The sequence below is a fragment of the Eumetopias jubatus genome, unplaced genomic scaffold (genome assembly GCF_037043125.1).
Source record: "Eumetopias jubatus isolate StellerSeaLion01/CBP00866 unplaced genomic scaffold, mEumJub1_p1.0 scaffold_4, whole genome shotgun sequence".
Classification (NCBI taxonomy): Eukaryota; Metazoa; Chordata; class Mammalia; order Carnivora; family Otariidae; genus Eumetopias; species Eumetopias jubatus.
In genome coordinates, this window is record NW_028274810.1 from 127,547,585 (window position 1) to 127,829,271 (window position 281,687).

Sequence of the window (281,687 nt, forward strand, 5' to 3'; positions counted from 1 at the left end):
TCTAGAAGTCTGGAATCATGGAGATTTTGCCTTGATTCCTTTTATGGTGGGTCTGTGACTTTAAGTGTCTCTCCTTCTAAAAGAAAGAGGTCTCTTTGCCTCTCCTTGGTCCTTGCTGTGAGCCTACTTTCTCTCAATAAGCTCCAAGAAAGATGCCAGATTGAAGGCCTCTTGTGCTCCAGCAGATGTCAGTGTGGCCTCACTGGAGGACCTTAGGGAAACCAGGATACGCCGGACTTCCTCCAGGAATGAATGAAAAGGGGGGTCTGGTGTGTTCCACAGCTCATCTGAGAAAGGAGGCAGGAACGAGGAAGCATCAAGAAGGTATCTAAGATATCTAGGCCGATTTCCATTCTGGGAAGGTACACTATCAATTTGAAGAGATTTTTACAAACACATACTTTTTTAAACAAACAATAATTAAGAGATTACTGTGTGCAGTGTACGTTACTAGGTCCTAGAGATATAGGATTCAGTGTAGCTCCTTCCTATCTTCTGGAGCTCCCAAGTTACTTTTTGGCTGCTCACCTATAGTGATTAGCACTTGACCTAGATAGCATAGGAGGTGTATATCATTATGTGTTGAATGCATGAAATGGAATGGGTGCATGACAACAAGTGTCCAGGTGTTTGTGTCCCAAAAAGCATCTAAGAAGGAAGCTGGAAAAATGGCCACTAGACCACCAGTTTTGGAGCAAAGGAAACCCTGGGAATGAACCAAATGATAGGTAGTGATATTGAAAAGAAAGAGGAGAGGGATCCCTGATGTGTGCAAGAGGAACTCAAGCTATAAGGGCAGCCACCAGGCAAGAGGGATGAGCCCTGGATCATCACAGCTGGGGGGGGTCCCCCACAGAAAAGTCTAGAGAGTGGAATGCTCTCAAGGTGCGAAGTCTGGCTCTAGATGGTCCTCTTGCCACTGCATGCATGTGCCATCTTGTGTTTGTGGACAAATCGGGTCACCATGAGAGGCAGATACCATCAGCAGTCAGAATGGCAGGTTTCCAATCTTGGCCTCACCACTTGGCTGGTGTGTGACCTTGTGCCACTGACTTCACCTCCCTAGAGAGCTGGATTCCTTGTCTATAAAATAAGGATTTTACTAGAACCTACTTCATGCAGTCGTGTGAGGATCAAATGAGATCATCTATAAAAAAAAATTATCAGAGTAGCTGGCATATATTTAGAGTGAAATAAATATTAGCTATTATAATTCATTTTTCAAAGACTGTCTCTCCATCCATAAAATGACAGAGCAAACTAGCAAAATTTACAAGGCTTCTTACAGATAAAAAAAAAAGACTTTTTTTTAAGATTTATTTATTATTTATTTGAGAGTGAGAGAGAGAGAGAGAGAGAGAGAGCATGAATGAGCACAAGCAGGGGGAGGGGCAGAGGGAGAAGCAGACTCCCCACTGAGCAGGGAGCCCGATGTGGGGCTTCATCCCAGGATCCTGGGACCATGACCAGAGCTGAAGGCAGACGCTTAACCGACTGAGCCACCCAGGCGTAAACCCCCCTCCCAAGATTCTGATTTCTGATTTCATACTTTTATTTCCATTTATGTACTAAGACGGAAGTGTGTGGAGTACATCCCGGTGAGCCAGTTTTCGTAAGCAAGAAGGAGGAAAGCCAAGAAGGTGGACAGGTAGGCAGAGATGTGAGTGAGTGGATTGCCGTGTGCAGGCAACAAGAAACACCATGTCCTTCACAAGACGGTATATGACCTCCTCCTGTTCCATTTCAAACAAAAACAGCACTAGAAACAGTTTTTCACATTTTTTTTTTTTTTTTTTTGAGAAACAGAGAGAGCAAGTGCACAGATGTGGGGGGGGTGGTAAGGGGAAGGGGGAGAGGGAAAGAGAGAGAATATGAAGCAGGCTCCATGCCCAGCGCAGAGCCCAACCCGGGCCTTGACCCTATGACCCTGAGATCAGGACCTGAGCTGAAATCAAGAGTCGGACGCTTCACCGACAGAGCCACTCAGGCGCCCCTCTCACACCTTATGTAGCTCGGACGGGCTGAAAGAAAATCTGAAAACAAAGGCAAACAGGGCTTCTCTTGCTAACAGACTGGCTGGGCTGACGTCCGCAGACTCCAATCTTCCTTAGAGCTCAGGGTACTTGTTTCCTCCCTTTCTGCTGTTAAGCTCCACACCTGGGATTCTTCCTGCTTAATAATTAACTAACCTTCATGTTCCCAGGTCACTTGCTCCCTGGTTTCCCCAGGTTCGAGAGTAAGGGCTCTATTCTTCTTCCCCTTGCAATAGCGGCAGGAACATCCAGATCTTTCAAACTCTGGGCTCCTCTCACGGTTTTGGTACACACATACATACACATCTTCTAAGTTGCGGTAACAGATCAAATGTCCGTCTTCCTTCTTCCTTTCTGCTCCTCCTCGCTGTCCTACCCAGCCCGAGTCTCATCCACTCAGGTTGGACCTCAAGGCATGTCCGAAGCCCCCTTCATAAAGCTTGTGTCATCAATCAGCCTTTGTGGACCTACGCATTTCAGACTTCAGGGAGAAACAAGTTTAATATTTAATCCCAAGGGAGCCAGGGGACTTTAGAATAAGATATGGAGCCCCAGGAGGCAAAGAAAGAAGGTCACCTGGGCCAAATGACAGGCAAAGGAAAAGGAAGCTGTCAAACCCGGGATGTAAGTGCACGAGATGCTTTGCCAAGTTCTTCACAGAGCGCTCTGTTCTTCTGCTCCAGGACATTCCTCAGATGTACAAGGCAAGCAGCAGCCTGTGCCTCCACTCTCCGCCTGCGGAAAGCTTGTGCTAACAGAAGCACGGGGCGGGGCGGGGCGGGGCGGGCATTCGCTTACATAATTCCCGCATGAATCTCTGAAGCCTCTAGACTTAGGAAGCTGCCCACAAAAGAAAAATGGAATGATGTTGCAATTAAGGTTTGCTCAGGAAACCTTTATAACTTCTTGATAATCGAGATTGACTTGCCAGTGTACCCTGAGAAAGAGCGTTTGTCATGGGATGTAAGGCACGACAGTTGATTACTTTCATTGTTTTCTTAACAGGCTATAAACGGCCGGGAACCTAATCAGGTAGTAAATGGACAATATGCAGTGTTGTGAAATTACTCTATATGAGATCTGGAGTTTCAAGGATTATGTTTGCTAAGTTATTTATACGTAATTTTTGGTTTCAAAGTGAGGGAGCTGAGTAAATATCCAAAGCAGAATGATTTTTACTCTCTCCCAACATACAGCCACAAATCCAGAGCTATATTTTCTACCCAACCTGTGAGTCCTTGCTCCTCAGTACCTGAGGAGTATAGCCAAGGTGGCAGTGCTGGATTTCTTTTATTGTGCTCAATCGAATATAGCGATGATAATATATAGTTTTCTAACCCTTCTATTATCCAGTCTACGACAAAAACTAAAATGTATGTGGTTGGTGATAAAGATATATATGTATAGACAATCTTATGAATTAGTGTGTGTCAACATGACTGATCATTAGCATGATATAGTAGTAATAATAGGCATCAGTAGTTATCTTTCAAGTACTATGTGCCAGGCACTGTGCTAAGACCTTCAAGTGTATTAACTAATTAATCTTCATAATAGCCTTCTGAGATGATTATATCATTTAAAAATAAGAAAACCAAGACACAGAAAGATGCACTGAGAAGAGCATTCACTAAACATTCTGGGACCCAGGCTCCAGTCCCACGGAGACATTAGTTGGCATGAATTTGGGGCAAGTCATAACTTCTCCAGAGTTCATTTTCTTTTCTGTTTAGTGGGCATAAAAACAAGAGAAGCATCCAGTTACTGATTATTATGCATAAGGATGAGTGTTGTACTCGTGTTACCTCATTTAATCCTCACAGTAGTCCAACGGGGATCAGTGCTGTAATCCCCATTTTACAGATAAGGAAACTGATACCTAGAGTGGTCGAATAACTGAATGTGCTCTTGAGCATGAGAACTGGGATCTGAATCTAGGTCTCTGTCTCCAGAGCGAGAGAGACCTAACCCCTATGACCTTTCCTGCCTTAGTATATTTGGACTTACTGCTTCCTCCGCCTGCAATACTCTTCTAGATTTCTCTAAGGCTGGCTCACTCCCATTCTTCTGGTATTAAAGCCAACAATCAGGTTTGCAAAGAGGCTTTTGCTCAGAGCTGTTGCATTGCATAACTCCAGGGGGCGCTGTTCACATGGGCAGTAATGTGAAAGATGCCTCACTGGAATTGAGGAACATAATTTTTACTGACCACACTTTTGAAATCCTGGTCATTCTCCATCACCCCATCTGGTTTCATTTATTTCTTAGCACTTAACCCCTATCTAAAATGAACTATTTTATTTATATAACTTATTTATTGTCTGTGGCTCCCAAGAATATGTAAATTTCATATGGACAGGGACCTGTCTTATTTACTGTTGTTTGCCAAAGACTTAGTAACAGACCCACAGCAGGTGCTTAATAATTATTTGTTGGATGTCCTTATATATGTCATACTGACTTCCTCCAATAATCCTTGCCTCATTGGAATCACAGAGTTGTTATAGGATAAAAAGTTTCAAGACATCCTGGGCATCATGAAGACATTGATGTAGTTAAGTTAGAATTACAAATTACCAATTACATTTTCTATGCTTTAAATTTACGAGCAAATTAGGACTATCAGTATCATTGACTAAATAGACATTTATTTGACAAAAATTAAGAAGTCTCAGAATATCAAGTGTTAGAAAGAATATTGACAACATACATCACTTTCATATTTTGGAAGGGAGTGTAGAGTGACTCACCACTTTGGAGACTAGTTAGATGTGTCCTTGTAGTGTTAGCACTCACGTTTCCCATGACTTAGCAGTTCTTCTCCCAAGTAAGTACCTAAGATAAATTCCTTCACTTATTCCCAGGAGATGGTAGAAGAATATTTATAATAACCCCAGTAATGATGATGACAACAAACAGTGGAAACAACCCAAATGCCCAGTGACAAGAAAATAACTCGGGCTCTAGAAATTTATGGAAGCTGTGAAAAATGAATGAATTATGACTACACACAAAATATCTAGAAGAATCTTAGTAATATAATCCTGAACAAAAACATGCAAATCTCAGAAGATTATATAAAACTCGATGCTCTTTTAATAAAGTTCATTAAAAAAAAGCTAAACAATTATCAAAACAAGAGAATGGCAAAGTCAACCACTGTGGTTACCTTGGGTAAGGAAAAGTGGAGGACACAGTCGTGAAGGAAGATACAGTTAAATGTAAGTTGCTGTGAGTGTTCTGGTTCTTGGGTTAGGTGGTTTGTATTAAACCACCTGCTTCAACACCATGATTTCATATCCTGCCCCCCCCCACCCCTTCCATGGAAAGAACACTTCTAGGAGGCAGGCCCAAAGGTGACTCAAAGGATGAGCTGGATCCAGGATCGTATCCACTCAGGTTTTTTATTCCCAGGGCCTATATACAGTGTCTAGCAAGACATAGTCTCAGCGAGGTTTCTTGAATGAATGAATATATGAAGGAAGGAAGGAAATGAGAGAAAAATGTAAAGTTCTTTTAGTTAATATTGAGTGTAATCCAATCACTTACTCCAATACTTTACCCTGCTCCCAAACATACCAAATTATGTAATCAATTTCCTAATTAGTTGAAAATAAAAAAGAACTAACTTTCTCCCAGAGTGGTAAACAACTACATAACATTTTTCCATATAGACTATTCCATAATACTCATCAATACAGGGCTATGTAGCGAGAAAATGATTCCAAATCAAATACAGTACAGAAAAAGCTTTTTAATGCACTCTTTTTTTCAGGCCAAAGAGCGTCAGAAAACATCCATCATTAAGTAGTGTTACAAATGGCACTTTCGGCTACATTAGAGAATTAGATATGAGTCCCATGTGTTTTCTCTGATAGGTTAGTAATAGAGCAACTTTATAATGCAACCCTTTCTTAGAATAAAAAACTGCTAATTTGTCCTACAAGACAGGAAAAGCTGTAAACCTAGTCACCGTTTTAAGAATTTAACATTTATTTCATACTATACAATCTATTTTCATATTATAATTTTAAGCATTATGCTATAATTCTTAAGAAGGGAAAACATAAATTTCAACCTAATTTAAAAATAAACATATATATTAAGTACATATATTAATGCATTTGATAATATCCTATGCTAAATTTGACGATGAACTTCATTTTGGTATGCTGCATATTGTCCTTTTGGTGTTGAACTGAGGAAAAGCATATTACACCTGAAATTCTGCCTTCAATGAGTAAAACAATGCTCAGTGATAGCAACAGACTCTAACCAGTTGGCAAGATGCATATGTTCCAGAGTTATTCTGACGAGAATGGAACAGGATTAATACTCAACAGGAGAGAATACTTAATGTCAGTTTAAAATAGGTCTTGAAAGTTGACTATTGTCACAAATATTTGAAAAGAGTATTTGGAAATGTGATACTCCATTCTGAATGGAAAGCAATGATTTTTAAGTTATTAATTGTTAATTGCTACCACCCCAATGCATTCACCTTTTATAAGATGGCATGAGGCTGACTGCATCTAATCTACTCAAACATGGATATCTTCTTCTTGTTACCCACAATTTCTCAACTAGTCCCCTTATCAATGTATGCAACTACTTATCAGAGATTAATTGTAAAACATCACACAACAGGACCAGCCCAAAAGGCCATTGTATTTTTCTCTCTACAGCAGAAATAACAAACATGGCTTTCAAATTTGCACTGACAGCACATATTATGCTGATGAAGAAACCAAAGAAGATTTCTACCTCATCACAGAAACATAAACACACGACACAAACACCTGAAAAATCAAAAGTGTTTTCTCTGGGAACAAAGAAAGCCATTTCAGGGGTTCTCAGTGAGTGATACCACACACATAATATACTGATACACACATACACACATGAAATAAAAGTCTTAGGAATATTGCTTATTGTTAATTTAGAACAATTCTTGGTGTTACATTTAGAAAGGGAGTTCCTAAACTTTAAAGGAATTCACCTGTTAAAATATCACACAAAATACTTATTTTTTAATGATGTTATTTCACAATCCACAGCCTGAGTCAATTAAAATGTACACCCTTCACCTTCACAGGTAGATGGCACTCCTTGCGTTTTATGAATACCCCAGAGCCAGAGGCCTATTTTCACCACATTTGTGTCCACCACAGAGAGTTATCTTGTAAAGGACATATAATTAGAAGGCAGAAGACTGGCATGTAACCCAGGCTCTCACCCTAGCAAGCCTCATGAGCCTGGGAGCGCCACGCGAACATTCCACACTGCAGTGTGCTCATCAGCAAAATGAGGACAGGAAACCGTGCTCTCCATGGCTCCACATGGCACCATTAGTTTAGGATTTTCTAACTTTGAAGTTTTCATTAGGCACTGGGCTTTATTCACAACCTAATATCAAACTTCTACCCAGTGTTTGGTCAGTAATTTGCATCCGCAAAGCTGAGCCTTTCAATAACTAGGTAACTCCTTGGTCGTTTATTCCATGAATGGTGAGTACCTACTCTTGGTGGATTAAAAGTAGCCACAAATTCTTTGGAGCTCCTCCCATCAAAGGGTGAGTCCATTCCCCATCTCTTGATTCTGAGCTAGTTTGGTGACTTGCTTTGATCGACAACATGCTACGGAAGTAACACTGGGTGACTCTCCAGGCAAGTCCACAAAAGGTCCTTGCAGTTTCCATTCTCACCTTCTTTGATCTCATAAGCCTAATAAGGAATCCTAGGAGCTCTGGGGAAAGACCACATGGGGTGGAATGGAGGCACCTCAGCCAACAGCGCCAGCCATCTGTGTGAGACACATGCACTGAGCCCTCCTAGACCACATATGTTCATGGGAACGCACCCAGCACCACCTGGACCAGTGGCTGGCCATCCCAGCGGAGCTCTGCCCAAATTGCCAATGTACAGGATCATGAGCACATAGAGCGTTATGAGCCATGTTGTGGGGTGGTTTGCTAGGTAGCCATGGACAGCTGATACAGTCACAAACTGTGCCAGGTGAAGGGAACACCTGGGTGACAAGACTCAGTCCCATTCTGCCATTGCTCAGAATATAGTTAGGGAGACAGTCATGTGATGGACAACCTCAAAGTAAATGTCATCAGTGCCATAATCATAGGGGATTGATGCATAAGGGCCCATGGGAAATTAGAGAAGGGGAGTCAAGCCCAGAATGAGGGAGCTGGCAAAGGTTTTTCAGAGAAGATAATAACTAAGGGGAATTAACTGGACAGATTTCTCCAGGCAAAGAAGGAGAAATCCTATTCCAGAGAGGAGAAGCTGTATGTGGAAAGGCCAAAGGGAGCTCAAGAGTGTCCCGATGGGAATGGGAGCATTCACTTTAATTACCATGTAAGGATGTCGGAGAGGGGGGTTGCTGAGGAGTAGCTAAGGTAAAGCTCTCTTGACTTTAAGTAGAATTCTCTGGCATTTGGCCTTTAAACTGAGGGTGATGAGAGCCAAAGGATGAAACAGTTCCTCTCTCCTTTCTTTCCTTCTCTTCTTCCCTTAGTATTCATTTGACCAAAGACATCAGTAACACTCTCTGGGAAATTCCACTGGCAGGAAGCTGAGTGGAGTAAAGACAGACAGATGCTTCTCTGGTGCTTAGACTGGTTAAAGGGAAGTGATATTATGCCAGGGCCCAAGATGACGGGCATTAGGACATGAGTACAAAGTACAGATGGCAGCAAGAAGATGCCATCGTCAAAGGTGGTCCTCCTTCGTCACCTAACGAACACCTGAGCACAGGCAGCATTTAAGACTCGTCTTTTAAAAATGTCATAAACACATTTCGAGCTGGATCATAAGGTCTCCCACTCACTAATTGTGTGGCCTCAGGCACATGACTAACCTCTATATGAATCAGCTTCCTCAGCTATAAAATGGAGATAATGGTGATATTGACCTCACAGGTCAGTAGGAATAAGTGATGTATAGTTTTAGCACAGCACCGGGTATAAAATAAGCCCGCGACAGTAGGTCCCTAAATGGGGAAAGGCTGGGGGAGGGGTGGTAACATGGGCTCTGGCATTAAACAAACCCATGTTTGAATCTTAGCAGATCTTGCAGCTGTGTGAACATGGATGTTGTAGTCTGCTTAGACTTAGTTTCCCCATCTGAGAAATGAGGGTGATAATACCCTTCTTAGAGGGTTTTTTTTTTTTTTAAGATTTTATGTATTTATTGTCAGAGAGAGAGAGAGAGAGAGCACAAGCAGGGGGAGCAGCAGGCAGAGGGAGATGCAGGTTCCCCGCTGAGCAGAGAGCCGGATATGGGACTCGATCCCAGGACTCTGGGATCATAACCTGAGCCAAAGGCAGACGCTTCACTGACTGAGCCACCCAGGTATCCCTTGGAGGGTTTTGATGAATATTCAAAGAGATCACACACATTAAGTGCCCTAGCACAAATCCTGGCATACAGTATAAACGCACATACGCACAGAACGCGACTAGTTCCCAAATGTAGATCGACGGTACTAATGTTAGACATTCTATATTACTTCAAAATCCTATTCTCTGACTAAAGCTAAGATCAGAAAAGTTGGATTACCAGAAACATATATATGTAACATCTTTAGCACAGTATGCCCATTTTTCTAGTACCAATACATTATGATAACCTATCACAAAAAGAATGGCTGAGGTACAAAATTCGTATTTCATTTTGTTAACATGTGATAAGAAAGTAACCTGGTTGTTCAGAATGCATTATTTGAAATTAAGAATTTGGCATTCCCTGACTACCTAATTTGGCACTTTGAGGAATTTCCTCTATACACCAAGCCCCCAAATGCATTCTTTTCTAAACCAAAAAAAGAAACATGCATATATACAGTGAGTTGAAAAATGACAACACAAGACGATGTTTTGGTGAAAAATAATCCTGCCAAATAAGCAGGACATGTCATTCCTTAGAATATGTTACACCAGAAAGCTAGTAAAAATTCAGGCCAACGAGGCAATTTAATTTCAAGTTTTATCACATATGGGCCGAGCTCTAGAATCCTTCACTTACAAAGGGACAACTTCAAAGTGAAATCTTGCCAGAGGCTTGATATGTGTATATACAAATTCCTCTGTTTTGACATTCAACATATTCTGGATTAAATCTAGAAAGCTTCTGTAGCTGATTGATAAGACAAAATTGTTTAGGCTCAGAAAGAGAAATCAGAGCAAATAATCACAAGTAGTATCTCCCTATTTATCCCATCTATAATCATCACAAGGTTTTTGTTTTCTAACGAACACCATAAATGAAAACATATGTTAGAAGTTGATACTAAAGGCAGGAATTAAGAAAAAGTCATTTTTTCAATTGCTTTTAAGCACTTGAATGCTTTAGAACCTTTTTCAAAATGCTAGTTAATGGGTATTATTCCTCTGGATGTTGCTTTAATTTGAAGCTTGGTGAAATCCAGATCCTTTCATAAACAGTTCCATATTCATTTTGGTACGAGAACAATTTAAAATCTGTAACAACTACTCTATTGACTCCTATGGGGGTATTTTAGCATGTTGCTGTTTTGGCCAGAGAAGCATTTCAACAACTTTCTGTGAACTAAGATAAAAAAAAACAATGGCTGAGAACTACAAATAGAAATCGAGTAAGGCAATTCTACTATGTAAGGAAATTCCATTTCTGAATGTTTTTCTACACTGACGTAATTTTTTGTTGTTGTTGTTTAAAGATGATCTACCCGGTTCTTCCACATTCAAACAGTCTATGAAACTCAAATCAAGATTTGTATGTATGGAGAAAAGATTTGTGCGTCCAAAACCATCCATGTGTATGGAAGTCTTGTCATTGCATTGCTTTGTGTTGTCTTGGTTTTGATCATCCTCAGGCCACTGAAGGGCCAAGGACGTCCACCTGCTCAGCACTCTAACTCCTCCATGACTTCCATGACGATTGTCCGAGGGCCCGTCAGAATCAGATTGCTCACGGTCCGGTAGTCAACATGCAGCACATTGAGCCCATTTACAGAGACGACAAACTGACAGACCTAAAGGAAAGACAAAGAAAAATATCTATTACAGCTCCTGCTTTTCCATAGACCTCTAACGAAGTCATTGTGTATCTCTAACATCTCACATCTCTTAAAATACCCAACTGCACCCAGCTGAAGACCACAATTTCTAAGAATCTACACTTTTTCTGGAAGGTGATATAATAGAAAAAGCATTTGGCTTGGTGTTTCACAAAATTAGGATTAAATCCTAGTTTAGCAACTTACCAGCTGGAGCTAGGTATTTAAATTTCTGAGCTTCATTTCCCTCAACTCTAAACTAGGGATGATTAATAATAATAATAATAATAATAATAATAATAATACCTACCTTATAAGATGTTGTAAGAATTAAATGAAGTGAAGTACATCAAGCTGCTTCTACTTCAGTGCTCTGAACCAATGGAGTACTCAATATATTTTTACAGTCAGTGTTTATGGCTGTTACTCATTTGGTCTCAATATTGAGGGAGACCCTATGGCCCACTGTTCCCAAGACAGCCCTCTTTGCCATCTACTGTTTCTGAATGATTATTAATAGTGCTTCCTTTCACTTGCCAAAGTGTCCCCATTGAGATGCTAAATTCCACACATTTCCCTATTTCCCATCCTTATAGAAGTGGATGAGGCCAACAAAGGTTAGCTTTTACACTAAGTATTAGTTAACCCGTGGTAGGAGAGAGAATTACAATTAAAAAAAAAAAAAAAGAAGCACCATTCAATAATTAGAGACCATAGTGAGCTGGATAGTGACCCACAGCTACTGCCTCAAAGGAAGGTAGTTCACTTGAGGTTAGTGGTGACATCAGATGCTGGGTACTTTTTTATTTAGCTGATACAAATTAACAGTTGATATATCTGCTGTGTGTATGAAGAGGCAGACATTGGACAGACGAGTGATTTATGTCCCTCAAATAGAAAAATGGAAAGACACACAGATCTCCAGCTGTCAGTGATAAGTACATTTAATTAGCAAAACAGAATCCCACAGAATATAAGTCTGTACAGTGCCTGGCACATGGTAGATACAATATCTTTAATCCCCAAAAATGTCTATGTCCTCATCCATGGAACCTCTGAATACTTAGTTTACATGGCAATGGGGAGTTAGGGTTACAGATGGAATGGTTGCTAATCAGCTGATTTTAACATCAGGAGATTATCCTGAGTCATCTGGGTGGGCCCAACTTCAAGGGTCGTTATGAGAGGGAGACTCAAAAGCTGAAGGCAGAACTAGATGTCACAACAGAAGCAAGAAACTGGAGAGGAAAGAGAAAGGGGCCAGAAGCAAGGAATGCAAGTGGCCTCCATTAGCTGGAAAAGGCGAGGCAGTGGATTCTCCCCTCTGAAAGTCCAGAGGGAATGCGGACCTGCTGACACCTTTAGACTTCTGACTCTAGAACTAAGGCAATACATTTTCTTTGTTTGATGCTGCCAAGTTTGTGTCAATTTGTTACAGCAGCAATAGGAAACCAATGCAGTAACTCAATAAATATTCACTGTTGAACGAATTGAATGTATAAATGCATTAAGCAAAAATAGCATAACTTTGATGGAGTCTGAAGGGTTTCTTGCTTCTTATAAATTATCCCCTCACTGAATAAGAAAATAAGAAAATAAAAAGGAGGAAAGAAAAGAAGACAAAAGGGAAGAAGGAAGAAAAGAATGAGGGAGGGAAAGGAAAGGAGAGTGTCTGGTTGAGATTGATTGATTTAATGTCTCCCATACCTGTTGTTATCATCATATTTCTTTATAATGCCTCGGTAATTAATCTGCACACCTGATTATTAATTAATTAATTTAGTGTTGATGACTCAAAGAGTGGGAAAATATGAAAACATTTTGAAAATCACCATTTCCTTTTCTTATTTTCTGAGTGGGTAACAACCATATCAACTCACTGTATTGATATAATATAAATAATATGAATTCTAAGTATTTAAAACATAAAATATATTTAAATATAAAAATAAAATAAAATATATAAAGTAAACACAATAAAACGCTGTATTATTAAGTGTAAAAATACCTATACCTATTCCTCAAACCAAAACTGGAAAGTATTAGAAGGGCAGCTATAGATGGAAAAGATTTGGGATTTGGGAAAGACGTGGGATTTGGAATTCAATGATAAGGATTTAAGTCTTTGGCTTCCCTGCTTGATGACCTTAATCAAGTCATGTCTTCTCTACCATGTCTCAATTTATAAAACAGGGTTAGGTAAAAATGCTTATCTGCATGAGCTCAAATTAGATAATGAATTTAAAACCTCTTTGCACATGTCAAGCACTACACCGCTGGTTTCTATGAACTTCTTTCCCTTTAAAAATACCCACTTCCTCTGCGGTGACATGCAAAACAAAATGGAAAGTGAACAGTAGTAAGCAAAGTGGTTATTTACATAATGAACACTTGCTGTTGTTATGAACCTCAATATTTTCCACTCCCAACCTATATTGCCATGGCATCTTTGTACATAAGGAGACCACACCATCACTGTTTCTCCTTTCCCATTTCTATAAATCTGTCCTCATGGATTCAGGGCACATCTTGTACAGAATCAGCAGTTCTCAACCATGATAGAAGTCAGAGTCATAATCAAAGTCATACTAGCAGGTTACAATCCATCCTGAAGAAGGCCACAGGTAATTTGCAGGGCAAGTGAACACTAATTTAAAGGAAACATTCATGGTGCTTTGTTTTTTCTGCTCCAGCATACTCATGAGCCAAAGAATAAGAGAAATTCCACTCCCTCCTGATCCAGAGTGCTGACTTTAGACCCGGGTCTTTCTTTCCTCCAAAGGGCTGAATAGCCTTTTTGTGTGGCCAGATGAGAAGGCAGTGATTCACATTCCAGCTAACCCTTCATGGGCTCCTGAAGGTGAGATGTGTCTCTGCATCACCAGGGATTACCTTTAGCATTTAGTCTCAACCAGAATTGTATTCTGTCTCTCTCACGTATGGGTGGTTTGTTTTCATTGACCAACACTTAAAAAGTAGGAAATTTCAACATAAAAGTCCAGGATTTGGCCTCTCTGGAACAATCTAAAGCTCTAATAACACCAGGTTAGAATGGCCACTTGCAATGGCTGAGTAGGGGCTACCCCTAGTAGATGTTCTCTTATTTGCCATGGTTCACCCCAGTTCCTGTTTCTCTGCCACCTAGCTGACAGACATTAGAGTCTATAACCCCTGATCTGGGGCCACCAGAGGGAAGGAGCTGAAGGGAGGGAGATTTGGTACTTAAAGAACTCAAGGATCCCAAATGTCCATCAGTTGATGAAAAGAGAAATAACATTTGATATACCCATATCATGGAATATCATTCAGCAATAAAATGGAACCAACTACATGCTACAACATGGATGAACCTTGAAAACACTATGCTAAGTGAAAAAAGTCAGTCACAACAGACCATATATTGTATAAGTCCTCTTATATTAAAAGTCCAGAATGGATGAACCCCCAGAGACAGAAAGTAGATTAGTGGTTTCCTAAGGCTGGGGCATGGGGAGGTATGATAGTGACTGCCAATAAGTATAGGGTTCCTAGCCCAAACTGTAACCAACTTACAATCCTCAAAAATATTTTTTTATTAAAAAAAATATAGGGTTTCTTTCAGGGGTGGTGAAATGTTCTAAAATTGATTGTGGGGATAGTTGCATGACTCTGTGACTATGCCAAAAATAAGTGAGATCTACACTTTACACAGTATATGAATTATATCTCAACAAAGTTGTTATTAAAAAGAAGAACTGGAGGGAAAAGGGGGCTGATGTCAGCAATGCATAGATCTCTGTAGACTGGAGAGGGTGGGTGCAGGATTGGTTCAAAGATGGGGTCTTATGGACCTCCTGATTGCAGGGATTCTCGGAGACTACATAACTGGAATGGTAAGGGCTGTGTGATTGGGAGGATGAGCATTCAGTGGCCTCTGCTCAGGACCTATGCCCTGGAGTTCAGGGGTGGAAAAGGGGTAGCCATCAGGGCCAGCTGGACAAGGACCATGGGTAGCACAGTGGTCAAAGTCCATGTTATTGGGGTGCCTAAACCCCAGGATGGGGGCTGGGGGACCTATAATCCCAAAGGGGAAGGGCATGGGCAATGGGGCATCAAAACAATATTATATTGGACTTGTCATCAACCTTGGTGAGTGGTGACTTGAACTGCACTTAATTTTAGAGAAAGTTCATTTTGGGGGCACCAGGGTGGCTCAGTTGGTTAAGTGTCCAATTCCTGATTTCGGCTCAGGTCATGATCTCAGGATTGTGAGACTGAGCCCCACATTGGGCTTTGCACTCCATGGGAAGTCTGCTTGGGATTCTCTCTCTCTCCCTCTGCCCCTCCCACTCATACTCTCTCCCTCTCTAAAGTAAATACATCTTTAAAAAAAGAGAGCATCTCAAGCAGACTTCACACTGAGCATGGAACCCAACATGGGGCTCAATCCCAGGACCCTGAGATCATGACCTGAGCTGAAGCCAAGAGTCGGATCTTAACTAACTGTGCCACCCAGGTGCCCCAATAAATAAATCTTTTAAAAAAAAAATTTCTTTTATGGTAGCTGGTTTCTATCACTGGCCACCCATGATCACCAGTATAATGCTTATGAACAAACTGAGTCTCAGAGAGGTTAAGTTCTTTGCTCAAGGTCACACAACTAAGTGTCACATCTGTAATTTGAACTCCATATGACTCCACAGCCCCACATAAATACACATTTATAAAGTACAGTGTATATATGCAAGTTTGAGGAATGCAGAGAATAGTAGAAGACACGTTTCTTCTCTTTGCTTTAACTATTAATTAAACAGTCTAGGTCCACTCAGATATCTTGTGATGTTGATGTTTAGGATCTTCCAACTTCATAAGAAGGTTTTTACTCAGCTAATATTGGATTGCTTTTTGTGCCATTTACAGTCCTGAACAATATATGAACTTAAGGCATTTATTTCAATTTTTTTTTCTTGAATGAGGAGGAAAAAAAGCCTTCCAAACATTTATCATGCTCATATTCAAGGTAGTATTTTTGGAGTCAGGCTGTTAGTAAAAAACGTCATCTCTCCCTAAGTGGTCCCCACAACTGTTGTGGTTCCTGCAGTTCCACTGTCCTGTTACTAAAAATGTGCAAAACGATCTGGAAAACGCAGGTAGAACTGTCTAACATACTCAGTTATAATGGACTTTGAATTAGCATTTTTGGTACACTATGTTCTGCAAATAAACACACATTACCAGTAATCACAGGAAGCACACAGCCTGGGAGATATTTTTTTTTCCTCTTCTATATTAAAAAGGAGACACATACAAATACACAGAACATGTTGACAACCTCTGAATAGATCTACCTTAGGTACATACTACCTTCTACCTGCAGGTGGAAATGAGAATTTAAGTGAGGGTGTGATGCTTTTCTTCTGCTTATAATTACCTTTATCATATTTGTTTTCAAAGATTTTATTGCAATTCTCTCATTTCCTGGTTCACAGAGATCAATCATGAGTTCATGTAGCTGGTCTAAGCTCATTTCCTCCAAGAACGCTAGTACCTTGACTTTATAAAGAAGGGATATAGAGGAAGTCATCCTTAATGAGAAGGAAGAACAACACTTCATAAGTCATAGGTAAGTGATTTCTGAGCAAGAAGGTAATGGAGAAAAGTCCTAAAAACCACTGTAGGTCTGGTAAGAGTTAATGGGAAGACAGGGGTAGGACTCAGCACATTTCAGGGTGTGATCAGGTTGGGATGAATACCTAGGCTGAACTCCAGCTTTCTTCCTGATAAGGAGCCAAACCAACTAAATAATCTTGCCTCTATTCCTCTCCTGTGCCGGTCCTGGCAGACGCCCGATAACCCTACAGATGGATTGAGTGCCCATGGGATTGTGCAATTGCACATTTGTCCTTGTATGGCTAGGATTCCATCACAATCATTCAATTGTTATCCATAGTGGGAGTGAGATTGGAAAGAAACACTACACCTTTGATTACGTAAGTGTCTTCTTACTGCCATGGAAATGTGTATTCACCAAGACACTCGCATCCCCGAAATGACTGCACTCGTGTAAAGCTACTCTGGCTTTTCTCTCTTTCGTTCTTTGTGTTCTTGAAGGAGAAAGGATTCGAGGGTAAGCCTGCTTCGGACTTTCCCTCAAAATAACAAAACAGCAAGACAGACCAAGAGATAAAGTTTCAATACTATGATTATAATATGATTAATTGATATAAAATTTTTTTTTAAATTTTTTTAAAGATTTTATTTATTTGACAGAGACAGACACTGCGAGAGAGGGAACACAATCAGGGGGAGTGGGAGCAGGAGAAGCAGGCTTCCTGGCGAGCAGGGAGCCTGACGCGGGGCTCGATCCCAGGACCCTGGGATCATGACCTGAGCCAAAGGCAGATGCTTAATGACTGAACCACCCAGGCATCCCTAACTGCTATAAATTTCAAAAGTAGGCAATTAACCTGTGATCTTAGAAATCTTGGGTAGTAGTTTCACTAGTAGCTCATTTTGTAATAAGTTGCGATGTGCCTAAATAATTTTTACATTTTCTATATAGTGCAATAAAATTGTTTTAACTCTTACCTTTATAATTTACCAGTAATGGGACTTTGGGCAAGTTACAAATTCCCTGAGTCATGCTTTACTCATCTGTAAAACGGAGGTCAAATTCATTAGGAGGATCAAATCTGATTAAGTACTAAGCCCAGTGTTTAATATCAGTGAAACATTAAATAAACATTGGTTTTTCTCTTCTACCCCTCTACCCACACAATCTCTCTCTGCAAACAGCCCCGTGAATGCAGACTGTTGAAAGGAAGACAAACCAACCATTGCATGGTGCATAACCAGGAAAGCTACTTTGGGTTCTGGTTTGGGAGACGGAAATTGATACTGAGTAGGTATTATTTATTGAGATCAAATATGAAAAATAAAAATAAAAATCAATCCAGGGTGAGGAGAGATTTTTCCGAAGCTAAGAGAATCTCACAAGGATAGAGAATCCAGAAACCACTGTAAACAATCAGCATAATTTTAAAGTAAATTGAGTATGGAATTCCTTAAGGAATCACTGCTCTTGTCTGTAGGATACTCACTTTAACAAAGTTGCTGCAGAACTAAAGAAAGCTGAGTCAAGATGTGCTAGTTACTTCTATAGAATGAATTCCTTACATCTATAGAATGCTTTATGTTTACGAAACATTCACATTCAGCAAGGATGACACTTAGGAGTTTCAGACACTGCTGTAGTAAGTAAGTTGTGTGTCTGTATTTAGTGCATAATAGCCTTGACAGCAGAACATTGTTCTTGGGGGGAGAAAAAAAAGAAAAGATTTGCAGCTGTATGTTTAATCCCATAAATCTCTCCACCAACTATGCAACTGGCTGTGGAGTGAGTGGTGTGGGAGGAGGCAGAGATCCAGTTCTTGGACAAACACAGGATTCTCTCTCCAGAGAATTAGTTTTCCTCTAAGCTTTATGCATTTTCAGCATGCTATATGGATGGCTCTGTGATGTCCCCGAAGAACAGACTGTGCCATCAGCCTTGAAGGAAAGTCAAGGATATGTTAAGAGTGACTTTTCCAATAAAACAACAACAAAAAGCAACATTAAAGAATTTTTGTTTCAAATTGAGAAATTCCAAGTGCCTGGTGGTTTCAAACAGGCGCTTGCCAAGGTTTTTGGGTGGAGCAAGATGGTGGAGGAGTAGGAGACCTGGATTTCGTCTGGTCTCAGGAATTCAACTGAATAAGGAGCAAACCATTCTGAACACCTACGAACTAACTCAACAGGAGATCGAAGAGGAGAGTAGCAACAACTCTCTGAACAGAAAAGCGACCACTTACTGGAAGGTAGGACGTGCAGAGAAGTGAACCCGAGGCGATATTCGGGAGGATAGATGGCGGGGGAGGGGGCCTCCGTCTGCCGCTTCTGGCAAGTGATAGAGCCACGGAGCACAAAATCGGACCTTTTAGAAGCCGGATCCGCTGAGGGATGTCGCTCCAGTGGCTAAGCTGGGGATGGAACCCTCGCGGGACAGTGTGGTCTCAGGACCCTCGGGGTCACAGAAAGACCAGGGGTGCCTGAGTGTGGCAGAGCTCCCAGGTATCGGAGCGGGGAAGCCGGCTGCAGAGACAGAGCTGAGGCGCGGGTGCTCAGCTCGGGGTTGCCATAAACTGTGATCTGCGACACAGTCGGGCCACTGCTCCTCCAGCAGGGACCCAACAAGCGGCTGGGGAGACTCCCCTTCCTCCCCCGGGAGGAGCGGCGCGGGAGCGCACCGCAGGGATCTGCTGGTTTTGAAGACTCCGCACAGGGTCGGGTGCCAGAGATAGAAACGCTCGGTCACAGGCCAGGTGAGCACGGAGTGCGGCCGGAGACCGGGGAGACGGGAGTGACTGCTTTTCTCTGGGGGCGCACCGAGGAGCAGGGCCCCGAGTTCTTGTCTCCTCCGGGCGGAGATTGGGAGGCCGCCATTTTCACTCTCATCCTCCAAAGCTGTACCGAGAGCTTGCAGGGAACAAAAGCTCCCGAGAGCAAACCCGAGCAGATTACTTAGCACGGACCGACAAGGGTGGGGCAATTCCGCCTCCGGCAAAGACATTTGGGAACCATAGCAACAGGCCCCTCCCCCAGAAGATCAGCAAGAACCGCCAGCCAAGACCAAGTTTACCGATCAATGACAACGGGAGAACTCCAGCGCTAGGGGAATACTGCACATAGAATTCATGGCTTTTTTACCATGATTCTTTAGTCTTTCAAAGTTAATTTTTTTTAACTGTCTTTTTTTTTTTGAATTTTTCTTTTTCCCTTTTCAACCAACATCTTTTCAATCCCCTTAAAAAAAAAAAACATTTTTAGGGCGCCTGGGTGGCTCAGTTGGTTAAGCGACTGCCTTCGGCTCAGGTCATGATCCTGGAGTCCCGGGATCGAGTCCCGCATCGGGCTACCTGCTCAGCGGGGAGTCTGCTTCTCCCTCTGACCCTCTTCCCTCTCGTGCTCTCTATCTCTCATTCAGTCTCTCTCAAATAAATAAATAAAACCTTTAAAAAAATAAATAAAATAAAAAATAAATTAAAAAAACATTTTTATTTTTCATTTTTAGAGTCGTATTCTATCCCTTCATAGTAGTTACCCTTATTTTTGGCATATATATATTAGTTGTTCTCTCTTTAAAATTTTGAGATACAGTTTCTTATAACAGATCAAAATATACCCTAAATCTCTAGTGTATGGCTTTGTTCTAGTCTCCTACCTGATCACATTCTCTCCCCCTTTTTTCTCTTTCTTTTTTTTTAAATCCTCTTCTTTCTTTTTTCAAACAACTTTTTATCAATTCCTTTTATAAAATTTTTTATACTTTTCATCTCTGCAGTCATATTCCATCCCTTCATCGTATCAACCCTTATTTTGTAGATATAAGTCTTTCTTTCTTTAAAATTTTGGGAGGCACTTTCTTCTAACAGACCAAAATACACCCAAAATCTAGTGTGTGGCACTGATCTATGCACAGGCCTGATCATATTTGATCATATTGGGTTTTTTTTTGTTTTGTTCTGTTTTTGTTTGTTTTTATCCTTTTCTTTTTTCTTTTTTTCTCTTTCTTTCCCTTTCTTTTCCCCTGGTTTCAGGTCCTTTCTGATTTGTTTAGAGTATATTTTCTGGGGCCATTGTTACCCTGTTAGTATTTTGTTCTCTCATTCATCTATTCTCCTCTGGACAAAATGACAAGACAGAAAAAATCACCTCAACAAAAAGAACAAGAGGTACTGCCATCTGCCAGGGACCTACTCAATACTGACATGAGTACAATGTCGGACCTAGAGTTCAGAATCATGACTTTAAAGATACTAGCTGGGCTTGAAAAAAGCATGGAAGTCATCAGAGAAACCTTCCTGGAGAAATAAAAGAACTAAAATCTAAACAAGTCAAAAATCAAAAAGGCTATTAATGAGGTGCAATCAAAAATGGGGGCACTAACTGCTAGGATAAATGAGGCAGAAGAGAGAATCAGTGATATAGAAGATCAAATGATGGAAAACAAAGAAGCTGAGAAAAAGAGAGATAAACAACTACTGGATCACAAGGGCAGAATTAGAGAGATAAGCAATACCATAAGACAAAACAACATTAGAATAATTGGGATCCCAGAAGAAGAAGAAAGAGAGAGCGGGGCAGAAGGTATACTGGAGCAAATTATAACAGAGAACTTCCCTAATGTGGAGAAGGAAACAGACATCAAAATCCAGGAGGCACAGAGAACCCCTCTCAAAATCAATAAAAATAGGTCAACACCCCGGCATCTAATAGTAAAACTTATGAGTCTCAGAGACAAAGAGAAAATCCTAAAAGCAGCTCGGGAGAAGAGATCTGTAACCTACAATGGTAGAAACATTAGTTTGGCAACAGACCTATCCACAGAGACCTGGCAGGCCAGAAAGGACTGGCATGATATCTTCAGAGCACTAAACGAGAAAAATATGCAGCCAAGAATACTATATCCAGCTAGGCTGTCATTGAAAATAGAAGGAGAGATAAAAAGCTTTCAGGATAAACAAAAACTAAAGGAATTTGCAAACACGAAACCAGCCCCACAAGAAATATTGAAAGGAGTCCTCTAAGCAAAGAGAGAGCCTAAAAGCAGCATAGACCAGAAAGGAACACAGACAACATACAGTAACAGTCACCTTACAGGCAATACAATGGCACTAAATTCCTATCTTTCAATAGTTACCCTGAATGTAAATGGGCTAAATGCCCAATCAAAAGACACAGGCTATCACATTGGATTAAAAAACAAGACCCATCGATATGCTGTCTGCAAGAGATTCATTTTAGACCCAAAGACACCCCCAGATTGAAAGTGAAGGGGTGGAAAACCATTTACCATGCTAATGGACACCAAAAGAAAGCTGGGGTGGCAATCCTTATATCAGACAAATTAGATTTTAAATCAAAGACTAATAAGAAATGAGGAAGGACACTATATCCTACTTAAAGGGTCTCTCCAACAAGAAGATCTAACAATTGTAAATATCTATGCCCCTAACATGGGAGCAGCCAATTATATAAGGCAATTAATAACAAAAGCAAAGAAACACATCGACAACAATACAATAAGAGTGGGGAACTTTAACACCCCCCTCACTGAAATGGACAGATCATCTAAGCAAAAGATCAACAAGGAAATAAAGACTTTAAATGACACACTGGACAAGATGGACTTCACAGACATATTCAGAACATTCCATCCCAAAGCAACAGAATACACATCCTTCTCTAGTGCCCATGGAACATTCTCCAGAATAGATCACATCCTAGGTCACAAATCAGGTCTCAACCGGTACCAAAGATTCGGATTATTCCCTGCATATTTTCAGACCACAATGCTTTGAAACTAGAACTCAATCACAAGAGGAAAGTCAGAAAGAACTCAAATACAGGGAGGCTAAAGAGCATCCTACTAAAGAATGAATGGGTCAACCAGGAAATTAAAGAAGAATTAAAAACATTCATGGAAACAAATGAAAATGAAAACACAACTGTTCCAAATCTTTGGGATGCAGTGAAGGCCGTCCTAAGAGGAAAGTATATAGCAATACAAGCTTTTCTCAAGAAACAAGAAAGGTCTCAAATACACAACCTAACCCTACACCTAAAGGAGCTAGAGAAAAAACAGCAAATAAAGCCTAAACCCAGCAGGAGAAGAGAAATAATAAAGATCAGAGCCAAAAATCAATGAAATAGAAACCAATAGAACAGTAGAACAGATCAACAAAACTAGGAGCTGGTTCTTTGAAAGAATTAACAAGATTGATAAACCCCCGGTCAGACTTATCAAAAAGAAAAGAGAAATGACCCAAATCAACAAAATCATGAATGAAAGAGCAGAGATCACAACCAACACCAAAGACATACAAACAATTATAAGAACATATTATGAGCAATTCTATGCCAGCAAATTAGATAACCTGGAAGAAATGGATGCATTCCTAGAGATGTATCAACTACCAAAACTGAACCAGGAAGAAACAGATAACCTGAACAGACCTATAACCACAAAGGAAATTGAAGTAGTCATCAAAAATCTCCCAACAAACAAAAGCCCAGGGCCAGATGGCTTCCCAGGGGAATTCTACCAAACATTTCAAGAAGAATTAATACCTATTCTCCTGAAACTGTTCCAAAAAATAGAAATGGAAGGAAAACTTCCAAACTCGTTTTATGAGGCCACCATTACCTTGATCCCAAAACCAGACAAAGACCCCATCAAAAAGGAGAATTACAAACCAATATCCTTGATGAACATGGATGTAAAAATCCTCACCAAAATACTAGCCAATAGGATCCAACAGTACATTAAAAGGATTATTCACCACGACCAAGTGGGATTTATCCCTGGGCTGCAAGGATGGTTCAACATCTGCAAATCAATCAACGTGATACAATACATTAACAAAAGAAAGAACAAGAATCATATGATCCTCTCAAGAGATGCAGAAGAAGCATTTGACAAAGTACAGCATCCTTTCTGGATCAAAACTCTTCAGAATATAGGGATAGAGGGTACATACCTCAAGATCATAAAAGCCATCTATGAAAAACCTACAGCGAATATCATTCTCAATGGGGAAAAACTGAGAGCTTTCCCCCTAAGGTCAGGAACGCGGCAGGGATGTCCACTCTCACCACTGCTATTCAACGTAGTATTAGAAGTCCTAGCCACAGCAATCAGACAACAAAAAGAAATCAAAGGCATCCAAATCGGCAAAGAAGAAGTCAAACTCTCACTCTTTGCAGATGATATGATACTTTATGTGGAAAACCCAAAAGACTCCACCCCAAAACTGCCAGAACTCATACAGGAATTCAGTAAAGTGGCAGGATATAAAATCAATGCACAGAAACCAGTGGCATTCCTATAGACCAACAAGACAGAAGAGAGAGAAACTAAGGAGTCGATCCCATTTACAATTGCACCCAGAACCATAAGATACCTAGGAATAAATCTAACCAAAGAGGCAAAGGATCTGTACTTAGAAAACTATAAAATACTCATGAAAGAAACTGAGGAAGACACAAAGAAATGGAAAAATGTTCTATGCTCATGGATTGGAAGAACAAATATTGTGAAGATGTCAATGCTACCTAGAGCAATCTACACATTCAATGCAATCCCCCGTCAAAATACCATCCACTTTTTTCAAAGGAATGGAACAAATAATCCTAAAATTTGTATGGAACCAGAAGAGACCCCGAATAGCCAGAGGAATGTTGAAAAAGAAAAGCAAAGCTGGCGGCATCACAATTCCGGACTTCAAGCTCTATTACAAAGCTGTCATCGTCAAGACAGTATGGTCCTGGCACAAAAACAGACCCATAGATCAATGGAACAGAATAGAGAGCCCAGAAATGGACCCTCAACTCTAGGGTCAACTCAGCTTTGACAAAGCAGGAAAGAATGTCCAATGGAAAAAAGACAGTCTCTTCCACAAACGGTGTTGGGAAAATTGGACTGCCACCTGCAGAAGAATGAAACTGGACCATTTCCTTACACCACACACAAAGATAGACTCTAAATGGTTGAAAGACCTAAATGTGAGACAGGAGTCCATCAAAATCCTAAAGGAGAACACAGGCAGCAATGTCTTCGACCTCAGCCGCAGCAACTTCTTCCTAGAAACATCGCCCAAGGCAAGGGAAGCAAGGGCAAAAATGAACTATTGGGATTTCATCAAGATAAAAAGCTTTTGCACAGCAAAAGAAACAGTCCACAAAAACCAAAAGACAACCGACAGAATGGGAGAAGATATTCGCAAATGACATATCAGATAAAGGGCTAGTATCCAAAATCTATAAAGAACTTATCAAACTCAACACCCAAAGAACAAATGATCCAATCAAGAAATGGGCAGAAGACACGAACAGACATTTTTCCAAAGAAGACATCCAAATGGCCAACAGACACATGAAAAAGTGCTCAACATCGCTCGGCATCAGGGAAATCCAAATCCAAACCTCAATGAGATACCACCTCACACCCGTCAGAATGGCTAAAATTAACAAGTCAGGAAACGACAGATGTTATCGGGGATGTGGAGAAAGGGGTACCCTCCTACACTGTTGGTGGGAATGCAAGCTGGTGCAGCCACTCTGGAAAACAGTATGGAGGTTCCTCAAAGAGTTGAAAATAGAGCTACCATACGATCCAGCAAATGCACTACTGGGTATTTACCCCAAAGATACAAATGTAGGGATCCAAAGGGGCACGTGCACACCAATGTTTACAGCAGCAATGTCCACAACAGCCAAACTGTGGAAAGAGCCAAGATGTCCATTGACAGATGAATGGATAAAGAAGATCTGGTATACACACACACACACACACACACACACACACACACACACACACACACACACACACACACAATGGAATATTACGCAGCCATCAAAAGGAATGAGATCTTGCCATTTGCAATGACATGGATGGAACTGGAGAGTGTTATGCTGAGTGAAATATGTCAATCAGAGAAAGACATGTATCATATGACCTCACTGATATGAGGAATTCTTAATCTCAGGAAACAAACTTGAGGGTTGCTGGAGTGGTGATGGGTGGGAGGGATGGGGTGGCTGGGTGATAGACATTGGGGAGGGTATATGCTATGGTGAGCACTGTGAATTGTGCAAGACTGTTGAATTACAGATCTGTACCTCTGAAACAAATAATGCAATATATGTTAAGAAAAAAAAAGAAGAAGAAGATAGCAGAAGGGGAAGAACGAAGGGGGGTAAATCGGAGGGGGAGACGAACCGTAAGAGATGATGGACTCTGAAAAACAAACTGAGGGTTCTAGAGGGGAGGGGGGTGGGGGGATGGGTTAGCCTGGTGATGGGTATTAAAGAGGGCACGTTCTGCGTGGAGCACTGGGTGTTATATGCAAACAATGAATCATGGAACACTACATCAAAAACTAATGATGTAATGTATGGTGATTAACATAAGAAAATTAAAAAATTAAAAACAAACAAACAAACAAACAAAAAACAGGCATTTGCCCCCTTCCAGCCCAAATCGACCAAAGGTCTGCTTCAGATCCAGGCTCACCCTTAGTCCACTTTGCTCAGTTTGAGGGGGAGGGGTCAGTCAAGGGGGACTTGATGTACTTCAAGGAAGGGGAGATACGGGATCCACTGAACTTAGATTTCCAAAGTTAGGACGAAAATTTGCCTTCCAGGGGGTTCCCTCTGGAGATGGGGATGAGGATAGTTGGAGGATTTGTGGCCTGCCCTGGAGGTTCGTATCTCTTTCCCCACATGCTGCTCTTGATTGCACTGGGACCACTTCCAAGATCTACGTGTGCTAAGGACAGACAGCACACTCTTGCCCTGGTGGTTTCCCAAGGTTATAAGAAGTGTTCGGGCACTGAAGAGAAGCAGCGTACGCACATTATAACCACAAGATTCCTTGGACTTCCTTTACTACTGAAGGAATCTGTCATCTGGGAGCCTTTGCACCACAGGGGATATGCAAATTATCACTCCTACCTGCCCCCCTTACAAAATTGGCTTACACCGTGGATACAGAAAGTTCCTTAGAATTCCATGGAATTGCAAATTGGGGCTTCCAGAAGCAGGAGACACACACTCTCAACACATGTTTTAACTCCCACGGGAGCTCACGGCTAAAAGAAAAGAGCCTCCAGAAGGTCAGATTTCCTCTCTGACCCCAAATTCTTTCCTCCACAGAAACCTTTTACCCAATTAGCTGTTTGCCCTTAGAATGCTTTTTATTGTTAGGCACTTGACACCCAGAAATTATGTTTTTTTTCTGGATTATGCTAAAAAGCAAAATGAATATACTAAAAAATTTAAAAGATTACTAAACAAGATGCAGTACACATTAAGGTTATTTGTCAGGTAAATAATTACATTATAACTTTGTTTCCACAAATGCAGTGCATTTTTCATATATTATTTCACTCATAAGGGGTGACCTATAGTGTGTTGGTGATATTATCTAACTTTTAAGAGCGAACCAAAGTCTCATTCTTTTTCTTCTACCGCCAAGGTGGTGCTAAGAACAAAATGGTGTGTGTATGTGTGTGTGTGTACTTTGCAGAGATAGCCCAGGTTACCAGGTAGTTGGTAGTATTTTGGTGGGAAAAGTAAAAGGGTTATAAATAGGTCTAAGATGGAGCATGCTCTTTTTGAGTGTGTTATCTGCACTAAGTAACCTTAGACATTCTTTGTCACGGCCAATGGGAGCTGAGTACCCCCAGGGGAGGAAACTATGCCTCTGGTTTCTGCTCTAGAAACTCTTCCTTATTTTACCAGTCCCTGGGGCTACATTTGGGACCAAACAATCTGTGGGGCAAGGACGGGGCTGCCAATCAGCCTCCTCAGGACCATCTCAGTTTAGGAGCTTGTGCTGAAGGATCTAGGGAGGTTCCATGCTGACTTGGCTAAAGATTGGGAGTAAACCCCACCCCACTCCCACCTCCCACGGTCTAGTAATAAACAGTAGGCGTGGCCTGTGTGTTATATTCTGGATCATAACATCTTTAGGAGCCTTGCACACCAGTCCCAGAGAACTGTATGGATTTGAAGATTGCGGTTCTGTCCAGTATCTCCATTCCTAGGGAAACACCTAATCCTTGGCAGAGTTGGTAACAGACTTTGCCAAGATTAGCCAGGTGGAGAAACTGAGGACCAGAAAAGTAAAATAATTACAACACATTAGAAGGGCACCATGACATAATGGAAAGACCAAGTGTTCTGGAATCAGACAGACCTGGGCTAGTTTGGCTTTTGGCTCTGTCATTTACTTGCACAACCAGAGGCTATGACTCAAACTCTGTCAGTCTCAACTATAAAATAGAGCTAATATCCAGGTTATAGGGCCGTGACAAAGATTAGAGAGATGATACATATTGAGCAACTGTCACTGTACTCAGCATGACACCCCCCAAAAAAATGGGTTCCTTCTTCCTGTTATCCCTAAAGAACATACCAGACATTACATTTTATTAAGTGGTCTACCCTCTTAGGCCAGCTCCCACACCTGTGCATGTTTACTCGAATGCTAACCCACTGGATTCTGAGGCTGGACTAAACACCTTTGCTAAGTATTCAGGCAAGAAAGTGATTAATTTATAGGTTAACCCTGGAAAATGGACTTCCATTCTGGGCATTCAAAAATGATCCAGGAAAGTGTCCCAGATGGCCACAGTCAGTTTGGTCATATTGCTTCCGTCTTTCATAAAGTACCGGAACTGAGTCATGTTGTGTACAAAACCAGAGTTTGCTAGAATGAGGTATTTGTTTTTTGTTTTTTAAGTCTGGAGAGAAAAGACCAAAGATGGGACTCAGCTGATGAATCATTGAACACTACATCTGAAACTAACGATGTACTATATGTTGGCTAATTGAATTTAAATAAAAAAACAAACCAAATAAACGGGATTCCTATTTTAAATACTTCATCTGTCTTGGGTCCCTACCCCAAGGAACCAGAGGGAACAAAGAGATAGGTTTTGCTTACAGAGACAATGGTAGAAGCACCCTCACTCTAGATGTATATAATACAATTCCACATACAGAGCAAGAACTGGGTACAATTCCTTGAGGTGATCCTCTTCATCCTCTCCCCTTCTCTACTGGATGGATCTCATATTCAGTGTCCCCAACTCTTCCTCATACTTGTAGTGAGGATATTTTGTGGGCCTGATATTAGGAAGAACTTGAATATAATAAATAAGAGGTGGAGCTCTGTGTTGTCAACTTGGCCAAGCCAGAACTACATTTCCCAGATTCCCTTTCCAGTATACTTCCAGGTTTAAATGGCCACAAGGAGAAATTTGCATAATATCTGGGAAGCAGAAGTAAGGCAGCGAACATCGCTCATGGCTGCCATGGTTAAATACAGCTAGAGGCTGACGCAGAGGTGCTGTGGAGGAGTTCTAGCCTGTCCGTTCTGTGCTGCTCCACATCCAGGTCTTCTCCCTGACTGATAGCCCTCTGACCAATTGTGGTGTCAAGACTCCCACCTGCTAATGAGGTCATCACCTTCCAGAGATTTCTTCACCAGCTTCCCTTATAGTCCCATTCCAGAACCTTCAGAAATGAAACTTCAGTTACCCAACGAGAAATAGAGGTTTGGGAACCATAAACAACTGAGGTACTAAGGAAATACATATGGAAAACGTATTTTTTTCCCCAGCTATTTCTCTGTATATATCCTGTCTCTACAAGATCAGAAGCTCCTGACAAGAATGACTTCAGACTCTGCACAGAGTGTGAGACACCTAAGTTGTGTTCCACACATAGGCCTGTAGCCCAGGATTCCAGTGTACACAGACATGGGGACCCTTGGTTCTCTGCCCCCTCTGACCCAGCTAAGGTAGGAGACAGTCATGCCACCGCTGGGCCTACAAAGATATGGTGTGTGCTTGGTACTGATTACTCTGGCTCTGTGAAGTGGAATTTGACCTCATCAACCCCAGCTGTGGGTATGTGCAGGTGACTACCCTGCCTGGAACACAGTTCAGTTAGGGTACACCATGGTCCCACTGTGGTAACACAGCTGGTCACACGTAGCCATGACAAAGGCAGTTTTTTCCTTTGAGGTGCTGAGGGGCTCTGGGGGCCCTCCTTCTGCAGATCTCTGGCTTTCCCCAGCCCAGCAAGAGAGCCCCATTTAACACCTTGCTTCATGAACTTTTCATCAGTTAGCACAAACTTCGGCCAAATCTGGGTGGCTATTCAGGTCTAGGTATGAAGAGAAGGGGGGAAAAGGTAAACATTTTCTCCTCAGCAGACGAACATCCAACCTTTAAAACTAAACCCAAAGTATATTTGAATTAAAAAGCAATTGACCTCTGCTTTAAACTTTCCTTGGGATGGTATGCAGCCTATTTTCCTTTTCTTCTAAAAAACCTCTGCTGCTCAAAAAGAACAAGACACAGTGCAATTTTCCCAGGGTACAAGCTGTTAACTGGCATCCTCATCATCAAATGGGGCTGAAACCCCAGCCTGAAATTCCATCCCAAGGTATCGGACATGCAAGAGGAGCTGTGTTTTACGCCGGCAGTTGGGGGAAGCTGGGTTTCTTGACCTACACACGGCCCCACTGTCATAATTCACAGCAGCCAAGAAGTCAGCATGAGGAATAACTGCTCACTAACAGTGTTATTGAGGTTTACGGGCCGCTTCTTGGCTTGTTTTGCTTTGGGCAAATTCTGATATCAAGTGGAGCTAATGCATTTCCAAATGTGCTTGTCACTGATACACTGCAAGGCAATACCTCAAGACCCCAAGTACACCCTCCAAATGCCTTCGCAGGGCATTTCAAAACAGACTATGGAACACGGTCTTACCTTTGAATTTCAGGCATGAAAATCAGGGCAGCCCCTTATCCAGCCACATGATGAGATTATGCAGCATTATATCCATCTTTTGTGAAGTCTGGATGATAGTTCTCCTTTTTGGCTGCTACACATTTAAGTCGTTTCCAAAAAGCGCCCATATCTGGGCCTCCCCCAGGACCAACTGTGTCCGTATCTTTTGATATGTTTGAGGAGTTTCCCAGGTGATTCTGATGTACAGTGAGGCTGGAGAAACACTGATCTGGGCAATAATTCAAGATCTTTGTGCTCTTGCTTACGCTTGTTCTAAACAAGAAGATTATATGCAAGCCCAGTTCCCCAAAGTGGAATTCATGGCACACAAAGAGCTGCAGTTCACTTCTCACTTGGCCCTAAACAACTTGCTTGGGTCTTGATTTTCTTACATGTAAAATGGAGTTTATAATACGTACTCACTTCTATTTCAGGGAGTTGTGAGAATACAATGAGAAATGGGAGTCTCCAACACATGTGTTACAAAAGCAAGGCACTGTTATTATAATAATAATAATTAAAAATAGTTGGCCATAATATAAACTCAAACAGCCCGAATCATATTAGTTACTAAAATGACCACGATGGTGGGGTGGGGTGCAGGAGGGATGGGAATAGTCTAAATTGGGTGTTCATGGGCCAAGCATTGAAGTTGATCCATCACACACATTTATCAGCACGATCAGATACTAGTTCTGGTTTTCTCACTTAACCCTGGGTGAGTCACTTCACTTAGGTGGGCCTTATTTTCTTTACCCATAATATGGGAAGGTTAAACTGGGAGATTCTTATCCTAGGGTCCATGAATAAGTTTTAGACAATCTGTGAACAACACTAGACTGTGTGCAAATCTTTCTCTCTCTCTCTCTTTGTCTTTGTCTCTCTCTTTCTCTCTCTCATCTTTTCTTTTTTTTCTGGGAAGAGGGTCCATAGCTGTCACTGAACTCTCAAAGAGGCATATGACCCCAAGATAATGTTAAGAATCAGCAGAATCTTTCTAGCTTTAATTTTCTGATTATTGATAGAGAAAATAATACTATTGCTGTTGGAAATTCAACAGACATTTATACAGTGTTGAATTTCAAACACATTTCATCTATAAAGATGCTCAATGAAAATCCTGGATAAGAGCCAAGAATAAAAGGTGAATCAACAAGCATTAATCACATAATCACAATGGCTTTCGTCCCCTCCCAGAAGTCAAACTAGTTTGAAGATTACATCAAGTCACAAAAGACCCGTTAAGACCTACACTGGCCTAGAGAGGTCCTGGGGACAGAGCATCGTCGGGTCTCTGCCCAGCCCACAGGTTCTGCAGATCCTGCCCTCTGGTTCCACAGTGGGACTGGTGGAAGGAATATGGATTTGCATAGGGGCTGGAGGACAGATGGGGCAGAAAATAAAGTCTTAGGGCAGAGAGAGACGACACTAAAATATGGGACTCAGCCAGAACAAGCACTTAAACCAGGGTCAGACAAAACACAGAAGAAGGAAAAACCAGATATGAAAGCCCTGAGTGGAACAAGGTGTCTAATGATGTTCGGTACAGACTTGCTTAAGGCTCTCTACAATCACATCATCCGGATCCATACTTGCTATCATGAGACACCAGGGTGCATGCTTCTGGGCTTCCTACCAACAGAACATATTCATTCAGAAGCCCAGTTCAAATGCTGGGTATCATACCAACATCTTAAAGATCAACAGATTTGGGCTGCTCAAATCCTTGGGATACAGAAAGTTGAGAAAGAAGGCTGTTATTTTTCTAGTTCCCAAAACTCAGCCCTTTCACTTTTAAACATTTTAGTGATTTGGATTTCTTACTTGGCAAGAATGCCATCTATCAGTATCATGGTACTGGAGGACGAAGCTCTAGAGTAAGAACCACTGCCAAGGGGCCCCAAAATATTATGCTTCTGTCCCAGCATCATCTAAACCCCTGTGTTATTAAGGGTATTTCTGGCTTCAATCTTCTCTTGATATAACCAGTTTCACACATAAATAATAATGATTCCAAAGCATATGATCTAGATCCAGGCATATCGGAATTCACATGTAAGTCTTATCCTTAGGCAAAATTCTTAAACCCCCCAAACCTCATTTTTTTTCCAGCTATAAAAAGGGAGACAATACTCTGTCCCAAGACAGAGGTGATTATAAATGAAAGAACAGAGATAATGCACCTAGCACGGTGCCTAACATGCCTCACAAATACTGCTTTAATTTATCTTAGGACTGTTTTCACTTGTGCTCCATGAAATCTATTGAAAGGGTGGGACGTGTGCCCCCAAATGGAAAGTCTATCTTCGTATGCAAATATGTTCAGTGCTGTCTGCCTCTTAAATAATGTATTGTCTAGACATCACCTGACATGCTCAAATTCTTCTAAAAAATAAAAATTAGTATCAACTTTGTGCCAGGCAAGATGCTAGAGATTTTCAGATGAATTATCTTGTTGCGGCTAGTCTGTAGTACATATTATATTTGTCCTTCTGCCTAAAAATATAATGATGGGGCTTTGGGAATCAACTTCCAAGGATTTATTTAATATCTCAGAAATAGTAAGACTTGAATAAATGGAATCCAATTGACTGAGATTTCTAAAAAAAAAATTCTGAGCACCTGTTAAGGGCCACGTGGTGTGGCAAGTACTAGAATGAAATCCCACTGGCTATCTGCCATTTTAACAAGCCTTTTTATTTTAGTAAGGCAGAGACAGTGTCTAGATCAGAGTTTCCACCCTCCCCGGCCACAGAAATTAATTTGTTGACTTAACAAACATTTATTGGGAATGTAGTAGAAAAAGAATTAGATGCTATCCCTGCATTCATAGAGCATGTATCCTAGAGGAGGGTTAGAAGACAAATACATATCTGTGAAGAAAATAAGTAGGGAGGGAGGAAAGAGAAAAATGAGGAGCTCAGGCAGATACTGCAGGCTTCACTCACCCTACTTCAGCCCAACCTCTCTTTCTCTTGCCCTATAAAAGTTGGAGAATGAAATATTCAAATCCTCAGCACCCCCAGAAATGACCATGCAACACAATTCCAGTCAATGAGATGTGGGTGTGAAAATGCTATGAAGACTTTCCATCCTCATTAAAGAGGAAGAGACATGTAAGGTGAGGTGTAAAAGATAAGGAGGGATCCCGTGACAAGCCATGAGAAGAGAATTCTAGGAGGAAGGAACGGCAAGTGCAAAAGGCCCATGAAGAGAAAGCAATCACTGTTTTGAGGAACTAAAAGGTGATGATAGGGGGGAGCAAGGAGGAGAGTGGTCAGGAGGTAAGAGTTGAAAGACAGGTGGGGGTCAGATCGTGTGGGACTGCGTAGGCCACTTTTAGATTTCATGTTAAAAGCAACGTGGACACAATGAAGGATCTCAAGTGAGAGAGTGGCAGAACCAGATTTCCTTTGGTGGCTAAATGGGGAACAGATGATAAAGCTGCAAGGTCACATGTAAGACCAATTAGGGCCACAGTAGTCCTGGTGAGAGATGACAGGCATTTGGAGTTGGGGAAATGAAGACAAACAGATGTATTCGAGATACATTTTGGAAATGCCTTGAATTGGAGGAAGAAGAGAAAAACAAGTATGACTTCTAGGTCTCTGGCTCAAGGAGTTGGGTGGATGGTAATGATATTTACTGAGGTGGAAGAGACTGGAGGAGGAGGAGGAATGTGAAAAACAAAGCATTCAATCAACTCAACATCCATAATTCCTGCTTCAGTGACATGACCCTCTGCCAAACGGATGTTTTCCTGTTTCATTCTCCATCATTTTGCTTTCTCTCACAGGCTCTCCCTTGAGAACCATAAGCTGTAACTATGATACCAACAACATTTCATTTCATCTGGCAGAAGAAAAGTAGTGGGTGGAATTAAGAGACTCTGATGCTAAAGGCAAACTGGCAGACTCAGCACATGACTTTATAGTGTTCATCATGGAATTCTGAAAATGAATGAAATGTGCAAACCTACAAAAATTTGTATCTGAGACTCCAAGTCTTGCATCCGGTAATCTTCCTACCAAACACACACATCACAGTTTATAATTAAGTATTTGTGTGAATAATTAATATCTCCCTTGTCACTAGACCCAAAAGCTCCCTGAGGGCAGGGACCTCGCTGGCTTTGCTCACCACCGGATCCCCACAGGGCAAAGTATGCAGTAGGCGCTCAGTAAATATTTCTTGAAGGATGTTTGTACAGCTTTTTATGGTCAGTGACAGAAACTATGAGTTGTTTCCCGGTATCCACTGTCTTCTCCCTCTTTATTAATAGAACCTCCATTTTTTTCCTGGACACATGGCGACTGTATTAGTTTCTTAGGGCTACCATAACAAATACAAAGAACAGGATGGCTTCAAACAACAGAAATTCCTTGTCTCTAGAGTCTAGAAGTATGGAGTTCTGGAGTCTAGAAGTATGAAATTAAGGTATCAGCAAAGCCACATTCTCTCTGATGGCTCCAGAGGAAATCCTTCCTTGCATCTTCTAGCTTCTGGTGGTTGCTGGCAATCATTGGCATTCACTGGCTTATAGATGCATCATCCAGGCACATGGACATCTTCTCCAAGTGTGTCTTCAGTCTGTCTTTCTTCTGTGCATATTAGTCCCTATTTCCAAATTTCTCCTTTTTATAAGGACACCAATCGTGGACTAGGGCCCAACCTAATGACTTCATCTTAACTTGATTACCTCTGTCAAGACTCTATTTCCTTAAGGTCACCTTCTCAGTTACTGAGGAATAGGACTTCAGTGTATCTTTTTTGGGGGGGACACAATTCAACCCATAAGAGTCACTCAGAATGAACACCATTTCCTAGATTTCCTTGTATCTAAGTGTGGTCATGTGTGGTTATATTCTCACCAATGGGATGTAAACAGAAGTAGCGTGTGCAACTTCCAGGAAGGATCTTTAAATTAGTAAGAGTACCCTCCTCCTTCCCTTCTTCCTTTATGGATGGCTGGAATGCAAACCTCATGGTTCAAGTTCCAGCAGCCATCCTAGACCTTCAAGTGACCTTGGCAATGGAAACTGGGCAAAGTGAAAATACAAAACAGGGATCAGAGACCACAGAGACACATCTCAGCCTTGGATTAACTTCTTTCCAGCTTGTACATGGCAAAGAAATACTAGTCTTAACCACTGTTTGGAAGGATTCTATGTCATTCAAAAAATAATGATACCTAAGAGTCACTGATCTACAGCCCCCAACTGGGGAATCCTCTGTAAGTCACACACCAGTGGAGACAGTAAAGACAGTATGATATTTATCTTTACTCTTCTGGATACTTAAGATTGCTCATGGATAAATTTAGGACATGGCTCTGGAAAGAGAGGTCCAGCCTTGGTTGGGGTAGTTTTTAATTTTTTCCAGGTATAGGTGAGTCTTGGAGCGGGGGTAGGGGTCGCTGACTTTATACCTGGAGGCAGTCTTAGGGTGATCTGCTCTTGAGGAGTCTTTCAGAAGGTTGACAGGATTTGGCCACACATAACTATTCAGGTGTTACGGAGAAAAATAGGGTGACCACCCAATCTATTGAGGTCTAAGGGGTTTCAAGGTTTTCACTTCTCAGTACTTACATTTCATCCTGTCCTCAGGGAACCAGCACAAAGAAAGCCAGGATTCGAGCCCTACAGTAGATCAGTGTAGGAACGGCTCAGGAGTATACCAAGACACTTCTAAAACTTGACATGTCTTTGCTTTTGGAAAAGATTACTTTTGCAACAGCTGTGAATAAAAGCGTTTATTTTCAGCCCCAATGCTAGGAGTATAGCAATCAGGGCTGGGACTTGATGTAACGCCAGGAAATGCTGACTCTACGATGCACAGCTCTGAAATCGGGTTCCATCTTATGATCAATGCATCTTATATCTGATGAAGTCGGAGATCATCCTCACTGAAGGTCTACTCCATGGCAGCTCTGGGTTTGATACTTCATGCACATTTTCTTATCTGTCCTCACACTTATGCCATGAAGCAATTATCATTGCCATTTTAAGATGAGAAACGGAGGTTCGGCGTTTCTAAGAAAGTGAGCAAATTGCAATGGCATGCTGCAATATGGCAGGAACATATGATTACATAGACCATGCTCCCCACGATACCCCATTTCATCTATTGTTTTGCTACTCTGTGCTACATGTTTATAAATATAAACTTATTTAAGCAAAGATGAGCCAGCAGACTCAGAATAACAAGTAATATAATAACTGACACCTACAAACATGTACTGAGTGTTTATTATGGCCAGCTACCGTGCTAGGACACATTTCATTTCATTGTGACTTGTGGATGACTATTATAAGTGTCACTATAAAGGTGAAGAACTTGAGGCTTAGATTAGAGTTTAAGTCGTTATCCTGGGTCCTACAGAAGTGGTGAAGGTGCGACTCAAACACCTGCTGTCTGACACCTAAGCCTGGCTCTTCGTCATATGACCCAGCGCCAGGCACAAACTGGAAACTTGAGCCCTCAGAACATGGGATGGGCCACAAGATAAGGAATGATGTAGATGGGCCAGGTGATGAAAGGAAGGAGAATGACTGGCCAAGATAAGTCAGATATGGTTCTGGGAGATTCTGAAAGTGGGGGAACTAGGGGTGCTTATAATAAGGCCACTGGATGAAGCCAGTGAGAAAGGACCTATGTCCTCAGTATGGCAGCAGCTTTCTAGAAGAGCACAGGAGCAGAAACATTCGGGAAATGAGAGGAGCAGGCAGGATTTGTGGGTCACGAAGCAAAGGACAACGCAGACTGGAAAGGCCAGAGTTCAGGCAGCTGGAACCATTTCTAGGCCTGAAGTGATCCTTATGCTATAAGCCTGATCCTGCTGGACGCCTCTTAGAGGTGCCCGCGTAATTCATACTGTGGGGAAGAGGGAAGGACAGCATACCTCCCTCACCAACCCTTTGAGGAAGACTCTGCATCTTTCCTCATTTACAAGATGAGAAAAAGGTCCAGAGAAATGAAATAATTTGCCAAACATCACAGAGACATGAGGCATACAGCCAGGATTCTGTCTGACCCTAAAAACCTAAACTAATTTCTGGTGACAAATCATAAGAGTGGTTGCCTCTGGTGGGGGGGGGGGTGGGATTGACTGGAAAGAGGCATGAGGGAACTTTCTGGAGTGCTGGAAATGTTCTATGTTCTGAGGGTAGTTACACAGGTGTGTACATTTGACAAAGTTTGTCAAACTATACACTTGAAAGTTGCATATTTGGTTGGATGACCATTATGATTAAATTTAACACAATTTTATAAAGCTCTTGAGCTTCCTTCCCTAACTCACGCATTCTCATTAGGGGTGACTTAGCCCCCAAAGGGGAAAAGCTGCCCCAAAGCGGAGTGTGAAAAAATCTTTCTCTTTTTATGTATAAAGCACACACACACACGCACACATACATGGCAGAGTATATGAACAGGAATACAGTGTATCTGTGTTGTCCAAACCTCATGGGAGGTTTGGATATTAGGGGGAAAAAATGTCTTAGAAGGGCTTCTTAAGGGAAAGATAATAACAAATAAGTTAAGAAACACTCTGCCCTAACTCATTGCTACCCCTCCTTCCAAAATTCTCTTCACACTGCAGTCTAGTCATGGCTTCCATTCTTGTCCAAGGAACCATGGTCCTTTCTGCATTTCTTCTATATGGAATAAACCCTTTGTGCGTGTGTGGATGTAACTACACACGTGAACACATATGTGTGCATAATGCACACACACACACACACATTCACTAAGTGTACAGACACACTCAGGCTCAGTTGACTTCTATCCATTCTTTAGATCTCAGCTCAAGCATTTTTCCTGGGGGAAGTGTTCCCTGTCATTTCTTCCCACCGTCCTACAAAAATTAGAAACTCCAGTCCTTTTCTTCATAGCTCTCATCTGTTTATATATTTAAGAGTGGAATTACTTGATTAATGTCCCTCTCCTCTAGACTGAAAATCCCATGAAGGCCTAACATAGTGTCTGGTGTACAGTAGATGGTCAATACCAACTGAACAAAGAACGGTGCGGAGTTGCCCTGTCTTCTGGGAGGCTGTCAGAGCCTGACGTGAAGACCACTCCCTGCTAAGGAAGGGCACAGAACAGCTAAGGGGTCTGAGCTGAGGCTCTGAGAGGTGGCTTCTTGTGCAGTCAGGAACCCGCAGGCAGAGTGGTCATTTCTCCCCACACCCTAGTCACACCTAATGATGAGCAAAGGGACACTAACCCTACTGCTTTCTGTCAACTAAGGGGCAATATGGCCAGAGGCTTAGCATGGTACATAAGACATCACCTTTTATTCCCACACATGATTTTCCTGAACTCAACTGGAAAAGAACTACATTTAATACAGTTAACAGAATGTATTTCTTTCATCTGTGTTGACCATCATCCCACAACGTGCTACTTGAATGCCCGAACTGTCTTGGCTAAATTAATTAGGAACTTCAGATGGTTGGCCCGACCTGGCCTCTCTTGGTTCAGAAGGACAAGTCCATGAGAGATACAGGTTTGTTGCTATGAGAAAGAAAGTCCAAAAAGCAGGATTTTTACTTTTCTCTTCCATATAAGAAATAGGAATTTTTGAAAGGCGTAAAAAAAGCACACAATGACCACTCATGCCTTACTCTGACTCAGATAGTTCTGTTTCTATATAAACATACAAAGAAACAAACAAAGAGAAAAGAGGCCCCATAAGTCCACATCCATCAATTCATCACAGCAGGAAACAAGAGAAGAAGCCAGGAGTCTTGAAATCCCTCCCGATTGTTGGCACGGGTTGCATGAAAACTTGAATACTGTTTCTCACAGGACTTAATTATTCCCACCAGAAAAAAAGAAACTTTCCAGAAAAGAGCAAGAATATCTTTTGTTCCTTATTTGTAAATATGGCTCAAATTTCTTCAGTGTGAAGGCTGAATGGTTTGCCCTGACAAGTATTTGATTAAATTAACACGAGTAAATATTCTGCATCTTTCACTTGGGTGACCCTGTAAGATCTAGCACTGACCCAAGTGAGAGGTTGGTGCCAAGAATAAAAATTATTTATTTGATCTTCAAGCCAACACAGGTGAACATGTGACTGCCCTAACAATTCATTTGGAATGAAATACAAATTCTTCCCACAAGAGACATCAAAGGTCATGTATCCATGAGCAATTTGCAGGAGTTCAGGGTTTCATTAGGATATACCGTCTATTGAGCTCTGCCTCGTGGGTTTGTATTTTATGAAATAATGCAGTAGGAAGCATTAGTAGGGCTTTGGGGCAGAGAGACCAGGTTTGAATTTAGTTCTGACATTTATAGACTGGGTGACTTTGGGAAAGAGATTAACTGGGTCTCAGTTTCCTCACTCGTGAAGTTGGAAGAACACTTCCCTCCCACCTTCAAAAGTTGTGAGAACAATAAAATAGAGAATGCATATGACATGTGTGGGGACACAAGGCAGGTGCTCAGTGGGTGAATTCCTCAGCCTTTCTGTGGAAGCACAGATTTTTTCCAGCACTTACTAAACGCCAGGAATTGTGCTAAGTGCTGGGAATATAGTAGTTAAGACAGATTTACATTTATGGAGCTCCTAGAGACAGACAGATAATAAACATATAAGTATCATTATCAGATTCTGATAAATACTATGTCTTGAAAACCTAAGACAGGGTAGTAATGAGAAAGAGTAACTGAGGAAGATAAAGAATATCACAGGGTATTTAAGGAAGCTACTCTGAAAAACTGACCTTTAACCTGAGACTTGAATGACCACAGTAGAGCCAGTCATCCAGCCTTAGGCGGGAAAACTTGGTATTTGAGAGGGACAGACGCAAGGCCAATGGAGCCTTATACAAGCAAAACAGGGTAGGAAATAATGTTATTCTCAGCAGGGTCCAGATCATGGACACTGTAGTCCACGGGAAGGCATCTGCACCTTATCCTCAGTGTAATGGGGAGCCATTAGAGGATTTTAAGTGCCAGAGTCACTCGATTAGATTTATTTGAGGCAGACATAGATACAAGCACGATGAATTTGTGAAATGTAAAAATTCTGCCCTGTCCACAGTGGAGGGCAGCTACTGGAGGATCATGTAAAACAAAGTTATGATAGACAATGTGGTCCAGAAATGGGTTTCAACTTGAGGTGATTAAAAAAAAAAAAAAAAAAAAGGATGTCATTCAAAGTTGTGACATGAAGCCATGTTTAAGTAGTCATTAGATGGCAGCCCGCAGTCTTGCTGAAGAAACTTTATTTCTTTTCAAAGTAGAAGAAAGGAGGGGAGAAAAAGAATTATTCCTCCTGGAACAGTTTCTTCCTCTAGGATGTCAGTATTCAGATGCCGGTATTAAATGGCCTTATGTACAGAAAGGGCCTAGTATGGTGCAGTGTCAGGCACACAGTAGACACTCAGTAAATTAGAGTTCCTTCTCTTCTTCCCTCCTTCCCCCTCTTTGCCTTGAAATGAACCATAGTTTACTGCTATGGAATTCCTCCATGATGAGTGAAGAGTTCCCAAAGAGAAAATGTAGCAAACAACCTCTTCTCGTTGAAAATGCACTGAAGGCTGAATGGTTGACTAAGCTTTTGATGATTCCCGTATTTCATGGTCCATTCTAGAGTTGTGATGCCCAGTGAAAGGCCCTCTAAGTCAGAGGTTTGCAGGTTTCATTTAAGCAAAAGAACAATCAAAAGAAAAACAGCTCCAAACTCAAAGATGCTAGATCAAGTGAGAATTTTAATGACTCTACAGCTGTTGTTTTGTAGGCACAGGAGCGAGGAGGGGGATCCTATGAGACAAAACAGCAAACTTCTGAGAAAAGATGCAACTAGGTGCACCTGGGGGGGCTCAGTCGTTAAGCGTCTGCCTTCAGCTCAGGTCCTGATCCCAGGGTCCTGGGATCGAGCTCCGCATCAGGCTCCCTGCTCGGCGGGAGGCCCGCTTCTCCCTCTCCCACTCCCCCTGCTTGTGTTCCCTCTCTTGCTCTCTGTCAAAAAATAAATTAAAAAAAAAATCTTAAAGAATAGAAAAGATGCAACTAATTGTTCTCTTTTTTTATGAGAGTCTTGATTCAGACAAAACTAAAAATAAGGTTATAGTTTGGGGCCTCTTGTAACATCCGTTTCCTTTTAGGTCTCTGGGAACAAATATTTTCCTACTGCATGGAGAGCAAGTCATCAGAAGGGAAGGGGAGAAACAGACTACTAAGACAAACTTTACAAACAAGCTTGAGATCACATAAAAGTCTAGTAATTGATCAAAACATCTAAAACTCAATTCCACTTACAACTGAGGTCAGGTTGAACGCCCCCCCCAACACACACATATTTATATGCTCCCGGCCCTGTCTCTCAGCAATCCCACCCTGCAGCCCAGTCCTGATCCAGCCCCACCTGCCTCAGTCAGCTGTTCTGAGAGACAGGCATGAGAACTGTGGGGCCATGGGCCTAGGTGGCCCAGGCACAAAGGTCTCAGATGTCTACACTCCAATCTAGAATTGGGGTAGACCTTATCACTCTCCCAAAGGACACATGTTCTCTGAAGTTCTTCCAGACGTTCTAGAGAAGTAAATGTTAATACAAATATGAAGGTCTCCTCTCATGATGGATTAAGGATGCCATTTAACCAGGCAAGGAGCTCTCCTTTGGGCCTGGCAAGGTCTAGACATGTTAACCGGGGAAAACGGCCCTCAGTTTCTTCAGTCTGGGGTCTCTCCTGTCCACATGCTGGTGGCCCACATCTTAAAACTTTCCGATCCCCATAGAAAGGTGAAATAAGAGAGAGAAATGGTACCTAGGAGAAACTTAGCTACAAGATGATCTCTGTTTTAGCAAGTAAAGTAGTGAAATTCAGCAGCCACAGTCACAAAGGCTCAGGCCCAAGGCTGTGTCCACATCAGAAAGCAGGAGAAAACCAGGACCATGACTTGACGGATGAGCCTGGGGTTCCACAGAGACAGTGACCCTGAAGACAAAGTGAGGCACTTTACACCATCCCGAGTCAGCTCCTGCCACTCACAGGTGCTAAAAGGAGGCTTCTGGCCAGAATTTTGGATCATTTCTACCACCCGGACCCAGCAGGTCAATCATTGCCCAGGTCAGTGGATAAGCTCCCGTGGGGTGGTGTCCCTGGTCCCACCCTCCCAGAGTTCTGTACAACCAGATACACCTCCCTGTGGTTTTCTGGGACAAGGGCAAAGGGCAATAGCAATGTGACAGGTCAGCGGAAACAAGCCTCTAGGACTGGATTATACAAATGGATTTTTATGTAAGTGGAGTTATTCCAGGGCCAGTAAATACGGTAAAATAGGAAACAATTCAGTGTTTTCTGTGAGAAAACAATGTGCTAAGTAATTTATTTATTTATTTATTTTAAATATATTTATTTATTTATTTTAAATATTTTTGTTTATTTATTTATTTGACAGAGACACAGAGGGGGAACACAAGCCGGGGGAGTGGGAGAAGGAGAAGCAGGCTTCCCGCCGAGCAGGGAGCCCGATGCGGGGCTCAATGTGGGGCTCGATCCCAGGACCCTGGGATCATGACCTGAGCCGAAGGCAGATGCTTAACGACACAGCCACCCAGGCGCTCCCTAAGTAATTGAAATGAATATACACAGTTAAAGTATATGGAAGGGTATGGTATTCTCTGTCTTTTGCATTCAACCAGCAATACAATTCAAAAATATATCTCTATATATTCATCCCAATACAGACTTTGACCAAAAGCAGCTTCTTTGAACAGGTTTTTTTTGTTTTGTTGTTTTTTTTTTTTTTTTAAGAGAGACAGAGAGAGCCGGAGGCTAGGGGCAGAGGGAAAATGAGAGAAAGAATCTTAAGCAAGCTCTGTGCTTAGCGCAGAGCTCGATGTGGGGCTTGATCTCAGGACCTGAGCCGAAATCAAGAGTCGGACGTTTAACTGATTGAGCCACCCAGGTGCCCCTCTTTGAACAGTTTTAATGCTATGTCTTAACAATCATAAGATTTCATTTGAGTATTTCTATTAAATGATAAAAAACTGTATTAGACAATTTAAACAAGTTTTTTGCCTGCTGGACTTGCCAGAATTTTTAATATGCTCATGTGTTTTGTGAATTTCTGACAGGGTGCTAAAGTGCACAGCAGTTTGAAATAGTTTTGATTACAGGGGCACCTGGGCGGGGCTCAGTCAGTTAAGTGTCCAACTCTTGATTTTAGCTCAGGTCATGATTTCAGGGTTGTGAGATGGAGCCTCCGTGCTGGGGGTGGAGCCTGTTTAAGATTCTTTCTCTCTCCTTCTGCCCCTGCTCCCCACAGCTCGTGGACACACACGTACACAATCTCTCTCTTTAAATCAATCAATCAATCAAAGTTTTGATCACAGAACCTCGGCTCAGGATATTTTGCCAGACCAGAGAGCTGTATGATACAACTTTGGAAATGCAACGCTAATACATTCTGTGCCTTTCTAAAACATATGAAAACCATTGTACACCCCTTGAGAAACTGAGAATATAAACCATATGAAACAGTAGCTTATGAAATTGAAAAAATATATCAAGTTACCCACCTATCAGGGTATCTACATTAAGGAGTTAATTAACTGATCGACTGACAATGCCTAGAACAGTTATTCCTGTTAATCCATAAAGATAGACTAAAATCAATTATGTGGCCAAGCACAACAAGGTCCTTAGCTGCAGTGTAAATCCATTGCTTTCCCCAAAGCAAACATGCTTTAAGTCAAAGCCCCATGTGAGTGAGTGCATGCTCAGCACTGAAGCAGTCTGCCAAAAATAATTTATACTAGGTGCTTTGCTGTGGAAATAAAATATAAAACTCTTCCCCCAGCCAAGAGTTCCATTAGAAAATGGCAAATTCAGCCTTGGCACAGATACAGATACAAATGCTCGCCCTTCATGCGCCTGGCCAGCTTTCCTGCTCTGAGTTCCTTTGGTGCTGTGCCCGCTGCAGACCGAGGAGGGAAGAAGGGCCTATCACACAGATGGACCTGGCCAACAAGGCTTCTGCAACTTGTCCAGAGCACAGGACCTGGTGAGCCCTTGAAGGAGGTGTTCAAATCAGGGCGCAGCACCGATCACTCAGGCTGCCTGTAATCTGTGCTCTGTGCACCCTGGTCTCTGGAGCTGGAGCTGGTCTCTGCTGCCCAGCTTTCTTTTCCAGTGGGAACATCACTGCCAGAGGGTAAGTGCTGGACATCAGAGCTGTGAACATCCAAGTCATGCCTATTGCTTTCCTGGTTTACTGGTCCAGGAAAAGGATTGATGATGGGAGAGGATGAGAGTATCGAAGAAATAAGCAGAGGAATGATCTGTGGCTTTCAAGCCTTCTGCATCCTTCCATGGGCCCAGATAATCAAGACCTAAGTGTCCTTTGTGGAATGTTTTACAGATGACAGAATAAAACTGGGCTAGGTAAAGGTGTTTTTGTTTTTGTTTTTTTAAGATTTTATTTATTTGAGAGAGACAGAGTGAGGGCGAGGGAGAGAGAATCTGAAGCAGACTCTGCACTGAGCACAGAGCCTGACGTGGGGCTCGATCCCACAACCATGAGATCATGACCTGAGCCAAAACCAAGAGTTGGATGCTCAACTGGCTGAGCCACCCAGACACCCCAGGTAAAGGTGTTTTGAAGCAGAAAACCATGCTCTCACATCCTCTTACATGATAGTTCTGTATAAATAAAAACAATGATGGTAAGGTAGATGGCGACTACCCTTACCCTGGTGAGCACTGAGTAATCTATAGAATTGTCAAATCAAAATGCTATACACCCGGAACTAATGTAACATATGTTAATTATACTTCAATTTAAAAAGCTTAAAGAAACCAATGTATAGATATATATATACATATATACATATGTGTGTATATGTGTATACATAATATAAGGAGTCTGGAAGAATATAAATCAAAATGTGAACAGGACTATGCTTTTTTTTTTAAAGATTTTATTTATTTATTTGAGAGAGAGAGAATGAGAGAGAGAGAGCACGAGAGGGAAGAGGGTCAGAGGGAGAAGCAGACTCCCCGCTGAGCAGGGAGCCCGATGCAGGACTCGATCCCGGGACTCCAGGATCATGACCTGAGCCGAAGGCAGTCGCTTAACCAACTGAGCCACCCAGGCGCCACAGGACTATGCTTTATTGTATGTCAATCATACCCCAATAAAGCTGCTTAAAGTCAATGTTAATAGTGGTTATCTCTGAGTTACAAAATATTACAGGCAATTATCATTATTTTTCCTGCTGGTCTGTATTTTCTACATTTTCTTGACTCTATATGCATTACTTTAGTACCAAAAAATATCTAAAAGTTATTTTCAAAAATATTCCATGATTCATTCAACTTGTTTGATGTTTGTGTCATTCTTTGCACATTATATAAAATGTTTCTACATACTTAATCCATAAAACAACAGAAGGAAATATGATTATTATTTGAAAGAGGACGAAACAGGCTCTGAGATAGTTACAGGACTCGTTCAAAGTCAAAGAGCTAGGAATTAGCAGAACCAAAATGGGAATCCAGATCTCCTCTTCCAAATCCCATGACTTCTGTTTTCTTTAGCTCACTGCTGCCTCACATGGTCTAAGCATGCTCCCTGGCTGCATAAATCCCCCCGGAATATACTTTGTATAGAACCGAAGCAGTAGAGTTATATAAGACTTGAGCAAAAAAGCAACTATTTTATGTTCAAACTCAGTATTGGTTAAAGGGGAGAGATGAGAAAAACTCAAGGGAGGGCTGGAGACCAATGAGGCCCCGTCCGAGTGACAGGAAACCTTTTCCTCCCTGTTCGCCCCATCACACACTCTTGGCTTCACTTCAACTCTCTTCAGAAAGGGGAAAGGAAACTTGACCAAGATGAGACCAAACCACTCAGGGGGAGAAAGTACAGATGGTGCAGACAACGAAAGGAGGCTAGAGGTATTCAGACATTGCCCCGTTGGAGGTACCTTCATTCCTGCCGCCGCAGCTGGGCCGCTGGGGTCCACGGCCTGGATGTGGCATGGCTTGCTTCCCCGCACCACAAAGCCCCAACCAACAGCATCACCGACGATCTGGAGAGGAAAACCACAATTAGCAATCAGCAGACGGTCTCTGGCAATTTGCCTGTCCTTCCAAGAGAAAGAAAACCAGCCCAGGATTAAGTGCATGCCCTGACATATCTCTTCTCTGCTCCATCTGAACCTTGTTGGGAGAACAGAACACTTTGCTTCTATCACAAACACAGGCGTATCGATGCAGAAAAGGGGGTCAAGCAATACCTGTTTGGCAGAAATAAGCATGTTCTGTGAGGGCATACTCAATACATAACTGGCAGATTGCCTCTTTCTTAGGCTGCTATGCAATGTAATATCAAACTCCAATGGAAAATTTAGAAGATCGTGAAAACATGGTTGAAATTTCTCTCCAGACCCAATTTCTGTTCCAAGTTTATTCTTTTTCCCCTGGATCCAAATGATACTTTCTTGGTGACCTTGCTATATCCTTGAAGTCCAAAGGAACAATTTAAATTACTAACAGTGGGAAATTTATGAAAGTTTTGGCTTTCTTGAAACACAATTTTCTCTACCAAGAAAAGTAAGTGAATAAGTACATAAAGTTCACAGTTTACAAGTAGGTGCTGTTCCAAAAGTGGTTTGAAACTGGAGGGTGCCTTTTCCTATAGAATCATTAGAATGGGCACTTACAATCCCTGGGCAGCTCCCAGACACGTCTTTAATACGTACCCTAACTGAAATGCAGAAGACACACACTCACAATTACTAGCAATGCTGGCATTTACACTTAAAACCAAAAAGAAACCAAAAAAACTTACAAATATAATCAACTGTTTCTCGAATGCTCGAGACTGAGGCAAGGCAGGAAAGCAAGTGCAATTTTTGTGAACATTCTCAAACAGATGTTTAGGCCCTTCATTGGCTTCAGGCTTTGCTGGTATTACTAGTTTCTTAACCTAATTTCACTTCCAAAAGTATAGTTTACCTTTTCCCCTGATACAGACATATTTCCGGGGCCTTTTTCATATTGATTGGCTATGACTGGGCCCATCTTTATTTTAACTCCTCAGTGCCCAGAATGTGAAGCGGTCCTTGACAAGTATTTGCAGCCTGAATGGGTGTGGAAAGATTTTCCTTTTTTTGTCCCTGAGGTAATAAAACAAAAGTTAGAAGATTTTTTTTAAGGATACTATTTATTTATCTGAGAGAGCACACAAGCACGAGCATGAGCAGGGGGAGAGGTAGAGGGAGAAAGAAAGGGAGAAGCAGACTCTCTGCTGAGCAGGGAGCCTGATGTGGGATTCCAGGCCCCCGGGATCATGAGCTGAGCAGAAGGCAGACTGACTCTTAACCAACTGAGCCACCTAGGTGCCCCCAAAAGTCAGAAGATTGAAGGAAGAGGAGAAGTGCTTTCAAGAGCACATTGATGTGGTTTTGTGCAGAGACTGAGAGAAAGAGGTAGGGGGTGGAGAGTGGGTGAGGTGCTGTCAATCAGAGCACTTGGATTCTGTTTGAAGAAAGCCTGTGGGGCCGATAGTTCTAGAAGGAAGGCTGGAGGACCTCCAAGAAGGCGCAGGTGGCTAGGAGATGCTCACAGGTATGCAGTGCTCCAAAATCCAGTGCTTGTATAACTCAAGACATGCTCAGCATTGTCAAAAGTACTGTTCCTTATGGTAGAACAGATTATCCCATAGTTTTCTTTTTTCCCCTAAAGACTCCTCTAATGTCTTAAATGATTTTGGGGATTAACTGTAACACAGAAACAATTATTGGCATTATTTGTCCTGCCATTTGACTTAAAGTCTGTAATTATATCAGACTAAGTATATAGGGGAAATCTTTTCTTAAGGGCACATCAAAAGGAGTTTAAAATGCTGTATTCAACATAAATCATGTCAAGGCCTAATGCATTTTAGTGTCAAAGGGTCAAGATAATCTACTATTAGAATAATGCCAAAGACAAAAGGAAAATTAGAAGGTTTTTCAATTCTATCCCTAAGCTACACACTGGTACACTGACATGTTGACATGGCACAGAAAACGAGCCCGAAAAAACCCAAATGAGGAGCCTACCGTGAATGTCTTCCTTGCGTACGGAGCCCCGGGAGTCAGGAGTTCCTCAGAAGTTACGGGTCTCTTCAACACTGTAAGACAGACACAAGGTCAAGGTGCAAACCCTTCTCATGTAGCGGATATATACTGAATGCTTCATATGTGACTGTCCGCGAACAAGCGTGGTGAAGACCCCTGCCTCGCGGTGTATAGTCTAGCCGAACAGAGACAGAAAACATGAGTAGCCATGAATAACCCTAAGCCTAACTTACAGAGCTATGGAAAGAAGTGGCACAGGAGTGGGGTGACATTTTTCTATTAAGAAAAAAGGCTTCTAGTGCTCACACTTCTTTCTTTTGAATCCTGATATGTATTCAACAGGACAAGGTTAAGAGAGAGACTTGATGCTAGAGGTCCGATAGCCAAGTTTCAAGAGCTAACCCCCCACAACATACTGCACACTTCCCACTCACGGAAGTTTTACTTATTTCCTGATCAATACCCCAGACTGCATGGACACACTCACTGCCTTTTGCCCCGAGGAATGATGCTAGAGAAATGGTATGCATACTTAGCATGTGCTAGGCGCTATGCTAGGTGCTCCAAATACATTATCTCATTTAGTCATCACAAAAGCTATTTAGCTAGGTTCCTCATGGTCCCTGTTTTACTAGTGAGAAACCAGAGGTTTAGAAAGTTAAATAGCAAAAAAAAAAAAAAAAAGAAAGAAAGAAAGAAAGAAAAGAAAAAAGAAAGTTAAATAGCTTTGTCCAAGGTCTCAGCCCTCATGGGTAGCAGAATCAGGATTCAAATTCACGCATTGGATGCCCGTGCCCACCAGCCACTGCGACATGGCTCGTCCCATGCTCTGCCCTCTCTGTGAGCAGAAGAATGGCCTCAAAATCTCCAGAAGGCAGTGGTGAGTTGTCCTAAGACATCGGTTCTTATCAGCTCACTGCTGCTGACCACCAAGATGGCGAAGCCAGCAGCCAATCCCTGACTTGCTGGCTGCCTAAAAACCTGCCAGTACTATAGTCCCTCCTTATCTGTAGGGGATACATTCCAAGACCCCCAGTGGATGCCTGGAGCCACAGATTGTACCGAGCCCTAGAGATACTACGTTTTTTCCTCAGCATACATATCTAGGATCACGTTAAAGGTAGAAATGAGTCACAGTAAGAGATTAACACCAATCACTAATAATAAAATAGAACGATTATAACAATACACCGTAATAAAAGTTATATGAAGTGGTCTCGCTCTCTCAAAATATCCTATTGTCCTGGCCTCACCCTTCCTGTGATGATATGAAATGATAAAATGCCTCCATGATGAGACAAGGTTGAGGTGAATCACGCAGGCGCTATGACAGAGCCTTAGGCTACCGCTGACCTCCTGGCGCTATGTGGGAAGGAGGATTATCTGCTATCTGGTTGTGGTTGACCTGCGTAACTGACACCACAGAAAGGGGAGAGGGAGACCACTGTAAGGACCTTCTCCATCCATCCTGTGCTCGCTAAGAACTAGACAGGGGCTGGCTACTGCCATCCAGAGGAGCCAGCGGATGGGGAGCCAGGGAGCCTCCTAACCCAGTCAGACAGAGATGATGAACTTGGGCATCACAAAGAAACGTAAGGGGCCAAGGCCAAGCCCCTAACCTGGCAAAGTGCCAGGATTCAATTCCCTTGGCTGGCAGCATTCAGAGGTCAGGGGCCAGTCCTGGAACAAGGGTACAACAGAAAACGAAAAAGAAAAAGTGGTCCACCAGGAAACTTGGCCCTAACAGACCCCCTCTCCATTAAAGGCAATGAAGTGTTTCTCCTTGAGATGACAGGCGGCTGGGATGATGACTTTTGCTTTCAGAAAGCTCACAGAAGAGAACATGAATTTACGTTCCCCCCCAAAAGAGGGAGTATATCGAATATCAAGAAAAGAACCTCTCAGATGAACAGGAGGGAAGAGAAGAGGTCCATGGTTGAGGACTGAGCCCTTTTAATTCCCTATCAGACAATTCCCCCCTCCCCCATAACCACTTCTGGGTGTATGAATTTGGATATAGAAAGCACCATTGTACTGTAATATTTGACAACAATACCGACCACTTCTTTTAACACACGTTCTCTTTCTTTTTATTGAGGTATAACGACATATAAAATTATATTAGTGTCAGGTTACAGCACAATGATTCAATATATGTATATATTTTTGTGCAATGGTCACCACAATAAGTCCAGTTAACACCCTATTAACTCACATAGTTACAACTTTTTTTTCTTGTGATGAAAACTTTCAAGATTTATTTTCCTAGCAACTCTTAAATATGCAATACAGTATTATTAACTATGGTGACCATGCTATATATTACACCCCCGGGACTTATTTATTTTATAACGGGAAATTTGTACTGTTTGACCATTTTCACCCATTCCTCTGGCAACAACCAATCTGTTCCCCGTATATGTGAGTTTGGGTTTTTTTTTTTCCTTTTTCATTCCACATATAAGTGAGACCACATATTTGTCTTTTGTTTGACTTATTCCACATAGCATAATGCCCTCAAAATCCATCCATGTTGTTGCAAATGGAAGGATTTCCTCCTTTTTTTATGGCTGAATGATATTCCATTGTGTATATATATCCCTCATCTTCTTTACCCATTCATCCATCCATGGACCCTTAGGTTGTTTCCATGTCTTGGCCATTGTAAATAATGCTGGGACGAACATGAGGGTGTGGATAACATTTCAAGCTCGCATTTTCCTACCGTTGAATAAATACCCAGAAGTGGAATTGCTGGATCATATGATAGTTCTATTTTTAGTTTTTTGAGGACCCCTCCATATTGTTTTCCACAGCGGCTGCACCAATTTACATTCCCACCAACAAGTGCACAAGGGTTTCCTTTTCTCCACATCCTCGCCAACACTTGTTATTTTTGGTCTTTTTGACGATAGCCGTTTTAACAGGTGAGAGATGATAGCTCATCATAGTTTTGAATTACACTGTACTGTAATATTTGACCACCATACTAATACAATAAAATGAATTATAAATGATTTATTATAATGCCATTTCTCTTTCTTCTGTTGAAAAATATAGAAATCTTGAAGCCCATGGAATTTTCCTTTAGCTTTCTCTGTTTGTGTCCTTCGAAAGTTATTTACTTATCACAAGGACACCAATCATGGTAGTACTGGTAGCTTTTTTTTTTTTTGGCTGGCTTAGGGCATTATATCCAGATGTAAATATAATGATTAATTTTAAATGCCTTACTGTGAAGTCCTGCTTATCTGCTTGAGGGGAAAAAAAATCACACAGGAGCTCACTGCCCCCTGGGAACCCTCCCAAGAGTGAGGGAGAAGCTTGTCAGAATATGGGTAAGGCGTAGGATTTATGAACCATGATTAAGACAATTGAGACGACCACAATTGAGACCCAAAAAAGGCAACCTGACCTTTCTTTGCTGCCTGCTTATCAGCAAACTTTTCCCTTTGAGCCAAGGGGCAAGGAGAAAGAGGAAACAATGCAAATGTAGGTCATTTAAGTAATTAACACTTTGTTCTTATTCCACCATTGTATGCAATCGAAAGCAAGCAAAAGGGCTTTAGCCTGGCTGACCCTTTCCTGAAACTGAATTCTTTCTGCTTCTAACTTCAGGTTACACCTGTCAGATTTCGATCAGGGGCTTCAAAAAAACCTATTTCTAAGAATACAGTTCTCCTTTCTCATTGTACCTTAGCAGCAGTGTTCTATTAATTGAAAAAGCTGGTTGCATGTGCGGGCTCAATGATTTTCCAGCCAGAGTCTGTGTGGAAGCCAGTTTCTTCATTCATGTGCTGCAGGTTATGATTTTATCCTTCCAGCTAACCCTCCAGAAGGTAGCAAAAAAAATGTTAGATTAAGTAAAATACCCACTTGCCTAGATAACGGCCTTAGATAACAGTTTTCTCTTAAAGCTCTTTGATCAACATCTTATTTGTCCTTATTCTTGCTAACATGTGCAGAGAGATGATATGTTCACTGAGGGACGGGGTCATGACCTTTCATCTTTATATCCCCAAATGTGGTGATGAGGGAACAACGTAAGCCAAAGGAAAAAAGCCCCTTCCCCGAAGGTGATATACTGGACTAAGGGTGGACAGGGCACAAAACTAAGGGAGTTGAGGGGTGTTTTCAAGGCAGTGATTATTAGTAATACGGACCACGCAATCTAATCCTGGGAGAGAGGTGGGTAAGGGGCAATGAGAAGCTAGTAGTATCTGTGACTTACGGATACCTGTGGGCTGAAGAACTGATTCTAAGCACAAGCTCATCAACCACCTTTGTGCCTAGACTTTTTTTTTTCTGGAAGGTAAAGGCCATGGAGATCGATGACTAGGATTTGAAACTGCAAGGCACCAAGAGTCATTTTCAGAGAGAGTTGGGTTTGCACAGATCCGTGCCTCTTCTTTGGAGGGGTAGGTGCTGGGACCCAGAAGATCTTTGCATTTGCTGAAACCCTCTTCGGGACTGAGGGGCTTCTCCCAGCTGCTGGGACTGCTGATATCTTCAACTGTCTTTGGAACCAGCTCTGAAGAGAGCTGCCTTGCCCAAGGTCATGTCCTCCTTCCAGGGGTAGCCAACATCTAATGACTGGTCAACCCTGGGGCTGAAAGGCCTCGCCACCTCACCCCAAGCTGGGACAACTCTGAAGGGCCATCCCAACCCCAGAGCTCCTCTTGGGGTCCGTGGGGCAGCCTGATTTTCCCTCTGCCCAAATCTACATGCTTCCCTTCCGTTGGACAGGCGTTGGCCCCAAGATTCCCACACACGAGTCTCCTCCGTCTGAGAATCGGCCGCCGGGGCACCCGGCCCGCACACCCGCCCCGCCCCGCCCCCCACAGTCACCGCCAGAAGCGGGGCTCACTCACCGGACTTGGGGTTGCAGAGCACCGGGGGGCTGCTGCTGAGGGTGGGGCTGCTGCTGAAGTAGCCACTGCTGCCACAGCTGCTCATGCTGCTCCTCCGCACGGCGGACACGATCTTGATCTCCTTGCTGGGGCTGACTGCGCGGGCGACAAACACACGCAGCTATGAGGGCGCTGGCCTCGGTGCCCTAGAACAGCGGGCTTTCGGCTGCCACATGCGGCCAGGCGGGTCCTCCGACTCAGAAAAGCAAGAATTTGGGGCGCCTGGGGGGCTCAGTCGCTTAAGAGTCTGCCTTCCGCTTGGGTCGTGATCCCAGAGTCCTGGGATCGAGTCCTGCATGGGGCTCCCTGCTCAGCGGGGAGTCGTCTTCTCCCTCTACCCCTCCCCCCCGCTCGTGAGGGCTCGCGCTCTCTCTCTCTCTCTCTCTCTCTCTCTCTCTCTCGGATAAATAAATTAAAAAATCTAAAGGAAGGAAGGAAGAATGGACGAAAGAAAGAAAAGAAAGAAAAAGAAAGAAAGAAAAGAGAAAAGAATTTGAATTGCAGCCTGCCACTCACTGGTAGCATAACCTGGGGCCCTTTGCTTCGGTTCCCAGAGCCTCAACTTCCCCAGCTGTGAAGTGGGAATAATGCAATCCCACAGGACTGGTACAAGGAATGGATTATATAATGGACGGGAACGTACTCAGGCACATAAAATGTTATTTCAAGAATGACTGAGCACCTGCGGAGGAGCAGTCCCCAGAAGGATGTAAATTAACTGCTGGCTAGACGCTTAATGGATTGACAGTAATAAATGCCTCCTGATTTAAAATACATTTTTTAAAGATTTTATTTACTTATCTGACAGAGTCACAGCGAGAGAGGGAACACAAGCAGGGGGAGTGGGAGAGGGAGAAGCAGGCTTCCCAGGGAGAAGCAGGCTTCCCACGGAGTGTGGGGCTCGATCCCAGGACCCCAGGAGCAGGACCAGAGCCAAAGGCAGATGCTTAACGACTGAGCCACGCAGGGGCCCCACGCCTCCTGATTTAATATGAAGTCACTAATCACTCAGAGCCATGGAAGAGGGAGATTAAAACACAATACCACAGGTTTAGCTCTGGAAGTGTATGTGAGGCAGCAGTTCAGGGCTCTGATCTGGTTCTCTTTGCCACAGAGCGGGTGGCTCTCAACAAGGGAGAGGGGAGAGGAAGGTGTACAGTCAAATGACAGAAGCTGTGGAGAGTCCCCGCTTAGTGCCTGGGACACAGGAAGCACAATGTAAATGCCGGCTTTTATGGTGACCACGGCCCCTCTGTCCTCCTTCTCATCATGGTGACTTTCTGGTCTATCGGGCCCACCAGAAACAGGCAAACGTTAGTGCTAGAAAGAACGGGAACAGTTACTCTGCATTTGCACCTGAAGGCGACACACGACTGGGGTGTGTCTGAGCACAGACTGGGTTCCTCACCGGCTGCTAATGCTCACTTTCCCTGAGGGGCTCTTGCTTGCTGTATTCTTTCTTCCCCCCCTAGCTGCATCTGCAGAGCCTGGGAGAGGGGGATGGGGGCCGACACAGTATAACAGAAGCACTAGAGTTTAGACAGAACTGGTGCGAGATCCAGCTCCGTCCACCCCTTTCTAGCTTTGTAACCTTGGGAAGCCCCTCCAGTGCTCCATGCCTCAGTTTCTCCACCCAAAAAGGGGATAAGAAAAGTCCTTCCTCTTAGGATATAGTGAGAATTAAAGAGGAAAACTCAGGCAACCAAGCTTAGCTCAGTGCCGGGGGGCACAGAAAGGTCTCAATATAACTGCAAGTGTTCTCACCGCCACCTGCCGTAAATAACCAAGACACACATTTCACTGTGCCCTGAGTTTCAGGTGAAGCCCAGAATGTCCAAACCTTAGGCCAACCAGTTTCTCGGGTCAATCCATGCCAAGTTTTCAGAGGAGTTGAAGATATCCCTTTAAGCACCTCTGCTTCCTCCGCAGAAGGCACCTCAAGTTAACCTTTTCCAGCTGAGCAGGGTTATCTTTGCGAACACCTGTCAGCATCATTTCTGGTAGGGGTCACTGTAAATATGGAACTGTTTGACTTTCCATGTGACATCCTGGGCTTTATGAGCTCCTCTGCTTGCTTTTCACAATTTTTCTTTGTTCTGGGTCACCGCTTCGTGACGGATTGACAATCAGTTGCCTTTTACTTGAATATGTCCTCCTAAGTCTTTATTCACCATTAAAATATATAGCTTTTCAGTGCTGTGATTTAGAACACTGGATCGTTATTGATATATAAGAATTGTTTATAAATGAAAAGCAAATCAGGTAGAATGAGAGCTTAAGAAGGCTTCTATCACAAAAAAACAATTTGATAAAATGGTCTTCATAACATCTAAATGGACTGCCCAGGAACAATTTGGTTATGCTAGGGTTTTTTCTTTTCATACTTCTTGTTATGAATAAATAAAAAGGTGCCAGAGAACAACATTTCACAAAGGTATTATTCTACTAGTTCTCAAAAGGCAAATGCACATGATCATATACACAACAAAACTGACATACCGGACATAAAACTGGTTGATTTCCGATTGTCATGGCTCTGCTTCCTCAGGCAGAAGGGACTGTCGTGAGTTTCCTGAGAGGAGGGTGATTTTTCACTGAGCAGCTCCATCAGTCTGCGTCTCCGCCGGAAGTTCATTCTGAACTGGTAGAGAAGGTTGCTGTCCACGAATGGGTGCTTGTTGGACACTGCGAAGGAGAAACAAAACAAGCGTGCCTGGCATCCTGGTCACAGAGCACCGCAGCCTGAAGACTCCATCCAACAGGGGCAAACATCTTCGGAAAGAGTATAATTCTCCAGATGCCACATGGCTAGTCCACACACCATCCCAAAGTCTTTCCACGTGCCATGCACTTTACAAATCTGCTAACCAATTCCTTGGGGCGGGGGGGGGGGGGCGCACTTTGCTTGACCTCACCCCTCCTCCCCTATCTAAAGTCATACTCTTCCGGGTGTTGTCCAAGCCTCTATGTAACCTCCCGTTGAGCACTTACCACACTGCGCCTGCATTGTCCATTCACTTCTCTGCCTTGTCCACTCAACTTCAGGCTCTCTGGGGCAGGGATCATGGCTTCATGTAGTCATGTGTCCCAGTGCTCAGCAAAGTGCTAGTCCCATAGCCATACGTCCATTCATTTTTAAACTTTTGATTTTGAAATAATTATAGACTCACAGAGAGTTGCAAAAATAATACAGAGACCACATATCATTTGTTTGTTTGTTTGTTTTGGTGGTGGGGGGAACCCATCTCTTTCTTCCACCTAAGTCATGCTGCTTGAGGGCCCAGACTGTGTCTTAATCATTCTGGCATCCTGAAATCCTAGATGACCGTGTTTGGCCCAGAGTAGGTGCTCAGTAAAAGACTGGCAGTGAATAGTCTGTGATGGGTAGTCAGATAAGCAGTATGTCCAGAACACAGCTAACTTTAAACTATTTAGTGGCTGGTCTATACAACAGTTCTTCCTAAACCAAGGTGTGGGTTCGTGGTATGTCATGAAGAGGTTACTGGAGCATGGGAAGTTGGAACACAAAGGACGATGCATCTAGTCTTTCCTAAAGCTAAATATGTTCCATTTAAAGCCTTTCCTTTATTCTGAAATGATACCATCACAACTTTTTTGTTGTCCACTCATCCATCCATCTCTCCAACTCAAATTTGCTGAGTTAGGTTGACTACATGCTGTGTACATTTTTTTGTCCTGCAATTTATGAAATGGTAAAAAGAGATAAAGGGTTGTTTTTTTTTTTTAAGTATCATTTGGCAATTTTTTTTGAAATGTGAAATTTAAAATTCTGTAGATCACTAGGAAAATAATCTAACACAACCCAATGAGAATCACATTAACTCATTTATCAATAGTGGTAACTAGGACAGCAGCCTCTCTAGGTTTTTCACAAATAGCATCATATCCCTGCTGGTTCAACACCAACAAATGCAATCTAGGGTTACAGTTGTATTTATCATGCACATTTGCTATGAGTAATCCTGGTTACATGAATATCCAAGGCTCAGAAAGGTGGGTCCCTATCAAGAGAGTCCGCCTGCCAACTTTTAACTTAATGATTCATATGGGTGTTTCACTGTCTTTAAATGGTGATAAACTAGTCACTTTGGCTAAATGAATTATGTTGGCCACAAAGACAAATACACTTAATTCAGTGGTAGTTCTGCAATGTTCTTCATAAGTAATGCATTCTTGGGTTCAGGAGATGCTGAATGCATCCTGGACCAAGAGATAAACCAATTACACTTTGATACGATATCTACAAATAGTGGTTCTATTGCGGAGTCAAGTTTTAATATAAATTTACTATATCACTACATTCAATAATGCTATGATAAAATTTTGTAGAGAAGTTGTTTATCTCTGGCAAACTTTTCTGAGTTTATTGAGATTTCTTAAATCCTCAAGTTGACTTTGGCAACAGTATCTTAAATTACAACCTGAAAATACACAGTTCTGTATACATTTGTTAATGTATACCTACTGCTTTCTCTTTGGACTGTGAATTATACAAAACATTGGCTCTGGTGTAAATAAATCCAGAAAAACACTCTAAATCCAAACAAATTCCAGAATTGCTAAAAGTAATTTAAAAAAATAGTTTTAATTGAAATGGACATTTGACTACCAGTTGAATCTCCCCAGGCTTTAAATACCAAGACCTAGAGCTGAAGTCATAGCCACGCTCCATTCTCCACCGCCCCAGCTCTCCGCCACCTACAGCTCAAAAGCTAAATTCGGCATCTGAGATGAAGGGGTTAAATTCAAAGAGTTCTTACTCATCCTATTCCCTCTCCAATGGTGCAAATGACCTTAAACGTGACTGAATCATAGAAAACAAAACCTGGATGGGAGAACAGACCGCACCCGATAAGCATAATGCCAAGTGGATTGTAAGAACTCAAAAAAGTATACCTTTATTATTTTACAACCACCGCTGTGATTTTCACAATTACCATCAGGTGCCGATGATGACGCTATTGGGCTTGTGGGAAGTCAACTTTATGACACACTCTATTTAATGCCCCACTTCAATTTTCAAGGACTTATTTGGAGTTTAGTACCTGAGGAGCAGCCACACTCTGTGAAAACGAATGTCTCCATGTGCTCATCCTCCAGCTGTGTGGCTGGAACAGATGGAGTCCAGTTCTCCTCTCAGAATAGAAAAGTGACAATTGCATGTGTCACCTGCATTGTTTTCAATGAATTATTTTGCTTTTAAAAGGGTTCTCTTTTTCTCTCTCTCATTAAAAGTTTAATGACATGAACACTGAATCGCATGCATTTGCTTTGTTTGTGAGCATGGCCTTAGGTATAACACAGATAATCGCAGTCACAAAAAGCTTCAAGAGTGCAGGTAGACAACCATACTATAGCATCAATCAGTCACACATGGCATCCATTCATTTATCCAACAATGTGAGCACCTACTACTTAGTAGTAGCACACCATCCCAGCTATCTATCTTAGCATGGTGAGTGGACTATGACACCTCATCTGCTCATCCTTTCAAGCTCCACCAAACCAAAGTCGGCTAAAAGAGACATTGCTTCAGATAAGAACAAAACAATTAAGTTGGCACTTCGTTAAACACTCTCTTGGGCTGAATAACTTTTAGAAGCTAACATTACACAATAAAAAGCACAGGTACTAGAGTTAGATGATCTCAGTTTTGATCCCAGTTCTGCCACCCTGACTAGCAGGGTGCTTTGGACAACTTACTAAACTTTTAACTTTGCACGGCTTTGCTGTGAAGGAAAAACGGGATGATGGATGTGAGAGATTTAGAATGTCATCTGAAATCTAGTGGTTTAAGTCTTCTTGTTCTTAGACTCCTACTAAAGATTGACTTTAGCCTTCGGTCATAAATTACACATGTAAAGTCTCGAGAAATAAACAATGGCTAAATGACATATAGTTTATATTCCAGAGACAGAAAAGAGTTGGTTCTTCCTATACTTTAACATGACATTCACTATATTATAAAATACAAAGCCATTTGCTACATAGGCGACTTACTCTTTGGTAAACACAGAAGAAATAACCTAAACTCTGGGGGAAAAAAATAAAGAGAAGGAAAGAAAAATCATTTGGGGGACGGTGATTGGCGGCTCTAAATCTTGAGGTTGTTCCAATTTTTTACTTCTCAGATCCCAACACTATACAGGACTTTTATGTAAGGTAAATGTTGTGACATAAACAATTTGACAAATTTTGTCCTTTGCTCCTTGAGAATATGAACCTCTAACCAGGAATAAATAAGAGAGAATATTCAAAGATGACGTTCAATATCTGGTTTTTCTAGTTGTGCTCTTATAATTACAGCTGTAATTGAAAGTGATAGTTATCCATTCAATTTATAATTTCTGGGACTTATGAAGACTTTCCTTTCATATGGGTAGTATTCCCAAGGGGCTTGACTTGGCTTGGTATTAAATCAAACATAAAATAAGAGTAAAATCAGGCATAGCCAGAAAGCTGAAGCCATATAACTACAAGAGGATCTAATTGCTTAGGAAAGTGGGGTGTTCTAGAAGCACTAAGCTCACAATGTTTTTGATACTTGGTAAAAGAAAAGAGATCCTGATTTGCTGTGTGCCTTTACTTTTCAGAAAGCATGAGGGAAATGTCATGTAATCTACCAAAATAACAAAGTGACATACATATATTCTTTTTGTGGACAATGTGGCTACATTTTTCTCTTTTAAGTTATTAGGATAACTTCAGCAAACACAAAGAGACCTTAAAAAGTGACTATGTACATGAGGGGAAATTGGCTTCTATTCCACTGACACATAAAATCTAAAGATGAATATAAAAATCTATCATCTTGAAATCTACAAATTCAGCTGAATATAAAAGACATTTTAAGCTACTTATATAGTCGGAGGGAGGAAGGTCACATACTTTCATTCATCCTTGGAATGTTTGCTGGCAAATGACATAACACAAGAGGCATCATGAAATAAGCCAACTGAATCCAGCAGTGTGATAAGGGTGGGTGGGAGGGAGAGAACGTGCAGTTACTAACTGTTCTCTGGATGACATTTCAACAAACCTTTTAATTTTTATTTATTTTTTAATTTTTTTAAAAGATTTTATTTATTTATTTGACAGAGAGAGAGAGAGACAGCGAGAGAGGGAACACAAGCAGGGGGAGTGGGAGAGGGAGAAGCAGACTCCCTGTCGAGCAGGGAGCCCGACGTGGGGCTCCATCCCAGGACTCTGTGATCATGACCTAAGCCGAAGGCAGACGCTTAACGACTGAGCCACCCAGGCGCCCCTATCTTTTAATTTTTTTAGAGATTTATTTTTTTGAGAGAGTATGAGTAGGGGGGAAGGAAGAGGCAGAGGGAGAGAGAGAATCTCAAGCAGACGCCCCGCTGAGCACAGAGCCCCCCAACAGGGGCTGGTCCTCAATCTCAGGACCCCGAGATCATGACCTGAGCCCATACCAAGAGTCAGCCACTTAACTGACTGAGCCACCCAGGTACCCAGGCCCCTCCATCAAGCCTTTTTAAAGGGTGGTCTTGGATCTGGGATCACATAAGTAACTTAGCAGAGTGAAAAGAGGGCTTAAACAGAGGGGCGTGGGAAAGGATGATGGCTATCACAATGAAGAAGAATGATCATCAAGGATGAGATGGGGGGTATCATACTACATGCAAACTGGTACCAGAGCTAAAAGTTCTTCCAGGTCACCTTTAAGACAGGAGACCCTCACTAGCTGCCATGATTAGCATCCTCCTCATCACTGTCCTCCACGGAGCAGAGGTGGATGTGGCTCACTGCTTCCCCCAGGGCACCATGGTGGGTGAAGGATCATTCTGGGCCATCAAGGCTGTCACTCCATCTTACTCCTCACTCCATTTCCTCTCGCTTGCTTTGTCATCTCCTATGGATCCCTGTACCTCCTCATGAAAGGACCACTTAGAGCCTGCAGACATTGCCTGAGAGTACTGATAAACCTCAAGGCTAAACAGGTGGCAGATCTAGTCCTCAGCTCTAGTCTTCTAAAAGGCAAATAAATTCTGCATATGAGGGGCACCTGGGTGGCTCAGTCGGTTAAGTGTCTGCCTTCGGCTCAGGTCATGATCCCGGGGTGCTGGGATCGAGCCCCGCATTGGGCTCCCTGCTCCGTGAGAAGCCTGCTTCTCCCTCTCCCACTGCCCCTGCTTGTGTTTCCTCTCTCGCTGTCTCTCTCTCTCTGTCAAATAAATAAATAAAATCTTAAAAAAAAATCTGCACATGAACATGTTGTACCTTCTCTGCCAACAAGTCCAAAGCTTTCCATTGTTTCAGGCGTCCAGGGAAGGCTCTGCACTCTTTGGGCTCCCTGCTCCTGCTAATTCACCGTCCTTCAGAGTCCGAGCAACTTAGGTCACATAGTAGGCTGCAGATTTAAAAAACTGTCAAGACTAAAAAATATTCATATCATACTTTTTAATCATATGTTTGGTGGAACACATGCATTGAGAACTAACTATGAGAGAAGATTAAAGTAATTTTTTTTTTTAAATCTGAGCTATACTTAAGGCCACAATTACCCATTGCAAACCATCCTAAAGGAATTCAGAAGTTGAAAGAGCCCTGTTTCCTAAAGCAGCAAAAGTCCTTGATTCAAGTACATTAAGCAGTTGTATTTAAGTGCCTGTGCCACGTAAGGACAGAGCTAGGTGCTTGGGATACAAAACTCTTCAAATGGCAATAACAACAGTGAGTCAGTGAACTAAAATAATTACTTCCTGAGCACTGACAACATTAAGAAGAGGATATGAAAACGGGAAATTGGTTTTAGGGCATAAAGTCCTATTAACTGATATTACTAAAACAAAACACTTCACATTCACAAAGTTAGAACCAATTGCACTAACTTCATTGATTGAAGAGCAGAGAGGATGGGAAAGAGACGAGGGAGAAGGATGAAAGTAACTCTAGTAAGGATAGCAGAAGAGAAGAAAATCAAAACATGGTATCATGATTGTGTAGGTTTTTGCAGCTTCTGTGTCTTATTGCCAGAAATGTAAAGGTAATAAATAGACAGTAGGTCAAATTATGTTTTCTTCTTCTCTGTGCATCATTAAATAATAGCTGGGTGCGTTCCAAAGACTAGAACCTTCATTGTTAGCAATAAAACTCAAAACAAAGGGTATGTTTTTCAAAGACTTAAATGATACCATAAGCGCAAGGGTCTAAACACAAATATATTTTGTCCAGGAAATGGAATACTTCACATACAAAATTCAATGAAAAAAAATTGTGACTCTCTTCTAGATCTTTTGGACTTGTTGGCATAAATCCAAAGGCCTAATTAAAGCACCTCAGTGTTGATTTATTTAACACATAGACATTCAGCGTGGAGTATGGATAAGATACTGTGTAAGACCAGCATGGGTGAGGTCATCAAATTTATATTGAGCTCCACCCACCAAGGCATCTGATGCTGAGGATGTTGATGATAACAATAATGAAAGTAACAGTCAGCTAACATTTACTGAGTGATACTCTGTGCCGGGCAGGCCCTATGCTGAGCACATGCATGATTTTATCATTCAGTTCTCATAGCAGCACTATGAGAGAACCATTAGAATTATTCCCATTTTACAGATGAGAAAACAGGATTACACAAAGTAAACTTGCCCAAAGTCAACTCCCATAGTTATTAACTGGAAAGTTCAAGTCAGAAACACTGACAGATTAACTCTGGAACCCCATTCCTTAATCTCCTCTCTAGACTGTCTCCCGTCCAGAGATGTAATAATGCCAACGAGGAGGTAGATGAGCTGACAAACACCAAAACATCAGAATCTGCTTATCCCTCATTTATTCCTATCTCCAGTTTACAGAAGGCAGTTTGGACGGGCACATTTTCCACAAAACTCTTCACCAGGCCAGAACGTTTATTACCTTGGAATTGTTCATCGAAAGGACAGAACGACACTGCTCTGGTCTCAGATGACCCTGAGCTGAACACCAGCTTCACTCTTTTTTTTTTTTTTTTAAATGATGAACTGCGTTGTATTTGTCTAAATAATACAGACAATTTTTCCATTATCCATTACACTCAGCCTGAGAAAATACTGCCAGAGTCTCCAGAGATGATTCATCTTTGATACTCATGTTTTGCCCAGTGCTGGATGCCCAGTCTTTACTAAGTTACTTAACTGCCCCGAGCTCTAGTGGTATTTATCTGGAAAATGGGTTGAAGAAATAATGGAAAGACATAGGGAAAAGGCCTGTTACAGTTTCTGGGCCAGGGGCGCTCCATTAATGTTGGCCATGTGTGGGTTTCCTTGAGGACCCAGGTTATCAGTGCCCAAAAGATACCTTTTCAAGGTATAAGCCTCTGCAGACTTTGCCTATGTAGGGGAAGCATCTGGAAGCAACTCTAGGTAGACTGGAAGAAAAGGAGGCATCCAGCCTAACCCAGATCAATTCAGCAAGGCCAACAACACAGAGAAAAGCATCCAGTGGGATGCTGAAGGTACCAGAATAAAATCTTACCCAAGAAACAGGAGGTGTGAACACCCACCAAAGCCTTATTCCTGGATGGCATTTTCTAACTCTTTTCAGAAAGGTTACCACAGAACCTGCTGGTCCATTACTGTCGAGTAATTTATCAAGTGTTCCTTATGAGACTGAGGAGTATGGTATTTTCAAAGTAGGAAGAAGGGGATGTTCAAAAAAAGAAGAAATCCGTGGTCAGATTTAGCAGTTTTTTTAAAAAATGGTCTTCATCTATTTTCTATATCATTTATATCTGTTTTCACCTTTTCCTAAACAACAACAACAAAAAAGGAAGACAGATATAGGAAAATCTTGCCTGCTTTTTAAAAAATAAGCTTTATATTTGAAATCATTTTAGATTTATAGAAAAGCAGTAAAGATAGTATAGGCAGTTCCTATCTACCCCCGCACACCATAATGTTAAGATAACCATGGTGCAGGGGCACCTGGGTGGCTCAGTCCTTAAGTGTCTGCCTTAGGCTCAGGTCATGGTCCCGGGGTCCTGGGATCGAGCCCCGCATCGGGCTCTCTGCTCAGCGGGAAGCCTGCTTCTCCCTCTCCCCCTTCCCCTGCTTGTGTTCCCTCTCTCGCTATGTCTCTGTCAAATAAATAAATAAATAAAATCTTTAAAAAAAAAAAAAAGATAACCATGGTGCAGTGGGTCAAAACTAAGACATTGACACTGGTATCCCCAGCTATTTCAAATTTCAGTTAGAGCTACAAGGAACTCCGTGTGTGGACACAAAAAGGAAACTATCTCTTGGAAGCCCAGAAGGTTCCATAGTTACTTAATGATAAAGACATCTGTCCTTGCAGATGACAATAGTAGCTGCTTATCCAAAACCCACTCTCTCTTTCTTCCTCCTTTTTTATTTGGACAGGGCAGCAGTCTGCCTGGGTAAAAGCATTCGATCAGCTGATCACCTTCCACCAAGGGGTGACCATGTGACACAGTTCTGACCCACGTGATGTAGGTGTAACTCTCAGGAAGAGGCAACCTCTCCTAAATAAAAAACAAAGTCTTGCTAGGTGACACCTCTCTGCCTTTCCATCTTCTGCCCGCCCACAGTGCAGACACGAGGCCTGGTGAACTCTAGGAATAGCCGAGCAAAAATGGATGGGGCCTTATCTACGTCTTATCAGCCCAAGATTTCCCCCTGCCTCCCCCCCCCCCCCCCGCCCCGTAAACAGGTCCCTGCCGGAGGCAGAGGGACCTCTCTGTTCCAGCCATCAGTACTACATTTTCTGTTCTTTGTACCAAAAACACAATCCTGATACTGTTCCAAACGCACATCTAGAGACATGAAATCTAAAGCTTAAAAAACAAATGCTTTCTGTTTATTTGCAGCCCACACCTTGTAACAAACTGCTTGACTCGAAGCCAAGAAGGATTAGACATAAAGTCATGCAGGCAGAAGATAATGCCTTCCAGCCACTCGGCTCTGATTCCCCTGGGATGGAACTGCTTATGGGCAGTCCCCGGGCCTCAGTTTTTACATCTGCGGAAGAGAAATTACAACCACCTCATCTTTTATCTGACGCAAGTGAAATTAATAAACAAATGGGAACCCACAGATCTCTGGAAGTTAGCTCACAATAATGCCAACGCACCATTAATAATATTGTCCTGCTACCAGCAAAAATCCAAAGGAGGCCACAATGAAGAGTAGAAGTTTAAGAAGGTGCTCCTGAACTTTGAGGTATATACTGGATAAGCCCTTCCTGAGACAAGAGGGAACTGCCAAGATCAAAACCAGCCTAAGTGATGGCATTCAACAATTTCTGACTTGTGGAAATATTTAAAAATCAAAGGGAATATTTAAAAAACAGAGGAGAAAGAAAACATGATTGTGAAATCAGTGTGCTGGGGAAGAGAGAATTACTGTCACTGTTCCAGAAACTTGTGTGGCTGGCAACCAGCTCTATGGGGGTGTCCAAACCAGCACTGCAAAATAGAGATAACAAGGCGCTTCTTCAACAGAAACGTTCAGAATTTAGCCACAGACAAAGATCTCTGAGATGAGGGGCTGAAAAATGACACACACACTCACCAGGATACCACCCTACCCTGTGCTGGATTCAGAAAGATCTAGAGCTAGGCTCTCCAGAATGAGAGCCACAGGACACATGGGGCTGCCAAGCACTTAAAATGTGGCAGAGTCCTAATTGAGATGAGCTCTGAATTTTATTTTATTTATTGTTATTATCTTTTTTTAAGTAGGCTCCACGCTGGGCATGGAGCCCAACACGGGGCTTGAACTCAAGACCCTGAGATCAAGACCCTAGCTGAGATCAAGAGTTGGATGCCTAACCGGCTGAGCCAGTCAGGCGCCCCTGCACTGAATTTTAAAGATTTGAGTAAGAAAAATAAGAACATAAAATAGCTGATTGGTATCTGTCACGTTGACTATATTTTGAAATGATATTTTGGAGATGGTGAGTTAAAATATATTATTGAGAGTAACTTCACCTGCTTCTTCTGTTTTTACTGCGGCTCTTAGAAATTTTAAAAGGACGTCTATGGATTGCATTTGTGGCTCACATCCATCCATCATGTTTCTATGGGAAATGGGATCAGTCCAGAGTAGAGGCTCATATACCATAGGAACAGACCAGCTAACCCCCAAACGAGTTCTTGCCTTTACGTGTAGCACTTTGAGAGCTGTCATAGAAGAGAACTCTTATCCCGAGCTTCTGACAGCTGAGTGATTGAGGGTTCTTGTCACTGCAGTCCCTTTTCCTGCCCCCCCATACTACGTCCCCCAACCTATTTCCTTCATTTTGATGCGGAAGCACATTATGTTCCCCCTTGATAGGAATCCCTGCTTGAGATTATGCTCTAAAGCAACTGTCAAAGAAGACTTTAGAGAGACAGGAGCGAGCCAGTGGGAAAAAACCAACACCGACTCCTTCTCCCCGGGCATGGTGGCTTTGGTAATTTCCAATCAGACTGCAACCTGTGCAGGAGCCAAAGGAGCGGCTACAATGAAATGGAGAGAATGCAGACTCCAATATGCAGGCCTTTCTTAGATAGAAGGAGAGAGGGGAGGGGGCGGGCTCCTCACTGGGTCCAGCGTCATCACTGGGACAGAGAAGAAAGTGAAAGGGAGCTTTTTAGAAAAAAGCTAGATAATATGTTAGAACCTTTAAAACTTTATGTCAGTTTTAAAATAATTTACAGAAATAATTTTACAAAAACATTACTCTCCAAATTAGATTAAATTTGGTTATGAACATTAATAAACACGTATTTTTTCAGTTGTAATCTGGACGTGTGTGTGTGTGTGTGTGTGTGTGTGTGTGTGTGTGTAATTCCTTCTTAAATTTTAACTTCATACCATTGCATAGTCACACCGATCAGAGTTGACATATGGTCAGTTTTACACCTAGCAAACACTCCCTCGTACAAATATGCTTTAGCTTGTTTAGCCATTCCTGGCAGAAGAGGGGAGGAGGGGGCTGGAGGAGGAGCTGTAGGCCCAAACACAAAAAGACAATCCGGACATACTGTCTGAGAGGGGAGTGTCAGCAAAGAGAAACTGAGTTAATGTGAACGTGAGTGGCTAAGGATCTCGAGCCAGGAGTGACTAGTTGGGGACTTTCTAGAGGAAAAACCACGAGAGACTGCAGGACAGCAGCAAGGATGAAATGCTGTGAGAATAATCCTTGAAACTGCCCAAGGCGAACCTGGGTCCCAGACATGAATCCTTGCGCAAACGTCCCAGTCTCCCAGCTGCAAGGGACTGACACAAGGAACTTACTCAAGACTGACAGAGTCAGAGCTAGAAAAATGGTCTGTGATGGAAAAGAGAATGGAGGTATTCCATTCTTTAAAGGAGAGCCTCTTAACTTTTTGTCTCACCCCCTTCCACTCTGCCTTGAGGGCTATGGTCAAGCTCATGTCCATCAGTAGCCAGGACTTTACACCACAGTGCTTCCTGACCAGTAGGACAGGGGAGGGGCATATCATGAACAGCAATCTGAACTGTCCATTCCACCCTGATATGTCTTTCTAATGAACGTGAGACCCTGGCCTACGGGTCCCACTAAAAATGACCACTGAAACCCAGATAAGTCCTTAAATTACCACGTAACACCTCGTTGAGTAGTACTTAATATAAGACTGCATAACTTCCATATACTTCAACTGCACAGAGATTGTGTTGTTGTACTTTAAGATCTCCTCATGCTATTAAAAAATGCTGCACCTGGGTAAACTGAGGACTACGTAGGGCCAGGATACCGGACAACGAGCTATCAGGAGCGAGGCAAGAGTTGGTAGGACCACAGGCTTCAAAGCCAAACACTGTCTGTAGCAAGATCAGTGTCTGTGGACCTGACATGTTATACTAATGCCAACTAAAGATGGAAATATCTGCAGTTACAACACTGTTGACAAAAGCCCTCTGTTCCTTATGCACTGCACTCTTATGGAAGATTACATGCGATAAGGCATCTCTCATTCCCTTCATACTTTCTAGTAGTTAAGGCTTGGTGTAGCTAACACACCTGTTTTCCTTTAACCAAAATCAACACTTAAAGTGTGCCAATGCATTAGCCCTTGACTTAACCAAGCAACCTTGCTCCCTTATGTTTGCACTGCAACAACATTCTGGCTGTGTACATTGTTTCTTCTTGCTTTGGATCCAGCTATAATAAAAAGTAAAACAGAGTCAAAGCATATCAGAAGGCACAGTGGGATAATTCCCTAAAATTCCAAATTGAGAAAGCAAAACAATTTTATTAGATTGTGGCTGTTGATAAAGATTATGCTTGAAATAACTATTGGAAGCAGATTGAGAAAATATTCTCCCCAAGCATTATTTTTTTTTCCTATTCAGAGTTTAACATTTAGGAGTGAAGAATGATTATACTCGTTGCAAATGCTGCAACACTGTCATCTAAAGCAACAGGGAAAACAATAGCAAGTGCATTGATTTGGGGGAGAAGGATGAAATGAACTAACAGTGGTAAAGAACAGCCTATCACTTTTGCCTGCCTTAGCACTCATTTCCCTTTGGTAACAGAACTTTCAACTTTTCTTTTCTTTCTTTCTTTCTTTTTTTTTTTTTTTTTGTGAACAATGGCCCTCCCCTACCTGGTGAGTCTGTCAGTCAAAGGGTTCTGCCCATCTTGGGTCAAGATGTGGGCATGGACCTAGGTTCAGCCAATCAGAATCTCTCTAGAGTTGAGACTGAGCAGATTCCCTGGCTTAGGTGGCTGGAAGGCAGGGCCCTTTCGTCACAAGTTCCTGGCACCTGGATCCCCAAGAAACTACTCTAGTTCTTCTTCAGGCATCTGGTTTTTCGATGTTTCCTTTAACTGTTGGCTAGCTCTGCCATATGTTTAAAGCAAATGATGACTGGGGCTGCTTATAATCAAAGAACTGTAGCTGGTATAAATACTCAGCCCTGTGCCCGGCAAATGGCACAGCCTCAATAGGTGGTCATTACTGTCATCCGTTCATTGAACACATTTTTACTGAATAGTTAATATACAAATGCCAAGCCCCTGGGGATACAGAGAGAGAAAACAAATTATCTGCCCTCAAAGCATTTACATTCTAGTTAAGGGTAAAGAAAGATGAAGATACTGACCGGGTACCATCTATAATAGAAAAATCTTCATTTGTTGGAGGCAAGAAGTTACCAAAAGCCAAAAGAGAGCATGAGTAGAAGAGTCTTGATGGACAGGAAGGGAGGGTAGGCCAGCAAGGGTAGGTTCCCATTGACAAAGACTCTCTCCTTGTTCTGACTTTATAGCCAGGTTCCCCTGAACCCTCTTTTCAGTGAGGCCTTGACTTTGCCCCCCGCCCCCATCCTGTCTTTGGCTTTCTCAGCCAGCCCAGTCTTGTAAAGAATCCTGCTAAGTCAGCTGAGTGAGAACCTCCACCCACCTCGATACCCAATCACACTTGATATTTGACAAGTTTCTCATCCTCCATCTTTGATGTGTAAGTCCTTGGCCTACCTTTCAAAAGAATTCTCTTAAAATGGTTTAGCAGGAATTCCCCTACCCTTGATGCCTCCTATTAATACATTTCCATCCCCTGACCCCCTCACCCTATCCCATGGCTACAAATCCCCACTTGCCCTTGTTGTATTCAGAGTTGAGCCCCATCTCCCTCCCCTACTGCAATAGGTCTTAGGGCAAGTCTTCCTTACTGTTTTAACAACTGTCAGAATGCTTTCTTTTCTGCAGTATCACCCAGTCTTGGGCAAGTTGAGATCTTGCCTTCAGCCTCAATCATCAGGGTTGTTCTTCTTCCTTTTCTCCTTCCTCCCATCTCTCTCTTTCTCTCTCTCATTCTTTCTTTGGCCAGGCTATTCCAGGCTTAGGCTGAACCCTGTCAGTGATCTTAATTACTGGAAAGATGGGGTTAATTCCTGTCTCGATCTGGCATCTAGCTTCCTGTGCGGCAGATTCCAAGTTCCCTCTTCAGGACTGTCAGAGTGAATGTCTCAGCTACTGTCTTGCACTGGAGAAGGGGATAATCACCACTATCCCCCCCGAGCAGCTGGGAGGATTAAAAAGATAATATACATAAAACCGCTTTGGGAATTGCAAATGTTATATAAATATATGCTTAAAACAAAAGAAAAAGAAAGAGGGCTTGATGAAGTGTTGAAACTGTTGAAGTGCTCTGACTAAATCTTTCAAAGAGGAAATTATACGCCTAGACAGAGCTGCACTAGCCTGATTATCCAGGGTCAGCTGCTGCAGCTGTGAGCAATTTACCCACGTGATTATCTGGTTTCTCTCTCCCTCCATGTAAGGAAAAGATACTGGGTAGCAGCTAGAGCGGTGGAGGGAGATACTTGATGTGAGTAAAGAAATGGGTTCCTCGCATTTGCAAAGGTTACACAAAAATCTCAAGGTATCTGGTCATTGTCTGGGGAAAGGGAATCGTATATGTTATGAGCTAACCATTTTTATGGTTACATCTGCCAGGCAGTATGAGCTGATGCAATAAAAGCTGGGGAATTTTTTCCTAATCTTATGGAGCTTATAATTAGGGTCCCGTCGTCTTCAGCGGTAAGAGCCAGATTGCCGGGATTTGAATCTTGAATCCACCATTTACCAGCTCTTGTCTTCAGCAAGTTACTTAACCTCATCTTTAAGATGGGAATAATCATGATACCTAACAGTTATGGAGAGGAATAAATGAGTCAATGAGTAGAGTGACTAGAACAGTGGCTGGTACATGGGAGGGGCTCTATAAATTTTAACTGTTATTTGCTGTTGATCAGATTGCATACAGTAGCGGGTACCTGGGGGCCATAAGCAGTAGGCGCTGTTTGGAAAGCTTTGCCAACTGCTATTATTGAATTCTCACAGCAGCTCTGTGCAGGAGTTACCATGGCAGCCCTGATCCAGAAGGGCTCATTGGGGGGCACCTGGGGGACTCAGTCGGTTATGAGTCTGCCTTCAGCTTGGGTCATGATCTCAGGGTCCTGGGATCGAGCCCTGCATCGGACTCCTTGCTCAGCAGGGAGTCTGCTTCTCCCTCTCCCTCTGCCCCTCTCCACTCCTTGGCTCTCTTTCTGTCTCAAATAAATAAATAAATAAATAATCTTTTAAAAAATAATAATAATAATAAAGGGCTCACTGGGGGAGCCTGGCCTATGGCTCACGTCTGGGAACTTGGCTTTTGGAAGGTTCCCCAAGTTACTGACTGATAAGGCCACTTTACCCACATGGTGCACTGCATACCGCTATAGCAGCCTGCCTAGATTGTTTGCACAAACACTATGATTTATGGAGAACACGTGCTTTCCTTCGGAGAGTCTGGAATGCGGGTAGTTGTGGCCGGCCAAGCAGGCAGAGCGCACCTCCATAAGCAGCCCCCAACAAAAACCTTGTACTTGAGTCTCAAGTGGGCTCCGCCCGAGCAGAAGCACTGCACATGCGTTATCACATGGCCCTGCTGGCCGAAGGAGCCAGATCTGTGCGGCTCTGGGAGGGAGGACTCAGGAAACCTGTGCCTGGATTTCTCCAGACAACACCTGAGGTATCTTTTCCCCCTGAGGCTCCTTCTCTGTGTCCTTTCACCATAATAAAATCTTAGCCCTGAGTCCAACTCTATGTTGAGTCCTTCTAGTACATGTGGGAGGTCATATGCTCTCCCCCACAGAGTGAGTAAATAACTCTCAAAGGTGTATAATGTGACTCTAATTTCATAAATCCCAAAACCTAAGGAATGGAAGAATTCAGACGTTGACATGGTCACTCAGCAGGTGGAGGAACTAGGACCTAATTCCCGTCTGTCTCCCTCCCAAGACAGTGTTCATTCCACTGTGTCAGGCAGCCACACCCAGTTACATACATCCTGCGCCAAGGAAAATGTCTGTCTGAGGTAGTTACTGGTTAGCTATACACCCTTGGGAAAAGATCTTAAGGGCTCTACACTTCTGAATTCTTCACTGTAAAACTGTAATAATAATAATAATAACAATAATAATACCAATGTCACAGAATTGCTGTGAAAATTTAATAAGATTATATCTCATATATGTGAAGCATATACGCATTAAATATACAATATATTAAAATCTATAAAGTATTTAGCCCAGTACCTGGTATACAGCAAACCTTAATAAATGAAAAAGCTGGATAAATATGTGCATATGTGGTCAACATACATACATTTGTACCAATATATACATATATGCACGCATGTGTGCGTATATACACACAGACACACACACACAATACATACATAGGCTTCTAAGTTAATGATTCATCTCCACGTTCTGTCTTGATTACAGAACATTATTCACCATTTATAAATGAAGCTAGTTTAGGATTTCATAGCAAGACTGATTTTTATGTCTACTGGTTTCAATCTAGGGAACCACACTTACCCAGAAACTTTCTGGATAACCTAATGTCTGACTTTCTTTAATATTTAAATTGTGAAGTTAACTATTAGCTGGAGAATTCAGAGCTTTGCTTAAGACACTAACTGTATTTGTCATTAGCTCTAAGATACACATACGAGGTGGCCACGTTTTCATAACTTAAACGTAGAACCTGTAATCTAGCAATGAATTGCTGGACTGGGAAACTGGGACTTCCTCAGATACTCTGACGTCTACATATAGAGAATATTCAATCCTCCTGAAACTGTGGAAAGCAAACTTCTGGGGTTAATATTTGCTCTCAGTAATGCCTTCTTTTATCCTTTACATTACAACTTTATAGAGTTTTATGGTGATAGCATTACGGAATTACAATGTAGTTGAAGTATAATTACTAGCTCCTGGGAAGTCATTTGGAAACAATTCCTGGCACCCTCTCTCTTTGCTCTGCAGATGTCACAGTATTAGTCAGTAAACTGTAGTTTAAGAAGCTGGTTTTCTCTGGCACTTGGTATCACCAAGTTTTCTGTGTATAGCAGAGACAACAGAACTAACTCTAACCCAAATGCACCATTTTTCAGTGTGGAAAGCCCCACACTCCTACCAACTCTGAGTTCACACTTATTAGCAAATACCCATTTGGATGTTATTACCCAAGCAGCCTCAGACAAAATCTTTAGCCTACTGGTGCCTTGGTTTCCTTTTCTGTAAAACGATGAGAATAAGAACACCTGCCCTATAGTCAACAATACTATATTGGGCACTTAGAAGTTTGTTAAGAAGATTGACCTCATGGTAGGTTCTTATCACAATAAAATAAATTTAGCAATAGTAACAAAAAGCATATCTGCCTCAAAAGAGTTTAAGAGGTTTAAATAAGTCAATATTTAATGAAATCATTAGAACAGTGCCTGCCACGGGGTGTAAAATAAATAAATGAAATGTACAGTACTTTTTCTGTTCGCTAATTGGTTCTATTCCACATTCGAGTCCCAACAAGACTCTAAGATGTCTAGGGCCAGAGACCATATGGGCACCCTACTTTCTACCCAGCTACCCACCCTCAGTGAGCTTAGCACAGTAGCAGACATATGAGGCCATCAATAAACGGTTGTGAGTTTAATCATGGCAAGGTCACATAGGAGAAACCACCCTGGAATATACTGAGTGGCTTGAGTGCCTCTCTGATCAATGCCTCTGGGTCAATGGGTTTCAAAATACTTGACCCAGCACACAGTAACAATTGGTATGTGGCAAATCAATACACACATGAATATGTCCATATGTTTATATAATTATCTTACTGAAATCAAAGTTTTACAAAACAATACTTAACCTTACTACGTAAACTATGCTCTGATATTTTCTATCCTAGTTAAATCCTCCAGTCCAGTGCATCTCAAACTTTAATGTGCCTTCAAACCACTTGGGGGTCATGCTAAAATGTAGATTAGATTCAGCAGGACTTGGTAGGATCAGAGATTCCTGTGTTTCTATCATGCTCCCATGGTGACACTGTATAGTCCCTAGACCATACTTTGGGTAGTAGTCATGCTGGGAATGGCTCTCTAAATTGATTTCACAGCCCACTAAAGGGTTGCAATCTGCAGCTGTAAAACACTGCTCCAAATAATTCTGAAAGTGTCTTTCATCTCTATAATTCTATTATTATCTTCCTAACCTTGGGATAGAAATCCGAGGCCTGTGCAGAAGTAGAGGTACGGGAGTTCACAGCAAGAATGACTCAGGTAGGGATGCCTGGGTGGCTCCGTTGGTTAAACGTCTGCCTTCGGCTCAGCTCACGATCCCAGGGTCCTGGGATCGAGTCCCACACCAGGCTCCTTGCTCAGGAAGGAGCCTGCTTTTCTTTCTGCCTGTCACTTCCCCTGCTTGTGCACGCTCTCTCTCTCTGACAAATAAATAAATAAAAATTAAAAAAAAAAAAAGAATGACTCAAGTATTACCTTTCCTATTGACTTTTAGGCTGATAGGCTTACCTGGTTCTCAGCCCTGTCCTCACTGTTCAGAACATGTATCTTGCAGCTATGTTAATAAATTGACTGAGCACCTATTAAGATCAGGGCATTGAACGGAGTGCTTTATATCTACCACATCTATTCCTACAACCACCTGTGTAGATATTCCCATTTTATAGATGAAAGAAGGCAAGTAGCTATAACTGGTGGCGTTGGGATTCCAGAGCCTATGTTCTTGCGATAGCCAGCCTCTGGGATGGCTCCAGTGATCCTTGCCTCCTGGTATTCACACCCTTGTATTGTCCTCTCTCACACCGAATAGGGCTGACCTGGTCACCCGTGGAGTACTGAGGAAATGACAGTTGTGTGATTTCCAGGGCTCACTTAGAAGATATTGTAGTTTCTGTCTTACATTCTCTTAGATTCTCCCTCCGCAAGAAGCCAGGTTGCCAGGTCCTAAGAATTCTCAAGCAGCCTTATGAAGAAGTCCAGACTGCAATGGACTGAAGCTTTCTGCCAACCTCCAGCACCAACTCGTGAGGTTGTGCGCCATTGTGGAGGTCAATCCTGTGGCCGGTCAGGCCTTCCGATGACAGTAGCCCTCGACTGACATCTTTGCAACCTCACGAGAGACCCTACCCCAGAACCACCCAGCTAAGCCTCTCCCAACTTCCTGACCCACAGAAACTGTGGGGGGTAATAAACATTTATTATTGTTTTATACCTTTAATGTCTGGGGTAATTCCTGATGCAGCAATAGATAACTGATATCATTCTTAACCAATAGTTTATGCTATCATCATTATGAGTCAGCCCTAAAAGGAAAGTCAAACTCTTATGAGGCCTATTGGATGAGCTCTTCATTGTGGCAGCTTGCACCATGGTTCAGCAAATGTTCATCATCCCCTTGCAACCAACTTTGTGAGGAGCATCTACTTCCCATCAGGACTGGACCAGGTGACTTGCTGTAGCTAACTGGACATGGGTGTTAAGGATGTTAAATCGCATCCGAACAGAAGTTTTTGGAGACCCTATACGGATCTGCCTACCCTCATTAGCTTCTGCCCTCATCTATAAAAACACTATATCCCAGACAGTAGATGTTCCTTTAGCCTGGGTCCCACCATGAGAATGCACGGCCAGCCCAGCTGAACCTGAGCCCAGTTTGGAGACAGGCCAAGCCGAGCCCAAGCCCATGCAGAGGCACAACTGACCTACAGACCCATGAGTGAGAAATAAATGCTTGTGGTTGTAAGCCACCAGACTTTAGGATTGCTTGTTACGTCGGCAGACGCTGCCCCACACACTCACCATGCTGTATGATGCCGTGTTCCATAAGCCGGTGGCACAGCTGCTCTGCCTCCTTCCGCGTGGTGGCCTCTCCTTCCTGGACTAGCCAGTCCAGGAATTCAGATGCCATGAAGGTGCGCTCATACTTGACCCCTTCCTCCTCCCTGGGTTGCAGCAGTGTGTTTTCAGGGCTCATCAGCCTGGGAGGAAGGAAGGGAAGAAAAATAAACCTACATAGAGGGAAAATAGCTCCTTTGAAATCCTACATCCTAGGTTCCTGTGAAGTCTCACGGCAAAGTTGTTAGACAGATGTGGCCATCATGTGCTGTTACAAATGTAATTTCTAACAGAAGGACCTGCTTCAGGAGTGAACAAGATGCATTTTCTCCTGGTAATTAAGGAAAAAAAAAAAAACAACTGGTGGGGTGCCTGGCTGGCTCAAGTCGATAGAGCATATAACTCTTGATCTCAGGGTTGTAAGATCAAGCCCCACATTGGGTGTAGGGATTACTTAAAAAAAGAAGAGAAGAGAAAAGAAAAGGAAAGGAAAGGAAAGAAAAAACAAACAAACCAGGAAATGTAATCCAAAACCCACATTAGCAGACTGCATTCAGTTTCGCCACCTTGAAAAAGACAATTTATTGACCCAGCCGCACTCCACCTTTCTAAAAAGGTTAGTATTTCTTTCCTAAAGGAGTCACTCAGTTTCACAAACCATTGGGCTAACAAGACGACTGCTACGGATTGAATGCTTGCGTCCCCTCAAAATTCATGTATTGAAATGTCAATGCCCAGTGTGATGGTATCTTGGGAGCTGGGACCTTTGGGAGGTGGTTATTTCATGAGGGTGGGGCCCCCACAACGGGATTACTGCCCTTGCAAGAAGAGACAGAGGGCTTGCTTCCCCCTTCTTTCTTAAGGAGGATATAAGGAGAAGACTGTCTGCAAACCAAGGAGAGGGCTCTCACAAGACACCAGATCTGTGTGGCGCCTAGATCTTGGACTTCCCTGCCTCCCAGCTCTGAGAAATAAGAGTTGATTGTTTAAGCTACCCAGTCTGCGGCATTTGCAGCCAGAACTGACATAAGCCACTCCTTCACAACACCCCCGTCCCCACAGAGCTTGTTTCTCACACCTCCTTCTCCAGCGTTCTCCAACTGCCCTCGCTTCTGTCCTCACCACACCTCCGAAAAAACTCCTGCTGGGGCTGGAGTAGTCTCCCTTGCATCCATATATGATGGGCATTTCGTGGATCCGCATTTTGGTTGACGTTAACAGCATTAGATGCGACTGACCATTTCCCTCCCCCAGAGGGGCATTACCCTCTCCTGGTTTCCCTCCTACCCCTCTGTTCCTACCTCCTTCGCAGTTACCTTTGTATTGGCTCCTCCTTGTCTCCCTGGACTTTAAAGGCTGGAATCTCTTGACATTCGGTTCCCCAGATACCTCTTTTCTCATTGCTTAGTCTCTCAGGGAAGTTCTTTCATTTCCCTGGCTTCAACTGCCATCCATGCCCCCAAAGATCCCCAAATTTATGTCCCTGGATCAGGACTATATTCCCAACTCCGGGCCTTTGTATCCATATGGACATCTCAAAGACACCTCAAAATCAACAAACCCAAACCTGAACTCAGGTTCGTCCCCCAAACCTAGTCCTGTGCCAAGGAGTGCTTCCATCATCCCGCCAGAAAACAAGACAGCATCCTTTATGCCTCCATCTTCCTTATCCCCTTGTCCAGGCAGTCATAGGAATTGTGAATTTTATGTCCCAAATTATACTCATATATGTCCAGGCCTTCCCATCTCCAATGCTGCCACTACCTTAGTCCATAATACCAATACCTTTAGCCCAATTACAATGGTTTCTTCATTAGACTTCACTATGTACCCACTCTTGTTCTCAACCCAACCTCAAGCATCTAAGTCCAGACATAGCAATTAAATTTATCTTTTCCAAACTCAAACCTGATAATATCCTCCTCCTGTTGAAGACACACTTCAGTGGTTTCTGATTGCTTTTAGGCTAAATAAAGACTGACATCCTTTATATGGCCTCTAATGCATGCATTATCTTTCCCTTTACCCCTTTAGGATCATTTTCACCTCTGACCTCATTGTGCTTCAGAGATGGTCTTCTTATAGCTCCTCAAACATAGCATACCTCATCTGCCACAGGGCCTTTGAATATGTCATTCCGGCAGCTGGAATGGTTTCCCCCACCTTTCCACTATTCTATTCCTTAAACCTACTTGACTCCTCATCCTTTGTTATCTCAGCTATCCTCAGGTCTCCATTAGGCCATCTCATTGTTCCCTGTACAGTCTGTGTGATTATCAGATTAAAGACTACCTCCTCTACTCAATCATAAGCTCCAATAGGGTAGGGCCCATGTTTGCCCACAACTTGGTTCAATGGAAAATGAAACCCCATAAAATGCCAAAATCATTGTGTCATCTTCCTCTTTTAAAATGATTCCTGATAAGTTCCTGTCTTCTGTGTGAAAGTTTCTTTCTTTTAAAAACCATCATTTCTTTTCAAACTAACAATAATATGCACCACAAGATGTACCGTTTCATTCTAGAACAGGAAAAACCCTTAGAGATCACTGTGATCCAACCCCCTCTTCATCCACATGAGAAAAATGTCACTAATACATTATATGTCAATTATATCTGAATTTCCAAAATGTAATTCACATCCATATGAGAAAAAATTGAATGATAGCATTCAATGTTGCGGGTAGGAAACTTGCTCAAGGTCATGCAAAGAAGCACGTTATACATATTCATAAATCATTTCATTTGGGGTAAATGAACCTCCATACCTGAATGTCCATTCACAGGATTTGCAATTTCAGTGCTTTCAGACTTAGAGCCCAGTTCTGTTGTGGAAAGGACACGGGGCTAGTAATTTGAAGACTTAAGTTTATTCGGAATAGATCACTTAGCTGTAAGATATAAAACAAGCCACTTTTCTTTGTTTCAGCCTCCTTTTTCTCCAGAGTATAATCCTATTTTCACCCATGATTGTGAAAATCATCTATGAGTGTGAATAAAGCAGCTTTACAGTATAAAAGATGAGGTATATACAAAGTGTTTACACTACTTAATAAATCATGGTGTCTATCCCAGGGCAGGATGGATTTGTGCCCGATAGCTATGAAACGACAAGGGAAACTCCTTTGCACTCTCTCCAGTCTTCCCAGAAGAATCTTCAGAGTCCTATTATATAAAAGTCATGGCTGGGCACAGGATTGGGAATCTAGAATTCCTGCCCTGTCGAGAGTCTCCATTTAAGACACAGATGGACCCACCAGGCTTTTATCTCTCTTTTTTACACTCCATCCCTTCTAGCTCAGCGATTTTCCTTTTGGGTGTGGGGAGGACAAGTGGAGAGGGTTTACTTGTGTCACTTCTTGTAACCAGAAACATGACCTGCCAGACCTCTAGAGCTCCTGCTAAGTCTCTGGTGGCCTCTGGACAAGTGGGTGGTTAGCTGCTATTGCCAATGTGAGCTTTAGGAAAGAGACCACTTGGCAGGCCCTCCTGCACTGATTCAGCTTGCCATTTAAAACATTGTCCCCGCCAGCCTTAGTTCTTCCTTATTTCATTTCTTCTTAAAATCAAATAATGTCCCTATACAGGTTCTTCTCTAAGATAAAGACTTTCGTGGGATTTGATTTTGGTACTACTATGTGGTCATAGTGTTAAGGCAAGACTTACTACTTGTTCCAATTATGTTTTGCTATGTAACAAGCTATCCTCAAGGTTGATGGCTTTTAAACAACCACCAGTTCATTATATCTAAGTATTCTTGGGTTGCCTGGGGCTCAAGTGGGCAGTTCCTCTATCACTCTTGCTAGGGGTCCATCATGCGTTCACAGGCAGGTGGTGGCTAGGGCTAGGTGTCTGGTGCTGCCATGCTCCTGAGTCAACATAGCCTCTCTGTCCAGTGAGGCAGGCTGGATGTTGAGATACAGAGCTCAAGAGGGAGGAGGCAGATGCTACCAGAACTTGTTTATGGTTTTTATTGAAACCTAATCTACTTACCATACAATTAACCCATTTAAAATGTACAATTCAACAGCATTTATACACAGAGTACACAACCATCACTCCAATCCATGTTAGAACATTTTCATCACCCCAAAACGAAACCGCATTACAATCACTCCCCACTTCCCCACTGCCCCATCCCTAGGCAAACACTAATCTGTGTTCTGTGTCTACAAATTTGCCTGCTCTAGACGGTTCATAGAAATAGAATCATATAACATGTGGCCCTTTGTGACTGGTTTCTTTCTTTAGCATAATGTTTTCAAAGTTCATCCATTCTGGAGCATGTATTAGTCTTCTATTCCTTCCACAGTTAGTGTGACCAAATAATATTCCATTGTATGGATATACTACATTTTTGTTTATCCATTCATCAGTTGATGGACATTTGGGTTGTTTCCATTTTTGGTTCTTATGAATAATGCTGCTATGAATATTCATATACAACTTTTGTGTAGACATATGTCTTCATATACACCTAAGAGTAGAATTGCTGGATCACGTGGTAACTCTGTTTAACCTTCTGGGAAACTGCCGGACTGTTTTCATAGTGGTTGAAACGTTTTCATTCCCACCAGTAAAGTGTGAGGGTTCCAATTTCTCCACATCCTCGCTAGCAGTTGCTACCATCCACTTGTTTTTCTTAGCACCATCCTAGTGGGGGTAAAGTGGTATCTCACTGTGGTTTTGATCTCCATTTCCCTGATGATTAATAATATTAAGCATATTTTCAATTGCTTATTGTCCATTTGTACATATTCTTTGGGAAAATGTCTATTCAGAACCTTAGTTCATTTTGAAAACTAGGTTACTTGTCTTTTTATTTTTGAATTTTAAATGTCTTTTTTACATGTAGGATGCAAGTCCATTATCAGACATATGATTTGCCAATATTTTCGCCCATTCTGTGGGTTGTCTTTTCATTTTCTTCCTGATATTGCTTGTAACCCCAAAGTTTTAAATTTTGAAGTGGTCCAAATTCTCCATTTTTCTCGTTTTGTTCTTTGTGTGTTTGGTGTCACAGCTAAGAAACCACTGCCTGGACCAAGCCCAGGAAAATGTATTTGCTCCTATGTCTTTTTCTAACAGTTTTACAGTTTTAGTCCTTACATCTAGTTCCATAATCCATTCTGAGCTAATTTTTCTGTAAGGCATGGGGTTGGGGCCCACCTTCATTCTTTTGCACGTGGCTATCCCGTTGTTCTGTCACCATTTGTTGAAATATTATTCACTCTCCATTGAATTATCTTGGCACTCATCAAAAACCAATCAACCAACCAGGCCTTCTTAACTGCTAGGCTCTGAAGTCACAGAGTGTCAACTGCCCTGAATTGCATTTATTAAAGCCATCAAACTCAGGCCAGACTCAATGGGAGGGGATACATGCACCACCTCTTCATGGAAAGAGCAACATGCGTGCATAGGAAGAGGTGGGAATATTTGGAACCATCTGGGAGAGCAGGTACCACACTGATTTATTTTCATTAACCAACTGAAAGGCCAATTTCAATAGTTATAGCTCATTTACAGTTGTGTGTTTTCTCTTCCTCATTTAGTATTTTTTACTTTACTTATAGGATAGTTTTAAAAACATGGGATTCAAGACAAATCCAGCTTTAAATCCTCACTCTGCATATGTGTTAACTGCATGACCCTGCTTCCCCAGGTGTACACTGGGGATTATAAGGGTGACTATTTGGGGAGCTCTGCAGCAGGAGTGGGATAATGCATGAAATGCTTCAGTCAGTTCCAGCTTCCCCTGAAACACTGGATACATTTTAGCTATGATGATGATGATGGTGATGATGATGATGATGATGATGATGATGATGATGATGTTGGTGATGATGATGATGATAATGTTGTGGTGATGATGATGATGGTGGTGATGATGATGATGAAGAGGATAATGGTGGTGATGATGATGATCATGTTGGTGGTTATGAAGATGATAAAAGTTTTCTAGATGGAGCCATTATTTGATCAAATCAAAACCCTCTGTGGCAAGATGAATTAAGATTCCGTGTCCGTTTCTCCAGACAAGAATAACAACTCTATTTTAATTAGTAATCGGAAGTGTATACGATGCTCAGAAATTCTTATATTTTATAGAACAAATTCAGTTTTAGTCAAAATTGTCCTGCTCTGGCCTATAATCATGACATAAAGCCACATGACAAATACGGTGCTAGGCATTAACAATCCTTGCCTCCTGTAAGCATGAATGCAACAGATTTTGATTGTGCATGTGAGTCGATTTCAACCTTTCCTGGATATATATCTGAATTGGATTTCCCAGACTCACTTTAATCCAAGGGGAAGGCAGCATTACAATAGAAGGAACTGCTACATTTAGGGGCCAGAACAGAAATAGAAGTAAGCTGATAGCGATCTCCTTGTGCATTGAAAAAAAAAATTCAAAATAGTTGAGAAGGCCCTATATAACATGAGAACATAGGTAAATGATATTCAAGGGCACAAGCTAGGGAGAGTCACAATGACCCATGGGCTATGTGGCCAAAAAGGTGCTTTAGGATTTAGAAAGATAGCTTTTTAAAAAGTCCTGTGTTAGCATAATGATAAATTATTTTGAAAGGCAAAATATGTAACTTTATATACATGATAACCATTAAAAATTAAAAATTCATTCACTAAAATATTAAAAGAATTTCTTACTCCTGGGGGTAGTTTGTGAATGATTTTTCTTTTCTTTTTAATGGAATACTCTATTACTCAAATTATTCCCCAGAGAGAAAGTACTGTTTTTGTAACTGGGGAAAATGCTATCAATCAATAAAGAAGTTATATTAAAGGTTAAGCTTTGTTTTTTTTGTTTGTTTGTTTGTTTGTTTTTTTAGAAAGAGAGAGCATGCACACACACATGCACAGGAGAAGGGTGGCAGGGGGAGGGACAGAGGGAGAGAAAGAATATTAAGCAGGCTCCAAGCTCAGTGCAGAGCCCCATGCGGGGCTTGATCTCACGACCCTGAGATTATGATCTGAGCCAAGACCAAGAGTTGGATGCTCAACTGACTGAGCCACCTACGTGCCCCAAGGTTAAGTTTATATTTAACTGGATGACTTGTTCCTGACAAAATGCTTATATTAATACCCAATACAATAAAGTAGCTTCCAATGTATAAATTATATATTTACATGTATGCTCCCAACATACGTTTGAATGTATAACATTGACTTCTGTGATTAGAAAGAAGGTATTAATTAGGTAGAAATGCTTACATGAGCATTGGTATTTTTAAGTACTATGCTATTATCTATAGAACAGATGTTACACAGATAAATTGACATAATATTCATAATAATTATACTTGGAACTAGTAATCAGAAAACTATTCATTTAATACTTGTGAGTAAAAACAGTACATACCGGAAAGGGTGAGAAGAAAGAAAAAACAGCATTTTACATTCTTTGCCAACAAATATCTTTTATCTGCTTTCACTCCTGCTTTCGTCTTCATATTATACACTGAATTGAACATCCTCATTTTCATCTTCATTCCCTACTCATGCTGTTCCCTCACATCTCCTCTCCTTTCTTTCTTGAAGAAATCCAAACTACTCTTCCGAAGGGGAGGGGGCTCACCATACAGTGATATAGGTTGTTCACTGTAGAAGGAAACCTGGCTTCAGGTAAAAGGAGGGCTAAAGTCCAGCCCTAATTCCTCAGGAGCAGTCCTGTGTGGAAGTGACTGCAGTAGCTGGAAGGAAAGGGCAAAAAGTTACCTGATTCTCATTTGCAGTAGGTGCTAAATGACACAGTGGGCCTCTGTTTTAAAGGGCTGGATTAAGTACTAACTCCTCTTTGAAGCTATCCCAACTAAAGTACAATCTAGACAGCTCTCTCTCTGTTTTGAACTTTAAATCAGTGCATGGTTTATATATCCATTCAATTTTTAATGCACTCCAGCTAAGCTAGAAGCTTCTGAAATATAGACACCATGCCTTAAATGTTTTTATTTCTTAAAAAAAAAAAAACAAAAAAAACTGAGCCTAGGGAAGGTGTATACATGAAGTGCTCAACAAATATTTGTTAATCAACTGAGGAAAAACTAAGAATATCATAAGCAACAGGAATAGAGAGGGTGATTTGTCTTTGAAAGGTGAAATTCCTCTTTGCTTGTTATTTTAAATCTGCTGGAAGAAAAACTAGAAGTTTCACCACTGGTTTTATGTTTGAAGAGACTGATATTTTGGAACCTAAGTTGTAATTTTCACATTGCCCGTGGCTTTTAGTGTTGTTGTAGTAAAAATTTTCAGAACTTGAACCAGCTTTAGACAGAAGCCGAGTACAACTGCAAGGCCACAGCTGCCCTAAAAGGGCCACATTCAGCTATGGTTTCATAACTGGAAAATTACACAAGAAGATGAGAAGCCGAGCATTTTTACAATGTCTTCAAAACAATTCCAACCTGTTAGCCTTTTCCAACAACTGTCCAGGGAAGCTGGATTCTAAAACAAATTATAAGTCTCCTTTTAAGGGAATGGTTACTATTTGTATTGAATGCTTCCATAATTATTAGAAAACAGAAACATTTGAGGCCAAAAACAAAGAAAGAAAAGAGGTAAAGAAAGAGCCTTAGGAGACGTAAGAGGAAGCCAGGAAGACAAACTGAGGACAATACCAACTAGGGAAAATATATATACTTTAAAAGGTAAGAAAGTGATTAAAAAACTGAACACAATGACAAGTAGGTTCTACTTTTGTGCATGTTCATGGGCTAGGTGACAGGAGGACCACTTTGTACTGTACTTTTGTGGAAGTGGTGTGAAAGAGGAAGGGAAACAGGCTCTGGTCTCTTCCCAACCAAGATTTTATGTTGTACGATCATAAGACTCCACTCTTAAAACAGATTTAAAATCACTGTTAAAATCATTGATGCATCTGTGGTCAACTGATTTTTAACAAGGGTTCCAAGGCCACCCAATGGGAAGAATTTTTTTTAACAAATTGTGCTGAGATGATTAGAGAGCCACATGCAAAAAAAAAAAAAATGAAGTTGGACCCTTACCTCACACCCTATACAAAAAAATAACTCAAAATATATTAAAGACCTAAGTGTAAGAGCTAAAACCATAAAATTTTTATAAGAAAACATAAGGGTAAATTTTCAAGACTTCGGATTGGGCAAAGGATTCTTAGATAGGACACCAAAAGCACCAGTGACAAAAGAATCAACAAATTGGACTAGATCAACATTTATAACTCCTATACTTCAAAGGCACCGGCAAGAATGTGAAAAGACAGCTCACAGAATGGGAGAAAATATTTGCAAATTGACAATGCATTTGCATCCAGAATACATAAAGAACACTTAAAGCTCAATAATAAAGACAAATAACCCAATTTCAAAGTGGACTAATGATCTAAACAGGCCAGAGAAGATACACAAATGGTCAATAAGCACATAGAAAGATGCTAGGCAACACTGGTCATCAGGAACTGCAAATCAAAACCAACCACAATGAGCTATCACTTCACACCCCCTAGTTGGCTAGAATAAAAAAGTCAGATATTAACAAGTTGTTTGCAAGGATGTGGGGAAATTGGATGCCTCATACGCTATTGGTGGGGATGTAAAACGGTGCAGCCACTTCAGAAAACAATCTCTCAGTTCCTCAAACCACTACACAATCCAGCCATTCTGTTCCTCACTATATGTCCAAAAGAAATGAAAACATATGTGCACAGAAAAACTAGTACACAAATGTTCATAGCAACACTATTCATTATTGTCAAAAAGTAGAACAACCCAAATACCCATCCACTGATGAAACTGAAAATCTTAACTATCCATACAATGGAATAGTATTTGGCTACAAAATGAAAGAAGTACTGATACAAGCTACAAATGGATGAACCTTGAAAACATAATAAATGAAAGAAGCCAGGCACAAAAGACCATGCATTTTATCATTCCATTCATATGAGATGTTCAGAGCAGAAAAAGCCATAAGGACAGAAAGGAAATTAGTGGTTGCTTAGGGATAGATGAAAGAATAGGGAAGTGATAGATAAGAGTTAACGGAGCTTCTTTTTGAGGTGATGAGAATGTTCTACAATTGTGGTAATGATTCCACGTATCTGTGAATATACTAAAAACCATTAACATCTATAATATAATGGGTCAGTTATATAGTATATGAATTACATCTCAATAAAGTTGTTAAAAATCATATTCATTCATTAATTCAATAAATATTTATTGAGCATCTTCTATATCCCAAGAGATGCAGAAATGAAAAGACATGGCCCTTGAGCTTAATTGTTTACAATCCAGTGGAAAAGCAAACATTAAAAACCTATGGGCAAGACAGATAAATGCCACAATAGAGTTAGAAGTCTACAGATACGAAAGGGAAGCAAGGAATCTAGGAGTGATCTGGTTGATTACCTGCTCCTCTGCTCTTGCCTATTAGCACAAACGGTTCGAGAGAGGGGGGCAATGAGAAGCAGTCCTGGGTTTGAATCTCTGTACTATGATTTCCAAGCTGTTGTTGGGCTCTATGATCCTGGATCTCTTATTGTATGTAATAAAGATAATAATGCTTACCTCAATGGGGTTGTAAAAACTATAGCTAATCTATAAAAGTGTCTAGAATATCACCTGTCACAAAGTAGCAGTGAACAAATGATACACAGAGGTACATACGCACACCCCTGGGAATAGACCCTTGTCAACTCTTGTCAATCCTCATCAGGTTGTACAACAGTTCAAACTAACCAGAAGAACCAATTCCAGGCATCTGGGGAGAGGAAGTGGCATTCAGGTGACAGATGAAACACATAAAAGCCAAAGAAGTTTAATCACTTAAAAAGATATTTTATATTCTAATGAATGCTAACACTGATGCTAACGTCAATTTTGTTTAGAATATTAAATTATGGTAGCCTACAGAGGACAATTTAAAAAAATACTATTTGGGTGATGGTGGGTCCATAAGTGTGTTAAATTTGTGAAAATTTACAGAGCTGCACACTTAGGATAATGTGTACTTTATGTATATTATAGTTCAATAAATTTAAATTTGTAGTCAAAGTTTAAAGTTTAACTACAAATTTAAATTTAATAAAGTTAAAAATCTGGGTTGCCTTTCATTCTGGTCTGAAAGATTCTTTTGTTAGAAGCTCTGAAATTAATAAATGCTTTCTGTCAATTTGGTGGAACAATGTCTTTGCTTACACTCCCCAGCTCTGTGTGAAGAGATGGTTATTAAGTAGGGATGTTTTCATTTAGCAAATAAAGCAAGATAAACAATGTAGCAACTACACCTCCTGGATTCATCTTGACATTTAAAGACAAAGCCACCTACCCAGGGGAGCTCCCATACAAAGCCTCCAATGTAAGAATACTCTCCTTCCTTAAAAACGCCCAGCCACACCTTCCTCTGGTATCACTCCTAAAACATCTACTTCTACTTTGCTCCAAAATGTGCCTCTTCTCTCAGAAGGTCCTGTCCCCTCTTCTACTCTGTGTGTGTTCTTTTTCCCCTTTGCGGCAGAATGTCTGGCATAGCCTCTTCACGCCCTTGATCCATTCACTCTAGAACTTCAACATTTAAAAACAAATAAGCTATTCCCTCTAGAAAGGACTCTGAGTTCTTGATCTCTTCCAGATGTAAGCAAGGGTTGGGGCGCCTGGGTGGCTCAGTTGGTTAAGCAACTGCCTTTGGCTCAGGTCATGATCCCAGGGTACTGGGATCGAGGCCCGCATCGGGCTCCCTGCTCGGCGGGAAGCCTGCTTCTCCCTCTCCCACTCCCCCTGCTTGTGTTCCCTCTCTCTCTCTCTGTGTGTGTCTCTCTCTCTCTGTCAATTAAATAAATAAAATCTTTAAAAAAAATTGCAGATGTAAGCGAGGGTCATTGTATTCAAAGCATATTAGAGACGATATTTAATTTCTACAGGTTCACTCAAATTTAAATTTTTAATTTTTAATGCCAATTGTGGGAAAGTGAAGAGCGTGCACTATGAACAATTTCTGCAGGATCACTCTTTAGCAACTGAAGGTTTAAAGTATGTTCCTTGGCCCATCTCAAAGTCACTTGCCTTACCTGGAAATTCACGGTGAAACTCTCTCCCTCTTAAGAGGTGTAGGAAGAATTAAGTGAAATAATGTGTGAAAAATACTTAGGATGGTGCCTAGAGCAGAAAGTGTTCAGTAAATGATGGCTATGTTTACTATTCTTATTCTTTGAATGTCTACACTAAGACCCTAGAATGAGTAAATACAAATAGAGTGATCTTAAATGATCAAATATCTACTCCTGGTTTTACTCAAATTTGAACATGCCACAGGTTAGGAAAAAGAGAAAGGGGCTAACCATTGACTTCTTCCCTAAATAAGAATGACCAAGGTCCATGACATCAACGAGCTTCTGGTCCAGCAGGAGAGAATGAGACCCAGTCACTTGGAGAGACGGCTGCTGTAGTTGCTGGGCTAGAACCCAGGGTGAAAGAGGGGCAGAAAGGGAGCCAAAATAATCCACTCCAATCCAACCACACTCCATACTTGTGCAACAGTGGTGACTGAGAGAACCCTGTGCCGATTCGAACCACCACATCATGCACGGCACATGCTCAGAAAAACCGGAAAGAGCAAGTGAATTTTCTACAGAGTGAGAGTGGGCAATTCTGCCTGCCTGCCCACTCAAGGAGCTACATGATAACACAGTTCAGTGCCCAGGTGGGTCTCATGGGCTTTATCAATCAGGGTCCCAGCAGGAAACAACATGGATGTGCAAATGAACTGCTAAAAGGTAGTTCATAATAAAAGAGCTACTGATGCTATGGGCAGGGTTAAAGGCAATGACCAAGGAAAGCTCCCAGACTAGCAGACTGCAGTGATCATTAACAACTCTATGCCTGAGGATTCTGGAGGGAGTGAAGTTTCCAGAGCCTAAAAGAGATGTGGGGAAGGAGAGGGCTGCCTGACAGGACCTGAGACCTTCAATACTGGGGAGGGAACAGAGAAATATTACCCTGACCTCACTGTCCTCGCTCCCACTTACTTCCTGCTCATGCCCCTTACGGACTGAGGCAATGGCCATGGAGCCTGGTGATGACCTCAGTCCATGTAGGTTAGCCTCCTGGGGCACACAGAGGGCCGGGAACCAGAGAGGATGGATCTGGAGAACAGAAATGAATCTCTTTTGACACTCGTCAAATAAACCAAGAAGACAGGAAACGTTTCTTCCAAGATTCTATGAATCACTGTTAAACTGGGCAGCACAAGGAAACTGCGGCAGTGCTGTACATAGCCCATTAGACAGTATTTTTATTAAAGTTTGCAGAATAATTAAAACACATTTTGAACACAAAATGTGAATCCATTCATAGAACTCAGTATCTCACTTGAAAAACCCTTCTATCCCAGAAATGGAACAAGACGGAGTCAAAAGCTTAAAGACTTTTTTTTTTTTTTTTTTTTTTGCTCCAGGTCCATGCTTTAGAGTTACTTCAGTCATTAAACCTCCCTCTAGCTCATGTTCCCCATCTCTACAGTGGGATTAATTGTGTCTCCAGGGTTTAACTCCCGGAGTTGTACAGGGGATCAAACATGTTAATGCATAAGATGCTTTGTAAACTCTAAGGAGGCGAGACAAGGTAAATCTCTGGCTACTGTTGTTTGCCATTAAAAGCAAGTTCTCTGTAGCTCTTTCATGGAATAGGCTCAGCAGCTCACAGCAATCACAGCGTGCAAAGTCCTTTGTTCATTCAACAAATATTTATTGTGCCAGGCACTGGACGGGAACAGGAAAAAGATCCCAGGGACACGCGGTAAAGAAACCTCTGATAAGATAAAACACACAAAAGGGCTTTTCCCCTTTGGATATAGTTTCTCCCTTATATGTCCCTTCGGTGCTGTGGAGGAGAGAATATAAAGGAAGCAGGGGGAACACAACTGAGATCGAATGGCACACAGGGAGTTTAAAGCGATTCTTCAGTCAGGCTTACACCCCTAAGCCAACTAAATAGACTATTAGTGGCTGGAGAGAGAAACTCTTGCTGCCGAGGAAACCAAAGGCCCTTCAGGTGAAAAACTAAACTAATGTCTGTATGAACCAGACCTAGAAGAGAGCTACCTCCATGTTAAGACTGAGGTTAAATTAGAATGGAGAAGTCCCCTCCAGATCTCACAATGAAATCAGGTTAGTTTAAGATGTACGTTTCAACTACTAGTTTTAGTAAGGAAATTCCAAATTGTACATTCAACTCATTTTCTCCTTTATAGCTACCTCTATTTATCAGTATAGAGAGCACTTGATAATCCTGAGTTCAATGTGTTTTAAAGAGGTCTATTTTGCCAACTGCTGAAAGATAATCAAATTTTATAGTTTGGAATATGCACCTAAAATATCTTCTACCACAGGACGGCAGCGGACACAAATTCAACGTTGTTCTTCTCGGTTACGGATATCTATCCTGCTCACGCAGGTCTCATTTGAAAAGTAAAAATTGTACTGTTTGGGAGAATGTGAGTTATGTTCATGCGTTGTGTGTCTGGAGTATTTGGCCCCATGCAAAATTAAGTGGGAAACGGGAAGCCCCTCCTGGAGAGATGGCATGCCTTATTCTAGGCACCCGCAGGCCATAGTGAAGGTTTGATGAAAGCTTGTTGATGGAAGTGCATTGTGCCTTGAATGTGCTCAGCTGAATTGCTCAAAATGACAAGGTCTGGGCATTGATCCAGCGGCACACATCCTCTCACACCCTTTCTAGCTGGTAGCAGGAGATGAGCGACAGGATACACTCATACTCTGAGGTAGGCCCTGTCCTGTGTGCCTTACACATCCCGTTAGTTCATTTAAGCCCCACAAGAAGTCTGAAAGGTGGATACAGTCAATAGATCCATCTACTAGCAGGGCAATTGTAGGCACAGAGTGGTGAAGCCACTTGCCAGTGAGGCACAGAGCCAGGATTCCCACCCAGGCAGCCTGGCTCCTGGGCTCTTAACTTCTGTGCTAGGCTAAATAATAATAGGTATCATTTATTTATATTACGATTTACTACTCTAACAGCAGCAGCTAACATTTCTTGGGTGCTCACTCTGTGCCAAACGCTGTGCTTAGCAATGTGCAGACTGTAAAATCCTCCCCATCGCCTTTCCAAGTGAGACCCAGCCTTACCTCCATTTATGACTACAGATCAGTGAGTTTCAGTGGCTGGCTTAAGGTCGCGGAGCAAGCCAGCTGGAAGGCTGGGATTGAAGAGCAGGTCTGGGTGACTCTGAAAACCACACCCACTGTCACTCACTATGCAGAGGACTCATGTCCCCAGCTCTCCCATAACCTTCCTCATGGCGGGACCCCCTGAAAGGGCCAGCTTTTGCCCCTTAGCTGGTATTCGTTTGAGTACCTCTAAATTAAATTACCTGGAGCGATGTGGATCCTAAGAGGTAGCAGAGTCACTGAATTTTAGTTTTGAAATACAGCTTTGTCCTACGAACTAGCAGACCGAGAAACTCCTCTACAGGTTAGAAAGCCAGGTGCCCCCAAATCAGCCTGGTTCAGCAAAACCCCAGACAGAAACCACCTGGTTTCACAAAGTTCTATTAATAACACAGAACAAACAAGCAAGAAGAGAGCAAAAAGGAAATATTGACAATACAGCCAGACAATATTGACAAATACCTAACACCTGCCAGAATTTTCCAAAAGGAGCTAAGAAAGTAAAAGAAAACAGCAACAATGGTAGACTCTTAATCATAGGAAACAAACTGAAGGTTGCTGGTAGGGAGGGGGCTGGGAGGATGGGGTAACTGGGGGATGGGCATTAAGGAGGGCACGTGGTGTAATGAGCACTGGGTATTATATAAGACTGATGAATCACTGACCTCTAAGAGCTGGTGGGAGGGTGTGGAGAGCAGCCGCCTACACACCTGCTACCCTCTCACATTGTATCACCATCACACAGAAATGACCTTACTGCCTCAGGTCCCAGAAGCTCCTTCTGAGAAACGGGGCGGTAACGTAATGTCCCATCTATTTTATATTGTATTTTATACTGTTATTTACTATGCTATTATTTCTATTATTATTTACTATTCTATTATTAGTCTACTGAGAGAATTCAGATAAAATAAGCTAGTAGAAGTTCTCCAAGGAGCTCAATTTACAAATAAAAGATATTGTTTTTATCACATTTTACATAGTACCATATAGATTTATCTCTCTCTCTCTCTCTTTTTTTTTTGGCTACGATACCATTGATTATATTCCCTATGCTCTTTAGTCCCTAAATCTATAGGTAGATTCATCTTGAAGACAAATCACTTTACTCTCCTTCTCCCATGTCTGCTTGGACTATTTTCAGTCAATTTTACAGAAAATTCCATACCAGGTTATTTACAATCCTCATGTCACATTTTAAGATAAACTACATTTTGAAGAAAACATTGATTTCATTAGCTTAATCTCCATAAATAATAAATAATGATAAATCTTTCCTAATAATAAAAATGCTTTCTAAGATTTATCAATAGCCTAGTAGCAATAAGTTTGGGCTTTGGGCTTCTGGGATCAAATCCCAGATGTTTTTATTAGTGAAGTGACCTTGGGTAAGAGCTTGACTCTCTCCCTGCCACATTTTCTTCATCCATAAAATGGGTACAATTGATCTAAATCAGGGTTTGTTATGATGATCAAACAAATGGACTAGTCAGGCAGGATGCCTGATACGTAGTTATTAACCAACCAATGTTATTGATTGTTATTATCTTAAAAGGAAAAAAACAAAAGGAACATATATTTTGCAAGGCGTTCTTTCACAAATGTTAGAGGTATCCTAAGCAAGTGTCCTGGCAAAAAAGAAGAAAAGAAAAAGAAAAAAACTTCATACTAAAATAAATAAAATTCTTAAAAAGGTGAGCTATGAACAAAACTATTTTCTGCTTCATATAATTTTTGAAAGGCTACAAAGCTTACAAAATAATAGTACATGCTGAGATTCATGGAAAAGATATCCAGGGAAATATGGGAAACACGATAAAAATGATTAAGTATATATATACACATATATATATGCTAAACAAAACTGTTCAAGTAGGTAAACTGAGCCATCATTCCAAAGGCCCCAAAGTTTGTTCCAAGTATGTTCCAGCAAAGAAGCGTAGGGGCCAAGACTGCGAGGTGGCAGCTAGTTCATGCAAGGTTAAGTACCGATTAAATTACTTTTCCTAGTACTAATTTCACAAGCAGTTTGGAGAAATAAGTTTACTTGGAAATTGCGATACTTAACACTAATGACTGGAAAGCCAACTGCACACAGAAAAAAAGACAGCAACGTTGATCCATGGAAATGACATGTATGTTTTTGACAACTTAGAATCTTACAGTTTGAAAGGACTGTCTTGGTGATTTAAATATCTAACACCTGCCAGAATTTTCCAAAAGGAGTTAAGAAAGTAAAAGAAAACAGCAACAATGGTAGACTCTTAATCATAGGAAACAAACTGAAGGTTGCTGGCAGGGAGGGGGCTGGGAGGATGGGGTAACTGGGGGATGGGCATTAAGGAGGGCACGTGGTGTAATGAGCACTGGGTATTATATGAGACTGATGAATCACTGACCTCTACCTCTGAAACTAATGCTATACTATATGTTAATTAATTGAATTTAAATAAAAATAAAGAAAAAGAAAAAGAAAACAGAACAAAACATATACACACAATCAGGTATACAAATGGAGGTGCTGATGGATCCCTTCCATTCGAATTCCTGTGAGTCCGGGAGATGAGGGATTTTCTACATTTCAGTTTAGAAAGCAAGTGAGGGGAGAAGTAACACATAGGGGCATTAAGTGGCTGGACAATACCAGCTCCAGGTGGTCATCACTATCAGACTAATATCTGAAATGCCTATCATCTCTGGGGTCTGACAACATACCACAGTCACTAAGCTAAATATTTAAGTACTTGACACATTTACTCTTTTAATTCCCACAACAGCACTAAACACCTAGGAGGTCGTACCATCACCACTCCTAGGTCATAAAAGAGGACACTGAGGTTGACAGAGGTGAGGTGACAGGGCTAGAATCAAACTTATTTGGCTCTTAATCATCACGTTACTTAATCTGACTCCCCAGACCCACCTCCCCATGCATCAACGCAGCCACCACACAGTAGGCTCTTTTGTGTGATAAATACCTATTTTCAACCTATTTGAAAGGCAGCCAGAGTTAAGGACAGGGAGCCCTGCCCCTGTACTTCTTTCCCTAATGGCTGCTCTTAAAAAAAACAAGGAGAGCTGGGATAGGAAACAGACCACAGGAACAGCAGATCAGGTCAGAGACAGACCACTGGGGAGATCTGAGACCCAGCAACAGAATACTCCCGGACTACAAGGCATTCCTCCCTTCAAAGAGCTGAGAGATTATTCCTCTCAGACCATCCTGCTATCTGAAGTTCTCTCACTACTCATCTCTTGACCTGAGCTTGAACTTCCCCGTACTTGACACTGCTTCTCCAGCCACTCGCAAGACTGAACCTCCAAGTTATACAACAGTGCTCAAAAGAGAAAATAGGCAGCTGCCTTCCTTGAGGGCAAACATCAAGCTCCAACCTTTTGTTTTCATTTCTGGAGTTTCGTTAAATCGACTCAAATAGAGAAAATAAATATTTTCTATTTAAATAAATTCTTAAGAATCTTATGAAATCGACTTGATTTCTGGCAAAGAGAAAAGCAAATGAGTGATCGAGTTTTCCCATATTAAAAGGAACAGTTATGTAACCATCCCACATGGAAGAGCCAGGCTGAAGTCAGAATGCTAAAAGACTGAAATAGCCCTGCTTCTCTCCACAAGTTAAGATCACAGTGGGGGATTTCACGTGTGACATACTTCTCATACAGCCTCTGTCCCCTCATGAAGGCCTTCACTTCATTGTCCAGAGGGAAGGTGCCATCATCCTTTCTAAAGCGGTAGAAGAGTTTGACGTCCTTGAACTCCTTATGCTCATCACACACTGAAACACAATATACACAGAGAGGCAAATAAGAAAAAAAAATCTTGTTTAATTCCTCAAATGATGTGAGAGGATAATTAAGACTTGTTTTACTACCTAATTTCTGAAGCACACTAATCTATGCTTTAGTGCATGTATTTAGCACAGTACCTGGAATCAAGTAAGTGCTCAGTAATATTAACTATCATCATCGTCATCACCACCATCATTATCTAGTAAAAGGGTCACAGATTTCAATGCATCATTCATGCCACAAATGCTTCTGGAGCATACTGGGGCAGACATCAGCCTCAAAGAATGTGATGTCTACTGAGATAAAGAGAAATGTCAGCATGTAATTAACATATGGCATGAGGGGGCAATGAATGAGGTGAGGGGACACTGCAGTGGGAGACCAAAGAAGGAGTAACCAGTAACCCCAGTAACCCAGCTGCAGGGAATGGACACTTCTCTGAAGAGCTTGCGTGTAGGCAGAGACCTGAAGAATGGCTAGAAAATGGGCTAAAGTGAAGACAAAAGGCATTCCAGCCCAAAAGGACAACAGCATGTGGAAGGTCTTGGTCACGGTTAAAGATTTCAAGGAGACGTGTTTATGAACGTTCATGGAACCACTGAGAGTAACAGAAAAACTCAGAAACCTCTTAGATGTCCATCCGCAGGAGAATGGGTAAACATACCATGGCGTAATTATATATGGCATACGTAGCAGCAGAAACGAGCAAACAAGAGATATGCCATCAACATGGATGAATCTCAAGTGTGTTGATCAAGTTGTAAAAGAATAAACATGCATTTTTATAATGATTTAAAGCACTGGAAGCTATATGATACCTTGCTAAGAGATACAGAAAGGAAAAAGTATGAAGAAGCAAATGGAAATAAACCCAAACATCTCTTAGAGGAAGGAAGGGAATATCACTGCAGAGAGATGCACAGGAGACCAAGCGTTTTATTTCCTAAATGGGTAGGTTCATATCTGGAATAGAAGATGTGGTCCTTGGTTTCCTCCCAAGTTACCTCAAATGTCGGTGGCTACTTCACTCACCATGATGAATGATGCCCCGGTCTGCTAACTTCTGCATGAGTTTGATTGCTGTCTCTCTGTCGGAAGCCTCTTTGTGCTCAATCAGCCAGTCAATCAGTTCTTTTGCGACAAAGCAGTTTGGGTAGGTTTTGAGATGATGTCGCCTATCTTTAATCACCTTTTCTTCATGCAGCCTGAGCCTGGAAAGAAAATTTGACATCGCTTTAGGAATTTTAATGACAACACAAATCATTAAGCCAATCCCAGAGCTCAGGAACAAAGTGGAGGCTCTAAATGTATCAAAGTGCCATTCACATACCTGCATGTCAGTAGGGGGTTGTGACACCGTCAGAGCCCAGAGGCCCCAGAAATGATTCTACCCCCAGATCTAGAGATGATACAGGTCAATGGGAGGGGAAAACAACACTGGACAAGCTAGAGCTCTCCTGCCACTTGGAAGACTGAGAAAAGCTTTCTCGCCCCTGCTGTGACGAATGCCTTCTCTTTATCCCGCCACCAGTGGGCTTACAGCTTCAACCAAACAACAAACAAAAACTCTGAACACTTGCTGAAACCAGGTACTTTCTCTTTGTCACATATTGCTCAAGGTCCACCACATCAGCATTCATGCATTTATGTAACAGATACCAATGAGTGTCTACCACCTTTACATATTTCCAGGCATTAGAGACCTACATCGGAAAGTAGCACAAAGATCCTGGCCTTTGCTTGTCCTGCTTTCAATAGGGGCAACAGCTAATCCTTCAGTGAGGCTTACTAGGTTCCAGGTGCTGATCAGAGCACATTCCATAGATGTTTGCAACAACCTCATCAGAAGTTATTATTACCATCTACACTTTTTTTTTTTTTAACTTACAGCAGAGAGAACCTCAAAGAGATTAAATGACTTGCCACACAGCTAACAAGCGATGAAAATTAAATTTGCACCTGATGGTCTCACTTCAGAGTCTGACTTCCCAACTGCCACATCGTGCTACCTCTCGCCAGGGAGGGATAAACAAAATATCCGGGAGAGATGGATTAAAGCTGAGGGACAATACAATTTATTTACAGGCTGATGGATTAGTATGGGGAAAAGTGGTTGACACAGAGCCTTCCCTTACTCCCTTCAGAGCTCAGTGACTTTTTTCCAAAGGAGTCTTAAACTTGCCTTTAATTTTTTTTTCCACTTGGTTTCTTTTCTTTTATCAGTCTACACTTACTTTTTAATTCTTAAGGGTTTGAACTGGTTGAAACACGAGGTCAGCTTTCTTCCTGCTTTGCCCACATGGTCCTATGCTCCTAACCTCATATTCTCAACTTCGTCGAGAGATGGGAGTGCCACATGAGTAAATCACACAGTAACTGTGTGAGCGAGGCAAGAGGCCACTTTCTTCCTCTGTAAAATGGAGGCAATTATGCTCACCCTATCCTTGGCCATGTTGAGATTGGGTGACATAATGTCTATTAATAGCATTGGCACCCAGCACAGTGCCTGGCACAAAACAGGCCCTAACCTCCTTTCTTTTACTCCCTAAGGAAGGAACTAGACTGTACTCTTGCCTGCTTTTTGAACGGAGTGGACCTGATGAAATTTAATGGGTTTTGATATCCCAGGGGTTGCAAGTATAAGTTGGGAGCATACTGGGGCTCTGAAGCTTAGATCTCTTCCTTGCTAGACCACTGTTACAGGCTGGAGTGTGCTCCCCTCAAATTCATATGCTGAGGCCCTAACTTCAGCATATGAGGTACTTCATATGTGCTCAGGTACTTCAGAATGTGACTGTATTTGGAGATAGGCTCTTTTAAAAAGGTAATTAAATTAAAATGAGGTCATGAGAGTGGCCCTAATCCAATATGACTAGTGTCCTGATAAGGAGCGGAGATTAGGACACACTCCTCTACAGAGAGAAGACCACGTGAAGACACATGGAAAAGGTGGCCACCTATAATCCAGGGAGCTAGGCCTCCGACAAACCAACCCTGCCCACACCTTGATCTCGGATTTCTAGTCCCCAGAACTGTGAGAAAGTACATTTCTGTTGTTCAAGCCACTCCATCTGTGATACTCTGTAAAGGCAGCCTGAGCTGCCTAAGACAGCCAGGAAGTGCTAAAGCCTGGAGGCACCTGACCAGTCTGCAGATGAAATGCTCAGCTGGGACATCAGCAGGTGCATGGGAGAGGGGGATAGAAATGAGAATCCTAACACCTGTAAACTGCAGAGAAAGAAAAAGAATCACGGTCATTGCCTTCCGACGCTATGCTCAGTATTCTACTAAGCACTTCCACATATGCTAACTTATCGTCTATGGCTCAAAGGTTGCATCCTCCCAAGTTCCTATATCAAAATACTAAACCCTAAAATGTCCGTTGTGAGGGCAAGCAGGAACACAAGACTAGGAATATAACCCTTGGTTCTCATCTTGACACTGCCAGTAATTCCAGAAGATCAAACTTCTGAGCACCAGAATCCTCCCTGATAAAATGGGGATAATTATACCCATGGTAATTACTTCATCACACAGTCACAAAGTTCATTAATGAGGATAAGGTGAGCATTTGAGCCCTTCCTGTGCGCTAGGAACTGTTTTCACTGCTTTATTGACATCAATCCTCATGGCAGCTCCCTGACGCAGGTAATGTTAAAACCACAAGGCCAACGTAGAGTTGTAATTATTAATAAAAAATAAACGAAGCCTAATAAAAAACACGTTCCCATAGGCGTGCTAAAGTCTCACATCCTTCTAATTAATTCAGTGACAATGACACTGAGTAATTTGTTTAACATGCTCCAAGTGGCAGAATGAGAAACATTAATTCTTAGACGTGACGTCTGTCAGGAATCCAAGAATAATGAAGACCAATTTATTTAGAAGTTGAAACATGGAACAAGCTACCATATAATTTGGTGGAGGAGGTATATGTTATGAGCCAAAAGGGGAGTTTTACCTCCTATAAACTTTCCAACTTAAAAAAAATTATTAGGTAATATTTATCTTTAAATACTACAGAATAGAACCTTTCAATTCCTAACCTTTCATGAACCCACACCTGTTGCTAATTCTTGAGCATTCTTTGATTCCCACTGATTCCCACCCTGCATGGAGGGGAGAAGCACTAGACGCCCTCCCTTCAGCCCCACCAGGGCCTGGTATATTTCCATGTTTAGAAAACTGAGCAGTCATCCGATGGAGGGGAAAGAACTCTGGATCCCGGAGATGCTGATCATTTTAGATACGTTACTGCGGTTAAAAACATTCAATAATGGTGCTAGCATCTTTTTTTTTATTTCATAGTCAGAAATACAGAACTCTAAAAATGAGCATTAAGATTGTGCATCCTCAGGGGTGCCTGGGTGGTTCAGTCGGTTAAGTGTCTGCCTTCGGCTCAGGTCATGATCTCAGGGTCCTAGGATTGAGCCGTGCATTGGGCTTCCTGCTCAGCAGTGTCTGCTTCTCTCTCTCTCTCTCTTTCCCTCCCTCTGCCCCTCCCCACCACTCAGTCTCTCTTTCTCTTTCAAGTAAATAAATAAATCTTAAAAAAATTTCTTTTAAATTGTGCTTCCCTGAAAAACTATCCCAATAAAAAGATAAGAATTTTCACACTGTAAACACATAACCAAGTGTTTCTGCCTAGCACTGTGGGCACTTAATATTTTCTGAACAAATGAATGTTCAAGGACGCTAAGACATGATGCTATTTTCAAAAAGGTAAGGAGGCTTCTCACTAACTTAATAGGAATCCCCACAACTTAGTAACCATCTCTTACCATCTATCCTGCCTGGGGTGGATAGATGGAATTTAATCTAAGTCTTTTTACAAAACTATTTATGCTTTCCATTCCAGGATAGTCAATTTCCAAAATTTTAATCCCTGTTGCATGTGAATGGGTGTTTTTCAAAAAATTATTTCCTTTTACTTGAACTAAACTTACCCCTTACAGGTTTCCATTAATACACTAAAATGCATGGAGATCTCCAAAAGGGGAACAGAGTAAGGAATATTTCAAAGTTTTACAGAAAAATAGACATTTTGAGTAGCTAAGCCTCTCATGGAATATCAAGACTCCAGAAAATGCTGAGCCAGGGGCTAAAAGCCACACTTTTAAACATGGCATGTTGCCTGGACACGTCAGTCACATTGTCTGCCTTTTCCAACACCCCCCTTTGATTTAAAACTGCCTTCCACACCTTAACCACCCCAGGCAGGGTTCACAACTCTGGGCCTGTTTTCTTTCCATGTGGGGCAGTGCCTGACTGAAAGAGCCCTTGACCTATGGCGGCCCCTGCACATACATGCCCATGGGCTGTTCAATGAGACCAGAGGCATGAGATCTTACCCAACTCAAGGGACATAATCAGCTAAAGCCAAGCAGAATGGGTCCCTCCAAGATTTAAACAAGAGCTGAAGTTTTCAAACTCTATTTGTGCCATGGAACACTTTCTTCAAATGGAACTCACCTCAATGTCAATGTGTAAAACAGAGCAATGTGGGCTGTTCTAGCTAAAAGGCTGCCAAGTCCTGAGTACTTCCTGGTTTTCCCATTCGGTTCTCCCATGTATACCCTCCGTATCTCGGAGACTATCTCCATGGAATTCCTAGAGCAAAGGTGAATAATCCCCATGACTAGAAGATGCTGAGGGAAATGCCCGACCAGGAATGAGAGGAGAGGGGTGAGGCCAGCACAGCAAAGCTAGGGGTGAGGAGAAAGAGGTCGCAAAACGAGGGACAGCAAGAGAGGCCTGTCCCTGGAGTGCCTTGGTTCCTCAGGTTTTCCAGTTCTTCCACGCTATGCCCACTATAACCAGAACAGTACCAATCCCTTCAGGTGGCTGAGGAAGCCTCAATTCTCTGAAACCAAAAGAACCGCACCTACCCAGGCTCTTAGGAGGCCTTCCAAACTTCCTCACCTCTTTCTCACCTCCCAACCACAAACACACCCGCCTTGAAGTCTGGACACACTGGACTCTTCTCCATACCCTGTGCATGCCATCACCTCCCATGCCTCTGCTCAAGACAGAGACCCTCCTTCTGCCTTCAATAATTTAAAAAATTGTCTTTGCTCTTCAGCTTACAAGACACCTCCTCTGTGAACATTCCCCGAGCCTTCAAAAGCCAGAGCTCTCTTCTCCCACGCTATTTTAGTGCTACAAGTAAAACATTCATCCCACTGTATTACAGTCAGATGAGGAGCAGGATATTAAGGGAGAGTTGCTTATTTATTTGTATAATTCTAGTGCCTAGTGCAGAGTAGGGGATAGATTCTCACTGATGTGAAAAAATCAATTAGTTCATACAATGCACTCAGCACTAAGAAGGCATAGGGAAGAACAGTCTTCTGACTACCCGTCCAAATCGATCCATACTGAACCACAGGGGAAAGTAACCATTTCTATTTTAGCTGCATTTTCAATGCCACCAGCTAAGGAATTTAAATACGAAAACCACCTTCCCGTCCTTCATCTCAGACAGCTGGTTCACAGGCTTTAGATTCAAGGTGATTTTGTAATATTCTATTCCTGTCCAGCTAACCAGCTGCTGGGCTTGCATCAGACAATTTCCTCTTCTAGCCCTAGGAGAACAAACACTACTGAGCACAGGGTGTTAATAATCCCTGCAAAATTACCCTCCATCTGATAAGAAATGCAGAAATTGTTTTTCGAAAAATAGCTTGCAAGGAACTGCACAGGTTGTGGGGCCCGGGGGGGCGGGGGACAGAAAGCACATATTCTCATTTAAAAACAGCGTCATAAATCTCAGCCAAAGTAAACAGTTTAATTAAAAAACACAGCAAGCCAAACAGTAGGGCTGACAGTGTGAGCCTTGTGATTTGGGCAATAGCACTGACATAGACGTGCTGTCAACCAAAGCTGTTGTCCTTCCCAGATATTCAGTCAATATCTGTCCTTGGGGACCAGACAACTCAGAGAGAATCACTCTTGATCACCTACCCCTGCAAGGACCCGAGTCTAAAAGGGTGAGAAAAAAAATACAGGAACAAATGAAATCTAACCTCCTGCATTTTCTTTTAATGTTTGAAATGACTTTACAATTAAAATTTTAAATGATCCAAATAATACATGCTCGTGGTAGATAAAAAGAATCTCAAATAGGTCTAACAGGAAGCTGGGTACTGATCATGAATTGGTAATTGTTGAAGCCAGAAGACAGGTGCATGGGGGTTCATTCCTGTATTTCTTTGGGGTGTGATCAAAATTTTCTGTGATCCCCACTTTTCAAAAGAAGCCAATGTTAATAGCTGCTTATGTATTCTTGCACAAAGCTCCTATGTTTTGTGTGCATGTATAGCTATGTTTATGTATATCTTTATGTGCAGTAGGATCAATATACACATTTCAGGTAGTTTTGCTTCAAGAAGATGCTTGAGTTCTCCCAATCTGATCAGAACAACAGAACAAATACACACAGTGATAGGAAGGAAAGAGCGTGAAACAGTTAATGTTAATAGAGTATATGTGATTCTGGAGAGCCAGAAGGAATTGATCTCAGGTCACACACACACACAGACACACACACACACACAATGCATGCACACTATGCAGAAAGCCACAGTGACCACCTTTAATGACAGTGACGACAAATGTTCCACCAGCAGGAATCCTTTGCAGGAGGGCTATAAGCAAGGGCTCTGTGAATCAGGAACAAAGGCAGAGTCATCAGCTCCATCCAGAGCCCTCCCAGGCCACATATCAGGTCAGTGCCAGTACAGTCCTGTATGCTATGTGTCCTGTCACCACACAAATTGAGATGGTAAGCACACCCATGAGGGGAGCATGTTTGATTCCAAGTCCTACATATCATGCACTCTATTTGAGATTTTGATGATGGCGTATTAGCAGAAATAATGACAGTTATTTCACATTTGAACAGAGCCATACCTTATCAGAGCTTACCCTAATGATATCCCTGTGATCAGGAAGGCACTGTCATATTCATTTGACAGATAAGGAAGCAAGTTCAGAAAAATTAAAGGGACGTGCTCAAGTCACATTTTGATCTTGTAGTAGTCAGGACTTGAACCCAGATCTTCTGATTTCTACATTTAGAAAGCATTCCGCAACATCAAACTTTAAATGCCAGAAGCATCTGTCTTCTGCCTATTTTATGCTCATGTAGACTAAGGAAGAGAAAACGTTATGCTAAAGTGCCATGGAAAGGTGAAAATTTATGCAATTTATACAACCTACAGATACTGCTACCAACATAAATACAAAAGAAGGCATCACATTGTCTTCATGTCTGCATTGAGCCAATATTGGATAATTAAGATGTCACTCCTGGCGGGGGGGGGGGGGGGGGCAGGAAATGGAGCTGGTGAGTTACACCATCCCAGAGAGTAAGCATCAGTTCATGCGGGACATACAACAAACCCTTTTAATGACATGTGCATAACAGCTCACAAGGCCCTTTTAAGTCTTTCATCTCATCTGGGAGATAAGAGGTAAAATACAGGGTCAAGATGGGAAGGTCCCTACGTCAGCCTTCCTTACCTCATTAGACCTGAGAATTTTCACTGAGTTCTTCCTCCTGGGGGCTTTTTCCTATGAGGTCTCCTGTTCTGAAGGAACAAAGAGCAATTGCATCAACATCCCCAGCTCTGATCTCTTTCTCTGATAAGTCAGAAGTCCTTCCTGCCTGCAAAGCGCCTTTCCAAGAAGCTCCAAGATTTTTTTTTTTTTCCAAAGAGGTCATTATTTGTTTACACTACACCCAGGTGTATCAGGCCTCTAACCGCCATTTTACAGGTGAAGAAACAAGCCCAGAATGCTTCATGGAACTCACTGAGGACACAGAGTGACTCACAGGACCAGTACTGGTTACTGAGTCAACTGAATAGGTAGCAGCAAGTGGGGGATAAGAAAGTATAGCTTTCAGGTAGGAATAGGGACTCCGGTGTATTAGTCAGCAAATTAACTTCCTGCTCTCCTCATTCACGATTTATCCTTCATTCATAGCAGAGCTGTGGAGCCAGACGGACTGGGGTTCAAATCCAAGCTCCATCCATTATTTGCTGTGTAACTTTGGACAAAACTTCCAACTTCACAGTACCTCAACTTTCTCATCTATAAAATGGTCATAATAATGTATGTCTCATATTGTGAGGATTAAATAAGAAAACTCTATGTAAAGTGCTTAGCATATAATAAGCTCTCAGTAAACATCAACCCTTACTATTATTATTATGTAATATATTTCATTGTCAGATTTCACCAAAAGCACCCTCAAGAAGCCACTAAATATGTATTTCAGTCACTTTTTAGAACAAATGCAGTCCTCAAGTTGCTGACCGTTGTTTTCCAGTATGTGTACCAGATTTTGCATTAAATGTGCTTAATATCTCTGGGAGTGAATCAGGGAACAACTGGGGTGAATTAGCAACTCTACCTCAGTCTAGCTAAGCTGGACTTAGCTGTTCTTCTTCATTCAAGGATGAGAAAGAGTCCCCCATGTGGGGCGGCAGGTAACGCAGAGAAAATCAAAGGTTAGAGAACACTCAGTCGCTCACTAAAAACACACGGAGGCCTCACTTCCTGCAAGGTCTACTAAAGCTAATCTCACCCCTTTTGGGGCCTCAACCAAACTGATAACTAAAATCACTAACTTGTTTTAACAGGAAACAACCTTCAGTTTATCCAGTCCAAGCCCTCCCTGACATCACTGTTGGACAGATGGGAAAGCTGACACTTGGAAATTAGGTGACTTGCCCATGTTTGACCCACTGGAGCGTTGACTTTGGCCTCCTGACTCGAACCAGACTCTCTGCTTAACATCACCGTGGGACAGCCTGGAAACAGCGACTGATGCCACTCTAGCCCTTTACTGAGGAGTGGCCCACTGATGGGCGAGCTGGCCTAGACTCTGTGACAGCCTCTCAAGTCACCTGTTGTCACACCCAGCCTGTACCCCCTCCTGAGGAAGACACTGCATTCCAACAGCACATTTAGTGTTGCGAACTGAAAACTTCTCCGAGAAGAAACTGCCTCAGGGCCTATTTTAGACAAAGAAAAAAATATAGAGAAAGACGAAGTACAAAGATCATGAAATAATAACTAAATACTGTTCACCGGACCCCCGAGTGGAATCTGAAGAATACCAGCCAGGTGCTCTGTGGACGGGGAACAGAGATTCAGGTTAGAGAAGGTGAGGGCAGTGATGCTCAAAGAAAGGCTTCACTAAGATCACCGGGAGGACTTGTTAACTAGAGTGCTGGGCCCCACCTGCTAAGTTTCTAATTCAGTAGGTCTGGAGGTGGGCCCAAGAATCTGCATTTTTTAAAGTTTTTTTTTTTAATCTATTCATTTGAGGGAGAGAGAGCAAAAGCGAGAGCATGAGCAAGGGGGAGGGTAGAGGGAGAGGGAGAAGCAGACTCCCTGCTGAGCAGGGAGCCCAATGGGAGACTGGATCCCAGGATCCTGGGATCATGACCCGAGCCGAAGGCAGAGAGAGACTTAACCAACTGAGCCACCCAGGTGCCCCAAGAATCTGCATTTCTAACAAAGGTCCAGGTGATGCTAACGCTGTTCTTCAGGGAGCACACTTTGTAAACCTGGGTTGGTGTGGAACAGAACCAACACTGTGTTGCAGAATAAAAAGAAGAGTAAGGGTAGCAGGCAGGGGGAGAGTGACCGTGAGGTGAGCACTGAGCCAGCAGACCTTCCAGGGGCCGGGTGTGGTCCAGGTGGGACATATTCTCAGGGAGTCTGTTTCCAGGCACTGGAGCACCCTCCCCAGGAAATCAGGAGCCTGTGAGTCTATACCCCACATCTTGCCAAAAACCCATAAAAGGCTAACAAGTGAACTTCCTCCGGGTTCAACCTATGGTGTGATTCTTAGGGCCCCTTCTTCCTTTAAATGTATCTCCCCACCTGCTCACTGATGCTCGTTCCTCCTTAAGGAGGAGCACAGCTGTCCATCCAATAAGAAGGCATAAAAGCCTTTTTCTTTTTTTAAGACAGGTCTTTGGCTGAGGAACAGGTGACGAGCTGACTCCCATTAAATGGAATTGGCTAAGCAGCGAGGATAAATGGTGGCATGGTATCTCTTCCCCTTTGGACTGAGAGGAAGTTTAAAGTAGGAAGGTGCGTGACTTTGAAGGAAGAGGAAAAGAATTGGTCTGGCTGGTGGGAAGGATGCCCAAAGCAGAAGCCGTGCTCAGAAAGCAGACCTCATAGCCCTCGAAGTCTGCGGGCGGCGGGGGGGGGCGGAGAGCAACAGACACCAGGGATTGTGCTGTCCCTGCGAGGAGTCAGGGCACCTAACGTGTAGTGTGTGCGGGTCCTGTCCAGGTAACGTGGCCCCGGCAGGGAGGACTCTTAACCGAATTAGGACCTGAGCTTCCTAGTCGGGAACATGAGGAAAGTGACTAGATGATTTCTAAAAATCTCTTTCAACTCTAACGTCTGTTTTTTATGGATACCCTGAAGAGCCCCCAGGGTAAATGCTCACTCACAGGATCAAAATAGAACAGGCCGTTTGGGGCACATTTTGTACTAAAAAGAGTTACTGCAAACCACAAGGCCCGGGAGCACAAAACAGCAATTTCATTTCCTCTGGGCTTCCAAACAAGGATGAACATATCAAAGTGCATCTTGTGCTAAGCGCACTGTACAAACACTGTCTAGGGTTACAATCATCTATATTCAGCTCACAGGACAGATGCTGAAGCTGCCAAAGTGCCATAGGCTTTGGGTGTGCAGGTCTAGGACATGAGAATAGGAAGTTTCTCTGGGTTTAAAAGTACTTCAAGGGCCCTCAAAAGTGTATCAGGGGGCACCTGGGCGGCTTAGTCATTTAAGTGTCCGATTCTTGATTTTGGCTCAGGTCATGATGTCAGGGTGGTGAGATCAAGCCCCGAGTCGGGCTCCGTCCACACTGAGCAGGGAATCTGCCTAAGATGCTCTCTCTCTCTCTCTCTCTTTCTCTCTCTCCCTCTGCCTCTCCCCCCACTCACGCTTACTCTCTCTCTCTCAAATAAATAAATCTTTTTTAAAAAAGTGTTATTAGGGACATCTGCAGCTATTGTGGAGGCTGCTGTCAGCTATGGGGCTTCTAAAAGATTTCTCATCCAATATACATTTATTGAGCCCCAACTGCATACCAGGCATAGCTGGAACAATTGTTCATGGTGAACTAGTTTCTATAGTTCAAGGATCCCAGTGTTCTCTCTTCAAAATGAAAATGTTGTATTCTTTGTAGGGCGTGCATGCACACATGCATGCACACGCACACACCAAAATCTCCATAATATGTTAAAGCTGAATCTATCCAATGATTTTCCTCTTCTTTTATTGCCTCTGTTTTAGCTCAAATGTATCACCTTCATTTCTGCCTCTGTCCCTATATGTATCCTATTGTTTTTGCAGGATATGCCCCGTCTCTTTTCTTATCCATCTGGTAAAATTTAGCTTAACTCCACCTTCTTCCATGATGTCTTCTCTCATCTAACCAGATTTGATCTCATTTCCCTGACTCCCCTGTGATCTATTTTCTACAATGCTCATGTTTACCCATATATTATTATTTTCTTATTTGCATTAATTCTCTTCAACTACACTACAAACTCTATGCTTATAGAACTATTTCATTCCTGTTGCATATTTCCCAGAGCATCTGGGACAGGGCTAATGGTAAATGATACTCAGTATAAGGGTCTGGGTTTTCATCTTTGTTCTCAGCGAGACAGAAAGAAACAGCACAGTACAGAATGCAAAATTTGCATTTCTAGTCTTGGGCCCTTGGGTAGCTGTGTACCCATCCAGGTTGCAAATACTCAGCAGCACTTCAAAGCATTTCTGCTATTTCCTTTCTATTAATATGAAGGAATATTTGGACCACATGTGTGTGTTTGGTTTCCCCAGATAAGTAATGTTCAATGGTTCTTCCTCCAGAAAGAGCCCACACCCGGGCGTCTGCGTGGCTCAGTTGGTTAAGTGTCCGACTCTTGATCTCAGCTCACGTCTTGATCTCAGGGTCATGAGAGGCTGGGTGTGGAGCCTATTTAAAAAAAAAAAAAAAGAGCCCATACTATTCTTCACAGAATGTGTATACAGCAGGTGTCTGAGCTTTAGCTCAAGCTCTGTCAAGATCCAGGCAGGTCTGGACAGATGTGGCTCAGGTTGGTGGACAGGGCCCTCCAGGAATCCACCGACAGCTCAGCAAAGGAGCCAGACCACCAGAGACGAGAGAAATTGGGAGAAGGCTACGGTACCTGGTCAGCCCCAAGGACACGGGGAGCCGAATCTGAAGGTGCTGTGTTCACTAAAGTTTTGTGAAGCGACGGGCCAGAGGCAGCCACGTACACTGCAGCAAAATGGTGACAAAGCATACACAAAAAAAGAATAATGAGAGACTCTGGAGCAGTGATACAAACACACATACACACATAAACACTGGGAGACGAGAAAGGTCACAAGAAGGGCTGTTGAGAAACATCCAAATTACTCCACAATAAGCATTTTCAGGGGTTAGTAGTCCCTTTTAGGTACTCAACACACTTACAACCAAACATTTAGGCCACCTTTCATACCCAGGTGTAGTGCAAACACCAGATCCACTGGTATTGTGATTTTGTTTGTTTGTGACTAACAGAATGCAAGTAAAATGAAACTCTGGGAGAATGAAGTCATGGGAATAAAAGGCACAGCACAGGGAATATAACCAATGATATTCTAATAAGGCTGCATGGTGACAGATGGTACCTACACTTGCGGGGAGCAGAGCATAATGCGTAAACTTGTGGAATCACTGTGTCATACACCTGAAGCTAATGTCACATTGTGTGTCAGCTAGACTCAAAAAAGAAAAAAGAAAGTGAAACTCTGGGAGAAACTCAACCTAAAAATCTCCATTGCACTTACAACTACATAGAAAACAAAAACACTTCTCAGGGCCACATAATAAAATACTCTTTCACGTACCTAATATCCCCCTCAGGAAAATCTTTGCAGACCTGTCAGAGACCCAGCTAGTGAGAAGAAACTATTAGCAATCTAGTTACCGGCTTATTCCAGGTTAACATTTTCCCTTTCTTAACAGCATTCCTGTGACCCTTGCAGGAACTCAACACACTTACAGCTAAATTTCCAGACCACACATATACCAATGTGGTCCCTGAAGATACTTGGCGTCTCCTTGTTCCTACTTCAGGAGACTCGGGCGCATATAACCTCCTAGATGGAGACCCACACTTGCCTGGATTCCAGGTCACTCAGACTGAGGAGCAGAGAGAAGCAGAGGGACCGAAGCAGAAGCAAAAAGCCACCAGTAACAGCCAAGAAGGAATTACAAGTGTGAAAGAAAGACTCACGATGATAACTCTGGAGCATCCAGGTTTCTATATATCTGAGTCCCACTGAGCTTCTACATAGTAATGTCACAGTTCACGTGCTCAGCACATTGTGGCTTATAAATCACTGCCATACACTTCATCGCATTTGATGTTTGCCAACAACCACGTGAGGTACTTGGGGGAGAGATGATTAACCCCTGCCCATGGATGACAAGAAGGAGGTTTACTATGGTGACTGGAATTGCCACTAATAGTAGCTACAGGTAACATCTGGAACGTCAGATTTCTCACTTATCAAGACTCCACAGTTGAAAGAGTATATCCAACCTCATTAAAAGAGTCTTTCTCAATGGTTATAACTGGCGATACCAATGGTTGACCTGTAGTAGTATTTGCATATTTATGTTTTCCATGGGTCTTCCGTTATTTTGATAAGCACCCCCAAACCCTCCATATTCTCTATAACTTCCTATTTTGTTATGGTGGATGGGTAGGCATTCCAACCATGCTGATGGTTATATAAAGAATCTGAAAACTTAGCCAATCTCAATTTAAAGTCCCAGATGCCCAGCATGGTTCTGATCACCTGTGGCTGCTCATGAACTATATAGCACTCTTTAAACCCAAGACTGGATTTTCTAAAGATAGCTAGATAACTGAAGATCTTGTCAGCTCTCAGCCGCATTCTCCTGACAGCTGTCACCTGAATCATAGTGGCACTTGGCAACAGCTAGAACGTCTCACTCTCTCAGTTAGGCTACCGGAGGCAGGTAGAGAAGGTGAAAGAGGACTCTTTGGAAATCATTAAGATTCTAGACAGCCTTTGAAAGACTTCTCTCAATTTAACGTCACCATGCTCCTGCACCTGTCTCCAATACCATTCCCAGCATTTGTTTTCTTGTGTGCAACATGCTAGGAAGCAAAGCAAACAGGACAAACCCTCATTCTAGGTACCAAAAAGGAAATGATACTGGTGTTCTGTGAATTGGTGGGTTCTCTCTCCTGGTATTTAAATGAGGCCCTGGCATCTGTTTAAGCCCGAGGTCTGTTCCGAGGGCATCCTGATGTACACTGCAATTACATCACCCTGGGGTAGCTGATGAGCTGTCTGGTTAGTTTCTTGAGAACACGTAAAATGCCTTGCAAATCAGTCTCCATTTATCAGACTTGTAACTTTCCCACTGATTACACAATGAAGGAACAAATGTTTGATTTGATTTGATTTGATTGCTATTTGCTTCAAAAGCAACGCAAGTTCTCAACTTCTTTGTTTTAAGGGAGGACTTGCAGACAGAAAGTGGAACCAGACCAGAATAAGGTGTTCAGATGAAAACAATGATGAAATCTGGTTTTTAATAAAGGGACATAAACCAAAGAATAGGGGTTTACCTTAGTTTGATAAAGAAACACAATGGCCTGCATGTAATCAATATCATTAGTGGGTGAATATAAGCTATTGAACAGATAAAATTAAACATGTCTATGTTCAGAGAATCACAATATTCTAGTCCTTCCTAGATTATTATGGCTATAAGAAAATGATTCTGGGAGGAAAAAGATGAAAAAGGCTATGTCTAGGTTTCTCCAAAATTTGCTGAAGAAATCTGTGCTCTTTATACACCTAAAAGTATATACTCTTAGCTAATCTCTAATAAAATGTTAACTGCACTTTAAAAAAAGAGTTCACATACACTGCCTTAAATCTTGTTCAAACCTATCCACGAATTACAAGGCACTGGGACAGACTTTATGTTCTGTTTGTTGCCATGTGGAAAAGAGTTCTGTCACTGCAACGTCATAGACTCCTGGATTCAAAAGTCACACAGAAAAATATGCTTTTGATGTTGTTCTTAGCAGTAAGAGCAGAAGGAGGAAGAATGGCCCTCATTCTGTCTGCCTGTTTACACAAGTGCCATTTACCATTTTGATAAGCTTTTCCTCAGTGCCACGTGCTTTACAATATCACTTTTATTAGTCACTCGCCACAGGTGCCATGTGATGTGCAGGAATGTTATTGCCCCTATTGAATAGTGCAAATGCCCTCAGAAGACAGAGGAAAGTTATGTGAGGGCCTTGCCTGCCCTAAGATAAACAATGAGAGCCAGAGATTGAACTTGAAGCTCTAATGTCCTGCTTGGAGCCCTGGGAAAATCTACCAAGGTCTCCCTTCAGTAAAGCCAAGAAGCATCAGTCACCAGCTCACTACTTTAGGCTAACTCTGGCAATACTAAAAATCCAACAAATATTTATTGGTGCCTACAGCAGTGAATCTGACATCCTTGTAGACTTGCTTACAAAGGGGGGGGGGGTCTAAGACAATCCTTCAGGTGCAACTAAAAAAAATATGAAAATATCTTCATTTATTTTATCTCACCTTTAAAAGAATTTCAATTTCTATTTGTGTGTATGCTTATGAAACACGTAAGGCATTGGTACAGTAGTACACGTGTTTAGCTGTTAAATTACTATGCCTATGTGGGAGGGATCTATGATCAAAACATTTTTGTTCATAAGATTTATTTTTATGAGACAGAGAGAGCATGAGCAGAGGCGGAGGGGTAGAGGGAGAGGAGAGACAGAATCTCAAGCAGACTCCCCGCTGAGCACAGAGACCAACTTGGGGTTCGATCCCACCACCATGAGATCGTGACCTGAGCCAAAATCAAGAGCTTAACTGACTGAGCCACCCAGGTGTCCCTATGTCCAAAACACTTTTACAGATCAGGACAGACAAGCAGAAACATTTGAAAACCAATGGACTACCAGACTCTTTAGAATTTCCTGAACATGCCAAGACATTTCTTATCTTCAGGTCTTTCCACTTCCTATTTTCTCTGCCTTAGATGAACCTCCTCTCCCTCACCATACGCTGAATAAACTTCAAAACCTAGCTCAGCTGGTACCTGCTCAAGGAAATCATTATCCCCCTCCACCAGGCAGAGCTGGTCCCTTCCACCCGCTGCTTATGTGGGGGGGAAATCTATGATTTTGAAGACAAGGGAAGTAAAGTGTACTGAACTGAACTCCCTGAGGGCAGGGTCCATGTTGGCTTGTTTACCATGTGTCCGGTGCCTGCCACAGTGCCTGATGCACACTAGGTGTTCAATTCACATTTGTTAACCAGGCGATGTCTAGAAAACTAAAGTAATTGCTTCAAGTCACACCTTGGCGAAGGTCTTCCTAAAAGGTGGATCATACCACTGTTGGTCAACAATGGATCTATGATCCATTGCACCTTGTATGCCCTTCCATCGTGGAAATCCTCGTGCTGCACTGGAACCGTCCACGTTTCCATCTCTGGCACTAGCTGGCTGGAGTTACTGCTTGTGAGCTCCTTGAGGACAGGGCTGGGATGGTTTACCTATTTTCCTTAAGAGCTACCACAATGTCTGGCACGTAAGAGACACTCACAGCTTACGTGAGAAATGTATGCACTTAGGTGAAGAATCTCTTCACAATGTTTTTTCTAATTGCAATCGACTTGAAGAAGAATTTCATGGAGGCAATCAAAGTGCATTGTACTTTCTCCTTCCTCTTCTTGCAGGGGGCAGAGAAGCTTTGAGGGTGGGGAAAGGTGGTCGTGCTCCAGACAGCAGATGACCACGATGACTAGAAAATGTAGAGCTGAGATGTGAGAAACTTATACATTTTAAATTCCCCAGTGAGGGCTGGCCAGCTCCAGTCTTGAGTTAAAAATGGAGACCAAAGGCTTCTAAGTCTGAGCAGAACAAATCAGAAACACAGAGACATGCTGTGTTCAGGTGGAATGGTCCCATGAAGATGCCTGTGGGACAGAGGAAAGGTGCTCAGGACTGAGTGAGAGCCTCATGTCTTGGGTCATCTCTACATATGCTAACTACCTCAGAGCCTCAGTCTCCAGAGAAGGAGATTGGCTTGACTCCTCACGCAGACTTTCTGGATTGGCATGAGGAAGTAGAGAATGGGGAGGAACCAAGATTGTCGGTTCCGTTCTTGCTCTTGCACAAAGTCAAATGGCAGAGCAAGAGTCATTTACAAAGGCTGGACTAGATTCTCACCAACGTCCCTCCAGCCTGAGGTTCAACAACTTGATTATGTTGATGACCTAAAAGGATGCAATGTTGACCAACTATGGAGACCTTCACCAAGGTGTGACTTGGAGCAACTACTTTAGTTTTCTGGACATCGTCTGGTCAACAAATATGAATTGAACACCTAGTGTGCATCAGGCACTGTGGCAGGCACTGGACACATGGTGAACAAGCCAACATGGACCCTGCCCTCAGGAAGTTCAGTTCAGTACACTTCACTTCCCTTGTCTTCAAAATGTAAAGGTTCTTCCATGTCTAAAAACCCTGAAATGTGATGATTCAGTGTGAACTCCAAAATGGCATGGCCCTCAAGATTTCCTCTGCAATTTCATATTTTTTAAAATTCCCTTTGAACATAGCCGAACCACAGGATTTTAGCTATAAAATAATCCCTTATTCAATTTAAGATGTCTGCATTTTAATATTTCAAATATATTTCTTTATCTTAGCTCTTATCACTGAAAACTACTTCGGTGGCTCTTTTGGGATATTAGCATTACAAAGCTGAGAATGGGGGGGCACCTGGGTGGCTCAGTCATTAAGCGTCTGCCTTCTGCTCAGGTCAGGATCCCAGGGTCCTTGCATCGAGCCCCACATCGGGCTCCCTGCTCTGTGGGAAGCCTGCTTCTCCCTCTCCCACTCCCCCTGCTTGTGTTCCCTCTCTTGCTATCTCTCTGTCAAATAAATAAACAAAATTAAAAAAAAAAAAGCTGAAAATGGGATTTGGAATAAAAAGCCCTAAATCTGTGCTGCTCCATCACTTAGTAACTGTGTGTCCTGTGACCAAGTCACTTAATATCTCTCTGAGCAGCATTATTTTGCCACTTAGCAAATTTTTACTTATGTCAACTAGGTACCCACTTCTGTGCTCAACACTATGGACATAGCAATGAACGAGAAAGTTGGACAGAACTTCATGTAAACTTCTCACCTATAAATTGGAATCATAATAATCACTTATATTCCTCTTAGCTCACAAGCTAAGGATCAATACATTGTTCAGCATCAATAATACCTCTTTCTACAGGAACTCTTGTGCACTGTTGGTAGAAAAGTAAATTGGTGAAGCCACTCTGAAAACAGTATGGAAGTTCCTCAAAACATGAAAAATAGAAGTACCATATGATCTAATAGTTCCACTTCTGGTCATTCACCTGAAGAAAACAAAAACACTAATTTGAAAAGATAATATGCACCCCTATGTTTATTGCAACATTATTTACAGTAGCCAAGAGATTTGAACAACCCAAGTGTCTATCAATAGATGAGTGGTAAAGAAGATGTAGTGTATATACACAATGAACTATTACTCAGCAATAAAAAAGAATGACATCTTGCACTTAGCAACAATATGATGGACCTAGAGAATATTATACTAAGTGAAATAAGTCAGACAGGAAAAGACAAATACCATATTATTTCACTTACACGTGGAGTCTGAAACACAAAACAAAGGAACAAACAACAATACCAAAAAAGAGAAACAGACTCATAAATATAGAGAACTAGTAGTTTCTAGGGGAGAGGGGAATGGAATGATGGACAAGATAGGTACAGGGAATCAAGAGGTACAAAGTTCCAGTTATAAAATGAATAAGTTACAGAGACGAAAAGTACAGCATAGGGAATACAGTCAATAATACTGTCATAACTTTGTAAGGCAACGGATGGTAACTACACTTATGGTGAGCATTTCATAATGCATATAATTGTTGGATCACTGTGTTTTACACCTGAAACTAATATAATATTACAGGTCAACTATACTTTAATTAAAAATTTTAGGGGTGCCTGGGTGGCTCAGTCAGTTGAGCATCTGACTCTTGATTTTGGCTCACGTTGTGACCTCAGGGTCATGAGATTGAGCCCCAGGTTGAGTTCCATGCTCAGCTCAATGTCTGCTTGAGATCCTCTCCCTCTCTCTCTCTCTGCCCCTCCCCCACTCACACTCTCTCTAAATAAAATCTTTTAAAAAATTTTTAGATAAAAAATAATACCTCTTTCTAAAATAAAATTGAATTGTATCTGTTTAAATGTTCGCTGGCATTCATAATTTGTATCATGAAAACTTTTCACAAAAGATAAAGGAAAATCATTTTAGAATAGAATTTCTTTTTTTTAATGTTTTACTTTTATTCCAGTTATCATACAGTGAATATTAGTTTCATTTGTACAATATAGTGATTCAACACTTCCACACAACACCCAGTGCTCAACACATAAATGCACTCCTTTATCCTCATCACCTATTTAACCCATCCCCCCACACTGACCTCCCCTCTGGTAACCATCTGTTTGTTCTCTATACTTAACAGTCTGTTTTACGGTTTCTCTCTTTCTCTCTCTTTTGGTTTCAAGTTTTTATTTAAATTCTAGTTAGTTAACACATAGTGTAATATTGGTTTCAGGAGTAGAAATTAGTGATTCATCAATTACATAGAACACCCAATGCTGATCACAAGTGCCCTCCTTAATACCCATCACTCCTTTAGTCCATCTCCTGCCCACCTCTCCTTCATCAATGCTCAGGTTGTTCTCCATAGTTAAGAGTCTTTTATGCTTTGCCTCCCTCTCTCTTTCTTTCCCCCTTTCATGTGTTCATCTGTTTTGTTTCTTAAATTCCACGTATGAGTGAAATCGTATGGTATTTGTCTTTCTCTGACTTATTTTGCTTAGCATAATACACTGTAGCTCCATCCACATCATTGCAAATGGTAAGATTTCATTCTTTTGGATGGCCGAGCAATATTCCATTACATATATACCACATCTTCTTTATCCATTCATCAGCCGATGGATATTTGGGACCTTTCCATAATTTGGATATTGTTGATAATGCTGCTATGAACTTCAGGGTGCATGTGTCCCTTCAAGTCAGTATTTTTATATCGTTTGGGTAAATACCTAATAGTGCAATTGCTGGGTCGTAGGGTAGCTCTATTTTTAACTTTTTGGGGCACCTCCATACTGTTTTCCAGAGTGGCCGCACAAGTTTGCATTCCCACCTGCTGTGTAAGAGGGTTCCCCTATCTCCACATCTTCTCCAACATCTGTCATTTCCTGTCTTGTTAATTTTAACCATTCTGACAGGTGTGAGGTGCTGTCTAATCGTGATTTTGATTTGTATTTCCCTGATCATGAGTGATGCTGAGCAGTGTCTGTTAGCCATCTGGATGTCTTCTTTGGAAAAATGTCTCTTCTTGTCTTTTGCTCATTTCTTAACTGGATTATTTGTTTTCTGGGTGTTAAGTTTGATATGTTCTTTACAGATTCTAGATATTAACCCTTTATCAGATACGTCATTTGCAAATATCTTCTCCCATTCCTTAGGTTGCCTTTTGGTTTGCTGACTGTTTCCTTTGCTGTGCAGAAGCTTTTTATCTTGACGAAGTCCCAATAGTTCACTTCTGCTTTTGTTTCCCTTGCCTCTGGAGATGTGTCTAATAAGAGGTTGCTATGGCTGATGTCGCAGACATTGCTGCCTGTGTTCTGCTCTAGGATTTTGATGGTTTCCTGCCTCACATTTAGACCTTTCATCCATTTCTTTATATATTTATCTCACGCAGCAAGTGTTCTGTGTGATTCTACAGACTAAGCCTCACAGGGTGACCTACTCCCATTTTTCCTGAAGGCATCTGACCATCAATAACTGCTACAAATTCATGAGACCGAGATTATCACATCTTTCTAATAGTATCTGTGACAGCTAAAAATACTAATATGTTTGTGTGTCATCTTACCTGCAATTGCATAATCAGTTGACTCTAAAGTGGAGTTTCATGTTTGTACCTAAATATTTAGCAATTTTAACAGTGCAATGAAGTGACAGACTAAATATAAAAAGACCAAAAAATGTTAACTGGCTCACAAAGAGAATTGCATAAGTGTCCTTGTCCATGAAAACATCTAAAATTGAAAACAACCAAATGAAATCAATTAAATAAAACACTCTCTGCTTTCTTACTCCCCATGTAAACTCCAAAGCATAGAGAAGTCCAGTACCTAAAACTTCAGAGTTTTCCAGGGCAAATGGGTGGCTCAATCAGTTAAGCATCTGACTCTGGATTTGGGCTCAGGTCATGATCTCAGGGTCTTTTTTTTTTTTTTTAAGGTTTTATTTATTTATTTGACAGAGAGAGAGACAGCGAGAGAGGAACACAAGCAGGGGGAGTGAGAGAGGGAGAAGCAGGCTTCCCGCCGAGCAGGGAGCCCGATGTGGGGCTCGATCCCAGGACCCTGGGATCGTGACCTGAGCTGAAGGCAGATACTTAATGACTGAGCCACCCAGGCGCCCCATGATCTCAGGGTCTTAAGGTCAAGCCCCACATTGAGCTCCATGCTGAGCACAGGGCCTGCTTTAAGATTCTCTCTCCCTTTGCCCCCATCCCCAGTGCAGTATAAATAGCTAGTTATTCACACAACTAAGCCTGGCTTTTTGTACCTTTAAACAGTTCTTCATTGATTTTTAAAGGTATTAACATTGCTATTCATCATTTTCATGTCTATAGTTGATATAATTCTTATTATGTATGAAAATTTAATTTTTATTCAACACAGATACAAATATTCTGAGATAAGTCAAATTTCAAAGGTCCAGGCTTCATATCCACAACAGCTGGGGCATTCTCTGCCTCTGACCTCCAGGTTTCAATAGCTTAGGGCCGAGTCTAGCTGTTTCCTCTACCTGCAAACTCTAAGAGCATGGCTTTTGCTGGAGCACTGTGGTGTTGCAAAGTCCATTTCTTCCATTAGGCTGGTCTTGTGACCCTGGATGAGTTTCTTACTTTGTGTAAGCTTTTGTGCCCCCATCTCTAACATGGGACTAATGATATGTACTCACATATTAAATGATACAATTCATATAAAATGCTTACTACACTATTTGGCACACAGTTGGGTTCAATAAAAACTGATTATTATTGTAATTACTGCTATTATTTATTGAGAAGGCTAAAGAAAATCAGAATAACACCAAACCAACGCATATCATAGTAAATAACATTGCAATAAAACTTACACTCTAGTGCCAAGGGATGATTTATTTATCCATCTATCTTGGCAGAAGGAAAATAGATGGAAGCTCAGGGTTGAGCAATTAAAAAGAGTCAGAGGTTAGAAGATGTAACCTAGCTTCACCTTTGAACTGAACACCCTAAACCTTTACCCTATAAAATAAAGTAACATTTAAAGTCCTGGTTTCTAAACTTCAGAGTAAGTCAAAATGCACTTGTAGCATTAAAATATGGTATGCCTCTTCCTGGACTTTAGGCATGGAAGTTCTGGACCTAAGAATAAACAAGCCATCATACCTCACCTCGAAGAGTGCAGATCTGTCACCTGAAATACGCAAGATGTATGGATGTGACCTCAGAGGCCCAGCTTGATTTGCTAGGCAGTGAGCTGGCTGAGACTGGGAACCTGGCCTCTCCCCAGCAGGAGTAGCTGCACCCAAACCCAGCTTCCTCTAGGATTGGTGGCCTCCCTTCCTGGCCGCAACTTCAAACAAGCCCCCAAGGTTTCCAGGTGCTGTACACCTGCAGTTTCCCAGCTTGGACTTCTTGGTGCCTGAGTTCACAATAGAGGAAAGTCGAGTAGCACAGGGATAGGGTCCATCATATGGAACAGAAACATACTGCATGTCAGGCAGCCTCAGCTCATGCCCAACTTTTGGTAGGATAATGAAGAATGGAGGACCGGGTCCCACCTTGCTGACCCTTTCCATTTATGGGTCCCCAGTAAAAGTGTTCCTTAATCCACACCATGAAACATGGTATTCACCTTCACCCCCCGCCACACACACAAGAGGGACAAAAACAGAGAGGGCTGTAGAGGCCTTGATGGAGTCTGTAAGATACATACAGGAAGACTCAAAGCAAGAGGGGCAGCCATCCTTTTAAGTCACCGGAAGAAGTTTGGCAAGGAGAGTTGGACTTTCCCTTTAAAAGGTATCATCTTTTGCTGACACCTCCCATTCCTAAAAGTCTGAAGGGTAGGGAAAATAGGCCTGCAATTGATCACCTTGACCCCTTCTCCAGGAGAATTATCAAATTTGGACATAGGGACTCTTGGAGAAGAAAACACCCGTCCCCATGAGAAACACATACTTCAAATTAACAATCCTTCTGCCATGGGAGCCATGTGGGGTCATACAGGTAAGATATGATTTTCAAGGACTCAGGGCCTACGACTGTAAAATGTCTGCCCTCTTGCATATGTGGTTTTAAGTGACTAACTGAATTTTTCTTTTCTTTTTTTTTTTCAAGATTTATTTATTTCAGGGAGAGGAGGGGCAGATGGAGAGGAAGACAAGCAGACTCCCCACTGAGCAGGGAGTCCAGCGTGGGGCTCAGTCCCAGGACCCTGAGATCATGACCTGAGCCAAAATCCAGAGTTGGATGCTTTTTTTTTTTTTAAAGATTTTATTTGTTTATTTGAGAGAGAGAGAATGAGAGACAGAGAGCACGAGAGGGAAGAGAGTCAGAGGGAGAAGCAGACTCCCTGCTGAGCAGGGAGCCCGATGCGGGACTTGATCCCGGGACTCCAGGATCATGACCCGAGCCGAAGGCAGTCGCTTAACCAACTGAGCCACCCAGGCGCCCCAGTTGGATGCTTAACCAGCTGAGCCACCGAGGCCCTCCCAACTGAATTCAAATGTAACCTTTGAACAAGTGTCTGAACAGACTACAGTATAATTTTAAATAAGTGTTCTCTTTGCTACATGTTGTACTATAATCCTCATGAAGGCCCAGCTCCCAGGACTCCCCAGACAATGAAATTAAATAACTGTTGCTATGCTCCACCAAGAATAGCATTTTTTACTACAAAGTAGAACAAATTGTCGCATTATAGGTGGATGTTCTTTTAAGGGCTGCTAGGCTAAATTTTACAATGAAATTTACTTTCACATAAGCTACCAACAAAGACTGCAATGATCTCCCCAAATGTACATTAGATTCCATAAGTACGGTTGCTGTGCTGATGGTAGTCTTTCTCCTACCCATCCTGCCCCCGTCCACACATTTAGAAGCTCATGAAGAACACACTGAGTCTTGGCTACTAGAAGTTTTCTCCGGCAGAGGCAAGAGGGTCAACAGAGGAGCACTGACAACGCAGAGGAGTTATAGGTTGTGGAAGATGTTCTCAATCGCAAGAACTGAGGGAAGGAAGACCCTGAAGAAGTCACTCCCACTCTCCCAAGGACCCTCTGGAGGCCTGGCTTCAGCCAGGAAATCTTAGCATATAGACGGTGGAGGTACAAAAAAAGAACCAGAAATGTCCAGATAAGCCCCAAAATTCTCACAGTTTTCAAACTCCTCCCTGAGTAAACATTCTTCCAGAACTGCTGACAAATAGCCAAACCAACTTCCTCTCCTCAGTGTTCCCCTTTTGGAAAGGAGATTATCTAGCAACAAAATATCCATCCAAAATGGAGCTAACAGGAAGACAATTGAAGAGATTCCCTCTGGTTAATTAACCACGTAAATAATGAAATCATTCTGTCCCGTAATAAACAAAATGGCTCAACAAATCCTGGTGCATTGGAATAGTGGTTTGTAAGGAATTCCTGCCCCTAACTGCTACACCTTTGCTTGAAAGATGTAATTGCAAGTTATAATGCAGTCCCTGAGTAATCAGACTCTGCCCTTCTTGGCTTAATGCCCTCATTAGTGCGAAGTCAGCAAATGGCGAACATGTAGACAAATGCGTTGGCTCCAAGCCCAGCTTCTTAGATTTCATGGATGCTTCTCAATGGGTTTAACTGGAGCTGCTCTCTTTTGTAGTCAACACAGGCGTAAGAAAAATCACGCTTTTGATATCACAGTTCTTTATCAGTACTTGGATACAGAAGCTTTGCTACATTTGCGCATATGCCAACCATTCTGAAGAATAAAAGGCTAAATTCATATTATATTATCTGAGAATAAAACCACTTTTATTTGGATTTATTCCTACTAATTATCTTTATGGTAAGATGCAGTATGAAATCAATGCCAAAGTCACTATTGTAATATCAACACAATGTACACTGAAATATAAGCTTAAACCATATTAACAGTAGAGAAAAACCTGCCTTCTTGATAAACAAATGTAGCTCCCATTTCCAATTTATGGAGAACAGAGGGGGGAATCGACAAAATATATTGAACATGTGACATGAAAGATCTTTTTTAGTTATGTAAGTAAAAAATGTTTTTGCACTTTTTCCAAAAAGTCATTATCCCTAAAACAACTTTGCTTAAACAAAGAGATGACTTTTAGACAACTTTGGCTTTCTCTGGATGGAGGGGTTCCTTGGAAAGCCATCAAAATCCAAGGGATACAGAAATCATTCTTTGTGATTTGAACCTGAACCACTCGCATTTTGGTCATACGTTGAGAGTTCCATTTTACTTCTATTACCAAGAAAATCCTGAATGCCAGAGACATAGAGACATATATTCCAAATAAGAGGTGGTGAGGGGTAGGAGACGAGGGAGAAAGTATCTGGATGCTGAACAGGTGACCGACCATCATGATAGGGAGGTTTACAGGGGAAATCACGTTGAAAGCCATAGAGTCCAAGAGGCATACCAATGTCTCCTAGCCTTTCCTATGCTCTGTCTTTTCTATGGACATTTTCTTCTTCTCTGTATAAGCTCCCCACTCCAAACTCTAAGTTATCTCTCCAAAAATTTTGGTTTAATCACATTGTACTCTGCTCAAAAATTTTTCACTTATTTCTCATTGAGCCCAAATTACCTTTTGCGGAGGACATTGCGCTGATCTCCCCAACACTCAATGAACCCTTCTCCAAAGTACAACAGCTGTGATCCCCCCTATTCCCCAAGGGGACCTAAGGCAGGCAGGATAATAACATCTTCCTTGCCACAGTGGTACAGATGGCTAAGCCCAACACCACCCGTGAAGATCTTTGCTTTGCTGCAGTATCTCGTGAGTCTGTGAGTTAAGATGGTCCCAAAACATCAAAGCTCAAGAATTTTGCTGATCCTTGATGGCAGCCAACTCTCTCTTCAGTCTTCATTTGTTCAGAAAACAAATAGTGAATATTAGTAAATCGCATGTTGAAGGTTTTAGGGGAAGTATATTATTGTCTGCAATTTACTCCAAAGTACCCAAGAATAATAAGTTGGATAGAAGGAGGGATAGAAAGACAGTTATGTGATAAAGCAAACACGGTAAGATGTTAATTGTGGAATCTAAGTGGTAGATGTAAGGATATTCACTGTAAAATTCTTTAAACTTTTCTGTATGTTTGTAGTGTTTCATGATAAACTGTTGGAAGAAAAAGCTCTAGTTCACTCTTCTTCTTTACACGTGGATGTCCTTAAAAGACTCCGTGATATCTTTCAGCTCTTGTAAGTACAGCAGCAGGATAAGTGCTCTTTATCAGGGCAACTGAGGTCTGTTCATATTCTCTCATGATGCCTTAGGTTCTACCCGCTGTTATGTTTGAGGATCAGAGTCTACAACTCAGTCACTAACAAAATAAATTGTAACAAATGTGAAGGAAAATGAATCATAGTTATGCATTAGATCATACTGCCTTAAAACCTCATCTCTAAAACTGCTTTTTGTTGTCAGTTCTTAAGAAGAGAAATAGCACAGTAAGTAGGAGCTTTGGCAAAGCCTTGTTTTATCTACCTTATCACAGCTTAACTGAACATAAAATAAGGGGCACTCTGTGCCTCAGTGTAAGATACATATCATATCACCACAGGGACTAACCTCTTGCTTTTTGCTGTGAATATATTCTGTGAAAGTCACTTTCATTCATGGAAAAGTTAGAGAGTAAAAAGGTACGTAGAACTTCAAGAACAACTCAAGGAAAAGAAGATGCAAGTTTATTCCATTCTCCTCTCCTCCTAGGAAGAGGAAAGGAAGCAGAAGAAAGGAAAATTACTTTTACAATCCAAGCAATTCACACTTTCCTGCATTCAATGTACGTGCCTGAAAATAGTGGGAAAATCTTATAAGAGGATCGTGTTGTAAATAGCAAACCAACCCAGGATACACAAAGGAAATATGTACTAAACTCTTCTTCAATGTGAAAAAAACCAGTCCTTTCTTAACATACTTGCTCGGTAAATTTGCACTTTCACATGTTCTTCTCTGAAGAATAAGATAATGGTTGCTCTTAGACCCGCACGTAATTATATATCTCTACACTACCCCCTTTCCAATCCTCCTTGCTATTTCTGTCAAGACAGCATTCACAGTGTATTCTTCCCAAATTTCACAGCTTGTTAGAAAATGGCCAAGCTTCGCACATAATAAAATGCAGTGACTAACCCAACACTAATGAAAACAGGATAGCATGAAATGGGACTTGCCCTTTTATTGGGAGAGTGTTCATCAGAATGTTCAGTTGTTTCTCGCACCGTAAGTCGAGGTCAGAGGAGCTGCTGTGCTAGGACTTGCCCTTGACTCCTGCCTGGTCTGCCCGCAACGCCCCCCGCTCAGCTCTCTATAACAGTAACAGTCCCACCACCCAAAGCAGAGCCTCTCAGAGCTGGATGATCTACATCAGGCCAGGATCTAGGGGGGTGCTGGGCCACAGCTTGCCTCAATAAAAGGAATCTCTGGGCAAATACCAGAATCAGAAATGGGTAGGTACAAGTATTGCAGGGAGAACGTGTCATCAGCATTAAAACTAATAAGCAAGAAGCAACCAGCACAACCAACAGAATCACAAGTAGCAGCTGAGGGGTAAGGGTGGACAGATTTGAGACTTTCTCTGATGCCACTAGCTGCTAACTACCTTCTTCCTCCTCCTACCTGCCCTGCAGCTGCCGGGGGCTTCCCTGAGCTGGAGGCCCTGGCTTTCATCCCCTCTTGCCACACCCCAGCCACAGCTGTTCATCTGCAGACTACAACAAAAGAACATCTTGTCCCACACTCCTGCATGGGTTTTCTCTCACTTCGTCTCATCTCTCCTTATCCAACCTTCAAAGTATTGTAAAAGCTCCAAAAAAGTGATTCTTCATGCAGACCCAAGTAAGTCAGGGTTCTCTGAACCCTTCCAGGATGGAGCCATCCCAGCCAGCCCCGAGGAAAAGGGATCGCATGGCGCCTGCCGGCAGTGCCCCTGGGAACAGCTGCTTGCAAGCACGCCGTCTGGCCCACTAAGCCCACTCTGCCCCAAGGTGTCTCCATTGTTGTCGCCCAAGTATATAATAATCCACAAAAACCAGTCGCTGACATGATGAGCTTCCTTCCAAGTACGGTTAAGGCTGATAAATATTGGAACAAGGATCTCAGTTCTAGAATCCACATCTCCTCGGGACAAGGAGAGGAGCATAGAGAAGTGTGAGGACCTACTATGTAGAAAGAGGGTTGACTATTGTTTCCTCCGTCTTTTCCTAATCACTGACCTCATAGAAACCAACCACTTAAGAGCCACCACTTAATAAAGGCAAGTGAGTTCCTGATGCAAATGAATACTGGAAATGACAGGAGAGGAGAATGATCTTTCTTCCCCTTACACTCTCTTCTTTTAAGAGGTGTTTACCTTATTCTCAGGTTTACTGATTCTGAGAGATGGAAGCCATAACTTAACTATCAGCATTGGCCTTTGAGAAAACACAAATATGTTATTCGTTAACAACTAACACACCAGTCATTTCAGAAAAAGATGTACATGAGAATAAGTCCATATGGATATCAAATAATTCCACAATGGTTTATGGAGTGCTTACTAAATGTCTTCTATTTGCATGATGTTTTTTTTTTTTGCAAAGCATGACAAAGTACCTCCAATGCTCTCTGCTGGTAAGAAATGAGTCATTACCAAGGGTCTGCTCCGTACCAGGGTCCTGCACCCTGCCCTCACATCCAATTTGTGAAGCAGAAAAGATGTTCACAGGAACAGAGTCTGTATGTTGGAAGAGCCTCTGATTCAAAGGCATTTCAATACTCCACACTAGGCTTTTCTGCACTGACTCCAAATACAGTGACTCTATTTCCTACAGCACCCCCCCCTTTTCTTTATCCAAACAGGCAGTAATTTCCTGACTCCAGGATATCTCTGCTCTTGAGAAGAATAAAAGTGTTCTTCTTCTGTTTGGATCCCTAGATTTCAGTCATAGCTTCTGGGTGGTAGTTTCCTGCTATTCCCTTCAGTTATAGTGTCTAGTAGAGCTAAGCTTCCATATTAATGGCTTCCAGTAGGGGCTACCCCCAAGACGATCTCCATGCCAAATGTAAAATTCCTTAAGTTCAAAATGCAATGAAATGGACTATTTCTCCTTTTTCTCTTCTGCATGCTCTAAATTCCTTAGCTCATATTTACTTTACCGTAGCTTGGTTTTTGGTTCGATGAGCCGATTCTTAGCTTTTATCTGCATACTGTATTAACACTTGCAAAGCAAATTCAGGAAAGCAATTCAATATTTATTGAACGTGCTTTTATGAAAAAAGCAATAGCAAGGCTGTAAGAGTCTGGAAAGGCAGTCTGTTATAGCAAAAAGGCAAATACATCAAACAATTTGAAAGAAGTACAATTTCCTACAATTTAGCTAAAACTCATTGCCTAGTAAGTTGCTTGTAGGGAACCCACTTTAGTGATTGGACAAGATTGTTGTAATTAGCATATTTAGTCTAGGTAGATGAGCACAACTGGAATGCTTGAAACGTTTTCTCTCTTAATTAAGCATTCCTCATTACCTTCTTAATTCTCCTCCCTACTCCACTTCCATCCCCACAGCTAGCAAAATTGGGAACTGTAATTTATCTTCACATCAAATGATTACAAATTCAGAATGAGTGGAGTCCAAATTAAGTTTTTAAAACCACATGGCAAGGAAGACCCAGTTTAATAGTTAGTAGAGGAAGTGACCATTCTATCTTGTCAAAACAAACGCTTCCAGAAATAAATTGGATTTTTCCCGATAGAATGGAAAAAATCATTTGTCTACTTATTTGTTTGCAAAAAGATGTCACACTAGAATGTGATAAGTCTTATACAAGGATTCCATTTTACATTTGTCTTATCATTACATTTTGTAACCCTCTAAATTGCTTAGTTGACGACACCATTAAGTTGTTAGTCTAGCATCCTGCCTAAGTGCAGGGACTTTCAACTCTACCACTTCATGGCTGGATAACCTATGGCCAGTTAGTTTAAATGTTCTGCTCCTCGGTTTTCTCACCTGTAAAATGAGGGTGATAAGCGTATCTTCTACAAGGAGTTGCTATGCGGATTAAAGGTATATATATTAAAGGCATATATATGTGTACACGTATATATACACTCATGCATACATCTCCTTGGCAGGTAACAAATGCCATATAAGTGAGTCTTATTGTTATTATTACCATGCCTACCATCAACACAAAAAGAAAAGTCATATTGTTGGGCCTCATTATTTTGACGCTCTATCACAAATCACTTTCTTGGTAAGTATCTCTGGGATTATCCTAGAGAGGAAACATTACGTGGATTTGGGGTGTCTTAATTAGAGTGTCATAGTTATGACTGCATGGCAAATTTCAAGGTAAAAGACATACAAAGAACATAAAAATAACAAATGATTTGAAAATTCATAATATGAAACTCTATTCATGAATGATTTATGTATGGTTAATTATCTTCAAATTAGGAATGTTCTGAGATTTTCTCGACTATTCATGGCACGTTTTCTGTTCTGTATCAAGAATGATACTATAAAAATATATATGTATGGGCACCTGGGTGGCTCAGTCGTTAAGCGTCTGCCTTCGGCTCAGGTCATGACCCCGGGGTCCTGGGATCGAGTCCCACATCGGGCTCCCTGCTCCGCGGGAAGCCTGCTTCTCCCTCTCCCACTCCCCCTGCTTGTGTTCCCTCTCTCACTGTGTCTCTCTCTGTCAAATAAATAAATAAAAAATCTTTAAAAAATATCTATATATATGTAAAATATCAGTTCCGTTTGGTGTAGTAATAATGTGTTATTGAGTTAGTGATAAATGTCATTGCATTCTTTGGCCCATCAAAAAAGCAAACGTTTATTTTAAAACATAACATAATAAAATAAAATTTAAAAAAATAAAATAAAACTTCCAACATTTTGTCTTTTATCACTCTGTAATAAAATCTCATCCAAATCCATTTTTGTCTGGTTTTATTGAGATATAAGTCACATACCACATAACTCATCCATTTAATGAATATAATGTGATGATTTTAAGTATATCCCCAGAGCTATGAAATCATAACCACAAACAAGTTTATAACATTTTCATCATCCCCAAAAGAAACTCTATACCCATTAGCTCTCACCCTCCATTCTCCCTCCCCACTGCTGCTGGCAGCCACTTTCTGTCTCTATAGATTTGCCGATTTTGGACATTTCATATAAATGGAGTCATATGACATGTGGCCTTTTGTGTCTGCTTTCACTCAGCATATTTTCAAGGTTCCTCCCTATTGTAGCACGCATCAGTACTCTACTTTTTATCCCAAATAATATTCCGATGCATGGATATACTGCACATTGTTTATCCATCCATCAGCAGATGGACACTTGAGCTGTTGTTTTTAGCTATTATGAATAATGCTGCTGTGAACATTTGTGTATGCATTTCTATGTGGACATATGTTTTCATTTCTTTTGACTATATACCTAGGAGTAAAATTGCCAGGTCATATGTTAGCTCTATGTTTTATTTTTGAGGAAATGCCAGACTGTTTTCCAAAGTGGCTGCACCATTTTCCCTGTCCACCAGCAGTGTAAGGTTCCAACTTCTCCACGTCTTTGTCAACACTTGTTACTATCTATCTCTTTTATTACAGCCATCGTGTCCATAAAAGTGGTATCCGAATGCTTTTTTTAAGATGCAAAACCATAAAGATACATTGGGCAAGGAAGCAAAATCTTTCACGAAAAGGGAAAGAATGAAGAGATTAGGAAAAGGACCCCGCAGTCAGGCTGGAAAAGGAAGCAGGAGATATTTCTAAGTTTGCTAGTTAATTTCATGTCCTTATGCAACCAACTGCCCTTCAAAGTGTCAGGATTGTGGAGCCAGCCCTCAATTTCACAGCTGGCACTTATAATAATCATAACAATAATGAAATCTTGGTTTATTGTTTATTTTGCAAAGTTCCCTCCCATATTCTAGCCCATTTATTTCAACACCACAAATCTTCTGTGGAAGGGTATTATTAATTCCCATTCTGCAGGTAAGAGTACTGAGGCCCAGAGCAGCTGACACGACCAAGGGAATATGGTTAAAAATATATACATACATATGTACGTATGTGTGTTTAACAGTAAATATTATATTTAATACATAGGATGAAATAAATATATTTATTTTATATCTCTCTATATTTTATATATATGTGTGTGTGTATACATATGGCATTAAATAAATAAAATGCACAGAGCTGGGCCTGGAAGCCAAGTTTTTTTTTATTTCAAATTCCAATCCTTGGTGTCTCCAGTTCCTTATCACTTTGATTTGCCTTATCTCTGATGACCCAGAAAGCAGTGGGAAAGCAAGAGAGGACAAAGGGAATTGTATGGGAAGCGGTTAGAGGCAGGAGGCCTGCACATCACGAAGTCCCCCCAGTCAGACTGTGGGAAAGCAGCTAAGGATGTTAAGGACACGTTGTGACAGGGACAGCAAGGATGGTTGCATTCCCACCCCTTCATGAGAGGTTCCTCCAGTAACCAAGAAGCCACTGAAATCCCTAAATTCCGAATATATCATCTGTACTGTAGTATACTTAATCACATGCACTCATCATTCAAATATTTATTAAGTAATAACTATGCTCTACACACAGTGCTAATAACATGGCTGAGATTTTAAAAAAGCAATGATTATAATTTTCCAGAGTAAAATTAAATAGTGAACATTTTCTAAGCCCTTCACATGCAGCATCTCATTTAATCCCCACAACATTCTTGCAAGAGATGTGGAAACAGGCCCAGAGAGTGACTCAGTAAATTGACCCCAAAGTCACAGAACTAGTAAATGGTGAGGCAGAATAAAAACCCAGGCAGCCTGATTCTATACCCTGTGTTCTTAACCACCACCCAATCCTTCCTGCCAGATCTCACTTGGCTGGAAGTCACACGTGGTGACGCACAGAGACCAATAATACTGATTAATTCCAACAACCATTGTTGAATGCTCATTAATACAGAAGCTCAAGGGCAAATTCCCACAACAACCCTATGAAGTACTAATCTTCATTTCAATTTCATAGATGAGGAAACAAAGGCTCAGAGAAGTGAATTAACTGGTCGAAGGTCACAGAGCTATAATAGTTAATGCCGACATGGTGCTTACTATATACCTGGCTCTGTTCTAAGCACTAGCTCATCTAATCCTCATAACAACACTATGAGATAGGTTCCCTTATTGCCCAGTATTCTTAGTTAAGTAACTTGTTCAAGGTCCCAGGTTAGTAAGTAGCAAACCCAAGATTCACTCTGACTAAAAGTCAGTCTTCAAAACAACTTAATGGTGACTATTGGCTACAAAGTGGCCGAGCAGAAATTCAAACTCAGGTCTGGCTCTTGAGTGAAAAAGAGCCTTCTCTCTTCCTACCAACAAGCTAAGTGTGGCCCTCAAACCTACTTTTGTACAGAGGGGTGCTAGGGAAAAGGAGAGTAACAACTGCTCTGGAGATCCCCAAGGAAAGGACATTTAAGCTGCCTCCTGAAGGACAAAGTGCTTCCTGTACAAAGACGGGCACCATCCAATTTGTTATTTTAAAAGAAATGAGGGGCACCTGGGTGGTGCAGTTGGTTAATTGTCTGACTCTTGGTTTTGGCTCAGGTGGTGATCTCAGGGTGGTGAGATCCAACCCCGCCTCAACTGGCTCTCAAAGAGGAGGCTGTTTCAGTTTCTCTCCCTCTCCCCCTTCCCCTCACCCCCTTTAAAATAAATAAATAAATCTTTAAAAAAATATTAAAAGTACCGGATAAGGACTTTGAAAAAGATGACACAGTAACGAGGAGCAAACAGGTTATTAAAAAGCAAATGCATCAGATTGAATCAGAAAAGCTTTTGATTTTTATTCAATTAGAAAATACTCCTGATGAAGGAAAAACAAGCTTTTATTCCCTTTAATTTTGACTATACGTTTAAAAATCATCGAGGGATTGAAGTGTGCAATTTGCCTTTTGTAACGTTAAACTCAACAAACTCTGACTTCCAATATTTACTTCCTCAATCTAACTGCTGCAAGCAGTTACTAAACCTTCATGGATCTTTGCAAAGATTCTCCCTCCTTCAGGTCCTGAAACACAGCATTTAGAAACCAAAATGAGCCTGGAGATTCAGGCCAAGCCTTAGAAGGAACAGGCGCGCGCCTCATGCCAGCTGGGCCAGGGACCCGCAAGCCAGTTGTGGCTCAAACGCTTCAGAGCCAGGGTTTTTTTTTTTCCCCCTGGCAAACTGATTTATGACCACACGACGGGCAGCTGCGGAACCGGTCAGACCGTGGAAGTACATCACTCAAACATGAATCCAAGAAGGACCGGGATGGGATGCCAATGGTAAGGGGGGGGGGATCTGGGGTTCACTGCCTGTCCCGGGTGCGGTGAGACCCGTCAATTCCCAATGCTTGGAGCAGCCCGGGGCCGATGGACTCTGCTCTCCAAAATGTGCGCGCTAGGGAAGTTGGCAGAGCAGCAGGGCATCGGGACAAGGTGCCTCCACGCCCCCTCGCGGACGCCACTGATGATTGACCGGGATGTGCCAGTTTAGCGATAGGTAGTTTTTCAGAACCTGGGGTTTAGCCCCATTAACACCCGTCAAGGGAGTCCCGGCGATCAGCCTCATTTTACAGACGAAAACGCTGAGGGTCAGAGGAGTGCAGCAGGACTTGCCAGCAAAAAGGAAGACCTCAAGTCAATCGTTGGGTTGGCCCTTTCATCTAGGAGTCAAGAGGCTGGGGCTGGAGGCAGCATGGGGCTGCACACCCACCCTCTCGAGCTCTGGGCGCACTCGGGGTCGCCTGGCAGCCAGGAGGCCTGGCAGCACCAGGTGCCCGGGAAGAGGGAGCGCGCGGCGCGTGGCGGCGCGTCCGCGGGGCGCAGGGCTGCAGCGGCGGGGCCCGGGCGCAGCGCGCACCACCCGCTGCCGGGCGTCCGCCTCCGAGCCCCGCGCGGGTGCCGAGTCGCAGGACGCGCGGCTGCAGCGGGCTAGGCAGGGGCGCAACGCCGACCATCCACGCGACCGCAGCGGCCCCGGGGCCCCGCGCGAGTCGCAAGGCACGAGCCACGCGCGTGTGCGCGCCGGGCTGTTGCGGGCACAGGCTGGCAGTGCCACGGCGCGCCCACCGACACTGCCCCACGCCTTACCGTAGCTGCTCCCCGGTGACCAGGACCTCAGCCATGCGCTCCAGCTCCCTTTGCTGCGCCCCACCACTCCCGCTGGTGCTGCTGTCGCTGCCACCGCTGCCACCGCTGCCACCGCTACCGCCCTCCTCCATGGTCGGGCCGCGCCGCTACCACTGTCTTCCCTAGCCGCCTTGGGTCTGGGTGTTAAATCAGCCTGCCCCCGCCGAGGCCTCCCCCGCCATCTTTGTTAGGGGCAGTCCCGTTGCTCAGACGCGATTGGCTGGAGAGGGAATCCCTGTGGGTAGGCTGAGGCGCTAGGCAAGTCGGCTCCAGGAACTCCAGCTCCGGGCGGTGGCTGGAGCCCCGCGTGGTCGGGGGGCGGGGCCAAGGGGGAAAATATAAACATCTGGGCGGGGCGCGGGTCTGCGGTGTGTGTGCTGGTGGAGGTCGGGTAGGTGACCTCTCTCGTCGTTACCCACAGAGCTAATACCGTGGGACCTTCGGACCAGGCCAGGAGGTTACTAGACAGGTGTGAAGGTATTTTTATTATACTATCTATACTCCAAATTGCCGGAGTAAAAATAATAACAAAATAGCTAAATAGTGAACAATGAAGGATATAGGAATATACACGTGGGGTTGGTGAAATTAGGCATTTTTATGCCATTTTTTATATTAAATATGCCATATTTTTATGCCATATTTTATAATTCAAATTATATGCAGGGGTTGGTGAAATTAGGCATTTTTCTCGTCCCAATCCCCCTCACGTAAGACAGCTTACTTACCTTATAGTGTAATCAACAGAGAACGCTGGCCTGGGAATCAGACCTGGGATCCAGCTCCCACCTATAATTTCTTACCAAAATGTGCTTAATCCTCAGTTTCTTCCTTTACAAAATAAAAATAACTGTGGATACCACTTGTTGACATCTACTGCATTAAAGATGCTTCAGGTTGTTGTTACAAATCATAAAATGGGTATTGTCCTCCTTTTACATCAGGAAGCAGGCTCAGACAGATGGGGTAACTTGTCCAAGGCAAACAGGTAATAAATGCAAGAAGAAGCAAACCTAGGACATTCTGGCTTCAGAGTTGTGTTCTTAAAAGACTTCTTCTTAAAACGGGGATATAATGATATTGTCGACTTTCCAGGGAAGATGGAAGGAACTTTGACTAATACCAAATAAATGTTCTGTTATTCTGTCTCATGCAGGGTCAGAGCCTGGTCTACAGGAAAACCGAGTAATGCTAATGGCAGAGGTCATTATAGTAAGGAGATATCTGTGTGTTGATATTTTATGCAGCTTTTTATAATTTTTGCATATATACAAGTCTCTGCACCTTTACAAGTAAATGTGAAATTTTTTTTAGTGAATACTATATGGAAAGACAATCTTTCAATTGCAGATTTGTCGTAAATCTACAGAATAAAAATGAAAATGAGAGGGCTATTGAAAAGCAAATTATCTTTGTATATTTTATACCAATTCTGTTATTCAAAAGTATTTATACTCACTATCCTTCTGGTTTTGGTGCAAGACAAAACACCTTTTCTCACATTATCTCTAATTTTTAAATTATTAGTAGGCCTTGAAAAGGAAGGAGAATTGCAGACCTGGCCCCCCTAAATCTCTTTTATTTAATGATTTTAAGCTTTTCTGAAAGTGCAGAATGAAAAAAAAAGTGATTACACATTTCTAATTATCCATTGTTCAACACTGTTTTATCCAAAAGCTCTGGCTACATATTGTAAATCATCACTATTGTTGATTGCCTTCTGTTTTTTCTTCCTTTAAATCTGTGTTTTCATTTAAATTTCGGTAACTTTTTCTGAAAAACAAAAATTAAATATTTTTTTTGCAAAATACTTTCTTGTTTAATAGTTCATAATTAAAAAATCATGATAAAAAACTTTTATCATGAAAGTTTATGATTTAAAAAAGCACCTTGACATAAGGAAAAAAATTCAAGTCCGGAAAATACCTTGTACTGCTCCAGCAAGAAAGAGCAGAATTTATTTCTCTTGCTTAATGAGAAGGGTTTTCTGTGTCTGTACATGTGAATGGGAAGTGGAAACTGTTTGCTATCATTGTTTCAATCTTTCTTTTGACATATGAGACACACCATGCTCTACTGGGTTAGAAGACAGATCCTTTTTCCTAACTTAGGGAAAGATTGGTCTGACTCCTGAGGACATGTGAGCGCCCACACGGAGCCTATGAGCTCGGGAGCAACTCTCCCAGAATAGACTGTGAGCTACAGGTGGTTCTGGAAGAGGGATGGGTACTGACATGGTGATTAAACCAAGTGTGAAGATCTTAGAAGGGCTGAAAATTCCAACAGACCTCAGCTTGACTCTTGGCTCCATTGGGGCAGGTTCATTATTATCTCTAATTTTTGCCCTCTTTTGTAAAGTCAAGATCATACTACTAATCGAGTTGGGGTTTGGGGAGGACTAAAGAAAATTTAATGAGCACACTTGTTACAGGTGGGAACTGTTAAATGTAAGTCTTTTCTTCCAGCTTGTCCTACTCACCTGCTTTCTGCCTTCTGGCTGTTTTGGCGCTTGGAGCCAGTGCTTCTCAGACTTTTGGTAGATGACGACCCGGTGTGTTTGGGCCTGTGCGTGCGTGCGCGTGTGTGTGTGTGTGTGTGTTTTCAATCCACTGAAGCTTGACATTTTGGTAAAATACAATAGAAATGAAATTTTTAAATGTATAAAACACAGCCCAATTTGCTATTGTTGTGGTGAACACATAGCAGATTGTCAAGTTGTTATAAACATTTCTCAATGTCTCAGTGTCTCTCAATAAAGGAAAAGGTCACCAGTTGGCAGACCACACTTTTAGGAGTACTGGTTAAGGGTAAGCAGCAATGTGAGAAGATGAACTGGAATAAAATGTGTGAAAGAATATTGTCAACTCTGAAGCTTAATAACAGGTAGCTATGGGTGGTGGTGTTCCCTCTGTATACACGAGTATTGTTCCCACCTGATCTGAAAGATGAACTCAGACCTCACCTCCTGGGTGCTTTCCTCTCGCACTCCCTCGAGCACGGTGTCGTTCTTCCCTGTGCCTCTCATGACATCAGGAGGTTTATGTTGCTTTTTTTTTTAAGATTTTATTTATTTATTTGACGGAGAGAGACACAGCGAGAGCGGGAACACGAGCAGGGGGAGTGGGAGAGGGAGGAGCAGGCTTCCCGCGGAGCAGGGAGCCCGATGCGGGGCTCGATCCCGGGACCCTGGGATCGTGACCTGAGCTGAAGGATGCGGGGCTCGATCCCGGGATCCAGGGATCATGACCCGAGCTGAAGGCAGACGCTTAACGACTGAGCCACCCAGGCGCCCCGGTTTATGTTGCTTTTAACCATTAATGGGAGTCTCCATTCCTCAGCTGCCATGATTTTTAGTCTCTGAATAGAAGCAAATGGATGGGTTAGTATTATTTCTGTTGACAGATCCTTTAAGAAGGGAAAAATAAATGTAGAGGGAAAATAAAATGTTCATCTGTCATAATTCACATCCTTTTTTAATGTTTTTGTCATGTTTGATTCGTCTTTTTTTGTAGTGACAGAAGTCAAACGTTACAGATAAATGCGAAGTCCTCTCGGGCTCCAATCCCAGTCCTGCTCCACCTCCCAAGTTCTTAATGCTGTGAGCGCCACAAAAATACTCAATACTTTAGTATATACTGCCACCTAGTGATTGATTTTCTAATGACACTAAATGATAGTGGGTCTCCTACAGGAGAAAGACCACCCCCAAGAAGACATTTTTGGAAAATTTAGGGCCGGGTTGTGGTATTGTCACTGGCTTTTAGTGAGCAGGAACTAGAGATGCTAGATATTTTCATTTTCCTGGGACAGCGGCCTCATAAAGAATTGTCCTAAATCCTGAATGTCTTTCCTAGGTCCTGTGGGATATTCTTGCAGATGAAAAACCTGTTTGCTGTTATCTGAGCTTAGAACCTAATTTGATTTTACGTAGAAACACAAGATATTTTTTGCACAATTTTAATATAATTCTGACTTGTCCAGGAATACAATTATTATGCACATTGAGAAAAAAATTGTACTTTGCTCAGATTTTACCAAGAAAGTTTCATCATTAAAATTGTTTCATTTGTCATTTGTGTGGTAAACACACCTTTTTCAGTCTGCACTTGTTAGAGGTTGCATGTGTGGTGATTCTATGTGTGTTTGTGTAAGAATATACTATTTAGCCAAATTTTAGAATGCCAAATATAAAAAAGAAGTGATAGTAATATTCGGTAAACTATTGTCTTCTGTTATTCTGAAATTATTCATTATAGGGGTGCCTGAGTGGCTCAGTTGGTTAAGCGTCTGCCTTCAGCTCAGGTCATGATCCCAGGGTCCTGGAATAGAGCCCCACGTTGGGCTTCCTGCTCAGCAGGAAGTCTGCTTCTCCCTCTTCCTCTCATCCCTTGCTTGTGCGTGCTCTTTCTCTCAAATAAATAAATAAGATCTTTAAAAAAATTTTTTAATTAAATTATTCATTGTAAATAGTTGTATACATCTGACCATCTCACTAGACCTTCTATAGTCACTTAAATATTAAAATACATTTATTTTGTTATAGATGATTTTCTTTTTCTTATACTCCAGGGTAAGGGCATCATATTGATTTTTTGTTTGTTTTATATGCACGCTGAAAACTTTTGAGAACATTGGTGGATTTTGAACAGGGGAATGCCATGATCCGACTTCCATTATTACAAAGATGGCTTGAGGTAACATATAGGATATTCGGTTCTGTGCTTGATGGAGTAAATATGTTAATGGATATTCCTTCTCTTTTCTAAGGCAGTAAGTGAACTGGGCAAAACAGGCCACTCTGTGAAACATGACACAATACCACCATCTAGTGGGCAAAATCCTGATTGTTTCATAAGCAAAGCTTCAAGTTTACTTAAAGAAGGTTCAGTTAAAATTTAAACTGCTGTATATCCTGTAGAATTAAAGACATCTTGGTGTAAATCAGAAATTCTTTATCTGAAATGATTTTAAGTAAAAACAAAGTAATATAGTTTCCAAAACACTGCTTCAATTCCATTTCTCCTATCATGAAATTATTTCCCTAAGGAAGTCTTTACCTCCCTCCCTTCCTTCCCTCCCTCCCTTCCCTCCCCTCCCTCCTTCCTTCTTTAGTAGGCTCCATGCCCAACATGGAGCTTGAACTCAGAAACCTGAGATTCAGAGTCCCATGGCATTACTGACCGAGCTAGCCAGCCACCTGAGGAGGTATTTCTTTCAAGGCTTACACTTCAAATGTTGCTGAGCCTTCATTTTTTGGCTGAGTTTTTAAAATCACTGAGGGAGTTCAGAGCAGGCTGCCCCCAAAAATGCCCCTTTGGCATACTGATTATTTTGAATTAAAGTTGACCTGAGAAGCAGCTGGTACAAGAAAGCCTCTTTGACCCTCCTTTGTCTCCTTGAAAGCAGGAAATAAATCTCCCTTGTGAAAGGCACCCTCCCTGCACCAGGAGGTAGAGAGACCCCCTCATCACCAGAAAGGAAATTTAGGGCTGAGAATGTTGTATAAATAAACCCTATCACTTAACTAATTCACTACCCCAAGCCCAGACTTGATGCCTGCTTTAGTCACTTCTTTGAGTCTCATATTTCTATGAGCTCCCGTATGTATGAATTGTTTTTCTCCTATTGTCTTATGCCAATTTAGTTATTAGACAAGCCAAAACCTAGAAGGGAAGAAAGGAAAACTTTTCCCTCCCTACATCACACTCTCCCTGGGCACCTCATTTATAGGCACTCTTGTAGTCACCATATATGTATATTTAAAAGCTTTATCTTTTAGCTCCTAGCCAGACCTTTTCTCAGACTCCAAGTTCTACATCCAACTTCAGAGTATGTCCTCCCTTGTGTATTCTCATAGCAACTCAATCACCAAATCAAAACCAGGACTCATATCTCATATCAAATCTCATCCCAAGTCTGTTCCTACCCTTCCTACAATATATTGTGAGAGGAAATGCAGTTGCTCAGGAACATAGAATTCATCTTTGATTCTTTCCCTTATTCCTAATGTCTAATCAAGTAATTACTATTGTCCATTGTATCTCAGAAATTACCTCTTAAACCCAGCCACCTTCGCCACTCACGTGGGCTCTTATATACCAAAAAAAAAAGAGACATTAAGACATTAGTAATCACACAAATAAATGTAAAATTGCAACTTACTTAAAATCTAAAAATCCCCTGGTCAGCCGGGAGCCTACTTCTCCCTCTGCCCCTCCCCCTGCTTGTGCTCTCTCTCTCTCTCTCTCTCTCTCTCTAATCTTAAAAACAACAACAACAACAACAGACTCAGTAAGAGAGGAGAAAAAAGATACTAATTTTAATTTCTGTGACAGTTTCAGGGCTTCTATTTTGCCTTTTCTACTTCAGTAATTCTGGCACCACCACGAGTGAAGGAGCTAATTTGAGAGGCTGCAACTAAATATATCATTAAAAATGGGAATGACATTTGGGAAATGGAAATGATTTTTGACCTCTGGTTGACCATTATCTATGAATTATCTCTCTCTGAAAATATTATATCTATCAAAAAGTCTTGGGATTTTTGCTCCTTTACCTGTTTCCTCTGGTCTTAACTCTTTCAACTGGTGACTTTTTAGAGCTCTTTTTTATGTCGTTGGTCATACATGAATGGTGACTTTTTTTTTTACTTTTTACAAATGGTGATTCTTGGTTGTCTCTTTTCAGCTTTGTGTTTGAGAATCTGTGTTCATTCATTCACCGTCTGTTTTGCATGACCTACCTCCAGAGAATTGGGGGAAGGCGTAAGACCATAATTGAGCTTGAGTAGGGAGTTCTGGTGGTTTGTCTTCTGGGAATTGTTGCTCCCCACTCCTGGAATTCATTTGCCACCAGGCATTTCCCTGCCTTTCCCTGACCATTTTGCACACTGCTTCAGCCCATGCATGGAGCTGCTGTCAGCTTAGTATGGGTGGACATGAAGCTACCAGCTTTGATAATCAATCACCCCAATACATACCCCAGAGCCACCTCTCACTTCTTGTATCTAGGCTTGATGCTCCCCTAAGCCTTTATACACTTGACTTAGACTCATTGATGGTTAACATTTTGCCCCACTTCTTCTATCATTTTCTTTGTCAATGTCTCTAATGTATATTCTTTTTTTGAAGTTCTTGAGAATAAGATGCAGACATCATGCTCATTTGCTCCTAAATATTTCCATGTGTATTTCCTAAGAAAACAGACATTCTCTTATATAACCGCATCCCAATTATCAAAAGCAGGAGATTTAATGTTGATTAAAAAAGAAACTCTTCTCTAATCCCTAGTCCATATTCAGGTTTCATTACTTACCTCAACAACGTATTTGATAGCAGTAATTTTTCCTAGTCTAGGATCTAACCTAGGATTTCATATTGTATTTAATTATCATGTCTCTTTACTTTCTTATAACCTCAGAGAGTTCCTGTTTTTCTTGTCCTTCACGACCCTGCAATTTTTGAGGGGTATAGGCCAGGTTTTTGTTTTGGTTTGGTTTTTGTTTGTTTGTTTGTTTTTATAGAATGTCCCTCAACTTGAGTTGCCTGAGGTTTTCCTTACATTTAGATTCAGGTTATGCATTTTTGGCAGGATTAGCTCAGTATATCATATCAGAAGGCACATGATGTTCATCCCAATATTGGTGACGTTCACCTTGGTCACTTCATTGAGGTAATATGTTCTGTTGGTTTGCACACTGGCCCCCGTCCATGGAGGGCAAGGCGAGACCAAAAAAAGGGGCAGACCACTCCAGGTTGGTAGGTGGCAGTTTTTAATAAGGAAGGGAACTTTATTACGAGGTTTGTCTTGGGCAGCAGCAAAACAAAGAAGTATCTGCACCCGCACACCAGAATCTTAAAAAGTTTATTATACAGAGGCCTTAACTAGGTTCAGTTACATATACCACCCAGATGGTTTCAACACCTTACTGTCCCAAGGCTATGTCCTTGGAACAGCTCCTGCTGTGGGAATGGTGGGCCGAACTTAACATACCAAGGACAAGGGAGGGGTGAAGAGGTTCCAGTCCAGCTGGAGGATGCAATGATGGTCGTGTCTTCTCAATGACCTCCTCCAACATGCTCCAAGTTTACCATTGTGAAGTGACTATTTTTTTTTTTGTAACTAATAAGTATTTTTTAGGTACTTTGCAACTATGTAAATATCCCGTTTCTCAGATCAAATTGACACCTGTTTTAGTAAGTGATCTTTCAAAAATCTAAATCTGATCAAGTGACTCCCCTGCTTCAAATAATCCAATGATGTCCCTGTGCACTTTCACTTCTTTTAGGGAACTAAAAGTTCCTACTTCTGAGAGTCTTTCTCGATTCCTCTCCCTTTCTCACAGTCCTCAGTGTCCACGAGGACCCCGATTCTACTTTATGAGTATTTGTTATTTCTCCTTCTCTTTGTCCTTCAGTTCAAGTTCTTACCAATTAGTTCTGCCCTTGTCTATTTAAATTTTCTGTCTGCTCTCGCCGGTTCAAGCCTCGGTTCCTAAACTATCCAAACTGCTACCTGAAAGATCTTTCTAAAGCCAAACATCTATTATTGATATCTTCACGTATATATAAGAAAGTCCAACTGATAGGCTTCAGAGGTATAGAACAAAAAATGGGGGGGGGGGCACGGGGAGGGGGTGTTGTCAAGAAAATCATGTAAGAACATTTTCCAGAAAGGAAGAATATGAATTTCCAGACTGAGAGGGCCCAGCACAGGCCTGGAGAGAACTCTGTAGAAACCATGAGCTTTAGCTCACTGTTGCTACGGAAGGAGTCCAATGTTACCAGATATCCTGATTTTTTAAAAAGAAGAAAAATCACAATGTTAGTGGAAACTCTACTAATTTTAAAATTGACTGAAATAAAAAAAAAATACACACACAACACCCACAAACATGAAACTAGGGGAGGACAGGGGCATCTGTAGGTTAGACTGTAGTGTACATGAAAAGCACTTGGGGGTGTAGAGTCTGGAAAAGCAAGATGGACCCAGCATGAAAAGCCTTGGAAGCCAGCAGAAGGAGTATGAGCTTTTTTTTCAAGGGTAAGGGAGATGTTGATGATCTGTGAGCAGAGGGTAATGCTATTAGAGAACTTAATGTTTAGAAAATTTACTGACTGTGGTGTGGAGATATCTGGGCAGTGGGAAGGGGGATGGACGGTAGGAAAACCTAGGCCTTAGGAGGCCACAGTAATAGAAATGAGAGCCCAAACCAAGGTCATGGTTATGAAACATTTTAAGTTTTTGGAATGCCTGGAAGCCACCGTGCTCATTAAATTAAAAAAATAATGAGGGGCACCTGGGTGGCTCAGTCGGTTAAGTGTCTGCCTTCGGCTCAGGTCATGATCTCAAGGTCCTGGGATCGAGCCCCACACCAGGCTCCTTGCTCAGGGGGGGTCTGCTTCTCCCACTGTCTCTGCCCCTGACTTGTGCACTCTCTCTCTCTCAAATGAAGAAACAAAATCTTTTTTTTTTTAAGATTTTATTTGTCAGAGAGAAAGAGAGAGAGAGAGCATGAGCAGGGGGAGGGGCAGAGGGAGAAGCAGGCTCCTGGCTGAGCAAGGAGCCTGGATGAGGGACTCAATCCCAGGGCCCTGGAATCATGACCTGAGCGGAAGGCAGACGCTTAACTTACTGAGCCTCCCAGGTGTCCCTAAATAAAATCTTTAAAAAAGTAAATAAAGTAAAAGAAAATTTTAAAAAATAATGAAAACAAGGAAGAGAGGAAACAAAGTATTAATACGTAATTTTTATTTATGAACTATGATTTACTACATAAAATTCCCATTTCACACTACGAAACAAAATACATGAACACTATAATCAAGTTTCCAGTGTCCACGGAAACTATCAATTTTACGTGGTTGGCTCTTTTGAAGTTTTTCTGTAGCTGTTCATTTACCTAATAAAAGAATTTTTTTTCCTTGTTATCAGGTGAATGATTAAGCCTCAAAATTAAGAAAAATGTAGAATTTTTTTTACTTCAGAGAAATGTATCTATTAACATGCTTTAAAAAATGAATTAATATAGACTATCATTCCATTTTAAGAGAGGAACCAAGGTCCAGCTCCCTGTCAGAATAGCAAAATTGGATATTAGTATTACTTAAAAACAAATAATAATAAATACCAATAACAAAAAGCTGCCATTTAAAAAATATCCTTTGCTTTCCATGCATTTTAGAATGTAGGTATTATCTTCTTTTACAGATAAGGAAGTTGGAATGAGAGAAATGAAGTAAACTGCTCTAGGTCACAAAACTAGTGAGAACAGAGTTCAGATTCCAAGCCAGGCGCCTCTGACGTAAATGCCAGCATTCTTCATACACTAAGCTGCTTCCAGTTAATAGTGCACCTGCCATGGTTGATTCTCTTCCAATTCATAAATTTCTTACATGCAATCGCCTACATAGTCAACATTTTTCTCCATCATAGTCCTTGCATTCAGGTGTATTAAAAAAGGTTAATGAAGAAGTAGATCATAAGAACCAACCTCTCAGGGCGCCTGGGTCGCTCAGTCGTTGAGTGTATGCCTTCGGCTCTGGTCATGGTACAAGGGTCCTGGGATCGAGCCCCGCCCGCCTCAGGCTCCCTGCTCGGCGGGAGGCCTGCTTCTCCCTCTCCCACTCCCCCTGCTTGTGTTCCCTCTCTCGCTGTGTGTCTCTCTCTCATATAAATAAATAAAATCTTTAAAAAAAAAAAACGGAAACCACCTTTCTACCACCAGCTAAAGCACCACCCGTGCCCCTGGGATGCCCTACTTGGTAGTTGCATATAATTTCACCCGGAAATTGAAAGAAAATGCCTGCTCATTTCCCTTGAATTCAACCCCTCACTCACCTTCCCACCCACCCGCCTCCTTCTTTTACTTTAACCAAGGTCTGATTTACATTACTAGTCGAACATTCCTCCCAGGCTGCCTCAGCTCTCAGGAGCAGCAAACGTCCCAAACGGAGGCTGCAGGATCCCTGGGAGAGTTCCCATTACGTTCTTACAAGCTATTAATGCGTGTGCTTATATGGATGAGCTTTTCTCTTAGAACGTCGTATTCATTGTAAAATTTGGTCTGGAAGACACCACAGAGAAAGCTGAGTGAACAGCTTACACATCCTGCAGTGGCTGTGTCCTCCCAGGAAACTGCAGGCCCTTCCCAGCCCCAGAAAGTTGCTTTCCTCTGGACAGGGGACTTGGCCCCTCTCCTGACACCCAGCTCAGATTGGGTACTCAATGAATGGATGGATCTAGTCCAAGCCATTGTCTCCTAGATATGATGGTCCCCAGACCCAAAGAAGTGAGATTCCCTGTCCAATTCCACCAGGGCCTCACTCCCAATCCAGAGTGTTTGCATAAAACCCGGTTGCTTGTTTTTAGAGCCACATTAGTGTGGGCTGGAATCAGACTTTACTAACCCCCGCCGTGCCACCCTGGGCCAGGAGCTCACCTCATTTGCAAAAATGGGAGGAACGGGGACCACCTTAAAGGCTTGTGGTGAAGGATTTATAACTTGATGCACGCAGAGTACTTAGCATAAGGGCCGCCCCTGGCGGAGAATGAGGCCATTTTGATGGCGACGAAAGGGGGGGGGCGCCGGCGGGAAACCAGAGGTGGGGCAGCGGAAGGGGTGGGCGAGAGTTCCGCGTGGCGCCCGGCGGGGTGGCAGCGCAGCTCCCACGAGGTCCGGTCGAGATGCCCCGCAGAAGCTTGGCCTTACTCCCGCAGCCGGGTCTCTGCGTGGGGTGAGCGGCCGCCGCCGCGGGGCAGCGCCGCGAGGACCTTTGGACGCTCCCGCGGACGCCCCGCCCCGGAAACATGCCCCCCGCCGCCTTGGCGCGCTTTTGAAAATCTCTTCCCTTTCTCTTGTACTTCTCGCAGGGTCCGGGTTGCTCGGCGAGCTCAGTTCTCTCTCGTTAGCCCTGCGGGTGCCCCCCTCCGGGCGCAGCGATGAGGCGGACCCGCGCGGAGGTGGACGCGACGCTCCAGATCGCCAAGCTGAATGCGGCCGAGCTGCTGCCGGTGGTGCACTGCCTGGGCTTCGGCCCCGGGGCCGGCGCCGCTGCCGGCGACTTCTGCCTGCTGGAGCTGGAGCCCGCGCTGTGCCAGCAGCTGGAGGCCGGGCACAGGTGATTGCCCCGCGGGGAGACTGGGCCGGAAACGCGCCTTGATTTCAGCGCAGGGCTCGCAGCTGCCGGGAGGCCTCCTTTCCAGCGCGCTGCCTTTTTTTCCCCGCGGAGTCTACGCCACTGCTGGTCCGCCCCCTTAGCGGGACTGAGGTCATACGGAGGACAGGTCCAGCTGATCTGGGGGAGGCCTGCGTCCGCGGAAACAAAGCAGGAAAGATAACCTCAGTGACATTTTGGAGACCTTAACCGGGATGCCAGGAACTGCACTGAACACTTCCGCCATTCTAGCTTAAAATCCAGTGCTACTATCTAATATTTATACAGTTCTCCTTGCCTTCTACTTATATTCCATAAGTAGGTCGGACTGTAGGGAATAAGTTGAAAGACGTTCCACAGAGTTGGTCATTGTGGGAGGCCCTCAAAACACAGACTCGGCGTGGGGTCATTTAATGGAAATCTGAAGCTGTTTCTAATTTTGGGTCAGCTACACATTTGCTGCAAAACCCTGGATTAAAAAACATAAGAGGAGAAGTCTAGAGAATCGTTCAACTTTGGGCACTCCCAGCTTCTGGAAATAGGAGTTAGGGGCTCTGGTTTGCTTCTCTTCTGCACCGCCCTTCCTCCATCCAACACCTGTATTTTATTAGGTAGTTTGTTCTCTTGTAGATTTCTTTAAATTGAACTCTTCAGGCTTTCAGTTTTCATATTTACTGTCTGACACTGTTACAATTAACTGGCCCTCTGCAGATGCTAGCCACAAAGGATCTATAAGGAAGCCCGAGGGGAACCTCGTTTATTGGTTTTCATTCCAGCTGAGTTGAGGGGGAGCGCGGGGTTTAAGAAAGGACTTCAGGTGTGCGGACTTTGTTTTTATCCAGTTACTACTCATCCACCTGGCAATCCAGAAGGACCTAGAAATGTGTGTTTTAAAAACATTTTTGCCAGGGGACGGGTTTAAACAAAATATTGAAGCATGGATAGTGCAATGTGGAAATAAATGTTGAAGAGTGGGTACTTGGGACTGTTAAGTGTTAATAGCACAAGGAAACTAAAACAAACAAAACACTTTTCACTTTAAGTCTTAATTTTAGAAAGCATTTACACATTCTTCTATTTCAGGTTTTATTTTTATTTCTTTCAAAGAAGTGAATAGTGTACAGGAGAGTTGAACGTTCTACAGACAAAACTGCTGGAGTCTATGCCCTTGTCAATCCCGTCATCTCTGTCTTTAGTCTTCTTCCTTATGTCCTTCCCCTCTTGCTCTCTTCCACTGGTGAGCCTTTGTCAGAACTTATTTACTGCAGTTTGTGAAAACATATTTTTCATATATTTTCATTCAGCATTGCAGTTCTCTTTATATTCTCTTTATAAAGTCCCAGTTCCTTTGCAACAGAGCTGATGGGTAGGCTAGGATGTGCTTCTTTGATTGTTAGGGGATATTCAGAACAAAACAAGAAGACCCACCTTAGTTGGGTACCAGGACCAACAGCAGGGTGATCCTCTGGGAACCTGTTAGAAATGCAGAATCCTGGGTCCCATCCCAGACCTGCAGATTGGGATTCAGTTTTTTAATAAGATTCCCTGAGGTGCCTATGCATAGGTTTGAGAAGTATTGCTTTAACATGGTTTAGGAAATTGACATCTTGACCGAAGCTACTGGATGGTTTGTCTTGTGCTCTTCCAAGCAGTTTGCATGAAGGTGCCACATGGTGATTGTTGGCCTCTTGGCCTTTTTGGATCTTTCTTACTCATGTTGAATTATTGTTCCTTGGTGAAACCACCTGGTGCCCCTCTGTCTCTCAACAGGCCCCGCCCTTGCTTTGTGAGCCCAACATGTGCTCGAGGGTGATGAAAACAGGGGCCAGACACAGCCTCAAGACTTAATTTTTAAATTCTACAAGCCTAGAGGATTTTGGAACTGTTTATAATGAAGATGTCTATTGGTGTCTCTAAACCATGTATTTTCTTTTCCCATTTTCCTGCAGTCTTGTGATTCGGGGTGATAAAGATGAGCAGGCTGTGCTGTGCAGTAAAGACAAAACGTATGACTTGAGAACAGCAGACACTTCCAATATGTTGCTTTTTATTCCTGATTGTAAAACTCCGGACCAGCTGAAGATGGAGGAAACGCATTGTAACATTATTCACACTGAGGTACTGTTCTCTGCCTTCTAATTTATATGAGAATCACAACCCATGTGCTAATATTGCCTTTAATAATGCTGTAATGTACGGTGATTAACAACAAAAAATAAATTTAACATTAAAAATAAAATAAAATCTTTAAGTATGGGGGCACCTGGGTGGCTCAGTCACTTAAGCACCTGACTCTTGGCTTTTGGCTCAGGCATGATCTCAGGGCCCTAAGATGGGCCTTGAGTTTGGCTCTGTGCTCAGCAGGGGAGTCTGCTTGAGATTCGCTCCCTCTCCCTTCTGCCCCTCCCCCCTCTCTAAAATAATAAATAAAATAAATCTTTTAAAAAATCTTTAGTTGTGAAATGTATAATCACAGGGGATCTGCAAAGTTCTCTAATGAAATTTAAAATTTTTCAGCATTGTTTGGAGTCTTGTGAAGTTGGCTTATTTTCCCTATTTGATTTTTAAGTCCTAGACAAGATGACCATTTTCTGCAACATGGAAAGTTTATTATTAGGTGATGTATTCTAAAAGTTTTACCTATTTTTAGTAAGTCTTACTGTTTTGTTTTGATATGTTTTGAAAGGAGACTCCCTCGAACCACAACTAAATGCCTTAAGTAATGGTTATGAGGAGGAGAAATGAAGAAATTTGAATTTTTGAGGCAGGTGTGTTTCTTACCTCGGTTTAGCTCATTATTGTCTCTAGCCATGCATAATAAATTCTTAATTATTATGGAGACTACTGCTTACAGATACCAAATAGAAGTCTCCATCCTGGCTAGATTATTACACACGTCATGATCAAAACACAGCCCTTAATTCTCTCGGAATGACTTTAGGCCAACTACTGCCTTAGAATTGGAATAGAAATAAGGGAAAATACTGGGAAATGTCAGTGACCCATGATGTTGCTAGAACAGAGTAACTTCCAGTAAATTTTCTATTTTGGTTCAATTGTAATTAACTAGAAATATGGGCAGTTCAGCCTTTTGTAAAAGATGTTACTTTTTCATCGCGTACCTGTTTTGTAGGTATTTTTGCAGGGGTATAACAATATGGGAGTACCTCTGAGCTCTCGTTATGGAAATTCTGTGCGCTGAGACTGGGTACAGTGTAACAGATCTACCAACTAAAGTTTTCTTTTTTTTTTTTAAGATTTTATTTATTTGACAGAGAAAGCACAAGTGGAATGGGGGGAGGGACAAAGGGAGGGGGAGAAGCAGACTTCGCAGTGAGCGGGGAGCCCATTGCAGGGCTAGATCCCAGGACCCCGGGATCATGACCTGAGCCAAAGGCAGACACTTAACTGATTGGAGCGCCCCAAAGATCTACCAACTAAAGGTTTAATCTGTGGTTGCACTTCTAGATGCCTAGAAGGGCTAGGTGAGGAATGCACGTGGGCCAAACAGGCTGCTGCTGATAAAATGGTAGTGGTTACCAGTCTCTGCAACAACAGAGAATGGTGGGGTCTGTGGCAAATTGAAGAAAACAAGTCCCATGTAGGTGGGCGGCCACAGCTTGGCCTTGTGGGAAAGCAGGCCCAGAGCTGCCAAATCTTCTGACTTCTTGTTTTCAGGTAAACCTTGACATTTAGATCTTGGGACAAAATCTCCTCTGATATTTCCATGTCAGCAGCTAGTTTCAACTCTATACTAACTATCCCTTCCGCACAACACAAAGCACACACCAGCATCTGTGCTTTGGATATAACCAGCAGCCTGTCAGTTTGTGAACTGTGGATGAAATTGATCTTTTTGGTTTGGTCCTTAAGCTCCTCTTTTGGAATCGTCGGGTTCAACAACATTACCATCAGGTTTGGCTGGGCCTTGTCTAATCAATCAAGCCTTTTACTAGTTTGAAAGTAGAAGCATCCCCTGACCTTGCATTTTAGAGTTGGAAGGCACCCCGCATATAATCCAGTTCAGCCTTTTTTCCTTATTTATGTGAACCACTTACTGGGTACCTACCAAGTGCTAGATACTGGCAAGTCCCAGAGGTAGGGAGGGGTAACATACTCACCCATCAAGTAGCCACTGTCAGCTGGATTGCTTTGAGTGATGAGCCTCTCACTGTTTCACAATAGGGCATTAGCTGCAACTCTAGATAGTAGGAAGTTCTTGCACTGAAAAGAAATATTTCTTCCTTAACTTTCTGCTAGATTTTGACACCGTAAGCAACATAGAACAAGGATACTCCCTCTCTCCTTTAACATCCCTTCATTATTTGAAGACTGTGATCATGTATCTTCTTTATTTTTTGTTTTCCAGCCTAAAAGTATTCATTTTCTATTGTTTCCATCAGATTTGCAGAATAGTCACCATCCTGATCATTCTTTTTCTGGGCATACCCTAGTTTCCATAGTACACTTGAGATACTGAGCTCAATGACTGGTTTTCACTGTGTTGGCAGTGTCCTCTTAATTCGGGTTTGAAAAGATCTTCCTGAAGATACCCATCCATTTGCTTGAGATGGCTGGAGGGTGCCTTCTCAATAGAAAGCAGATTACCTGGCTCTCTTCTTTTTTTATTGAGAGTGGATGAGTTGGTTGAAATTTTGTGTGAAATTTTCTTTTAGAATGGCCCCTAAAAGGTTATATCTTTATATTTTCTAGATCTTTGGTTTTTCTAATAATTATTGGGAATTAAGAAGATGCAGACCTAAATTAAAGAAGCTAAAGAAGCTTTTGATGGAAAATACCTATGAAGGACCCGACAGTCAAAAAGAAAAGGATTCAAATCATTCAAAAGTAAGACTTATTTTCATTTGAAACTTAAAAAATAGAACTATAATTAGAGGCACTGATGGTGACATTCTTACTTTTAATGTTTATATTTACATTATGAAAATTTCAAATATACCCCAAAGCAGAAAGACCCCCATATATTCATCACCCATTTGAACATTTATCAATATTTTGTCAGTCTCGTTGCTTCTGTCCCCACGCTGCTTCCCGCTTTTTTTTTTTTTCCCCCTTCTTTTTCAGGAGTACTTTAAAGCAGATCCTAGATATCATGGTGTCATTTACATAGCTGAAAGCTTCACAGGTTCCTAACTATGGAATACATTTTTTAGAAGATAAATTAATTTTTATTTAATTAAAAATTATAGAGGCTCTTCAAAAAAGATTTTATGGAAATAGAAAGTATTCTTATTCTCATGTGAAAATTAACTGATTCCTGAAAGTATGGAAAACTATTTACAAGCCAAGTAAAAAAAAATTCTCCAGTTTTTAATGTAGTTTGAAATTACAGACCTGCACGGGCAATCTGAAGACCATATTTATGTTCTCTTTTTCTCCATTGACTGATTGATTTTCTTTTTTTCTTTTTCTTTTTCTGGTAACCACTTTATTGAGATACAATTTTGTATACCAGACAGTTCACTCATTTTAAAGTGACTTTAATTCAGTGGTTTTAGGATATTCACAGAGTTGTGTGGTCAGTCACCACGATGATGTTCAGAATATTTTCCTCAACCCAAGGAAACCCTGTACCTTCTAATTTTATTTATTTATTTATTTATTTATTTATTTTAAAGATTTTTATTTATTTGACAGAGAGACAGCGAGAAAGGGAACACAAGCAGGGGGAGTGGGAGAGGGAGAAGCAGGCTTCCCGCCGAGCAGGGAGCCTGGTGCGGGGCTCCATCCCAGGACCCTGGGATCATGACCTGAGCCGAAGGCAGACGCTTAACGACTGAGCCACCCAGGTGCCCCTGTACCTTCTAATTTTAACTGTTACCTTCTAATCTTACCTTTCCCTGCTTCCCTCTCCCACTCAGCCCTAGGCAACCACTAATCTACTTTCAATCTCTTGATTTGCTCTTGATTTGCCCTTTCTGGGTATTTCATATGAATAGAATCATATGATATGTGACGTTTTCTCACTGGCTTTTTTGACTTGTTCTGATGTTTTTCAAGGTAGGTTCATGTTGTAGCATATATCAGTAGTTTATTTCTCTTTATTGCTAAAAATACTCCATTTTATGGATATACCATATTTTATTTATTCATTCATCAGTTGAGAGTCATGGATAACTTTCTATATTTTGATTATTATGAAGGACACTGCTGTGAAAATTCATGTACAAGTTTCTAGTGGACCTGTGTTTTAATTTCTTTTGGGTATGTACATAATAAGAGTGGAATTGATGGGTCATATGGTAACTCTTTATAACTTTTTGAGGAACTGCCAGACTGTTTCCAAAGTGGCTGCACCATTTTACATTCCCATTGTATGAGGACTCCAATATCTCCACCTCCCTGACGACACTTGTTATTATCTTTTTTTATATCAATACCAGTGGATTTGAAGTGGTATCATCGTGGTTTTCTTGTGCATTTCCCTGATGACTGATGATGTTAAGCATCTTTTCATGTGCTTCTTGACTATTTGTATTTCATTGAAAATTGTCGATCCAGGAACTCCTTTGTCCAATTATTTGGTTGTCACTTTATTACTGAGTTGTAGGAGCATTCTTTATATAGTTTAAATACAAGTTCCTTATCAGATATATAATATGCTTCTATTTTCTCCCATTTTGTGGGTTGTGTTTTTACTTTCTTGATTAAAAAAAAAATTGTGATAAATATACATAACATGAAATTCACCATTTTAACCATTTTTGTGTGTAATGTTCTGTGGCATTAAGTACCTCCACACTATTATGCAACCATGACCACCATGCATCCATAGAAACCTTTCATCTTTCCCAAGACGAAACTATATATCCATTAAACACAACTCCCCAGTCTCTCCTGCTCCCATCCTCTGACAATCACTATTAGTTCTACTTTTCATCTCTGAATTTGACTATTCTAAATATCCCATACAAATGGAATTATACAATATTTGTCCTTTTGCATTGATGATATTTTGATGAAGTACAGAAGTTTTTCATTTTGATAAAATCCAATTTATCTTTTCTTTTGCTGCTTGTGTTTTTGGCATACTATCTACAAAACTGTGGCTAAATTCGACATCACAAAGATTTACCCCTATATTTTCTTCTTAGATTTCATGTAGTAATCATTACACATTATCAGAAGAAATTGAACTATAGTGTAAATATTGCCTTAATCTGTTGTATGTATCTATTCTCCCAAATTCAATAAGTCTAAAAAAATATTCTTCAAAGGACTTAGAATGGTTTTTTTTTTCTTTTTTCCTTGTTTCAGTATACAACTGAAGATTTGCTTGATCAAATTCAGGCAAGCGAGGAAGAAATGATGGTCCAGTTACAAGTTCTAAATGCCTGTGAGATTGAAGGTAGCATTACTTATCATAATTATTAATAATGATGGAATTTTCTGTTTCTACCAGCATCATGTGAGAAAGAAATTTATGGACCTCTTCATCCATTGCATATTATCTATTTAATCTAATTTTGGGCTTAAAGCTGATGATATTTATGTTTTTGGATGTGGGGTAGAGACTACATGTGATGTTTACATGAAGAGGTCCAGCTGTGACCAGTGACTCCAACCACTCCTAACAGGGCTTTTTGGAAATAAAGTTTTAAATCATGGATGCCTGCTGTTAATTGCTACAGTATATGGGTACCATGAATGTTGAGGTTAGAAACCAGTGGATTTTAATGCAACTCTCTGCATTTTTCACTTCTTGCCTGGGGATGGATAAAATTTTGGTCTGTGTTGAGGGGTACATAGATTATTCCTGGCATTTTCTCGGATTGACATCACACACTCCCTTTTCTAATGTTGCCTTTATTTTTTTCAGAATAGCAATAGTAACATTCTCCCCTGGAAATGCTGGATTTATACTTGATTTGTTTCTCCAGGGGTGGTGGTGGTGCCTTCAATGATCAGTTGGCATTTTGTGATCTTTCACAAGAATAGGGAAAGGTATCTTGATGTCCAGCCTTTATCTTGCTACTGGTTCATATCATACCTCTGAGTCTGTTGACTCTTGAGTGACCTAGGCTTCTTTCTGAGCCCAAGAACACCTCTGCAAGACAACTAGATGAGAGTTATAACCATGCCAGTGCCCCAGAGTGGAGATCACATGCGGGATATCCAACCTACGACCTTCACCTCATTTGTACAATGTTCTCTTGAAATCACTGAACCAGCTACAGGTTTCTGCATTTTCATTTAGATTGACAAGATTATTCTGAAATCATTATTAAAGGACTTGAAAAAAATGAGTCATATGTAAGGTACTTTTTAAAAACCACTAGGGTTTCTCTCCAGACACAATTCGTACTGATTAGGAGAAAAGTGTAAAAAGAAGCCTTGCTTATAAAGAAAGGTAAGACTTCTAGTGTCTCTTTTTTGTCCTGGGCAAGAGCACACTGCTTCTTTATCAATCTATTAGCCAATTAATTTGCTTACAATGTCCTTTGTTACTATTACTTTGGGAATTTGTAGGTTATTGGAGGATTCTTGAATTCGATTATGAGATGAAACTTCTGAATCACGTAACTCAGCTTGTGGATTCTGAATCTTGGTCTTTTGATAAAGTTCCTTTGAATACTTGCCTTCAGGAACTTGGACCATTGGAGCCAGAGTAAGTATTTTAATTACTGTCTTGCCAACTTCCTTAAAGGGAAGAAAATTATTTCCCAGGGTGCAAATAAATATAGGGAGTAGATTATATTTTGATGTCTTACAGAAATTTAAAAAATCGTAGAACCAGGAAGGACTTAGGAGTTTTGGTCACTGGACTGAATAAATGTGCATCATCTTTTTTTCCCTACCTTAAAAAATACAAAGAATGGTGCCTGGGTGGCTCAGTCGTTAAGCGTCTGCCTTTGGCTCAGGTCATGATCCCAGGGTGCTAGGATTGAGTCCCACATCAGGCTCCCTGCTCTCCCATCCCAGGGTGCTAGGATTGAGTCCCACATCAGGCTCCCTGCTCTCCCATCCCCCTGCTTGTGTTCCTGCTCTCGCTTTCTCTCTCTCTCTCTGTCAAATAAATAAATAAATAAAGTCTTAAAAAAAATGATGCATAAGTTATCTTGTGATAATGTATGCTTATGTAATTCATGAAAAAATGTTTAGCATGGGCCTGGCACGTAGTAGCCTTCCAGTATGTTTTAGTTAGTTCCTCCTGTAAAATTTTACTTAAGCAACCAAAATCACTTAGTGTTTCAAATCTCAAAATATATTATCTTAAGTTTTTAGTTAGCAATGGCGTTTAAGATATAATGCATAAAAATGTATTGATAACTTTTCAAAGGAGTGTTTTAAATTTTTCAGGGAAATGATTGCACACTGTCTTAAATGTTATGGAAAGAAATATGTAGAGGAAGGTAAGACTTGGAAAGTAATTTAACTTGTTTGTGTTAAGATTGGTATGCCTTTCTGAAACACGTGCCTGGGTTTGCAGGAGGTGAGTAGTGTGTAATTTTTTCTGAGAAATCGCGCTGGGGAAAAGGTTACAGCAGTAGTGTATTGAATTGTCAGAAGACAATATGAAACTTCCTCTTCCTTAGGTGAAGTTTATTTTGCACTGAGTGCTGATAAAATATGCAGAGCAGCAGCACAGATGCTACTTCAGAATGCAGTGAAATTTAACCTCGCTGAGTTTCAAGAAGTGTGGCAACAGAGTGTTCCCGAAGGAATGATAACTAGGCTTGATCAGCTTAAGGTAAGGTTAGCAGTGGTGATTGCTACCATAACTCAACGGGGTCTCATTAGTTACTGGGTGACATGAAATCTGTATTGCCACTGAGCTTGGAGCCACTTTATTTTCCTAGCCACCATCTCCATTAGGAGCAGACTGTACATTCAGTCCAACACTAGTTTTAGAACGTTTCTGTCGCCTCAGTGAGATCCCTCAGGCCCGTGTGCAGTTAATCCTGCTTCCCACCTGCTGCATTTCTGTTTCCACCAGCACTGTTATAGTCCACTGTCATGTTTGTCTGGCTATAAGGAGCAATGAAGTCCCTCAGCGGGCCCTCTGTACTTTTAATTTTGCCCACCTCCGATCCATTCTCTGCAGTGCTGCTAGAATGACCTTTGAAAAATGCCAGTCAGATTAGATGAACGTCATCCTTAAGATTTAATGGTTGTCCATAGCATTTAAGATAGAAAATCCAGGAGGACGCCTGGGTGGCTCAGTCGGTTAAGCGTCTACCTTTGGCTCAGGTCATGATCCCAGGGTCCTGGGATCGAGTCCTGCATCGGGCTCCCTGCTCTGTGGGGAGCCTGCTTCTCCCTCTCCCTCTTCCCCTCCCCCCTCCCCTCTGCTTGTGCACTCGAATGCGTTCTCTTTCTCTCTCTCTCAAATAAATAAATAAAATCTTAAAAAAAAAATCCAGGATTTGTATCTTGGCCTGAAAAACACTTCATCATCTCCCTTGTAGCTCCATCTCCTCCTCCCCCTCTCCTGCTCACTGCATACCAGCCGTCTTTCAGGTTTTCAAGATCATCAAGCTCTCTCCTACCTTAGGACCTGCACGCAAGGCTTTTTGTTCTAGAATGACCTTCTTTGTAATTTCGCCTTGCCACCTCCTATTCATCTTTGAGTCACTTCCTCAAGGACGCTTTTCTTTTTTCTAAAAAAAAAAAAAAAATGCCTCCTGTTTTACTTTGTCAGAGCACCCTGTATTTTTCTTTCCTGGCACTGACCGCTTAGCTCTGGGAAAATGTTTAATTATGTGGGTTTCACACTCTCCACTGTGATAGAATTTTGTTCACTGTTGCTTGCCAATGTACAGCATTCTGCCTGGCGTGTAGGGTATGCTCAGTAAGTATTGTTACAGCGTGAAAGGATTTGCTCAATATTTAGAGTTCCTTTTATGTCTAGGCACCACGCTAGATGCTGAGAAGAAAACCACGTGCTGTCAGGGTCCTCAGCCTGAGCTCTGGAGATGGGGGTGCACATTACATGTATAAATCCTTTCTTATAATGTAGAGTGATCTGTGTCATGGGAAGGGCATGTACAAGATGTTATGGGAGCAAAGAAAAGGGACTTACCCGTCTGGTCAATCAGGGATGATTTTCTGAAGGCATGGCTGTTTGAGCTGCCGAATTTGAAAGGATGAACTATGAACTCTCTAGATGGAAGGGCAGAGATGAGGACCCAGGAGAGCATGTTCTGAGACATGGAGGGATACAAATTGGGGCACTATTAGTAGGGATGCAGGACTAGAGTAAAAGGTGCTGGTGAGTCAGCGCGGGACACTATGGTCTGTGCTAAGGAATTTCATTCCTATTTAGAAAGCTCTGGGGCCTTTTAGTGACATCAGAAGAGCTACCTGATGAATTCTGCCTTTTAGAAAGAACACGATGACATTGAGGATGGTTGGATGGAAGGTTGGCTAGATTATGAAAAAGGAGAAGTCTCCAGGCTCTCTATAGTTATGTACTCCTAACTAAGAAAGTACTGGCCAAAGAAATAGGTGATGGAGAATGGATAAGGGAAATGTTGAGGCCTTAAAATCTATAGGATTAAGTGACCATGTAGGTATGGGGTTTGAATAATGGAATCGAGGATAATGCCCAGGTTTCATGGTTTCCTAGGCTAATGGGACTAGAGCAGTTTTGGGTAACAAACACAATGGGTTCATAGATAGGTTTGGATATAGAGTTCTTGTGCTCGTTCTCGGAAGAGCAATTTGAGTTGAAGATACCTATGTTACTGTCATTAGCAAGTAAGTAGTGTTTGCAGTCCTAGGTTTAGTCGAGGTGAGTTGAGCCACTCGGGACAGTGACAGTGAGACAAGTCGAGGGATCAGGGTAGGAACCCCAAGGAACCACAACATTGAGTTAGGAGGAAAATAATGAGACGGTGATGTCAGTGATGGAGATTCAAAGAGGGAGGAAGCAACATTAATAAAGAAAACAGGGCTAGCAAATCCAAGGAAAGGGCCCACTAGATTTGGCAATGACAGGTCATTGGTGACTTTGAACTCGAGCTAACCTGATAAATTGAGCAGCGGAAGCCAGATTGTAGAAGGGAAAAGGAGAATTCACTGTTTAATGGAGCTCTTTTTATGAAAAAGGCTATTGAGGGTTTCTGGGTAGTTTGTGTAAATTTCACATAGCTGACATTTTAAGTGGCTTGGGCTCAGCCAAACCTAAAGAATGAGTCGTATTTAGACACTAGACCATTATTTTAACTGCCCTTTTTCATTTCATTTTTAAATAGGGTTTAGCCTTGGTGGATAGACACTCAAGACCAGAAATCATATTTTTGCTAAAAGTAGATGATTTGCCTGAGGATAATCAAGAACGTTTTAACAGTCTATTCTCTCTAAGGGAAAAGTGGACAGAAGAAGACATTGCTCCATATATTCAGTAAGTAATTTACTAAAGTGGATTCTGAGAGTTCTTTGTAGCATAGGGGTTTTAGATTTATGATTAGGACACTTCTTTTTTTTTTTTTTTTTTTTTTGAGTGTTCCCTGAGGACATGGTCTTCCTTTGAAACTTTTTCAAGTGGTGGCTGTCTTCTCTGTCATTCTTTACAACTTCTGATCCTGGAGGTGGGGAATGTGTTGTCTTTCTTTCTCATGCTGCCTCTAAAACCACTTCTCTGCCCTCCTCCCTGCAAAACTGCAGCTCTTTGAGGCCCAGTCAGACTGCATACCCCGCTATGGCTCTAAAGCAAACCCTCTCTCTGATGGATACCTCCTCTCTTTCCTGCTGCCTCGCTTTAACATTTTGGTAGATGCCAGATTGCAGAAGAACTACCTAGCTCGTTAGTCACTGTTTACAGGACCTCAAATGTACTAATGCTGCCACCTCTAAACTGTGTCTTAGCTTCTCAGTCCTCTCCTCCCTTTACCCAGCTTGGATTTCCTGCTCAGGGTCTTTAGCTTCTACTGGGCATGCTTTGCTCCTGTGGCCTTTTCTCCCCCTTATCACACCTCTCTGGCAAAAAAAAGAAATCCACAAAGATAAAACTCAACTTTTCTGCTTACTCTGTGCCTACACGTGGGCAGGTGACAAATTTCCTGGAGAAAAAGACATTGGAACTTGCCAGTCTTACTTGAGAGCTTGAGTGGTACTTAGCTGGGTCCTTGGCAAAGCACCATTTGAAACTTTTCTATCCTTGGAGCTCACTTTTCATATTTTTGCTTTTCGTGGCATCAATACCTCTATTTTCCTCTTCACCCGCAGCTTGTGACCTCGTTTCTTGAGAAAATAGAAGCAGATGAGAAAAAACAAGGACAACTTCTTTCCTACCACCAAACCTGCCAGCCTCTTTGTATTATGTCCATACATACTCCCTTTGCAGGCCTTCCTCTATAATGCATGAACCATCCCTCCTCCTAAGGCCAGTCCTCCTGCACTGGATCCATCCCTCTGGCCTTATTAAAGACATACATCCTCTAGTTATCATTTTCCCCCTTGTGTTATTGATGTCTCCCTACCTGCTGGATTATTCCCATCAATATATGGTATACTGTAGTATTGCTCATTTCAAAAAACAACAACCTACTGGACCCCATACCCTCTGCTCTCCTTCACAAGAAATTCCTTTTGAAAGTTTGTGTACTCCTTTCTGCTTCTTTGTCTCCCATTCTTTTCTTAACCTGTTGTACTCCTTTCTGCTTCTTTGTCTCCCATTCTTTTCTTAACCATCTCTCTACATTTCAGTGGTCAACTGTCTGTCCTTGTTTACTTGGCCTCTTAGAACTGTTGGACACTGTGGACCACTTTCTACTTGAAACACACCATTTTTGTCCCTTCTCTCCCGAGGCAGCTCCTTTTCTGTCTCTTCCTCATGTCTCCCTTTTCTTTCCAATCTTTAAATGTTGGTGTGCTCCAGGACTATCCTTGACCATCTGCTGTTTCATTTATATTTTTTCCCTTGGTGCCCTCATCTAGACCTGGATTTAAACTTAATGACTTCCTAATTTTATCTTCATATTTGATCTTTTCCCTGAGTTCCAGTTTCTCTTATCTAGCTGCCTATTGAACACTTCCACTTGGATAGCTAAGAGGAATTTCAAACCTGACACGCCCACAACATAACTGTGGTTCCACCTTGTCCTAACCCCATCTTCCACCTCTCTCTGTAACATCACCACCAGTAATCCAGTTACTCAAGCAAAAAGTCTGAGAATCATACTTGTCTTTTTCTTCTCTTGCTCCCTGTTTCAAACTATGAGCAAATCCTGATGGATCATCTAGTACCTGCCTCTGAATTGGTCTCCCTACTTATATTTTCCCCCTCTTCTCCTGTCCCACTTTTCAAACTTATTATTTTGGAAAATTTTTAAAAATTCAAAAGTGACAATATAACATAATGAACCCGCCCATGTACTCACCACTTAGCTTCCATAATCATCAACTCATTGCCTCCATTATTTAAAACTTAGATCACATTCTGCTTTTCCATTAATGAAAACCCACCTAGTGACTTCCCTTTATACTTAGAATTAAATTACGACTTCTTTCCATGTTCTTTAAGGCCCTGTATGACCTTGCCCTTGCTCCCTTCTCTAGCTCATGTCCTTTCTTTCTTCCTTCACCTCCTTTGTTCCAGTTCATAGTCCTTCTCCTCTTTGGGGTATACAAGATGAAGCTAAAATTCAGGAAGGGTGGGTAACATAAATAAGCACACACAAGTAGCCTAGGATCCAGGGTCTCCGTGTCTAGACCTTCCTATATCACATGGCTTGTATTTCTAATTTGGAGCCTGTGTGATATAATGGGAAAAAAAAAATTGGACTTAGAAGTCATGCAGATTTGGCAGCGAAGTTTGGTTCCATCCATGACTACCTGAGCCCCATATCTAATGTGCGGTTAAGTAATACATTACTTTTACTCTTTCTGTGGTTAAATGAGGTTACATGTAAAGTAGCTAGTTCAATTAAGGCTTAGTAACCACTCCCTACCCTGTCTCTTCCACAAACACACATCCTTATGCTTGTTGGAAAGATGGATTTAGGCAAGACAGATATAAATAACTAGCACTGTGAATATTATGTTCCCTAACATATTCATGCAATTCATTTTTTTTTTAATTGTTCCCACAGAGATTTGTGTGGAGAGAAGCAAACCATAGGGGCATTACTCACTAAATATTCTCGCTCTTCAATACAAAATGGTGTTAAAGTTTACAATTCAAGAAGACCCATTTCTTAAAAGAACAACAGTCTGTTCTTTGGGACTAAAGTTGCTTCATAAAATTGACGGTTATAAGAAAAAGATTATTGCATATATTTGTATTCCAGATTTTAAAAAACATACTTTGAAACATTTTTCTCCTAATCCTAAGCATTTTGAAACTATTGCTCTTTTTCCCTTAAAGGTAATAGGATATTTCTATATCTTTCAAGTTATTTTTTCATTATGCATACAGTGTAAACAAGGACAAAAGAAAGTTATTCCCTATATTTAGTATATCTCGAGTCTATGTGGTTTTATTTATAGAAAAGTGTTGCCTTTTTTATATGTAAAGTTGCATTCCTTTAATTAGGATTTGACGTTCTAATCATTAACAAATTTAAAGGCTTTTTCAGAGGACTAAATAGTAATAGTTTCCTAGAAGAGTAATTATTCACTTAAATGTCATTTCTCAAGTGATTTCCTCTCTATTTTCAACATTCCACCAAGACAGGGAGTCACTAGATCCTCTCTGTTACCTAAATTAGTCATTTGCATTGATGAAATTGGCTTGGTAATAGCTGCTGTGTTGCTTGGCTGATGTCCATGTGCACTTTGGGATGAAATGGATTTGATACTCAATCTTAGGTGAAGAATACTAATAGAGCAATTTATAATCCTGTAATGGAGAAAACTGACACGGGTAGTACTGGAAAACTACAAGTAATGTCTAATGGATTTTGGAATGTTTTAAAGTTCTTTTATAGCTTTATTTTCCTGATTTGCATTCATTTAGACCAAAGGTCAAATTAATTTTAACTTAGCTAATAAACTTGTCACCAGGACAGTTTGCGGGCTTAGGCCAAAGATAAATCTGATCCAAGGTTAAAAAAATGTTAATGGGTAATCCACAATTACCTAACCAAGATTTAACTGTTACTGAAATTTACAACTGTTCTATTCTCTTGTACGTGAACTGCAAATGTTGATGGCTTCAAAATATTTGTCTTTTCAATAAATGTTCTGTATGTATGTAAAATTATTTGAAAAAAAAATACTGAGGCAGTATCTAGTGAGGACTCTGAAGTTTGAGTTAGACTACCTGGGGTCTAATTATTTGTGTCACAGCTTCAATCACTGGGGCCCAATGAGTTCACGGTGTCCCTTCACACAGCAAACCAGCAGGACCTCCCCTTCTTCTGGTTTCATGTATCCCTGTTCTAAGACCGCCACCTACTCCCCGCCCCGCTTTTCGCAAACCATCACATATTTCTTCAATTTTAACAGTTGTCTCCCACTGCATGTGCCTGGAAAAGCAAATGCAAAACCCCTCCTATTATCGCGCGAGCCCCACCCACTGACACAAAACTTCCGGCTCCCGCCCTCGCCGCCGTCCCACTTCCGCTGACGCCAGAGGTCAGAGGTGACAGGCAAGATGTCGGCTGTCTGTGGCTTTGAGCGGTTGGTGAGAGGAGCATCTTCGTAACAAGCTCGCCGGAGACGGCTAAAAGGAGCCGAGTCGCGGGAGCAAGTTTGAGGCGGCGGCGGGGTGTGGGCGCCGAGGGAGCCCTGGCCGCGGGGCATGACTGTCGGGAGCGTAGGGGAGCGGGGAGTGGGAGGTGCCGGAGGCTGGTGATACCCGGCAGCCCCTCGGGAAACGAGGACGCCAAGCTCGGTGGGAGCGCTTCATGCCGCCAACTGGTTTAGAACCCGCCAGAATGAACAGGAAGAAAGGAGACAAGGGCTTTGAAAGCCCAAGGCCATATAAATTATAAGTATTTTTTTTGTGTGTTCCTTTCCTAGCTTTTGTTTTTATTAATTAGATTTTGTGATTGCTTGAAGCTGCCTTGGTGAGCCTGGGAAATGTGGGAAACTAGAGCCCACTCACCGTGCTGGAAATGCCGTTTGTAGGACAGTATGTATGGTTTTGAATGGCAGTATTGTTCAACAGATTTAATGCCCCTGGCAGGTGAATAAGTGTTTTTCTTAAAGTACCTGGCCGTATTTTTATACAAAGAAATCTATTTTCGTGGCTGTTACTAAATTTAAAACATGCAGTTACCTTAGACATGCATCCTTAAACATGCATCCTACCCTAGTAGGATTGTAAAATAAAAGATAAAGTATGATTGTGAGCTGCTTAGAACTTCTTATTTACACTTTGATAGAATTATGCTTTTATTTAATAACAGGAGTATTTTCTTTTTCTTTTTTAATATACAACCCATCAGGTCGTCTGCATCAACAACATAAACTTCCAGAGAAAATCTGTTGTGGTAAGTATATTCTCAACAATTATAAGCAGTAGCAAGTTCAAACACCCTTTACAGTATTTAGAAACTTTCCCTTCCAAATGACTATGTTTCAAGAATAGGTAAGATTTAGAATTCAGGTCTGTGTGACTCCAAGGTACATAGCCTTGCTGCTCTACTGACTGCCTCAAGTCTCCCTTCTCGCTCGCTCTCTTTTTTTTTTTTTGTTTCTGGATTAACATTTTATTCTGTTTAATCTGTTGTGGAATATGAAAGTCTGTATTACCAAGCATTTTAGAATTGTGCATGAAACAAGAATAAGCCCATAGTGAAATTTCTTCTGTGAAAAAAGTTAAGGTTAGTACTCTCACTGACTCAACTTGGCTGCTAAGAGGCCAGTTTTGTTTTCTGATTCTTGGCTGACTTGATTTAGGAGCACTGCTTTGTAAAGGTTTAGGTAAGGTGTTTAAAATCTTGTAAACACCACCCCTTTCCTTTGAGGTGTATAGATTGCATATATAATCCATTCTGGGGCAGTCCTTGGCTGCCTAAGTACTTAATTTGGGGGGACCTGTATTAAAGAGACAAATCTTAGTGAGCTATCTTTGTTTTTTGTTTTTTGTTTTTTGTTTTTTGTGGGGGGGGTAATGGCTTGAACTTCCCTCTGGAAATGTTACCCCTGTATGTGTATGTTTACTCAAGATGAGCTGTACAGTTAAATAAAAAAGTAACCTATTATAGGAATCTTAGAATCCTTAAAGGTTCACTAAGTCCTATCTCCTTATTTAAGGAATTTCTCTATCAATATTCCCTGCCTGTGGTTAGGGCTGACCCTTGAACAATGTAGGGGTTAGGGACCCCGACTCCCTGCACAGTCAAAAATATGGGTATAACTTTTGACTTGCCAAAAACTTAATTGCTAAGAGCCCACTGTTGACCAGAAGCGTTACCAGTAACATGAACAGTCGATTAACGCATATTTTGTGTGTTTATTATATACTGTATTCTTGTAATAAAGGAAGGTAGGGAAAGAACGTGTTATTAAGAAAATCATAAGGAAGAAAAAATACATTTACATTACTGCCCTGTATTAGGAAAAAATCCACATATAAGTGGGCCTGTGCAGTTCAAACCTGTGTTGTTCAAGGGTCAGCTTTATTTACCTTGTCCTTCATGGAAGGATACTTTAGGTGTGTTGTGTTGTAGTAATTAGGTAGGGAAGATAGGAGAATTAGGGAGTTTAGTTAAGAAGTTACTGTAATAATCTTGTGGAGAAATGATGAAGCCCTGAAAGAAAATAACAGTAATGAAAGTGGTATAGAAATAGAGTTGACGTGATTGAATTATAGTGAACGTTTATTGAGTACATTCTATGTATGAGACTTTTCTAAGGTTTTATGTGTGTGACCTCACTTAATCACAAAAACCCCATGAAGTAGACATATTTTAATCCTCATTTTTAAAATTAAAGCAGCTGAAAAACTGGAGAGTAACTTTCTTCAGGGCATAAAGTTAGAAAGTGACGGAGCCATTTTTTAATCAAGGATGACCTAAGAGTCACCTGCAGCTCCTTTCTGTCTGTTGTTCCCCCTCTCCACCTCCTCTGCACCTGCCGAAATAATAGATGGGAAGGAACTGAGATGACTCTTACTAAGAATGTTAGGAAGGAGTTGTGAATGATTTGGGGGTTTCCCACTGGAAAAATTGGTTGGATGGTGAGTGGATTAGGGTCCTGAAGGAAATAAGCAGCATATTCATACAGGTTAATTGAGGGAAAGTTGTAAAAGGACTATTTAGAACAAACAGCTTTAAGAGAAACCAAGAGATGGTGGGGCGCGCTAGGTTGGCAACAAGGAACAGTTAACATTTCTAAACCTGAAAGAATAAAGGAAGTGGTTACTAGGGTATAATAGACTATAGTAGCTGTGGGAAGGAGTCACCTTATAGGAGGTGTGGACTTTGGTGGAAGAATGAAGCTACTGCCTCCCTCAGCTGGGCAGCGAGGAACCTGGAAGGATAGATGTAATGAGCCCACTTTTCCTTCTGCTCTTCCAATTTTCTCCTCATGCTTCCCATTTGACCACCCCAGCCGGAAGCTACAGGACTAGTGGCCAGTTAATATAACTCCTGGGGTATAGAATGGAGAGTGGATTAGGAGGGGCAAAAGGAGAATATCTGGAATAGTCTACCCATTTGCCCCCAAACCATTCTTTCTTGTTTTTTGTTGAGATGAGAAGCTACACAGGGAACTGAATGAAGTCTTACCTACTATTGCAGAGGTTGGCAAGGGCTGACTACCTATTTTTGTAACAAGTTTTATTGCAGTACAGCCACACCCACTTATTTATATATTGTCTAAAGTGTTTTGGAGCTACAGTGGCAGAGTGACAGAGGCTGTGAGCACCACAAAGCCTATTTACTGCCTGACCCTTTAGGAAGCTTGCTAGTCCCTCACCTCATGAGCTCATGTGAGGATACGGCAGCTCAGCTCTACTCCCACCTGAAGTATTAGCTACCACCACTATCTTTCATCCAAAGTAGTGGCAAGAAAATTGGGTAAGAGAATGTGAAACTTAATTGCTACAGCCCCTGCTTTCTGCAGCTGGTGTCAAGGCCAGAGTTGATAACAGCTTCCTTATTCTTCCGCCCATTCCATTTTTCCTTTTTCTTCTGCTGATGTTTCTCTTGGGTCTGAGCTAGACTTTCATTCCTGTAGGATCTGCATCCTTTCTTGTCCTTTATCGGGTTGTTGCACTTTTCCATTGATGAGGACTGTTGGTCAAGGGAGCCCTAAGAGGCATCCTGTGAATCCCCCGGACTGCAGATAGAATTGTTGTCCGTTCTGTGTAGCAGAACCTGAGTTTCTGTTTGATAATTGGGATTAGCCATTCCAATCAGTATAGTGACCTCTTTCTCTGCCTGATGATTTAGTGGCATGAGGAACCCAAAGTGGTCAAGGGACAGTCTCAGCTTCCAGTGTAATGGAACCATGACTATGTGCCTGGTGGATGCATTTTTCTACTGGCCAAACATACTGAACCCAAGGTTAAAAAGACAGCAAAAATTCCTTCAGTGTGTTTTTTGACATAATAGAACAGTCACTCCAACTTTTACCTTTTGGTTTGCAGATCTGTTTTGGCTATGGAAAGATGACCCTATATATTATCCGCTAGTTAAAATAGCATCCTCTTAGAGGTCTCTCAACTGATGCAGTAACTGAGCCTTCAGCAGTTGATCATGCCAGCGCTTTTGGATGTTGGGCACAAGATAAAACCAGTAAATTTTGTGTGTAAGAGCCCATCACGACACTTCGCTGTATGCTTAGTTAGAGGCATGTATGAGATACTACAATGTTATATAAGGTTTTCTATAAGTATGTTGTGGTTTGGGAGGGAAAAGCTAGACTATGTCTGCTCTTATAAGGACAGATATGTTCTTGATGTGAGCTGTCTCATGCTTATTCTCCTACCGAGGAGACTGACTGGTCTTTCTAGTACCATATTGGATGCTTAGTATGATCCTTTGCTATTGGTAGTGGGCACTCAGCAGTGGTGGTAGCCAGATCAGATCATCCTTGGTGCTCTGGGCGTCAAGGGAAGACCATGTTATTGGGCTCATGCATAGCCTCTATTCTGCCACTATGACTATTTTGTATATTGGGTAGGGTGACTAGGGAAAGAGTCTGCAAATCTACTTCATCTTGCCAGTTGGTTTTGGGGGGTCCTTTCTGTTGTGGATGCCCTCTGATGTTCACTTATGTGATAACGATATGGATATTTTCACATTGTACCTGTTCTGAGCAATCCATCCATACACTTCTACCATCTTCCTGTTTTCAATCTTTTAAGTTTGTTCTTACCAAGGTCCTAACCAACCTATTAGCAATTGCCCATGGATCAGTGTAGTTGTATACTTGAGGACATCTCTACCTCTACAAAGAGTGTATAGCCAGATGTATTTCCCAACATTCTGCCAGCTGTAGAACTTTCTTCCACTCTCTTCCAGGGCCACACTTCAGTGGCATTCTCATGGCAGTTCCTATCCACTTCCGGCTGGTGGTAGCATCCTTTGTGCTTACTCCTAATTCGGACTTGTGCTTTGTCCTGTTAGCTGAGCATAGAAACTCTCCATGAGACCATAGGTATAGATTGAGGGAGAGGTAGAGAAGCAGTGCAAGGAAGTCTTACTGGATTCTGAGCACCTGCTCATGCTGTTGCCTGTACTTTATGAACCTGCTTGGGCCTGGCTCAGATGTGTTGTCTCCATTTAAAAGTGGAAAACTGCTACACGTGCCCAGTTTTATTTTTCATAGCTTTATATCCATAACATCATGGTCATTTCAGGTAACAGTCTTTGGGAGTCCCATTGTCATGTACTGAGTTTCTACTGAAGGGTCCAGTAGCAAACCAGTAGTTGCTCTGCAAATGGAATATAGTTGGTGATAGAAGAGTTTGTGGCCTTCCTCTCAAACCTCAGGAATTTGCACTGTCATTCTATTGGGAAAAGCCACAGTCTGTAGAGCACCTTCTGTCTGCCATGGACATTTCCAGTGCTATTGGATCTGCTGAGTCAGAAGGTCCAAGTGTCAGGGCAGCTTGAACCACAGCCTGGACCTGTTGAGAACTTCTTCTTGGTCTGGACCTCTCTCAAAGCTGATAACTTAATAGGTTGCATATATACAAAATAGATGTATATGTTGCCTCCAGGATTCAAAGAAGCCCACCAAGTTTTGTGTCCCTTCCTCCTTCCCCTCCCCACTTTGGTGGGAAGTACAAAATGAAGCAACTTATCTTTCATTTGAAAGGAGTATTTTCATATGCCTCAGAATACTGGAACCTTAGAAGCTTTATTCATGTGATAGGCCCCTGAACTTTGATGCAGTTTAACCTGCATCCTCTGCCATCCATATGTTTTTTGTTAAAGCATTTGGAGAACTTGCTCTTCCCTTCTCACCAGGTCCAGTTAGCATAATGCAGTCAATATAATATACTAGTGTAATTCTTTATGGGCTATCTTGGAATCAAGAGACTTTTGGACTATGTTTTGATTGAGCAGGAGAATTGGTATAGCTTTTAGTTATTAGGTGACAGTGAAGGGGTTCTGCTGTTTGAAGGAAACCTGTGTCTGATATTTTTTTTTTCTGATAAGAATTGGGGAAAAGCGTTTGCTTGATAATTAGTTTCAATACTAGTTACCAAGAGCTATGATGATTTTCTGCAATAAAAATACATCTGAAACTGGTTGTGATTGGCAGGTCTGTGATAATTCACCATCATGCTCTAAAACCTACTCGATTTTTGTATTGGCCAAATAATTGAGTTAAATGAGGATGTAGTAGACATCTTTCAAATATTTGATGGCGTGAATCTCTGCAGTTCCCCAGGGGATGTTTACTTGCTTTGATTTGCTATCTTAGCCCTTCCATAATATTCCTCACTGCGCTGGTTAGAGAGCAAGTATGGGGATTTGTCAATTACTGAAATACATACTATGTGTTCTGGGACTGGGGAAATAAGCATGAGTCCTACTCTGAAATAGCCTTGGCCTGGTACCCTAAGGTACTTGACTTCCAAAGACTTCCAGTATGACTAGTAGACTGGTAAGGTTTTGGGACTCCAGGAATTGTCATTTCACAATCTAGATATGATACATCCAGGAAGAGGGCAAAAATTAGTTCATTTGAGTGTGACATAGATCTCAAGATTTTAAGGAATGATATGTGAGACTTGTACATGTTTGTAGGCACAGGAAAAAATCCTGTAGGGAGGAGGCATTGTAATTATAGGAGAGGGTAGTTAACAGAGCGGAATTTTTGAGGCTACTATAGAGTATGGCCTCCAGTGGACCAGTGGAAAAATCACTCTTAAACAGTAGGGAAGGATAGTTACATGCAGCAGGAGGGCAAGAGAATTGGTAGTTGGCAGAAGAGTGGTTGAAATTAAGGATCTTGAGTAAATGGAGAAGAAGGATTGTGTAAGAAACTGAAGGAATAGGAGGACTTCATGTGGTTGAACAGGAAGACTGGGGGAGAAATAGCAAGAGGGGCAGAAGGATAAGCATCGTGGGCACTCAAGTTTAAAGTGTCAGCAGGGGCGTAATTATGAGCAGTGATGATGCGTCTTTTGGAGTGTGGTCTTGATTGCTGTCCTGTAATAGAAGTGAGGATTGTAGGAATTAAGGTCAAGGAACTTGGAAGCAGTGTTACTGCATGGGTCAGATATATCTACATTCACATCACTTAGAGTGATGGCAGAGATTAGAAATGGAGAGTAAGAGCCTTCAATGAATGTTGAGGAATTTTGGAGATACGAATGAAGAGGAATAGAGGGTAGTGGACCTGTATGGCATAAACATACGGGAAAAGAAGTATAAAAACATGATATAAAAACATAACAAAAACATGTCTTAGGCATTTATTAGATGTCCACTATGATTTTAAGTGCTTTCCGTGTATTAAATTGCTCAGTTGTCAGACCACCAAAAGGTAGGTAGTGTCATTATTCCTGTTTTACAGACAAGGAGAAGACAGCTAGAGTAACTAACTCATTAAGTTAAGTGGTAGAGCTTGGATTTGAATGCAGGCAGTTTACCTCCAGAACACATACATTTAACGATGACATTATACTGCCCTTGCTCTTATAGCATATGCTGTATAAAATCCTACAAGTGGTCTAGAGTAGCATTTGAAACTAGGAAGTCTCCTTGTTTTCCCCACCCATAATTTATAGTGAATGAAAGAATAAGTAACTTCTTGTCCAAGGGATTTCAAGAGACATTTTATCTAAAGCTAGAAGATAGAGAAGGAGTTTTTGAAAAAGTTGAAGGGCACAAGAGAGATTATTTAGAACAGGATAGGAGGATGGTCACCTGTGAGGTGTTTGGGAGGGAACAAGGAGCAAGAAGGAGAAGAGACTAAGTGAGAGCTTAGGTGACCAGGAGGACTTGCAATAATGCCAGTGGTCAAAGATGACAGGGATTGGAGGCTTGTAGAAGTTAATGGATCCGAATGTTGCAGGCAAATACAGGTTAGGGCTCTAGGTGGTGTCAGAGACCTGATGATACAAGGAGACTGGGCTTTCTCTATCTTCATGAAATACACTCCATTCACTGTTCTCTCATTTTTAACCTTGGTCTAGAAAGCCAAATCCTGTTCTTATGTCTCAGCCATGTAGCTAACTATTGACTTAAAGCACTTTCCATAATCTATTATAGTTCACTTTTGCTGTTGTCTTGATTCTGCTTGCTGTCTTTGAGCTGATCCAAGCTTGTTTATATAGATTGGTCATTGGACTGCTGATAGGCTAAGTAAGAGAATTTTGGTCTTTTCCCCGCCAATTGCTAATAGTTTACATCTTACACCCTTAAACACAGCTTTCATATACAGTATTTTGGCTTCTGCCCTTTCTGTTCTCATTTGCTACCACATAGATCTGTGAAGATAGTATAATTTAAGAATGTATGGCTCTCTTCATATTTGGGAATTAGAGGGAACAGGGCTGCAGAATCTCTAGACTTTTGAGCAGTTGTGCTGAATGTTATAAAAAATTTCTTGTGTATTATTTAAAACCTTGTATGAGAAACAGCACAGTAGGACTCCATTGGAATCATTTAGATGTGGGTTTGAATGTCAGTACTCCACTTACTAATTACATGATTTTCTTAACTTTGTTAACTTATCTGTGAAAAGTATAAAGTAGTATTTTTTTTCAGTTGTTAGTGGGATTAGAGAGAATATAGGAAAGTATCTAGTGTAATAGCTGGCATATAGTAGTGCTCACTAAATAGTAGCCATTATAATTGTTATTTTAGCCCTCTATGTTGCTGCCTTATTTCATCTTAGCTGTTCCCATTGCAGCTTCTGAAATTTTCCTGTTCACTTTGCAGCCCCTGAAATGCTACTGTTTCATGCCCTCCTATATTTCACATTTTGAGTACATCAGTTTTTTTACCCATGGTAGTAAAGTCACTGGACATAGATGCCATGTTCCAGTGGCCCATCTTTCTCATTTGATTCCCATTTTGGAGGGCCATATTCTTTCACTCACCAACCTGGTTTTGATTCTCTTTCTGCTCTGTCATTTTTTTTTTTTTTCTTCCCTGTTTGAGTTCCAGTCTGTCTGGAAATTCTTGAATTTGAGAGTAGTGAGTTCTTTTACTTTTCTTCTAGAAGAAGGTCTAATTTTCATTGATAGTGTGATAGTGAACATGAATCACCAAGAAGATAAAGTATTTATAATTCACACCTGTTCATTCTTTAGAACAATAATGTTTGAAATGAAGATACTTGGAGAGCTTTTGTATGTATGTAGCTATTTGAGATTCTTTCTGAAGTGTAGTATAAATAGTAGAAATAAAAGTATAAGTAAGTGTAAGTAGTAGAAATAAAAAATATATTCTAAAACCTATCAATCTTAATTATAATGAAGTTATTCTTTATATTTTTCTTTATTTTTTTGCAGGGATTCGTGGAACTGACTATATTTCCCACAGTTGCAAATTTGAATAGAATCAAGTTGAACAGCAAACAGTGTAGAATATACCGAGTAAGGATAAACGATTTAGAAGCTGCTTTTATTTATAATGACCCAACCTTGGAAGTCTGTCACAATGAATCAAAACAGTAAGTTTTGTACTTTAAAAGTTGATATTTCTAACAGCTATGTTTTCCCCATATTATTGGATTAATTTTTTCAACAGATTTTTCTTAGATTATTATTAGACTCTGAATCCCAGTTTTTTCCTAATTATAATTTCTCTTTTACCACTCTGCACATTTGGTTCAAGAAATTTTACTGCCCAACATAGTAAGTTACTCAGTTTCCTTTCTTCAAACTAGCTTTAAAGAAATATCTGAGAATTCTAAATAAATTTTAACCATTTTCCTACTTTTAATGCTTTTTAAAAAATACTTCGTAAATATTAAATGTAATCTTAGTAGGTTAGGTGGTTGCTATAATCCTTATACCAGAGACTACTTTACTTTAGACTGTTTTAGAGTATCTCATAAAAATACTGTGTTTTAAATACCCCTTTCCTTCACTTTAAATAAATACTGCATCTACTGAGGTTACTTCTGTTTTTTTTATCAGTTAAACATGTTGTGATCAGTTTTGTGTTTTACTTTTTTCATTTAGTACTTTGTCTCCACTTTTCCACATATGATACGCTTCACTTTGTTATTTTTATGGTCAGGTAATATTCCATTTACTCAGTATTCTATAGTTCACATGTTGTTTTCCAGTTGTTTGGCATTTGTATAATTTCCAGCTTTTGAGATTATAAGTAATGTTGAGTGAATATTTTGGCACAGATTAGTTTATTTTCCTTTGAATTATTTCCTTAGGCAAATAGGATTACTTACTGTTTTTAAGGCGCTTAGTGCTTTACTTCATTGTGCCCAGTAACATTTGTGTTAATTTAAGTACTGTCAACTACATTTGAGGGCACTTGTTTTTTCAGAGTTTAGATAGCATTGGATTGTATCATGATTCTCTCTTTTGGGGTAGGGTGCCAAAGTTTCATTATAACTCTTTTTTAGTCAAGATGGTATTTTAACTCCTCTCGATGTATAACATTGCCTTAAGGCAACAATTCTTAAAGTGTGATTTCCAGACAAGCAGCATTTGCATCACCTGGAAACTTGTTAGGAAAAAAATAAGATAATAACAGAGAGGAAGGCAAACCATCAAAGACTCTTAACAATAGGGAACAAACTGAGGGTTGCTGGAGGGGAGGTGGTGGGGGGTTGGGGTAAGTGGGTGATGGGTATTAAAGAGGGCACTTGATGTAGTGAGCACTGGGTGTTATATGCAAGTGATGAATCACTAAATTCTCCTGAAACTAATACTATACTATATGCTAACTATAATTTAAATAAAATTATTGAAAGAAAAAAAAAGAGAAATGCAGATTACCATGAATTGGCTTAGATCTCCTGAATCAGAAACTGGGGATATAGTCCTGCAGTTTGTGTTTTAACTAGTGTGCCAGGTGATTCTGACCGAGGCTAACGCCTAAGAACCAGTGCCTTAAGAGATTAGAAGGGTTGAGAAAGTAGGCTTCTCTTTAGACATATTTTTGGTTCCAATTATCATTGGTTCAGAATCTTTCCAACTCAGGGAAGAGGAAAGGAAATGCTGTTGGAAGAATTCGGGGAATCTCTGAATTGCTTCTGTAACTTCGCATTTCGCAAAGACGAGTAGTTGTTGAAATTACATTGCTTTTTCAGCCATGCTTGTAGAACTCTTATAAAAACACTTATTACAAAATCGTTTGCATCCTCTTTCCCCCAGAAAAAAAAAAAAAGACCTGCCTTTGGAGTAGTAAATATACCCCACTAATGAAAGGAAAAGGCACCCGTAAAAGAGCAGGTAGAGAAGCCATTGCCTTCCTAGAGTCCAGAATAGCTATCCAGTTGACGCTAGAACTCTGCATTTGATGACAGGGTAAGAAGCCTCTCCATCTGCCAGTTGTTCACACATCTGCTTTACCTGTTGTTGCTGCTCAGGTCTCAGAGACTATAATCAGTGACAGTGCAATGACAGAAACAGTGGACTCCACAGCTGCTGAGGAAGCAAGCTTTACTTTTGCCATGTTTGTTTTGAGGTGATCCTAGCCCCTAAAATTTTTCTCTAGTGATAGGGAAGATGCTTTATCACTTAGAGCATTATAAAGGAAGAAAAGGAAGTTATAAAGGGGAATCTTTTCAAAGATTAGTTCAGAAAATTGGGAAAGATAGAATATACTTTAATCTTTTCAGTCAGAACCGGAACTCTGTTAGCCATGGTCACTTAGCAAATACTTGTTCACTACCCCTGCTTTTCTGCCAAGCACTAGAATCTTGATTACTTTTTAAGAGACAGGACATTACTTATTTTTTGCTGTTTTTTATTTGATTTCTTTAAAAAAGGATTTGAGATTGATTTTAGAATTTTATTAGACAACAGTTTTAAAAAGTAGCTAATGAAATTACAATGAAGAGTGAAAAAGCATAGGATAGTGGGCACACACCATTAAGTTATGGCACAGTTACCTATGGGAGAACTGTAGATTTGGGTTTGGTATTTCTGTTTGCCATACCAAAGAGGGAAACACTATTGTTTATATGATTGATAAGACACAAGATAGAAGCATACCAGTTATTCAGAAGAAATACTGCTTTCCTTAGAAGTTAGATGTGGAAAATATCTCTTCCGAATGACATTATTTTTAGAGAACTTTGGGAAAGCAGGTAGTTAAGGTCTTTAGTGTGATCCCTGGATACTTCTGTTACCTTTGTTTCTAAAGTAACTTTCTTTCATAAACCAATAAAATTTACACAAAAGCTGAAACAGAAATTAAGTATAGCAGTTTTGAGATTGAAAATTAAATTCTGTGATAAAATTTGATCTTTAATACATACAAGAATGCCCTAACATTCAAAGAAGTAATATACTACTTCATCACATTTTCTTATTTGTTTTAAAGTTAAGATGCCAGGCCCTCCTATTTTTAATGGAAACTGTGTGCTTACCTTGGTTGAGATTCAGTACCTTTGAACTGCAGGGAGAATGTAAGGAAGGGAAACATTTAGATAAAAGACTAAAAGACATTACTACTTCTACCTATTTTACCCAACTGAATGTTAGCTGAGTTATTAAATTACCCGTACTAGCAATTAAAAACCCTGTTTGTTATGTTACATAGATAAGACACATGCTCGCTCGATCTCTCTCGCTCACTCTTTTTTTTTTTTTGGCTTATTGTCTGCCAGTAAAATAATTACACCACTTTCTCTAAGTATATTTTGTGTTTGAATCTTATATATTGTTGATAAATCATAGTTTGCCCTGTAAGAGTTAATGGCTTTTTGGTTCTCTTTTTTTCCTTTTTTTTTTTCTATATTTTTCTTTTCTTCGAATAAAATAAATATAGTCTTTGCCAGAGAAGCTGTTTCTGTGGATAGCCTACCAGTGGCTGACATCTCTTTCCTTTGTTTCTTTTCCTTCCCTAGATAGGCTTTGCCACTTTGAGAAGATCTTTTTTATTTTGCTTGAAAAGCTTCAGTGTTCCAGAGTTCCAAGCATCGGTTTAATTCCTGTCTCCTGTGTTCATTTTCGCTAAGGAATGGAAGTAGAAATGACCAGTCTTGAGATATAAATGAAGTAGCTGTTTAGTGATTAGAATGATTTTTAGAGTAATTGGGGTTTGATTTTTTTTGAAATTGCTGTTTTTTAATTTTATTTTTTGCTACTTTTTTAAAAAAGATTTTGTGGGTCCTTTTTTTAATACAGACTTCTACTACCTAGAGGTTTTAAATGTTGTTATTTTATTAATATATAGAAGTTGGTGATTCCCTTACTGATTATGGTTAAGTAAGTTTTATATTAAGATAGTTTTTTATTTAAGATAGTTTTATATTTTAACTCAGCCACGATGCCTCACTGCCAGTTGTTTAGTAGTATTGCTGGGGATTAAGTTGTGGTTGGAGTAACATTAGAGTTGATTTAGTCAAAATTTCAACAAAAATTTTTTCTATACTATTTCACCTGCTTGAATGCTTCTAGCTCTGGAGAACTCACTGTATTTTAAAGCACCCCTTTCATTATTTCTGAATGCTAGAAAGTTCTTTATTACATCAAACTACAGTTTATTTTGCTATAATATTCACAAACTTACCCATTTAAATATTGTTTTATCCTAATTAAATATTGTTTTCCCCTTTCCAGTGTACAGAATCTCAATACTTTAAACCTTTCCTCATCTAAAACTCTTTCCAAATTTGTTACCATTCTCACCCTTTGAATATTCTCTGATTTGGCATTGTTTTTTCTTAAATGTGGTAGCCCTGGAAGTAGATATAGTCCTTCCTATTTGGATTAATTGATAGATGCATAGCAGTAGAGCCATTTTGTCCTTATCTGTTATTCAGTATTTCTATAGCTTGAAATACATTAGCCTTTCACAGATGGCTACTTCGGTTTTGTTTTGATTTTTTCCTCCAAATTTTTAGTTAAATTCTAGTTAGTTAACATACAGTGTAATATTTGTTTCAAGAGTAGAATTTAATGACTCATCACTTGCATGGAACACCCAGTGCTCATCAGAACAAGTGCCCTCCTTACTACCCATCACCCATCTAGCCCATCCCCCATATGCCTCCCTCCATCAACCCTTAGTTTGTTCTCTATTGTCAAGCATCTCTTATGGTTTGCTTCCCTCTTTCTCTTTTTTTCCCCTTCCCATATGTTCATTTGTTTTGTTTCCTAAGTTCCATATATGAGTGAAATCATATGGTATTTTTCTTTCTCTGACTGACTTATTTTGCTTAGCATAATACACTCTAGTTCTATCCATGTTGTTGCAAATGACAAGATTTTATTCTTTTTCATTGTATATATACACCACATCTCTTTATCCATTCATCATCATTCAATAGACACTTGGGCTCTTTCCATAATTTGGCTGTTGTTGATCATGCTGCTATAAATATTGGGGTGCATGTACCCCTTCAAATCTAGTAGTGCAGTTGCTGGGTCATAGGGTAGTTCTATTTTTAACTTTTTGAGGCACCTCAATACTGTTTTCCAGAGTGGCTGTACCAGTTTGCATTCCCACCAACAGTGTAAGAGGGTTCCCGTTTCTCCACATCCTCACCAACATTTGTTTCCTATGTTGTTAATTGGGGACAAATGGCTACTTTGAGTAGTTCATTCAAGTTTGACCTTGAGGGAAATCCCCTAGATTTTTTCCATAGAAAAACCTGTTCAGGTACAGTTTTCTCCAAGCAACCTTATTTCACAGTATCCTATCAAATGTAATTTGATTATTTCTAAAAAGTCATCTTTATTGATTTGGGTATTGGTTTCTCTTCCTGATGACTGGCTTCTTTATTTTTTCTGTGTGCAGACTGTCAAAACCAAAGACAAGAGAAACCAAGACATGGATGTAGAGTTACTAGAACTTTCAAACACTGCTAATAGAAATGTAAATTGAGTTTGAATATATGCATACTCTATGATTAATGTAGGTCTTACTCCTAGGTATATGCCCAATAGAAATGTGTTCATATGTTCACCAAAAAATGTGTACAAAAATGTTCACAGCAGCATTTATAATAGTCAAAACTGGAAATTACCTAAAGACTCATCAGTGGTAGAAAGTAGATTGTGGTATGTTCTTACACCTTTGGAATTCTAAACAGTAACAAGAATGAATGACCACCAGCTATATGCTGTAGTATGTCTGGGTGTCACAGACTTAATTGAATAAAAGAAGTCAGACACGAGGGAATGTCTATTAACTTGTTAATCTGTCACATTAGGTGTCAGAATAACGGGTAACCGTTGGTGATGGAAGTGGGGCTTGCTTAGTTATTACAGGAGGGCTTCTGAGAGGCTGGTAAAGTTCTGTTCTTTCTGTGCATGCTGGCTACTTTTGTTCTGTGAAAATTTGTTGAGCTGTATATTTAGAGTATATATACTTTTATGATGTGCATTGCACTTCCATGATTTTTTTTTAAAATAGAGAAAAAGTTTGCAAATAATTGAATCTTAAGTTTTGCAAAATCTGCACCTGTAGGTTTAAGAAGTCTATGTTATTGACAAAGAATTACCAGATTCTCTTAATATGAATGTTTATAATAGGTTCTTGGAGAAAATTCTTTTGATTACCTTAATTTACTAGTTTTTCAGTATCTCCTACAACATTACTTGTCTCTTTAAGCTTTGTTTCCTTGAGGAGGGGATAGGGATTGGGAACTGGAGGTTGGGGATGGTGGTGGTTACAGGGCAAAGACATATTAATATTTTGCAGTCACTATTATTCTGAAAATTGAAAACACTTATTATAATCTTGGCTTGTGATTTTTGGCTTTAATGAGGTTATTATGAAAAGAAACATATTTGATTCATATTATGAAAAGAAACACTGAAATCTAAACCATGAGAAGATTGTTCCTCATAACTGACTTTCCAATAGATTCCACTTAAAATGACTCACCATTTTATTTGGACCACTTTACCTTTTCTCAGGAAATGAGATTAAGTGAGATTAAGTTTTTCCCATAAAAAAACTGAGTGGTCTAATATGTAATGTTTAAATTTGGCTTTTAATATAATTGTTTTTTATTTTTGAATTTCACAGATAACTGGGGGGAAATTACAGGTTTCTTCAACTATCTTTCATATTTCATGTTTTTGAAATTTTATTGAAAAGAAATTGCAATCTCTAGATATACAAAGTTGCCTTTAAAATTAGATGGTATGTTAACTAAGTGCTGGCAAGAATGTGAAGCAACTGGCACTTTTATATATTGTTGGTGGGAATGTGGAATGGTATAGCCATTCTGGAAAACAGTTTGACATATTCTTACAAAGCTAAACATATTTTACCATCTGACTCAGCAGTCCCACTCTTGGGTATTTGTACTACAAAAATGAAAATTAAATTCACATGAAAAACAATATACAGTTGTTCATAGCCGTTTTATTTGTGATAGCTAAAAGCTGGAAACAACCCACATATTCTTCAGTGGCTGAATGAATAAACAATAAATAATCTGTGGTCCAGTCTATACCGTGAAATACTATTCAGTGTAGAAAGGAACAAACTGTTGATACATGTAATGCCTGAGGTGAATTTCAGAGACATACTGAGTGAGACAAGCCAGCCTCACAAGGTTGCTTTCTGTATGACTCCCATTTATTTGACACAAGGCATAGCACAAGGTACTCTTCGGGATGATGGACCTGTTCTATATCCTGATTGTGGTAGTGGTTACAAATGTGTAAGAATTTACAGAACTATATGCCAAAGGAAAAAGAGTTGCTTTTGTTATATGATATTTTAAAAAAAAAAATGGATGGTATGTGAAAACACAGATTTATTCATTTTAGTGTGATCCTATAGTTTTTACACATTTTCCATATTTATCTGACAGGAAGAAATAGTTAAAATTATTATTATTATTTTTTAAGATTTTATTTATTTGTCAGAGAGGGCGAGCAAGTGCACAACCCGGGGAGCAGGAGAGGGAGAAAGGCTCCCCACTGAGCAGGGAGCCTGATGCGGTACTTGATCCCAGGAACTTGGGATCATGACCTGAGCCAAAGGCAGACGCTTAACTAACTGAGCCACCAGGTGTCCCGAAATATTTAAAATTATTGAGAAGTCTGTTTAAGTGCTTCCAGAAGGTCACGTTGTGTAGTGGTTAAAAGTTATAGTTAATACATCCTTCCTAGTTAGTAGAGAGATGGAAATGGGAGAGGGATGGCCTCTGTCAGGTTCAGAGTGTATAACTTTAATGTTTTCTTTAATGGCTTTTCCCATTTTATTTTTCCTATAATCACTCTGTACAGTATATGAATTTTGTCTTTTAACTAGTTAAAATTTTTTTAGCTAGTGAAACGTAACTAACTTTGTGGATTCATCTAGTGGCAGGATGATAAACCTAAAGGTGCACAACAAGAATATGGCTCATGAGGTTGTCTTTCCTCTCATTTTCTTGTTATATCATTCCTTGTCTTTTTTCTTTTATCCATTTTGTCCGTATTCCTTTAACTGATTTCAGTGAGGAAATGTAATATGTGTATGATGGTCCCCAACTTAGGACGGTTTGACTTATCGGTTTTTCAACTTTATGATAGCGCAAAGGTGGTGATAAGTAGAAACCATACTTTGAATTTTGATTACTTTCCTGGGTTAGCAATATGTGGTACCTATGTGGAGCTGTGCGGTGAGCCGCAGCTCCCAATCAGACATGTGATCATGAGGCTAAACAATCTATATACTTAGAACCATTCTGTATCCATACAACCATTCTATTTTTCACTTTTGGTATAGTACTCAATAAATTACCTGAGATGCTCAACACTTTATTATAAGATAGGCTTTGTGTTAGATGATTTTGCCCAATGGTAGGCTACTGAAAGTGTACTGAATGCATTTATGGTAGGCTAGGCTAAGCTCTGATATTTTGGTACGTTAGGTATATTAAATGCATTTCAACTTAGAATATTTTCAATTTATGGTAGGTTTATTGGGACATAACCCCATTGTAAATGGAAGGAGATCTGTGTGTGTGTGTGTGTGTGTGTGTATTTATATATATGTATGTGTGTGTGTGTGAGAGTGTATTTAGTGAATTACACACATATATATTATTTTTAGTGAAATAAAATTAGAAAATTGGATACGAACAATGTTTTAACATTTCCATAAGACTTCTCTGTGTTGTTTTCATCTAATGGGAAATAAGGCTAAGTAACTATTGAACAAATATTGAGTAGCCCCCTGGCATATAGGAGATAAAACAGTGAAGCAGCCAAAAGTTTCCCTCCTTCCTTAAGCTTATGTTGTCAGGCACTCGTGAGTAAAGGTAAGCAGTATTACATTTTAAGGACTTGATACCCATCCTAACTTGTTTTAAATATCTTAATTTCTGTCAGATCGTAGAGCTGTGAATCCATTGAAATTTTTGCCAGATAAAGAATAATTATTCATTAATTATTAATAATTCTACATATATTCTTTTCACTTCCTTCAGGAAGGTATGGTGGCTTTGGCATTCCAAAATTAATGAAGGATATGATAATCATAGTAATTCCATAACATTGGCAAGTAGACTATATATGACATTGTATTTATTATTTAATAGGTTTCGTCATGATGGATAGGTAAAGTAATAATTACTTGGCTAAAAATATTTTCATAGATTACATGAAATGCTATAATACTTAACAAATGCTACCAAATATTTAAGAAAATAGTTGGTGAAATATTTGGCTTATTAAAACAGGCTCTTTTTTTGTTTTTTTTTCCAGGAGAAACCTAAATTATTTTTCCAATGCTTATGCAGCTGCAGTTAGTGCTGTGGACCCTGATGCAGGAAATGGAGAACTTTGCATTAAGGTTCCATCAGAGTTATGGAAACACGTTGATGGTAAAATACCAAAAATATATTGACTGGATAGTAAAATCATGTTAGACTCAGTGACTCAAAACTTTTACATGAAAATTAATGATGTCATAATTATAAATTATTAAGTTGAAATATACAGAAGTTGGAAGCTCTTTTTTTTTTCTTAAGAATCACTGGTTAATAGGAAAATAGCAATTAAGGGCTGTGACAAAACAACCCATTCACTGTTGTTTTTAAAGTGAAAGTTATAAAAAAAAATTGGATGGTTGGAACAATTTGTCAGGAGTTGAGAACCCACGCAGTGTTAAAGCAGTTTAGAATTACAGCATTTCATAGCAGGAAGAATCCTAAAAAATTACCTGGTTCAATTCCTTCCTTTTATAGAAGAGTAATCTGAAGTCCAGACAGTGACCTATTGAAGGTCACTAATTAGTAGTTGAGTCAGTGCTAGAACATAGGATTCTGTGTTCTGCACTTTTGAGCACACACTGTCTTCTTATTTCTAAACCTTCATTTTCTCTTGTATAAAGTCACAGCCATTATAATTACTATATATAACTTGCCTACCTTTATTTAGCCTATAACCATGATAAAGAAGTAAAGAACTTTTTGTTTTGCTTTTGCTTTTTTTTTTTAAGAGTTTGTGTGTTTGGGGGGGATTTTTCTTGAGGGGAGTTGCCCAATTTAGGGGACAGGCATAGAAGGCTATCATTCCATGTTCAGGGATTGGAGATAGTCCATATGGTTGTAGTGTTTTGAGGGAAATTAAAAGAAACCTTTTAATCTTATGAAAGCAACATGTATTTGTTATGGAGAAATCAAAGATAACATAATAAATAATGCATTATATAAGTTCTCAGGTAGCTTTTCCCACTCACCCCTTCTTCCTACTCCCCAAAGTCAACTAGGGTTAACAATCTGGGAAGCTTTTTAAGTCCTTATTTTTCAAGTTTTGCACTGAATCTAGTTACAACTTTTTTCTTCAGGCAGTATAGCATTGTCAGAAATTTTGGGAGGAGGATAGGGCATGACTTGAGCCATATTTTGGGAGAACATAGCTAGCAGTGACTAGAATTGAGTGGAAGTAAGGACATCAGTGGAGGCAGGCTATTGAGTTAGTGTAGGTGGAGAGAAGGTGAGAGCCTAAATGAGGGTAAGTAGTGTAGTTTTTCATTTAAAATTGAGCATTGATTCCCATTTTATGTTTAGTGTAAGTCTTTGCCCTTATTATATAGACCGCTGTTGCTCAATTATATATTTATATATCAATGTATGTATATATTTATTTGTTGCAGAATTAAAGGTCCTGAAGATACACATCAATTTTTCTTTGGATCAGCCAAAAGGAGGTCTTCATTTTGTGGTACCCAGTGTTGAGGGAAGTATGGCAGAGAGAGGTGCTCACGTTTTCTCTTGTGGGTATCAAAATTCCACAAGGTAGATTATTCTTATATATTTCAGTTAATTTCATTTTTCAGTTGCATTTTTTCTGTGTATATGCAATACATATGTTTAGTGTAAAATGAGAAGTGTGAGCTTGATCCTCAAATTTACCTCTTCTGAATCTTGTTCCACTAGTCATCCCTTCTTGTTCTGTCTTTTCTTTTCTCTTTCCTTCTCAGAAAAGAGATTTCTAAAATCATCTCAATTCTTTATTTTTTAACTTTATACTGAAGTAAAATAGCATACAGAAAATTACACAAACTGTAAGTAAAAGTTCACTGAATTTTCACAAGTGAACAAACCTATATAAATTCACACATCAAGGAAAAGAACATCACCAGCATTGTAGAATCCCCCTTCTACCCATTTTCATTCACTACTTGCTCATCTGCTGTCCTCCTGTCCAAGGTTAACCACTGTTCTGGTTTCTAAAATACCACAGCTTAATTACACCTGCTTTTGAACTTTATATGAATGGAAATTATGCATTATGCTCTTTATATCTGAACAGAAAAGTTCAATAGTATGGTAGTGAGATTTACCTTCATTGTTGTGTTTAATTGTAGTTCATTCCGAGAGCTCAATAGCTCACTTTGTGTTATTGAAATATTATAGTATGCATAGTGTCTTCAGATTATTATTAATATTCCTAAAATTATTAACTCTTTCAAGCCAAGGATGATGTCTTATACTTCTTTGTGTTGCAGTATCAGGTACAGACCCTGGCAGGTAGTAAAACCTGGTCTTGAAAGAAAGTATTACAGAAATATTATGTCTGGCTTTACTAGCACTATTTGAATTAACACAGTGCATCCCGTTCTCCAAAACAGAGCTAACTTATGGATCAGATTCTGAATATTGTGTTCTTTTAAACTTTATTATAGGGTTTTTTAGTTTGTGGAAATGAATACTGCATAAAAACTGACTTAAGAATATGCAAGTGAAAATAATTTTTAAGTTAAAAGTTCAGAGCTAGGAATTGCTTATCTCTTTTTTGAGTATTTGAACTGGCAGCATCATATGCTATATTTTCTTCATATTGCCAAATAGTATTTGGCGAAAAGTTTCTATCTTTAATCAGATTCTTTCAAGTTACACAGTAAAAAGCTTCAGTAGGCAAATAGCTGAAGTTTCTTTTTGCACATATTCTGTAAATGTTAGAATAACTTATAAGTGGGGGAAACAACGTAAGTTACACTTTCACTATTTTTTTTTATGCTGTTGATATTTTTTCCTAGATTTTGGTTCCCGTGTGTTGATTCATACTCTGAATTATGTACATGGAAATTAGAATTTACAGTAGATGCCGCAATGGTGGCTGTTTCCAATGGAGATTTGGTGGAGACAGTGTATACCCATGACATGAGGAAGAAGACCTTTCATTACATGCTTACCATTCCAACAGCTGCATCAAATATCTCTTTGGCCATTGGACCTTTTGAAATACTTGTAGATCCATATATGCACGAGGTAAGTCATAAAGCTTCTTGCTCCTTTCTCCTCCCAGCCTTTCACCCCTGATAAAAGGAAGGATAGTAATGAAATACTGAGTTTTTCCTAACTCTTTTTTCAATTATCCAGAATATCACTAGAGAGAAAAGGATTCCTTATCTGATATATTTAATGATTTGAATTCTTGAATTCCTTTCAAAATGTTATATTAAAGTTTTAAATTTTTTTTCAACAGAGAGCTTGGAGTTCCAAAGGAGTTTCAAGGGTACCTTGATTAGAATATGAGTTGATTTATGTAAATACTTTGTATTAGTGTCCTCTTTTTGTTTGGCATATGTTTATGAATGTTATAGTCCCATCTCTGGAATCTGAAATATTACAATTTCAAAATTAAAGAACAAGATTTGTTCTCACTTCAGCATATACAGAGGAAGAAAGATAAGGCTGAAGGTGAGTTTAGAATTCTAGTCAGCACACTCATGAAGGCTTGCTGTTGTCTTCCATCTCATATCTTGCCATAAATCGTATATTAATTGGCAGACCAAGTAGTGCTTTTAGGCCTCCCTAAGGATGATACTTCTGGTGTTTAGGAAGTATTGTATTGGTTATTGACCCTCTCTACTTCTGTACCTGTTTAAAGTAACATTTGAGTGAATCTCTTTTTATTTACTCTTGGTCCCTAACATTTTCAATTTTAGATTTTTTATTTCTTAGTTTAAAGCTAAGATACACATGTGACCATGTATGTCTCAATGGTATTTCTGTTATGCGAGCAAAAATTGAGGGCAGTTAGGTTTAGACTGTCAGTAAGCTCCTCAGTCTGTTCTTATATTTGCTTTCCTGAAATTCACAAGATTTATAAAGTCACTTATGGAAAATATTCAGGATATTTTATGAATGGTTTTGCTTTTGCTGGCTTGATAATGACTCTTAAAAGTATATTTGCTGATAAGATTGGCAGAGAATTTTATTATCTTTGGTTAGTGGTTAGCTGTTAAATCAACATTTGATTAGTACCTACTTTGTATTTTGGAAGATTTTTTTTCCCCCGCTCCAAGCCATTGGTTGGGAGAAAGGTAAATGATAGTTAAGAAGTATTTTTCTTGAATACTTAGAGCCTACTTAGTCTTTCTCTGTCTCAAGTAAATAGTTTCTACTTTATTATCAGATTTGCTATCACGTAGGTTTTTCTAAACATGAATCTTTTCTGATGAATGGTATTTTGGGTTTTGTTTGTCTAGCAAGAGGAGTGCTAATTATGATGCACTTTGGGCCCTTGACTATTAATCATACATAGATCCCCATCACCCATGTATGTTAGTCTCTAACCTGTTCTAACACTGTTAGAAGAAGAATTTTTATCATACATTAAAAACTTTCCTTGCTTCCACAATCCTGCAACAATCAGAACTCTTTAGTATGACTTTCAGGATCTTCTAGAATTTGGCCCTAATTTTCCTTTCGAGCTTTTTTCTCCATTACTTCCCTGTTTGTTTGTTATATTTGATATAGTTACTTAGATTTTCCTGACCATACCATATTTCTGTTTTGACTTTGTTTGAGATGTTCTTTTTACCTCTTCATTCCTATCAAACTTTTGTCCAATTCAAAAAGATTAGCTCAGATTTAATCTCCAGCATGAAACCTTACTCTAGGTCCTTCTAAATAGAGTGATCTCTGTCATTGTTGATGCCATTCATTTGGCACAGAATCATAATGTGGGATGAGATGGTATGCATAGGACTATGCATAGGACTATGACAAGTACAGTATTCACTAGGTAAGATATTTATGAATCAAAGGTGGATTTGTAATAAGCCTTGAAAATTTAAATCTTTCTTGTTTTGTATGCTTATGGAGAAGGCATTTTAATTTGGAACCAAAGTTGTAATTTCATTGGATCTAAGCATTTCACAGATTTATAATCCATCATGAATTTAATTTTCAAGTACAATGAATATTTTGTAAACATAGTTAGTAATCACTAATATCACACTAGCATTTTCCCTCATTGCCATGAATTTGTTAAAAGGATTTATATGAATGAAGTTTTCCTTATAATTGAGACATTTAGGAAATTTAAAATACTAAAGGTAACATTTGCTTTTAATGATTTTCTTCCCTGCTTTTTATTTTCAGGTTACTCATTTTTGTTTACCTCAGCTTCTTCCATTACTTAAACATACTACATCATATCTTCATGAAGTTTTTGAATTTTATGAAGAAATTCTTACATGTCGATACCCATACTCCTGTTTTAAGACTGTATTCATTGATGAGGCTTATGTTGAAGTGGCTGCTTATGCTTCCATGAGCATTTTTAGGTTGGTATTTAAGATTTGAAATGCCCAAATGAGGGTAATGATATGAAAACAGGTTATTTTGTGATTAATTTTAAGATATGTTTCAAAGCTTTTTCCTTTAAATTAAATATGGTTGGTTTTGTAGAAAATCTAATGTTTTAAAAATTCAAAATGTAGAAAAACATAAAAAAGAAAATTTCCAAGTGACCCAAAACACTTCTGTTACTTTCATCCAGATATAACTAATAGAGATGTTTTACAGATTTTTTTTTAGTTTCTTCTGCTTATGCATTTAAAAAAAATCATACAAGTTATATAATGGATGTCTAATGGGTTTTTTTTTTCCTAAATCATTTAAAATTTACTGATGTCAGAAATTTTTTTGCCAATTATAAAAGAAAGAAAACATTTTTTTCTTTCTCTTCCTGCCTTACCTTCTTGCCTTCCTTGGGAAGTTCCAGATTTATAAATTTTATGCCTTAGGTTCAATCATTTTATCCTTTCGGGGCCTAAATTTTTTCATCTGTAAAAGGGGAATAATACTGTTGCCCCTGTATTCTCTGGAGTATGTTAGAAAGATCTTATGGGTCAGTGTATTTGAAAGTAAACAATGGGGCACAAAAAATTCATAGGGGTGCCTGCTTGGCTCAGTTGGTAGCACATGTGACTCTTGATCTTGAGGTTGTGAGTTCAAGCCCTGCATTGTGTGTAGAGCTTACTTTAAAAAAAAAAAAAAAAATTGGGGGCGCCTGGGTGGCTCAGTCAGTTAAGCGTTTGCCTTTGACTCAGGTTGTGATCCCAGGGTCTTGGGATTGAGCCCTGCATCGGGCTCCCTGCTCAACAGGGGAGTCTGCTTTTCCCTCTCCCTCTCCCTCTGCCCCTGCTTGTGCGCACTCTCTCTCTCTCTCAAATAAAATCTTAAAAAAATAATAGTTATTATTGGGAAAAGGTTTTTGAAATTAGAAGAGCCCTTCATAGGAGGATCAGTTTCTGATGAACAAAGCCATTTCAGGCTAATGGTAATTTCCCCTTCTTCCAGAAAAAGATACTTATATTTTTCACGGAAATCAATGGGAAACACTACAGTCCTTACTTTAGGCAAAAGTTAATTAAGATTATGGATTGCACCTAAATTTTGAAAAGATGTGAAAGCTTTTGGAAGAATGTTCTGTTTTCTCTCTTTTATGTCGAACTTGAATTCTATTATTTTAAAAGTGTGATTATTTTATTTTGATTGAATCATTGTTTATTTCTTGGTTATAATTATTAACTGTCTCTTCTTTTAAATTCCAGCACAAATCTCTTACATAGTGCCATGATTATAGATGAGACACCTCTGACTAGAAGGTGTTTAGCCCAGTCCTTGGCACAGCAGTTTTTTGGATGTTTCATATCCAGAATGTCTTGGTGAGTAATTTCATAGTTTACAACTACTGAGATAAAGAATTGGGAAAGTTTGTTTTTGTTTTCTTTTCCCGTATTTTCTTTTCTCTCTGTATATTTAGAGAAAAGTAATGAGTATAAATTTCATCCCAGATTTTTGGCTATTAATTCACTATAGTTCTATAGTTTTTAAAAGAATTTTGATAACAATTTCTTAGAAAACTGAATGAATACTGTAGATATAAGGCATTGAATATGCAGAAAACTGTAGTTAGAATGTAACTGGTAATGTTCAAGATCATGTATAAGGCAAAATAACAGTCTTCTACAATAGTGATAATGATGTAGGGATTTTCCTGTTAGTGTTTAACTTTGTACTAATATACTCGAAAGAAGTAAGAGATAAGAACACTTAATTTTTTTGATTAATTTGAGATGAATTCGGAGAAATACATGAAACTCCCTTAAGATTATAATTTATTTTTGTGACCATTCTGTGCTATATGTAGTATATGAATATCTGTTGGTTTCTTTTTCTTTTTTGTTGGCAGAGGGTAAGTCCTCTTGATTTGTAATTTTTCCAGAATAACATAGTTTCAGTGAAGAACAGTGCCTGGAACATGGTAGGCAACATGTTTGAATAAATGAATGAATGAATGGATAAGTATGTGAATGAATAGATGAATGAATGGTATTAATTCCCTTTCCTCTTGAAAAATCAAAAATAAGTAATTAAACTTTAGATCTTGGAATCCCATTGATAATTATTCATGGGATTGGCAAATGTGAACTTTAAAAATTGAGCAGTACAGTCCTGGCTTTGGGCAAGTATTTCCTTGGATATAGACAGTATGGACAGAGTTAGCCAGGAAGGAAGCAGCGCAAACATAGGGACATTACATGAAATAAGGCTGGAAAGTAGAGGTGAGGAAGGTGTAATTGGTAAGTAGAACTCATTGGAAGTGGTTAAACCAAATATTTTGTTAATACATTTTTCAAATTATTTTTCATTTATTTTAAGAATGCATAAAAGCACACATAATGTGTTCTGTTACCCTCTTTGGCCTTATCTGAAAATTTTTATGATTAAATTGTTTATGATTAAGAGAATTTTTATGATTAAAAGAATATATTTTGACTTTTTGCATAGGTCTGATGAATGGGTACTGAAGGGAATTTCTGGCTATATTTATGGACTTTGGATGAAAAAAACTTTTGGTGTTAATGAATACCGCCATTGGATTAAAGAGGTAAAAACAGCCAGATCCATTACCCGTTTAGAAGTCAACAAGACATGTTAGTGTTCTCCTGATTCACAAGTCACTTGACCTTTACTTTTCATAATTGTAAAATACTGTCATTTGAAAGTGTCTAATTTTTCCTAGCAAAATGAAATATCTCTTTACTGAGAAAGACTAATGGTCTGTTTTATCTAGTTCCATTGTCAGTGTTGACTTCCAAAGACTTTTTTGCTAATAATCAAGAGAGTATTTAAGTTCCTTCAACATCAAATTAGTCCTTAGATATATCCAAGCTCCTTGTAGTAGGCATTCATAATATAACTCTGTGCTTCCTACATTTGTTTAGACTTAGAACCCAGCTTCTGGAGTCAGATTGCTTTTCAGTCTGCCTCATACATTTAAAGCTTTGTGACTTTGGTTAATCTTTCTAAGTCATCTTTATAAGGAGAGTAGTTGGGGATTATGAGACATCATTGAACATGTGATGTGCATGGTGCCTTGTACATAGTAAGTGCTTATTATATGCTGGCTAGTCCTTCAGTGCATTTATGTTCTCTGTCATTGTCACGTCTTTTTCCTATTATTTAAAGATTTGGCCGAAAAGAAAAAAAATCAGCTGTATTTTGCCTAGCCCTTTCTGTTCATGTACGTACACATTTTACTCATCTCGTGCTTAACTCCTTCTCAAGTGGAAAAATTTCGACCTTTAATATCTTTATGAAAGAGACCCCTCCGTCTTCCCGTTTTCTCATTTTATGTATCTTCGTCATCCAAATGTAAACTCAAGTAAGCCAAAAAATAATTGTAAAGGATTGCAAACATCTAGAACCATAAAAGAATTTATACATCTAAACTGGAAGAGTCCGTTCTTCATTTCAAAAACTATTAATGAAGGGAAAAGATAACATATAGCACTTACAGTGTTTCAGGAACTACTGTAAACATTTTACAAATATTAACTGTATTGATCTTCCTAACTACCCTGTTACTACCCCCCATTTTACAAATGAGGACACTGAAGCACAGAGAGGTTAAATTATTTGACCAAAGTTACTCAGTAAGTAGTAGAGCCAGAATTCAAACCTGGTTTTTAACCACTTCACTATGATTTTTGCTACTTCTGTATACTGCTTATGTATTATTTAAACAGTTCTGTTGTCTTTTTTTCCCTTAAACTTTTTTTTTCACTTTGATCTATGTCACATTAGAGAAGATTGAAGAAGTTTTAAAAGGGTAGATTCCTGACATAATTTTATCTCCATTTCTTTTTACTTGTCTAAATCCTCTACCAGAAACAAACAGCAGAGAAGGAACAAATGAACTTGGAACACAGGTCAGAGAAGGTTGGGAAGAGCCATTAGGAAAAATTGGCAGGCTGCTGGCCATCCCTGAAGTCACAAAGGAGATAAGGCTTTTTGGTTGTATTATTGAGCCAGCTGTGTAGTCTGTTTTGTTTATAAGAACATAAACTACTTTATAAATACATCTAATTTATTTTAAGAAGTTTACATTTTGATTCCAGGAAATAAATCACAGTTCAGTTCTAAAATTTGATACATAAAGAAATTTTCACTGACTCCTCTATTTTTATCTTTTTTAGGAGCTAGACAAAATAGTGGCGTATGAACTAAAAACAGGTGGAGTTTTACTACATCCCATATTTGGTGGAGGCAAAGAGAAAGATAAGTATGTCTGTTGTTCAGAGGTTATAAACCTTGTATTATGGGTTCAGTCTTTCAGGATTACTTGGGATGTGTACTGAGGCCCACACAGGCCAAAATAATAGTATGTAATAATATTGAAGCCACAAATACTGGTAATACTCTCATTACTCTTTTCCTTACTTTACTGTTTTTACTGCATGTGATGGCTACAAATGGATTTAAACATTAAAGAAAGACTCTCAAAAAATATAAGGCTTTACTCTTTTCCATGCTAATTTCCAGATGCTAGTATATTGTACTGTTCTTAGAAAAGTTTAAAAATAATGGAAACAAATAATTTGCTTACGGACCACCAGTTATTTTTTTAAGTGTATGTAGATGATTTCAACTTCAGGACATCCTGCCTATACCTGTTTATCTGAATGGTCACCTACCTAGACACTTACTCTTTGCTTTTTCCCTTCTTTCCTTTTACTTCCCTCCCTTTCTACCTTCCTTCTCTTCTTTCTTTCCCTTTCTGTTTTTCTGTTGTGTAGCAAGTCCCTGTAAAGAAGACAGCCACTACAGTAAAATAACAGTACCAGCAGGCAGTCTCGTTTGTTCTAGTGTCCATGGATTCCCTAGAGGAATATGGATTGGAATGGATGGGAAAGTTTTTCTGTATTTTCACTAATCATTACCTGACATTTTATATTTTCCTTAATTATGAATGTAGGCAAAAGACAATGTGCTATGACTTTGTCAGCAGTAGAAATCATAGATCTTTTCCTGTCGCGTTATAATTATTAGCAGATATTTTGAAATACTCTGCACTTATCACCACCTCAATATTACTATAATAGACCACTGCCAGATCTTGTTATTTAATGCCTTAATAAGCTAGCATATGTATTGGCATATCATAATTTTTAATATTTTTATAACTGCATTTCATTATAATTGGTTTACTTTGTAATTCTATGTATTTTATTTTGTGCATATGTTAGCAGTTTCTCAAAAGGGGACCTATAGGATTAACCAGGCTGTCCAAATGTCTAAAAGCACCAGAGAGGTTAAGAAATTTGAAGTTGTATAACCAGCAGCCTTTTCTTTGTTGTAGCATGGTTACCAAGACAAGAGTAAGTTCATGGGAAAGCATAGAAATTTGGGGTTAGACAAACATGGATTTTGTTTGTTATTTTTGTGATCTATCACATAACCTTTCTGTATATGTGTTTTAATTTATAAAATGACAGTGATAGTCCTTGACCAGGTTGGTTGTGAGGATTACTTGAGATCAAGTTTCATAAATATTAGTTCTTTCACTTTCTTCTTCTGACTGCCTGCTGTATGGCAGTTTCCCAGCATATAATTAGAGCATTACCATGGTATGTAAATATTTTTTACACTAAATGCTTCTACTTTGGTTCTGCCCATTTATTTAGTCTTGTATGTTTAATTTTTAAAGGGAAAGAAAAAAAAAAAGGTCTGGAAGCAATATACCTCCCTCCCACCAGTTCTTCTTGGAGATAGCCATGATCTTTTTTTTCCCCATGCCTTTATTTATGTATGGCATTACCAAATGTAGTTCAATCATATACATATTACTGTGTAACTATCAACAAATATTTTAAATTTCAATGCCATGTTTTTAAAGAAGTATAATGACTACCCTTACACATTGATTGTGAGAGTGTAATTTGGTACAGTGATTTTGAAGGGTAATTTGTTGGTACCAATCAAACGTTTAAAATAGATGATTTTGATTCAGTAGTTGTATTTCTAGCTATGTTGTCATATAGAAATTGTACTTCTAGACATTTGCCATACAGAAATACTTGCACATGTGTAAAAAGACATTCACTACAGCATTATTTAAAATAGTGAAAAATTTTAAACACCTTAAACATTCATATATGTCATAATTTTTTTTTTTTACTAGACTGTACCTTTCTTTTAATTTACTGATGATCTCTTTCATCATTTCAGAATTTAAAATTTTTACATAGTCTGGTCTTTGTCCCCTGGATTGATTTATTTATTTATAGCAAGATTTTTCCTGCCCTAGAATTAGGACAAGAAATTTTTTTCCTTCTTTTCTTCTGGTACTTTTATAATTGTTTTTGATATGTAATGCACCTGGACTGTTTTTGTGTGTGTATGGTTTAACCTTGGGATATTGTTTAGAATTACATTAGTTATAATGATGAATTTGGAGAGCACTAAAATATTGACACTGTTCTTATCTGGGAGCTTGGCATGTGTTTTTATTATAATTTTCCTTTATGTTTTTTCATGAAACTTTATAATTTTCTTCCAGTTACATTTATTTTAAGAAGTTTCCTACTTGTGTTGATCTCATGCTAAGAAATTACTGACTTATATTATGATGTGGCCATGAAACTTACTGTTTATTTAATACAAATTTGTTTTACTAAGTATAGCTGTTTATGTTTTTAGTCCGGCATCTCATCTCCACTTTTCAATAAAGCATCCACATACGCTTTCTTGGGAATATTACACTATGTTTCAGTGTAAAGCTCACCTGGTGATGAGATTGATTGAAAATAGGATCAGTATGGAATTCATGCTACAAGTAAGTATTAAAGTGAAGGACTTAACAGTTGTAGAGAAAGATACATTCCATATGTATAATCTGAATGCTATTTTGTAGAATAGGAGTCAGGGCCTCTGGAGGTATTCTGTTACTAATTAGCTGTTTGCTCACTAAGTAACCTGTGCTTTTTGTTTGTGTTTCCTCAGATGTAGAATAAGTATCAATACTTTACCCATTTAATGCTCGATTGTCATGGATATAAAATTAGAATGTGGAGATGAAAGTAGAACCTATTTGTACATATGATTTTGTGTTCATTATTTAAAATATTAAGGTTGAACTGCCACTTAGAGTGTTTTTAATAGAAGAAAAACCTATCTAAAAGATGTTTATTTTTGCTACTATTAAATTCTACCATATATTTTAAGCAAGTTTTGTTGTAAATAGTTGAGATAGAGTGGTTGAGGCATTAGAAACAAGATGTGTTGTAAATGTTCAGCTATTTTTTTTCCATTGATAATATTCTTACAGGTGAGTGAAAAATAACTTTTTAATAGTTTTTTAAAGCATTTTATATTTGCCTTAAAGTTAAGTTTCTTTAATCTTTCTGTCCTTCACCTTACCTTTAGAGTGGAGAAATACTAAATGAGAGATGGTCCATAAAGAAACTTTGCAGAGTTGTATAAGTCTTTTTTTTTTTTTTAAAGATTTTATTTATCTATTTGACAAAGAGAGACAGCGAGAGAGGGAACACAAGCAGGGGTAGTGGGAGAGGGAAAGCAGGCTTTCCGCTGAGCAGGGAGCCTGTTGCGGGGCTTGATCCCAGGACCCTGGGATCATGACCTGAGCCGAAGGGAGATGCTTAACAACTGAGCCACCCAGGCACCCCGAGTTGTATAAGTCTTAGTGAGTGTTCTCAACTTGCTAAATGTTTAGTTTCTTTGTAAAGCTCATGATTCAATAAATTATAGGTATTATATATTATTGTTATTATAATCCTTAAAAACCGTGTTCATTGTTTGGCCAGGACATTATTGAAATTGAATTGTGTTTTGAGGAAGAATAGTTTTATATGTGGCTGTTTAAATCTTTGCATGCTTTTATTGCTAATAGTCTTTAACTAGATCCACCTATATAGTAAGATGTGAAATTATTATCTTTGTAATTGACTATCTAGTAAAGTCATATGCAAAGTGTGGGTATAGTACGGAATTGAAAACAATGTATATTATGTCATACAAACTTACTTAAATGATAACTTTCATCCTTATAGGTTTTCAATAAACTGTTAAGTTTGGCTAGTACTGCTTCATCACAGAAGTTCCAGTCACATATGTGGAGTCAGATGTTGGTTTCCACATCTGGGTTTTTGAAATCCATCTCAAATGTCTCTGGCAAAGACATCCAGCCTTTAATAAAGCAGTGGGTGTATCCTTTTCAGTAGCCGCTCAACGAGGAGGGGAAGGGAATAAGGTTATATGTGTCAGGGAAAGGAGGAAAAAGAAAGATTTGGAAGACCAAAGGAGAAGAACTATTTAAGTTGCTAAATAGTAGTAGAAATAACTAGGAACTGTAAATCATTTCTGCTAAGGTGCCTATTAATCATTGAGATTCACACAGATACATGTTTATGCTTGTAAAATTTGGCATATTTTGAATTACTTGTTAGTGTGTGAATATAGCAGTAGGCTTAATGGTGGGGAGGTAAATAATCCACCAGACAGGCCTGCAGGATTACTTGTAAGATGCAGTGGTCTGGTGGCTTTTAGATGTGGTTAGGGGTTGGCACAACTTAAGTGGTATCTGGGAACTTTTCAATTTTTACATTTTTTTCATATCAAAGCACTATTATATTAATAACCCAGTGGAGTGGTTTTGCTTCTTTCAAAACACAAATTTATTAATGTTTCAGAAATTTTGTTTAAATATGGGGAAACACTTTTCACAAAAATTTTGAATACTTTGCCACCTGGTTTACCCTGAAGTGTGCTCTCAGGCCTTGAACTGGTGAGAATGCGTCTGAAAGTTATCACCTACTATAATGAGTCATTTATTTTGTTTGGTACATATTCATGTCAATATGCAAAAATTCCTTTACAATTCTTCAGAGACCAGAGTGGAGTGGTAAAATTTTATGGAAGTTTTGCATTTAACAGAAAACGAAATGTTTTGGAATTAGAAATAAAGCAAGATTATACATCTCCGGGAACTCAGAAATACGTGGTAAGATTTTTTCCAAAATGGCCTTTTGTACTGCTTTCTTCCCACTTTCAATGTAGGAAGGGCTTATGGGTGGAGAGCTGGTTAGAAGTTTCATAATGAGAATTTGTTTGCAGAGGTTGAAATTGAGAAAACACCAAGTGTCAGTGACGGGTCAGTGACGAGGTTATGGTGGAGATTCCGGGGGACACATTATCCCAGTTCTCCCCTCCTTTGGCACCAGCTACCTCTCTGTGTCCCCAGACACACATCTTCTGTAGTGCTATTTTATATCTTGAAATATATACCTGTACACATAAGAATACGTATATGGTGTTTTCCTAGCATTATCTTTGAACACTGTTTCTTTTAAAGGGACCACTTAAAGTGACAGTGCAGGAGTTAGATGGATCCTTCAATCATACGTTGCAAATTGAAGAAAACAGCCTTAAGCATGATATTCCCTGTCATTCTAAAAGCAGAAGGTAGGCATTAAATCATAACTTTAAACTGTAGTTGATAATTAAACTATAAGTCTCACAGATTAAAATGCCAAAATAGAAATCCTAATATATACCTAAGTTTCAAGTAGAGATCATGTTATCTGGTATCTTTTTTTCATCCTTCTGCTTCAAGTTGATATTACCAAATATTCTTTATTTGTTTTTCTTGACAACATTTTATTTTTTGAATTAATTTAAAAATTTAGATTTAGGTTTAATAATCTTTATTTTGTAGGGTCAGGGTAGGTGGAATAGAAGTTTGATTTTTTTTGGAGCCAGGAAAAATTGAAGGCAAATTGCTTAGGTTTGTTGTTGTTAATGTCATTGGATTAATACCTATAGTAAATATTGGGGAAATGATCATTGAATATAAAGGAAGGAGCTGAATACATGTCATAAAAAGCCGCTGCATTTTCTTTACTATGTCTTTCTCCTTTTCTCTGTTTCACCATGTCTTTACAAAACATTCTTTTTTTTGTTTTAATTTTATTTATTTAAGTAATCTCTGTACCCAACATGGAGCTCGAACTCACGACCCTGAGATCAAGAGTCACATGCTCCTCCAACTAAGCCAGCCAGGTGCCCCTTTATTCATTTATTTTAAGTAATCCTACACCCAACATGGAGCTCGAACTCATGACCCCAAGATTAAGAGTTGCATACTCTTCCAACTGAGCCAGCCAGGTGCCCCTTAAAAAACATCCTTGTTGTCTTTCAAGACAGCACATTGTCATTTTCCTTAAAAAATGTTCAACCGTTCATCTTCTATGTAGTATATTTTTTCTTTACCACTATTGTTTAACTCAGCCATTAGCATGTATTCTGAATAGTGAAAGATGGGAACATTTTTGTGCTTCGCTGGAGGTTTGTATAGTATATCAAAACTTCAGGAACAGAAGGTTTATACTCATGACTAGATTGAGGTCATGTCAGACAGATGGGGATGTCAGTTGATTTTGACGGCCTTCAGAAACTTGATTCCGAAATTTCCCTGAAACCGTTTTTCCTCTGCAAAAATTCTTTCTTAGTTCAGGCTGAAATTTCCCTTTCCTTTTGTTCTGTCTACCTTAGAAATTGGGAACATCTGATTGCCACTCTTTTTCATAACATTTCCTCAGGGTTTTTTCTCTGTAGTAACAGTATGTCCTTTGGGTGTTCTTTGGTGTGAGGAACATAGGAAGACTGTTCTCTGTTCCTATTTTAATTTGTAGTCACCCAGGTTTTTAGTGTATATCCAGTAGATTTTATGATATATGCAAACAATGAATCATGGAACACTACATCAAAAACTAATGATGTAATGTATGGTGATTAACATAACATAATAAAAAAAAGAGTAATTTGCATGGAAGCAGTTGCTTTTTGGGGGGCTTATCCTAAATCTTTTTCATATTAACTAGTTGTATGTGTTAATTAATACTGTTAAGATGTATTATAGTTAATCACATACCTCATTTCATATGGGACAGCTCCTTGCACATAGAGCACATGTTCAGAATAATTCATGTCTCATTTCAGGCCTGGTTATTTTTTCAGTTTTTTTATAAAGGATTTCTTTGTTGCTAGATCAGTCTTTTTTGAATAAAATTGCAGCTTACCAGTTCTTGGAAGTACATCTATGTTTTAACCTGGCATTTAGTTAAATATTTTTGCTTTTTCTTAAACTTTGATCAGGAAGACATTTCAGTACCATTGACTTCATTCCCTTCAGCTTCAAAATAGATTTTTTTGTGTGTTTAAATTTCATTACATTCACTATCCCTTCTTCCTCAAGCTGTTTTACAGCGTTGCCTGAAATTTTTATTTTGAGCTTCAACTGTTCTTTATCTCCTTTCAGAATTGGAAATGTCACGGTTTGTAAACTTAACTTTTCCCTAAATGTAGGAATAAAAAGAAAAAAATTCCACTGATGAATGGAGAAGAAGTTGACATGGATCTTTCTGCGATGGAGTAAGTTAGTTACTTGAGTTAAAGGATATAATCTATGCATTCTCATGTGTCTTGTTATGCACATCTAAAAGTACGTAAATGTGTTGAAATTGCTGCTTTTAAAACTTTGAAAGTCCATAGAAATGCAGTGTTTCTCAAACTATAGTGTGTCACTTGCAGATCTTCTTAAAATGCAATTTCTGATCTAGTACGTTCTAGTGGGTCCTGATAGTCTGTATTTCTAGGGAGCTCTCAGATAATACAGATTCTTTTTGTCTTTGGACAAGGCTTCAGGGCACTTTGAGGCTCCCTGTGCTTTCAAAATACAATTTAAATATCACTGTTCTAAATTTTATGTGGTAATATTTACTGATTGGCAGTGTTTCATCTTTAAAAAATACTATAGCTCAGACTTCATTTTGCTCATCCATATTGTGCCTGTGTATTTTTTTATAAAACATGTAATTACTAGCTTGGTTGCCAAGTATTACTGCTGTTTATATACCATTTATGTACTTTTTCCATATCAAGTGCCTTACCTGTAGTAAGCACCCACTAGTATTTGGTGAATTAAAGTAGTAGTTCAGGTAATATTCTTTTGATGATGGTGTTGACATAGACTAGATTTTTTAAACTGTGCAAGTTACTTTCACAAGTATGGGAGGATAAATTCATGATATGCCTCTGAATTATGATTTCAGAACTTGCTGTTTGCGAAAGATGATCATGAATCTAACATTAAAAAAAACACTATTAAAAATCAGTTAAACAAATTAATTTTGAAATAAATTCATTTCTTAGTCACAGATTGATTCCAAGAAATGATGGCATTTATAGCCACAGTCAGGCTATAGGCCATGAAATGAAGAAATTTGATCTCATTCTTTTTTTTCACATCACATAATTACAAATCAAAATCCCTGAAGTAAAATTTTCAGATGGAATTTCTTTGTGACAACTGTCTTCTTATCCCTGAGGATCTTTTAAGCAAGATTAATAAAGAGGAGCTGTTGTGAGAAAGTTGAAATACATTAAACATAATGAGAATGGTGTCAGTGTGATTAAAAAAATGAATACAGTAAAAGTTCAGGCAGTCTTGAATATTGCGTAGAGAAGAGAATCTATTTAATAAATGCTTTGTTTTTATTTTATAAATATATAAAATTGAAACAAATTAAAAAGAAGATTGTATTTTCTTTCAGTGCGGATTCCCCTTTGCTGTGGATAAGAATAGACCCGGATATGTCAGTGCTGAGGAAAGTGGAGTTTGAGCAAGCTGATTTCATGTGGCAGTACCAGCTCCGCTACGAGAGAGATGTCGTTGCACAGCAGGAATCCATTCTGGCCTTGGAGAAGTTCCCCACGCCAGCCTCTCGCCTTGCGCTCACTGACATCTTAGAACAAGAGCAGTGTTTCTACCGAGTGAGAATGTCCGCCTGCTTCTGCCTCGCAAAGGTGAGATGATGCCTAGTAGAAAGAAAACGCGACTACGGCATATTTAAAAACAAAACCCAAAAAACTCTGAAAACGAATTAACATTGGCCATAGTCTTTAATTTTACTTGGTAGGTGGTCCCTTGAAAACTTTTTTCCAAATGTGTCTAATAAGACTGATGTGAAAGAAAAATGTTTTGATCTGAAAATAGATAATGCATTAAAAGTTTGTAATTTTCAAACTGAAAGATTTTAAATTCAAAGAGGATTGTTCTCCATTTTATTGAATTGCCAAACCATCCTGTTAAAGCACAGATGTATTTGGCAAGAAATACCTTAGTTTGAGTGATGTTTTACCTTATAGTATAGGAAATCAGTTCATCTTAACTATCCTGCTGTGGTGATTATTTCATGTTGGTTTGGGTTTAGTAATCAGTATTAGTGATATATAACTTAAAATGATAGATTCTATAACTTCACATGCTAGAAAAGTTAATTTATTAAGAAAACTAAATATTTTTCTTTAGATGCAAAAAAAACTGAAGGTAGAGCAAATGAAAACCAGAAAAATGCAGACAAAAATTTGGCCAGAAATACTGGGTTCCAGGTATTTAAAAAACATCTTGATAATAGGTTCCTTCCCATTTAGTGACTCCCCTGCCTTCCTCACTGCTAAAATCCATTTGCCCAACATCTCCGAAGATTGTAATGGTTTAGATTCATTTTCTCTTTAATGGTCACTATTGAATTCCTACATCCTACTCAGATATGTGAGGGACAGTATGGTATTCTCTGATAGATCGTCTGCTAAGGATATAATTTCATTGCTTCTATAAAAATCTTTGTGATTCTCACATGCTAAATCTTAGCAGGTTCATGTAATTATAGACTTATTTAAAATTATAAATTCATTCTTTTCAGACATAATTTCTGTATATGCTAAAAGTTTCAATAGCAAGATATGTTTTTTTTGTGAAGCGTTCTTGCAGACTTAAAACGTTAGCGCTGTATTTGGCTTATTTTTCAATTAGGGTAGATTTTAAAACCTATTTAAAATCCATTGTGATGATTCTCTTTGGTAATTTAAAGTGTTAGAATTTTATTTTCCTAAATGGACAAAGACAAACTTATTCAGAAAAGAAGGCTTTTGCAAACATGTTTTCTTAAAACATTAAAAGAATGCTCCAACTTAGAAATTATAGAAAATAATTATGAGTGTATATACAAAGAATTTGGGGGGGAGGTGAGTTAATTTTTTTGGGAAATGGTAATAAAAGGTTAAAATGTATTAAATTTCTGAGAATTGAAATTGTTGAAAACAAATTCAGTTGTTTTAATACATTTTAAGAAGCTATTTTATTTATTTTATTTAAAAGTATGTTTTCAGTGGTGATGGAAATTACTTCTAATTATTTGCAGATTGCGAATTCAATGGTGAGCACATGGACAGGACCACCAGCCATGAAGTCACTCTTTACTAGAATGTTTTGTTGCAAAACTTGTCCAAACATTGTGAAAACAAACAACTTTATGAGCTTTCAAAGCTATTTTCTACAGAAGGTGCAGTTTACTTTCTACTTTGTTACAATTGTTGTATGCCATTATCTGTGTATCTCAGTTTAACTCAGGGACTCTTTAAATAGCAGGTGTGTTTACTTTTTTATAAAAGGTTTGTCTTTGTTCTCTTTTTGGTTCTACAAGATGTTCCCCAGGGCGCCTGGTGGCTCAGTTGGTCAGGTGTCTGCCTTTGGCTCAGGTCATGATCCTAGAGTACCAGGATCAAGCCCCGAATCGGGGAGTCTGCTTCTCCCTGTGCTCCTCAGCCCACTCATGTGCATGTTCTCTCTCTCTCTCTCAAGTAAATAAAGATCTCTAAAAAAAAAAAAAAAAGGTTCCCCAAATTTTGATTGTTCATTGAGTTTATGAGCTGTGTGTAAGTAACTCTCTATCAACATTTATACTAAAGTAAACAGAAATGGATAATTTAACTTTTTGGTTGGTTACATGGGGGATGGAGAGATGGGTGAGTTCTTCTGATGGCAGTCCTTCTAGAATGTGGATAGCCCTTCTGAGACAGACAAGTACAGTACCCATCTCTGGTTTCAGTCCTAGCTCTGCTCTCACTTGCAGTTTGCACGAGGACAAGTCTCTTAACCTTGTAAGTCTCAGTTTACTCAATTGTAAAATTGTGCTCGCTTCGGCAGCACATATACTCAATTGCAAAATTTATCTTTTTAAAAATCAAATAGATCAAGTATGTAAAGTGTTTTGTACACTGTATTTATCATATAAGATTTTTATAAATGATAATACAGAAAGTCACAGTGGTGTGATGGTGTCACTGTTTTAGTAAGGGATGTGGGAAAGGCAGGATTTTCAGCATTTGGGCAATTTGCCAACCACTTGTAAAATGTTTTGAGTAATTTAATAATAATAATAATAATAATAATAATAAAGGTAGGGGTGCCTGGGTGGCTCAGTTGGTTAAGCATCCACCTCTTGATTTTGGCTCACCTTGTGATTTCAGTCGTGAAACCCAGCCCTGTGTTGGCCTCTGTGCTGGGTGTGGAGCCTGCTTAAGATTCTCTCTCTCCCTCTTCCTCTGTTTCTCCTCCCTACACACACACTCTCTCTCTCTCTCTCTTTCTATAGATAGATAGATAGATCCCTCTCTAAAAAAAATAAAATATGTAATGAAGGCAGAGATCAGATTAAGTAGACCAAACTAGAAAGAACAGTGAAGTTGAAGTAGAAAAAACTAAAAAAAGCGTATTTAATGATTTTAGTGTTAAAGAATATGAGAAAGACATGTCGAGGATAAAGCAGTGCTAAGATGTGGCGCCTGGGTGGCTCAGTCGTTAAGCGTCTGCCTTCGGCTCAGGTCATGATCCCAGGGTCCTGGGGCTCCCAGGGTCCTGGGATCGAGCCCCGCATCGGGCTCCCTGCTCCGCGGGAAACCTTCTCCCTCTCCCACTCCTCCTGCTTGTGTTCCTGCTCTCACTGTCTAAAAAAAAAGCAGTGCTAAGAAAGGGACATTTTGGGTTTGTTTTGTATAAAGGAAGAAGAAACTTGAGGGATGTTTGGCACAGAGAAAGGAATCTATGGAAAAGGAGAGATGAAATATTCAAGTGGGAGCAAGTAGATATAAAAAAGAGAGGGCAGAGTAAATTCTGAAGATATTAGGAGTGGGTGGAACGCAGTTGGGAGGTTAATTTTAGGAAAGATAAGAACATTCCTTTTGGGGCGCCTGGGTGGCTCAGTCATTGGGTATCTGCCTTCACCTCAGGTCATGGTCCCAGAGTCCTGGGATCAAGCCCCACATCAGGCTCCCTGCTCAGCGGGAAGCCTGCTTTCTCCCTCTCCCACTCTCCCTGCTTGTGTTCTCTCTCGTTGTGTCTCTGTCAAATAAATAAATAAAATCTTTAAAAAAAAAAAAAGAACATTCCTTTTTCTGAGGCAGGTTGAAAGCAGATTGGAAGTGAGTGAAATGATAGATGTTGAGGGAAATATTAGGTAAGGTGAGATTTATATATGATAGAGGGAGAAGTAAAAGATAACCCAGCAACATTGAGGCACCTGCTGAGAGTAGAAGTCATGATATAATTATAGTGAATTTCATCAGCAGAACAGATTCAGGATGAGTCAGGTTTGGGGAAAGCCAATTTTGGTATAATCAAAGAAGTCTAGGTGGTATCCTCTCATTTTAAAGAACTGAACATTCTCTAGTACTTGTTGCTCAGCTCTCTGTTGCCATTTCACTAATTCATGGTATGGAGACAAGTTGATGTCTACCCAGTATGTCCCCTTCATTGTGCCATTGTGTGTCCATATACTTTAGATTGTGTTTCATATTGGGAGTTGTGTCCCATTAGTGAGGGGGATGAGATCAATTTGTAAGTTTTGGTTTGTTTTTTAAATAAACAGGCAGTATCAGAATGCAACACATCTTATAAGGTGTGGTATAAACACACTTTAGGTATAAAGTGTTTGTGGTTTTGTTTTTTAGTTAGTATATATGACATTTGTGTGTGTGTGTAGATTGGGATATAAATGTATTTCTTACTATGGGTTGCGATCAAAAAAGTTGGAATATTATTGCTTGTATACCAGTTTCTTTTACATAATACTTTTAGGGCCAGAAAAGAGAGAAAAGATTACTCTCTAAGTCAAACTTGAGTCCCAAAAGGGCAGAACAGGCATAGAAAGGTATTTCTGTGGAAAAGAGCTTTTCCTTTAGTTCTTACAGCATTAACACTGTCTCCTGTTACAGTGTTGTAACACTGACTGTCCTATTGCTTCTGCTCCTTCATGCTGCCTCCTTTTTGTTCTTCAATTTAGAAGTTACTGTTATTTTGAATCCGATGAGAGTATAGTCCAAATCTCCATGGGTACTGAGGACTGTGATGACTTCATCTGTGGTTCTTTCTTGAGTTTAAATAGCTTGGTCTTACTGGTAAAGGTTACCATCGTGTGAGTCAGGTTTCCACTTCTTTCGGAAAGTTGCCTGTGAAAATCTGGAAAGGGGAAAGTTAGGGTGGATTTTAGATAATTTACCATTTTTCTTTAGGTTGAGAGTGGGGTGGTACTGCAGAATCAGTGCCTCCCAGACTGATGATTGACCTCTTTCCTGTCTGTCAGATGCTTCCAGCCACGTATCATTTAATCCTAAAAATGGTTGTGAGGAAACAAGGCTCTTAAGTAAGCAGCTAGCTAAAGTAATCATCTTGGTAGTAGAGTAGGAGTTGAAGAGTAGTCTATCTAGTGTTAAAACCCATTCCCTTTCCACTGTAAGACACAAAACTGGATTTATATAATTTCTATGACATATACTTTACTCCACCAAATGAAGACAAAGGCACACAGGCTACAGACTGCTCTCCCTTTGGTTTGCTACTCTGCTCTTCTGTTACAATGTTTCACATGTTCCCAGTGAGAAGGGGTGGGAATTAGAGGGGTTAAACTCCATCCGGATACCTAGGTCAGTCCCGGAGTACCCCTTTTCTGCATATACTAAAATGAATTGTAGTAACGAAAGAAGTTATATGCTTAAAAAAGTTTTTTGGTTTTTTTTGTAGACTATGCCAGTTGCAATGGCTTTATTGAGAGATGTTCACAACCTTTGTCCCAAAGAAGTCTTAACATTCATTTTAGACTTAATCAAGTACAATGACAACAGAAAAAATAAGGTAAGATACTTTAACGAATATTATAAAACTACGTAGTGTTATTTTGTTTTTAAAGAGAAATATTTAGACTGTGAAATCATTGTTGAGTCCATGGTACTTGAAATTTCTAGAGATAGAAATATACAAATATGATTTATTATAATAACCAGTGGAAGACAACCCAAGATTAGTTGTTTTTTGTTTTTTTTTTTAATTGTGTTTTAAATGTTCCTTATACCTGTTCTAATGTGGAAATAGTAGTGCACCAGATTTCGAGGAGCCAACTAAAACTCGTTTTGGTGAAGTCTGACAGCCCAGTTTTTATGTTTTTCTTATTTTTTATTTTACCATGGGTTGCACAGAAAACAGTTCCCTCTTGGGATAATTTGTTCATTAGTAAATTTAACCTTTTTTGTTTTTTGCCATAATGTATGTTTATTTATTTATTTAGCAAATAGCTATTGAGTGCTGTGCTTCAAAAATCATTTCATTTTGTTATTCTAACAATCAGTAAATGTTTTTGAGAATATATCCTATGCTAGGAAGTATACTGTGTTAAACAGAAAGAAGAGTTGGTAGATGGCATCCAGAATTTCGTTTACTCATTAAACGTCTGTTGAACAACTGCTATATATCACAGTTTGATTCTGGACCCTCACAGATTCAACCTAATGGGGAGATCAGACAAGTAAACAGTCAACAATCTTTTATAGTGGAAATACGTATACAGAGTTTTCTAGGGAAATTCAGAGAAAGTAGTGCCTTCCAAAGGGTATAGAGAGAAAAACTCAGGGAAGTTTTGTATACAAGTGGTGATTTTCAAACTGAGTCACAAAGATGAATAGGATTTTCCAAGTGTTATTCCAGGAAGAAGGAACAGGACATAAAAAGACACATGTATCTGGTATGGCAGATGAGTCAAAACCATGAACAGTTAATGAAACATCACAACAGTAAAGAAAAAGTGACAAGTATGTTTATTAAAAAATGTTGATTAATAATGAAAATCAGGACAACCAGTTTTTCCTCAAGTCAGAGTAACATTCAAATGATTTAAGCTAAAAAGAGTCCTTAAAAAATTAGTACTTTAAAAGTACATTGTAGTTGATAGACTTTTTCTTTCCATTTTTGAATATTGTTAAAAATTTTTTTATAAGATTCTTTCCTTCCTAGTCTGCTGGTTTGTTTTGACTTTCATTTATAGTATTCCTTTCTTCCTCTACACATGAATTTCTTTTATTTGAAGATATAAGGTTAGGATTTCAGATATCAAATCAAGATTATATTCAGATAGAATGGGGAAATACTTTGTAAAATTGTTTATGTCAGTTTTCTTGTTTTGGGGGGTGCTTGTATAATTTAAATCATGGGAGTCCCAGTATAGTACTTTTACTTTGCAAAGTGATCTCACCTACCTTAATTTTAATTTCTTTAAATCTTACTTATTCTGTAGTTGACAAATGAAAGCAAAACACAGAGGTTGAGAGTCTAAAATGACACATGAAGTATAATCTGGGAATTGTGCTGTGAGCTGTTGTCACCCATCTATGTGGTGTACTTTTTAGTACACCATGCTACTTTATATGATGCTATCATCCATGTCATCATTTATGATTTTGTAAGGTGCATACTGACAGATGATTAAATTTTATACTTCATTATTTTTGCAGAACAACGTAAGACTCAATTTCTTGTAATTTTGAGAAGAAGGCTAATCAGGTGTTATAGTTAGTGGCTATAAGATTAACATACTAATCTTGGAAGATATTAAGGATAGAATAAATACAAATAATAATAATAAAATGTATTTTTTTTTGTGTTCCATGGCCTATACCAAAACATGCATAATCTAATATGATTCTCATCAGATGTCTGAGATAGATACTGTTACCTCATTTTCCCCTTGAGGAGATAGAAGCTAATAAAGCTTTACCTTAGGGTAATAGGTCACATGTGGAAATGCCAAAAAGAAGTTGGGAATCAGTGCAAAATACTTAAAAAATTTTTAACATCTCATTAATTGGGCAGAGCATGAAATTCCGTACTCTGGATAAGTTAGTTTTCAAGAAGTCTAAAATTTAATCCCCTTTAAGCCTAGTTATTAGCCATTTTATATGATAATCTTTTATGCATATATATGTATTTCTAATAAATCATATATGATTATGAAATCTGTTTAGTTAATTACAGTGCACAGAACATGGGTTAAACTATTCCTGATTCCAAAGGATCACTGTTAAAAACATCAGTCAGCCTTTGCTATAGTACACTGATATTGATGCCTTCAGGGTTTTTTTTGTTTTTGTTTTTTGTAAGAATTTTCGCTATTCTGAATAGTCCCTACTTTACATGTGTTGTGCAAATTATTTCTTCTTCCTTGTTTCTTGTAACCTTGAGGTGATCAGATAATCTAGCTTGTTCAGTTAGGATTATAGTAGCTGTGAAAATTGGACGTGGTTTGAGGGATAAATGTTAAATCTTTTGGTTTTCCTACTTCACCCACACCCCCATCTCATTTTTAATTTCTGAGTTCATTCTGTGATCTGAATACTTAGGTCAGAAATAGCAGTTAAGTAAATGGACTTTTGCTTTGTTGGCAAAGTAGTTATCAGAGGTAACAATGAAGCAATCAGAATATTTGAAGAAAACCTATAAACATAATTTGAATAATCTCTGAATGGAAAAGGTCTTTCTAAATTGGAAACCAGACTTAGAACCTGGAAAAGAAAAGGTTGATAAATGCTACAATGTTAAAATAAAATTAGCCTGGCAAAAATCCATGATTGTTTTCTCTGGCTCCAGAGGGAAGGATTAGGACTTGAGACTTAAGTTTTAGTGACTAATTTTGCAGTCATGAGAACAATTTGAAAACAAAACTTGGTCCATAGTGAACGTGTGTGGAGTATTTTTTCTTTGATTGTGTTTAATGTGTACCTTGTTATTTTCTGCCCCGTATCTGAACTACAGGCATGTGTCAGGATTCTGTCCTTATAACTGTCAATGTGAGCTTTTGCCTCACCGTGGAAGTCACGGGGCAGGTGTTCCCCCTCCATCCCCTGGCATTTTGTGTTTCCATACCACATTCCCAACACTGATGATAAAATGAGTTGCTCCAAGTTCAAATTCCCAGGCTAGAGGATCTGATTTGCTGAGTGTAAATCAAGCCACCCTAGGTTGCCTTTCAATAAATTGCTTCTCTGGGAATTGACTGGGATATGGATTTAGAAATTGTTTTGGATTGTTGTCACCTCTTTTCTCTGCTTTTCTTGCTAGATCTCCTGTTTGTATGTTATGTCTTCTACACCAGCCCTCTAGTTTCCTTTTCTTTTTACTTTATGTCTTCCTTTTTGCTTAGAATTTCAGGAACTTTTTTCAATTTTATTATTGCAATTTAATTTTGATTCTCAATCTGCATATTTTTTTCTTTTTAAAATAAGTTACACAGGGCGCCTGGGTGGCTCAGTTGGTTAAGCGACTGCCTTCGGCTCAGGTCATGATCCCGGGGTCCTGGGATCGAGTCCCACATCGGGCTCCTGGCTCAGCGGGGAGCCTGCTTCTCCCTCTGATCTTCTCCCCTCTCATGCTGTTTCTCGCTCGCTCTCAAATAAATAAAATCTTTAAAAAATAAATAAATAAAAATAAAATAAGTTACACAATTGAAAGGCATACCTTTGGTTATTTCTCAGACTATGTTCATGATAGGTTTTGGATTTCCTTTCCCCTTACCAGTTTTCTTTTCCCTGCAAACTTTCCAACAGGTTGCTTTTTTCCTTTTGTTTGTTCTGGTCTTCCTTTGTTATGTTGATGGCTTCCTCAAATATCTGGTGATCCTTGGTTATAAATTTATATGTGAGTGTAGAGCTAAATAGCTGATTTCGAGCTCTGTGTTACCAGCAGGATTTGTGGCCTGTGGTCTTCCTTTGAGAAGAATCTAAGTAGGTTACTCTCACATGCAGTAGATACTAGTTGAGTAAACTAATGTATTACTAATTAGTAAGTCTCTCTCACTCTTTTTCCCAATGTATAACTACACAAAAGACATAGTTAAATAATTACCAGGGAACTTGCTTATGTTTTCAGATAATGTTTTGAAGTTATAAATATTTTATTAATTTTTGAACAGAAGTGTGAATTTTGTTTCTCGTGATTATTTTTGGCTTAGTTTTCAGATAACTATTATCGTGCTGAAATGATTGATGCCCTTGCCAACTCTGTTACGCCTGCAGTCAGTGTGAATAATGAAGTTCGAACTTTGGACAACTTAAATCCAGATGTGCGACTCATTCTTGAAGAAATCACCAGGTTTTTGAATATGGAAAAACTTCTTCCAAGTTATAGACACACCATCACTGTCAGGTATGGTAAAAGTTACTTGCTTTTATAATTATAATAGAAATTATTCTAATTATAGGAAATATAGTAAAGTAAAAGAAAATGAAAATCTTATATCATTGTACCATCACAGATATATTTTTACTATTTTAGAGAATGGCCTTCTAAATTTTTTCCTCTTGTAACTAAATACATTTTTAATTATGTGATATATATCATATACATAAATTTTTGTATTCTGCTTAGATCATAAATGCTTTCTCATGTCATCAGAAGTTCTTCATAAACATTTTTGATGTCTGCAAAACGTTTTTATCCCATTGGATATAGTATAAATTTCTCTGTATTATTAAGCTTCTTACTTAGATGACTTCACTTCTATCAACTTGTTTGTATATGGCTATCAAAAACTTCTATTTCTTTAGGGGTTTGCTAACAAAAAGTTGATCGAGTGGTTCAGATATCACCAGTTCTCATTTTCCGTGCACATTATTGACTAAATTATTGCAAAAAATTAATGTTATTAATGTTACAAAATTAAAAGATGATTCAGATCACATCAGTTTTTCAGTTTGCTGTTACAGATTGATTCCTGATGCCTGGGAAGCAAGTTTGATTCAAAATGTTTTTATAGAAATATTTAACTGTAGGGGCGCTTGGATGGCTCAGTCGTTAAGCGTCTGCCTTCGGCTCAGGTCATGATCCCAGGGTTCTGAGATCAAGCCCCGCATCGCACTCCCTGCTCGGCAGGAAGCCTACTTCTCCCTCACCCACTCCCCTTGCTTGCGTTCCTGCTCTCACTGTGTCTCTCTGTCAAATAAATAAAATCTTAAAAAAAAAAAAATTTCACTGTAAATACTCTTTTTCCTAGTTGTTTGAGAGCCATACGAGTGCTTCAGAAGAATGGACATGTGCCAAGTGATCCAGCTCTTTTTAAATCTTATGCAGAGTATGGCCACTTTGTGGACATTAGGATAGCAGCTTTGGAAGCAGTTGTTGATTATACTAAAGGTAATGCTTTATAAGCATTTGCTCTTGTCATTTTAGAAGGAAATGTTTACTAAATATTTAAGGCCGTCTCAGTTTTTGGGGTTTCCTATTGCAAACAAAAATAGAGATTTAAATTTTAAATTCTTTAGAAAGAATTTTGGTAAATGTAGAACTTGTATAAGAATAAGTGAGGGAAAAGAATAAAATTAGAGCTAGGTATCTTTGGTCTTTCTAAGGAGTCAGTGTATTACTCCATAGCTTTAATTACATGTTATTAAAACTGGAAGAAGATTTTTGAGAAATTTCTAACTGAGGACTCAAGAAAACATTTTGTACCTTTCAAAAATTTGTTTCTGAAAGTAAAGTGAGATATATACACGGGAGCCTCAGTAGGGGGGATTAGAAAAGGTTTTTTGAAGTTGAAGAAAAGTAAGACCAAAAAATGGCTAAGAAAATATTATATATTCAAAACATTTAAAGAAATACAGGGCAGAAAAATATAGAGATGAAAATATTAAGAATCAGTCAAGAAGAATAAAGCAGGTAGAAGAAAAGCAAAAGAGTAAAATGAAACTTCTTAAGCTAGAGTCTGATAAAATTTAAAATTTTAAGGTTAAGGAACCCAGTTATTACACAGGATAAAAGAATAATGTGGCCTGTGGCCTGTGACTTCTTCAGAATATGAAGAGTTCAAAAGACAGTGAACAAATGGCTAATGTAATGTTTAGGGAAAACTGCAATCCTACCTTCTCTTTTTTGCCAGGTTGTCACTCATGTAGCCTTAAAAATTTAGAAATACATCTCCTGTGGAACATTCTTTAAAACAGAATTCCCAAAGAATTTTCAGCTGACCTAGAAGTGAATCAAATAATAACTCAAGATTGATGAAAGTGTGAAATGAAAGACCTAGTGATGAGTGACTGTGCCTGTAAAAAAAAAACCAAAAAAACCCCAAAAAACAACTAAGCTTAAATATTTGTTAATAACGTGGTTATAAAATTTAATGCAAACTTCAAAAATAATTCTTCTTTTAAAAAAGATTTTATTTCTTTGAGAGAGGGAGCACGCACGTGCAGAGGTGGGGCGATGGGCAGAGGAAGAGAGCATCTTAAGCAGATTTCACGCTGAGCAGACTCCACATTGGGCAGGAACCCCATGCAGGCTCATTCTCACGACCCTGAGACCATGACCTGAGCCAAAACCAAGAGTCGGAGGCGTAACTGACTGCACCACCCAGGTACCTCTCAAAAATAATTCTTTATAATATACAGGGGTGCCTCAGTGGCTCAGTTGGTTGAGCGTCTGACTTCAGCTCAGGTTGTGATCACAGGGACCTGGGATCAAGGCCCAAGTCGGGCTCCTCGTTCAGCAGGGAGCCTGCTTCCACTCTCCTCCCTTTGTCCCTCCCCCATTCATGCTCTGTCTCTCTCTCAAATAAATAAAATCTTTAAAAAAATAATATGCAAATATAAGAAATATTTAATTTGCCTAGAGAATTTCAGATTATCGTGCCAAAATATGGGAAGAGTGAAGAAATTAGAGTATGTTATACTTCTGACTATGGAAAGAGGAAGGAGTGAGGGAAGTTCTTTAATAGATACTGGTTAATTTTTACATGTTAGAGGAAATTACTGAAATCTTTATCATTTTTTTGGTAAATTTCAATAGAAGTATGTGTATGTATAGTCAGAAATTATAAAAGGTAAGAACAAAATAGTGTGTATATTATATATGTTGGCCTAAGTTTAGAAAGGATTGTCATTTGTTCTTTTTATTGAGGGTAACAATAATTCTTTCTCTTAAGAAATGGCGGTGAAAATAGTGATTTTTTTTTTAATAGATTTTTTGTCAAGTAAAAAAATGTAATCTATCAGTCTCCTGTTTTGTTTTGACAATTTACCAATTTGTGAAATCTAGACATCCTGAGATTTAACAAATATGCCAGTATTCTCAACCTTCTTTCCCAAGATACATGAATGATGTTTACTGTCACATAAATACTAAGATTTCATGAATTAGTATTACCTGAAATGAAATAGAATGCTAATATTATGATTTCCAAAAGAATGCTAATAAGTATAATTGAGAGGTGCTTCGGTATTATCTATAATTGTAGATCATTAGAAAGTGAAAAAATGGAAGATATCAGAAATAAAATTCTGATAATAAAGCTTTTCAAATCATAGAAGCATAACTTGTTGAAAAGGTGAATGGAAATTGCTAATGAGTGGTTTTATCCAGATTATTTATATTTATAGCACTATGTTATGTTATGTTGAAAAGTTAAGACTGTTCTTTACTCTTAAAATGAAAGAAACCACTTCGGTAAAAACAGTATTTCTATTGCATACTCTAATATAGTTGAGATACCAGTGGGTATCAGATTTTCCTATTAATTTGATTTAAGCATCTAGAACACAATTTTATTTAAATATATTTTGTCCATTTAGAGTTACTCATCTCTAATTTAGGGCTCCTAATAAATTATAATTTCCTTTATGTTCTATTTGTCATTGACTTGAGCATTACTGAAAAATAGGCACTTGGTCCTGTTTTATGTTTTGGCTATATACAGCACAATACCAGTGAAGTTTACAAAGTGGCCTAGTCCATAAAAAAATGTAAGAAGTTGTCTACAGCCTTCAGCTCTGATTTGAAATACAGCTAAGGCATAGCCCTAAATATTAAGTGTAAATCTTTCCTTATCACTCCTTATTTCATCTGTTACAGTTAAAAACAAATATATTTCTTTATTTTCAGTGGACAGGAGTTATGAAGAACTGCAATGGCTACTTAATATGATTCAGAATGATCCTGTACCCTATGTAAGGTTAGTTTTTGTGCTAAATTTGATTTTGCAAGTCCTAAAATAAACTGAAGAAGTTGGGAAGATTATACATGGAACAAGTTTTTATTATTTTTAAAAATAGAAGAACATGTTATACATTTATTAATGTCCTTTTTAGGGTGCTTTTTAAAAAATGGAGTATGCCTGGGTGGCTCAGTCAGTTGAGCGTCTGCCTTGGGCTCAGGTCATGATCTCAGGGTCCTGGGATGGAGCCAGCGCATCAGGCTCCCTGCTCAGCAGGGAGTCAGCTTCTCCCTCTCCCTCTGCCCTGCCGCCCAGCTTCTGCGTGTGTACATGTGCGCATGCACACTCTCTCTTTCTCTCTCTAATAAATAAATTCTTTAAAAAAATTGTGTATACCTTTGGAAAGACATTTTAAAAAATACATTGTTAATAAGCAAAGTTTATTCCCCGCAATTTTATGTACGACTTCTATTGTAATTTAAAGAAAAGCTTACATAACAGTTTGTAGTGTACATGGGCCATCTCTTATATATCCAAATTTATAATACCTGTATTGATTGATTCAGTCTACATTAAAAGTCGTTGAGAGAAATGTCTTGGTGTATCCCATTTGTTCCTTTCTATCTCCTATAAAATCTCATTTTTAATCCATAGACTTAGGATTTAAAAAGTGTAATGTAAGATTTAAAATTTAGAAAATAAGCAAAAATAGAAGAAAATCCCAGTTCTGACTTAGTAACAGTTTTCATTTTTGTATTTCTTCTAGTCTTCATTTCTGTTGCTTTTTTTTGCAAAGTAGGATGTTCATAGTGTATTTGAATAGGATTAAATATTTGACCTTTTCTGTCTTCCTTTCTTTGTATATATGAGACACTTAAATTTTTGTTCATTTGTTTTAAGATTATGACTTCATAAAATAAAATTTGAATTGTGGGAAGTAACTTATAGTTATGCCCACTAGAAACAAGAACATAAACCTAGAGATGTTAATTGTCTTACTCAACCTGACACATAAGTTGACAGATGGTTCTTTTCTTCTGAAAAGACATACAGGCAAACTGCTTCTAACTTTACTGAAATGCATCTGGACATGAGGAGTCCACATAAGAGATTAAAGACATTGTCTTTGACCAACGGTAGTTTTTTGGGTTGGTTGTAGCAGTGAGCTCTTGGTTAAGTGACCTTATTATTTCAGTGTTTTATGTCTGTCTGTCTTTCAACTCTAACCATTTCATTGTTTTTTTTTATCTTTATTTTTTTTTAAAGATTTTATTTATTTGAGAGAGCAGAGCGAGAGAGCATGAGCAAGGTGAGGGGCAGAGGGTGAGGGGCAAGCAGACACCCCGCTGAGCAGGGAGCCCGATGTGGGGCTCGATCACAGGACCCTGAGATCATGACCTGCGCCGAAGGTAGACACTTACCTAAGACTGAGCCACCCAGGCGCCCCCATTTCAGTGTTTCAAATGATGCTTGTTATATGCGTATCTTTGTATAAAGTTTTGCTGTTATTATTTCATAAGTTCCTGATCTGTACAGAGTACAAAAGTTCCTTTTGTACTCTTTGACTTGTGTGTATATTTTAAATAATTTTTCTTTGTGATTGATGTGTACTAAAGGTAAGGTTAACATTGACAAAAATCTCATAATCATCAGATAAGAGGATAGGCAGGAAACCACCTTCATCTCTTACATGACAGAGTTCATGCATTTGAAAGTTTATAAGATCCTACTGATAGCAAGTAGGAACAGAAATTATAAATACAGTATAAACAAAGTGTATCATGTATTCATTTATGTTTTCAGTTCACAGCATCAGAACTAATGTTAAGGCATGTATTTCTGAGATCATGGAACTGTTTTGAAGACGATTTTAGCAGATTGTAGTACTATATAATATTTGAAGTTTCTATATTTCTAAATTACATACTGTACAGTCTAAATGATTTTTTTTTGAAATTCTGTTGTGGAACTATTAAAAGCATTCAAATTTCAAGAGCACTGTTATTTATAATTGAACTGAAAATCTATTTAAAGACATAGTTCATGATTATATTTGACACTTTTCTTCTTAATTGATATGATTCATTTATATCATCAGTAGGGAAACTCTTAGTCTGTACTTAATATCATCTAGCCCATAGGTTCATTCATAGTTAAAAAATTCGGCATTCTTTAAAAATCTTTAATGTTAATTGTCAAGACAAAAAAGAAGTGTTACCACATAACAGTTAATGTATCTGCATATTTCTTAGTATCTTGGCACATCTGTCCATATTTTTGTGTTTCTTCTTTGCTTTTAATACTTTGAATAAGAGCTCTGTCCTTTTCTCTGTGTTCCCATCATTACTTTTTCTCCCTTTTCCTTTTAGGTATAATTGACATAAAACATTATGTTAGTTTTAGGTATACAACACAGTGATTCAATATTAGCATATATTGAGAAATTGTCACCACAGTAAGTTCAGTTAACATCCTCCCCATACATAGTTACACACTTTTTTTCTTGTGTTGAGAACTTTTATGATCTGTTCTCTTAATAACTTTCAAATATGCAGCACAGTATTATTAACTATTGTCACCATGTTGTACATCACATCCCTGTGACTTATAATTGTAGTTTTGTACTCTTTGACCTGCTGCATTCATTTTGCCCCCCTTTTCCGTGCAACCACCAATCTGTTCTATTACTTTTTCTTAAACTCATTAAGTAACTACAATACAGATCTGCCATATTCCACTTTATTGATTGGATAGAATTCTTAGTCTTTAAGATGGATAAACATTTGGTATATGTCTTAAAATCAGTGGCATTACTCTCTCCTACCCCAGACACAAGCATTTTATTTTTATGGCCCTTGGTTGATCTTTAAACTCCTAATGATGAAATGGTCTTCAATAAGAACTAAATTTTTTTTATTTTATTTTTTTTATTTATTTATTTTTTTTTTTAAAGATTTTATTTATTTGAGAGAGAGAGAATGAGAGAGAGCACGAGAGGGGAGAGGGTCAGAGGGAGAAGCAGACTCCCTGCTGAGCAGGGAGCCCGATGCGGGACTCGATCCCGGGACTCCAGGATCATGACCTGAGCCGAAGGCAGTCGCTTAACCAACTGAGCCACCCAGGCGCCCACTAAATTTTTTTTTAAAGACTTATTTATTTGAGAGAGAGAGACACAGAAAGAGAGAGTGAAGGGGAGGGGCAGAGGGAGAGAATCACCAAGGAGACTCCCTGCTGAGTGTGGAGACTGACAACTGATGCAGGGCTCGATGTCACGACCCATGAGATCATGACCTGAGCTGAAATCAAGAGTTGGACGCTCAACCAACTGAGCCACCCAGGCACCCCATAAGACTTAAAATTTAAAAATATATGTGGATTTTCTCTTTTTCTTTCTCTCTTTTCTCTTTCTGTGTTTATTATGATATATATCAGAATTATTGATTTTGATAGAGTTAGATAAAGCTGAAGAATTTTAGGGTGAAACCTTAAAGTCTGGGGGAGAAAAAACCCAAATTACCTGTAATTATTCCTTGATGAAAGCATCAAGGAATGCTAAACTTGAAAATCGTTTCTGCAAGGATGCTTCCTTAATTCCCTATACTAGATCATGTCCCTGAAGTCATAATTGCCCATAAAAACCCTACAGTTCTTCCTATACTTAAGTAAAGAAATATCTCCTATATTAGAAGTATTAATTTTATAGCTGGAACTATTTGATTATCTTTGTCTCCCCCATGGGAATATAAGTTCCAAAAAGATAGGGACCATGTTTCCTTTTTGTCAGTGTCTGGAATATAGCATAGTGCCTTATATATAGTTGGTTCAATACATGTGAAATGAGTGATTGGATGCAATTTTTTCCTTTTTCCTTTAATCATATGTATGGCTTTTTTTCTAATCATATGTATGTTTAACTTCTTTCATATGTTAAAGAGAAATGATATTATCTCTCTGTTCAGAACTGTATACAGAAAAAAGCTTTAAGGTGTTTATTTTGAAATGTTGGGGAAGTTCTCAGTCTTTCATGTTGGCTTGATGTTTTAAATATGGTAATAGGGTTGTCCACTTTATATGTGTAGTTTTCTCTCAATAGAAGATTTTCAGATTATAGATTAATTCTTCATTAAGGTATCTTGAGAATTTAAACTAAATAAATGCACTTTAATTAACCTGTATAATCACCTGACCGATTACTAACGCTTTTTTTCATAAAGTTTGCTGTTCATTTTACATGTCTGATAAGATAAATAATCTAAAAAAAGGACGGGGCGCCCGGGTGGCTCCACTGGTTAAGCAACTGCCTTCAGCTTGGGTCATGATCCCAGAGTCCTGGGATCGAGTCCCACATCAGGCTCCCGGCTCAGTGGGGAGCCTGCTTCTCCCTCTGACCTTCTCCCCTCTCATGCTGTTTTTCTCTCTCTCTCAAATGAATTTTAAAAAAAGGAAAAAAAAACTAGGTGCGTAGTTTTTAATTAATTAAATCTAGGTGTTTTATTTTTGAACTAAAATGAAATTTACATTTTTGAAAATTATAGTTTCCTTTCAGTTGGCATAACTTTTTTCTTTTCCTTTTTTTCAAGATTTTATTTAAATTCAAATTAGTTAACATATAGTGTAGTATTGGTTTCAGGGGTAGAATTTAGTGATTCATCACTGGGCATGACATTTTAAAATACTCATATAAATTTGGAAAAATGCAAAATTACATTAAGAAGAAAACTTAAATAGCCTGTAATTATTTTACCCAGAAATACTTAACATTTTAGATTATTGCTTTCCAGTCATTTCTGCCCATGAATATACTTTTTATATTGATAGGAAGAACTGTTAATTATATTCTTTAAAATGGATAGGATTGTTTTAAAGATGACATGAAATTATATTTTGGTTTTGGAATGAAGCATACATATGATCACAGTGTATCCGTCCCTCAAGAGACACACATACATCCTGTGCTTTTTCTCATGAGAGATTTTGAGCATGTTTTTGGTTTTGATTTGAGTTTCTTATTGATAAGTGATTGACAATAGATTGGACTTGCCCACCAAGAAAATTCTCAACTGTTTAGGGAAATAATGTGATGCAGCAGCAAACTTATAAACCTATGACTTTCTCAGGATTTGCTTTAGGTCTGTTCCAGTTGTGTGAAGCATATGCTTATTCTGAATTTTTATGTTTAATCTCTGTAAATTTAAGCATGAGATTCTCATTGTCTTCCCTTAAACTTCATCTCCTCTGAGTATCACTTTGGGTGTTTAGTCATTTATAAGTATTTCTTTATAAAATCCTATCTTCTATCATCTAAACTTTAGAGGAAAACAGAAGTTTTGAAGCAATGTTTAATTTGATAGTAATAATACATGTACTGATCACTATTGCTCTTTCAGTGATCATTTCAAAGATATCCTCAGTTTCACTCTTTACAGTTCATTGGCACACCTACCACTTTGGTATTTGGGGTAACTGGGAAAGCAGCCGAATAGAAACTTAAGTTTTCTAATTAATGCAAACTTAAAGTATAACAACATTAACCTGCTCTAAAGAACAAACTTGTCCATATTTTTAAAGATTGTTTACCTGTAATATTGATCTATTCTTACAGATAGATTTTGAGTTCCTTAAGGACAGGAATTGTGTTTATTTATAAAGTTATGAAAATACGCATATGAAATATGCATGAAGATATGTATCCCCTTTCATAATCCCTATCTGTAAATTGCATCTATAACTCCACTTTTTGTTCTCATAGCTTTTCAGTAGTCTTTTATACGGTCTTAAAATATCAAAGCACAAGAGGATATTAAAGTGAGAGCACATCTTTCAGTTTTACAGACATAAAATTGAAGCCAAAAGTGGTTAAGTATCTTAATCTGCAACCTAGTAGTTCCACTTTCTTCCCATGTCTTTTTCAAGTATAAATCCAGTCTGATGCCTTACCACCAACAATTAAATATAAAAACTGCCTTGGGTTCACCTTTCAGGTTAGTCATTTGTAATTACAATGTAAGTGTCTCCTCCATTTGTATCCAAGCGTTCCATTACTGTGTGGTCTTGCATCTCTTAGGCCTGGGCCTGGCTCTTATCGTTGCGCTCAGTGTTAGACTGCCGCCATTGCTTACTTGCTGTTCCTTTTCTTTTTCTATCCTCTTTCTGTTGGCGTCTCCTACTCATAGCGTTGGACATTTTCGTTTTCAGATGTTGTTTTGGTCACACTGCCCTATTTTTAGAAGACTCCATGAGTGTTCAGCTGGCCTCTCACAGGGGATAACTCCCAGTAGCAAACTTTAATTGTTACCCAACATGAGGATCCTTTCACTAATTAACTCCTCTAAACTTCGGCTCATTTTGAGGAAACCTTTTTTTTTGGGTCTCCATATTTTAAAAGCTTCTGCACATTTCTATGCTTTACAAAGATACTATAATAATGAAGTCTATATTCATTTTATTACCTCAACGTAGACTTGTTCTTCATATGTAATTTTTTTTTTTTTTGCCCCATTTTAAGATTTTTGTATTTACTGACCAGCCTTTCTTTAAAAATTTTTCTAAGGAGAATAAAATGTTCATTTTAGAAATGGAATGAGAAAGATTGGTTAGGAATACATAGAGTCAGGTTTTAAAGGACCTCCTTATACACTAAGGTAATTTTAGAAAAGAACAAACCCACCAGAACCTTTCTAGTGAAAAAACCATAGTAAATATTTAGGATGTGTAAAATAATGTCTTTTGAACTTAAACTTAAACACAAAAATAAATCTAAGAAGAGATGATAAAATAGGAAGGAGTTACTATAGATAATTTTCAAATGTTTTTACTTCATGGTCGGCGGAAGTTTTTTCTTTATCTTTCAGACATAAGATTCTAAACATGTTGACGAAGAACCCACCATTTACTAAGAACATGGAGTCTCCGTTATGCAATGAAGCCTTGGTAGATCAACTTTGGAAACTTATGAATTCTGGTAAGAATTTTTAAAAAAATTTTATTATTGGGGTATTTTCATTTTGCAGCAAGTTTTCAGTACTTAAAGAACTATGGTTAATATTTTATTTTTTTTTTTAAGAAGGATACCTATTACATCTGCCTTCACAGTGGTGAGTGTGGTGACATTGACTAAGGATATATTCACTCACTTTGCCTCACAAGGTGGTTGAGGAAACAAAAATATTAATTTATGTGGAAGTATTCCACATGTCTAAGGAGCTATAAATATAGACCTGCAAACTATTATTGTTATTTCTATTTCAGAAGATTATAAGGAGTTGAAAACTATATCTTCTCACCTGTTTTCCCTTGCTGCCTGGTGGCCTTTCCCAGGGGTAGCCAGTTTCCTGTGGATCCTTTCAGGAGCAGTGAATGTTGTTACTGTTCTGCACAGTGGAGACCATGGTATCTCATTCACAGTTTGAATTCACTGTATTTGGATGAGGTCAAGAGGCAGGATAGCCCAGTGCTCCTTTGTATAGGCTCTGGAACCAGTTGGATGAGGGTCAGGTCCCAGCTGAATAATTTATGAGGTGTAACTTTTCTAAGCCTGTGTATCTCCTGATGATACCTGCCTCTGCAAACTGAAAATTCACTTGAGTTACTATCTGTAAAGCACAGTACCTAGTTCATATTAAGTGCCCAAAATGTTAAACTAACAGAGTAATGATATCATTTTGCTTCTCATGTACTTGAGCTACCTGTAGTTCCTTTTTGGTAGGTCATTCATATTCTTTGCCATTTTTATTTAATTGAATTTTTGGTCTTTTCCAATTGACTTGTAAATGTTTAAAGAAAATTTGCCTTATGTATCTGATGTGTTGAAATTATAATACCGGTTTGGATTTAAAATTCAATTAAAAGGTAAATTTATTTTACTTAAAGATAAACTGTGCTGGGTAGATGGTGAGAGAGCAGTTGCTGTTCATTCCAATATGTATGTTACTCTAATATTCTCTAGAATATTAGAAAATAACTTGTTTATTTAGACAATAACTAAATAATTTAGAAAATGTTTGTTTCATTGGTGGCCACTTCACTAAATCATAACTAAATACCAAGTTCTGATTCTTTAAAAAAAAATTTTTTTAATTATTTTATTTACTAGCATTGTGATGTTAAGTAATTGTATAACTCTGTCCCTCAGTTTCATAATCATAGTGCAGCACACCAAGTAAAAGCACCATAGCAGGTATCAAATTGAATTACAGTAGTATGGCCCTTGTCCTCAAAGTATTCAGAAAACACATTAAACCAGTTTCTACTGATAAAGCTAAATTATTTTTCTAATGGTTTCCCTAATCCCTAGAAGAATGATTGCTGCTGTTTACATAATGTTTTATATTTTGCTACTTGTGGTACCTTGAAGGATGTTATGATTACTGTCATTTAGATCTGGGGAATGAATACACAAGTTCAGGAACTTGTAAAGGATCATTTAATAGTTAATATGTGGCACAAACTATACTGTGTTGAATATATTCTTAACAAGAATGCATGATTCCATGACTGGGATGGATTATAACTTTGAGGAAAGCATAATGAATTACAAAGAATCTCTTATCACCTTCTAGGGAAGATTTCTTCAACAGAATATGTGTTTAAGATTAATGGAACAATTTCTGTAAGACATTTGAAACCCATTGGAAAGTTGTGGTTATATAAATTCAAGCTCTGATTGACTATATAAATTCAAGCTCTGACGTTTTAGTATTTAATTTTGATAGTGTTCAGTATAAAGTACAGTTGTTGCTTTGATTTGGAATTCCCTGTGGCAGTTCTCTAAACAAAACAGATCTGTAGTTGTAAACAGTTTATTGCTCAGCTCTTCGGAGTTATAAATAAATGGGAGCAATATGAACAGTGGGAGTGGCGTGAATAGTTGGGAATAGTTTTTTGTTTTGTTTTGTTTTTAATGTTTTCAGAGGACATTGGACATTAGGGGAAATTGGTTAGAGGATTGCTCATTTCCCTTCCACTCCTGAACCTTTGGGATACATGAATGAATCTGATTTAAGAAAATACCTTTTTTTTGTTGTTTAAATTTTTTTTTTTTTTAGTTTTTTTTTTTAAGTAATCTCTAAACTCAGTGTAAGGCTCGAACTCACAACCCCAAGATCAAGAGTCATATGCTCCACCAGCTGAGTCAGCCAGGCTCCCCATAATTTTTAAAGTTTCTTTTTATAAAATGATAATGTCAATATAATCATGTTACAGAGTTTTATCTGAACCAAAACAGAAAATATTACATAATTTTATTACATTCCCCACTATTAACATTTAAGTATATTTGGCCTTTACGGGAAAAAATTGTATGTACATAGTTGTAGTTGAAATGAAGGTATTAAACAGCATTTTATCATGATAATTTTTCACATTACTGTATATCTTCTTGTGATTATTTTTAAGAAAAAAAAAAGAAATGGTAATGAGAATTCACTTATAACAAAAGGAACTAGAACATCATCTAAGTCCCTTAATCCTACTGACCTCTGTCTGCCCCTCGCTCCCTATTGGGACTCCTTGGTCATCTGGTCATTTGAGATAAACATTGTCTTTTTTTTTTTTTTTTTAAGATTTTTTATTTATTTATTAGAGCACAAGCAGGTGGAGTAGCAGGTAGAGGGGGAGGGAGAAGCAGGCTCCCCTCTGAGCAAGGAGCCTGATGCGGGGCTCGATCCCAGGACCTGAGATCATGGCCTGAGCCGAAGGCAGTTGCTTAACCAACAGAGCCACCCAGGCGCCCCTGAGATAAACATTGTCTTGATTTACATATGGAGAACAAATAAACTGTGGACAATAGGGATTTAATTATATTCATTTATTTCTGTCCTATTCCCAAGTGGATTTGAGATGTGTTGACTTTGCATAGTTACAAAGTTTGTTGAACCCATTTGAAATAGTATAGAGAGACAGTATCATAGCAGTTAAGAAAAGATCATCTTAGGTGGTCATCAGCTGCTTTTGAAGAATCAAAGTTGGCTTAGCTGGTTTCAGAAACTTCTCAATAAGAGAGTAGTTGTGGTAGGATACATAACATTAGGATTTCAAAAATTGAAATTAATTTGAGAGTAAGACAAATGAACTAATTACATGAAATTATATTCATGTTCTTTTGAAATTCATATATCATTAATGAATGTTAATAATACTCTTTTTAGAAATATACCAGGGGTATTTAGAGCTGAGAGGTAAAGAAACTAGGGGCTCTTGGAAACTGAGTCATCCTAATGGCCATATACCAGAAGGAAGTTTCCCAGACTTCTACCGTTGAGATCCTAGGACTGCCTGGTCTCTGCTCTCTGCCTGGTGTGTGGTAACTCCACTCATCTTTAAGTTCTGGGTTGCTATTCTGGTATCATCCCAACTGGTTTTGTTTTGAAAACACTTACACATATACACAGCTATATATGGATGTACGTATATGTACAGATATTAGATATCTTACCCCATTCCTTAATTTTCCCACATAACTTTTACTCCCCAACATTTTGTTTTTAAAATTTTCAAAGCTTAGAAAAATTTTAAGAACAGTTCGGTGAATGACCATGTATTTTCATCTTGGTTCACTAGTTAACTTTTTACCATATGTACTTTTCCCTCTCTTTCTTTGTGTATACATACCTCTTTTTTTTTTCCTGAATTGTTTGAAAGTAAACTGCATCATGGTACTTTTCCCAAAATACTTATTCCTGAGAATAAGGACATCCTCCTACATATCCTCAATATTGTTAACATGCCCTACTCCAGTATATATCTCATAACCACATTTCCTCAGTTGTCCGCCAAAATGTTGTAGTTCTCATATAGCTTTTAAAGAATAATGCTCCTCAGAAAGAATAAACATTTTTAAAGAGAAACTGCTTTCACATCATATGGTCTTTGTCCCTAGTTGCATAAGAATCTTAAATAAATAGGTTTATTTTTAATCACATTGTTCATAGTTCTTTTTAAAGCTTCAAGTATTCATTTATTCACCATTTATTTCTTGAGCACCTCCAGTATACCACTATACTATGTTTTGTGTGTGTAAGAATTTAATACAAATAGATAGTTGCTGAAATAAAAGAGCAAAGTACTCTAGAAATCTGAAGAATAGAACCACGAACCCTGCCTGGAGTGGCAGAATGTTTGTGCTGTGGTGACATTTGAGCTAGCTCTTAAGGAATGGAAGAGTTTGCCCAGGAGAAAGACACTTTAGGTAAGAGAATTAGATGAAAAAGCCTCAAGTTTTGAAAGGGTGTTTGACAAATAGTGTTATCTGGAAAAATAGATCAGGAGTTTGCATTTTATCATGTATACAATGAGGAACAGGTGGAGTTACGACCTGGCTCTCTTCTGTTAGCTGTATATATATTTTTTCCACACTGAAAGAAATGATTTTCCTTTCCCAAAGAAAAATATTTAAAAATTCAGAACATATGAGAATCCTACCTTTTATAGCTTTATGTAAGATACTGGATTATAGACCAACATGACAATAATTTTTAAAAAATACATTTAAAAATTAAGAACTTAGGACTTGGAGTTTATTATTGGTGCTTTGCATTTTATTTAAAACGTAAGTACTTTCTCAAGTCTTACCTGATTAATAGTGTTTTTTCATTTCTCAAGATAGAGGCCTGCATTGAAGAGATTGTATATCATTGTGAAAGAAATCTTAGCCATTACTCCCAAGTTGCTCTTCAGTGTTTGGCAATTACTGTAAGGATGACAGGAAAACATTTATGAAATTGCTCAGGACATTGATGGCTGTTTACATCATACTTTTTAGTACTTGAAGTGTACAACTATAGGGGGTAGAATGAAAGAAAACTAATTCAGCTTGGTGGAATTTGTCACATTTCAGACTAAGAAAATAGACAACTTTGATAGTAACATCAGAAGATTTCAAAGTTCTGACCTTCTGGTTTCCTTCCCCCGAACACTCCTTTTTAGGAAGAAAAATGGTCAAGAAAATGAAAACATATTGGGGCGCCTGGGTGGCTCAGTTGGTTGGGCGACTGCCTTCGGCTCGGGTCATGATCCTGGAGTCCCGGGATCAAGTCCCGCATCGGGCTTCCTGCTCGGCGGGTCTGCTTCTCCCTCTGACCTTCCCCCATCTCATGTACTCTCTCTCTCTCTCATTCTCTCTCTCAAATAAATAAACAAAATCTTTAAAAAAAAAAAGAAAATGAAAACATATTAATACCTTTTTTGTAGGAAATTACATACATGTACACACACATGGATATGAGTGAAATGTTTGTACTTAGTGTAATACGCACAGAGAGATCAGGACAGAACTGCCCTATGGCAGTTCTTATTTGCCTGACTCAACTCTGTTCAGATTTCCAAGCTTCTGTCATCAATAAGAAATGCTGGGTTTGTTGAAAAATGTCCTGGAAACAGTGGCTTTCAAAGGGACCTCTCTTAGCAGTTTTTTGGCTTGATCAGCTTTAGTAGCAATTACTTCAAAAAACGAAGAGATCTTTTTAGTATCAGATTTGCTATTTAGGGGGTTTGTCTTTAGATATTTTGTGATTTGAGTAGAGAACATCAGTACTGGGTTTCCTACTTTCTTCATGAGTGTTGCTCTTCTGTTCCAAGTAAGCAAGGTGCGTCCCAAAGTATAACTGCTAGTGAGACAGGATGGACAGCATTTGACCTGAGAGGAGCGAATAAGATCTGTTTTATTTTTCATATATTATGAGCATTCCTTGCCACTTAGGTGACTGGGATCATTTAAGCTAGAAGAGGGTCTTCAAAATGCTGTAACTGAGGGTAGAAATCAGGAGCTGTTTCAGGGCCTCTCATTAATGGAATTGATTGATTTGAAATCATAGAATTTTTGACCTGAGGGGATCTTAAGCATCATCTCAGATCCGTGTTCTCATTTTAGGGCCCAGGCACCTGACTTCCCCAAAATCACAGAGCTAACTGGTTATTTAGCAGAAGTGTTTTCCCCACTATGCCATTCAACTTAATTGCATTGTAAATAATGACAACCATATTAAGATTTTGTTCCATGATTTTGAAATGTAGTGGAGCTTCGATTTTTTTTTTCTTTTGTAATTTTATAGGAAATACTGCTCTTCATTTTTTAGCTCCATCTTAAATCAGCCCTACATTTCTTTGAGGGAAGACATACTGTCAATAATTTCCTTCAGGAACAAAACAGTATCCATTCCTCCATTCAAATTGAAGATCTATCAAAATCTTCAAAAAACAAAAAACAAACCAAACCATGGGGCACCTAGGTGACTCAGTTGGTGAAGTGTCTGCCTTCGGCTCAGGTCATGATCTCAGGGTCCTGGGATCAAGCCCTGCACTGGCCTCCCTGCTCAGCAGAGAATCTCCCTTTCCCTCTGCCCCTCCCCTCAGTCTTGCGCCCATGCACGTGCTCTTCCTCCCTTCCTCTCTCTCTCTCTCTGAAATAGATTAAACTTAAAAAAACAAACCAGAAAGCCCACATAAAAATAAAAAGTATCAAAATTCTTATTTTAGGAGTTCAGTGCATTTAGCAGCCTTCACTGTGCTGCTTGATCATCTTTAAGCTGACTTAAAAAAAACCCTAGTTCATCAAAATGTACATTTTCCATTTGCTAATAACTTTTTTTAAAACTTTGAGGAATTCACACTCAATTGCCTGACTGGTTTTGATGTCATCTACAGCATAGTTCAGGATGGTTATTTGCTGCCGACGTAATTAGGTGATATTGATCTTCAAGGCTAAGTTTTCTTCCAGTGTAAATGTACCCTAAACTGTTCCAGTTTTCTTTACTGATAAAATGCCTAAGGTTCACTTCTTTTCTTGTGATGCCCATGAGTAGATAGTGCTAACTGCTCTGGCAGGCTTCCTTCCCTTCCCTCAGAGGTTTGAGCCCATCCAGCCTTTGTAATAAAAGGCTCAGGAATCTGATACCTGTCCTTTGTGGAACCTATATGTGTAAAATGCTTCGAGGAGGAGAATAATGGATGCCTACAAAAAATTAAGCAATGTTAGACGATTAAAATGTCCAGATCTGCATATTCCAGAGAAGGAAATGGATTTCCAGCATACAGTCCTTACTTTTCAGTCTGTACTGTTCTTTCCGTGTCTAGTTTCTCTGTAGTTTTTATGATAAAAACCTCATTCTCGGGCACCTGGGTGGCTCAGTCGGTTAAGTGTCTGCCTTCGGCTCGGGTCGTGATCCCAGGGTCCTGGGATCGAGCCCCACGTCGGGCTCCCTGCTCGGTGGGGAGTCCGTCTCTCCCTCTCCCACTCCCACTCCCCCTGCTTGTGTTTCCTCTCTCCATGTGTCTCTCTCTGTCAAATAAATAAATAAAAACTTTAAAAAAAAAAAAAAAACCTCATTCTCCTCAGGAGCTCTTGCCTTCTTTTGCTTTTAACAATGCTGTGTATCTGTTACCTTCTCACACAGTAGCCAAGCTGAAGATGTCTCAGATAGGATCGATGATAGCTGGTTCATGGCATGGAAGGTGCCTAGTACAGTGTAGTGTGTATAGTATGAACTCTGTGAAATTATAATTCCTGTGAATTTCCTTTGCATAAAATATATGTCATATTTACTTATCTGTTGGGGTAAGTCTCATCAGAATCACTACTTGATTGATGGCAGTTTATTTACCCATTCTCATACTTGTTGAAAACCGCAAAGCTTAATATTTATGCTGTCTAAAATTTGCTGTAGCAACTTCTTTCCCTTTTGTTTCTCCTTTTTAAACATTATGGTCCTCTTTTGAAATCACAGTTACTGATCAAAATTAAGTATTTGTAGGATTTTTCTTACCCAGAAGAATTTACATGTTACTTTTCATTCATTTTAAGTTCTATACATCATTTTAAATTCTGCCTAGGAATCATAGCAATTCTCTAATCCTAGATGACAGATTTCATCCTGTCAGACAGTTCCATTTGATGGCAGTATCTACCTAGAGTGCTCTGTTGGGGAAAAAAGGGAAAGTGAGAAAGAACTCGTATTGATGTGCTCTCTGACCTGCTGTTGATATGGGATAAGGTATAAGGTCAAAACCCTTATTTTGGAGATAAAAAAGACTGAGATTCATCAGAGAAATTGAAAGAACTTGCCTCTTGTCTCTCAAATACTTTAAACCTAATTTCTACACAGTCGTCTTCTGGTCAGTGTGTGTTTTACCGGCTTTTGCTATCTCTGGGGTTTGCTTTTTCCTTTAATTTTTATTTTTTAAATAAATACCTACTAGAGCAACACAAATATATAGCCATTTAACAAAAACATTTTCCTCCTCTTCAATAAAAGTTTTTAATCGTGTTATTTTGAGTAGTTGTAGAGTTTCTTACCATATTTAAAACCTGAAAATAATAAATTTGACAGGAGATTTGTTTCAAGTGGTAGGGTTCATAAAGGCTCATGGAGTGCTGTCTTCCTAATGGGCTATTCAAGAAGAAAATAGGACAAGATGAACAGAGAATGAATGTGGAGTAGTTACCAAGGAGGAGGAATTAAAAGGAAGATTTAAAGGCAGAAAAAATACTGTTTTGGGAATATTAGATTTTTAGTGGATGTTTAATATTCATTTGCTAAGAAGAATGGTGTAATTGGAGTGCCTGGGTGGGCTCAGTTGGTTAAGCATCTTACTCTTGCTTTCAGCTCAGGTCATGATCTCTCAGGGTCATGAGATGGAGTCCCCTGGTCAGGTTCCACACTCAGTAGGGAGTCTGCTTCTCTCCCTCTTGCTCCTCCTCTTACTCACACACTCACTAGCACTCTCAGTCTTTCTCTCTCTCTAAAATAAATCTTTAAAAAAAATGGCATAATGATAACATTTTTTCAAATTACAGAATTCATTAGTTCATTCACTGACATTTACTGCTTCCAGGGGTGCCTGGGTGGCTCAGGTGGTTAAGCCTCCGACTCTCAATTTCAGCTCAAGTCATGATCTCAGGGTGCCTAGATCGAGCTCCATGTTGGCTCCGCAATCAGCTTGAGATGCTCTCTCCCTCGCCCTCTCCTTCCCTCACCCCCCTACATATGTGTGTGTATTCTTGCTCTTTCTCAAATATATACATATATATATATATTTTAAAGAAAGCATTTACTGTTTCCATAACAATTTCTAAATATCTATGTTAAGATGCATCTTTAGAGTAGGGGGTTTGCCAGTGGAGCCTAGGTCATTAGATGGCCCCTTGACATCATAATCCTTTCCCTCTGTATAGGTTCTGGAGCAGTTCAAAATTTATGGATAAATGTACATACTGACTTATTTCTTTATTATTCTTAGGAACTTCACATGACTGGAGGTTACGGTGTGGTGCTGTGGACTTGTACTTCACACTTTTTGGCCTCAGTAGACCTTCCTGCTTGCCCTTACCAGAGCTTGGGTTGGTTCTTAATCTAAAAGAGAAAAAAGCTGTCTTGAATCCGACCATAATTCCAGAGGCCATAGCAGGCAACCAAGAAGCTGCGATTAATCCAAGTAGTCACGCACAGCTAGTTGGATTTCAGAACCCTGTAAGAATCACATGCATTACAGAAGATGTAGTTTTATTATATAGAGCTATCTAGAGAAGAGAATTGCTGTTTTTGACTGGAGGATTTTAAAGCCACTAAAAGTTTCATGTGCCACTTAAAAAAATGGCTAGCTGACAGTAGTTTAGCACTTTACAGTTTAGAAAGTGTTCCTGACAAACTACATAGCTGCACATGACAAATAATGTGCTCCCAGTCCATTTACCCCTTTTGTTATGACATGGTGTTTTTGTACTTGAGTGTTGAATTTCTTCCTTGAGTAGTAGAAAATTGAAATGAATATTTAATCTTGTCTGTATATGTTGTTGGCAAACTATTTGAACATAGGGGCCCTGACTTTTTTTTTTTGGCTACTCTCTGTCATACTTAGTAGCACAATTCTAAGCATATGATAAGTGCCTGGCAAATGCTTGTTGAATTAAATAAATAACATGAATGGTCAGGTAAATGAGTAAGCTGCTGATTTGGGAGGAGATGATGTATTACATTTTTATTTATGTATGTGTGTCTGTGTTTGCCTTTTAAAAAGCTTTTATTTCTAGCTATGCATTAGAAAATTACCAGACTTTTTGTAGAAAGACCTTTAGTATACATAGCAATCATTTTACTGTAATTCAAGGAAAGTTTTCCAGAAATTATTTTCATATTAATAACAAAATGTCCCCAATAACTCATGCTTCATTTTTCGCCAATATTTAGACCAGATTACTTGCCTGGCAATTCCCTACTGGTGTTTTGACACTTGAAAACTGAAATTTTCTTTATGCTAGTTAGTGATAGTTATTTTAAATTTGTTTATTCACGTAGATTTTCTGGAATACAGTTGTACATATTTGTTGTAAATTTGAAATGTATCCTAGAGTTTGGGTTATAAAGAAGTAAGATGATCTTTCCATAGGAAAAAAAAGAGTCTCATTAATGTGCTCTTTCAAATCTGAATATTTACAAACTTACACAAATAAATTATGTTTCTGATTCTTGCCCATATATGTTAACTTATTCACATTCATTCTTGGAGTCTTCAGGAGAAGAGGAGAAAATGATACCAAAAGATACATTCTTTTGGGAAAGCTCTAGAAGTTCGCTTATATACCTCCCACCTCCCCCAAAAAAGACCAGCAGACAGGAAAAGGTGAAGTTTATTTTCAGCCCATTGCTGATAATTTTTAGGCACTGGGCATGTTCTAATCTGCATGGTTGCTGTAGCTGTTAGTGTTCAGCTATAATATGAGGTACTTGTCTTCAGAAATCTAATTTTGATCTTGAATATTGCCGCAGGAAGATGATCACCTTGCCAAGGAAGCATCATGTAATATGTCAGCTCATCAGCAGGGAGTGAAGAGGAAGGCTGATACACCACTGGGGTCCCCACTAGAACCTGGTCAAATACTGGAGAAGAATGAGGATAGCAGTAAAGTCAAACTCAAAATCAGAGTAAGAAATACAGGTTAAACCTGTATTAATAGTGTAGGATATTCACCTTCTTGTAAATCTTTTTGAATACTTCCATTGGTTTTTCCTTAGCAGGAACAGATGGGGCAGACTGAATCATAAAAGAACCCAAATGTCATTTAAGATTTTCCATCTGATTATTTAACTTCTATTGTCACATACTTCTTCTCTGTTTGGGGGAGGAACTATGTGTGTGTGGTCTACCACGGCTCACTCCCTCTCCCCACAACTTAGGAGTAGATTCTAGTTGCTATTTCATTTTCAGTAATATCCATTCAGCTTCTTTTGGTGGCTGGACCATTTAATATTTTCTTACTCTTAGTACTTTTTGAGAAAAAACTACTTTTCCTTTTAAGATGTGGGGGTATATGTTCTGTGGCCTGTCTGCTACCTTTCCTAAGAGCTAAGATCCAAATATAAAGCGATGTAATGGCTCTTTTTCTCCTTTGTTTTTATGTATGTGTTTTAGTTTTCCAATTCTCAAGATGAGGAGGAAATTGACATGGACACTGTTCATGATAGCCAGGCGTTTATTTCCCATCATTTGAACATGCTTGAAAGGCCATCGACTCCAGGTAAGACTAGTGTACAGCCCATCGGGAGGCGATGAAGAAAGTTCTCATGGTATTGCTGTTTTAAGGCCTGTTGCTTTATTTACAAGTGAACAACTATAAAGTTGAAAAGTAGCTAGCTAGTATAAAATACTAGATTGTATCAGATTATATTGCATATTAGCAAAGGAATAAATTTTTAAAAAGGATTTTTTAAAATTGTGTTTTATTTTGGTCCTTTTTTAAGTATTTGGCATACTTCTGGGTTTGTTTTTTTTTTAAAATTCATTCAACAGATTCCTACCAGTAGCTTTAAGGGGTTTTTTGGTTTGTTTTTTTTCCTTTTGTTTTGTAATAGACTTAACCTCCAAATAACCTCAAAATAAAATACTAGATCTATTTTCTTTTTAATAATGGAACCATAATTTTAAACTTTGAAGTTAATGCCCCATAACACAGCTTTCTCTTTTTGCCTGCCTGTTTCATATAATACTATATCATAGATTTTTGCATGCATCTCTCAAACATCATGATCTTTCCTTTTGAAAATAGTACCTGAGACAGTATTGAGTTGATATACTGTAATATACCTTACTTTTCCTTGTTGGTAGGTATTTAGGTTGTTTCAAGTATTTATGACAGGTAATTCTGCACTGCATATCTTTATACAAAAGCTTTTGTTTCTTTTTTGTCAAATTATGTTCTTAGGGTAAATTTCCCAAGATATATTATTGCTGAAAAGATTAATTTAAACTGTATCATGAGATATTTACCTTCAGAAGATTTTCACAGTTCTTGAAATATTGTGCCATAATGCTTTTTGAAGAGTTAATACCTAGGTTATGTCATCACCATTTTATAATTTTCAGGGATGAAACATTGATGTAACTTGCATGTAAGGTGTGAAATATAGTAATAAAACAAATATTGGTGAACCTGCTCTCCACTCTAACCTCCACTCTGTTGTAGGCTCCATGCCAGGGTCCTTCCCTCTGTGCCCCTTCCTGGTTCTGTTCACCTGCTTTTGCACTACAAGTAAATACTATCTTCAGTTTCCTTTTTTAGTTTTTCTTATTCTCTTGCTTTTCTTTATATTGTATCACATAAGTACAGGGTTTCCTTGCACTTGTTTTTTAATTTTATGAAAATGGTATGATACCAGTAGGACTTACTTTTTTCAGTCAACATTATGCTTCTACTAAAGTTCATCCACGTTGATGTGTAAGATGTAATTTATTAATTTTCATTTATCCTTTATTATTGTATGCATAGTACCAGTGTAATAACTTAAAAGATACTTATTAATTATAAATGATAAATCAAGTTTAGTTTACTTTTTTTTTTAGGTAATCTTTATGCCCAACGTGGGCTTGAACTCACGTTACCAAGATCGAGTCACATGCTTTACTGACTGAACCAGCCAGGCACCCTCAAGTTTACTTTATATGCATTTTTTATTGGGAATATGACTATTTTTCTTTTCTTTCTTTCTTTTTTTTCCCTGGGTACTGTTCCTGTTTTCTTTTTATTGGAAAAAAAGGGAGTATTTATCTATACCCTATACTGGTTGTCTTTTATGACTTTTACATTTGAATGATATTTTTTCTTTTTCTTTTTTTTCCCCCTTTCTTTTAAACTTGTTATATTTGTACAGAGTTGCCCTTACCCACCTTGGTCTGCTTTTTATTAAATTTTAGTTTTGAGACCTAAATTATTTTTCATTATTTAGTAATCTAGGATAAGCTAGTAGAATTTGAGAGCTGGCTTCAGGTAGACTATGAGCCTAAGATACATTTGAAAACTGAAAGGTCATGAATTCTTTGACTTTTCTAATTGTAAGAGATCTTAACAATTATTTATCTGGTCAATCCATTTTACAGATAAGTAAACTGAAGAGAGAGATTAGGTCACTTGCCCTGAATGACACACTCAATAGCCAACTCAGGGCTAGAATGACCACTTTTCCATTTGACAAATGAAGAAATTGAGACACGATGAGCTGCATGTCTCACCTGGATTATCTAGTTTGTTGATAATTTGGAATCAGAACCTAGGTCTCCTGATAGCTCCTTCAATGTTGTTCACATTATGCCATCAAAACATTTCCTGTTTTAAATATCTTCCGTAGGGCGCCTGGGTGGCTCATTCATTAAGCGTCTGCCTTCGGCTCAGGTCATGATCCCAGGGTCCTGGGATCGAGCCCCGTATCGGGCTCCCTGCTCTGCAGGAAGCCTGCTTCTCCCTCTCCCTCTGCCTGCTTCTCTGCCCACTTGTGCTCTCTATTTCTCTGTCAAATAAATAAATGAAGTCTTTAAAAAAAAAAAAAAAAGAAATATCTTCGGTAACCCCTAAATTATTTTGACCTATTTGTTGAACAAGTATTATAATGGAATTTATTAGCAAATTTTTGGGGAAGCAGGAAAACTTTACTATATGCAAAATTCCACATACATAATATAAAATATGGTTTCTATCTCAAATATGGAATCCAGTTTATATATTTAGCAGGCCAGTCACACTTTACTGTCTTTCTTGAATGTGTGTTGTTTTTAGACTTAAGCATATAGGAACCATAACAAAGGATTAAAAACAAATGGGATCTTTAGTAGTTAGTAGTATTCTTTTTATTATTAGAATTCTATTTTACTATTGAACTGCTTCTGGTTTTAAGGTTAAATTATGAAAACATGTCAGGCTTTTTTCTTCTTTTGGTAAACCAAGAAATAAATACCTCTTTTCCCTCTTCTTTGGCATTTTAGGGCTCTCTAAATATCGGCCAGCTAGCTCCCGATCTGTTTTAATACCCCAACACTCATCAGGCTGTGATGGCACACCCACCACGAAACCCCAGTGGAGTATGGAACTTGCACGGAAGGGAACAGGTGAAATGATTATTAATATTATTATTATTTTGCTCAAGAACAAATCTACAAACTTTATAAAGTTTATCAACTTAAAAAAATACATGAAAAATATCGATCTAGAGACTTGCTTTTCTTGCAACACATTGACTTTATATTATCTAACAAAGAATATTTTATTTATATAGTTTTAAGTAGGCTCTGCTCTCTCCATGCATGGAGCCCAATGTGGGGCTTGAACTCACAACCCTGAGATCAAGACCTAAGCTGAGTTGGATGTTTAACTAGCTGAGCCATCTAGGTGCCCCTAAGAATATTTTAAACTAGACTTTTTACTATTTGAAAATAATGTATTCCTATTATATAAAACTTGGAAATGAGAAAAAGAGTAGAAAGGGGAAAAAATCATCCCTCATTATGCCATTTAAAAATACCCATTATTGCTCTTTTCTTGCAGTGATTTTTCTTAAAATATTACAACATTAAAAATGCCAACTTCAGTAGACACTATCAAATCTGCACCTTTCATACTTTCACAAAATGTGAAAGTCAACCACTTATTTCTCCGTTCCCTCTCCCCCTGAAAGTTTTACAATTGGTCATCCATGGTCAGTCCTGAAGACTAGATGCCATACTAGAAAACAGATATTCTGTCTTTTCAATTATTAAATATTAATTGGGCTTAAGTTTATGAAAAATAATTCAGTTCAGATGTGTTTGTTACCTGTTCTATTTTATATTGTCTTCCACTTAGCTGCTTACAAAAAAAATGATTGTAATCTAGATAACGAGTAAGCATTCATTGCTATTGAACAAAGATTCAGTCCTCAAGTTCTGGAGGAACAGGGAATAAAAAACAAGATACATAAGCAAAACATTAAAGAATAGTTTTTCCAAAAGTCATGAGTTAGATTTTAAGATTCCAACAGATGGATTTTGCTTATATAAACCATGTTTTTATGATACAAACAAAAGAGTAACTGTTTATTGATTTGAGGAGCTTAAGGATCAACTGTGATTAATTCAAACTAAAGCAACATCTCAGAATATTTTGGTATTGAGACCCCAGACTTGCTTTTTTATATCTCTCTGTGTGCTGCTCTGTGCATTTACTGAAATAGATTCATACGGAATTTATTTCAGAAGGAGATCGGCTGGAGACCTTATCACTTACTTTGATAAGTGAATTTTGACATATCTTGGCCTTGCCAGTTTTATATTCTCTTGGTTTTATTTTTAATGTTTGTGTAATTTCGCTTTATTACCATTATACTTATTAAAATTTTACTACATTTGAAAAATTTGCCACATTTTTAAAAACGATAAAGCTCAGGGTATTTCAGACCTCTTGATATAGTTTGAGAGTGGTGCTTCTGCCTGTGCATGAATTCCTATTCCAGAAAAGAATCTGAATATGTTTGGTTTTTCTTTGTGATGTGGCACACTAACCTATGGAGTTATTAACACCTTTTTGTGCCCACTGATGTGCCTTTGTATCATAGTGCCATATTGCTTTAAAAAACCCATCTTTACTTTTTTGTGGAATCTCTCTTTACAGTCTTGTAGTTTTCATGACATCATGTGGGAAGAATGGGGAGGAGATACAGGGCTAATGGTGGGGAATAGGAAAGTATTAAAATGTTAGCTTTGGTTGCTAGGACCCTTTAAGTCATGAGGCAAAATGTATACCAGTATATTATTTGGACTGATCTGTAAAACATAATTGTGAATGTATTTTTATTTTTATTTTTTATTTATTTTTTTTTAAAGATTTTATTTATTTATTTGAGAGAGAGAGAATGAGAGCACGAGAGGGAAGAGGGTCAGAGGGTCAGAGGGAGAAGCAGACTCCCTGCTGAGCAGGGAGCCCGATGTGGGACTCGATCCCGGGACTCCAGGATCATGACCTGAGCCGAAGGCAGTCGCTTAACCAACTGAGCCACCCAGGCGTCCCTGTGAATATATTTTTAATGTGCCTTTGTAATTTTCTTTAAACGTGTTTATGCTGTTCGGTACCCTGTGGCCAGTGAGCAAGTTTTAAAATTCAGTAGTGATATTATTAGAATTTAGAAAACCTTCATTTTACAAATGGTAGTGTTCCAGAAGATTATTTGTACATACATTTATTGTGGAATTCTAAACGTGTATTCCCATAGACACATTGTTACATTTGATGGGTAACTTTCAAACTAGCCAACAAAGTTAAAATCCCTTTTAACTTATACCATACATGAAGAATAATAGTATCAAACCTAGCCACTGTGTATAACAATGTTTTTGAGAGAAGGGGCACTTGGAGCTCCATCTTTTGGAATGTCAGAAGCACAACTTCAGCCTAACTCAAATAAAGTTGGCAGTAAAACAGGAACTTCCTCTCTTCCTGCCTCCCAGAAGGAGCCAGGGTCTCTTGCGTTGGTAGCTAGCCTGGCCTGAGGTTATGAGTGGAGGGCTAAGGAGAGGAGGCCTAGAATTAGTATAAGGGAAGCTGTGACCCCTCTTAATTCTCTAAGGGATTCTAGATTAGAGCTCACAAATGAGCCTTATTTGGAGCCTTATTCAGCACATCCAACTGAGGCATCTTTTACTTGGTCTGTAGAAGTCTTGCAAAAATTTTTGAAGTAGTTTACTAAAAAGAGATTACACAATAAAAATCTGGATTTCCAGCTTCTCTTGAAAAAGAGTTACCTGAGAGGTCCTCTTAAGCAGGGATGTGCCTTCCATTTTGTGTTGCGCTGGAATTATGCTATCTCCTTTGGTCCAGGGCTTTTGATATTGGGAGCCCTGCTTCCTTTTTTTTGAGCCGAGATGATTTCTGAGATGGCTCCCTTAGAACCAACAAACCAGATGATGATTGAGAACTGGAATGTGTTGCACATGTCATCTGGATGGGGGTAAACAAATGGGGTGTAGGTAAAATAAAGCAGAGGTGGAGGTGCCTGGGTGGCTCAGTTGGGTAAGCTTCTGCCTTCAGCTCAAGTCATGATCCCGGGGGTCCTGGGATTGAGCCCCGTATCCGGCTCCCTGCTCAGCAGGGAGCCTGCTTCTTTCTCCCTCTCCTACTGTCTGCTGCTCCCCCTGCTTGTGCTCTGTCTCTCTGTCAAATAAATAAATAAAATCTTAAAAAAAAAGAAGAGGTGGAAACTGTTAAGTAGTGGATAGGTCATAGTTTCTTTTTTGTTCTTTTTTCCTCCAGTTTCCTCTTTCCTTGTGTCTGATAGAAGAATATTTTAGAGATGATATCTGTGGTAGGTTAAGCCATTTGGGGGTAAGAAAAGAGAAGTGGCGGGGGTATTTTCCTTCCTTTACTATCACCTTTTTCTCCCCTGAGGTAAGGACGGGAGGCCATACAGCCTCCTGTGTCCTCTCGACCACTGCAGCTGCCCGACGGCCCAACGTGGCCGGTCTGTGTCCCAAGTTGCTGCAAGGCTTGTGTGAAGCACAGAGGAGGAGTGACAGGCACAGGGGCAAGAGGGAAATCCCTGATGGTTCTGTGGGGAAGAAAAGAAGGAGAGTTCCTGCATTTTGCCTAGTTAGGGCTGTTCTGTATGTAACACCTTGCCTAAGTCAGAAAAGCACTGTTCTAGTGCATGAAATCTTTCCCACAAAAAAGATATCTTATTTCTATCTATATCTTGAGAGTACTAGTTCTTTCTTTTGAAACTCTAATATGAAAAACAGATTTTTTTTACTTAAATTTTAATGATCTAATTTTACACTTTATTTTTTACAGTGATCCAAAGAATCCAAAGACCAGACTTCACACTTTCCCTAATAAAAACTGCAGGCTTTGTGCTAAGTTTAAACATATACCTAATGTGCATGTATTTAAGAGAATTAGCAAGTTACTGACTGTTATTAACACTTCAATCAGATGGGCTGAGAAGCTTCTGCATTAGGCTTAATATTAAGTACCTCTTTGGTTGATTTTGCATTTGTTAAATTGACTGCAGCTAAAATCCTTATCCATAGTGCATTTTACTAGATCTCTAGGAAAGATTTTATGTTGGATAGAACAACAAAACGTAGCATTTGTTTTGTTCTTTTCATATAACATGAAATAGGAAAATATGTTCTGAATTACATGTATCTCCTTTTTTTGCTATATGTGCTATCTATCATAGAGACTTATATTTCAGGTCATTAAAAGGGCTTTCTTTAGCTTGTAAACCCCTGAAATGATATGTGAAATTATGTGTGTAAATGTGTCATGGGGATGGAGATATATGCATTTTTCTCAGTAGACATTCTAAACATGACCTCACGCTAGTGTGAAAGTCAACTCCTGTGTGGCCCACATCTGACTGCTAATACAATTCCACATGGGAAGGAAATTGTACTTTCTTACCACCTTGGCTTAGACCTGCTAAAATTTTCCAGGAAAGAGAGAGATTAGGCAAACAAAAAAATATATTTTGTCGGGGGCCTGGGTGGCTCTGCCAGTTAGGCCGTCGGGCTCTTGATTTTGCTTTGGGTCATTATCTCAGGGTTGTGAGGTTGAGCCCTGCATTGTCTGGCTCAGCGGGGAGTCTGCTTGAGAGTCTCTCTCCCTTTCCCTCTGCCCCCCCCCACGCATATGTTCTCTCTCTTAAATAATCTTAATACATAGAAATATATATTGTCTATAATAAGTGAAAACTTAAGAGCTAAAGGATGTGGTGGTGATAGAGTAACATTAGGTTTTATCAGACGTTCTGCTGTTAAAACACTATTCTGGTGAATATTTTTGTATATGTGTCTTTGCATATATGCATGAGCACATATGTGGGATAGATTTCTAGAAGTGAACGTTCTAAATGGAAGACTATGGGCATTTAACATTTTCATGGATAGCGTCAAACTGCCTTAACTTCTCCTTTTTAAAAAACACTTTGTTATGGAAAACTGTGAAGGAGTCAGACTAGTGTAATGAACCCCCTTGTATCCATTACTCAGCTTCTACAGTGATCAGCTCATGGTCAGTCTTGTCTAATCTATATCCTTACCCATTTCCACCCTTATGAACTATTTTGAAACAAATTCCACGTATCATCACTTTCTTCATGAACAACTTCGTATATACCTCTAAAAGATGAGGACTTTAAAAAGTCATAACCACAGTAACATTCTTATACTTTAAAAAATTAATTTTTTTCATATTTTTAAATATCCAGTCACTGTATAAGTTTCCGTTGACTTGTGCCATTATTCTAATATTTTTTTTAACACTTTATTTTTTGAATCATTATCCACATAAGGTCTACACGTTGCAGTTGGCTGATATATCCTTTACATCCTTTTAAATTTAAAGTTTCATGTTTATCTTTTTCTCTCTTTTCTTCCCTTTTATAATGTATTTGTTAAAGAAACCAGGGTTTTGATCTGTAGTTTTCAAGTCTGGGTTTTGCTAATTCTATATAATGGTATAATTAATGTGTTAGAGTCCTCTTTATTTCCTGTGAATTTGTAGTTGGATATAGAAGCTTAATTTATTCAGGTTTATAGATGGCGTTGTGTTCTTCCATCTGGAAACATACACTGTCTCGTTGACTCTTTTTTTTTTTAATTTTTTTTAAATAGTGGAAGTTATATTTTATTTATTTTTAATTATTTTTAATTTTTTAATATAAATTCAATTAATATATGTGTTATTAGTTTCAGATGTAGAGTTCAGTGATTCATCAGTCTTATATCCAGTCTTCATACATGCATGTGCCCTCCTTAATGCCCATCACCCAGTTCCCTCATCCCCCACCCCTTCCCCTCCAGCAACCTTCAGTTTGTTTCCTATGATTAAAAGTTCACTCTTTTATGAGGTTAGCCACTAAGATGTTTAAGGCCTAGATCCATTATTTCACTAAGGGTTGCAAGATGGTGATATTCTTTTTTTTTTTTTTAAGATGTTATATATGTATTCGGAGAGAGTGTGTGCGCACGCGGGCAGGGGGAGGAACAGAGGGAGAGAGAGAATCTCAAGCAGACTCCCTGCTGATCATGGAACCTGATGCAGGGCTCGATCTCACAACCCTGAGATTATGACCTGAGCCAAAATCAAGAGTCAGACACTCAACAGACTGAGCTACCCAGGCGCCCCTGCAAGATGGTGATATTCTAATTCATCTGTCCATTTTTATAAACTGGTTTATTTCTGTAAAGCTAAAGTCCCCCTCATCTATTATGACCCAGTGGTATAGATTATACAGGAGGAGAAAGATAATGGCTTCTCTTTTTATTTAATAATTTCCCAAATAATGAGTTGGCTAACTAGCATCCTCCAATGGTGAATAATCAGTTCCAGTCCTTTAGTTATTGTTCTTATTATTCAAATTGTCCCATCTTTGGGCAGTGAGAACCTCTTAGAAGTTGATTCTTGGGTCTGTGGAGAAGAACTTAACTTCCTTGCCATTATACGAGATTTTTCAGGTTCATTTTGTAAATATTCTGCCCAGCCCAAAATCAGTCATTTGTCCTGGGAGCCCTGGTTCCTAACACCTTCTTCTTTGGATCTAGCTAATCCATTGTCTTATTAATAGACTAAATACAAATCAAGAGACATGCAAGAGTTATAATCAGTGTATCTTTAATGCTAAGTATAAGGCCACTAGACAAGACATTGGATTTTGAAGTGGTTATAAGTATTCCTTGGAAAAGAGTATACCCAAGTACACTTGGTTGTCTATTTGGCAGTTGTCTCTGCTAGGAAGTACAGTTTCCAGTGTAATTATTGGTTTTTCTGAAATCCAAGTTGCTTGGCAGGTATTTAAGATGATGAAACTTCTCTCAGTGCAGAAGAGGACCTCAGACTCTTAATAGTGCAGACAGCCAATTGGAAAGCTCACAGTCTGGTGTTGTAGACTAAATCATGAGGTAGGATCTGAAGGGATTGTTCATGAGGCTTTAAAGTCTCTTATCACTTTTCCTTATCACCTGGCTCTGTATCCTGTTAGGTATGGAGCTATTTTCTCATATTTTAGAAACATACTCATATAATTTATTTAAAATCTAAATTAAAATCTTATAGTGGCGTATTTGGCTGGTACTCTAATTCAGATATCTCTCAAAATTTTTCTGAATACTATCTTGGTACCAATTATTGCAAAAGATACAGATCCCAAAACTTGCTCTGTATGTAAATAATCTCTGTAATTGGTTTATGCATCATTATTAGTGTTATCTTTACCAAAATATCATGAAAATAAAACGATAATTTTGTAGTAGTAAAATATGAATAATCTGTGAGGGCAGGAATTTTTGATTTATTCATTTGTCCTGAAATGTTGGAACAGTGCCTGACACAAAAGAAGTATAGTAGTCAGTACTAGTTGAATAAATGGTCTGTAATAGTTTCTGTGCTTTATCCCTCTTCCTTCAAAATTAGTGACCTTTAGATTGCATTTAGTTGGACTGAGTTCACCGAACATCCTTTCTAAAAGAAACACAACTATTAGATATTTCTGTTGTATGAATTCATTCATTTGTTTAGCAAGCTTCAGCAGGGGTGGGGAGGTGAGGTGGAGGGCGTGCTAGATACCGGGTGGCACACTGGGATACAAAGATGCAAGAGATGAGCTCCCTGTTCTCAAGACGCTGGGAGTGGAACGAAAGAGCCCCACAGATGAAAAGCTGTGCTGCCGGGTGCACCCTGCTGCGTGCAGCCGGGCGGGGCACTTAGGAGCACACGCTGAAGGCAGGCTCTTGGGGTTTGTAGCTGAGACCTGCCAGTGCCACCTCGGGCAAGTCACTTGAGTCCTCTGTGCTGTAATTCCCTTTCCATATTATGTTGTGGGAACGTGAAAGAACAAATTCTTTTGGGGCAGTTTGGGGAGCACTTCTTAAATGACATTTGAGCTGAGTTTTAAATTATTAAAGAGCCTAAAATGTTTTTTCCTTCCCTTTTGTCTGCTCTAGGTTACCGTTTAAACATTACTTCCTTGCAGAAGTTTGCCTCTGATCCCCCCACAACTAATTTAAGTCTCCTGTTGTGCTACTGGTTCACTCTGAGTTTTGTCTTTTTATTACTTGGTTGTACTTATTCAATTTCTTCTCAGCTAGTATGTAAATGGCAGGAGGACCGAGATCTGTCCAGTTTGTCACTATTTTCCCCAGTTCCCATATAGTTCCTGTTACTTGTTAAATGAATTTGTGAGTTAGACAAATAGGGAAGGGCATTTCAAGCATAGGAAGTAGCATTTACAAGTTCACAGTTAGTGAAGGGCTACCCTCAAGTGCATAGATAGTGATAGCGGAATATAGGGCTGGAATGGTAGGTTCAGGACAGATTGTAAGCTGTCAGTAAAATCAGTGCTGAAACTGATTTTTAGAAAACTTCTGTGGTGATGTCTGTTTTGGTAAGAACCATGGTTTGGGGCTAGTTTGGATCAAAATTAGTGCTGAGAATTTACTTTAAAAAGTCCATTTTAGTGAAAAGGTTGTTTTTTTTTTTTTTTTTTTTTTTAGCTAGTTTGGATAAAACCTATGTTTTCAGAAACTGCTGCATTTAAGTCCAAGGAGTTTGGCTTTTATTCTGTTGGTAGAACCGACTGAGTGGTTTTTTGTTGTTTTTGTTGTTTTTAGAACCAGCTGAGTTTTTAAGCAGATAATTATGGATAGCTTTGTTTTTAGGAAGATCACTACGCAGCAGGGTCTTCCAGCCTAAACACTATTAACATTTTGGGCATGGGAATTTTATGTTGTAGGAGCCGCCCTATGCATGGTGTGATGTCCTGTGCCTCCCTAGGCTTTACCCGTGGGAGGCCCATATCACTTCCTCCCCCAGTCCTACCCCAGGTGTGACAACAACAGTGTCTTCAGATATTGCCGAATAACCCATGTGGGGCAAAATCAGCTTCTGTGCAGCTGTGTAAAATACGGATTTGAGTATAAGACACTTTGGGCATAGGAACCAGTTCACAGGAGACTAGTACCGCCATCGGGATGAGGTGAGGTGTCTGAATTCATACAGTTGCAGATAGCGTAGGGGCAGATGAAAGAGATATTTGTATGTGAAAACCAACGAGATTTGGTAACCACCCAGATTTAGAAAGGTGGGTATCTGAGATGATCCTTTTTCTTAGCTGGCTGCATGTAAAGCAGTACCATCAGTCCAGAGTCACACAGAGAGAAGTCTTCCTTGGGGTGTGGCCCAAGGATTGTAGCATCGGGAGGAAGCAAGAAATTGTTATACACTAGAGTCTGAGAACTACTGCTGTAGATTCCTGGACTGATAGAATGTTAAATGGAAAGAACTTTCCAAAACATTTGATTTTTTTTTTTTAAGGTGAGATAAAAAGAAAGAAAATGCATGCTGAAGGTTAATAGCAGAATCTGTTCAAGAGCACAGGTCTCCTATTTCTCATCCTTTTTTTTTTAGTGACACTACTCTTGTCTTTAAGTAGAGGTGTTCCCTTTATAGACTCACTGCCTTTTCTGGCTTTCTTAATTGCACTGAATCTACTTAAAAAGTTCACTTTTGCTTGTCTATTTCCAAGAAATTACCTTAAGGAACTATAGAAATGTGATTTTTGCCGTGGTATTATCATCAGTGACTAGTATAGGATGTTAATGTGTGTGTAAGTGGTTCTTCAGGTGGCAGAAATAAAGTACTGCCATTTCCCTGCCCAGTACCTTAGGGTCGGACTATAGCTGAAGGAACTACAATTGAAGGATGAGTGTGGGTCTTCACTAACAACACACACACAATGAGAATCATTATTATCATTTCATAATACTTTAAAACATAAATGCTACCTTTTAAAAGATGGTTTGGTAACACACTGGTATATATCATAATTGGTATAAACTGTAAGGACTTGAAATACTCTGTTTCCTGGCCACAGTGCTGAATGCTTACCTGTGTGTGACTAATAGAATGTCTTATTTAGCTCCTTCTCCCATTCCTAATTATTCCCATGGACTTGTTAAATGCTTGGGAGTCCCTCTTCTCTGTACTCTTGTCAGCTCCCTCTTACTTTCATTTCACTTTCTTCGTTATCAACAGGCATTCATTTGGGTGTTTTTAATCTTGAAGGTAAAGAACAGTCCCCTTTGGAGATGAGTATGCATCCAGTTGCAGCAGCTCCGCTGTCAGTGTTTACTAAGGAGTCTGCGTCCTCCAAACACAGCGACCACCACCACCACCATCACCATGAGCACAAGAAGAAGAAGAAGAAGCACAAACATAAGCACAAGCACAAGCACAAGCATGACAGTAGAGAGAGGGACAGAGAGCCCTTCCCCTTCTCCAGCCCCGCCAGCGGCAGGTCTGTCCGTTCTCCTTCCCTCTCAGACTGACAAGGGGGCAGAGGAGGCTCACCTCAGCGTCCAGAAGAATATACATAACTGAAGCTTTGTCCTCTGTAAAGAATGATAAACGGAAACAAACAGACAAAAAATAGTTGCCTTTCTCATAGAAATTCAGAACTCATGTAAGTTCTAACATTTGATTTATGTTATTTATGCAATTGAGATCTAATTAGAAAAATATTTTATAGTTCTGAATAAACCATCTCATCCCATTTCCTCCTTAGAACACACACACACACACACACACTCTCTCTCTCTCTCTCTCTCTCTCTCTCTCTCTCTCTCTCTCTCTCTCTCATACACTCATTCACACCAAACTTCAGAAAGGCCCTCACGTCCGCTGGCAGTTCCGTTCACATCATGGTCTTCGTGTGTACTGCCAAAATCAATTATGTTTTAAAGTCTTTGATGGATGTTATGGGGCAAAGTTATGTTTTAAACAAGCTACTGCCAGATCTGTGGTGAAACCACTATTTCCAGTGAAATATTGTATAACACCATTTGGAACTGCTGAGAAAGACCGAGGCTTTTCTATAGGAACCTTCTGTATTACATGGTATTTTTTGTGTTAGCTGTAGAGGCTAAACATCAGAATTTGTGAACACAAATACTTGGTATTTTCTTTTGCCCTAAAATACTGAAATGTTTAGAAGCAGCTCTTTTAAAAAAAAAAAAAAAATTTTGGATAGCATTTTTCATAGTGCATTTGGGGATTATAATGTTGGAATGTAATAGAACTATCAGATCCACAGTTCTCAAATCAAGATGTTTAAATTATGTTTTTTCATTAAGTATAAGTGAGTATGTTCATATATAGAATATGTTTGCTAAATGTGGACAGTTTACACACCCAACACATAATCTAAAATTATTTCTGTATAACACAAAGTCCCGATACCTTAAAAAGGTGTTTATATAATGTTTACTAACTCAGACAAGTCAGCCCTCATGTGAATATACGAGAAACATTTAAAAATACATGAAACATTTTAGTTTCATAGTTTGTGTGTTTTTGTTTTTATTTCTGAATTTACCATGTGCTTTATTCTTTGTTTAAAATGTTTTTCGTACCTGTTCTATTTTTATCATTTCCCGTACCATTAGTTTGACAAAGTATTTCTTCCGGAATAGATGTTTCAAAGGGATCCAATAATGTTGGACTTTTAAATATACTTTTAGTTGTTTAACTTGTTTAATAAATAACTTTTTAAACTGACCATTCTGCCTTTGTATCTTTTTATACCTTTGTTACCCTTCTCTTTGTGTATGTACCTGTCCACAAAGCTCTCTACCTTTGTGGATAGGAAGGATTTGAGCTGGCCTTGCTAGGGACAATGATTTCAGTAGAGATGGGGAAAGTTCTCTCAGTAGAAGGAATGGTGTTTTTCCAAAAGGATGGAGGAAAGCAAGGGGATATTCAAGAGTTGTAAAGCAGTGCAGTTGACTTGGAGCCTGAGTGCAAAAGGGAATGTGATCAGATATTGAAGGGCCTACATGGCAGTTATTTCAAGATTCCGATTAATTTCGTGTTGGTCCGCTGAAATTATTTTTCGAAAATGGTGTATTTTATGTTACGGTGTGCAGTGTGATACCATATGTAGAATCCCCAACTTTGAAAATAGTAAGGATATATTTCAAAAGAACTATTAGTGTTGTCAGAAGATGGTGACAAATAAGAGCTACCTATATAACTTAAGGACATCTTGTATAGCCAGCCCTGTACTAGGAACTGTATGTTACCTCTGTCCTTTCTCCATTGGATATTTAAATTGGATGTTTCTTGTGAGACACGTTTTTGTTTGTTTGTTTTTTTATGGCAAGCTTTCAGTTATTTAAGCTGATGGTTAGGAGCAGACAACACAAGAATTTATTCATGTTTTTGAAATACGTAATTACACACAAACAACACAGAGTTCTAGTGTAAGTCTCCCCAGCCTCCTTCCCCAGAAGCTGTTGGCAGTATTACGTGTGTCTCTCCAGAGCGAGTCTGTACATACATCTATACAGTATGGACATTTTTTTTAAACAAATGATATTTGTAGAAATTTTTAACTTTGGTATAGCTTATCTTTTATGACTACACATTTTGTGTCATACTAACAAAGGTCTTTCTTATTCCATGATTATAAAAGAATTCTACTTTTTTCTATTGGTTTTAAAGTTTTATGTTTCAGGTTTCTATCCAACTAGAATCCATCTGGAATTTATTTTGATAGAAAATGGGAGGTAGAGATCCAGCCTTTTTTTTTTTTCCTTCCAGAATACCACCCAACACTATGTATTTAAAACTCTGTCTTTTTGGGGTGCTTGGCTGGTTTATTTGCTAGTGAGTGTGACTCTTGATCTTGAGGTTGTAAGTTTGAGCCCCACGTTGGGTGTAGAGTTTACTAAAGAAAAAAAAATAAATAAAACTCCCGTCTTTTCTCTCTAGATTTCAAGTGTTGAATACTAAATTCCCTTATTGTTTGGGTCCATTTCTGGACTTTGTAGCTGGTTTCGTGGATCTGTCTGCTCATCTGCCAGTACCATGCTGATGAGACCATTGTAGTGCTGTCTGCGTTTTAATACGGTAGAGCTAGGCCCCCTCCATTACTTTTCATAATCTCTTTGCTGTTCCTGTGGGTTATTTTTTTTTTCTAGTTGACTTATTAATTTACATACCAGTAAAACTCACTTCTTGTGTACATTTTTATGGGTTTGACAGATGCTTGGACTTGTATCTCCAACCACCAGTTTCATCACTGCAGAATTCATTCATGCTGCCCCTGTGTAGTCAGCAGCTCTACCACCCAACCCCTGCCTTCCACTGACAGATTTTCCATCCCTGTAATTTTCCCTTTTTGTGGATTTGTTTTTCTACATAAATATTAGAATCAGGTTTTTTCGTTTCTCCATGAAATTGTTTTTGTTGTTGGTATTGGTTGTGTGTTAAGTCAAGAGTTAGAATTGGTATCCTGATGTTGATTTGTATTAGAGATGTCAATATTCCTATCAGAACAGTATTTCTTTTTAACATCATTATAAGGTAGTTTCTGTTTTTGTTTGGTATTTTATAAATGATGTCTTCATTATAAGATTATTTTATGCTGATGTGCTTAGCTACTCTGTTAATCAGGGTTCTCAAGAAATATATGTATGTTTGTTATAAGGTATTGACAGTTTTGGAGGCTAAGAAATTCTACAGTCTGCTGTCTGCATGCTAGAGACCCAGCAAAGCTAGTGGTGTAGTCCAAAGGCCTGAGAGCAAGAAAGCCTAGGATAAATTCCCATCTGGGTCTGAAGTTCTGAGAACCAAGACTGTAAGGGCCAAAGATCCCTGTCCCTGCTCTCGTCAGACAGAGAGCATTCAACCTTCCAATACCTGTTGTTCTGTTGAGGCCCTCAGCAGGTTAGGTGAGGCCCATCCACACTGGGGAGGGCCATCTCCTTTACTCATCCCACCAATTCAGATGCTAATCTCCTCCTGAACCACCCTTACAGAAACACCCCAAAATAATCTTTAACCAGCTAGGTGGGCATCCCTTGGCGCAGTCAAGTTGACACCTAAAAGCCATCACAACCACATTGCTAAATTCTCACTATTTGCAACATTTTAACTGTATTTCTTGGCTTTTACTTAAAAGTATCCAAATCTGTAAATGATGATAATTTTATTACCTCTTGTCTAATGCTGATAAATTTAGTTTTCTAATTTATTTTGTTTTGTCTGACTTCTTGTGGAATTGGCCTGAGAGCTGCCGGGATGGCATTGTCTCAGATGGTCTTGCATTCTGCTTCGCGCTCTCTGCCTCATGGGTTGTGGATTTGTATTTCACATTTCTTCAACTTCTTTGAAGTTGAAGTTTACAAAATTTGTTTCTTGTCTCATTTCTTTTGGGTGATTATCAAGGAGAGAATGGAGAAGCTACCTTACTACCAAAGTCTTAGAAAGTCCTGAAAAAGACATATTGATCAAAGTATCATCTTTCCATTGAAAATCCGTGTCTGGTAAATAGCTGGAAAGCTACTTAGTTTCCCCATCCTCCTCTCCTAACTCAGTCTCTTCTGTTTCCAAACTCTTACTCTAAATAAATGAAATTTCTTCATATCCAGTGTGCTCCAGCCCAAGTGGGACTGTCCTTTCAAAGCTCTCGACTTCTGGCATCCCGCCCTTTGAGTGTAAGCTGGACTTAGTGACTCACTTTCAAAGGATAGAGTATGGAAGGGGAAAATAGTAACTTTCCAGTTAAAGCTGACAGACGCGTCTTTAGCCAGGTGACCATGGTAAACAGCACTAGGGTTAAGTCATGTTAATATGTCCTCGTTAGTATGATGTGATGAGAAGGGCCCCTCTGGTATAAAACCCCACAATGCCAGTCTGTCTGGTCTAATCATGAGAAAAACAAGACAAATCCAACTGAGGGACACTGCAAAATTCCTGACCATTACTCCTCAAAGCCATTAAATTTATGAAATGACAGAGAGACTGTCCCATCAGAAGAGACAAGGGAGACATGACAATGCAGTGAGTCTTCCTGGTCAGATCCTGCAACAGAAGAACATTAGTGAAAAAACTAGTGAAAGCCAAGTACATTCTGGAGTTTCGTTAATGCACCGATGTTGGTTTCTTAGTTTGGACAAATGAGGTACAGTGAGTTCAACATTAACGGGGGAAACTGGGGGAAGGGTATTTGGGAACACTTGCAGAGAAGGAAGAGGTGCTCTCAGCATTGTAATCCTTCTTAAGCTATGAGTGTGTATTTTGATCATTTTTATAACCTAGATTATTTACTTTTTGAAGAGATTAAAAAAATTCATTTTCCTCACTTCAGGATTTTAGAAGAAAATGTATGCACTTAACAGAGGAATATTTGGAGAGAGGTCAAAGGGAGCAATGATAAAGACCCAAAGGGTGACAACTGTAAAGCTTAGGAGCAGAAATATAAAAGAAGTTCTTATAAGAAGAACAGGCTGAGGGGCTAGCCTTAAAAAAGGAAATTTTTTTCTCTAATTAGATACTGTAAAAAAAAAAAAGTGAGGATTTTATGATTGGAGATAATTGAGAAACTGAATATGCCCTCTTAAAGTTTCACTCTAACTGTCAGAGGCCTCTCTCAGGTTCCAAAAAGTTCTGTAGTAAAGAAACCTGTTTAACACAATATTTTCCCAAACTTACTTGACTGTGGAACTTTCTTCTGTCACATCTGTGAAAATCTTAGGAACACTTACTGTAGTTTTGGAAAATGCTATTCCGTATGTGTGATTTTTAATTTTACCCTGGTATTTATACTACTTGGACTATTTTATCACTGAAATAGAGGTTTCTCGACCAATTATTCTAGAGAATTTATTGTCCCTTAATGGTCAGACCTTAAGAATATCCTTACCGTTTAATAAAACAAAATGTAATTATTGAGAACCTCCTCTGTTCATCACAGACTATTGTGCCTTTTAAAGTTTCTTGGCAAACAATGATCCTTTAAAAAAATTTTTTTAACTCTATCTACATGACTTAAACATAGTAATTGAATGCTGATACACCCAGCACTGTTTTTTGTTTTGTTTGTTTTGTTTTGTTTTGTTTTGCTAAAATAAACATTTCTCTTGGGTTAGCCCAGTAATCTCTAAACATTTTTGGTTGTTTATTCCATTAATTAAAAAAAAAAGAGTGCATATATCTAATGTGTGTATATTTATAAGTATATATTAATACATAACATAGTTTGGTCTTGGGTGGTTTTTAAATCTGTGCTGACGATCTTTGTCTTTTCATTGGTATATTTAATGTCATTCACATTTAAAGTAATTACATGGGTTATATAGTTGGATTAATAGCTACCATATTCATTATAAAATTATACAAGGAAGGATAAAGATGAAATAAATTATTTGTTAATGTCCTGAAGTTTGTGATCCCTGCCTACTATTTAATATCTTAAAGCCCAATATAAACTTTGTTCAAGGTTCATTAGTAATAAGCATTTGTCAATTTGTATTTCAAGTGAATAATTTCTTCTTCTCCAATCTGATTAGGGGCTAATAAAAATATGCTATATATTATGCAATATTCTAAGTACTTTTTATGCAATAACTAACTTAATCTTAACAACTATATGACATAGGCAGTATGATTCTGATGAAGAAACTGAAGCATGGAAAAGTTAAGGTAAAGGTCACACAGCTTCTGAGTGTCAGCATTTGTATTCAAACCTAAGAACTTGGCTCTATTTGTTACCTCTTAGACTTGCACTGTCCAAGATAGTAGCCACTAGACATTTAAATAGCCATTTAAATAGTAGTTATTTAAATTTAAATTAAATTTAAAAAATAAAAATTTAGTTTCTCAGTGTCAGGTACATTTGAAAAGTTTAATAACTTTATCTGGTTGGTGGCTACCATGTTGGACAGCGCCACTCTAGAACATTTTCATCATCAATCCTATTGGACAGCACTGACTCAGGCAACTGGTCATCATGTTTCTGTCTTACGCTGTGGCTTTGGTAGAGCTCATGCTATGAAACAAGCATTGGCTTAGCTCTTTTTCATTTGTTTGCATGTGCTTGCAAGATTGGTATTGTCTTCAATCCAGTGTGTTTTGTAGAAATCTTTGAAAGACCATTGTCTACTTTGTGGTGTTTGGTTTAGTTAAAACAGGTAACATAACCCATAAGTCCATTTAGCTGGACACAATAAACAGCGATATGTCAAAATAGAGGAATGAGTGAGGATGACACCATCCCCAATCCCTTGATGCTGTGAAATGCCTTACAATATTGTCTGACACAGGATTCAGGAGATGATCTCAATGTCCATTTATATGTACCTAGATAAATATAAGTAGGGGCTCTAGTACAGTCTCTGTCTCTTGTATGCCCTTCGGAGTACACAAGCCCTCGACTTGGAAGGTCCCTATTCTAGATCTTTGACCTTACACTTTTGAGGTGTTTCTCCCTCTTTGGTGCCTTGCTCTTTTATCATCATTCCTCTGTCTTCCTCTTTGCAAAGGAATAAGCAAAACTTAGGCTTGAAACTGGCAAGATTGTTGCTCAGCAGGGGAACTAAAATCTTAATGGGACACAGATGTTCTCTATGTGGAATACAGGGCCAGAAGGAGACAATACATGGAAGGAGGGAAACAAGAGTTCTTCAAAGTGGCTTTCTTTGATTCTCTTAAGAAAAGTCTTAGTTGCTTCTTTGACAAGATAAAAATCCTTAATGTCTTTTGCAAACACATTTTCTGCTTTTAGTGCCATGTTTTTTGTTTGATTGACTATTTCACAAGAACTTTTTCCCTCGGTGCAATCGTAAAAAATAATTATGACATTTTAACCGATTTTATCTTATACTGTGATAGAATCTGATATTTCTTTGTGTACATGTGAGACAACAAAATAGGGATAAGTGTAATTTAAATTGCACTTGCAAAAACTTGCAAGTACTTTTCATAAAGTTGTACATACAGTGTTTTAAAGCAAAAGGTGGCAGGAAACGAGTAGACTTCATTACCTCTCAAGATTACACTGTGCTTCTCAGTAGGAGCACGATGGGGCCGTTGGAGTATTTTGTGTGGGACTGTCCCACATGTTACTGGACATCTGACACTCTGGTCCCAGCACACTTAACCAGGCCCAGTCACTGGAACAATCAAACTCCTGGCCTATCTTCAGTGTTCCCCTGGGAGTGGGTACTACCCAGGTTGAGAATTCTTGGGCTAACTGTTTGCTCCGGACTCTCATTACTGTCTCTCAGCTAATAAGAGAGAAGATCATTATAAATCTCTAATTAAAATTACATGAAAATCCCCATTCAAGACAAAACAAAGCCTTATTGTTTCTAATCACAGCTCCTCATTAAGCATCTCCCATGAGCCTGGCACAGTGCTACATATCACATGTGCATTTTCTTGTTTCATACTCATTGCACCATGTGAAATGAGTGGCAGTATCCTTTTTTTTTTACAGATGAGGAAAGTCCTGTGTGCACTGTATGATTAAAATTTATCATCCACTATTTTGTAGGTACATTCTGTCTGCTAGACACTGAGATAAATTCATGAACAAGAGAGACACAATTTTTGCCCTCATTGAGCTTGCATTTAGTTTACACAGCTAAGTAAGTGGAAGCAACAAAATTTTAACCCAGATCTGTCATTGCTAGAACCGCATCCTTTCTACCACCACCTCTACCCAAATTATCTTCTTGAAGAATTTGGTCAGCCAAGCTAATCCTAGTTGAGCTGTAGATATATTGACAGATATCCAGCACGATGCGATATACTTTATGGTCTTTCTCCTCCTAGGGGTTGCTGGAGTGCATGTGGACAGCTGTCTCCAGAGTAGGACTGTGGGCAGCCTGCTTGGCTGTAGATAAGCAAGAGCCCACCTATTCCTGTCTAGAATGCTTTCCCCTTTTCTACAGAGTTTTTCCTGCCTAAGGAAGTTGTATCTGTTGAGACTCCACTAAAATACTTCCTCTGATACTTGGATTTTTCAAGTTCTAATCAACCAACCTCTATCTGTCCGTCCTTCCATCCCTCCCTTCTTTCTTTTTCACTCGTGCATACAGTATTTTTGAATGCTCATTATTTTTCCATGTTCTAAGACTATGATAATAGAATCAATAAGACAGACAGTCCCTGTCCTCAAAGTTCACACCACTCAGAATTACTTCTTTTCACTCCTTTCTCATTGCTTGAGTAACTCACAGAGTGCTCATATAGTTTTTTAGGTTCAGTCATATCCTTCAATGATTTTACTATGATGGTATTTGTTTGGAACATTGATTAGGGTAACACTGATGTGCATTCACTTAAGTGACATTCTTAATTTGATTGGTGTTACAATTAAAAGTTTGCATGCCAGGGTATAGACTGATGTGCAGAGTTTTGTACAAAGGAGAATTGCGTAAAGTATATTATTTCATTCCTACTTTCAAACATTGAGAACTAAACACTAGAGGACTTTCTTTTTCAACAGGAATATTTAGTTGCCTATACCAGATATTCTGTGTAACATGCACATGTTAGATATTAGGAATATAGTAGGAAAGAGGAAAGGACTCAGCGAATTGGGTAGGTTGAAAAATTCAAAAATTTTATTATTTCTCAAGATAAACTTTTACCCCAAAAACATGTTACTTGGGTGTGTGAAGTCCTTCCCGTTTAATTAATGACTCACTGAGGGTGGAGGTCATGTCATTATCCTGTTTATGATGCTTATTGTCCCTTAACTATCTAATGCCACTGCAAGTCACTCTTGGCACTAACCATGGGCTGTTTTTATTGAATTGAATATGAAAGTAGAAGGTGTTTTTATCAGCCAGAGAGTCAGTAATACTGTGGAGAGGTCATGGTTCTGGAAGACAGGAAACTTGAGTTTTATGTCCCAATGTCTTCGTGAGTGTCTCTTGTGATGGCCTCAAAGAAATCACCCAACCTCACTGGGGTCAGTTACCTTGAAAAACGAGAAGACTCGTTAAGACTGTCTCAAAGTTTCCTGCCTGCTACCAGTCTCCTGTGATTATTCCATTACCATTATAGAGTAAATACCTAGAGAAAGTCACATGGGTGTAAGAAAACCTAGCTTATAAAGTCCTTATTTCAGCTTTTAAATACAGATAGCCTTGATTGGTTTTATTTGAATTTTCTAGAGAGAACTTACATTTCAGCCTCAGACCATCTGCGTATGCTCAGCCTATGCATGAGACGTCAATGTAGTTAGGTATGTGAACATGAAAGTTTTCAGTTGACAGTAAACAGTTTTCTCTTTTCTTAGCTCTTTGGACAGACCCAGCTTTTCCCCCAGACCAGCTCACAGTGATGTTCATCAGCTGCTCTGATGGGCTTTTAGAACTTTTACAGAATCTACAATCATCAAGCTCCCACCAAGTCAGTAGATATCACTGGATGTATGTAAGTCCCCTGCCTTCAAGGTGTCTAGGTTCTAGTAATAGAGTTAAATGAATATGTAAGGTACTTGAACCTGAAGTCTAAACAAACTATTGAGATACTTTAAGACAGACCATGAGGCGCATGGGGGAAGCCTTGCCAAATTCTCTGCTCCAATTATAGATAAACACTGTAAAAATTTCCTAGTATAGATTTTTAATTGCTTGCATCCTGAAACTTCTGGGCCCTGCCTGTAATCCCACATCAGAGATTGTCCTTGAAACCCCATGTCCAGAAAGTCCATCCAAGAAAACAATGCCGGGATGGGCTCTGTGACCTAAATGTTAATTTGTGCATATCAAACAAGGAAAATTTGGGAGGAGGCAGTAAGACTTCCGTAAAACTGATTCCATGTAGAGTACTGTCTTTTGCTTTGAGAATAAGTATGTCTATCCTAGTAGCGTGGTGTTTAAAACGTCCTTTTATGAAATGATGATGGCAGTGGTAAACAGTTTGTTGTGTGGGTGGTTGATTGTTGCTATGATTGTCATTTTCATGTTCCTCCTTGGCAAGGTCAAAGTTGGTCATCCTTGAATTCCTCAAGAATAACAAACATTGCCATCTCTGTGGACATAGATTGTGTCTTCATGAAACTTATCTTCTGCTCTTTCACCCTATGGGAAGAAGTCAAGTCAGCAATACTCTGCTCATTTTATGGTTAAGCAAACAGGCTTGGAACCATGTGTTCTACATTTTCTATTAATGCAATACAGGCTTCTCCTGGCATTGATTAAAAATCTGCTCTCCAGACACCTCTGTACACAGGAATTATATGTGTGGGGTTATTATATATGAGGTCACCAGACCTCACGTTTTCCTTACACCTTGCAAATGTGGAACCAAGTCTTTCATGCGGTAGGGGAGGCATCATCTTCAATATTGTGGTTTTAATTAGTAATGGTAAGTTTTTGTAGCTGAAAAAGAGGAGATGTCGATTTTCCTGGCTAAAGCTTCTAACATCTTTTGAATATCTTGCTTTGAGGGGACACTTACACATCAGGTTTTGATTCTCATGCAGTTGTTTTCCATTCTGAGAGGAGCCAACTATTATCCTAAAAGGTCAGTATTTGGCTTCCATGCTTAATCAAACAATCGAGCTTCATGGCAATTCTTCTATTAAATACAAGAGTTTTTTGTTAAACGCAGATGTCTTTCTGCTGCATCTTAGGTAGTTGCCTGGTGATTCAGAAGACTTAACACAAGAGCTGTGTACTTCACTTCTTTTTCCACTAATTACTGCAGGGGCTCCAGCTGAGGCATACCTTAGCATATCTATGGAGGAAAAAACCGTGAATATTAAGTAGAGCACAAAAAGGAGTTCAGGAGGAAAAGAACCCTTTAAGTGCCTCTACCCAGTTGCCCTAATGACTTTTTTTTTAATTGAGGTATAATTACCATACAGTGTTATATTAGTTTCAGGGGCACAATATAATGATTCAACAATTCTGTACATTTCTCAGTGCTCATCACGATAAGTGCACCGTTGATCCCCTTTACCTATTTGTTACTGCATACACTTTGGAGTCCACAAGGCTGCCTTTAAATTTTGTCTCTCTTGTATAGAAACTATGATTTGAAGTAAGCTGTTTAACCTCTTCATTTGCAAATAAAATAGCTAACATCTATTGGCCCTGGATGAGGACGCCAGATTGCATTAAGTTTGCAGCAGAACTTCTCTCAATTCTCCCACCCATGAAGGAGTGTAGCAAACACTTCTTTAGGTGCTCATCCCATAATTCTCATTCTCCCCTCCCTTGCTTCTAGAACCCTGATTTTGTGTGGGTGACAATGAATCTCCTACGTATTTCCTTTTCAAGCTTCACTTGTAGCTCAACTGACCATATATGACAGGGTTCTGGCCATGGAGACATAAGCAGAAATCTGCTGCTTCTGCCTTAGTTTTATGGATCAAAGAGAACCCTCATGGCTGGTCCCCTTTTCTCTTTCTGCCCTAAATACTGACATGATGTCTGGAACTGCAGCAGCTAGCTTGTGCTTCCCAAAAAAGGGCTGAAAGCATCACAAATGCCAACCCTGACATCATAGAAATGCTAAACCAACATCTGCAGGTCTCCATTTTTCAGGCTTCCCGTTATGTGGAAGAATAGACCCTTATTTGTTTAAGCCACTATTATCAGATATTTCTTTACTTGCAGTTGAAATACATTCCTACCTGCTACAAAGTATTATTATCTTCAATCTCCAGATAAGGAAACTAAGGCCCAGGGATGTTAAATAATATATCTGATTTACACAGCTAGTCTCTGATGGAAGTGGATTCAGACCCCGCAAGGTAGACTTAGAGCTCTTAACTACTTGTGGTTTTTGGAGGAAGGACATGAAATTACTTACATAAAGCATTTTAGCTTAACGTGGTGCCTGGCTTGTAGTACATGCTCATTAAAATCTTAAGACCTTTCCCACAATCACAGCTATTGCTTAACAGTGTGACTCTTGGGTTTTGATTCTCATGAAGTTATTTTCCATTCTGAGAGGAGTCAACTTTTATCTTAAAAGGTTGGTATTCAGTTTCCATGCTTAATTGAACAATCCAGCTTCATGGCTGTAATAGGTGCTCAGAGAGTTTGTTGAATAAGTGAATGAATAATTCCCTTAGAGAAACTTTCCTAAGCAACACTCTTAGGAGGTTACTATATGCCTCTTGGGTAATGAAATGAAATTTTTTTTTAAGTATTATATAGTACAAAGTTTCAGGAAAGTTCTAGAAACAAGTCTGCCTTGGTTCAGATCTAGCCTCATCACTGATAAACTGTGATATTAGGCAAGTAACTTAACGTCTCTGTGCCTTAGTTGCTTCATCTATAAGATAGGGACAGTAATAATCCAAACTGCCTCATAGTAATGTTATTAGAATTAATTGGAATAATAAATTTAAAACAGTTTTTAAAGCATTTGGCATATGCACTCAACAAATATTAGCTTTTACAACAATAACATTTTTATTAATTCACATGTACCCTACTAAAAGTGGTTCCAGTTAGTGAAGCCATGTTGAAAACAAGATTGTCATGGAGTAGATGCAGCAATTCATATGTGGATTCGTAGTGACTTACCCACATTAAAATATAGTAGGGTCAGAATAAAAACGGGGGTCTCATCTTGGTAGCCAGTGCCTACATGCTTGATTTCCTTCATAAACTATAAATTCACTTTAGTCTTGGTGTTTCCCTTTTAAAACTAAAAAGAAAAAAACATTGTATGCTTTTAATGACAAATTATAAAATGTTGTTCCCACTTGCTTCCCTTTTCCCACTTCTGTTTTCAGATTTGCATGTAAGTTTATTTGAGAGGAATCAAGTCAACTTGATCAGGAAAAGATAGCATCTCTCTACCTTACTAGCAATTATTATTACAACTTAAAAATCAAAGTCAGCAAAGACAACAAAAACTAGCAATTATAATGTTAGCTTATGGAATTCTATTTTTTAAAAGGGGCTAAAACTTCTGGAAATGTGGCAAGAGATTGGCATACCTATTCTCCAGTGAAACAACCATAACTAGTGAAAGTGGTTTTAAAAAAACAACACAACTATTTAAAGTCTCTGGAAATTGTCCTAAGAGTGTACAGCAAATGGAGAAATATTTATTCAGCAAAATCTACTAAATATGTAAGATCAGTGAGAATCAGTGGCACTTGAATCATCACCCTCTCCCTCCCTGTCTCTCCTTGCTAGCTGAGCTTGACAGAAGCTCCACTCTAGGCAGGTGTGGCCAAAAAGAGCTGCCATTCCCCTCAGTTCCCAATCAAGGGATACAGTATTTTACCAGGAGCAACAGGCCAATATTTCTAATCACATACAACTTCAAGTTACAGAGACTAAGTTCTCAGTGAGTGCATCCATGAGGTTGGATACTCCTCTCCTCCATCCAGCCCCCACTCATAGGGTGGAGGCTTTACCCCAAGCATGGAAGTCTGAGAATAATGTGTCTCTGATATTATCCTCACCCCAGCTAACCCATAGGGGAAGATTCCATGCCAGGAGAGACAAACTGAGAAGGACAGAGGCTACTACCCCTCCCCAGGTCTCTGCTTATAAAACAGAGGTGTCACTCCAAGAGAAGTAGACCTCTGTCACTGTCCAGCACCTGAATCAGTGGCTCAGAGATTTTGCCCAGGGGGTGTGATGCAACCAGTAAGAACAGAGAGGTCTGAAGCTCACCCCTAAAGGAACTGACTTTATTTGAAACAATGAAGGGAAGTTCAAACCTAAGGGCATTCTCTAAAATAATGAAGATTTGGTAGAAAGAAATTAAGAGGGGCTGGTAGTTCTGAGCATCAAGCTAAACCATAGGCCAGCTAGTTTACTAGAAAGAATCAGGAAAACACATAGCTTCTAAGTGCCCCCTGATGTGAGAAAAGTTTCAAAGACTGGCCCCAAACTACCCCTGCCTGCATTTAATTAGATCAAACCAAGGAGCAATTTATGGAGAAGAGAAAAAGAAGAGAAAAATCACATGCAATTAATGGAGTCTAACAGCTGAGTGTGATACAAAAGAAATAGACAACTAAATAGAGAAGTCAGGGAATGAGAAGGTCAAAGAAACCCTGCTAAAACCACTGTCATTCCAGGATGACTGGGTATATGCTGAGGCTTCATACTGTCAGACGCAGGAGAAGGGAATTACATTTCATTAAAATGGTATACCCAGATTACTAAACAAATAAATAAGTGTGCATGCTCACACAAAAGCCCAGAAAGGGAGGAGAGAAATCATTACCCAGAATTGCTGCTATACATTACCTAAAATGTCCCATTAAAAGAAAAAGACATGGAAAAAAAAAACAGGAAAATGTGGGGGTGCCTGGGTGGCTCAGTCAGTTAAGCAGCTGCCTTCGGCTCAGGTCATGATATCAGGGTCCTGGGATCGAGCCCCACATTGGGCTCCCTGCTCAGCAGAGAGCCTGCTTCTCCCTCTCCCTCTGCCTGCCGCTCTGCCTACTTGTGCTCTCTCTCTCTCTCTCTCTCTGTCAAATAAATAAATAAAATCTTAAAAAAAAAAAAAGGAAACAGGAAAGTGTGACTCATAAATTGAAGGAAAACAGGCAACAGAAACTATGAGGGGTGCTCATTGTCAAATTAGTGGACAAAGATTTCAAAGCAGCTGTTATAAGTATATTCAAAGAATTAAACCATACTTAAGGAAATAAAGGAAGCTATGATGACACTTTCTCAGCAAACAAAGAATATCAATAAAGAGAAATTATTTTTAAAATAACCAAATGGAAACTCTGGAGTTAAAAAGTATAACTGAAATGAACAGTTCACTAGAGGAACCAACAAATTTGGAAGAATCAGTGAAGTGGAAGTTAGATTGATAGAGACTTGGCAAACCAAAGGACAGAAAACAAAAAGAATGAAGAAAAATGAACAGAACCTCAGAGAAATGTGGAACACCATTAGGCATACTATAATAGACATGTAACGGGAGTACCAGAAGAAGGAAAGAGAGGCAGAAAGGAAAAGAAAGTAATGTGCCCCCCTTCAAAAAAGGGCTGGAAACATTCCAAATTTGATGAAAATCAATCTACACATCTCAAAAACTCAGTGAATTGCAAGCAGGGTAAACATAAAGAGATCTACTAAGAGACACATCACAGTAAAAATATTGAAATATAAAGGCAAAGAGAAAATTTTGAAAGCAGCAGGAGAAAAAGGGCTCATCATATGTAAATGAATCCTGCTAAGATCAATATTTGACTTCTCAGAAACGATGGAGGAAAGAAGGCAGTGGAATGACATATTTGGAGTGTTGAAGAGAAAAAAACCACCAACCAAGAATCTTATGTCCTGCAAAGCTGTCCTTCACAAATGAAGGCCAAATACAGAAATTTCCAGATAAAACCTGAGAGAATTTGTTGCTAGCAGACCCACCTTACTAAAAATAGTAAAGGAGATTCTTTAGGATAAAGGCACATGACTGCAGTTGGTAATATGAACCCTTGAGAAAAAACAGTGAGCACTGGGAATGGTAATTATGTAATTATAAAAGATAATATAAATGTATATTTCTCTTCCTTTATGCTCCCTGATTTAAAAATCAATGGTATAAAACAGTATGTATATAATTATACTGTTGGGCCTAAAACATATAGAAGTGTGATATATCTTACATAACAGCACAATAGAAGCCGGTGGGAACAAAGCTGTATTGAAGTAAGGAAATGACACCAGATGGTAAAAAGAGAGGTGAGGAGTGGGAGGGGGCATAATGGATGTTAAGGATTTGAGGAAATGCAAAATAGTCCTCTACAGTACCTGTAAATGCTTGTACTCACAATGCTTTAAATTGCATATTTTCCTCTTGTAAACTGGAAAAATTCATAGTTGATTTAATATCTACTTTTGTCCCAAAAGGCACACTTATTTTTTGACACTGAAATGGGGCCAGTTGGAATAATTGGTTGCTTGGGCTCTGTGATTGCATCAGACCTTGCTTTTCACCTCAAGGAGAGAAACTATTGGAAATTTACTGACCTCAAACAATTTTTATGCAAAAATGAATCAGAATTAAAAAAAAATCCTTTAATGCATTATGAATTTCACAATTATAAATCAAGCTTTATCTGTCAAAGTATATTCCTATGATTTGATCCTTGAGATTTATTTAAAATTAAAGGCATTGGTTTGCTATTTTTGGGGTGGTTTTGCTTAGAAACCTTTCAGCCATTCAATTTTTGAGAATTGTATTCTCACGGAGTCAGCTGAATGGTGATCGTGATATAACTTATTACTTTAGTTTTGTAGTTTCCACTTTCAAGGTGACTTGATTTATTTGACTGATACATTCCAAAGGAAATGGAAGAGTAATTTAGACCCTCTACCACAAGGTCGTGATACTAAGTTGTGGGTATATATTTGCAGCTTTGGGTATAATATAAGCATTACTATATGCCCAGTAGTGAGGTAAGTTCTGGGAAAATGAAGATATGAAGATGAATAAGATAGGATAGTCCCTTGTCATCAAGGAAATGGTCATCTCAAGGGACAGTTTGTTCTGGAAACAAGTAATTTCAATTTAGTGTGGTATTGTGTTAGATGGAAGCCCAGGTGCTCTGTGACAAAGAGGAGAGCATCGAGCAGGCAGGGGTGGGCAGGGAGAATGGAAAGGAAAACTTGGTCAGGGGGAGTTTTCAAAGGAGACAACCCAGACTTCAAAAATGTGTGTTTGAGGCAGAAACATATACACTCTCTTTCCTTTTCACATCAGAAATTAATCATTATTAGATAGTAAATAACATTTTAGAATAATTTTAAAGAAATCATGCCAATGATACACATTTCAGTCAGGAATTTCAAATGAAAAGGACAGATATCCAACAAAAACCAACTTAAGCAAAAGAGGGAACTGAGACGTCAGGCTTCAGGCACACTTGGATCAAAGAGTTCAAATGATGCCATCTCTCTACCCTATGGATCTGCTGGCTTTTGTGTTTTGGCTTCATTTCTTCCTATTGCAGATAAGAACTTACGTGTAGCTGAGGTGAAATGGATGTCAGTATCCCCAGATTCACTAATTCCCAGGTTAGGAATCCCAGGGCAAAAAGGCTTTTCTCTTCCACCATTTATGTATACATCTTAAAGAAAGTTCTATCTGGCCACACTTGCCCATTCCAGACCTTGCTTGGGTCATGTGCTCATCTCTTGACCAATCAATGAGCTGAGGATAGACTGTGCTGACTCATCCAGCCTGAGTCACATTCCCACATCTGTTAGAGGAAGTACTGTATAGACCATATTACCAGGGCCACAAGAATTAGCATAGAGTGAGGGAGTTTCTTAATAGAAAAGGAGTTCCTTTACCAGAAGAAGACGGCAGGCTAAAACAATGGCTACCTGTAGCAGAGACTGCTTATGGTCCCTCAATATCTATTCCTCTCTCTTTAAGTAACCACCCCCAATGTTAGATATGTATGTGTCCACCGAGAATAAAGATATATGTCTTAGACTCACTTGCAACTAGGTGTGGCGATTTGATGAAATCTGTCAAATGAATGTATGTAGGATTGCTGTGTAACAGCTTTGGAAATCTTTCTTTAAAAATAGTTATGCACCCTTTGCTTCACTTTTCTTGTTAGTTTTTTCCTTCCTCTCTTTTGGAATTAAGATATGATGGCTAGCTTTCTACCTGCCAAATTGGACCAAGAAGAAAGGTCCATGCCATAGTGTCTCTGAGGACTTTGTAAAGCAGAGCTGCCATACCTTTGCTGAACTGCCTAGTTCCAAACCTTTAGGTGAAAGAGAAATAATTATCTCCCTTGCTTAAAGCACCATATTTGATACAAACACATCACAGTCCACTTCAGGGCAATTCAGTACTTCCTCTCTAATAACTGTGTTTCCTCAAACCTTAATTATGATCTTTTTAAAAAAGATTTTATTTATTTGTTAGAGAGAGAGAGAGAGCGCACAAGCAGGGGGAGTGGCAGGCAGAGGGAGAAGCAGGTCCCCGCTGAGCAAGAAGGCCAACTCAGGACTCGATCCCAGGACCCTGAGATCATGACTGGAGCCGAAGGCAGACACTTAACTGACTGAGCCACCCAGGCATCCCAACCTTAATTACAATCTTAAGTCTATACAGATAGTGTGATGTAGTTATTCATCTAGTCAACAAATATTTATTGAGACCTACTGTGTGCCAGTTCTAGGCACTGGGGAGGCAACAGGGAGTCAAACTGTTCAATAGACTAAGAAGCTTACATTGTAGTTGGAGAAGGAGAAATAAAAGAATAGGTATATAATTGACAAATGGTAAAACATGCTAAGAAAACATGAAGAAGAAGCATGATTAAAGAGATAGAAGGACTATTGGAATGCTAATATTATTTTACATAGGGTGGTATAGAGGAACCTCTCTCTGATAAAATAATATTTAAGTAGTGATCCAAATCAATGGAAGGTGTGATGGTTAATTTTATGTGTCAGCTGGATTGGGCCAGATGCCCAGATATTTGGTTAGGCATTATGTCCGTGTGTGTGTGTCTGTGGGGGTGTTTCTGGATGAGATTAACATTTGAATCAGTAGACTGAGTAAAGCAGATTGTCCTCCCTAATGTGGGTGGGCCTCATCCAATCTGCTGAATACCTGAATAAAATAAAAGGCTGGGTAAGAAAGAATTCTTTTTGCCTGGTTGTCTTCTAGCTGGGACATCAGTTTTCTCTTGCCTCTAGTCTCAGACTAGAACATACACCATCATCTCTCCTGGGTATCCAGCTTGCTGACTGCAAATCTTGAACTTGGAATTCATGTGAGCCAATTCCTTGGAGAAAATCTCTTTTGGCACAGGAAGGAACAGTGGGAAGTCTAGTGAGTTTAGAGCAGTGGTTTTCAAACTTTTTGGTCTCAGGACCCTATTGCATTCCTAAAAATTATTTAGGTCTCACAGTAGGTCTCAACAGGATTCTTGAGAGCCTTGGTTATATGGATTCTATCTATATTTGACATACTAGAAGTTAAAACAGAAAATTTAAAAATATTGATTCATTTAAAATTACAATAATAAACCTAGCATATGCTGATATAAATAATAATTTTATGAAAAATAACTATTTTCAAAAAAAATGAGAAGGGTAACATTGTTTTGCTTTTTTGCTGATCTCTTCAATGTCTGGCTTGCTCGAGGACAGCTGGATTCTGCATCCAATCTGTTGTAGTATGTTGTTTTGATTTTAGTGTATGAAGAAAATCTGTCCTCACACAGATACATGGTTGGAAAATAGAAGTATTTTAATAACCTTTTAGATATTTGCATTTACTCTTCTTTGATATTATAGTTGACCCTTGAACAACATGGGTTCGAACTTCATGGGTCCATTTATACATGGATTTTTTTCCCAGTAACTACAGTATAGCACTGTAAATGCATTTTCTCCTCCTTGTAATTCTCTTTTCTTTAAATTTTTATGTTTTGTTTTGTTTTGTTTTAGTAAACTCTACACCCAGCATGGGGCTTGAGATCATGACCTTGAGATCAAGAGTCACATTCTCTTCTGACTGAGCCAGCCACGCACTCTTTTTTTTTTAAAGTGTATTTATTTGTTTTAGTAACTCCTTATAATTTCCTTAACAACATTTTCTTTTCTCTAGCTTACTTTATTGTAAGAATATAGTATATTAATATAACATAGAAAATATGTATTAATTGTTTATTGGTAAGACTTCTGGTCAACAGTAGGCTATTAGTAGTTAAGTTTTTTGGAAGTCAAAGTTATACACAGGGGTCAGGGCCCCTAACCCGTGCCTTGTTCAAGGGTTAATTGTACATCAAAACTCAACAAGTGGTAGTCTTTTAGAGGGTAGTTGCAATGTGGAATCTGAAACTATATCAAGAAAGTATTTGTGGGACACCTGGGTGGCTCAGTTGGTTAAGCGACTGCCTTCGGCTCAGGTCATGATCCTGGAGTCCCGGGATCGAGTCCCACATCGGGCTCCCTGCTCAGCAGGGAGTCTGCTTCTCCCTCTGACCCTCTTCCCTCTCGCACTCTCTATCTCTCATTCTCTCTCTCAAATAAATAAATAAAATCTTTAAAAAAAAAGAGTTTTATCAAGAAAGTATTTATTCCGTGTACCCCTGTGACAAAATAGGCATGAAAACAACATTTTAGTATTAGAATAAAAATAACTGTGACCTCCAGACCCCTGAAAGGGTGTCAGGAACTACACTTTGAGAACCGTTGCTCTAAGAGCAGAGTAGGTGAGACAAAATGGGTGAAGAGGCCATCAGGGAGCACATGTAGGAACTTGTAGCTCGTGATGAGCACTTGGAAATTTGTTCTCAGTCAAAGGTGAAGTCCCTGTAAAGTGCTGAGTGGCGAATTGAGTTGGTGTGACATTTAGAAGACCCATTCTCTGTATATATGGAGAATAGACTGTGGGGGACCAGCGTGAACAGAGGCCAGCTAAGACGCAGGTGCAGTATGTCCAGGTGGGGTAATGACAGCTTAGACCACACAAGCGGTCTGGCTCACCACATAAACATTTGTGAAACAGTGGAAATGGAAACGTATCTTTGCCTGAGGTCATTTAGCCACTCTGTTAAGGATGATTCAATGAATTTAAGCTTTTAAAACCTCTATTTTTCTTTGTGGATGCTTCTGATGGTCTACAAAAGCTCTCATTGTCTCAGGGAATCAAAGTAAGAGTGTAAAAGAACCCTGAAGAACATTTTCATCAATAATTTTTAAATTATTCTCTAAGGAGCCACAGGATCTCTATGAAAGTAGGATGCCAGTAATTATAGGAATTAAAGGTAACCAGTAGTGTGTGCTTCAGCCTCCTCATCTCTGCTTGGGTCTGAGTAATTCCACTTTCATCTGTTGTATTAATGGAGTCTTTAAAAGCTTTTGTTCAAAGAAAGTGTTCTGTGGCGAAATAACAATTTATGATTAAATCTTGGCACTCTGCTGAGTCACGGTGCAGCCTCAGAGTCCTCAACACAGTATTCCACTCACATTCTAATAACAGATCAGAACTGGCCCTTCCCATGAATACTACCCGCCATTCCTCATGTAAGCCCAAACTCCATATCTCATCACATAGCCATCAGTTACTTTCAGTGCCTCTCCAGCTTTACTGGTTTCTATATCATACCCACCCTGCTTCCATGGCTGGATACAGTCAGCCATGTAGAGACTGTACAATGGTCTAGCTAAGGAAATTTTTACAGATTCTTCAGGGATTGAAAACCCAAATGCCTTCAGAAGACAAGTGGGTAGCAGGCTAAGAGCGGGGCCTAAAGTGGGAAGACAGAAATGTGGATGTTCTGACTGAAGGCATTCAGATTCAAAATTTAGAAAAAATTCTGGAAACAATGACAAAGCAAAGAAACAAATAACCTCCCACAATGCCTTATGGACTCTGTTTCGGCCCTCTAAAATCTTGAATTGTCTTGACTTGCCCATTTTTCACATGAGGCTCGCTAGTGGAAGGGCCGTGACTTGGGAGGTTGTAGAGATTGGGGATGTAGAGCTTGGATTTTGGAGCCAGATTCACCTAGATTATACCGTGGGACCACCGTTGGTGAGATGCATGATCTTGGAAATCACTTCTGTGGGCCTTCATTCACTCAACTACACCCCCGCCCCCCACCCAGGAAGCTCTTGGCCCAGGGGCCCTGGCACTTTAAGTGCTCAATAAACATAGCTGTTCCTGTTGCTCTTGGATAGGGTCCCACACAGCTAACTGGGTGCAAAGTGAGAAGGTCCCCCATCATCCCGAGATTTGCTGTTGAGGAAATCAGCCACTGAAAGTTCTCGTCCCTTTGGTGCACCCGTGGGGACACTGACTCTAAGACATCAAAAAGAAGAGGATTCGAAAAAGAGGGAGAGCTGAACAGGAGATGAATCAAGGCATAGTCTGTGGCAGGACGTGAGCCTCCCATGAGCCTGATGTTATATCTCAGGAGCAGCTGTTTTGCCTTAAGCATGGGGTCCCCTTTAGGGAATGTTGTTCATGGAAGCTGGTCTTTTCCTCAGGTTTCCCCAGCTCTGCCATGCGCTTTGGCAAAGGCCAGTGGCAGTCAGTTTGTGTGCAGGCCACTCTGCCCCCTGGGAGCACCAATTTACTGAGAGTCAGCCGGGACTGCTGAATGGCTGTCAGGAGGAACCATTTTCCGTCAGTTCAAATCTAGAACAGATTTGAACTAATGCCTTGGAATTAAAAAGCCAGCCTGTCTCCGGCTGAAGAAAGAACGAAGCTTGCAAATGCAATTTTAAGCTTGTTGCTTGGATGGGTTTTATGTTGCAGTATTATACCCTTCTTTAGAGTGTTAAAACACACTTTATGAATGTCTGTTGGCTGTTTGGGTACAGTATGGTTTTGATTAAATGATATTCACAATTCTGGGGAAACGTTGTGTCTAACATACCCGCATAGTGTGGGTTTGTGGGACTGAAAGGGCCATGCTTTTATAGAGCGCCCACTCCCTCAATTCAGGACATCAGTACTTGCAAAAGAATCACTTTTAATTAAAGAATTTTCAGTGTGCTTGAGGGTGTGAAGTCCGAAGAAGAGATTCCAGCTGTCTGCTTTCCAGGCGTGAGGCTTCATCAGGTCACTTAAATCTCTTGGAACTTCTCTTTCTTTGTCTGTTAAATGAGTATAATAACATCTCCCACCCAGAGCAGGGCAGTTAGGAAATTTAGATTGCATCATGGGTGTTACGTCCTTAGCCCAGTGTCTGGGAATTCATTAGCGGGTGCTCTGAGCACCAGAATCTCCATGCCTTACTCTCTTAATGGCCTTGATCAGCAAAAATAATGAATCAGATGTGGACATCCTGCATCAGCAACGCATGCATTACGTGTCTTCCGTTTGGGAGGAGCTATCTCCAGTCATTTCCTTACTACATGGTGAGTGCTGGGAGGCAAGTGCCACAGAGAATTGAGGATATCATTGTCTGCACTTTCCGGGGCTTTCCAAAGAGCAGTGACATTCCGCATTAGAAGAGTGCAAAATAAAATACAACGGCAAAAGAAATCACTAACTGGTGATCCCAAACAAAGCAGGTGGGTGGAACGTTGGGTAGGAGTCAGCTGAGTGTGGGCTTAGGTCTCCTGAGAAACTGAGAATGGAGAAAGAGAAATTTCAGATTCGGGGACAGATAGGTAGAAATGCCAAAGGGCCAGGCACAGTGGCTCCCTCGAGGTTACGGTGGACCAGACTGCCCGATAGGATCACCAGCCCTGGGCTCACCTGACAGAGCCAGACATGGGCTTTCTGGGTTCATCTGTTCTTCTAGATGGGGCTGCACCTGTGGTGACTTATGAGCAGGTACCCCCCTAACTACTCAACCCAGCCCCCAAACTCTCCCCTTCCTTCACCTGCTGAAATGTTCCTAATTGCCTTGGGTGTCCACATTTCCTTTATGTGAAGGTGGTTCTTTTTTTTTTTTTTTTAAACTAACCAACCTCTCTCTCTCTCTCATTAGAATAGATAACATTTCTGGGAGAGGATTTTTCCAGCCATATGTCCTTTGCTGTGTCAGACTGCTGATTTCCAATGAGACAACAGGTTGAGGGTGGGGGAGAGGACTTGGGGCTCATGAGTTTTGAAAGAGGAGGACATGGTGCTTGACACACTATCCTGGGAAGTTTTTCAATAAGTACTCTCTGAGCACCTGTATCACAATTCCACGTGGCCTACTTATTAAGAATTCAGATTTCTTTTTTTTTCTAAAGATTTTATTTATTTACTTGACAGAGAGAGCATGAGTGGGGGCAGGGTCAGAAGGATAGAGAAAAGCAGGCTCCCCACTGAGCAGGGAGCCCGACGCAGGGCTCGATCCCAGGACCTGGGGATCATGACCTGAGCCTAAGGTAGACACTTAACCGACTGAGCCACCCAGGCGCCCCAAGAATTCTGATTTCTCTGCCCCACCAACTCAGTCTCCAGGGACAAGATCTGGGCATCTGTGTGTTTACCAAACCCTTAGGGTAATTTTATCACAGTTTTGTTTGAGTCCCTGCCCTGGTGGAAAGTCTCTGGGGGTGAACCACGTATAGTTTTAAGCAGCCAAATATATGATAGATTTGCTTACGTGATTGCTCCTGCAGAAGAAATTCATCTACTGTACCCCACCATGTCGCTGTAGGTCTCTACCATGTGGGGGGTGTGTGCACTAACTGGCAGAGATGGAAAGGTGGGAACAGAGGGAGGATGCCCTTTCTTGTCCCCTCTACACCCACTCCTTATTCTGCATCAACTCCCAGGTAGAAATACACATGCCCTTTGACCCCCATTGTGTTCCTAGACTACCACTGTGAGCATATCTGGATTGTTTTGTTTGGACTTTCAAGGAGGAGAGAAAAAGCATTTAGCAGCCTTTTACAAGATCCTCAGTACATGGCAAAAAGGTCTCCAGTGAGCTTTTTAACACAATCTGCTCTAACTCAGAAACTCACTCAGTCCCTTTCCTGGTACGTGTATTCCTTAAGTTCTGTGGCAAACCTTTGCTTTTTGTTTTGTTTTGTTTTGTTTTGTTTTGTTTTGTTTTGGCAGAGTTGAAGGAAAACTGTAATGGGGCTTATTTTCCATACTTTTACCATAAATTTTTATTTACCCATCAGGAAAGAAAAAAAGCAGTAAATTGAATGTTCTACTCTTAAGAAGGACACATGCCAGGGAGGAAGGAAACTCACAAGGCTCTTAATGACATCATTTACAAAAGAAAGTCCTTAGAAACCTCTAGTGCTGCCAGTCAGATTTGACTGGTTGATGTCTGAAGGAAATTAATTGATTCCTGTTTTTGTATCGAGTGGAAAGGGCATTAGACACAACGACTAACGGCTTTCACCTTAAATGCCTGTCCTCCAATCTTGCAAACACAAACACATACCCTCCCTGAAGAATTTTCTGAGAGAACTAGTTTAACTAAGTGAAGGGGCATCTCTAACGGTCTTCATTTCTGGTTGGAAAGGCAGGATTTTTGTATCTTTAAAAAAATATGTTTTTAGAAAAGTAGTACTATATGAATGCCGCAGTTTGAATTGTATAACTGCATACGAAGAGCTTACATGATGACTTTACACATCATGAGCTTTCTTACCATCTTTACCTCGACTTGTCATGTTCATCAGGTCAAGATCATATCAAAGGCCTGCATCTAATTTTGTAACTGTTGTAAATGTAATGAGCGTTTACTTTGTCCTGAGCATACCAATGCTTTAGAAGTCTGATCTTGTTAAGAGATCCAAAGAGGCAGGTACTCTAATTTTTATTTTATAGATAGAAAACTGAGACTTGGAGATGTCCAAAGTTAACAAGAACAACAAAAAGCAGTTGAAAATATGTGATAGGAACACAGACCATCTGATTCCAAAGTCTGTGGAGCTAACACAACCCTAAGCTTGTAGCTGCAGCATTTTGCTGTGTGCCCACACAGAAGGATGATTATTAGGGACAAAATATCCCTTTATTTCATTCTATAGGGATCAGGTTCAAGAGAGAGGATAGTAGAGGAAAGAAACAAAAACCCCCAAAATACGTTGGCCCTTAGAAAAAATAGCTCAGGACTGCCAGCCTCCTAATAACTGTTTCCAATCATTTTGGCTTTGCATTTTAGTTGTGTTCTTTCACTAACTCTGTATGTTCATATGGGCAAGTGTCAAGTGTCCTTGACTCTGGGTTTTCTCACCTGGAAAAGATGGAGTTGGATCAAATAACCATTAAATTCATCGAGTTTCCAACATTCTCTGAGTATACATGGTGCCTGCTTCAGGAAGCTCACAGTCTCTAAGCAGGTGTAAAAAACACAAGTGATGCATGGTGCAAAGTAGAAGTTCAAGTGAATAAGTGAAGTATCTCTTTAGGCGGTCTTGGAGTCAGTGCTAAATCAACGATAAAGACTATAAGGAAGGCAGAGGGATAACATAATCCTGGTATCATCAAGGATTTCCCCAAGGGGATAAAACTTAAGCTGAGCTTTTTTTTTTTTTTTAAAGATTTTATTTATTTGAGAGACAGAGAGAATGAGAGAGAAAGCACATGAGATGGGGGGAGGGTCAGAGGGAGAAGCAGACTCCCTGCCGAGCAGGGAGCCCGATGCGGGACTCGATCCAGGGACTCCAGGATCATGACCTGAGCCGAAGGCAGTTGCTTAACCAACTGAGCCACCCAGGTGCCCTTAAGCTGAGCTTTTTAAAAGTTCAGACAGTTGGACTTACAAACATTTATAAGATGAATCCATGCTCTCTGTAATGAGTCAGATACCGTGGGAGTGTTGACGCTGAAGGATAGCTAGAATAGGTAGGGAGGAAGACGGAAGCCCTAGCCCTCGTATCATCTGGTTTTTCATCTTGCTGTGTTCCCATTAACACTGCACACACATTGCAGCTCACTTCATGTCACATCAGTGCCTTTCACTTAATGGCACTTTCATGTGGTCTGGAGTTCCTCAAGGACACTTCTAGATCACTGTATCTGGCACAGTGCCAGCACTGACAATGCACTTAATATATAATTGGTTGAATGGATGGTTGACACATTTTGGAGATGTTCATTCATTTAAACAACCACAACAACAGCAACTCTATTGGTCCCTTTGGGGGCCAGGCACTCCATGCAAAGATTAAAGTGATACTGACCCCTGCTTTCACCCAACTCCATCGTGCCATACAACTGTGTTCATTAAGAGCTGAAATGCAAAGTGGGAAGGGAAGAATGCTTCAAGAGAAATGTTGTAATGGAGGCCCTCCCAATTTGGGTGGACCAGAAGGAAGAGTGCAAGTAAATTTTCAACTCGATAAAACCTAAAGAGAAGAAGACATAGAATGGGGAAATATGGCTCCAGAGAGCCAGGTGATTTTTTTTTTTTTTCCCTATCAGCCCCTCAACTCAAAGTGGATCAGTTTCCTTAGGACTTGGATGCTGGCTCTTAGATTTCCTTCACTGCCAGCATCTTGTCAGTTCAGGAGGCTCAGATCACATCCTGACTTTTGGGTAGCAGTGTTATCTAGCCAGCAGAACCCCGAACATGAATGAAAACAACATAAGAAGAATGTTGGTTCTCACCACTGACAGAACAAGAACTCAGGTCAAGAGTTGGCCAGAGATCGAGGGGAAGGGAGAGGAGGATGAACGCAGAAACAGCCGGTCTTTTCATTGCCATGTGTCACCTCACAGAGTATGAAGCACGGAAGGTCTACGTGAGTGGTGGTTCCACTTTAAAATGAACTAGTTAATTTGTTTGACAAACAAGTGGAGTGTCTGTGATGTCCAAGGCAATGTGCCAAGCTCTGAGAGACCCTAGAGTCTCCCCGTTTGTGTAATTAAATCTGATAAAGAAAATGCTAAAGTGTATTAGTTTGTTAGGGCGGCCATTACAAAGTACCATTACATAGACTGGGTGGCTTAAACCACAGAAATTTATTTTCTCACAGTTCTAGAGGCTAATAGCCCAAGATCAAGGTGTCAGCAGTGTTGTTTTTTTCTGAAACCTCTCTCTTTGGCTTGCAAATGGCCCCCTTCTCCTTCTGGCTTCATAGCTTCCTGGGTATTGCCTGTGCCCTAATCTCTTCTTGTAAGAACACCAGTCAGGTTGGACTAGGGCTTACCCTCATGACCTCATTTTACCTTAGTTATCTCTTTAAAAGTCCTGTTTCCAAACACAGTCACCTTCTGAGGCACTAGGGGTTAGGACTACGAATTTTGAGAAGACACAGTTCAACCTACGAATTTTGAGAAGACAGAGTTCAACCCATAACATGGAGCTTCAAATTCTCAGCCTCATACAGGAAGGGGAGAAGCTTGGGGGTGTTTATTTTATTAAAGTTTACCTTTAATAGGTAAGTAAATCTATGTTCCTCAACAAAATGAAAACCAGCTTGAAAAATCCAAAGCGTTAAAGTTTTCCATTTACTCAGGATTTTATTGTTTGGTGAAGATAGTCATTTTTCAATTTTTTTGGCACTAAGCTATGTTAACCAGCCCTGTTTTGTTTACTAAGTCCTTAGTTACAGCCTAGAGTTGACGTAGAATGTCTTGCTCTGGCAACATGTACACAATGTACAAGGTCTAAAAGAGGAAAAAACATAACTTTGCTGGCCTTAGGCTGAAGTCTACTATAAAGGAGGAATTTCAAGGGTGTTAAAAGAAGGGATAAATGATGCTGCATGATTTTCTTCTAGTGGACATAGACAGATTTTTTGGACTTGGATAAGAGGAAACATTTTGACTTGGGATCAAGGGGAACAACATGACATTAAGATTGTTCATTGTGCTTATCAACAGGAACCTCTATGCTTGTTCAAGGCACTTCTGTTCCCATCGAGGACATTTTCATTTCTGACCTTAGTCATGACCTTTAAGTGCATGTGTGAAATGATGAAAGATACTGCAAAATTCCATCCCTGAGCCAATTTTGTTGTTATCACAGTGTGGTAACTTAAAAAAAAAAAAAAATCCTCATTTTGTGCATGGAACACAGTTTGGAGTTATTTTGAATAGTGCCACCTATTGATTTTAAGTTTAATAATGTTACTAATTTGTTTTTTTTTCCATGAAGAAAACAATTTTGCTTAAAGAATTCCTAAATAGTTGAACTCTAGGAGATATTATAAAACATCTATCTTGTTCATCTTCCTTATCTTACAGGGAAGAACCTGAGGTTAGCAGGTGTTGCCTCTCTCTCTCTCTTTCTCTCTCTTAAGGTGAGCCTGTGAATTAGTGGAAGAATCAGGATTCAACCCAACTGAATTCAAGGTTCCCCATCTCCCTACTTAGGGCTTGTTCTAACCGTAGAGTCACAGAGCATTTGTGCCAAATGAGACCTTGGAGACCATTGAGTCAAGCCCTCTTGTTACCATTAATTAATTGATTGTTATTAATTAAGGCTCTTGTGGCCCAGAAAGGTGAGACAATCTGTTGAGGTCACAGGGAATTGAAGCTAGGTACTGGAACCTACATCTTTATTCTCCACGTTCTGAGAACACTCCTCCAGGATTTCTCCCAGCACCTGCTGTGTGTATCCTGTGCACAAAGCTAGTGAAAGGGGCCCTGGGTCCTTATTTTACAGTAAGGAAAGAATGCGTGGGGTTTGGGACTCCTCTTCTTGTAATCTTTATCTTCCTTTTGTACAGAACGATGACAGGACAGGGTTAGAGATTCCAACAAGGAAATAGACAAAGTTCCAGCTTTATTTAAGTGCAGTGGATCCTTTGAAGAATGTGTTTTTCAATTGTTCAAAGTATGGACTACCTGCTAGTAAGCAAGAATCAAAAACAAAACAAAACAGAAAAATGATTTTGTGCTCTCTTCCTTGTCAATGTGGGGAAACTAGATATAAACACTTCAAAACATACTTAAAAACACACCATGCATAGAACTAACTCACATACCAGGTATTCCTTTATTGTAGTTTCATGGACGTGTCTCCTCTTTCCATCCACAAATTGAAACCTTCTTGAAGCAAGACGGTATCTTAATCACTTTTATCTGTAATATTTAGCATGCCCAATACCAGTTTAACTTAATGAACTTGCATTCAACAACAACGCAATGTCATAATGATCAAGATATCATAAGACTCCTACATTGGTTAGAATTAGACCCAACTATGAGAAACAGGAAATAAAGGCAGTAGTTTAAACAAGTAGAAATGTATTTCTACCCCACATTCAAGATTTCTGTAGGCAGTAGCCAGCGCTCCATAGTGCAAGTGATCAAGACACAATTCTTTCTTGTAAACTGTGGAGTATGGCTTCCATTCCAAAATGGCTGTGAGAACTCTAGTGATTACATGAAAATTCTAGCAAATAGGAAGGAGGGAAGTGATGAAGAATGACGTGCCCTCTCCCTTTGAGAATACTTCCAGGAAATTGCATATACCACTTCTGCTTATACCCCAATAGCCAAAATTTAGTCCCGGCCATAGCTAGCTGCAAAGGAGGCTGAGAAGTACAGCCTTTTTCTTCTGGGGGCCACAGGCCCACCTTTATAGGGATTCCATTACTGAAGGAGGGGGAAGATCAGGAAGAAAACTGGCAGGATCTGACACAACTCCAAGCTCTTGAAAGGACAGTTTCACTGCAATATTTCAGGTGTTTGTTTGTTTGTTGTTTTTGTTGTTTTTTTTTTTTTTCTTAATGGGGGCCAGTAGTCTTTAGTCTCAGATAAAGATTGCAGATTTAGTAAGAAACAGATCTGATTGAACTCTGGATCTGCTGATTACTTCATGTGTGTGACTTTGGTTAAGGAACCTAACTCATAGGATTGCTGGAAGAATGAAGCTACAGTCCTGGCACATGTGCAATGTGCAATAAATGATGGTGTTTATTGTCATTTTTTCTTATTAATTTCCTCTTTGAGAAAATGTATACCCAAAAACACATCTTTCGCTAGATTTCATCATCCTCCTGTCAGCTGGAGGATGCATGCATTACAAACTCAGTCACCAAAGTGCCAAAACAAGGAGTTATTCTTTCCTTCTGATGAAGTTGGCATGGGGAATAGTTTCTGCAAATATTTTATATATATGGGTCCTGATCTTCTGGCCCCATGGGAAATGCCATTACTTGTAGGATTCTTTGTGTTTGGGGGCTAGGTGCTCTGAATAGAAATGGCATAGAGGAATTCCAGAATCCTTAAATATGTTCCCATTATTAAGTATGTCTATTAAACATCTTTTTACCATACGGTGGAAAACTATATAAAGTTGCTGGTACCCCTTCCAGCCAATTTCATTGGTTGGTTTGTTGTGAATTAGTTGAGCAATGAAGTTGAGCACCAATTATGTGCCCCAGCCTTGATGTTTTTATACTTTTTTAAAAGACAGACAAATGGGTTATAGAACCACCTGCAGTGACCTCAGCCTGAAAAACAACAACAACAAAAAAAACAACCCTCAGGAGAACAAACATTCATTGAGCCCTGCTATGTGTCAGGTACTGTATTAAGCACCAGAGAGCACTGAAGTCTTGTAGGAGAGACAGAATCCAAGACGGATGATACCCTGAGAAAGAGGAATTACAACATAAGCTCCCAGGTCAAGAAAGTTTGTGTATTCATCATTCTACGACATAGTTGGAAATTACACGGAACTCAGGATGGAGAAATTTCTACTAAAGAACGGGGAGGGGAAACATAAAGATATTTGCTTTGTTGCCTTTCTTTGGACACTAATTTTGTGACCTCTCTTAGTTTGTTAGCATGTTCTGGGCTCTCCCCACAAATTGCCAGGAATGAAGCCCATGCTGTCAGGCTGATCTGCAGGGAGCCTGGTACACTAACATCGTACCAACACGGCCCTGAGCTGTGTGATTATGTTTTGTGTGAGAGCCAGAATTTGTAAAAGGAATCCAGCAGCAATTTTCTAAGAGAAGTCACTGGGAAACGATGCTCTGAAACACATTACATTTTTTTAGGTGACAGGCATTTGTCAATTTACCATAATCTGACTTGAAACTTAACATAGTGGAAACAGGATCGTGCTCTGACTGCAGGATTTGGGTGCAAATCTAGCTGTCTTCTTGGCTTCCTCATGACGGTGCAAGAGTTACTTAATGTTTGTTAGCTTCTATTTCCTCTTCTGGGGGATTTTTGCAGAAATTAACTGGAATGACATATGCAAAGCACCAGTGGATTTCCTGGTAGGTATTAGGTACTTAATATTAATTTACCATCTTTCCCTCCACTTGCCTCCCTTGCCCCCCAAATTGCTCTCACCAATTACCAAATTCAGTGGGAAACTTTTAGTGCTTGCCTCCTAACCCTTCTCAACATTTGACACTGCTGACCATTTCTGGGCACTCTCTTTCATTGTTTTGCACAATGCCACCATCTCTTGTTTTCTTCTCACCTACAATTCTACCCTTGGCCAGCGCAGCTTTCTGCACCAGCCCCTGAAAGACTGGTGTTCTCCAGTGTCTGTCTTCACCCTCTTACTTCCTGTCTGTCTTGGCAAGTTAATCTGTTTCATGGCTCCAGCCACCACAGCTTTCAATCTGCTGGAGATGCGTAAATCCATACCCACGGCCAAACCTTTCCCAGCCCTTGGCTTCCAACAGCCTACTTTGTGTCTTCCTCTGAATGTTCCAGCAACTTCAACATATGAAAGCATGAACTCTTCCCTCTGCTAGATTTCCTCGCTCAGCGAATGTATGGCCATCTACCAAATTACCTTTCTTTACCGTATACCCCAACCTTCCTTTTTAATCAGCCACAGAGTCCCGTTGATTGGCCTGTGGGATTTCTCCCAGACTTTTCTTCCTTCCCATGCCACCCTAGTCCAGGTTAGCTTTACCTCTCTTCCATTTTCAATGACCACGCTGGCTTTCTAACTGGTTTCCCTGCCTCCCTTCTCTTCCCCCCTCTAGTCTGCCTGTCACAATCATAATTAGTTTTATATCAATATATTCTCTCCTGCTTAATTATCTTCACTGGTGAAATTCTGGCTAAAACAGGGCAGTAAAGCTGTTTCTACACCAACTCTGTCTTCTAAAACCAACTGAAAAAAAGGAAAGAAAGTTTTCATCTTCAAATAAGTTAGGAAATACCCACAACCCCAAGCTCTGAAAAATAATTGCTGAACACAGTAACAGTTGGATCTAACTGAGGGAAGACACTTGGAGAAAATCCACTTTTCCATAGTGGTCTCCAGAAAGAGGCAGCACATTGTTGAAGAGCCAGTTGTGCCTGGAACAGTATTGTGTGGGGTTGTGGGTAGCCTAGGAAAGTGTCCAAATCCCTGTTCTGCACTGGGAAGTGTCATGAGAAGCAGAGCCAAGAGAGAATCCTGCAGACGTGCCATCGTTACAAGAATTCTCAGAGGAGAGGGTACAGTAGAGATGGTAGGTGGCAATCCCATTAGAGCCGTTTGCTATATATAAGGACACACACACACACACACACGAAACACTTCTCACATATGTGAGGCTTCATATGTGTGCCAGGCAGACCTCCTTGTTCTTCCATTCCATAGTTCTCCAGAAAGAAAAAGAAAAAAAAAAAAAACCAGATATATCAAAGAGGATAAAAACAGACCATGTAGTAAAAATTAGAAAACAAAGGAAGCATTAAAAATAGAAAACATAACTAAGAGAAGGGAACTAAGAACAGGCATGTCTATTGTCAATAAATTTAAATGGGGGTAAAATCATCTATTAAAAAAAAGACACAGGGAATGAATAACAAAATGAAATCCATATCTGATACCTTGTAGCAAAATGAATTCTTTATTGATCAAAATTGTAAACATAAAATGGAAGTCATAAAAGTATGAAAGAAAACGTGGGTGGATTTTAAAATAATATTGGAATGGAAGAGACATTTCTAAGAACTGGATAGGACCCAGAAGCCATAAACAAAATCATGGTCAATTTGCCTATTTTCCTAATATATAAAGAGCTCTTATAAATCAGCAAGGAAAAGACCACGAACTAATAGAAAACTTGGCAAGGAAAATAAAAAGCCATTCCCAGAGAAAGAAGCACAAATGGTTTATGAACATATGAGCAGTTGCTCATCTTTACTCAGTGAAAGAATTATTAAGTCAAAACAGGAAATTAAAAAAGATTCACTTACTAGAGTGGCCAAGATTTAAAAGTTTGATAACAGAGTAATGTCAAGGATATGTGGAAACAGATAGAGTCATACTCTGGTGATGGGAGTATAAATAGGTACTTTTTCTAATGGGCTAGTTGAAAATAGCTTTACCTGTCTTCCATTTTCTCAGATTTTAAAAGCACATACCTTTTGATCCAGCGATTCTCCTTTTAGTGTTTTTTTTTTTTTCTACAGGAATATTCATTTCCAAAGATAGGAGGATGGATTGCAGCCTTGTATGTAATAATAAACAATTGGAAACAGCTTAAATATCTGTCAGCTGAGAATCAGTTAAATAAAAGATATGCAACAATCTTAAAGTGTGGAATACCATACTGCTATTTAAAAAAATGAGGTGAGGGGCATCTGGCTGGCTCAGTCAGTTGAGCATCTGACTCTTGATTTTGGCTCAGGTCGTGATCTCAGGGTTAACCTCAGCATCAGTCTCCACGCTCAGCACAGAGTCCGCTTAAGATTCTCTCCCTCTCCCTCCGCCCCTCCCCCTCCCCTGCTTGTGCTCACTCGCTAAATATATACATACATACATAAAATCTTTTAAAAAATAATGAGGTGAAATTATATATGCTGAATCATAAAGATCTCCACAATACATTGCAAAACAGGAAAGAAGCACATACAATGCAGTGTATAAGTATTCACTCACAGGCAAATTTATAAGAGTATTTCTCTGGAAAGAGAAGGTATTTATATGTATTTATATGAAAGGAGAGAGAATAAGGAGTAGACACAGTATTGTGTGATGAAGACAGAGATTCATTTTTTATTATATCCTTCTGTACCATTTGAATACTTTTTAATATATGTTTGGTTTTCATAGTGAGAATAGAAAAATGCTAAAAACAAAATACAATAAGATGCAAAAGAGAAACTTTCAGATCTCTTTAATGCGCCAGCATTATTAATAGTATTAAGTCCAGAAGCTCCGCCCACCATGGTAAAAACACTTAACAACCTAACCCAGTTGACCTTGCCCGTCTCATCTCCCAGCATTTCTTTCCTTTGTCTCTCTTCTAGCCATAACTAACCAGTTATTGTTTCTTGAGCACATCATGACCTCAGTGTCTTTATTCATTTACCACTTTTGTATGAAATCTCTGGTTCTATCCCAGGAAATGTTACTCATCCATTAAAGCCCAGTTCAAGTGACTGTTCAGACCCCAGATGAGCTTGTCCATCCTCCTTGCTCTCACAGCACTTTCATCTGAGGGAGGCTGGATTTGTTGCATCTCACCTGCTCTGTGAGTCTCAGGAGGACTAGATGAAACTGATCCTCTACAGAGCACCCCGATCAGGTCTCCAGTTGCTGTGTACATTGGAACCATTCCTCTGAGACTCCCGTGAGTCGGGTCTGTGTTCAAGGACAGTTTGGGCTTCACATTTGCTTGGGCAGGTCATCATACAGAAGGAAGGGGCAGGAAGGCTCCGAATACATGTTTGCTGATATCACACACATGTATGTGTATTATGTAAATTACCTTGTTTGGTCTCCACCCTTCAAAGTAGGTCTTATTAGCCTTGTTTTGTAAATGAAGAAATCTGAGGCTCAAAGAGGTTGGGTAAATCACCCAAAGTGAATGGTGGAGTTTGGTTTCAAATCTGGGACTTTCTGGCTCCAAAGTCTGTGCCTGTTCCATTCTGGAATCTGTGTTCTGGGGACGGAGGGGGGTTCAGGACGAAGTAACAGTGTTCTCATTGAGAGGCTATATCCCAAAGTCTCTCTTCCTTTGTCATATGAGGGTGAGCATGGACTGGGCTGAGGGCAGGGGTGTGCAGGGTAACATAAAGAGTAGCGTTACGGCAGATGGAGAAAGGTCAGCATGGCATTTATTTGCTAATTCTTTCTCTCTGGAAGTCCCAGATTTGTGGATGTTCTCCTGACCCAGGTCCTGTCCTTCCAAAAGGCCAGCTGGAGTGATTCCGTTTTCTGGAATAACACAGGGAGGATGATGATTAATACTTGGCCAACTTCAGAGTAGGAAATATGAAACACGTGCCTGTTTGGAGTTCCTTCACATGTTTCTAATCAACCAACCAGATTTCACTTGAATCTTTTATGGCTTCTCTGAAATTTGTAGTGAAATTGCAAGCCAAGTGTAGCCCGGGACCTATTTGTGGTTGCTATAGTATCCCCTTTCCTGACTCCTTCCACCGCTTAGTGAAAATTATTATTGCAGTAAAATCTCTTAGTCATACTTTCCAGGGGGTTGAAATTTCTTAGCTTGTCATATGGATAAATGTTATATTATGTTAATACAGAGCAGTACAGTTAGATGGGTCTTTGCTTGGAATTTGACAAAACACCCAGTTGAAGTTAGATATTGAGAATTCTGTATGTAGGTTGTATTGCACCTTCAGTTCAATTCAAGAAACATTTTGAGTACCTACCATTGCATAAGGTATGCGGGAAACTGGGTATACAGAGATGGTTTCTACCTTGATTTCGTATGAAAGTCCATCACTTAAACTGAACACATTTTAAGTGAACTCACTATCTTCACAGTTCCGAGTTCAGATGATGGCACAACTGAAGCTCAAAACACTGGAACCATCTGTGATTCTTCTCCCTCATTTACAACCATAATTAATCAAATCCAAGAGAGATTTTTTTCTCCTAAAGATTTCTTGATTTTGCATCCTCATCTCCATTGCCATGGTCCCTTCTCTCGTGCCCTGACTGTCCTAGTAGCTTTCTCTCTCAGCTCCCTGCCCCCAGGCTTTCATCTTCCTTATCCCTGCTCGAGCAGTTACTCAAAACACAAAGATAATTTGTCACTCCCCTGCTTAAAACACTTCATGAACTCACTCTCACCCACAGGATGAATGCCAATATTTTCAAGGCCTTCGAAGGCCTTCTACTACATTGCCTTGGGTGCCAAGTGAGGGGAGGGGAGGCAGACTCATAAGTGAAGATACCATATAAAGACCATCTTTTCATTTGGAAACATCCAAAGCTCTGTAAAATGGGGAAGCTGTGGTTTTGGATGAACTAAGATGAGTTCCCAATTCCTAGAGATCTGCCCTTTCAAGTGCATTCTGTGAAGACAGAAAAAAAAAATGGATTTAAGGCAAAGTAATAAATTTTGGAACTCTTTTAGTCAAAATGTGATATTTATTGGAAACATGAGTTCAAGGTTTTTTGTAACATATTTATGCATCCATCCATTTATTCATTCACTTCTTTGATCAACAGGTAACTACTGAATACCTAGACAAGGAGGTTACAGAATACTATGACACAGTCTCTGCTTGCAAGGAAGGGCAGATAAATAGGCAATTATAAGACTGTAGAATGAGTGCTCTGTTATGAAAAAACACAGGATGTTTTGAGAACACATATTAGGAACACTTAACACAGTCCAAGGAGGGTCAGGGAAGGTGATGTTGAAGTGGACAGCAGAAAGAAAATGTAACTTATCTAGATGAAAAGAAGAATGAAGTTCAAGTGGCGGAAAACACCGGCAAAGGGTCAGAAGCAAGACAGAGGGAAATTTTGTGATGCTAGTATGGTGGGATTATAGTGCCCAAGGTTAGGATAAAAGCAGATGTGGGAATGATTAGATATGAGTCTATAGCAGGAAGTAATAGGCCCTCCAGAGGACACCTCCAGTCCTTCCTGGGTCTTAGGCAGAAGTGGGACAGTGTGAGGGCTCACAGCTTAGCATGTAGAATATGGACTGGGCTCCAGCTCACTCAGCTCCTTAGCTACGGGCAGCACCTTTGTCTGTAGGCAGCACGTTGACCAGATTATTGCTAAATTATATTAAGGAGTTGACCCTTTATCTTCAGGACAATGGGAAACCCTGCAGGGGATTCAGCAGGGGAATTAGGTGGTCAGGTTAGAATTTTCAGACCATCTCCCTGGCTGTAGCATGGAAGGTAAGTTAGAAGACTTCAAATTGGAAGTCAAGGAGACTTTCTCAGTGGTCCAGCTGAGAGATGACGATGACCTAACCTAAAGTAGTGGCATTCACTGGAATTAGTGCCATCATGAGTCATTAAGAGAAACTCAGCAGCAGCATTCAAGGAGCTAGGCGGGAATTATAGTCTTGCTCTTTCTCACCAAAAGTCTGCCTTGCTGAGAGACACAGAATGCTGGGCTTGCTGGACCATGATTTCAACTCAGTGAAGAAATAGGTTCTTTAAAAAGAAAACTCTGTTGAGTTTATATCAGTTTATAACTGATATAAAAAACCTGCCCATATCTAATGGGTATGATTTGGTGAGTTTGGACATATGCATACACCAGTCAAAGTAATAAACCTATCCATCACCTCCAAAAGGATTCTTAACAATAGAAATTCAACAAAGGGGTAGGAAGAGAAACAGAACAAGATTCTGTTTGTCTCCCAAGCTGGCCCCAAATCAGTGCCCCCTGCATCTTTTAATAGTATAATAACCTCACCAGAGCCTGACAGGGACATTTATGTTTGTGACAACTTGTTCTATATTTCCTCCCACTGGAAACATTTTCACGAGGCAATTAAAGAATGTCATTCATTACCTCAAAATGCAACTTGGGCTTTCACGGTTGTGCAATCACATCAAGTTAAATTTTTACAGGCCCGTGGTTGGCCTGGCGTGGGTGACATGTGAACTAGCAGGGCGGGGGTGTGAGAAGCACAGAGAGTCAGACCTTAGTATCATTAGCTATATTGCAGATTTGGGTTGGTCTGTGTTAATATTCTTAGTCACCAACTCAGGGATGCTTCGAAGGCTGGTTCTTGAGTTCAAAAAACCATTAGTGAACAAAATAATCATTCATATTTTCTCTAGTTTTCTAAACACATTAAAAATCTGTTATTTTAACCAAAGAAGGAAGGGGGAACTATCATAAAAGAACAAGGTGTCAGGAGAGTTGAATTCTTTTTTAATTTTTATTTGTTTATTTATTTATTTTTATTATGTTAATCACCATACATTACATCATTAGTTTTTGATGTAGTGTTCCATGATTCATTGTTTGCATATAACACCCAGTGCTCCATGCAGTACGTGCCCTCTTTAATACCCATCACCAGGCTAACCCATCCCTCCCACCCCCCCTTCCCTCTAGAACCCTCAGTTTGTTTCTCAGACTCCATAGTCTCTCATGGTTCGTCTCCCCCTCCGATTTCCCCCCCTTCATTCTTCCCCTCCTGCTATCTTCTTCTTCTTCTTTTTTAACATATAATGTATTATTTGTTTCAGAAGTACAGATCTGTGATTCAACAGTCTTGCACAATTCACAGCGCTCACCATAGCACATACCCTCCCCAATGTCTATCACCCAGCCACCCCATCCCTCCCACCCCCCCACCACTCCAGCAACCCTCAGTTTGTTCCTGAGATTAAGAATTCCTCATATCAGTGAGGTCGTATGATACATGTCTTTAGAGTT

The 281,687-nt window shown here is 39.7% G+C and overlaps 3 protein-coding genes across 7 annotated transcripts; 2 read left to right on the plus strand and 1 right to left on the minus strand.

Annotated features, from left to right (window-relative positions):
• Positions 1-5,767: 5,767 nt before the first annotated feature.
• Positions 5,768-132,034, minus strand: DEPTOR (DEP domain containing MTOR interacting protein). Its single transcript, XM_028090845.2, has 9 exons — positions 131,832-132,034; positions 96,177-96,355; positions 95,008-95,131; positions 76,116-76,294; positions 55,958-56,143; positions 53,420-53,554; positions 48,531-48,601; positions 46,410-46,514; positions 5,768-11,057 (listed from the first exon to the last, which is right to left on the minus strand). The coding sequence occupies exons 1-9, from the start codon at positions 131,960-131,962 to the stop codon at positions 10,929-10,931; spliced, it is 1,239 nt and encodes a 412-aa protein (XP_027946646.1). The 5' UTR covers positions 131,963-132,034; the 3' UTR covers positions 5,768-10,928.
• An 11,472-nt stretch (positions 132,035-143,506) lies between these two features.
• Positions 143,507-160,190, plus strand: DSCC1 (DNA replication and sister chromatid cohesion 1). Its single transcript, XM_028090861.2, has 9 exons — positions 143,507-143,989; positions 145,975-146,143; positions 148,739-148,873; positions 151,304-151,394; positions 152,516-152,654; positions 153,347-153,399; positions 153,583-153,737; positions 156,244-156,392; positions 159,082-160,190. Exons 1-9 carry the CDS (start codon positions 143,811-143,813, stop codon positions 159,188-159,190), a joined length of 1,179 nt encoding a protein of 392 aa, XP_027946662.1. The 5' UTR covers positions 143,507-143,810; the 3' UTR covers positions 159,191-160,190.
• Positions 160,191-160,264: 74 nt separating this feature from the next.
• Positions 160,265-243,523, plus strand: TAF2 (TATA-box binding protein associated factor 2). Of its 5 annotated transcripts, none has more exons than XM_028090856.2 (27): positions 160,265-160,922; positions 161,373-161,427; positions 169,863-170,023; positions 179,205-179,323; positions 180,598-180,739; positions 181,984-182,215; positions 184,337-184,521; positions 185,794-185,907; positions 187,034-187,133; positions 188,725-188,810; positions 191,228-191,363; positions 192,598-192,752; positions 193,433-193,547; positions 193,899-194,008; positions 195,911-195,976; positions 197,158-197,410; positions 198,808-198,948; positions 202,464-202,574; positions 206,716-206,909; positions 207,757-207,896; positions 210,636-210,705; positions 217,539-217,648; positions 226,918-227,147; positions 228,444-228,599; positions 229,087-229,192; positions 231,928-232,050; positions 242,003-243,523. In XM_028090856.2, exons 1-27 carry the CDS (start codon positions 160,840-160,842, stop codon positions 242,293-242,295), a joined length of 3,786 nt encoding a protein of 1,261 aa, XP_027946657.1. In that variant the 5' UTR covers positions 160,265-160,839; the 3' UTR covers positions 242,296-243,523. The 5 variants fall into 5 exon arrangements, with proteins under 5 accessions (XP_027946657.1, XP_027946658.1, XP_027946659.1 ...); XM_028090857.2 differs by having other exon boundaries at positions 242,033-243,523; XM_028090858.2 differs by lacking the exon at positions 228,444-228,599.
• The last annotated feature ends 38,164 nt before the right edge of the window (positions 243,524-281,687 follow it).

Coding starts and splice junctions, on each gene's coding strand:
- TAF2 (XM_028090856.2), top strand. CDS start 160,840: ATGCCGCCAACTGGTTTAGAACCCGCCAGAATGAACAGGAAGAAAGGA. Junction 170,024..179,204: donor TGTCACAATGAATCAAAACA/GTAAGTTTTGTA, acceptor TTTTTTTTCCAG/GAGAAACCTAAATTATTTTT. Junction 228,600..229,086: donor AAGTCAAACTCAAAATCAGA/GTAAGAAATACA, acceptor TATGTGTTTTAG/TTTTCCAATTCTCAAGATGA.
- DSCC1 (XM_028090861.2), top strand. CDS start 143,811: ATGAGGCGGACCCGCGCGGAGGTGGACGCGACGCTCCAGATCGCCAAG. Junction 146,144..148,738: donor GTAACATTATTCACACTGAG/GTACTGTTCTCT, acceptor TATATTTTCTAG/ATCTTTGGTTTTTCTAATAA. Junction 153,738..156,243: donor CTAGGCTTGATCAGCTTAAG/GTAAGGTTAGCA, acceptor ATTTTTAAATAG/GGTTTAGCCTTGGTGGATAG.
- DEPTOR (XM_028090845.2), bottom strand. CDS start 131,962: ATGGAGGAGGGCGGTAGCGGTGGCAGCGGTGGCAGCGGTGGCAGCGAC. Junction 95,132..96,176: donor CCGGGGCATCATTCATCATG/GTGAGTGAAGTA, acceptor ATTGTGTTTCAG/TGTGTGATGAGCATAAGGAG. Junction 56,144..76,115: donor ACACGGCATCATACAGCATG/GTGAGTGTGTGG, acceptor TCTCCTTCGCAG/TGTCCAACAAGCACCCATTC.